Source organism: Lutjanus erythropterus, chromosome 6 (genome assembly GCF_056507025.1).
Source record: "Lutjanus erythropterus isolate fLutEry1 chromosome 6, fLutEry1.hap2, whole genome shotgun sequence".
In the NCBI taxonomy this organism is placed as follows: domain Eukaryota; kingdom Metazoa; phylum Chordata; class Actinopteri; order Lutjaniformes; family Lutjanidae; genus Lutjanus; species Lutjanus erythropterus.
Genome location: NC_139322.1, coordinates 40,737,387 through 41,025,744, shown reverse-complemented (window position 1 = coordinate 41,025,744; position 288,358 = coordinate 40,737,387). Strand labels below are relative to the sequence as shown.

The window sequence follows — 288,358 nt, the reverse complement described above, 5'->3', positions numbered from 1 at the left end:
ACTTTAGAATCTACTAGAACTAACTTCAGTAAATTATTTTGAATTACAGGGTCATGATTTCTAGAAAGAGACAGTCATAGGAGGTGAGATGGATGGATGAATCAAAAAGAATACAGAACTGTCACCCAGGAGACTGGGGTTCACTGAAACCAAAAGTCATCACTGATTTCTTTTGAAGTTACATTATATATCTAAGTCATGCTCATGAACTTACTTAACAAAGTTGTTCATTCTAACACAAACCATCATCCATTTCCTAAACCTAAAAAAGTGCCTTTTTTGAAAGTCCACTCAGAAGTTGGGAGTCCCTCCCCTTCAGGGTGTGTCCACTGGGACCTTAGTTTGGAAAAAATATGGATGGTAGTCAATGACGAGAGACAAATATTTCTTCCATCTTGTTTGCATTGTGCCACGAATCATATGCATATGCATGTCAGTTTGAAAGATAACTTTTCAAGTTAAGAAAGTCTACGTTTGTTGTAGGTTTGTTTAGTTTTGAGTGAACTACATCTCTCATCTCACACAATATACATCATCAACTTCCTCACACCACTCTCTCTCCAGTTGTGCTTCCCCAAAAGTTGACTCTGTTTCAGCTTTCTCCGCTGTGGCTGTATTTTGTTTGCATTGTTACGTGACTCAGTACAGACGAATAAAGGCAAGAGCTGCGTGTGGTTGTCTTCCTTCATCATTTCTCTCTACTGTTCCGTTTTATTTAAGGTCATTGCCGTACACCAAGGATTGTGACTTTATTAACTTATTGTTTACAAGAGTTTTCTCTGTGTTGCTGTGGTTTTATATAAAGGAAAAGTTGCATTTTTGTACTGTTTTTGAACTGTTGTTAGAGTGGTGTCTGCCAGGCTCAGATGCTGTGAAGGAAACTAGTAATTCATTCTACTGTAAAAATAAGTAAAAACAATTAAAAAAAGTAAAAGCTTACGTAACAGCGTTACATTAGCTTTTGGAAGGAGAAAGTAATGACACCACTTATGTGACTTCTGGGTGTGTAGTCTTTCTAATTACGTATCTTCACAGTCTGATACAGTTTTCCAACAAACAGTGACTTTCTTGACTTGAAATATTTTCTTTTAAATTCACAAACATCATATATGAGATTCATGGCATAATTCTGACAGGGTCAAAAAATAATTTGTCTCCTGCCATTGACTATTCTTCTGGACTAAGGTTCTACAGTGGTCTACAGTGGAGCACCTATTACCAGTCCCTCCAGGTCTTTGGGGTTGTGGCCTACAATGTCTGATTTCATGGTAGCTTTTCTAAAAAAAAATTGTGATGCATGTTGCGATTCTTTCAGGCATTTCTTTGCAATTAAATTGCAGGAGCAAGAGGAATTTGCAAAAGACGGTTGCAATTTTTTGTATAATTCAATAGAAGTTCAAAGTTACCTCACTAAAAAGGCTCATGATTACATAAAAAACTGAACAAAATATGCTTTATTTGCAGATGAAGAGGTGCACCTGGGGCTAATTCCACAAAACGGTAAAATCTGTTTTGGAGCTCAAATTCAGTTAAAACAAGTTGATGAATGTCAAGTGCAATGACAATCCTCATGTTCTTTTCAGAACCTGTGAAAAAAATATATATAAATATAAAAAAAAATAGTGAATAATAAAACAAAACATTGAGTCAGTTCATTGAGATGTACATGTGTCCAATTTGCGGGAAACTTGTGGGGTTTGGACAAAATTGCAAGGACATGCAGAGTTAACAGGATTAGTTGAATTTGTTGCGATCGCAACATCGCAACTTCCTGGAGAGACTGTTATGACTACCCTCTAGTTTAGCCCTGCACATGCTGAACTAGAGGGCTACATACAGCATCATACCAGCGAAGAGCCACTGACCAAGCTGCTGTATTTACATACTGGAAGTGTGAATGTTTTACATATACGTGTCATATATATGTCCATATTAGATATACCACTCTTCTTGTTGTCTTCTGCTTGTTGGTTAAACACTGCTGATAGTTCATGTTTTTTTAGCATTACAGTTTGTGAAAAGCAACAATAAATGTGTGTTCTGAATTTGTCACACGATAGAAATGTGTTATTAACTATTTCTCTGCTCTAAAACACTGGGGGTGTGTCCACTCTGTTGTCTCAGTGTCAAACACCCTTATGACCTGAAAACCACCTGAAACATGGACACACCATCTAGCAGTTTTATTTGACATCTCCAGACATGTTTGAGCCACCAGAGCCAGAGGACGGTGACAGGATGGTATTTTTTTTCTTCTGTGTCGGGTTGTTGGAACTGAAGTGAGCTGAAGTGAACTGCTGGGCTGATTTGGACTGAGAGAGTCACTGAAGGTATGTTTGTAACTGACCATTATATCGCGTTTGGGGACCGTGGCTCCGGCTCGTCACCGTCACATGTTTCAGGTCAGCCTAAAACATCCTGAACTTAGAAATCATGAACAGTTTAACAGTCACTTTAACTTTTCACATGTGTTCAGCAACTATTTTCTAACAGGTATAATGTGGACTTAAATAAACTGATGCAAGTAGAAAGTAGAAACAGGCTTCCAAAGAACAATAAACACACTAAGTCTAAGTCTACAGATTTGTTGAGTATCATTGTTACAGAAAAATTTCCCAAACTGTCATCAACTCTTTATTATAAAATCATCGCAACACACACACACACACACACACACACACACACACACACACACACACACTCACACACTCTGATACTGGCAGTAGATTGTGGGGGGACTGTCAGTGTGCCATAATTAGTTTCACCACAGGGGCCCCATTCTATTGTGATTTACTATTCTCTTCACTGATGAGCTGGTTTGCAAAGGCACATCTGTTTCTCACACTGAAGTTCAACATTCATGAGTGAATATGAACTATTTATTTTAAATGGGAAAGTCATAAACATGTTAATATGAGTAACTACAACTATGTATAAAGGAGACAGTCGTGCACAACAGAACACGTCCTCAACTGTCTAAAGTTCACAAAACAAGCAGGGCAAAGGTTGTAATACAACAAGGGCTCCATAAACCAAAGTACATCTTACCTGGGGGGAGGTGGACTGCAAGAAAACACACACACACACACACACACACACACACACACACACACACACACACACACACATCGGCTACCTCATCCAGCAGGTCCCAAACTCCAGCCTTTACTTCTGCACAGATTTATGAGATTTATGAAGACTGAAGTTACATTATAAGTGCGCAGAAGGGTGTTAGAGCAAGACATATTTTGCATTTCTAAAATAAATTTGAAATAGCGAGAATAAAGTGCAACTTTTCAGTATTGGTGCCAGACAGAAGATGTGATTGTTTTAAGTCAAAATATTTAAAATAAAGTTGAAATGTCAGGAAAAAATTTGAAAGGTTGAGAATAAAGTTGGAATGTCGAGATGAGAATAAAGTCAAAATGTTGAGAAAAAAAATGTGGGGGCCAAAAATCAAGTTAATATGTGGTGAATAAAGTTGAAATGACAAGAAAAAATTCAAAATGTTGAGAACAAGACTGAGCCTTCCACATGTATGCCAGGCATTAGAAATTTTATTAAAAAAAGAAAAAAAGTTAAAATGTCAAGAACAAAGTTCTTGAATAAAGTCAAAACAAGGACAAGATTAACTTTAAATATTTGAGCTAGGCATTAGAAAAATAATTCAAAAGAATAAATCAGAAGTGGATTAGTTTTTGTTTTTACTCTGAGAATAAAATTGAAATGTTAAAATACTGTTGAAATGGTGTTTCAACAATATTTTGGACACTTTGACTTTCTTTACCATGAAAAAAATCTCTAATATTTTCCTTATTCATGGGCCTTATAACTGAGGCATTATGGTGACTGAGCTTTGAGACAATTGAGAAAAGCAAAATGAAAATGAAATGAAAAAAGCAAAATACACTATACACTGATTGATAAGATGATTTTAGTTTAGCCACAGTCATGGATGGATGAATGGACATATTTAGGAGATACTTTGATTTCAGTTGATGTGACTGTGTGTTCTGGGCCTGGCTGCAGCTCTGTGTGACTGCTGCTTCAGGGTCATGGAGGTGTCTGGTTTGTCACCATTGTTCTGCAGCATTGTTCCTCAGCATGCTCCTCATTCCTCACCTGTCTGTCTCTCCTCCCACTCATTTACTTTTCACTGAACTAGCCTGACTTACTCCAGTAATATTGTTTAGGCTCTCACTGTGTTTACATCTGTGTAAGTAACTGTAATACAATCTGCTCTCTCCACTGAGCTGCTTCCTTAAATGTCACATGCACACATGACACTTCAGACATGGGAAGTAATATCAGAGCAGGTGGATGAAAAAAAAAGCAAATTAATGTGGCAATGCATCCTCACCATAGCACAAAATCACCTCCAAGGTCACATTCAGACAGAACCTGGTGCTGCAGTGATTAGATGCAGGATTGTGCAGATAATCCACACACCTTATTGTGATCAGATTAATGTAGGAACTATTTTCTACCAGAACTACTTTCTTTCTACTAGAAGGAAAGTAGGTCCTATTTGAAACTGCTAACAACACAGTCTATGGATTATCCTGAGTAACCGGATTGTGATTTCTGAAAAAAAAAAAAAAAAAAAAAAAAAAAAAAAAAGTGCTTTTAGCACCACAAGCTGAGTGCCATTTAGTTCCATGATACTCAAGAAATGGCAAACATCTCTAGGGCTGCTATCTCAAAAACTCAGCAATGCACAACAAAACTATCTAGATCACGTGTCAAACTCAAGGCTCACAGGCCATATCTGGCTCAGCATCTCATTTGGGGCCCTATTAGCATGACCATGTCGCAGCTGGATGATGCAGTAAAAGATGCCAAGGTGACACCCAGTTCAGACAGTGTGCATGTGCACATGAACGTAGCTACAAGCTAAGGATCTACAGTGAAGATTCAGGCTAAAAACATGCGGTAAATAACATCTTTAGTCAATTTGGCATGTTGGGACTTTAGGAGACTTGGATTACACCAGGCGAGCAGTGTGGAGGCATTTTATGTTTTATGTTTTACTAAAAAACTAAACCCAACTTTCAGTCATCATGAGTATGAGTAGATTTAATTAATTTTAATTTTTGGGTGATCGATCCCTTTAATACCAAACCCCGCTGTGCATTATTCACAAGGCTAACGCCATCAGTCATTAGTAACTAAGTGCCCTTTGTTACAGGCCTGCAAGAGCTTGCAAAGAATTTGCACAATAAAATTTTATACTGTGCTTCAGAAGTACAGTGTCCATAAACTACATGCCCCAAAATGCATACAAATTTTGTTATCCATGCATTGGCTCCTAACTACTAGTTGTCAATATATATTGGATAGTTTCTCATGTAGATGTTTCCAGTGGTTGTAGCTAGCAAAGTTACAAGTAGAGTGCAGAGGCAATTATGTAAAGATACAAGAAAGATACATTTATATAGTATTAGATTTACAGCTGGCCCTGTGAGGACATCCTTAATGCTGATTTTACACCTCTGATCTAGGTAGATAAATAGCACTACAGGTTTGGGGTGAATTTTGATTTTGGGGTGAACTGTCCCTTTAACACACTGACTGTGCAACCAGGTCCATGTTGAAAATCCCAACCAAAATGAATGTAAGGACAAGTTCCTCGACAGAACGAGCGAACACAAACCAGGACAAGAAACTGTCCTGCTGAGTTGGACCACGTGACCAATCGGAGACAAGCCCTGACTGTACAGTCTGACCCAGCCTGTAGAACTCAACAGCCCTACCCAGACAAGCTAATACAGAGAGCAGCAGGTTATTTGAGGGGCACAGTGAACCCACTTCAGTTAGACATGCTTCATTCATACTTTTATCTAGAGTCAACAATACTCACCCTGCACAGCAGTAATACAGCACAGAGCCACAAACAGAGAGCGTACACACTGGTAAATGTTTCATCATGCGTCTGATGACCTTGCTGCTTGAATATTTCTGCGGCAAAGAGAAAGAAAGACTCTTAACTGTGCTGGCAGACACGCACATGTATTTATTTTCCCTGAGCAAAGACCATGAATCACACAATCTGCTGATATTATTAGCTCTTAACCCAGACTGGCTCTATTCAGAGACTTATTCTTCCATTTTTAGGAAGAAAAACACATAAGACAACAACAAGAGAGGCAGAGTGAGGCCCAAAATAAGACGGGAAACAACGGGCTGATGGATTAGTCGGAGACACCCGAGAACGATGACTTCCGTGACCGTGAGTTTGATTGTTTCCTTGAGGGAAAAAAAAGCTTACAGGAAGGGGAGGGAGGGGGACAAAATCTACCCTCGAGGGGGAAATCAATAGACAAACCTTCCTCTATTTGTACAGTAACTTACAGCACATACATGCCCTCTTTACTGTATGTTGTTATCCACATGAATGATCATGTGATTACTGTAGTCTACACTCAATCCCACACAGCTGATTTATCTGCCTCACACCTAGACCCATAGCTCCGCAGCACCCCATAGCACTTCATAGCACTCCATAGCACAAACCAGCCCCGAGCGGTAATAACAAAAGCATTTGGCAGCGGCATCCATCGCCAGCTTCAGACCGTGTGTATACACTGATGTAATATTTATTGTCAGCTGGCACAAGCTGCTCTGTAGGATCCAGAGTGAAAGTGCCTGTGAGCCAGATTCATGTTCTCTGCTCAAATTCCTCATCCACATCTCTCAGGTGAACAGGATTTTTTGAGTGGTATTCTCTTAACGTTTACCTCTCTGTCTCTTTATTAACACAGGCTTGAAAAGGACAGTTCACCACAAAATCAATGCTTTTTGTCTATTTAGATTTAGTTTTGGTTTGAGTTTTGGAGATATAACTTATCTAACTTATCTATCCCAGCCCTGGGATAAGAATATGCAGTGTGAAAAGCCCTTTAGATGGAATAAATGGTGATCATTTTAAGTCAGCAGACTGAACTCATCAGTTTCAGCTCTGACCATGATAGATAACTGAATGAGACCTGATTTGAAACTGATAAAACTATTAAATCTTTACAATGAGTTAATGCTAAAAGATGGTTTTGGCATGTTTCATAAATACAGAACACAAGTTAACAGAACTGTCTAATATTTTGTATTAAATCAAATCTCAAAAGCTATAGATCTTTACACCTTGTTTGTAACATAGAACTCAATTGTGTTGTGTTTTAGAGTGTATGCTGTATGTGTACATGTATAGAAACAGTACCTGGAGGCATCAATCATATTCACATGTGCACACACTGTACACACATACATGTGGATGCAAAGTGATGTGAAGACAGATGGATTTGTTAGCAGGCACCCAAACGGACATCCATCACATGATTTCATGTCTCCCATTTCCAACACAGAGATTCTGTGTGTGTGTGTGTGTGTGTGTGTGTGTGTGTGTGTGTGTGTGTGTGTGTGTGTGTGTGTGTGTGTGTTTCAGACTTAATACAAGGATGGGTGCTATCTGTATTTTACTCGTGGGAGTGTAGCATAGTAAAAAGAGGTCACTCTCCCTGGGAGTGTGTGTGTGTGTGTCTAGCTGTCTCTCCATCCGTCATTGACTCAGGGTGGAGAGGAGACTACTCGGAGCCCAGAAAGCAGGGGTCAAGTCCAGGCTTACTCAACCCCCCCCCCCCCACACCTTCACCAGCCCCCTCCCCTCCTTTCTCTCTCCTCTCTCCATCACCCTGAGATGAGTTTACAGAGAGGGGGGGAGGGGTGGCGGTGGAATGGAATGGGTGAGAAGAAGAGTTGATGAGAGGAGGAGGAGATCTATGAACAGACAGAGCAATAAAAAAAGGAGCGAGAGGGGAGGATTGAGAAATGGAAGGTTTGAGGATTATTTCTGCTGAAAGGAGCAGATATATGGAGAGACAGGCAGGGAGAAGTGTCAGAGACTTCTTCTACTGAACGAGGTAAACACGGTGATACTGAAGAGTCTGACAACTGTTGGAAGAATCCAAAATCGTTTTCATTTAGGACATTCACTGGTATAATTTAATGTGGTCATAATAGGATTTAATAGTAAGGGGATTCTTAAAAATCTAGTGCAAAGACTCAAGGAGCTAATCCAGGAGCTGGTTTGGATCCCAGAGGAGAGGAAAGGAGAAAAGATGAGAGGAAAAAGTGTTATTAAAAAGTGCTTATTAACATTAATATGAGTTACTATATATATGTTGAACATGTAAATTGATAATAGCACAATAAACATGTTTATTGTCATATTATAAAACATTTATAAGCATTTATAAGACTATTAACAGACAATAGGCTGCGTATGAATGCTTTATGAGTTTCTCCTAGTTTATAATAGCATTACAAACACATTCATTGAGTTTAATTTAATATGTCATTTAAGATGTCACATATTTCTGCATATTTAATCTGCATTTATTAGCAGTCATTCTGGGGGAGCAGATCTAAGGTGTGGACAATGCTTTTTAAAGTTAATTCATGCTTTATTATGTACTTATCAGCAGTTAACCACACACTTTGGGGCTTAGTGTGAACAGTGTTCAGTAAGGTTAATTAATTCTTCATTATGCACTTGTTAAGTCAACTATGAGGTTTTTTGTTTTTTTTAAATCAGTATTTTGAGGCTTTGTACTTAAGAAACTCATAAGTCTTATACTAACATTCCTAAGCAGTTTATAACCTGTCAGCAAGTTTCTTAGTGCTTATAAATGTATTATATTCTTTCTTAATCGTGTTTATTAAGCTATTATAATACTTATATAGTCTTATTAACATATACATCCGTAATGAGCATCTTATGAAGGCCTTAGTACCTATTTGACTGAGTTTCTGTGACAAAATAAACTACAGAGTGTGTGTTTATGAGGCTAGCTTGACTGTTTTTATTGGACAACTCATATTTATGTCTCTCAGTTTGTTTATGTTAATGATGAATTCTCAATGTGTGCCAAAGTCAGTCGCGGAGTTCCACAAGGTTCTATGCGTGGTCCAATTCTGTTTGCCTTATATGTTTTTTCTGCAGTAGTATTGGAAAAACTTCATAAACCTTTATAGCTATGTAGATGATACCCAATTATATCTATCAGTCAAGCCAGATGAACTAATGAGTTAGCTAAACACACATAAAAATCTGGATGCCATAAACTTAAGTTATTGTACTCATTCCCGGACACCTCCAACAACACATTTTCTAAAGATACAGTGACTCTACATATAGTAGGACCATCATCTAAACACCAAATCTAACAAAAAAGTAAAAAAAAATTGTAAAATTGTAATGACAATCATGACTAATCTATTGTATCTGCTTTGTACTTGTATGTGTTTGTGTGTGTGATCGGTTGGTAGATCATTTAGTTCATCCTTTGTAGTTGGATCTTAGGAGAACATGTTTGCTGACACGCCTCCACACACAGAGTAACAATGCTTTCTGATCCACTTCTAAAGCTTCACCTCATAGCAGGAGGTCACAGACAAAGACCCTGTCGAAGGCCATCATGAAATATCTCCACAGCTACTGCTCAGTTTTTACAGGAGATCACATATGAATATTTATTAGGTACCACATTCATGCTTGCCAAAGAAAACAAACTACATTAATCTAATGAGGGCCTTTCTTACTGTTGCAACTTTGGTACATGGCGTTAGGAATTTTGGCCCCATTATGTGTGTGTATGTGTGTGTGCATGTGTGTGTGAGACAGAGAGGTGCAGAGTGATGTGTGCCAGGTACAGCCCTCCAGAGTGAGCGTCACTGCGGTTCTCAGAGCACCACCTCGGAATCGATGTCAGGGTGGCGTCAGCGATGGCCGGCAAGGAGGCTCCAAGGGTCTGCTGGTATTTTTAACAAATACACACACCCTCAAACTCATGGGTGCAGACACACACACGCTATCACCTCCTGCTTGGCCTGTAGGTCACTGACTCATCAGAGATGGACCACTGCCCGATCTCTCTCAGACAGGCCAGAGTCTGGAGACTCCAGAACTGTGGTTTTTGTTGTTCTTTCAGAGAGCTGGGTCTGGTGTGAGCTACAACCCCATTTCTGATGTAATTCCCCGAAAACAAAAATGTTTCCATTCCAAAAATGAGAAAGAAATGTTGTTGTTTTTTTTAATTCGTAATATGTTTGAACAACCTAAATTTAATTCTCATCAATCAAAACTGACACATTAAAATGATGCACAGTATCTGATTTTCATTTTGGAATAAAACTCTTCGTCATAGGCCAATTGTGCCTGTGTGAGGAAATAAAAGTGTGAAAGTGATAATAACAGGAGAAGGTTTTACTGGCATGAAGATCTTGGAAACTCAGAGCTTCTCCATTTTGACATTAAGCAAGAATTAGGCTCTTAGTCCTCCCCATGTTGGCTTGTCATATCGACAGAAATCTGACCCTCTATAAAATTAGAATTATACTCTTGTGTCTGCCAGTAGTTCTCAGCTAGAAATGTACTTGCATATAAAGATTCATCTAAAAAAAATGCCCATGGCTGTTTGCCTGAGAGCACACTTAATGTAACTGTATAGTTTCAAAACTGTATTACTTCAACTTGAAACAAGACTGTGATAGACAACATTTAGAGAATAAAGTCAGAATTCTGAATTTATAGTCAGAATTTTTGATTTAAAGTCAGTATTCTGAGAATGAAGTCAGAATTCATCGTCATAGTGATGCCAGCATGACTGTAGACTCATGGTCTTGTTCAATAATTAGGGCCCGAGCACCAAACAATTGAAATTGCTCCAACTTTTCTTTTTCTTTGTCCTCTTCAATGGCTTTTATTAGGAGCTCAACGTGCTTGATAACATGGTTAATAATTTCGTCTAATGTAGGTTTTGGCAACAGGTGTGCCTAAGTGGGTTGACCGCACCCCCTAAACAGTAGCCCCTGTTGCACAATTCAACTACATGCATGAAAATCAGTTTGCACAAGTATCATGCACAAAAAAGCCTTTTGGAGACATGGCCTAAACCCAACAGGAAGCTGGTCATTTTAAATTAAGTGGTCATTTTTGGCAATTTCCAGAATTAATCTGATTGACAAAATCGGTGCATGCTATCTATGGAATTTCACAATGAATAGAATAGAATAGAATAGAATGGAAAATATGTATTGTCTACCATTTGCGTGCAAATGGCAGAAATGTTTTAAAAGTTATTTTAAACTAATTATTAATTATATGATAAATTAAGACAGCATGGCTGTGGCATGACATTGACTTTTCATGTTTCACCATGAAACAGGAAGTTGTTGTAACTTGAGTTTAATTTGATAAGATTCCTGGCTTGAAAATTTCTGCATGACAATTAAGACTAGGATGGTCATGTGCCACCTGCTGGCAACAGGAAGTAAGCCTTGTGTGACAATCATCATTTGATTGACATGGAATTTTCATGGTGTGGTCTGCACTTGATATATGGCAACATAATGTATAATTAGTGGGTATTATGCAGCACCACCTAGTGGATACAGGAAGTGACATTGAACTCCTTCATGCTGCGTCCAAAATGCGTGAAAGTTTGGAGGGGTTTCAACCAGTTGGGGTCTGGGAGCAAGGCTGCGACTGCTGGACACTCTAACTCACGCAGGGGTGTGTGGGCCTGATCATCGCTGCTTGTAGCTTAATTTTAATAACTTTTGCACCACACTGCAGAGCTGTTGGGTTGTTTAGCAGTCTGCTCTTCACAGACAACCACCACCACCGAAACACTATACTGTCAGCACTGCACTTTTCTTTGTCTGCTCCAGAATACACAGTGCTGTGGTATATTCTCTGCTTCTCTTACTGTTTGAAGACACATCAGTGAAGTGGTGGTAAAGCTGTGCGCAGTGTGTTGCCAGTGGCCCCAACAGGCGCTGCGTTTGATCTCCTGATGCTGGTGAAGTCATCCCCGCTGCTGCCGCCCCTGCACCTAAGCACTGCACTAAATAATGATCATTATGGCCATCGTAAAGTTCTCTCTCATCCTTCTCCATTATCTCTCCCTTCAGCCTCCTGTTTCTTTCTCTTTTCTTTCTTTCCATCTGTCCCCTCCTCTGTCTGCTGTGAGCATGTGATTCTCTTCAGTTAACGTATGTCATTTTAATGGTTTCATCTTCTGATTTGCATCTCATTCCACACACGTCTCTGTCTGGCCGTGTCTCTCTCCAGAATTTGGTGATTTCCTCTCGTTTTGATCTTCATTTTTCCCAGTTCTCCGCTGCAGACTAAGTGAGCCTCCCTCTTGTCGTTTTAAGTTCATACCCTGGTCTCTCATTCTCCATTCCTTTTACCTTCATCTGTCTCTCTCTCCCCCGCCTTTTGTCAGCTGCCTTGTTTCCTCCATCTCTCCCTCTCTCCAACTTCTCAGTCCCTACCTTCATCCGTCTTTCCTCCTCATCTGTTTCTGTCTGAGCTTCTGAATGTGCACTCTGGATAACCCACAGAGCAGCCTCCCCTCTGTTTCCTGCGCTGAGATGCACCCTATTTATTTCATTGATTTGCACGAGGGAAAGAATGCGCAGACCAAAGACTGACTGGCTGCAGAGGATTTAGCCAAGTCGAGCCGCTCGGTTACTCAACGAGGATCATGCACTCGCTGTTAGGAGATGTTAAAGATTTGCATGTTGTAAATGTTCTTGCCAGTATTTGAAGTCATTGAAAGAAAGAAAGAAAATTACAAGGACAATGGAAGAAGGGGGGTTGAATTTATAGATCTGCATCAGAATCTTGTCTTTTGTGATATATTTTTAATCATGATTTGCTTAATTAGATGCAGGAGTGAGCACAGAGGGGAAGTATTTTAGTTTTTTTCTCTTTCTCCTTATACTCCTTTCCTCACAGGGTTCACCTTCTATCAGGGATCAAGAGTTCACAGAAACATTTTAGTGGTGCTCAGCCCTGCATTAAAGCAGTGCCAGGGACTGCGCTGGTGGAGCCGACAGTATAGAAAAGTTTATTATAATCTTATCCATGATTTTATAACTCTGAAAAGTTATCATAGTGACACTGATTTTATCTTTAATCACAGTTTCTACTCACCACTGTCACCTCAGTGCTTGCTCTTGGTGGGAACAATTGATTTTAAAAACAGTATTATCTGGCCCTCTTTATTTAAATAAAATTGAATTGAATTAATCTATGAGGAATGTGTGCTTTTTATATCACAGTCTCACAGCACTTTGTGAAACATCACAAATTTGATCGTGTACATGGTCATTTCCATTTTATTCATGATGGTCTGTGCAACTTTAAAGTTTGTGTAATGCAACAATAAATGTGTGTGCTGAGTTTGTCACACCACAGAAACGTGTTATCAACCACCCAGCCAAGTATTTAAAATTAGGTCTTAAATCATGAAAAAAATTGCATTTTTCTCTGCTCTGAAAAACTGGGGTGTGTCCACTCTGCTGTCTTAGTGTCAAACACTGCTACGACCTGAACACCTGAAAGCTTTATTGGACATGTCCAGACATGTTTGAGCCACCAGAGCCAGAGGATGGTGATAGGATGGTAGTTTTTTTTCTTCTGTGTCAGGTTGTTGGAACTGAAGTGAGCTGAAGTGAACTGCTGGACTGATTTGGACTGAGAGAGTCACTGAGGGTACGTTTCTAACTGCTGTTGTTGGTATAAACGCAGCCTTAAGCTTTATGGTTCCTGCATGTATGCTCCTGCAAGTATGTTTGCACAATATCACAAAGTAAGGGAATATAACAGAATATAATTCAAGTACAGCACAGCCTGATAACAATACACTCACCTACTGTTGCAGTGGTGATATCAACAGCATAAATTCTGCTTTACTTGGCTCCACTGGAATACCTCAGGCCAGCCAGTGAAGGACAAGCACACACACATACACACACACACACACACACACACACACACACACACACACACACACACACACACAGAGTCAGGGACACCAGGAATGAAGACCCCCTCAGCAATGTGGTTGTTGAGATGAAGGACCATAAATGAGCACAAAGGATGCAGCACAAGTTTGACTTTGTTTGCCATCAGAATCTAACTCACTCCTCTTCCTCCCCATTCTTCTTAGTATAAGTGTATATACACACATAAAACATTTCTGCTGACACCAGTTACTACATGCCAACAGATTCATATGAATACACACAGACAGACACACACACACATGCTTGAGCTGACACAGAGTCAAAGGCTGATTGCAGCATTCTTCTCCTCCATCAGCTGAACGTACAGATAACTGTCTTTACAGCAGCACAGAAAAGTGGCTCAAACGCAAAGAAGAAATAAATAGTTGCAGCCAGCTCGGCCATGACAAGGGACGGGGGCAATCAAATGAATTGCCCAACTCTGTGAAACAGTGTTCTAAAATCATTAAGTTGGTCACATGGCTGAAACAGCTCTGACTTCCAGCAACATGGACAAGAAAAGAAGCAAGAAGATACATCATAAAGTCAGGTTTCTAACTTTGATGATAAGTATCACTGACCTGCTGGGTGACAGCACATCACAAATTCAACTGTGATATCTCTTTTTAACTGGATTTGCCTCAAATGCATATCAGTCAAAGTTATGAATAATGGATCAGAAAATAAATTTTGCTATCAATACACAATGTGTGCTTTATTTCTAAATTTTTGAATTAATGATTAATGAGCATGCCTGAACTTAATAAATCTGCTGCCATTCCACAAACTCAACCACATTGGTTAGGGTTCATGTCTAATCATATGACTTATGTGACATGCTAAAGGCCCAGTTTGCCTGTCATTCAATCTATTCTGTTGTTCAGCCATGAAGACATGTTGTAAACTAAAATTTATTTTCCATTTGAGTCTAATGGTGCTTTCTTATGGATTCAGGCACAAGGCAGACAGACAAAACCTTCTAAATGGCGCGGGAAAAACAAGTAAACAGTCTGACGTAATAGCAGGATAGCAAAATGAAACACATATGATGACATGTTCCTATGGTGGTGTATTGTTTACGAAGAATAGAATAAATTAAAACTGTAAGCAGGATTGAACGGACCCTCACACCCATCGGTATGTGCCCCCACCGTGACCTCATCACCAGACTGGACCAGTCAGCCTGGCACTGAATTGTCAGGTGTTTTGGGTACTGCAGGAAGGAGTTTGATGCTGCTTCCTGTCTCCACTAGGTGGCACTACAGAACAGCCACTAATTATATGTTATATTCCAGTATATTAAGTGTAGACAACACTGAAATTTTCATGTAAATCAGGTGATGACGGCCACACGAGGCTTGCTTCCTGTTGCCATTAGGAGGCACGATGAATATAACTCCTGATTGGGATGTAAATGTGATCTCTTATCAAACATGTGAAGGGGCTGATTGGATCATTTATACTCAAATTACGGTAACTTCCTTTAGTAATGAACCTATTTTCAATAAGTGATGGGCTTCATTTGCCCAACACTAAGAAACACACTGTTGTGGAGGCAGCAGTGAACATATTAGTGACCAAGTCAAACCAAATAACGCACAAAAGGAAAACAAGATGGACGCCAACTACAACTAATACAAGGCAAAAACTAAAACTAAACTAAAGCCAACGTTCATGTGCACATGCACACTGTCTAAACTGGGTGTCACCTTGGCATCTTTTACTGCATCATCCAGCCGTGACATGGTCATGCTAATAGGGCCCCATAAAATGAGATGCTGAGCCAGATATGGCCTGTGAGCCTTGAGTTTGACACATGTGATCTAGATAGTTTTGTTGTGAGTTGCTGAGTTTTTGAGATAGCAGCCCTAGAGATGTCTGCCATTTCTATTTACAGCGTGTTTTAGCCTGAATCTTCACTGTAGATTCTTAGCTTGGAGCCACACTCATGAGCATATGCACATTGTCTGAACTGTGTGTGTGTGGTGTGATGGTGTGCAAATGGCATGTTGGGACTTTAGGAGACTTGGATTACACCAAACAAGCAGTATAGAGGCATTTTTTTGTTTGTTTGTTTTCAGTTGTTGTTTTTACAATTAAAAACTTTGAAAAACACCATTCACTTTCATTGTTTGGGAGATTTTGCAACACTGTTTTGCTGTAAAACTCCAGCAGTGTTATGTGGACTGACAAAGTAAATCCAACCCTCAATATCCATAGGGTTGAGTAGATAATGACTGGATTTTCATTTTTGGATGAACTATCCCTTTAATAGCAGTGTCTCTTTGTCCAGTTTCATGTAGGAACTGTTTTCTTTCTGCACTTTAATCTACAGGTTTTGGGAGGGTTACTTTAAAATGTATTCTAAATTACTAATTACCTGTTAAATGTAGTCAGTAACCTAACCCAAGTATCACAATATTAAAGTAATGTAATTTGATTACTTTTAGTTACTTTTGGATTTCGTCCATATAAAATATGGTGAAATTGTTTAGTCTGCTGTTTAAAGGTTGTGGCCAAGCCACTGGGCCACACCCATTGACAGAAGTCATATCACATGTTCAGGTCTAGGCTGTCAACCATGTGAAGTTTCAGGGAGATTTGACCATGTACACTGAAGTAAATATAACTTCCTCTGTGTTGGTGAAACTTCGAAGTTTGTCATGCCATGTCATGGCAACACTGTTTGATATGTCACAATCTTCACAATATAGCATTACCAAGGTCTTAAGGCCTTTCTGACCAGATGTGAGTTGGATATGGTCAACCTGCCAGGAGGAGCACAGTGGGGACCAAAACATGTCATGTCATGTGTGTCATGTGTCATGTGGGACTCTTATCAAACATGAAGTTTGGTGTAGATTGGATCATTTTATACTTAAGTTATAGCAATTTCATATTTCATGGTGAGACATTAGAATTCTAAAGCTAAATCTTTTAATAATTATTGACCACAAACTAGTCGGTGGAATGTGCTGCAGGGGTTGCTGTTTAGAGGGCGTGACCACGTTTAGCCCCCAAAAAAATGTGACTGAAGAGGACAAGAAAGACAGAAAAAAGAATCGGAGCAAATCCAATAGGGTCCTCGCACCATTTGGTGCTTGGTCCCTTAATATTTAAATAAAATCATTTTGTGTCTTTTCTAGTTAAAAACATCAGTTAAAATATTTTAACTCTTGTCCCACTCCCACAAAAATACCCCTGTCCTGTCCCAATGCCATGACAGAGTAAAAAAGAGTTTCCATCAATCCACACTCCAAACACAACATTACACACATTTTTACATATAAAAAATGGACAACTGACTTTTTGTTCTGTCCCATCCCACTCCTGTGATAAATAGTTACCACTGCTGTTATAATCTGGTATTGCTGTATTGGTATCATGTCATTATTTTAATATCTGGCTCTTGTCTGCTGTGTCCAGTTTGCCATCTGCCTGAATCCATGTGACTGTTTTAATCATGGTGGTGGAGTGCACTGTCTGACACCAAAGCTTCACAGGTGATCAGCTGTGCAGATGATTCACATAATTAATCAAACAATTAGGTGACGCCTCATTTTCCTTTTTCATTCATTATGTCTCTCCACTCATTTATCCAGGTTTTTTCATTTTGGCACAATCTTTAGTTTCAAATGTAAATCAAATCTGCAAGATAGACAGATTTCACAAAAACTATTCTTATACATAGATGCTGTCAAAAGAGGTAGTCTCATGTTATACAGTGAGTGATAGAGATGACATAGATATACTGTAAGATACAGTATGTAATAACTGATGGGTATTAATGTCTATATGGGGTGAAGTATGAGCAGAACGTGTGCAGGGCAGGGTGGAGACAACTCCACGTAATCAGGGAGGTCGGGTATCAAAAAACAAGCAGACTGTCCACCCGTGTGTGTCTGCGTGTGTGTGTACGTGTGTGTGAGTGTGTGCGTGTATGTGTGTGTGCGTGCACTGGGATTCCTCATGGCTGTCTCATTGTTCTGGGCCCTGTAAGACAAAGGGTTAAGTAAATGTTTGGGGAAGATAAGGCCACTCACACTGACAGGCAGCAGGCCCTGCTGCCCAGGGGCGGGGGGCAGACCCAAATACATCTCACACACACGTGCACACACACATACACACACACACAATACAAATAACCCACTCAAAATAATCCATCCCTCATTTTCTCTCTCTTTAATACACACACTTTTATATTTGACTCCTGGAATTAGCATCTTCTCTTCACCCACTAAATCACCCACTGAGTGTTTGAAGTTGACGTGCAGAACTGTACGAGCTGGCAGCTCCAGGTCTGAACTTGGTCGAAGTGTTGGGTTGGTAGAAGCCAGTTAGTTTCTGTCTCCAGCAGCAAGTCTGGAAAACACCATTCCTTGATTCCTGCTTGTCCTAGTGGTCGAGGGTTTTAGTGTTCAGAGACACGGCTCAGCCTCACGTCACAGCTCTCTGATAAGGTCAGCAGCGGGGGTGTGGACTAACACTGTACTGTAGTGGGTCATGAATTCTTCAACTTTGATGTCGTGAGCCATTTTGAGAAATGTCCACATAGTCTTTGTCTGGCTCAGGGTTGTCCCAAGCAGACAGTATAAACCAAAGCAGGGTTCAATGTTAACGCATTTGTTCACTTAACCAGTCAGGCAAGTGGGTCAGAAATCTACTTGCCCAAAGTCAATTTTTTTAACTTGCCCCTGTACAAATTGCTTTATTTAGTAACAGTTATCAAATAACAACAAAGACAAATGTTAAGTGTCATGTTAAATCTAGGGATGCAATATCTATAAAAAGCCTGAAAATAGTGAAAATATCCATCTCACTTCAAGGTGTTGTCTTTAAATGTTGTCACTTGTTTTGTTTTGTCAGTCTAAAAGCCAAAGATATTCAGTTTAATATGATAATGAATGAAAAAAGTGGGAAATCTTCATATTTGAGAGACTGAAGCACCATTTTCTGCTGTTTTGCATGAAAATTACTTTATTGATTAATCAATCATCAAAATAGTTTAGCAAGTGGGTTGCCAGATTTAGTTGCCCAGCATGGAATTTTACTTACCTAATTGTTAAGCCCTGCAGAGGAGGGAATGAGTCATCGCTTTGGAAGTCACGAGTAAGTCTAAAGTGTTTGCTTTCAAGTCCCAAGTCAAAACGAACATGGGTGTCAAGTATTTTCAAGTCAAAAAGGCTCAAGCCACTGGTCCAACTCAAGTTACAAGTCTGTATTGATTGAAAACATGTAAGTCCACACCACTAGTATTAACCATTTAAAATTACATTGCTGGGTTTCTCTTTGGGTTGGGGGTAGCACAAGTTTGGACTGATGAGCTGAACCTGTTTCTCAACAGATTCAACACATAAGCCCCCTACCACCAGCCCCCAGCTCCCACACCTCACCCGTCAACCACCCTTCACTCCCCCAAACACCGGTGCTCAACACTGGAACTGAATCCCAGTCACATCACCCCCACACACCAAACGATCACAGCTAACCAGGTGAGAAGAAGCCTGCAAAGACAGACATGCTCAAGGTGTGTGCTGTGCAGCCAGGTAGAGTCCTGCAGTGGAGCTTAAACCTGAGTCCAAGATAAGAAAAGGTCCCTAGACACAGTGGAAGACATCGTGTTAGGTCCTGGTACCCAACGGGTCACCCAAAGTTAGTTCAATAGCCTTGAGAGGCTTATGCTCTTCCACCTCTGCCCCCAACAGTTTGCCTACCAGAAGAAAACTGGAGTGGGTGATACTATTATTTCATGTATTATATTGTATTTGCCTTAGTTTTAAATAAAATATTGTTTAAACTCCATTAACTTTTGTGTGGTCTCCCTCTTTTTCTAGCTCACTGAGCCTGGCCTGTGAAATAAATGGATAAACATAATACAATACATAAGTGAAAGGGAAAATATCTAAAAAGGAACTAACATTACTGTACTTACATTGTGCAATTTCTGTTACTGTAAATCAAATTATCACATACTGTCTGACACACAGCAACTCTGCAGAGTCATATTTTATTGTAGGAGTACTGGTTTGGTAACATATCTTGTCATTTGTTGTCTGCAGGGTGCACTGTACTGGATGAATACTTACAAGAAACAGGATATATGCACAGGGCACGGAAAGTGCAAGGAGCAGGGGGTTAGTGGGGGCCTATCGCTCATTTTTGTCCCAAGGCCCCTGGCAGGATAATCCAGCCCTGAATGTACCTTTCAACATCACTGGTTCAAAATAAAGACTCAGATTAATTAGGGCCAACCAGCGTGAGGACCCTATTGAAATTGATGAAATTCTGACATTTATTTTCTTTGTCCAAATGAGTCACATTCTTGAGGGGTTAAATGTCCTGACAACACATGAAACTTGGCGTGTACATCAGTCCTGGTGAAAAGTCTTGTGCATAGGGAATGCAAAATGGCTGAATACAGCCCTCTGCAAAATTTCAATGAAGAAGCCTCAGCAGTATATTTCACTTGTATGTACTAAAATTGGTAGGCATGTGTATAATGTCCAGATGAACAAAACAAGTCTCTTGGAGCTGTAGCCTAAATCCAAGTCGGCCATTTTGAATTCACTGTACCGTTTTTACGCTGTTTTTAGCAATTTCTAGGCATTGTGTTTTAATGAATTCCTCCTACAGAATTTATCAGATCAACATCAAAATTGGTGTATCCAATCTTGAGACCTAGAGATGAAAAGTTATTAAAAATTTTGTTTTTGTTGAATGGCATGCCCGTGGAATCGAATTTTGATGTTTTGCTATGAAACAGGAAGTTTTTGTAACATCAATGTAAATGGTCAAATCTGCCCCAGATTTCACATGAGCCGAGTCCCGGCCTGAACACATCTTACATGACAGTATTCACTGATAGTCATAGCACCATCTACTGGCAACAGGAAATGACATGTTTTATACTGTGATGTATTCCTCCTAATAGGTTGATCAGATCCAACTCAAATGTAGTCAGAAAAGCCTTAAAACCTTGATAATGCTGTGTTGTGAAGATTGTCAAACAGTGGCATCCCTGGCAGGATGGCAAACTTAAGTTTTTCCCCATGACACAGGAGGCTGTCTTAACTCATGTACAAGAATAAAACTAAATCCAACAGGAAGTCAGCCATTTTGAATTTACTGTGCCATTTTAGCATATTATTTGTCATTTCCAGGCACTGTACTTTGGCAAACTTTAATCATACTGACCTAAATATCATGTGTGCAATCTAGAGACTTTGAAATTGAAGTTATTAAAATGTTTTTTGTGTGGTGGTGGCGTGGCACCAAATCTAAATATTTTGCCATAAAACAGGAATTTGTTCTAACTTCGAAACATTGTCCATCTCCCCAGAATTTCACATGATAAGAGTCCCAGCCTGAAGATGTCTGCATGCCAGTTAAGGATCAGTCATAGCACCACCTACTGGCAATGAGAGGTAAGCCTTGTGTGACAGTCATCATTTGATTTAGATGAAATTTTCATGGTGTGGTCTACACTTGATATGGTGGAACGTAACATATAATTAGTGGTTGTTTTATAGCTCCACCTCATGGAATTGACATTGAAATCCTTCTTGCAGTGTCAAAAACATGAAAATTCAGAGCCTTGTGGACCAGTCAGCACACTGCTTGCAGCTTTAATTTGTAGATTTTTTTTTTTTTTATTTTCACCTAAAATACTTAGAATCGAGACACAAAGGCTACAGGCTTGATGACATGTAACTGAGCACAGGAGATATGATTTTCATGGTTCACTAGTCACTAAAAAGTATGTATGTTAGGGAAAGAAAAAAATGCATGAAAAGATAATGAAGTGGAAAGTCAAAGTTTTGAGATACACACCATGAGTTTTTGTTTTTTCAGGCCTTATACTTTTCAGACTTTTCCTTTGTGTGGGGAAAAGGGCTTCCGGGGAATTGGAAACCAAAACTATGAAATCATTGCCTGCATGTATGAGCTACACTGCCTCCGAATGACGGACTGCCCGTTTATCACCGTCACGCTCTGCTTGACTTTAGTGGCGGTTGCAGTGATGTACAGGCCTTCTGCAACCGAGGAGGGCATTCTGGTATACAGAGAGACGTTTGGTTTTGTAACAAATTAGCCGCTGGTGTAAACAGTTAATTTAAGCCCCGCAGCAGAAATGTAGAGCCGTCAAACAGTTTACGAATCCCCATTCTTTCAGTGTGCCCACATGAGTGAGAGAACAGAAGCTGAGGGGGAAAATCCTCAGAGGCACAGAGAACACTGAAAAAGGAGATGCTTGTCATTTTGATAGTTCCTGGACAGGTCAGACACAAGATGAATTAGCAAATAATTTTAAACATTTGTTTAAACTGGCTTGAATTATCTGATCATTTAGCCGGAGTTCAACAAGTTACTGATCACGGAAAAGTATACAAAGTTGGCGTTACATATTTTTCATGACAGCTATTATATTGTCTGATGTGGTTATCTGCTGACTGCTGATGGAGACAGAACCAGCTGTTTCAGTAACTGCCACAAAGCAACAAATCTTTACATTTAAGTGACAAAGCCCTCTACTAGTCATAGTAACTATAATGAGAGCAAAGGAGGAATTTAGGTGATGTAATATAGTGACAGGGTCCTTGTATGATGTAGTCAGAGTGGATGGATAGATCAACCAAACACTGGAGTTTGACATTAGATTGTTGTTTCCTACCCAGTTGTCAATGTTGGTCGTTCTCGAAACTTGGTCCCCGAAACCAAGTGTTTATTGTTGGAACTTTGGCAACACAAGTCAACAAAGTAGTAATTCTAACCCAACCACTATGTTTAAACCATCTTCACTGAGGGTTGGGATTAGGGGGTTAGGGTTAGGGGGTTAGGGGGTTAGGTTAAATCAGATCCTGGTGTGAAAACTGTTATTTGAACCATGGTTGGGGCCAAACAACCACACCAACAGCTGGGACTCTGTCCATTTAACTACTGATAAATCCATTATCAGATCCAAAAATCCATCCATATTCATTATTGTATGAGACATCTGCTGTTGGTCCTGTCTCTACCTGTTATTATTCACAGCTAACATGCACTCAATTTGCAGTCTATTAATACAACTAATGCTTATTTGCATGCAAGCTCTTTGTAACAGCAAAGAACAGTAATATTCACATCAGAGCCACTAAAGTGCTTCAAAACAGTCAGTCACCAGAATTGGATTTCCCCTGTCACCAAAACTATCCCATGAACTAGTCAGTCTATATATCTTCATCTTTACTCCTCTTGCTGTGTTTGTAAAAAGTCAACAGGAACCGGATCAGAAATTAAATTCAATAATGTATTATTTTATTACTCTGGTCAGGATCAAATGAACCAGACTGCAGGTGTGAACACATCCTAACTGCTCATTTTAAATCAAAACTATGGTCTCGTCATGATTGGAGAGCACAGACAAAGAATTTTATCCTTCCAATTGTGGCATTAGATCCTAAAATGATTCTATGCTCATTTTACAGGCACTAAGAAAGTTTGTTAACTCATGGAAGGTTTTTTTACCTGTTCAAAAAGCTAATCATTGATTAAAATTGTGAACAATCCTCAGAACAAAATACCAGAAGGGAGTAAACAGAACAGAGAAGAGAAAAAAGAAAGAAGCCCTCAGAGGCTGTAACCTGCTAAACCTAGCCAACTGGCTAGCATGTTAGCAGTTAGCTCAGTTCTAGCTCTAAAGTCCAACTAGCCTTGTGAGCAGTGTTACTGAAACCTGATGATGGCATGTGACTAATAACGCATGCTGTTCTATAAATTATTGCCAAAACACTGGGTAACACATTATATGAAGGTCCTTGTAATAAGTGTTAGTTAATAGTAAAAAGTTCTAAAGGGCCTATTAAAACACTGTTTTGTGTTATAAATGTGATTAATAGCATCATAAACAGCAGCTACAAAAAGTATAGCTTTTAGTAAGTGCATTATAAAGGATTTTTAACGCTAACAAGGTCTTATTCTTGCTTTAGATCCACTACCTGAAAAAAAGCTATGAGTGCACAAAAAACAACAAAATCTTAGTAAATGTTTAACAATGACAGTTAAACTAGAAAAATGAGTTTGTGTTTGCTATTATTAACTATTATAAGATACCCATGAAGCTTTTATGAAGGCTTTTAAGCAGTCTACAAACTGTTAACAAGTTTCTTTCTTGTTTTAAATGTTGTTTAGTTGAACAATAAACCGTTTATATTTGTATTAGTCTTATTAAAACCTATCAATGTCAATAAGCATCTCATAAGGACTTATATAAGTCTTATTACCTATTAAGTAATGCTTTTAACACAGATCTTAAAGGGATAGTTCACCCCAAGATCAAACCCACATATTTAGAGTTTTGGCCATAGAGATTGCTGCCTTCTATCCAATATAATGAACTAGATGGTTCTAGTGCTGTGATGCTCAGCATCAAAAAAAAAGGGGGGGGGGGGGGGGGGAATACATTTGAAAAAATCAACACCAGTGTTCCTTTCCAGAAATCACGATTAGGTTCCTCGAAAAAATCAACAAACTTGCAAGCAGTTTCATGCAGGAACTACTTTCTTTCTGTCGTAGAGTATACCTGAACTACTTTCTCTTCTACTAGAATGAAAATAGTTACTCTATGAAACTACAACAAGGTCCGTGGATTATCTTGAGTAACCATGTCATGATTTTTGGAAAGAGACATTTTTTTTCAAATGCATGTTTTTGCTGCTTTGACCTACACAAGCTGAGTTCCATTCAGTCCCATTATATTGGAGAGAAGGTAGACATCTCTACAGCTGATATCTCAAAACTCTGCAACTCACACCAAAAAAGTCTACATAGACAATAGCACTCCAGGCCAGGGGAAAATGATGTATTTTGGGGATGAACTGTCCTTTTATTATAAAGTTTTACCAAACACTACTCCAGAAGCGGCTTCACTTGTCCTAACCAATAACACCAAGTATCTGCATCAATCTCCAGACCATCCAATCAGCTCACAGATCATCTTTCTTCCAGGCTATGAGCTCATCATCACAATAACACGAGCAGCCTTCTTGTTACAGTGGAGCAGCAGCAGACAGCTGTATTAAACAATACCACCCACTCACTGTGGAACCTCCACGCACTCGCTCATTAGTGACCACTGATGGCTGCAGATTGGAAGTTTGTAGGGATAATAATAACCTGAAAGGGACCCTCCTCCTCCCCCTCCTCCTCCTCCTCCTCCTCCTCCTCCTCCTCCTCCTCTCTGTCTGTCTCTGGCTCTCTCTCCCTCCCTGCTGGGTTTTATCAGCGGTCCTGGTCAATGTCCTCCTGTCATGTCTTGATGTGATTTATGTCACAGGCTGTGAAGTCGACTTATCTCCCTCCTCTCCCAATTCTCTCAATCCTCTCCCCCTCCCCTCCTGCACCTCCCCCACCTCCTCTGCTGCCCTATGGAGGGCCGGCTCCCTCTGTCTCAGCCAGCCTGGCTCCTCCGGCAGGAACAGAGAGGGTTGGTGGTGGGGGGGGGGATTAATTCCAAGAAATCCACCTGTTCTGTAAAATGTGTAAATATCTGTGCAAAAACTTTTGTTGCTGCAGAGAGAGCTGTTTGCAAACTGACAGATTAGCTCAAGTGATGTGACTGGAGTCAACATTGGGAATGATGACTACAAGCTGAAAACAAAAAAAATCCAGACATGTGGACTTAACTCTGTTAGCCCACTCATTTCTGCTTGAGGTTTGCAGCCTGAGGCTACATTAGCTGCAAGTAGCACAATATGACCAAATCTCTCAATGACTGAGTTGCTAAATTTGTGGGGTACTTTTGACATTGTAATGTGAAAGCAAACACTCCTGAAGCAGCTGTGTATCTGTTCACAGTGCAGCCAAACAAACTCATGCTGTTAAAAAGTAAATTGCAACTCAAATTTAATGTCATGCTGCACACTAGGAAAACAGTTATCCAGCAGTTCTTGTGGAATTTAGTGGAAGCATTTTTGATTAGGGACTGTGGTCAACGCTAAACTCCACGACACATATGTTGTAATTACATGGCTGCTCTGCAATAAAAGTCACCCTGTGATTCACCAGTTTAATGTTTTTAATGTGAAGCAGCTGTAGTAGGAAATGTTGGGTTAGCATTAGCAGTAACTTCATGTAACTCTGGGGACCCCATTTACACCTGGTATTAAAGTGTGATACATGTCAGTGAAGGTATAAATGTGTCATGAATTTACAAGAGGGGACAAATAATTAAGAATATGCTGTGGACCATGTTTCATGAAGTTTATAAAGTTTCCTCTAATTCAAAGACTCTCAAACCTTTATGATTTTCTTAAGGGAGTTGGACGCAGGTTTGCTGCCACCTCCGATGTCTGGCACGCAGGTTTGGATGTGGAGGACCGAGATATGATCTTGAGGGCAAAGGCAAGATTGGATCATTTTCAGATTACACTAATACCAGGTGTAAATGGGGTGTCTGTTACTGCTGTAGGACAGTGGATAGTTAACACTGAGTCTGACATCAGTGAGATCAAATTGCTCTCTTGTGCATAGCTAGACAATCAGAATCCAGCGTGGGACTGGCAGAATCCACCACCACCAATAAAAACTCTTATGTGTTGCGGTCATTTCCGAGTATCACCCATGCTTGAGAATTGGAACAATTCAAGTCATTCCAAGAAAACCAAACACTCTGATTTAAATTTTGTGATAGAAATGTATTCTTTCAGGATTTATATATTTAAAAATATATGTGATTTATGAAATGTTATGATTTACTTTCATTTTTTATATTTCAAAACTTGTTTTGTGCCAGAAAACACCTTTGTCCCAGACAAAAAAAAAAAAACAACTTCTGACATTTTAATAATTTGTTAAAAGACTTCGAAATGTAAGACCAACATTAACAGTAACAGTAACAATGGTGCTTTTAAAGTAAAATCAGATTTATACCTCCACTTTAATCAGACATAAAAAAAAGTTAGCTATTCTAATCTACCCTTCATGAAATAATATTTCTATCAGATGTGTCTCAACCATAAAATGTCAACTCTGTAGTCAACTCTGTAGCCTAGTAAAATAAGAATTATGGTTTAAAAATGTGTATTTTGATTAGCATTAAGAGAACTCTGAGACACTTTAGAAAATAAAATGACTGCTCACTATGACTCTGCTGTGGGATGAAACAAATGGAATGTTTTGTCAACTCTGTAGGACATCAACTCCATCAGATTTTCCATCTTATGCACTGTAAAATGTGTATGTCATTAGTAGTGAAAGTAAAATAATGTTTTGAATGAGTCCCATTCAGTGTTCTGCTTTAGAGATGGTGATATAGAATGGTTCACCTGTTTGTTTAAACATTAGTAATTATATTCAATATATTTAATGAAACTGAACTGATATAACACACTAAGGACTTAATAAAACTACTTTTCCTGTAACCAGAGTGTCAGGTTGTTAAGGAGCAGTGTTTTACTTTTGGGTAAAGCAAATAATTGAGTTGGAAAAACGGAAACTTTTAAGTTGACCTGCCTTAAATTTCAGTTGAATTGATGCAAACAGTAAATTTGAATTGTATTATTAAATACAACTGTGTTCCTATAAGTTGTTAGCTTGATTTGAAAAAATCTCATTTCATTTGTGTGTTACCAATTAAAGTAATTTTTTAAAGTAAACTAAAGTAATTCTCTCTTTTTTGAAGTTGACATCTGTACTGATGGAGGCAACATAACTCTTAGGTCTCTAAATAAATAAATAAATAAAAATAAGTAAGTAAGTCAGGCCACCCAGTCAAAAAGTCTAAACACGCCCCTGTATCTGATGTCAACTCTGTCATAGTGAAGTCTTTTTCTGTTGTATTCATTAAAAATATGTTCATCAGGATTCATAAAATGAAAAAAGTTGGCCTGCCACAGAATTAATATCCAAGTGTTTGATCTTTTAGAATATCTTTTCCAGAACAAATGCAGAGTAAAAAACAAAACCCCCTAAAAATACAGTTTTGACCCACTTCTCGAGAACAAGTACATTGCTGGAAAAATTCAAAGCGTCAGTTGTAAAACAAATGTGGATTGATTTCATGAAAATCTTTTAGGATTATGCACTTTTTTTAACATCTGCATATCTTTGAAGTTATTTATGAACATCATTTTTCAGGATCATATTGACCCTTATTTGAGCCCATATCTCTCTCTGTGTGTGTGTGTGTGTGTGTGTGTGTGTGTGTGTGTGTGTGTGTGTGTGTGTGTGTGTGTGTGTGTGTGTTTCCCATCCTCTTGTCTCTCCTTCCTCTGGCCTTTGATGTGCTTTTAAAGTGGCCCAAGCTCTCTCTGCTTTCCCTCTCACTTGACAATTGTTTATTAGTTTTGAAATGGTCTTAGAGGACCGTATGTGTCTCTCAATGGCATACTTAAAGAGAGAAGAACTGGCTCCAAGACAAAGAGAGTCAGATGATAGGAAGTAGAGGAGAGGCAAAAAAAAATATGAGGGAGCACCGCAGAAAACTGTTTATGACTTTTATCTGGCTTATTATGGAGCAGGATAAGCATGCGTGACAAAGGAATGGATAGAGAGGAGACACAAAGAGCAAGAGAAGAGAGGATGAAGAGGAGGCAGTGTGAGAGTGTGAAAGAGAGAAGCAGCAATGAACAGAAGACGAGGAGAAGGAATACATACAAGGAGAGAATGAGTGAGAGGGATGCCAGACCACCCAGGTGTCCTGCTGCTCACTGGTTGGTCTCCGGTTGGTCCGTTGCCAGTTTCAGGTTTGATCCTGTGAGTCAGCATCCACAGCAGCATGACTCTGCAGCTGGATCACAGGTATAACATGTGCACTGTGTCGCTTTGATGTTAGAACATGCAATGCTCCATCTGAAGTTACAGTGTTCAACATTTTCAGCCCCTATCTGAGCAGCCAATGAAAAGTTATAGTTTTATCTTTTTTCTCTGCCCCCTCCTGTCTGGGTAAACATGGAGCAGAGATTAGTACAAAATTCCACTTAAATTTTAACGTCTTCCTGCCTGCTTGGTAAGTTTGCATTGCATTTGAGCACTGAAACACCCAACTTGTTTTTTCTTGACTCTGTCAGTGTGGATCAATCAAAACCACACTAGACTAGTCAGGCCTCAAAAAGACTGGAGCCTTCAATTCAAGAGCAACTTCTGCCCAGTGTCAGTTTATGAAATTATGTCCATACTGGACGATTCTACGTCATGGTTTATATGTACTGTAATGTCAGTGATCTGTGCATGTGCAAGAATTAGTGTAGCCTACATCAGCCAGATGTACAGGTGGCAAAAGTACACAAATTCTTTACTCAAGTAGAAGTGCACATACTTGTGTAAAAGAAGTCTCTGGTAAAAGTACAAGTGCTGATTCCACTTCTTTTACTCAAGTAGAAGGTAAAAGGTTCAGACTGTCTGGAGACATTTCTACTGACTGTTTCTGTGCAAAGACAACTGACCCTTATCTTTTCTCTGTGGTTAAGTCTCTGTCTGTTTCATCTTGTTGCATTTGTTTTGGCTTGTCTCACCTTCTTGTGTCTTGCTATGTCGTTTTCACCATGTTACATGTTTTTGTCTTATTTTGCCATTTTCGTCCCCATGACATTTCTCTCTCTGTCGTCTTGTAACATCATTTTCATCTTGCTAGTCTTTTATGTTATTTTCATCTTGTAGTCTTGTTCATCTTTTATGTTGTTTTTGTCATGTTACATCATTTTCATCTTGACTTGGCACTTGAGTGCAAAGTATATCTAACTCAAAAAACAATGACTTGGTCACACTTATGTTACTGGTGCGCCACGGTGGGAATATCAACACAGACACCTGATTTAAAATCTCCAGTATACAGTAAAATATATAGATAGATTCACCTGTGCAAACTTGTTCGGCGAGGGCTTGAATGTAACAGATATGCAAAACTCCAGCTTATAATAAACCATAGTTGTTGTGTGCAGATACTGAAGGCACAGATCATTTTTAAAACTTTGCCAAAAGTAAAACTGACCCATCTATGAGACACAGCTTCCATGGTTTGAGTACAGCCGGGCACCACTGTTCCATGACACTTCTATCTCTCTGTGCTCATTTCCTGTCATCTCTCTGCTGTAGACAATCTAATAAAAGGTGTAATAACTAATGTAAAGTAATAATATGAAACCTGCAACAGTCTAAAATCAGAGGAATTATTTCAACTATAAAGTACATTATATGGAGGATGAGTCATGAATGAATCGGGTAAAACATAAAGGTCCAGCACACCCACACAGGTGTTTCTACTTATTCTGACTGATTATAGCTCTGCTCTGGTCAAAGTTGGGCGGAGCTAAAACACACCAATCTTTCTCTGCAATCTTTTCTCTAGCAACCCAACTAATCGCAGAGGCTTCTGTTAACGTAACTTCTATTCTGATTCGGAGCTCTATGAGTAAAATTGACTGGACTTGACAAATAAGAATGATCACGGTGTAAGTTGCCTTACAGGTGCAACAAAGCAAACAGGGAGGGATGTCGATCAAGTACAGTCTGCACACGCCCACACAGTTATGGGTGAATGTATAATCATCAAAGTCCACACACAAGTACCTGTGCAAAAAATACTCAAAAAGTGTACCTCAAAAGTATATATTCACCCTCTGCAGCTCATTTCTACCAGCTGTTTCTATGCAAAGCTAACTGAACAGCACCTTTTCTCCACAGTCGAGTCTCTCTCATGTCTGTTTTGTCTTGTTACATTGCTTTTGTCTTGTTATGTCCTGTTACGTCTGTTATCTTGTTACGTGTTTTATATCATTTTCAAATTGTTACCCCATTTTCTTCTTTTTATGGTTTTATGTTGTTTTCCTCTTGCTATGTCATTTATGTCATTTTTGTCTTGTATATATTGTTACCCAGACAGCACACCTACATCTTGCTGACGTCGGCATGATGAATAAAGTTGCATCGCTGCAACGTCGTATGCGGAGCGTTTGCTCATTGGGAAGACGTCGCCGAGACATCGGCATTTGGTCGAAAATGCTCTCCAGACAACGTTTGGCCGATGTATCAAAGCTGCATAGCGTAGCCTCTCTACAGCTTCTATGACCTTTATTTATTCAGGTCGAATCATTCTATCAGCAAATATCTCATATCTCATAATATCTATCATAATATCTCATCTTACATGTGATAGGAATATGGTAATATGACAATAAAAAAACAATATGCTTGACCATCAAAATAGCTTCCGAATTTAGTGTGTGAATAAAATTAAGAGACACGTATGATTCAAGTTAATGATCACACATTTATTTCAGACTGCATAGTCAAAACAACTCCAGCACAGAAAAGATGAACAAGACAGAACATATAAAAACATACAGGTGGCCGGTCGGGAGACGCACATGGACAGCACGGTCTGGACTGCTGGCAGACTTATGAGCCTGCAAAGGGGAGAAAAAGACAAAACACATGAGCCCATGTTGTTCAATTAACTTATACTATACAATATTATACCCATACTTCACAAATAAACACGTACAAATAGACACACCAAGGAAGGAAAACGTCGCTGTGCCTTTTTTCCCGGCTGCTGTCTGACCTTAGAGAGCCACCGTAGTTGATAAGAGACCTGTAGCTAATAGTATTAGCCCTATGCTCTTTAGCTATTAAACGTGTTAAAAAGCACCACAATAAGACCTCCAAATAACCCATGATTCATACAGTGTCACAGGCAACACTGTATGAAGCACCAGCAGAAAGCATGAATTGAAAATATGAATCACAAAAAGTTCATGTGTATTATTCTGCGGTGTGGTCTGACAGCCTTGATATGTCTTTCTGTCATTTTTGTCTTGTTACATCTTTTTGGGTTGTTTTTGTCTTGCATTACAACTAAAGTAAAAAGTACATATATTTGTTTCGGGAGTAAAAGTAAAAAGTTGTTAGGAAAATAAATACTCAAGTAAAGTACAGATACCTAAATCTAAGTACAGTAACAAAGTGTGAAATACTTAGTTACTTCCCATCTCTGTAACCATGGCTGCTGGATGCCTTTAAAGTGTAACTTAAAGTATACAGAAATGTAACAGTATCTACGGTTACAGTAAATTGTTATCTTCTGGTCAATCTGAAAGCACGACTGGCTTTTTAAAATTTGAGGTAAGCAAATCATTCAAACATTCATAGTATTCAGTCAAAGTTCAGCACATTTCAATGACTGCTAATCGCTTGGAGAAAACAAATCTTCATCAGGTCTTCAGCATGAAACCTCTTATTTTACTCATCCTTCTTCCCTGAACATCCTTCTTCCTTGACTTTCTCCTGTCATCCCCTCTCTGAACTCTATCCCTCACTTTCCCCTTTCCTTTCCCTCCTGCCACTGCCTTCTTGTTCCTCTAAGCGCTCCAGCCTTTCCTCATCCCTCTTCCCTTCCTATTCCTCTTCTCTGCCACCCTCCACAGGTCCGCCTGCTGATCATTTTTCAGCCCGGCCTCAGCCGTGGCGGCGGCTGTCCCTTATCGGCCCGTGAAGAGGCTAAGAAAACAGCGTGATGTGGGATCCTTATAGGACTCGATGGTGTAATTGCCTAATTGCTTTTTTTTCTCCCGTCGGGGAGTTCTGCTTTCTGTCAGACAGGCAGGAGCCCATAAACACTTGCCAGCTATTCCCAGCATCTCCCTCAATGTCACCGTTTTGTGCACTTTGATTGGCTTAACTCAGAGCCAGGGCCTATTCCTCATTGGCTCCTCCCAGGATGAATGGCCCTGCTGACAGCCAATGGGGCCACAGCAGGGTGAGAAGGGTGAGCGAGAGAGTAAACAGCATTTTTCTGGAGTCAGGGACATGCAGGGCTGTCTTTGTTGGGAATTCCAAGTAATGTTTCCAGTTTGGGTTCCCAGGAGACCTAAAGGCGTTCAGAATTGTAACCCAACGATAAGACAGTTAACCATTAATGGGAGCAACAGCAAGATCTGAGCTGTTTCCATGCACATGCACATTTGTAAAACATCTGAGGCTTTCAGGGTGTTTTAAGTGACAATTACCCCTTAAACTTTACAGAAGACAGGCAGATTGGATGTTGCAGGGTGTTACATGAAGGCCGTGGCCTAGAAACAGGGCATAAATCAGGCCAAAGTCTCTGCTTCTCACTATCTCCCTCCTCCAACGCTCACTCTACTCGAGCACACTCACTTCATCCAAGGCCAAGCAATCTGTCTGCCGAGGCAGAGAGGAGCTCGCTGAAACATTTGAGAGAAGAATGCCTAATATTGGCCATCTCAAAACCATCCTTTATCCTATTAGCTTGAATGAAGATAGATGTGAACATTGTATATGTTCACATCGGTGGTGGACTGTTTGAGGGAAAGGGGCGAAAAAATAAAAAGTGCACCCGCCTACTGAAACTTGTGATGCATTTATGGCAAAACAATTCCAGTTCCTGGTTTAGTACTAGTACAACAACTATATTACAGACAATATGCCACTGCATCAGGTTTTCTCCACTGGAAGGCATCTTAGGAGGCACTTTTTCCTTTTTGTCTTACTGCAGGGGCACCCTTGAGGGCACTTTATAATGTTTTGTCCACTGGAAGGGCATGCTAGAGGGCACCTTTCCCTCATTTCATCCACTGGAGGGCACCTTTTAGGGCAATTTATCATTTTTTTTATCCACTAGAATGGCACCCAGAGATTACCTCCCCCATTTTGTACACTGAAACGCAGCCAAGAAGGTAGTTTGTCATGTTTTGTCCACTGGAAGGGCACTCTAGAGGGTATTTTTCCCATTTGGTACAGTGGAAGGCACCTAACCTGGCACTTCTTCCCATTTTGTCCACTGAAAGGGCACCATAGATGACAGTATTTCCAGTTTTTTTCCACTAGGAGGGCACCCTTGAATGTAATTCTTCCCATTTTGTCTGTTGAATGTGCATCCTTGGGGGCACTTTTTTTCATTTTCTCCACTGGAAGGACACCCTAGAGGGCACTTTTTTGAATTTGGTCCACTAGAGGGCACCTTGCATGGCACTTTTTTTTTCTCATTTTGTCTACTGGAAGGGCATTCTTGAGGGCAGTTTATCATGTTTTGTCCACTGGAAGGGCACCCTAGAAGGCACTTTTCCCCATTTTGTCCATGGGAAGGACATCCTTGAAGGCACGTTTTCCTATTTTGTCCACTAAGAGGGCACCCTAGAATGTACTTTTTCCCATTTTGCCCAGTGGAAGGCACCCTAGTTGGGCAACTGCCCTCCTTGCAACCCCTTTGAGTCCACCAGTGGTTCACATGGCCATCAATTTCAAACTGTTCCATCAGTGGTGGTGTGTAAGTCCGCGGACCTAAAAATGGAGACAGGTAGTGACAAAGACGAGAAAATCTAGAACAGAAATAGCTTGAGAAAGAGAGAGAAACACAGCACCAGTACGATTTTATCAGCAGAGCCACACACTGATGGAGGGGAGGAAGCCTGTGGGCGTCCTGTCGTGGAGGCAAACGCACACAGGAAGCAGGTTGGTACAGACAGGAAGGCAGGCGCAACACAACAACAAGGCTCACACAGTCCTGCAACAACGCTGCTGATACACAAACAAACAAATCAAGTCACAGACAGGCGTGCGTCAGTGTGTCTGCCTGTTAGTCTAGCAGTCTGTCTGTCTGTGTGTGTATGAGTGTGTATGTATATGTGTACAATATGCAGGGAGCGGGTCAGGAGACTGAGCACTCGAGTGTGTTAACACTGGAGAAGTGGAGCAGGTTGTGAGAGTGGGACTGGAACACTTAACAAGAGGTAAACCTCTCCATCAGGTCAGAGGTCATACAGTAGCAGACTGATATAGATATTTAAATCGTTTTACTAACATTTTAAGGTGCTTGTAATAAGCGTTAGTTAATAGGTAATAAGGGCCTAATAAGATACTTGTTAACATGTGTTAATAAGACTGTATTATGCTATTAATAACTGTGGAATAAACACGTTTATTGTGAAATTATAAGACATATTTGGGAATTCATAAGAAATTTGTTACCAATTCATAGACTTAAGAATGTTAATATAAGCTTTATGAGATTCCTATAATTGTTTATAATAGCATTACAAACACATTTATTGAGTTTAACAAAACTTTGTTGAGATTTTTATATGCTTTATTATGCATTATTAGCAGCTAACTATGCACTTATTAACAATTAACTACACATTTTGGGGGTACCTGATCTTAAGTGTGAACAGTGCTTATTAAGGTTAAGTGATCTTTTATTATGCACTTGTTAACAGTTAACTATGGATTTTGGGGGTACCAGATCTAAAGTGTAATCAGTGCTTATTAAGGTTAGTTAATCCTTTACTATGCACTTATTAAGAGGTGACTATGACTTTCCCTTCATAATTATTAACTACACTTAACACTTTCAACTCAACTTTACTTATAACGCTCCTCTCATACAAACATGCAGCCTGAAGTAGGGCTGGGCAGAATGACCTAAAATTTATATATAAATCTATAAAATTATGCTATTATTAACACTAATATAGTGTTATTAACATATATTAATATATATAATATATGAGCCTTATTATCTATTAACTAATGCTTATTATAGGCACCTTAATATAAAGTGTTACCATTTCAAAAACATTAATTAAACTCACTAAAGACTGGATTATGTGTCAGTGGCATTTGGCTTGTAGACTTTATCATTAACACACACATGTAAAAGTCAAATAAATGCATTAACAAACTACAGATCATCTTACGATGGGATCACGCCAACCGCAATGCTGACTGGTTGTTGACATCTGACTCATTAGTACTCTGTAGTCATTACTACATTATTACATGTCATGTGGCACTAGGTCTTCAATCTTCAATCTCAACTACACACCTGTAAGGTTTTGTGACTGCATCCTGCACAGTAACAACACTGTTACGTTGACAAAATCTGTCCACAGACAGACGTACTAACACTTGGCAAAGTCCTACAAACTGCTCCTGTGGTACCTCCTGCTACAGTAGATTACTCCAGGACCACATTTTGCCATCATGACACACACAAACACGTTGTTGGACTCCTGTTTATGATACTCATACACAGGATCTTAGTCTGCAGCCAGAGTGAGGAGAGTGCCTGCTTTGGAACCTCAGAAAAGTCCAGAGAAATAAATGTCCCACCTGCATCAGAGCTTATGGGTCCAGGACAGGACTGCTCAGTCACCAAAGATCTCACAGTTTAGGTATTTCTGTCTTTATTGGACCACTGAATGAGGGGAAGAAAGAGAGACATGCAGATGACATAAGACAAGGTTTATGACATTGCTTAACATTGTATATGCCTGAGACTGTGTGTAACTGTGTGTGTGTTCAACAGAGGGCACACACAGAGAGACCTTGAGACATCCTCCAACTCTTGGGTTCTTTCCTGTATTGTTACTGTATACACTGACTCTAATTTGATATGTACATATGATAAAAACAGAAATCCCCTCTCACACACGCGCACACACACACACACACACACACACACACACACACACACACACACCGTTGTGTTTCCATCACTTCAGAGGACGTCACATTGACCTACATTAATGTCCTGCAGCCAGGTTTTCAAAACTTTTAAACCAGATCAGAATTATCCAGGTTTTGTAATCCCTTTTTTTTGCTATCCAAGATAAAACTGATCATGTTGGTTTCATTCTGTTTTTTCAAAGAATTTACAGATAGGATCACTGTGATGCAGCTATCACAAGATCAGGATTACAGAATCTGGATTTGCAGTTTTTGGATCAGCCTCCATCTGTTGGCCATAGTACCATTTCATTAACACAGACGTGACACTGTTGGGAGGTGCATTTTTAGTATTAATTAAATGTCTTGCTGAACAAAAAGAAATGTAAAACACATAGGACTATTTGTTTTGTCAGCATAAAGACCCTCAGTAAAATAATGGTTCACCAGAACATCTCTCATTGGCTGTCCAGCTAGTCCAGCTGCTTGCACAGCTATCAGTGTAGGTCAGAGTCTCTGCGTGGGGCTTCCACTGCAGTGAGGAACCTTGCATCCTTTAGTGACGTTATGAAGCCTGATAAATGAGAGAATTATGATGCACGTTGCACTTTTGGAGGAAAAAGTCCTTGTTTTGGCACCGACCCATTTTTACACAACAGCTTGAGTTTGTTTGGTGTTCTAACTGAAAGTATTGCTTTATTTGTTGATTGTGTAATATAGAATGGAAATTGGTTTTGCATGATCTGTGTTACTTTAATATGCAAGGAATTAATGAGCGAATGATGAAATACATCCCATGAGCCCTACATCTCTCTAGATCCACGATGAATCCATGATGAATCCACCCTGCTGGTGGGATCGGGATAATCCTGATTTTTAGCTTCTTATAGAGTTTTTGAAATACCCAAACTAACAATTTGGGTGGGAGTGGATTACCAAGTCCATATCACAGTTTTGTATCATATAACATGGTTTTGAAATACTCAAACTTGAGATTTAATCCTATCCCGATATTTCTGATCTGGATTAAATAAATGCTAACCATAAATAAACCAAGACTTGGCTTTGTATTTTATTTTAAACTTCATGATTTACATTATGAGGACTTGCACCTTCACACTGTATGGTCTCATACCCTGGAGACAGCCTCACTCTATAAACTGTACACTCTTATACACACCTGTGTACAGACAGGTTCACATTCACCACACACAACCTCAGTCATTGACACGTTCACTTTATTCCTCCTCCTTATTATCACACTCTGTCCCCCCTCTATCCACTCTCTCCTCTCCTCCATCCTGCTGCGTGGGGTTTGAAATATTTATCCTCCGTCTCTGCTTGTTTGACGTCCCGGGTTTATTCATCACTCTGGGTGGCCTGGACCGCGCTGCCAGCTCCTGATGCTCTCTGGCTCGGCTATAGAGAGGACACTACATTATTCTCAGTCACACTAATATGTGCGTCTACATGAGTGCTTTTTATACTTCAGCAAGCAATGCAAGGGGAGTGAAACTGCAAGTGACAAATTTCTATTTTGTTCGGTCAGGTAATAACCTCGCAATCTTCGGCTGGGTGGATGTTCCTATCCCTCAAGATAAAGCTGTTCCTCTGACTTTGGTTTTACAATTGTAAGCCTCTCTCATCCTGAAGATAGAAGCTGGTATTTATAAAGCAGCAGTTCCTCCAATAGGAAACCAGAGCAACAGTGATTTGATATACTGTGGAAGGATGATGTTTCTATGGTTCACTTGATACCAACCAGTCACCTGAATGATCATCCAGGAGACACAAAGCAACAAGAGCGCTCTCTGATCACTTCTTTTGGTAACACTTAACAATCAGGATTCATTAATTAAAATTAGTTAATGAAGTAATAAGCATTAACTAACAGTTAATTAATAGTTTACTAATATGTCTTGTAAGCATTTACTGGTGGTATTCATATTAACAATGGTATACATTCATATATTATTGAGGAGTTGATAAAGATGCTATTAACATTAGTTAATACTGTAATAAGCATTAAGTAATGTTAAGTAATAGTTAACTAATGTGTCTAGTAATCACTTACTGATAGTATTCATGTTAGCTATGGTATTAATTCATGCATTATTTAGGAGTTTACAAAGATGCTATTGACATTAGTTAGTACTGTAATAAGCATTAACTAACAGTTACTTAATACAACAATAAGCATTAAGTAACTTTAACAGTATTCCATTTATTAAGGTACTAACTAATAGTAGTATAGTGTATGGTTCACTGTGGTGAATTAACATGTATATCAGTTAAGCCATTTACATTAACATGTAACTCTCTAATAAGTGTTAGCAACACTTGATAATGGCTTCTTGTAGCGATAATTAACTGTTAGTTAATGTTTATTACAACACATTTGTTGACTGTTAGTTTATTAATGAATTGGTTAATGGAAATTGGTGGACCCTTATAAGTCTTGCCACTTTTTCTCACCACCTGACAAATATCATCCAAAATTTTTATTCCTGCTGCTGAAAACTCAGAAGAAAATCTGGATATTTGAAAATGTCTTGTCTTGGGCTGACAGTGTTTACAGGCCATTCAAGAGCACTGGCAGGACTAGTCACAGGACTACAATGTACAGTTTCACAACTATCCATTTTTGTCCAATGCTAAGTATCACTACCAATTTTAATTAGCGGCCAGAAAAGGAAGGTGTGGAGGTCAGGGGTGGGTAGGTGTGTATTACATCAAATTTCATGCAGGAGACAGGAGCTCATGTTCCATTCATAGACTGTATAAAGCACATGTACTGCAAATCTTTTGAGCTGTGGTGGCTCCGGTCATCACCATCTTAGTAGAGCCTGACTCAGCTGACTACCAGCTCATCCAAAAGTGGGTAAAGATGTGGCGCGTGAGTGGAGCTGAGGCGGCTGAATGAAGTGGCTGCCTAGCAGCTAGCCAGCTGTGACCACATCCACCTGTCACTCAAAGTGTCCATGCACCTAATCATGTATGAATTTAGGCATTAATATAATTTAAATAGGTGAGTTAATTCAGCCTGGGTAATTTAACTATAGAAACTAAAACTGTTTTTTGTACCAGGCTGTAAGTAAGATCATCTGTGCTGCAAAGTTGGATAGTTTAACAGGATTTTCAAACATAATCTTAAAGGTCCAGACAGTCTCAGTTTATGGTAGGTGTGTTAAAGTTTAGTTTAGTTGGAGTGCAAGCTGCTTACTGAACTACATCTCTCATCTCACACAATATATGTCAACACCAATCTCACTGTCCCTTGTCTTAACTGTTTTATCCAGTGACTCCTGGTGCTTTTAACAGCCAGGAAAAGAAAGAACGAGTAAGACCTGCTGTTGTGTGACTACATCCTGGTACACAAAGGCTCAGCTCCAGCGCTTAGCTTCAACTTTAGCTCTTGCATGAAGAAAATTCTGACATCACTCACACAACTTTTGGGTATGTAGTTTCTTCACTGTCTTATGCTCAAACAGTGTCACCACCTGAAAGATAGACGCTCCGTCCAGCAGCTTTATTGGACATGTCCAGACATGTTTGAGCCACCAGAGCCAGAAGACAGTGACAGGATGGTATCTTTTTTTCTTCTGTGTCGGGTTGTTGGAACTGAAGTGCGCTGAAGTGAACTGCTGGGCTGATTTGGACTGAGAGAGTCACTGAAGGTGCATTTGTAACTGACCATTAAGGAGGGTGAGGGGAGGGGGAGGCTGTGTTGTTTGTGTGTCGGTTCATGACGCTTACATAGTGTTGGAGGACCGTGGCTCCAGCACATCACTGAGCCAGTACTACATATTTTTTTTCCTTTACACAGAACAGTTTTAGCAGGCCACATGATATATAAGTAAGTAGCTACAATCAATGTTTTAAGATTAAAAATAGATCACATGACAACTAGTATGTGAAAGGTGTCATTCCACAGATAATTATCACCTGACCTTGCAGTTACTGCTGCCAGCTCTATTAGATATAGGTTTTACCATCTGCAATCTTACTGTTTTGGTTCACTCTCATGACTCAGCAGCACTGTAGCACTGTTTGCAGTAGACAGCTGCTTTCAGTCAATAAGTTATTAAAAAAAAACCTCACTGTTCACTACCTACACAGCACCAAACGGCACACAGACAAAGCAAGCAACTGGCTAGTGAACATGATTAGTATTCAGCAGCTTAAGAACCAAACCAGAGGTAAAAGTGAGACTGAATAATTGGACTTACATTGATCAGGTGGCCACAAACATGACTTCAAATGACTGATAACTGTGGTACGGTGCTGCCTCTAGGGAACATACCCACGCATTTTTTACCCTTTACACTCACACAACACATTCTCAATTATGTTACAGTACTTTGAAAAAGATGTAGGACCCTGAGGAAAACAATAGTAGTGTGTTCATTTGTCACATGACTCTCTGGAGGTCATGTTGAATCCCATTTTTTCAGCCTTCTTCAAATGGTTCAGCTCCATCATGTTTCTCCACAAAAATGGTCTGAAAGAGTTTTTTGTCATTTTGTCATTTTCCAACCTGATTTTTAATTGAATGTACTTTATTTCATAAAAACATAATAGAAAACAGTTCAAATGTAAATGTTACATAGAAGTAACACCATAACATTATGAAATCCCACCATGACATTTTTGAAATTGTGTTTTGAGATTATGTTACAGTGTTGCCTGAGGGTAATGTTCAGACAAAAGAAACTTAAGAAAAGAGGTAATTTTGAATGTTTTTTTTTAATTATTTCAAATGACATAAATTTTAAACTAGTTAGACAAGTGAATATTTTCCACCACTGTAGCACTCTTTTATTAATTCCTTATTATTATGGTATGGTTTTGCTTTAAGGTAACACTCCCTAAAGTTTACCCTAAAAAAATTCTGTTGACTTTGTGAATTTTCTGATAAAAAAAGTTACTTTTTTTTTTTTTGCATACCTATTGTTCCGTGGTGTAAGTGCACAGAGACATCAGCCATAGGAACTATGAGGAGATAATATGTCAGTGTTGTGTTAACAGCTTGTCTCTGGTGCCCCTAAGTGGCCAAAAACAAAAATCAGTTGATGCAGCTTTAAAGTTTAGTTTATGTTTAGTTTAAGTCTACCTGTACATGGTATGTTTCTTACTTAAACTTTCAAAATAAAATGTTACTAAGGGACAAAAAAGAACAGGAGAGAGAACTGCAAAAGGTGAAATATTGCACATTTGTGTGTCTCCTGGACTACCCTACAGTGTGTATCTAAACATGGGCATGGGTCCAGCAGACATTCTGAAGTAGCCACACCGATGCTCCACCCTCCTATCAAAGCTCTGCTTCAGTCTCCCACGCCCATGCCAGGTCTGAGTCCAACGACCGAGGTTTAGTGACACGTGCACACATACGCACAGCGCTCAGACACATGCACCAGGTACGTATGGACACACACAGGGTGGGAAAGAGGAACGGAGAGTTTTCAGCTCGGTATTTTCCACGTGCACACACACAACCTTATCAGGAGATCAGCAGAGGACTGGCTTACTGGTTGGCAGAAACTCTTCGCACCCTTATTTGATGAGGTCATTAACTGCACCCACAGACAGAGCTGCTCATGTTGGTGCTGGGCTGGTCGCTCATTTACATTCAGGATAGTGTATTAAACTACTTCATGCAGTATCAGGCTGAATGCACAGGTGTCAGGATACGTACAAAATGACAGAAACAAAGCCTCTTAAGAGCCACTATATAATCCTGTGAGCCACTCCTGCAAAAGCCACCTGCATTGCCTCTGAGCTGAGTCCAATAGCAGCTGTGCATGTGTTTTTTGCCCTATGCACCACACTTGCCCACTCTGTCTATTCCCAAGATTCCCAGAGTGCACCTGTCAGAGCCGCCGGGCCTCACTAAGCAGGGCAGATTTACACCGTCCAACCATTTAAAGCTATTACAATGCCTCCCCTCACAGAAATGCACAGGCTTCGTCAGATTCATAGGCAGCCATTAATTTGGCGAAGCGTCTGGTCCCGCGCTGCTCTGCCATGCTCTCCTCCCCCTAGTGCCTGACATGGAGAGAGCTGCATAAACATTTATGCAGCAGTATTTTTTAAAGGCCCTCTGCAGTGTCTTGTAAATCTGCCCGCTGCTTTGATGTCTTATCTGCCGGGCGTGTGTGTGTGTGTGTGTGTGTGTGTGTGTATGTATGTGTGTGTGTGTGTGTGTGTGTGTGTGTGTATCTTACACTTTCCATGCCCAACATCAATCTAAACACTTTAGAATTTAACACCCGTTCTTGAGAATTAGGACAAATATGTCCTACATATAAGAACCATTTAAAAATGATTAATACCAACACTCTAATTCCATATTTTTTCTTTTGTGAAATTAAGGAATTATATATGGAGAAATATATTCAATTAATGAAATGTTTTGGTTTGTTTTAACTTGTTTTATTTCTAAACTTGCTCTGTCAGAAAACAGAAAACTTCAAACAATTTCAAAATGTATTAAAAGCTTTTCAAAAACTAACAATACCTACTGATAACACAGGTGAAAAAATTTGCTACAAAAATGTTGACCCTTTTAAGCTGTGTCCAAGATTTCAATTAACTCCATCAGATTTTTACAAAAACATGATTTAATCAGGCATAAAAAAGGGTCAGCTATACCCTAAGGACCCCTGTCTCACTTCCTGGTTTAAAAAAGTCAGGAATACTGCCCAAACACTGCTAAACTTTCTATTTTTAGACAAATTCATTCAATAATATTTCTATCAGATGTGTTTCAACCATAACATGTCGACTCTGTAGTCCTTCTAAATGAAAGATAAATACGAATTATGTTTTAAAACTCACTTGAAGTTGCTCAGAGAACTCTGAGACACTTTAAAAAATAAAATGGCTGCTCACTACCCACGCTGTGAAATTAAAAGATGTAACATTTTGTCAACTCTGTAACCAACTCTGCTAAAAAGTGGAATTTCTCTCGAGGCTGGTCCATTACAAGGTTTAATAGCCAAGCGTTTGATTTTGTTGATTATATTTTCCAGCGTAATTGTGAGTAAAAATCAAAACCCCCTCAGAATAAAGTTTTGATCCACTTCTCAAGAATGAGTGACAATTAAATTTTTATCTTCATTAGAATTACTTCTGGTTATTAAAACAATGATTAAAAGGTGCATTTTTATACAGTAAATGTAAATGTGGTTGTAAATCAACAGTAGAAATCCACTCATGTGGCATTTGTTTGTAACTTGTTTTTTAGGACTCTCATTGCGTTTTGTTAAGAAATTTGATGTTGCCATGGCAAGCTAATGTCCCATGGAGTCCACTTATTTATTTATTTATTTATTTATTTGTTTGTTTGTTTGTTTATTTCGGCCATCTTGAATTCATGTCCTCACAAGTGGTGAAAAATGCAGATTTTCATAACTCCTGAGCCAGAGAACATGGAAAGACAAACAAACCCAAGTATTTCATATAATTATGATATTAGAAATCAACCACTCTTTACTGTGAAAAACAGACAAGTAACAAGTTTTAGGCTTTGTAACTTTTGCTATTTTGTTTGGCAGTATATTAGTTTATTCTCTTATATGACTTGCAAGGTTATTAAAATGATGGCAATTAAAAATAAGGTATGAAAAAATGTGAATATGGAACAATATTCACCTTGTGTTGCTTGTTCACCTTTGATTGCGGAACGTTTTTGGAACATTTGTAGTTGCTCATGTTACTGCAAGTGTGTTTATTCGCTGATAACAGGCAGCTGCAAGCTAATGAACAACATGCTAACAGCTAGCGAGCACCAGCCGTGTGTGTGTGTGTTTGTGTGTCAATCTCTCACCAGAGAAGCCAGTTCTTTTTGTTCTTTCCCTTCCTCCTCTCTGTTCATTCACAAAGTAAGTTTAATGTACATTTCTCCTCCAGTCAGCGGTCATCATGTAAAGAGTCGAGTGAGGTCGGCTTCTCCGTGGGTCGCTGCTGCGGACAGGTGGGAAGTGATATGAATACTGTGAATTTTGCATTTATTCACATCTTTATATGAACTTTGTGTGTAATCTACGAGCAAATGTGACATTAAATTCTGATAATACTGAGTCAAAGTATGAGGAAAATGGGTTTTTTTTCATATTCTCAGACTTTCATTCCAAATGTAGTGACTTTATTGCCATATTCTTTATTGACATCCATTTAGTGATCTTGCAATTTAGATAAGAAAATAAAATCATTTCATTTTGTTATTGCAGGAAACTACTGCAAAGCAAAATAACAAATATTATATTGTTATGACCCTTGTTATTTGCCTGTTCTTCAGCAGTAAACAGTGGTTGTACCATAACAATGACCTTTTTTTAACATTATGTATTTTGGGTTTTGGCATTTAAGGACCATACAGCCATACAGACATTAAAATGATATACTCAAAAATAAAATAAAATAATATTTAACCCTATCATTTTAGCCTGATCACTTTCCAGGGATTGCATAAAAGTGTCCTATATTTCTATAAATTATTTTTTTAGGTTATTTTTTTCCAGGACAAGGCAGGACACCATTTCTCATAACCACACTGCAGGTGCAGAGCCATCCATACTTTTCCACCTCAACACAGTCACTCTCCAAGACTGAAGCAGGCATATATCGATGAAGGGCACTGCCTTTTGCGCAGCAGATTACGAACATTTCTGTTTGATTCCTGGTGTCAGTGACAACAAAATGCATCCTGTTGGAGCGCCCTTGAGCAAGAACCGAGCCTCCTACCTGCTAATAGTTATTTAGTCTTTGAGTATGATTCATGGTGTCCTGCGTGTCACTCTGGACAAGCCAAACTGTGATTTAAGCTCCATCCTGCAGAGTAAGAACAAGCTAGTACTTGTTCCGGGACCCAGAGTCCATCCTCTTGGATGAGAAATAGATGAATTGAGTCAAGAAATGGAAGTGGACAAAATATCCAAATATTTTCTTCATATTCCCAGAGAGGCAGTGACAGTGTGTGTGTGTGTGTGTGTGTGTGTGTGTGTGTGTGTGTGTGTGTGTGTGTGTGTGTGATTAGTGCCCCTCAGGCCTGTCGCCTCCTCAACAGATTTGTTAAATGCTGTTTATGTAACAGAGAGAGAGAGAGAGACCGCAGTGATTTACAAGCCTGTGAGTGTTTTAGTGATGGCTGGTGCAGGTCAAGGTAATGATCATAAATAAGAGGTGCAGGAGAGGAGGAGGAGGAGGAGGAGGAGGAGGAGGAGGAGGAGGAGGAGGAGGAGGAGAAGACAAGTGAGAGACGGTAGATGAACATCATAACAAGTCTTGAGGACGGGTTCAAATTCCTTCAGCTCACAAGTGTTGTAACTTACAGCACCCTGTGCTGACCCAAAAAGTCAGCGGTGGAAGCGGCTGCTGGTTTCCATGGAAACGTAGAAATTATTTACACTTAATGGAATAATCTGTAGCAATCACATTTTTATTTTATGCTCATTTTGATGACTTTAGAATCAAATTGACAAAATCAAAAGACCTTGACTTGATACCCAAGTATGATTCCCCAAAGTACAAAGATTAAAATTACGATATTTATAAGTGTGAATCCACAAGTTAATTCACTTCTCTTCATTTCCTGAATCAACTAACGTTAACAGCAAGTCCACACTTAATTCCCCAGATCTGATTTATGTTTGAACCAATCAAACAGCATCAAGTTAAGTTCCAGGAAAAAACAATGAAAACAATAACAACAATAATTTTCTTAGTATAGAAAAACAACAAGGTCATCAAAAATTGAAGTGCAGTGTGCAAAGCGTGCAAGTCAAAAGTTACAGACAGAGATGCAACAACTTCCAACATTGTTCTTCATCTGAAGTTGCACAAAAATGTTAAGTCAAGCTTAATGTTAACATAGTTAGCAAGCTAATGCTTAGCTAATGTTAGCTAAACAGCTGACAAACTTTATAAATCATGAGGCTGGAAACTATGGCTTGTTATAACTCAAAATTCAAAGATTAGGGTTTGGAATTAAACTCTGGACTTGTCTGTCTTGACTCAGGACTTCAGTGCAAAGACATGAGACTTGTTTGTGACTTGCTAAACAATGACTTGGTCCTCTGTTAAACTTTGACCATCCAAGGCTAATCAGTTCATCTTTGAGTCCAAGTGAACATTTGTGTCAAGTTGTAAAAAAAATTTCCAGCAAGGTGTTTTTGAGATATGGCACTCACAAGATTAGGAAAACATAATGCCTGTGGTCACGGTTATCACCAGGGTGGAGCCATATAGAAAAGCTCCTTCTAAAATTCTGAATCCCAGAGGTCCTTCAGCGTACAGTCATGAACATGAAGGAAACAAATTAGTCTGATTGGTCCAGTGGTATTCCAGATGAGCCGGACAAGCTGTAGGTCTGTTGATCATGCACACGCACATGCAAATACACAAGCGATCGCATGATCCTCGCCAGGTAATGACCATAGCAGTGAGCTGAAAGACACTTAAAGGGATAGTTCATCCATAAATGAGAATTCAGTTATTTAACTACTACTACTACTACTATTTAACTACTTAACTACTACTCATGCCAGCTGATGGTCAGGTTTAGGTTTTTTAGTCCACAAAACACTGCTGGAGAATTTTAGAGAGTCTCCCAAACAATTGAAGTGAATGGTGACCAGTTTTCAAATGGAAAAAAGCAAATAAATAAATAAAATGTCTCCATATTCCTTGTCTGGTGTAATCCAAGTCTCCTAAAGCCCCAACATGCCAGGTTGGCTTGAAAGACGTCATTTACACCATGTTTTTATCCTGAATCTTCACTGTAGATCCTTAGCTTGGAGCCACGTTCACATGCACACTGTTTGAAGTGTGTGTGTGTGTGTGGTGTGACAGTGTGCGCATATAGAATTCAAATACTTTGCATTAAAATGTCAAAATCTGGACCTGAATCAGTCAACAACATCACTAAGAGCTCATATAAAGTGGTTTTCAGATGAAAACAGTGGTTTGGGGGGTTTAGTCACTCAGATTGTTGGTGCACACAGCGCTGTTTGTTTATTTATGTCAACTTTACTGGTCATTTTGGTGGTTATTTTGTATCTCTGAAGTTTGGTGTGTCTTTATAGTCATCTTTTTGTGGTTGATTTGTGTCTCTTTGCGGTCATTTCCATCTCTTGTTTTGTCTTCTGGGGTGTTTCTTTTTGTGGTGATTTTGCATGCCTTTGAAGTTGTTTTGTGTCTCTTGGTTGTTGTTTTGTGTGCCTTTTCGGTCATTTCTTGTTTTACTTTGGTTGTCTCTTTGTAGTTGCCTTTGAAGTTGTGTGTCTCTCGATTGTTTTTTCTGTGTTTTCGTTAACTGTTAATGGTAATTTTTCATGCTTTTGAATTTGTTTTGTGTCTTGGTAGTTGTTCTGTGTATCTATGTGGTTGTTTTGTGTGTGCTGTGGTTATTTTCCATCTCTTTGTTGTCATTTTGCATGTCTTTGAAGTTGTTTTGTGTCTCTTGGTAGTCATTTTGCATATCTTAGTGGTGATTTTGCATCTTTTTGTTGTTCTTTTGCGTGTCTTCCAGTTATTTTCCATTTCCTTGTGGTCATTTTACATGTCTTTGAAATTGTTTTGCATTACTTTGTAGTTGCTTTGCATGTCTGTGGTCATTTTCAACTTTATTATCAAATGTGCTGTGTGTCCAAAATGCAGCATTTGACACTGCATGGTTTTGGGTCTCCAGCTATATGTCCTCCAAGTGTGAAGTGGATCAGATGAGCAGTTGTTGATAAATGTGAAGGACACACAGACTCACAGAGATTCCTTTGCTTGTAGTTAGATATTGTTGTAAGACTTCTGGTAGTTGGACATCCTGACTTATTTTAAGAAATCAAGTGAAAATCACTTTAAAATGTTTCTTGTTTTGAGCAAAAGAAAATCCATATCTAAAAGTCTTCACTTCAGTTTTCAGTGTAGTTTGTTTGATTTCTCAGTAACAGTAAAAAGTTACTCCATGAACATGTTTACAGTAACTGCATCAACCCAGACAGGCAAACACACTTACACACTCTCACACCCACATTGATACACTCACAGACTGAGCTCAGGTCTGTGTTATTGTACCCGAAAGCCCTTGAGACAGACTCACCCTGTAAAATACACACATATTCTGATAGGATTGTGTAGTTGTAGCTTTCTGTTTGTTCATGTTGCTCATGTTCCTCTTGGATTGGCTGCGCTGAACGGACGACCAGCCCCGCTGAAATGCCCGGCACTTCTCCATATCAGCTTATGCCTGCACGGCCTAAAACTGGATGTAAAATAAATATTGCACTTGGAAGCTGAACTTTGCAAAAGCAATAACACAATCGACTTCTAGGGGTCCATAAATTCTGAGAGCTTTAAGTCATCTGAAATTTTTTAGATGTCAAGCATAATGTTCATATATTTTTTCACCTTTTAAATAATTTTATTAGACTTTAAATAAGTTCAGCTTGACCGCTGAGAGGTGAGCGAGGGAGTCTCTGCAGAGGAGGAAAACCGGGCAGCGATAAATTGCAGGCTTGACCTTCCACCCCAGGATCACCCTGCACACACTCCGCTCACGGTCGCCTGCTCAGCTTCCCAAACTGCTCCGCCCCTCTACATGTGACTGTCCTTCAGTGAAGAGTCATTCATTACCACCACTGCTTTGGAATGCTTTTGAATTGAAAGGCCACAAAAATCTCCACCAACCCAATGTTGATCCTCTTTCAGCTTCAAGGTTCGACTGCTCCCTCTAGTGGACAAATACACACATCACATTACTCCTGTGTGAGGGCATTCAATACAAGCTTTATTGGGAGAGGTGCAGAATGCTGCTGCTGGAATCCTGACAAAAACTAAAGAATTTGATTTGATTTGACCACATTACACTAATCTGTCCTGTAGCCAATTACAAGAAACTATGATTAGTGTAACGTGGTCAGATTAATCAAATATACAAAGAGATGCAAAATGGCTACAAAGAGACAAAAAAGACCAAAAAGGATGACCACAAAGACACAAACAACCAAATTAAGATAGGAAATTACCACAAAAAGATGAAAAACAACCAAAAAGATACACAAAACAACTACACAAAGATGCAGAAGAGCCACAAAGACACACAAAATGACTTTAAGGGACCACTAATGGTAAAATTATAAATAGCCCATTCCTCACCCATGGGAGTCATAAGCTGCTGCTGTTTGCTGATTACTCCCCTCAAGACGCCTCAAGACGCAGAAAGGCTTCCGCTCCCACACACACACACACACACACACACACACACACACACACACACACACACACACACACACACCCTGGTGAGCTGACCTTTCATTTTTCATCTGCACTCATCATGTCGTTTGCCGTTTCTGTTCACATCTCTCACGCTGTTTGTTGTCTCCCGTCTAACTCCACGCTGTTTCTGCCTGTGAAATGATTGGCTGTTAGTGTGTCACTCATAGTGCGCCCTGTTATTCTGTGGGTGTGGTTATTCTGTGCATTCAATGCATTGTTTTTTATCTTTTTGACACTACAGCTGTTTTGCTTTTGGCATTGTTCTGTGTCTTTGGTAGTTGTTTGTGTGTCTTTGTGGTCATTTTGCATCTCTTTGTAGTTGCTTTCTGTGTCTTTATGGTTGTTTTCATCCTTTTGCAGTCATTCTCTGTCTCTTTTTAATTAGTTTGTGTCTCTTTGTTGCCATTTTGCATTTTTTATAGTTATTTTGCATGTCTTTACGGTTATTTTCATTTCATTGTCATTTTTGGGGGGTCACTTTACATGTCTGAAGATGTTTTGTGTATCTTTGTGGTCATTTTGTATCCTTTTCAGTTGTTTTTCAGGCCTTTGTGATTATTTATTTATCACATGGCACGTCTGTGTCACAAATGTCTGAAAGAGTTCAGTCATAAAATAGCTGAATCATAATTCAGTTGACATAAATGTGACTGAAATTGTTCAGTGTACATATGATATCACCTGATATCCATCACTGACCTCTGAACTGAACTGAATCAAACTCCTGTGTATTGGTGTAGTCTGGATCCATATCACATGAATCCTGGACTAGACTTGCATGTGTCCTGTGATAGGTGCAGATATTTCTGGTACCTGTGGCAGCAGGGAGTGGCGGTGTGACCGTGGAGAGAATGACGATGACGATGAAGATGCTGCCTCAGCCCGGTCAGGCCGGTTATAAGGAATCTGGTTCAAGAATCAGGAAATGGCATTTTTTTTCACATCCAGCATACATCACGTCCAGTTTCGGAGACAATGTACGTGCCTTTGCTATTGTCTGCTGTCTCCCATGTATTTACATACCAGTGACACAGTCATCGGGTTCACCCTGTCGACACACACATGACAGCCCATATGTACCTTTTAAGATATGATTTCTTTATCGCAAATTACAACTGTCAACTTATCGGTCTTTGGTTGTGTGATCATAACCATCCACACAGGGCAGGTTTACGTTTGGGACATGCTGACGTAGTCCTTCATATTGTTTCATGCACCGTCATGTTCTGAGGATTATGAATAATGTCAGTATTCTGAGTGTTTTTATGAATGTCATTTAATCAGATATATAATTGGCTTTTTGTTGTCATTTTCAGACTCTTTTTTGTCACTTTGTGTCTCTTTGTGGCCCTTTTGCGTATCTTTGTAGTTTAGCATGTTTTTGTGGCTGTTTTTTTTATCTTGCCTCTGAAGTTGTGTTGTTTCTCTTGGTAGTTGTTTTGTCTTTTCAGTTGTTTTGTGTCTGTCTGTAGTTTCTTTGTTTTTTTTTAAGTCATGATTTTTTGTTGTTGCTGTTTTTTCATCTCATGGCCATTTTGCATCTCTTTGTAGCTGTTTTGTGTGTCTTCTTGGTTGTTTCATATTTTTGTGGCCATTTTCTGTCTCTTTTTGGTCATTTGAATGTCGTTCTGTTCATTCTTTAGTTGTCATGTGTGTCTTTGTTGCATTTTGTGTGCCTTGTGTCTTTGGTAGTTGTTTTGTGTGTCTCTGTGTTCATTCTCAGTATTTATTTGGTCGATTGTGTGTGTTTTTGGTCATTTTGCCCCTGTAGTTTTGTGTGTCTTTATGGTGAACTTTCTGTGGTACTTCTGTGTCTTTTGTGTCCATTTTGCATGTCTTTGTAACTGTTTTGTGTGTCTCTTGCTTGTATTTTCATCTTTTTGTGGTCATTTTGTATGTCTTTGAAGTTGTTTTGTGTCTGTTGGTAGTTGTTTCGCTTATCTTTGTGGTTGTTTCATGTCTTTTTGTTGTTTTGTATGTCTTTCTGTTTGTTTTCATCTCTTTGTGGTCGTATTGCAAGTCAAGTTGTTTTTCTTTGTAGTTATTTTGGATGTCACTGATCACTTTCTCTCTTTGTGGTTGTTTTGTGTCTTTGTGTTCATATTTTATCCCCTTATGTTTGCTTTGGCTATCTTTGAGGTTATTTTTCATCTCTTTGGGGTTGTTTTGTGTGTCTTCCCATTCATGTTTCATCTCTTAGTTGCCATTTTGCAGCTCTTTGTAGTCATCTATGTGTCTTTGTGTTTGTATTTCATCCCTTTGTGGTTGCCTTGTGTCTTTTTGTCTATATTTCATCTCTTAGTAGTCATTTTGCAGCTCTTTGTGATCATTTTTCATCCCATTGTGGTTATGGTGTGTGTCACCTCAAAGTGAGGTTTGGGCCCCGGGGCTCCCTGACCCTTTGCCCCCCCATGTCCATAACCCAGCTCTGACCTCAGTGTATCTATTCAGCCTCCACACAGGGCAGCTTTAGGTTTGAAACATGGTGACAGTCCTTTACATTGTTTATTGAATTGTCATGGTCTGATTCTCATGAATTATGTCAGGTATCTATATGTGTTTATGAATGAATTTAATCATATATATACATGTATATGTGAAATTCTCATTGAAACTTTGTGTCATTCTTTCATTTCACTGCACCACAGCAGCTTTTTTCATTGGTTGTTTGTGTTTCCCAATGCATTTTGTCCCTCTATCCCTGCAGGGCTGTATAGGGCCGGTTCAGCCGGTTATGTGGGATTTCAGCAGAACTGGAATATCAAGGGAGAACTTGCCCGGGCCTCAGTGTTTGTGTTCCTCAAGGGGACGACTGCTCCGACCGGTTTTCTGGGGTGGAGAGATGAGAGATGGGAGGGTGTGGGGCGTTCTCCCTCACCTCATTCTCCTCTCTTTCTCTCCATTAACGCGTGTCCTCTCCCTCCGTCTCCGGATCACTCCGTTCATCTCTAAAGCCACTGAAGAGCGAGCGAAAGCAGTGCCGGCTGAAGGAGTCCTCGGCTGCAACGGGTGAGTTAGCTTTGATTAAGCTGCGAGTCATTGCCTGAGGGCCAGAATAGACCGGCTGGCAGGTGGGTAGAGGAGGTGTGGGTACGTGGGGCCTGGAGTTTTAGGGTCAGTCCCCACACTGTCCTCACAAAATCTTATTATAAATATACATTTACAATACAGGGTGAGTCCTGGACAATAATAAGATGCATGGAGCCTTTAATCATGCAAACACAATGTTTTACAATGCTGAGTTCATACTGACGACATTGGATGTGATTATGAGCTTGCATGTGTGTGTGTGTGTGTGTGTGTGTGTGTGTGTGTGTGTGTGTGTGTGTGTGTTTGAAGGGTGGAGCTCAAACTGAATAGACTTTTAGAATAGAGTTTTTATTAATATTACAGTCATTCCTCATTCATAGTTGTTTGCTTAAAAGATTTTTTTGCAGTTAAAACAATAAATGAGACAGTTTGGTGTCACTTCCTGTCTTTATTTGGTCATTTGTGTTTCTTCGTGGTCATTTTATGTCTCTGTAGTTTTTTTGTGTCTTTGTGTCATCTTTTTGTGATTATCTTTGTCTCTTTGTAGCCATTTTGCATTTATTTGTAATTGATTGCGTGAGCTCGTACTTCACAGACCGAAGTTTTATTATTGTTGAAATGTTTGTCAGTCCTCGTGCATAAATATTTGCGTAAAAGATAGATTTTTCTGTTGTTTTCACAGTTTAAGAAAAATAAGACAGCTCTCTCACTCATGCTCATTCATGTTATGTTTTTGTGGTGATTCTGCATGTCTCTGAAGTTATTTTGTGTCTCTTGGTTGTTGTTTTGTGTGTCCTTCTGGTCATTTCCTGACATTATTTGGTGTTTTTTGTGTCTTTGTGGTCACTTTGTGTCTCTTCATAGTTTTTTGTGTCTTTGTAGCTGTCTTTTTGGGGTCGTCGTTTGTCTCTCTGTGGCCATTTTGCATGTCTTTTGTAATTGTTTGCATGTTCCTAATTCATCATTAATAGGCTTAAAAGATGTTTTCACAGTTCATGAAAAATAAATGAGGGACATGAACGTTCCCTCAACATCACTCTCCACTCATGCTCATTCATTTGTTCTGTCTGTGATGACGTTGTGTGCAATTGAAGTTATGTTGTGTCTCTTGGTTGTTGCTTTGTATCTTTCTTGTCATTTCCTGTCTTTATTTGGTCATTTGTGTGTCTTTGCAGTCATTTTTTGTGCTTTTTTGGTCTCTTTCTGGCCATTTTGCATGTCTTTCTTTGCATGACCTTGTACTTCATAGACTGAAGATTTATTAATATAAAAATGCCTGTCTTGTTAGTCTGTCTTAAAAGCCACACTGTTTAAAAAAATAAATAAGATAGTTTCCTCAGCGTTACTCTCCACTGACACTCATTCCAGTCATTTTATTAGCTGATGAGGAGACACAAGAGTTTGGAAAGCAAAGCAGCTCCAACAACATCCTTTAATGGCATTATTATGATGTTGGCTGCTGCATTTGTTCAGAACAGCAGCAGCTGGCAGCAGTGAGTGACATCTGGACACCAAGACGTCCTCTCACAAGTCAAGTTTCCATGGAACAGGAGAGCTGGCAGGCACATTTAAAGCTGCTGCAGGGCCACGGCCTGTATCTCTCTATAGGTGTGTGGCATCCAGGACCACATATTTGCACAGATCATGGTAATGCCTCTGTCAATAATAGGAGAAGTGTGATAGAGTGGTGTGAAGGACAGCTTTTTGTGCGTGTGTATGAATAATGATCCCGAGACAGCAGAGCAGACACGTAAAGGCAGACAGGTTTTTTCTTGCTCTGCTGAGGTGATCTGAACAGCCACTCACCTGACATATCCTAACATGTCGAGGGAGCCTGATCCACACTGATCAAAATGCAAAATAGTAATCCATGCACGTACGCGTGCGCACACACACACACTGATTGTGTGAGACAGGCAGCAGAGGTGACACACATCAAGGATTTCAGTTCACAGGCGAAACAAGTCACCTGTTTGCACTGAGATTCCAATGAAGAAGTGATCTTATTGTGTGACTTTTTAGTCAGTTTCACACACAGATGAATGCTGTTTCATGGACTTGAAACACAAACTGTAGACGGAAGTCTCAGGCCTGGCAGGACCGGTCTAACAAGTTTCAATCATCCTTGATATAACAACAAAATTTGCTCCCACATTTGTTTTTGGCTTATGAAAGCGCAGAGAGTGCGCTGCTGTACATCCACATGCACAGCACAGTCCTCAGGCTGTAACGCCCAAACCCTTCATCACTCTGACTGATTTATTATGAGTCTCAAGTTTAAATGTTTAGAGAAAGAGTAGGACTTAGCGCGTATAAAGAGTTATAATGCCAAGCCTGATCAGTCTAAAGAGGAAATTTCAGCTCAGTTTCAAACATTCAATACCAGGGATCGACAATAAAGATCGCCCACTTGCCAGCAGCAACTAAAATGCCGTGTCAGGCAAGTAAATCTAGCAACTCACTTGCCTGACTGGACAAGTGGCAAAAAAGAACTAAACTATTAAAGTATTGTGATGAATGATTAATGGTTAAAGTAATTTTTCATGGAAAAACAACCGTTTTCAGCCTCTCATATGTGGAAAATTCCTGTTTTCTCCGTTTATCAGCATATTAAACTGTCTGAATATCTTTGGGTTTTGGACTGACAAGACATTATTAAAAGATATCATCTTGGAATTCTCACTATTTTCTGACATTTCATGGACATTTCAGCCTTAGCTTAAAATGTCAATCAACTTTAGTCTTTGTTGGTGTTTGATAATGCTGCTAATAAATAAAAACTTTTTTATAGGAGCAAGTAAATGTTGACTTTGGGCAAGTGGGTCAGAAATCTATTGCCCAAGTCAATTTTTACTTGCCACCAAGCAAGTAACTTTAATGCTGAACCTTGAATACAGTTTTATTGGATCAATCAAAAATATCTTCTGTCTCTGTTTTGTTGTCTCAAGGACGAAGCTGATTGCCATAGCGATGGAGTGTTTCAACAGCCTACTCCTTAAACTGCGGGAGGTGCACGATCGAGAAGTGGAGGGTGAGTGGAAATCATCATAACAGCAGCTATTGGTAACAGCACTGTGAAAGTAGTTCTAACTTCAAAAAGTTAGTGTCTGAGCTGCTTTGAAGTTTAATATTTCGTACACGAAAACCAGCCAACTAAACCGGTCAATGGTTGTATGAAGGACAGCGGTCCTGTTAGCTGACTCCTCCCAGACTGTGAACTCTCAGTGAACAGGGACCAAAACAGCCTCAGAGACCAACAGAGGCCAGTTAATAGTTAGCTAACTTGCTTAAGCAACAAGTAAAGTTATCTGTCCATCGGGACACTCTGTAAATGAATTTGGCACTGTATTCCCTGTCCGTCTCGAAGGCTGTGTTCATCCTGGTGACCAGTCGTGTTCGCTGGGAGGCTGCTGAGCCTGGTTCTGTGGCCAGCTAACGGCCGCTAATGGCTAATGGTTATAGTTAGAATAGGACAGGATGGATAGGATTGAACTTCATCAACCCCAAAGAAAATTCTTGTGCCAGGTTGCTCCAAAATGACGGCAACATAAGAATAACAACAGTAGAGCATCAAATATTTGTGAAATATAAAGTATTTGTTTGTAAGGAGTAAATTCAAAAAACGGTACCTAATAGAATAACAACAGAAGTAAGATAAGTTAAGTACAAGTACAGAAAATGTTGTCTCCATATAATTCTCATAGAATGTGCAGGAATGATTTCACCACCAGTCCTCTTAACCAGATGTGTTGTTTTTTTTTCTTCCAGGGTGGCAGGTGAAAATCCAAGAGCTGTCCAACAAGAAGGGCTGGTGAGTGGGTTTTTCACCCCCCTGAGGTCTCTAAATGCTCATGTTTAGACAACGCTGACAAGACATTCAGGTTTGGCGATTCACAGGTTCAGTCACTGTGGTAGGCTGTGCTCAGGCCTGATAAGCCTTTGTGGACCCGGCATGCTGGTCCTGCACCTGGCCCCGTGTTCGTCCGTGTCATGTTGAGCTTGTGAGGAGGCTCGAGTTGTAACAAGTCATTCAGTCTGCTTGCAGTCTGAGTCACAGAATCTGTGTTTTGTTTCTCCTTGGTACTGGTGAAGAAAACAGCTGGCATTAGAGTGGGATCATTTTACAAGTGTAGATTAGATAGAAGGAAGACTTCAAAAATGCTGTGGAAACCATCTCATCAGCCAAAGCTTGTTCCACTTCATCTGGTTCAATACCTGAGTAATTAAATTACTACAAATTGCTACATGTGTACAAATTTTGGATAAAGTAATTAACCACTTGTCCAAGTGAAAACTTTGACCCGATGATGGCGTTAGAGGAAAGATCAGAGGATCCACAGATACACATATTTACAGTGATATATCAGCCAATATTCTTTTTTTATGTAAATCACTTTTGTTAGTGTTTTGTTTTGTGTGTGTGTGTGTGTGTGTGAGTGTGTGTGTGTGTGTGTGTGTGTGGCTTTGGACTAGGTCATCTGCTAATCTCCATGGCTGGTGGGTTGGTTTCCCATTCTTCCTGTCCACATGTCCAAGTGTCCGTGAAACTATTTTAAAGTTTAAAAATAAAGTTATCAGTGCTCTCTGATGGACAAAATATGTCACGATGACACTGTTTCTAAATGCCTCAAATACATGTTTGGCCGTACCTTTTAATCAGCCGACATACAGTCTAATCTGACACCAATGTATCTGCACTAAGCCGATACGTTCATGTGTGTTCAAATCAATAGCAGAGTAATTTTAACCCTAGTGTGACTCACCGAATGCGCACATCTTATATATGTCCTGCCATTGGCTGCAGTGTTGTGGCGTCCGATATCTACTTTTTCAAGTTGCCCAGGAAACAAGAACAACCTCCGAGCTGCAGCCTACACACTGAAAAAGGCAAATGAGCACCTGGGAGACTAACGGAATAAACGTACCAAGCTGTTACCTTTTCTTTTGCAGTGATGTAGTCATTTTAATGCCAGAGCTTGCACACCTGACGTGCAAATGTTCCACCGAAACAAGTTCCTCCTTGACACTATTTTGAAGCTGTACATCACAGCATCCTGGGTTTAATGCTGGAGAGATGCCTGGCTATGTGTGGCTACTCTAACCTTAACTCCCTAACCCAGAGGACTGCTAGGTAGCACATCTCGATTGGTGGCACATATCAACAGGAACACCAGTTTCCTGTCCTGGCTAATTTATCGGCCTAGGTCCTGTACAGATGCCCGTGTAAGAGTTGTCAATGTTCAAGCAGTCATAATAAAATAATAACATAAAATACAAAACAAATGCAGCAAACATCAATACAACAAATACCTGACCACCTCACGTGACTGTTGGTGCATCCAAGTCTTTTAGAGGAAGCATCTGAGACAGATTTGGCTGTTTGTCTTCTGGGTCTAGTTACACTGTTGTGGCTATTGAATGCAATGCTTTTCATCACTAGAGTGCAGAGATGCTCACAAGTCTTTTTATTCAAGTCCAAGTCAAATCTCAAGTCTCTTATGGTTGCAATAAGCAGTCTATCATGTGCTGCATAAACAACAAGGAGCTGAGCAGGGAAAAAAGGCAGCTCTCCATGTGCCAACAGGCAGGAGGGAGAGCACGCAACCAAATCATATCAGATATCAGTCACTCTGACAAACACTCAAACTGGAGACATCCCACAGATAAAAGCAAATCAAAGAGCAGGGAGAAGACCACAGAGCTGCAAAACTAACTCATCTTTTCAAAATATTCAGCTAATGCCAACCTGATAAAGGTAACATCCCTTAGCCACAAAGATAGTAGCAAGCTAAAGTTAGATAGCTGAGGCTGAGCTAAATAAGTTGGTGCTAAGGTTAATTTTCAAATTTCTAAGTGACTCACCTGTCCACTGACAATTTTAGGTGCCTGATGAAGTGTGGCATGGTTGATTCAGCATTTTTTACCCTTGCAGACATTGAATTTAGTGAGCTTCTTCTTTGGGCCTTGTGTGGAGTTATTAAAGGTTGTGACAAATGGCACAACAGGTGTTGTTTCTGCAGCGTTCAGTCATCTGTGGCTGCACACACCAGATCTGTAAGGTCACACATGATAATAAATGACAGAATGACATTCAGCTCAATATTATTGTGCCAAATAAAAATAATTGCAAGTCCCAAATCTCAATTCTGAGTTGAGTCTCATGTCTTTTGAGGACCAGTCTCAAGTCTGTGCAGGGGTGTGCAACTTATGCCCAACTTATACAACCAACTTTTGAAGCGATCTCACTGTCACAGACAAATGATCAATATGACGATGGTGCACTCCTATCATCCTGATCACCTGGTGTGAGCTGGTCCAAAAGCTCAGTCCGAGCTGTCTTATCCAGTCTTTTTCAGTAAAATTAAACATTTTCAATATTATTGCAAATCTTGGCTCATAAACTTCATAGTGAAGTTCATTGATATTGCCCTACAGTGGTGAACCATGATTATTAGAACTGGGACAGTTCAGCCAAAACTCAGCCAGACACACCAATAATGCAGCAAAATGGAAAAACAGATTTCTGGAATAAGTGGCAGGCAACCAGGTAGCTTGTGACATGTTTGTAGTGTATATTTGACATTAACAACAAAAAAAGAAACAGTAGAGGGCAGCAAAAGTTGTTGCAGCAAAAACAAATGCTGCAAAAGTCTGCCTTGAAAAAGGCAGCGCTATCATGTTACCCACCTAACAACAGCTTTGGTCATGACTGCTTCATCTTGAGAAAAATATCTCTGTCCTTCAGGAAGGACTAAGGGGATGATCAAAATGTGATTGGTTAATTCACCTGTCACTTTCTAAACAAACACACAGGCTGTGGCTTCTGTCCCAGTGATGAAGTCCTAACCAGATCTACCGTTTCTCTGCCTAGATACAACTACAAAAAATCTGATTGGATAACTCTATTTTGCTGTTTTCAGGAAAGTAACCCTTTCATTTCTGAAGCAAAGTTGATGGAAAATGAGGTTGACATCAGAATTAGAAGAGAATAGCCTAATACTTAAATGAAATAATTCAAATATAATATATTTAAATATAACAACTGAAATACTGAGATGGCCTTCTCTGACGGGAGGGAATTCAGTTGTAGTAAATTTTCTGAGACTTTCCTTGTATGTGAAATTGTTAAAGTGTAAGTGACTTTCTCTCAGTCTTTCTCTCTGCATCAGGATCCCACAGCTTGAAAATATCAAAAATATTTGAGCTTCTCTCTCACTCTTTCTCTGCAGATCTCGGGTGTTCCCAGCACATATATTATATTATATTCATTTGATTTCCCTTTCTATGTAGATGTTCTCTAAAATTAAACATTCCAGAGAGGACGTGTTATTCTGTATCTCACTGATCATATCTGACATGGTATTTGATTGGCACTGGGATTTGAGAGAAGACTAATTCCTGTTTTATTGTGTGTGTGTGTGTTCGTGTGTGTGTGTTGCATATAAACAGTGATACAAAGCGAATGGAGGAACTGTTCACCAAAAACCAGCAGATGAAAGAACAACAGCGATTACTCACTGAGAACATCAAGACACTAGAAAACAGGTGATGTTACATTCCACTTTTGATTGCTTTCATTGTTTTTGATTACAACATGTGTTTGCGAGTGTGTGAGCAGGTACACTGTAGCGCTGAATATCGGTACTCAAAACTTTCAAGGTATCGATCAAAATAACCCAGCACCAAGTAGTATCAATACCTCTCCAGTCACTTGTGTTTGATCTTTGTTGAACCCAGTTGGAGAAAAAAACAATTATTTTTCTGTTTTTTCTTGCAGCCAAATACCACAGGCGTTCTTTGATTTACTCCAACACAGAGTTGGCAGCAGTTTTGGAAAGAGGGATGAAAATCTGTACTCAAGTACAAGTACTGTTACATTACTAAAATATTACTTAATTACAAGTGAAAGTACTGGTGTTAGAAAATACTTAAGTAAAAGGGTTCAGTCAGTTCAGTCATTATCTATTGCAGAATCTCCCAAACAGTGGAAGTGAATGGTGACCAGCTTTCAGATGTAAAAAAATAACAGAATTAAAATATAAAATGCCTCCATACTGCTCATCTGGTGTAATCTAAGTCTCCTGAAGCTCCAATATGCCAAGTTGACTTGAAAGATGTAATTTTACACCTTGTTTTTAGCCTGAATCTTCACTGTAGATCTTTAGCTTGGTATGTGTGTGGTGTGACGGAGTGCATGTCGGGACTTCAGGAAACATGGATTACGCTAGACGAGCAGTATGGAGGAATTTTATGGGGTTTTTTCCAGTTGTTTTTTTACGTTTGAAAACTGGTCACCATTCACTTCCATTGTTTGGGAGATTCTAAAAGACTGTTTTCCTGTGAAACTCCAGCAGTGTTTTGTGGACTAAAAAACTAAATTTGACCTTCAGTCGGCATGAGGGTGAGTAGATAATGACTGGATTTTCATTTTTAAGTGAACTATCCCTTTAAGGACTACTGGCTGACTTTTACAGGTTTTTTCAATGGTTAATGCTGATATTACGAGATGCGGGTGGCTGACAGGAAATACACAATGCCAATATAAATAAATAAATAAATAAAAGTCATGTATAATTCCATATAATTCCATTATTTATGTACATGGCTATCTTTGTTAGTAACATTGTTTTCTATATTTGTTTTCAGTAGAATTTTTATTAATGAAACAGAAAAATAGCCTACAAGCTAAGCTGCCTCTCTCTTGATACTACTGTATATAGCAGACAGATATTTGGTGTAGATCTGCTTATCTAACCCTCAGCAAGAAAGTGAATAAGAGTGTGTTCATGCACCAGAGAAAATGTTCAAGACTGCATTTAAATGTTGATGTAGAAACTTACAAAGTGGCCTCTGTTCATCCCTCTCCACTGTCTGTGTTTACTCTCTGTTAATGACTAATGGATAATGTGGTAAATAATGTGGACTAACAAAATAAACCCGACCCTCAATTGGCATGACAGTGAGTAGATAATGACTGAATTTGCATTTTTGGGTGAACTATCCCTTTAAGTTTCTTTATTCAACAAATGACTCCACCAGACAAACCAATGTCAAATGAGGTAAAGTTACTGCCATTTCTAAACTATAGATCGAATATTCATGGATACAGTTTTAATTGATTGATTGACATGACTTTTATTTATTTGATCCTGATTAATCATTAACATCCTTATCCCAAACCTGTACGTATGTCTTAGTTTTCATTGGCCTGTCTGCAAGCAGTTTACCTTATTGTCTCCAAAAATGTAGATGAAAGGTTTGGATGTTAATTCAACTGGTCCTCAGTACTCAATTACATTTTTGGAAGTAACTAAATAGATTACATGGTGTAATGAATACTTGAGTAAAAGTACAGACCTAAAAATCTACTCATAAAAGTACCAGTACCCAAAAAACTACAGTAACTTGAGTTTTTGTAATTAGTTACGCTCACCTCTGACTAGCAGTTTAATGTGTCCAAACGTTCAAAATTATGGCTATACTACCCATCTGTGGCGTTTAATAAAAATAAATGTTGAAGGATTATCCCAGCAATGTTTCCATTCACATGATGGTTATCGACTGAAGGAGGAAAAAGGGTATTAAACGAGGGACTCTAGTGGTATCACAATCACTTCAAGGGAACTGGTTTTGGAGGGGTTTTTTTTTTTTACCCTGCCCCAGCATACATGAAAATGCCATTTTGCTAACCCAAAGCAAGGAAAGATAAGACTTAAAGCAGATACTGCAGGATGATGATAAATGCAAATGATACTATAAGTAGTAGTACAAGTAGAGAAGAGCCATCAAGTCAGCAAACTGACTCAACAATGTCTACCAAACGTTAGCCAACAACTAACATTAGCCAATATTTGCCACCATGGGCTGTCACACCAGACCAAGCTGCAGCAAGACCCCAGAGTGTATTGGACTGGGAAATGTGTTTTACTGTTAATTTACTTTGATTTTTCATTTGGCCAGAAAAACATGAAGGAATAGTAACACAAGTAGAGAAGAATCATAAAGTCAGCAAAAATAGTATTTTCAGATTGATAATGTTAGCTAACTTTAGCCACCATAAGCTACTGGTCACACTGGACCATAAAGCCACAACATCAGGTACAGGTCCACCACCAACAAGGAAGAAAACAATTTCAAGACTAATGAAACTCACCAATGAGGCCTCATATTACTTACCATGCGAGGCAGCTAGATTCGCAAGACCAGATGACGCAAGAATCCATCTTGCCAGCTAATAGATATTTGTGATATCGAGGTCTCAAGATGGCCGCTGCAGTCTGGCCTTTTGATTGACACCTCACTTCAGCCAATAGGAGTTTCCTTGTCCTGTCCACAGCTCTCAATATCCAACAAGAGTCCAAGCTGAAATGAAGAGCCTGTCCGTCTTTTCTTGTGTAAAGACAGAGCCAGTTGGAACAGATTGTGCTGAAGACTGGCACTTTGTATAACCAATGAAATCCTAAAAATGAATATGCAGTTTTTATGCGTAATATGAAACTACAGCTGAGAAATTATGTATATTAAATACTGCAGTTTTCTGTGGTTTACGTTTTATATGAACTTCTTTTCCACTACAGCATTCATTTTGACACATTTATACACATCTTCATCATTTATCCCGGCTTTTTTTTTTTTTTTGTAAAACACTCAGACATACTCTTAGAAATGGTAATTTTATCTATACTACTTAACTATACAGAAATATTAGATCGTACCCTAATTAAAATCTAAACCTTCTATTAAATGTTAACAAGAGATATCTTAATGCTACTTGCTACTAATGCTAATGTTACTTAATGCTTATTACAGAGCTAACTAACTATTAGTTAATGCTTATTATGGTATTAACTAATATTAATAGTATATTTATAAACTACTGAGTAATGTATGAATTAATGCCATAGTTAACATGGGCACTATTACTAAATGATTAACAGACACATTAGTTAACTATCAATTAACTGTTATTATGCTTATTACTGCACTAAGTAATGTTTTGTGATGGACTGTTATTATAAGATGTTACCATGTTTGTTAACATTAGTCAACATAAGCTACTGGTCATACCAGACCAAGCAGCTATAGCACCAAAACCCTTGAGTGTACTGAACTGAGCAATGGTTGATTTTATTCCTTAAAAATTCAACTCATTTGTAAAAAAGAGACTTGTTATTTCTTTACAATATTACACAGTCTCCCTTTATTGGATTGTTACGGGTGGCTCATTTAGTAGCTCAGCTTTGAGATTACAGATGTTATTAAGTGTGTCTTTTAAATGAGTCTATACATGAAGTGTGTTTCTGATGTTTCGTGGTTTCCTGCTGTTTGTCCAGGCTGAGGGCGGGGCTGTGTGACAGATGTACAGTAACTCAGGAGGTCGCCAAGAGAAGACAGCAGGAATTTGAAGCGTCACAGATACAGAGCCTCCAGCACATCTCTCGACTGGGTAATCAGTCTTAATTTGTCATCCATCACTCGTCTCTCATGCTACATTTCCTCTCAGTCTTGCACTCCTGTTAAAACATTAACTTTTTAAATTCATTTCCTGTCTGTCCTTTGCCTTCTGGGATTTGCTGTTTGCTTCCCACAACTTTCTGTCAACCTCCATGTTCATCCTCTCCACTGAAAGTACATTTTAAGCTTGTTGTTCAGTGCTCTGATCACGACTTGTGCTGTGTGTTGTAGCGGGAGAAATAAACAGCCTGAAAAAGGAGAACAAGAGACTCAGAGACGAGCTCAGGAGTGTCAGAGCAGCACTCGAGTGAGTACATGGTGTTTCATTATAAAGTTTTAGTACGAGTCACTGTCAAATTTCCATGTAGAGCTGTGGCTCTCAGCATTTCAGAGGAATTACTGAGAGGTGGCAAAAGTACACACAGACTTTACTCAGGTAGAAGCACAGATACTTGTGTAAAGAAGTACTGATTCAACTTCTTTACTCAAGTAAAGGTCAAAAAGTTTCATTAAGTCTCTCTTGTCTTGTTACATCTTTATGTCATTTTGTCTCGTAGCATTTTTTGTGTTGTTTGTTGTCTTGTTATGTCATTTTTGTCTTGTTGCATAATTTTTTTTTATCTTGTTACGTCTTTTGCATCTTGTTATGTTGTTTTTTGTCTTGTTGTGTCTGTTTGTGGTGCCTTTGATGCTGTTTTTGGTCTTGTTAGGCCATTTATGTCCTGGTACGTAATTTTTTCATCCTGTTATGTCTTTTCCATCTTGTTACATCTCGTACCTCATATTGTTACCTCTTTAATGCTGTTTTATGTTGTTTTACATCTTGTTACATGAATTTTTAAAATATTGTTACATTGGTTTGTCTTGTTCTGACTTTTTTTGTTGTCCTTTGTGCTGTTATGTCATTTTTCCATTGTGTTACATCTTTTTCATCTTGTTACATAATTTTTTCAACTTGTTACCTCTTTGTGCTGCTTTTTTTCTTGTTCCATCTTTTTTACATCAGTTTTTAAAATATTGTTACATCTGTTTTGTTTTGTTCCATTTTTTTTGTTGTTTTTTGTCTTGTTACATTCTTTTTGTCTTGTTACATCTTTTTCGTCTCATTACCTCTTCTGTGCTGTTTTCTGTCTTGCTGTCTTTTAAGTTGTTTTACATCTTGGTAGGTAATTTTTAAAAATATTACATATTTTTTCTTTTATGTAATTTTTCATTTTGTTACATCTTTTTGCCTCGTCACCTCTTTTATGATGTTTTTTTCTCTTGTTATGCAATGATGTAAAATAAAAACAATCTATAATTCCTCTCAAATAGTGTTTCTCAAAGTAACGATCAACGACTTTGCATAGCAAAATATTCAGACCCTAAATCAGCACATTTTTCTTGTACAACATGACCACCTGAAGCAGTTTCTCACACACTGACAGTTCAATGCTGTGTGTGTGTGTGTGTGTGTGTGTGTGTGTGTGTGTGTGTGTGTGTGTGTGTGTGTGTGTGCGTGTGTGTGTGTAGCAGAGGTCACAGTGACCACTCCTCCACCAGCAGCACCACCACAGAGGTCAAACAGAGCAGCTCCCCTGACCTCTCGCCCTCCTCTGGCCCTGTGGCCCTCGTCACTACAGAAACCAGCAGGGCCAGCAACCAGCCAGCAGATGGTGATGTTGCAGTGAAAATGGAGGTAGAGCAAAGAGCTGAAGGTGAGGACGGAGAAGAGCTGGGGGTCGTTTCTTTTGCTGATTATCATTATTCATTATTCCTACATGTATTCATGTTTTTGTTTCTGCTCAAACAGAGAGTGAACACAGACAGTGGAGAGGGATGAACAGAGGCCACTTTGTAAGTTTCTACATCAACATTTAAATGCAGTCTTGAACATTTTCTCTGGTGCATGAACACACTCTTATTCACTTTCTTGCTGAGGGTTAGATAAACAGATCTACACCACATATCTGTCCGCTATATACAGTAGTATCAAGAGAGAGGCAGCTTAGCTTGTAGGCTATTTTTCTGTTTCATTAATAAAAATTCCATAGAAAACAATGTTACTAACAAAGATAGCCACGTACATTAGATTGTGATGATGGAATAACGAAATTATACATGACTTTTATTTATTTATTTATTTATTTTTATATTGGCATTATGTATTTCCCGTCATCCACCCTGCTCACTTAATATCAGCATTAACCATTGAAAAACCCATAAAAGTCAGCCAGAAGTCCTTAAAGGGATAGTTCACTTAAAAATGAAAATTCAGTCATTATCTACTCACCCTCATGCCGACTGAAGGTCAAGTTTAGTTTTTTAGTCCACAAAACACTGCTGGAGTTTCACAGGAAAACAAAATCTCACAAACAATAAAAGTGAATGGAGACCAGTTTTCATACTGAAAAAACAGCTGAAACAAAACATAAAATTCCTCCATACTGCCCATCTGGTGTAATCCAAATCTCCTAAAGTCCCAACAGGCTGTTCACTTGCATGCACACACCGTCACACCACACACACACAGTTCAGCCCATCAGCCAACCTGCCCTCTTAATATTAGCATCGATGATTGAAAAACCCATAAAGGGTAACTGATCCTTAAGAAGCATAAAGACAGTTCGAGTTCCTCTGGACAGAGCCAGACTGCTGTTTCCAATGCCACAGGTCTTTAGATCATCTTCTGGTGGTAGCTCAGTATTTTGCGAGGTTTGTCAAAATGTCAAAGTCTTACTTTAATTAATGTGATAATGTGAAAACCACAGTATGGTCTTTTCATTTGCTTGCTGTTCCTCTCCACTCTCACAGCCGGACTCATACAAGCCTTTATCGACTCTCACATCATCATCCTGGAAGACAGAACACAGTGTATCCCATGTCAGAGAGAGAAGGTGAGACATCGGGCTGTTGTGCCTCTATGGGTGTATGTTAGTAATGAATGCGTGGGTGTTCCAAAATTTAAACAAGGAACAAAATTCATATTGGAGCCAAAGAAGAACAATCAAAGGTCAGCACTCAGCTGAAATCACCTATACAGACTCAACTCTGGGCTGAAAATAGTAACTGTGAAATGATACCAAGTAAAGTTTTACTGCCTATGACCTCCTAATATTTCATCAGTGACAAGGTTGTCACTGCACAGCACAGTTGTAGTTCCATCATGATACACACAAAATTCAACACAGAGACAGCAGAGAGTAGGGCTGACTAGTACTGACTGAGTTTTTTGTACTGGTGGAAATGACATGATCATTTCGACATGTCATTTAACACATCTGTAAAACAATTCTGACATGTTACAGTTACATTTATGTAAGTCAAAAGTGATTTACAGATATCTTTACTTTAATATCAGCATTTCCTTTTTCCATTAGTAAGAATACTGATTACTGAGGTTTGTCAAAAGTTGCATTTCATGACAACCTAATTAGCATAGCATAGTATTTAAGATATGTACAATGAAAATATCTACAATGTGACAAGTGACAGTTCCTTTTTTAATATGTAAAATTCAATTCCGATTAGTTATAAAAGGAATTGTGGATATACTGAATATAATTGTCACTAGTACAAATATATTTTTCACTAATTACAATTGTATTTCAGATATGTGATATGAAATTCGAGATTTCTGAAATTATATTCCTACTTGTTCCATTACATGGAGGACAGAATTGCTATATATCTATAATGTACCACTGTATATACTGATTATACTGTATTATCTACAATTAACTCTTTTTTTGTTGTGTTTTTTGTATTGTTACATCTTTTACTCTGCTCAAATTCATTAAAAACTAAAATAACAAACCTGTTTTGAAAATGTTAGAAGTAGAAAGTACCCATATTTGTGCTTTAAATGTGGGGAGTAAAGATAAAAAGTTGTCACAAAAATAAGCCCTCGAGTAAAGTACAGATGTGTGAAAACTCTACCAAAGTACAGTAACAAAGTTTTTGTCCCACCTCTGCCACTTTTAAGAAATGAATATTGATATCAACAACTGAAATTTTGATTAGTGAGAAAAGAACTGTAGATCTTTTTAATTAGAATACTAGTCAAAATTAAATGTATAGACATGCTGTCTTGGAATTCTAATTAGTCACAAAGCAATTGTTTATATCTACAGTTGCTATTACTGCTACTGACTAAGTGACTAAGAACTTGTCCTGTACTGCCCAACAGTGTAGTCTACTGTCCTGTATGGACATGTTAACCTCTCCCTGTCTGACTGGTCTGTTTCTCATAACGTAGAGCTCAGAGTGTTGAAGCCGTGGACCAGCAGTCCTCCATCACTCCTCAAGCTCTCCTTCTAAAGAGCTCTTCTTCATCAACCAGCGGAGACGTGAACTCCAGCAGACATGTGCTCCATGCTCCTGTCCCTTGCCGTCCTCAGCCAATCAAGAGCAACCTTGTTACTCTCCCATGGGCCTACTCTGAATCATCTGACTGGGTTTCTGCAGCTGTTCCTGAGACCAGCCTGGGGGTGCAGTCTTCTCCCAAAGCGAACCTGCCACGCTTTCCCAACCTGATCCCAACTGGCCAACATGGCAGCTCTCGAAGGCAGGGGTTTGGACCTCTCTGGCACAAGCAGGGCGCTTCCAAGCCCAACGCCACAGAGCCAACTGTGTTGTTCAGGTTGAGGAGCCGCTCAGAGCACATGGAGAGTCAAACTAAGCCCCAGGAGAAAAAAGAAGTCCCACCATACAGACCTGAGAGGGTTTCTGGAGAGAGGGTGAAAGAGGTCCACGAGGGGCCCCTGGATTTATCAGATCGAGGAAAGTCCAAATCCAGCCCATCGCCAAGAGATTATTCACCATTAGATTTACAAAGTGTACAGAACAGCCCTGACAAGGATCTGAAGACAAATCCATCTCCACATGTACCAGTATCACCACCTCATCGTGTCATACCTTCCTCATCCTCCTCTACACCGCCCAACAAACAGGAGGAGGAGACTACCAGTGACCAGAAGCACAAGGTAACTTTAACCTTTTAGCAACAAACTTCAAGTTAAAATCAATATATGTCACCTGTACACCAGTATCTGGTCCAACAATTTCAAAAATTGTTGTTTTGTAGGTATTCTACATCCATTCATAGTGGACAGCAGTGTTTCAGGGGGTCCAGGCCTCACTGAACAAAAGCACAATTTTATAACTTTATTCACTGATGGTGTGTGATACTGGATGATATTTTATGGAGAACCTATTTTTTTTGTTTTCTCTCTGATGTGTTCTTGCTGCTCAGCTTACAGAAGCATCAATTACAGAGTTTCCTGATGGTCAGATAGCTTGTGTGTGTGTGTGTGTGTGTGTGTGTGTGTGTGTGTGTGTGTGTGTGTGTGTGTGTGTGTGAGATTAACAAGCATAAAATGCCATGAATTCAAACACTTCTGACCATTAATGCAGTCAGTACAGTAACCTGTGGCGGCAACAGAACATGATTTCTGACGCCAGTGTTGTGTGGAAATACTTGAAAAATAATAACTTCTCAATCCAGATGGTTTGTTACACAGAACCATCTAAGAAGCTGTCCATATAAACAGTTTGGAAAAGGGCAAACACTTTAAAACACAAAAAAATTTGGCAGGTAATTGGATGAACCATCTGTCACGTCTAACATGGGCTAACTTCAACCAATCAAATCAACTCACCAAACCGAAGCCAAAACTCAGCAGAAGAGTAAAAACATCTTTTCCATGGAGAAAAGCCTCCAGTGTCGTTCTTTGCTCTTCTTTCAATGAAGAAATATATAACTGATGCTATCACAGTATCTATACTAACCTCTTCAGGAGCCACCATTTTTTGTTTGACAAGTCACATCCATGGACACTTCTCGTTGTTTGTGCACCTAAAACCAAGCCCGTAGCTGCCAGTAGTCCCACAGAGGAAGCTGATTAGTTTGCATCAGCCTCTGAACATGAACAAAATATGTCATCTGTCAATAAATGACTTGCTTTATTTCTAATTTATAATATGAAAATTGTAAAATATCACTTCCATGAGGCTGTTCAGTCAGACAGTGACAGATCTGAGTCAAGCTGCATGTGGTGTGTGCACTTTATATTATGTTATTTATAATGTTGATAAATGTTGAAAAGTCTCATTCCTCTGCCCTAGTTATTATTAATACAACAAAACACACTAAAGCAGTCAGGTTTGGAATCCATATATTTCTTTGTCATGTATAGTGCCGCCTGAAATATGACCAATGTTTTAACAATAGCTAAAATGATACCTTAAAAACAAGTTAATTTCATGGGAATCTGTGGAAAAGAACCACATTTATCCCGGGATAGAAAGTATTTTATATGCGTGTTCACTGGGAGCTCTCAGTCCCAGAAGTCTCAGTCTCGCTCCTACATCCATGGACCACTTCAGCTGCAGGGAGGGTGGACGTAACACACATTCATCGCTACTGAATTCTCTAAATGCCAATTGTTGCAAGCTGTTTCATGAGAACTTTAAAATGGTAAGGCCATGGAGGTGATGGTAGAGAGAGGACGAGCAGGACTCATGGTATGATGGTCTTGTCACAGCAGGTAGTCAAGGAGCAGGAGGTAAAAGAGGAGGTGAATGGAAATACAGACCAAAACAACGGGAAGAAGGTGCCTGTCCTCACTATATCTTTACGTCCAGGTAAAGAACTCACATTCATATGTGCCTGTGTGTGTTGTCCATGTATTTACTGTGAACAGACAAATAATCAACTGGTATCGTATTTCTGCAACAGTTGTAGTGCTGGAGAGTCTGAATTCTGCTCTGCAAAAGAAAGACACTTCATCATCAAATGGCAAGGTGAGCCGACAGCGCAGACACAGTCCAGCTTTGCTAGCATATGTTTGCTAACTTGATTTCACCATTTTGATAAGAAAATATTAGCTCTTGTGAACTTTGTGTTTCCTCTGCGTCATCACAGTCATCATCACCAGCACTTGAGATGTTAAGCAGCACGGACGAGCAGGACGAGGAGGATTCTGTGTCAGGACAAGAAAGGAACCAGGGCTGCAAGAGGAAGAGGACGTCTGTGGAGACAGAGAGCGACACAGACAGTATGCATCAACTCACATGTCTACTAGTTGTCTTTTTTTCTTTGTTTGTCCCTTTCGTTCTGTCTTTCTCTGATCTTCAAATAAAGAATTCTTTTTGCTTTCTTTAGATGGAAAGATATGATACCTCTCTCATAGCTGGCAGTCAGCCAGCAATATGATCTGCATGTGACATTGTGTGCTTTTCACAAACTATGCCTTTAGATATCTTAAACCATCAGTGCACTGATAAGCCAACATCATGCATCTAAATCAGATGTAGTTGAAGGGTATAAGTACTTTGAGCTGAAATATTTTGGATTTAGTCTTGAATTCAACCAGGACATTTAAATGGACCAGATCTTGGATATGACTGCCACTCAACCGATGTTAACTGTTTGGAATAATTTCCTTTTTCTCCTCACAGACATCCAGCAGGAGAGGAAGATTTAGATCACAGTGAGAACTGAGGAGAAGAAGCCCAGCTAAAGAGCATGATATCACATAGGCCTGGTGATCTCACTTAAACCTACATTAACTGATTGTTTTGGCCACTTGGGGGCAGCACAGCAAGTTGTGAACACAACACTGACACACAGTATCAACAACTTACAAAGTTGTTACAGCCAACAAGGTATTTACACATCCAGCAGACATGGAGCAACCTAAGCACTAATTTGGTGATGTGTCTTTAAGTCCAGTATTCACTCTATTTTAGTTCTGTTTTGCTCTTTACCTTCTCCTGAGGGCAACATCTCACTCTTTAGCTGCTAAAGTCTCCGCTATGTTGACCAGCTAGTTGCTAAATTTGTCTGTCTGCTGTTTGCCATCATGGCTGAAAGTGAAACTGATAAGATGTGGCCTGTAAAGTAAAGCCAATAAGAGAGGACACTAAAGAGCTCAGTAGAGCTGAGGGGAACTGCAGAGACAATAGATAATTTTCTGTGTCACAACAGACAACCTCTTTCGTGATCTATGGTTCATGTAGAAACATTGATCTTTTTTAGGAAACTACTGGTGACATCAACATTCAACCTGTAAATTATTTCCCTGATTAAGTTCCACTGTGTACATAAAATAACAAAACAGGGCTACCTACCACAGCATGAAAACTGTTTATCTGTCCATGTATTTTCTTCTGTTTATCTGTGGTCTTTTTGCGGTGGAAGCAGACTAAGCAGGGTATTCCAGACGTCTTTGTACCCAGCAACACTTTCCAGCTCCTCCTGGGGGATCCCAAGGCATTCCCAGGCCAAATGAGATATGTAATCCCTCCAGTGAGTTCCAGGAGGGTTACCTACCAATGTTAATAGATAGGACACGGGCCAAACTAAAACATCAAAGCACACATTAGTTATTTTCCCAGAGATGGTTTCTGATATTTTAGGTAGTTTTTATCCTGCTGCTGTTTGTTCAAGTGTTCATTTTTCTGATCAGTTTGGTTTTAATTAGTTATTAGATGATATAAAAACAAGGATTTACGCCCTGAATGACAGCTGAACTCTGCTTGTGATTGAGTCAGCTGGCTGTGTGGTTACTACTGCGCGCAGACTCTGCCTCTAAATGACGTCATCAGTGAAAGATGACAGCACTTGTATTTGGGATATTTTGGCTTCAGTTTTGCACAGTGGGAGGAAGTGGAGAAGCATCATCCCTCTTTTATTCATGTCGTTGGCATCCACATGACAAACATATGTCTGATATTCACTCTAATTTTAGCTCTGTTATAGTCTCCACCACTTCCTGAGAAAAGCAGCCGACTTTGTCTGTCTGCTGTTTGTTACAGGGACGGTAACGTGGTTTAGCAGCTTTTCTGTTGAACCTGATCAGCTGCCTGCTGATCAGTTTCAATAGGATATTAAGCTGCAGCCCATAAAACCATAACAATGAGCTGAAACCTGAGCTAAGGGGAACTGCAGACTTGATGATAATTCTCTGTGGGTGTGTCATTATGAGTGACTCATTTCACATTACATATAGTCATTTTTTCCACCTGTTAATACAAAAAAAATGACTGTAGCAGATTTATTTTTTCCCTACCCTCCACCCACTGCTCTCTGTAAGGCTCCAGCTTCCTCTAATGAGTCTGAATAGAAGTAAGCCAATATAAAAAATGAAGGTTGGGAAAGTCCGTGAACAAATTCAAATGTAATTGAGATGATGATGAGTTTTTATAGGTAAGAAGTGTTAGATGACACCACATGTCACATAATGCAGTGGTCAGTAGAGACTCTCAAACATCTTGTTTGCTTGCCATAGTCTTTTAATATCTTGATATAAATGTTGCTGATACTAAAATGCTACCATAGAACCCTCCAAACAGCAACTGTGCAACCATAGTTAGCAAATGTAACTAGAGCTGTCAAGCTTTTCATTGTTGTTGGTGTGCAGGAGGCTCTCAGAAGAATGATACTCAGTGTTTCACAAGTCTGGATGTTGGTGTCTTTTTTTTGTAGTCTCTCAAAAATGTGACAACAGAAAAGCACATGTGCAAAGGTTAGCATGTCTGGGTAACTAATATTAGCTTACTACCTCCAGACAAACTTGTTAGATACCACTACATCTGCATTTGTTCTGTGGGGGTTTGAGGAGGAGGATGTGGGCTGGTACAGAATCAAAGTGGGCCAACAACGATGCATTTCTCTCCGGCTCGCTGTCTGAGGTCTTATTCGGGTTAGCTTAGCTCTTATCCCGGCTCTCTTCCCCAATCGTGGGCTGGCTGGATGACCCGTCTCAGGGTCTGTTGCACTAATCAAGTCCCCTTCCTTTTCCTGTGATAATGAGTGTATTTCTGTCAACTATCTGCCGTATTTCACCATCTGACCAATGTTTACTAAGATGTAAGCTAACTTTAGCCTCAGTCTTTTAGTGTTAACATTATATCATCCACACAGCTGTCAGCTAACTTTACATAAACACGTTCTTGAGAATCTGTTTTTGTTTACGTCCGTAAGGATTCACAGACCTCATCTTTCAACAATTACTCCCAATTTCGAGATCAAATCTCCCACCATTATCACTGTAAACTGCATAAATGCAGTGTGAAAATGGAAAGTTTGGCAGTCATAGCAACAGTAACTAAGGAGGGCGGTGCTTAGCGAAGGATGTTATTGCAGCTAAAAACTTTACGTTTTTTGGATACAGGCCTCTCATTTATGAGGAAGTAATTTTTGGAGACTTTGTTTTGTTATATTTTAGGTGTGCCAATGGTAATCTCTGGAACATGTGATGTTTTACTGTTTTAGTGTTTGCAATAACTGATAAAATGTATGTCCAAGTTCTGCTTAGAAAAATCCAATATTAACCAGTGCGTTCTGACATTTAAACATACTTGATTACTGAGGTTGGTAAACAATAATAAAACAGTCAGGTTTAAGGCTGTAGTCACACCAAATCAGCCACTGCAGTGAAAGAAGAAGCAGAAGCATTATTCTCCCAGTATTTCTTTTTCTCTCTATCCCTGCTTACTTGCAGTATCCAGAGCAAGTCCGAAGAAAAAAACACTTCAAAGACAACAGCAGAGCTTACTGGCTGTTTTATTACACTTGACACCACTTTTGAAAGTGGAAATGTTTTATGGCATGGAACTTTACCAACAGACTTGACAAGCGACATAGGCATCAGTGCTAAAAAAAAAAAATGTTTAAATAAAAGAATCAAATCAAATTCAATTAAAACTGCAAGTCAAATCGAACTGTGGAATCGATGATGCCTGTACTGCAGGGATGCAGAAACAACTGCAGTGGCCCTGTGGTGAAAAGTTGAAACACACACGATTCCTTGTGTGTCCATCAGTACGTATCACATATGACAGATGCAATGAGACAAAAACAGTGTCAGAGACATAACAAGGAGATAAAGTCAGAACAAGACGAAAAAACATAACAAGATGGAAATGGTGCAAAAAGATGTAACAATACGAAAACAACATAAAAGACATAAGACGTAAAAATACAAAAAGGATCCACCAAGAAAAAACAATGTAAAAGACATAAGAAGAAGAAAAAGGTAATATAAGGTAATATAAGAAAACAACATAACAAGACAAAAACTTATAAGACCAAAAATAATGCAACAAGACGCAACAAGATGTAACAGGACAAAAATGATGTAAAAGACGTAACAAGACCTAGTCAGACATAAGAAGTGACAAGACAAAAATGACACAAGACGAAAGACAGAAAAAGATGTAAACAATGTAAAAAGATGCAAACAACATAGCAAGACAAAAACAGCGTAACAAGACATAACAAGACTAAAACAACGTGTCAAGATGAAAATAACATAAGACATAATAAGACGAAAAATAACATGAAAATATGAAATGTAAAAAGATGTAAACAACGTAACTAGATGAAAAAAGTGGCGTGAAAGATATAACAAGATGAAACAGTGAGGGAGACCTGACCATGGATAAGAGCTTATTTAAGTTTGCTCAGAAACAGTCAATAGAAATGTCCTTCAGAGGACAACGTTTTACTTTTATACTTCAAGTACATTTCAGAGCCTGTACGTATCACTTTTACTGCAGTGAAGAGGTTGAATCAGTACTACTACTTTTACTGGAGAAGTATCTGTACTTCTGCTTGAGTAATGAATATGTGTACTTTTACCACTTATGGTCTGCAGCATTGCAGTTCAAACCTCATACGGTTCAGACCTCTGCACAGGATACATTTGTATTAACATGTTGTGTTGTGTTGAAAAAAATGATTGGGCAGGACAACTTTGAGAAGTTGTTTTTGAGAAACTGGGGGGGGAATTGTTCTTAAGCAAAAATAAACACACCCACAACCCTGTGCTAACGCCTGATTTGGTGTGAATATAGCCTTAGAAAGGGACATGTTTTGAAAGACATACCCTTTTCACAAGGTACAACTCAGACAGCCGTCCTGTATATGACCAGCTGAAGACAAGGAGGAGTTCAATAACTGAGAGTTTTCTCCCAGAAACTTAAGACATATATGGTTGGATTTTCTCAGCTGTTGATTGGTCAAAATTGATCACCACAGCTATTTCCAATGTAGTAGAACCATCGCTAGAGTAATCCCTCTGTGGTAAAGAACGCTAATGCGGCCTCCCTCTCTGAAACACCGAAAAATATAAATACCTATGATCTGAAATAACTATCCCATCAAATGAAACATTTGCAGAACTCTCTTGTTCTCTTGTTCTTGTCTTACAGCCAAACAAAGTCAACCAGTCCAACAGTGTTTGAGTGTCCCAGACTAAAACCCAAAGTTTTGGTCTTCCCCTCCACCACTCATCACAATATTCTACCTTCATAGAACACACAATACTGTATTATTTCACTTTCCTGGCATTGCTGGCACTGCTATTTTTGCGATAAAGACCCCTCCCCTCTTCTTTCACCCTGTCTTAAGTGACCAACAAAAGGGGAAAAAAAAAAGTAGAGAAAAACAGGTTCCTCTTCCTCTTTTTCATTTTCAGAATGCACATATTTTGCAAGTATTAACTTTCCGCTCACAGCTGTGAAGGCTTGTGGTAAGCCGGCTGGATGGAGGCGATAAAGACACAGTCAGTTAAATAACCTGTGATACAGCACTGTAAAGACAATGTGTCCTTTTTGTGTAAATATGTAACACATTTTTAATGGCACCCTAATCAATAGGCAGAATCAGATGATATTTACTCATTTTCATTCTGTTCTTTTTTCAAAAGCGTGCACTTTTTATTGTGAATCCTGTCCTAATGCTGTTATATTGATTTCTACTGTTTCCATCATGTCCCTCTGATGCCATTAGAATCCATTAAGTACAGTACTTGGTCAATGGTCAGTGGACGGAATAGCATTTCCCTGCTATTCACATGTCTCTGTTAATTAAAATGTGATTGACTGTGCTAGTGTAAGTGTATTATTGTTCTGTTGCAGTATGCCAACCTATCAAACAAAATGCCGTGTTGTTGTGTGATCCTAACAGATCTTTTATTTTTTACACTCAAACTGTGTGAATGCACTACTTCTGATACTGAAATAAATTTCTGTTCTTGCAGCTCTATGATTCAGCTCTTATATTTCCTCCCATAACATAATTACATCAGACATGGCCTTATACACAGAGGCTGAATAATGAACAGTGACTTGGGATGACTGTTCTCGGAAATACAAGTAACATCATGCCTGACGTTTTGTTCAAGACATTATGCAAAACAATTGTGGTTTGATGATCAGGGATGTGGAAACCAGTGGAAACCATCAACAGTTGTCATGAAAATCTGTGGTGTAATATAGCTTTAAAGTTACAGGAAACCCATGGTCAGTGTACTGTAAAAACGTATGTCACTGATGCGCCTAAAGTCTAAATAGAATATAAATTTTATCATCAAGTTGAAATGTTAAGCATTCTGAATGGTGAACAGTGTATGTTGTTGTGTTTGTGTTGTGTGTATAATTAAATGCCTGGTAAATGAATAAATCAGTCCTTCAAAATATTTTTACAAGTAGTACAAAGGCCGGTAATGGTTCAGTTTCAATGATCGATCATTACTGGTGTTCTGTCGACATATCAAGATGTAGTAGCCTTTTTCAAAAAGGCAGCATAAATCACCAGAACAGCAGCTGTCTGTGATCCGGCATCAATTTAGCACTTTCTAAGTTTTGCCATGTTTTTATAGTGTTTGACTGTTTATTAGGTTTTCCTGTTCAACTCCACGTTTGCATGTTACGCAGCTAATGGCTATGACCACAAGCTGAGACAATGTTGGATAAATGTTGTGATATTAAGGGGCAGTCATGAGAAACTGTGTGAACATTACGTATCAACTTTAACTCTTCAGATATGCTGGAAAATAATTTTTTAAAAGATGAAACTTCACTATTAACAGGCCAACTTCTTAATGAATATTTTTTTATTAATTAAATGTAGACATCAATTTCATCAGATGGAAAATCTGATGGAGTTGATAAAATGTTTGGCAGTCATCGGTATTTTTTCATTCCATATCATAGTCATAGTGAGCAGCCATTTTATTTTTTAAAGTGTCTCAGAGTTCTCTTAATGTTAATCAAAATACACATTTTTAAACCATAATTCTTATTTATCTTTCATTTAGAAGGACTACAGAGTCGACATGTTATGGTTGAGACATATCTGATAGAAATATTATTTAATGAATTTGTCAAAAAATTTAAAGTTTACCAGTGTTCCTGATTTTTCTAAACCAGGAAGTGAGACAGTGGTCTTTAGGGTATAGCTGACCCTTTTTATACCTGATTAAATTGTGTGACAGAGTGACAGACACAACTTCAAAGGGCCAAGATTTTCACAAAAAAAAAAAAAAAAAATCAATTATTTTAATAGCACATTTCTTACACCCCTGTTATCAGTAGTTGTTGTTAGTTTTAGATTTTGAAGGCTTTTAACACATTTAAATAGTTTGAAGTTGTGAAATCTTGTCTAGGAAAGGAGTGTTTTCTGACACTGAATTAAGGAGGAAGTACCAAGGTCCCTTTTTGAGGCCAATAAATTAGCTGTATCAGAGGCATTTCCGATACTGGTATCGGAACAACTCTAAAAATAATTCATACAAGGAGGACATATAACAACAGCAAAAAACTAGGAAATGGTCTCCAAACATGTAAAATAGTAACGAAATGCAGGAAGCAAAGAAAAGCCCAGTCATGCTAGAACCTGAGCTCCGGTCTCTTTGTTGTCCTCTTCTTTTGAGCGGGTCAGAGAGTGTGTGCAAACTACCTGTCAGAGGATTTGTCTGTAGTCTGTGTCCGGTAATTCCCAGAAAATAATTAAACTATCAGTCGATCTTGAACCTGCTAAAAGAGGAACTCATTTTCCCCTCAAGTTTGAATATAGAGAGCCACAGACGGAGGTCTGTGCGTCAGAGTAAAAGGCTCATTGTGCCTGCACCCCCACCCACCAGACAACGTCAGGTCATCTGCAGCTGTCAACAGCTGCTAAACACCAATTCTGTCTCTTTATCCCTCATCCTGGGATTTTTTTTTATCTTGTATTATCCTTCACCAATTTCTAAACTACCACATTCCACCTTTCTCTGTTTTTTTTTCTCTGATCTAATTCATTTCATTCTTATCCTCGCAGCCCTGCGGCCCCGCCCTGCTTCCCTCCATCACTGCAGCTTGGGTTTCAGAGTTCTAATCCCGACTCTTGATTAAGGATTATAGACGAAGAGCCGGCAGATTTCTCTCATGTGTTATTGTGGAGCTGCTGTCGTGGCCGTGGGGCTGAACCGCCCACACCTCCCCTCTGCTGCCTCTAGATGAGGCACTGAACATGATAGCTGTCAAACTCTCATTTGAATACATGTTTGAGTTGTCCTGCACACCATGCAAATATGTGCCTCACAGCTGTCCACAGCATCCAACCATTGATTCACTCTTTCCTCTAACCATCCACTCCTCCGTCTAACAGCAGGGACATAAATGAGGTTTCACCATTACTTTTTTTTTTTTTTTTTACATATTTTGAATTAGACAGGAAGTGTTCAGTACAATCCAGTGGTTTAGTACAACAGTAGACATGATGGCAAAAAAAGGGGGTTAAAGGAATACTTCCCCCAAAATAAAAAAAAAACATATTTTTCCTCTTACCTGTAGCACTATTTATCCATCTAGATCAGTTTAATGTGAGTTGCAGAGCTTTGGATAGAGATGGGAAGTAACTAAGTAGAAATACTTTGTTAATTTTTTCAGGTGCTTGTACTTTTTCTGACAACTTTTTTTACTTTTACTCCCTTCATTTTAACACAAATATCTGTCTTTTCTACCCTTTCATTTTCAAAATATTTTGAAATAATTTCAAAATTTAAGACAAAAACGATGTAAAAAGATGTAACAAGACGAAAATGACGTTAGATGTAACAAGACACATACATAAGGTGAAAATTAAGTAAAAGACATAAGATGAAGGCAATGTAACAATACATTTAAAGAGAAAAATGTTGTAAAAGATGTAACCTGATGAATATAATGTAACACCACAAAAATTATATAACAACATATAACAAGACAAAAATGACCTAATAGATGTTATAGACTAACTTTGTAACAAGGTGAATACTGTACAATGTAACAAGATATAACAAGATGAACAACATAACAATACATAACAAAACTAAAATTACATCAAAAATGTGCAAGATAAAAATTGCAAAAATGATGTACCAAGATGTAACAAGAACAACACCAACGACATAATGAGAAAAATGACTTAAAGATAAACAATAACAAAAGATGTAACTGGACATAATAGACAAAAGTGAAGTAAAAGATGTAAGAGGGAGACTTGAGCATGTTGCATAGAATAAATATGAGGTATAAAGTATAAATATAAGGGTGATTTTTTTACTTTTGCACTGAGGACATTTCAGAGCCTGTACATTTTCACTTTTACTTGAGTAAAGAAGTTGTATTAGTCTTTTTTTCACAATTATGTATGTATGTAGGAATGAAGGAAATATTTTCTTTTAGCCATGTCACTGTGCAGAAGGAAGCCCTGCATCTACTCTTGGGCACTGCATTGTGGGGTGTAAGCTAGGAGCTGGCCCCTAATAGTCAACTAAGCTGTTAGTTGGTGAGAAAGTAATTTATTGTGACCATCACTGCCCACATATGTCCATGTGTCCTGTCTGTTGACATGGATGTTAAGCAATATGTCTACTAAAAGGCACCGCTCCGAGTCGAGACGAAGAGTCAAAATGTTCTGACAGTGACAAACATGGCAACGCAGGTGGACATTGTAATAATGTTGGAGGTGTTTTGTGAAAATATAAAATATATCACATGTCAATGCAGTATTCTTTTCTCTAACTTCTCTTACAGTCCTTTTGGATTTTTAAATCGTCTTTGTTGCATCCTGTATACACTGCTACTCTGCCCCCAGAAGAAATGAACACAGAGGTTAGAAGGCTCCATCTGTATATGTATCAAATGTTTAGCATGAATGAGTGTTTAATTAACCGAGTTTTCATTTAGCTGTTAGTCACAGTCTTCATATAACACACATGATCAAAACAAAGATGAAATATACATGAAATATGAACATCAAATATAAATGCTGCTTGTAAAACTATTAAAACAAACAAACAAACAGGTTCAAGGACTTCAACATAGAAGAGGAACATCATTTCTTTGCTGCAGCCGCGCCGCTTGAGTGAGAGCCTGTGTACCCGCCTCAGGCCTGAGCATGTGGATCAGGTCTGAGAAGCTACAGTTGACATTTAGACTAAAATCATGGTGTAAATGGCGTCTTTTGGGGTAAAATTTTAATGCTGCGTCTTATGGACACTTGGATTACACCACACGAGCAGTATGGAGACATTTTGTGTTTTTTTGTGTTACTTTTTTACATTTTAAAACTGGTCACCATTCACTTCAATTGTACTGGATTTGGCTGTTTTCTGCTGACTCTCTAGGAGTGTTTTGTGAACTGGAGATCTTCACCCATCCTCACATCAACACAGGGGTGAGGAGATATTGAGTGAAATTTCATTTTTTGGTGAACTATCACTTTAAGATTCCTCCCACTATAGATTAATGGGCATTTTAATGACTTGTAACTCCCAAAAGTTACTATTTTTCATCCGTTTTGACCATATTCCTACAAGAGGCTGCTGTGGAGCATATAAAAGGTGCCGCTTCTTCTCAGCCTTGTTAATTCATCTCTCGCCCTCCCTGTGACTTCTGTAATGAGGGGAAACACAAATGTCAGGGACATCACGTTGATTTGGATAAAATATTTTGAATGTGCATCAAAGTTCGCCAGGGTGAATGATTTTTTCAAGCAAGCAACATGTGGCTGACACACAGAGCAAGTTCAGACAGCCTCGTTTAGGAAAACTGAACCAATCACATGTTTGCTTGCCCCCTCCTTCACATCACCTCCAGTTTAGGAAGTGATGTGAGCTTTGACAGCTGTGGTCTTTGGTGTCGCTATGGCAACAAGTTGGGTAGTGGATGAATTTTGAAAGCCAAACTATGCCAGTGTTAACACACACCTGCTGTCCAATCACAAAACAGTATTCACCCAGACCATGATATAAGAGGGAAAATATGTTTTTAATTTCGGGGTGAGCTGTCCCTTTGATTCTGACCTCCAGACTTTCATCTTCATCTGTGAGACCATATAGAGTGTTTAACATATATCCTACAGTTTAGTAACTTTAACATCCACATCTTTTCTCTAGAGCTGCAACGATCAATCAATTATTCATTCATTTTTGATCATCAATGAATTGGTTTGAATAATTTTTTAAAGAAAATTCTCTGATTTCAGCTTCTTCATTGTGAATGTTTTATGGTTTCTTCTCTCCTCTCTGACAGTAAACTGAATATCTTTGAGTTGTGGAAATTTGAGGTCATTCTGGGCTTTAGGGAACACTGATAGACATTTTTTTTTTCCACAATTTTCTAACATTTTACAGACCAAACAAGTGATTATTGAAGAAAAAAAATTGACAGCGAAACGAGTCGTTATTAATGCATGCCATCACAGGATGAGTGAAGCAGCTAAAAAAAAAAAAAAAAAAAAAAAAAAAAAAAAGCGACAGCGGCTATTTGCAGCAGTGAAACTAACAGTCTGCGCTCTGTGCGTTGGTTCCTCTTTCCAGCTGCTCGGTCAGATGCTCTCTGCTCAAACTTCCTCCTCTGAGTCCAGTCCGCTGCGCTCCGCCGCCCCGTCCGCATCTCCACACGAACACCGCAAACAGGCGCCTGGACAGGGATGGAAGCTACGTCAAAGACATGAGGAATATTCTCCAGACGACCAGCTGAACCCAGACGATCACACACAGCACCAGTACAGAGTCAGAGTGATTGGTTGAAGCGCGGTAAGTGTCCGCTACATCTGTGTGTGTGTGTGTGTGTGTGTGTGTATGTGTGTGAGGAGAGGGAGGAAGAAATAATAGACTCTAAAGTTTATCTCTGACACGTTTAGGGAGGAAAACGAAAGTTCAGCTTTAGTCATGAACAAATGGTGAAATAAATAGAGTTTTACAGCAGGATGCTCAGTGGCAAAAAGAGGAACTTGGAGGTGTTCGAGTTGAAACAACCACCGCCTACAGAAGTGAGCTGCTACTGTGTGAAAGCTGTCAAAAGTGATCTGAAGAGACAGACTGTGACTACTTATGAATAACACTACACTGCTCAGTTTTTATTGTATTATATGAAGTGAGGAGTCTCAAGTATTTCCTTATCTTTGTTCAACTGTGTGTGTGTGTGTGTGTGTGTGTGTGTGTGTGTGTGAGTGTGTGAGAGAGAGAGAGGGGGGGGGGGGGGGGGGGGCAGAGTTATTTTTAGACTGTCCATTTAGACTTAACCAGAAACAAGAACGCAGACTAGTTTCTGTTCTGTGTGTGTGTTCAGTGTCTGTACACCGACTTTCATTTTAGCTTTAAAATCATTGACAGCACCCACAGTGTTGTGCAACACATATACAATAATCAAGTCCTTTACTTGAAGGAGCGGCCTGAAGGAGTCCTGCATTTAGAGACCTGCACACAGTGGTGGGAAGAGTACTGACAATCTGTACTCAAGTACCATTACATTACTAAAATATTACTCAGTTACAAGTACTGGTGTTAGGAATATACTTAAGTAAAAGTGCAAAGTATTTGTTGCAAAAACTACTCAGAGTATTAGTTACTTTTAACAGCTGTCACAGTCACCTCACCAAACTAAGGTTGCAAATTCTGAGCACTGTCAAAACCGATAGTTGAAATGGATTATTAATCATTAATCATTTTTAAGATACAAAACACATTTTCATTTTCATTTTTTTTTCTTTTTCTTCTTTTTTGTGGTCAAGTTTAAGTTTCCTTATTTAACAGTCAGCTTCATCAAATGAGGTGCAATTACTGCTGTGTCTATTGATTAAATAACCATGAATACAGAAATGAATCCTTAACCCTGATGAATCCTTAATCATTAACATCCTCAGTCCAAATTCTGCATTTTGGTTTGTTCTCTGTTTGTATGTCATTGTTTTCATTGGTCTGTTTGTGATCGGATAACGTTATTGGCTTCTAAAATACAGACAAAAGGTTTGAATATTAATTCAAATTGTACTCAGTATTCAAGTTTGATTTCAAAAGTAACTAATTAGATTTTAAAAACCACTTTTTTTTACAGTAATTTCAGTATTCTTAATTAGTTACTTCCACCCCTGTCTACCCAGGCTTGGGGAGTAACTGATTACTTGTAACAGTATTACATAAACTGGATACAAAAAAGTGCCCCATTACAGTTACAGATACAAAAAGATACATTTAGTAAAAATGGGGATTATTAATTATTATTATTAAAATAAAGAACTATCATGCACAGTGCGCACACACACAGCTCCAATTCATTATCATAACCTTTATGATGACATTGGCTGTAAAAGTGTCTTTATACACATATATTTTTCCCTATTTCTGTTTTTTATTTATTTATAGTCAATTATTGAAAATACCAGTGAAGATGACTGTTTCAGTGCCTTTATATGAGTTTGCACAATGACGGTTATTGTTAAACTGTAAAATATCCTGCCTCTATAACATATCTGATATCGATATGAGAATTGTTTTATGTCCCTCCCCAATATTGGTATCATCATCAGCCCCAAAATCATAAAACCATTTTCTTCCTGAAGTTGAATCTACCGAAACTACCGGAACTACTTTAGAATCTACCTGAACTTTTTTTCTTCCTACTCGAAAAGAAAGTAGTTCCTACATGAAACTGCTCACAACCAGGTGTGTGGATTATTTAGAGCAACGGGGTCGTGATTTTTGAAAAGAGACACTGGTTTTAATTTTTTATAATGCATTTTTTGGGTACTTTGTGCACCACAAGCCAAGTGCCATTTAGTCCATTATACTGGAAAGAAGACAGACATCTCTATGGTTGATATCTCCAAAACTCTGAGGGAAAATATGTGTTTTTGATTTGGGGGTAAACTGTCTCTTAAAAGTTCTTGAAGTATAGTATATAGTATATAGTATACAGTATACAGTATATAGTATATAGTATAGTTCAGTAAAATGTTCTGGGTCAGTGTTTTACTCTTTCATCTTTGTTTTTGGATTAATACAGTTGCATTAATGTGTATATTGCAGTTTACTGCTGTACATGTTGAGGTACTCTATATACCCTTGGCTAGTTTAATCTACAGCAGTGCATCATGGTCTAAAAGATCATCATATCTTTATAGTGTTGCTGTTGACAATTCATTCTCTAGCTGATCCCATAGGAAATCCTTCAGTTTATTAATAACAAATCAGTGGACAGGAAGGGTATGACAAATCATAACCCACAAAGTAACTAGTTACTTAAGCTGTCAGACAGAGGTAGTGGAGTAAAAAGTACAATACCTCCATCCAAAATATAATGGATTTGAAATATAAAGTTACATAACATGAAAATACTTAAAATAAAGTGAAATACAAGTACCCTAAATTTATACTTAAATACAGTACTTGAGTAAATATACTTAGTTTACACAACTGCAAATACACAGTAAAATATTGTACATTGTCTCCCAGGAAAATCAGGTTGTTGTTCTATTCAAGACTGTAGAGGAAAAAGCTGCTGCCCACCTTTCATTCCCTGCTATTTAATTTTCTTCTCCACGACCATCCGGTGACCCCCAGAAATCATCTCACAACCCTTCTGAGGGTCCCGACCCCTAGGTTTAGAACCACTGCCTTTGAGAGTATTGCTTTAATCCCAGGGAATCTTACCAAGAACCTCTGTGTGACGAAAACATTAGCATGTTGTGTAGATTGCAGAAATGCCAGTATTACTTCATTCTGGGGACCATTGTTTAATTCCCCCTCTTGGGCTGCAGCAGGCAGCCTGTTACAGAGACATAAAGGGTTACTGCAACCAAAAACTTTAACATGACACAACATTCATGGCTGGTTGCTGAAGGATTTCTTGCTTTGATGGAGGAACTGAATTTGAATTTCCTTCTTGACAGAACAAAACGCAACAAGAATAATAAGGGTTATGATCCAGTATTTACAATCAATATTATATAGACTATAAACACAATCATTATCAATTCATCTGTCATTGATCAATTTCTTACCTGAGAAACCAAATAGAAAAAAACTGAAAATATTCACATTTAAGAAACCAGAATGAAACAATTTAGACTTTTTTTTCTTAAAAAAATTACTCAATTATCAAACTTGTTTGCAGTAAATTTAATAATTGATTAATAATCAATTATTAATAATAATAATCAATTAATAATCAATTATTAGATAAATCGCTGCGACGCTTAACAAAATATGAACACCATTTAAGTTGATGTATCTTGCAGGGGGCTGACTGAGTCTGATCTGTTGATTAATTTCAATTAATGGTTTGATATAGAAAATAAAACAGTGAGTGCAGTTTATGTGTGCATCCTGGTTTGGGTACGTGAGTATCCTGGTTACCATTACCATCAGGTTTGTTAGGTATCCTGGTTACAATCAAGTTTATTGAGTATCCTGGTTACAATCAAGTTTATTGAGTATCCTGGTTACAATCAAGTTTATTGAGTATCCTAGTTACAGTTGGGTTTGTTGGGTATCCTGGTTATGATCGGGTTTGTTTAGTATCCTGAGTATGATCAGGATTCTTTAGTATCCTGGGTATAATCGGGTTTTTGAAGCTTCACACATGTAAACATCCCATCTTGGCTTCTGAACATTGTCTGTCACTATGAAACAGAGTGGCTGAGATGATGAAGGATCAAGCTAGAGCTGCACAGGATACTCGTATGTATATAAGAATATTTCCAAGGGCCCAAGGCGACTTTTAATATCCAAACCTCAAACATTCAGTTCAGTCCACAATGATGTACAAGAAGGAAAAGCAGCAAAACCTTATATTTTAAGAAGGTAGAACCAACATAATCAAGACTGAAATACCTTTATAACATTCAAGGTACCCTGTACCTCGCAAAATAGTTACTGATTAATTTTCAGTCAGTCAGTTCACTGTGTCAGCTTTGATCTTACCTGAAAAATATTATACAGATCTCATTCAGCCCACATTGTTATATAAATGCTGTTGCCTCTGTACAAAGTCCTGTTTGACATTCCTGCACCTACAGTCCCAGACTGTATATCAGCTATCCCCAAACTTCAGAACGCCACAGAACAACGTGAAGTCTGAAAATCCTCTGCGGCTCACCAAAACCTTTTATCACAAATCTGATCAAGGCGTGAGACTTATCTTATCAATGATCACAGTGTTAATGTGGTCACACAGGATGGCTTTGTTTTATTTGTTCTGATCACTTACAAAAAATATATAAAGAGAGTCATTTATAATTGAGAAATGGTTATAACTTTATATGTAAATTAAATTACACAATCACTGGATGTTAATGAATCAAATGAAATATCATGATATTTCATTATTGAAACAATAATGTAGGCATAACTATTGATTATTTCACAAAATATTGACACAATCAGTAATGTGGTTATAATAACTAAGTGGGAAAAGGCGAATAATAGAGTAGCCAGAACAGTCTGATAAGTTCAGAACAGACAGACAGATATATCAGTCAGCCGATATTATAGACCTGATATTGATGTAGCACAGCTTTGTTGGTCTATATGAGTATCTGTGTATACTGTTGTCAGATATTTTTTGTACAGAACATAAAGCAGATTGTTTTAATTCTCTTGCATTTTTTTAGTTTAGAGGCAGCATTTTATGTATATTTCATCAATTCAAGTGGTGTTTTTTATTCTTTTTTGTTTGTTTAAAAAAAAGTGTCAGCACTCTGATGTCATTTTGAATTTTATATATGTAAATAAAAACTATTAGCTGATATCAAAATGTTATTATGTCCAATTATGTTATTCCCTAATATTGGCTAATATTGGCCCCAAGATCCAGTATCTGTCAGGTTGTAAAAATGACATCACTTTCCTGTAACGCAGTCATAGTGAGCAGCCATTTTATTTTTTAAAGTGTCTCACAGTTCTCTTAATGTTAATCAAAATACACATTTTTAAAACATAATTCTTATTTATCTTTCATTTAGAAGGACTACAGAGTCGACATGTTATGATTGAGACACATTTGATAGAAATATTATTGAATGAATTTGTCTAAAAATAGAAAGTTTACCAGTGTTTGAGCAGTATTCCTTCCTTAAACCAGGAAGTGAGACAGGAGTCCTTGGGGTATAGCTGACCCTTTTTATGCCTGATTAAATCAAGTTTTTGTAAAAATCTGATGGAGTTGATCAAAATCTGGGACACAACTTAAAAGGGTCAACATTTTAGTAGTAGTAGTAGTAGTTTCTGGCAAAGAGCAAGTTTAGAAATTAAGAATGATTTAAGCAAACCAAAACATTTTAGAAATTACACATTTCATATATATTAATACTTAAAGAATAGATTTACACCAACAAATTAGAATTAGAGTTTTGGTTTGTTTTTTGTTTTTCTTGGTAGGCCATAGAGACACAGCGCACTTAAGCCCCACCCACACCGGAGTGGAAAACTATCCATGTCTCTTCATTGTCTTGTATTATGTAACGGCGTCTCTTGTCACTTAACATCCGCTAGCAAACAACAGAAACATGTTTAAAAGCTGCTGTGTGTTGAGATGCACTACAAATAAGTTAAAGAACCCAGAGGTAAGTTTTTATAAGTTGCAGAAAAGAAAAAGCAAGTCTTTTTGCGAAGACAAAAGAGGATACAGATGTGAGGCGTCAGCAGGCTGAATGAGGAAACAGTGGGATCCTGACCCTCAGTAACATTCTGCCTAGATTACAGCTGCTAATTTGACCAGACAAACCTTTTTATAGCCTAACTTGTGATAAAATAAAGGCCTGGTCTTGATCTTTGTGAGGTTATATGATAATCTTACCTGGTGATGTGATCAAATAGTTGTTCAAATTAAACTGTTTCACCTCTGGAAATTCAGTGGGATCATTTCTCACAGAAAAACAAGATAAGGAGGTTGTCAGTTTCACCTTTCCTCTCTGGAAAACACAGGGCGCTACAATAATCCATTGACATACTTAAATCTAACACTTTTAGCTGCTACAGTCAGTTTGTTAGCATTGTGCTCTGTCTATGTTTTGTCTCAATTCTCAAGAATTAATGTAATATATTAGTCATAAATCATATATTTTGGATTTTGCAGCAGCTCAGATTCAGTCCAATAGGACTTTAAAGCAGCCATGTCATATAGTACATATATGTAGGACAAAGTAAAGACACCTGAGCATTTCTTTCTTTCTTTCATCCTTCCTTCCTTCCTTCCTTCCTTCCCTCCCTCCTGTGCCTCTGATGTCTTGTTCGTTGGGTGCCAGGCTGGCAGCAGATGATGTTGTTATGGCCCGAGGCGGTCCCAAACAGGTACTCACACAGCCTGGCAGCCGTTCGCAGCCCACAACATTTACATCTGCGGAAGAAACCGTCCCCTCCCCAGTCCCTCACAACAGAACACACATGAATTATTCCTGTCTTCTGTCTGCTCACAGTCTCAGATTTTTATGTGTTATCGTCATAGTGTGCAACTTTTATAACTGGGATAAAGATGACACAAAGTCGAACATGTTGAAGTTCATGTTCGGACAGTTTTGTTGTGTTGTAGACTGAAGCATCACTGTACACTTGTCTTTGTGTTGCTGATTTATGACTCCACAGCCTGATGGTTGCAGTTGTATTCATTTGCATGGTGTGATATAATTTGTTCATCTGAACTTGCTCTTTATACAAACCACAGAGTTACAGTATGATAAAGGGAACACTGTTCATGGTAACGTCATAATTTGTTCTTATATTTTGAAGCAGCTCTGAAGTTATACAGGTTAATATGTGCTCTCTGTCACTTTGATCAGAAATAGACAGTGAGGCTTAGAGAAAGCCTGCTATTCTAAAACTCTTCTAAAGATGCTGTGGTGACCAGAACAGCCGCCCTGTTTTAGACCTGACCAGCGCTCTTGAATAGTACTGAACAGAGCTTATTTTGAGGTGAGACTATGTAGCCTAATTTTGGAAAGAACAAAGAACACGTTTGTCCTCTTTCAAATGAAAGGTGCAGTCCATAAGCAATAAAATACACAATTGTTCAATTCAACACACAAAGGATTTTAACTTGATCTGATATGATCAGTCGCTCATTGTAGCAGATATTAGCAAACGTCTATAGTAACATCCCTACATTGTCAAAATGAAAAAGTCGAGAAAACCTAAAATTTTAGGCAACTTGCTGGAATACATTGTCGAGTTTTGACTCCAACACAAACTCTTAAGATTTGAAAAAGTTTTATGACCTAGTAATATTTTGTTGAGATAATTTACTTGTCTTCTTCAGATAAACATTCATCTTTGAGGTTTGGAAACCCCAAAACATTTTATTTCAAAGATCAAAACTTAAACTTACTGAAGGTAACAAAATAATGACAAATAATGTTCATAGCTCACTGTGACCAATTTTTGAAATAGTTGTTTTTGAGTTTCTAAAACTGAAAGATTTAAGTTTATCCAAAGAAGAAAAGCAAATTATCAATTAAATCAACTAAATATTATAGGTATTATAGGTAATTCTTGGCAAAACATTTTTTAGTTTATTTCAACTCTTAAAAGTTTTAGTTGGGTTCAAAACACGCAAATCTACAACGGAAAGTTTTTTGGTTTTGTGCTTGGAAGAGCTGACAAAAATAAAAGTTACTGATGTACATCGACTTGCGAAAGTGAACAGCAACGGTCCGACCTTCCAAGTGTGGCTGAGTGGTTAATGACACATGTTTGTGTGGTGTGACAATCTCAGAACACATTTATCTTTAACACAACTTAAACATTCACCAACAATCTTCCATTAACGTTAGCTAACATTAAAGAGCACACATGAACACAAACTGGTATTGGTGGTTTTCAGTTTGTACCTTCTATGTAACACTACTTGCGTTATCTTCTGTCTGGACGGTTTTAAATAAAGACAAGCTGTCAAGAGAAGTCAGCGTCAAAAAAGCAACAACAGAGCCATGGTGACCTCACATTAACTAAGCTGTGAAAATCTAAGTGAATAGCTAATGTCACTAATGGTCATCTAAGACAGTGGTCCAGAAACCCAATAGGCCTAATTGTTAATAATACATGTAATAATAATAATAATAATAATAATAATAATAATAATAATAATAACATCACATCACCATATATTATTTTAACACATGCACATGCACATTAAATACTCCATAGCTAAAAAAAAAAAGAAATTAAATGCATTTAGGCTGAAAAAAAGAAAAAAGTTTACTTAAAGAAGACAAGTAGATTACCTCAACAAAACATTATTAGTTGGTAAAACCTTTATAAAAAAATAAGAGTTTGCTTAAGTAAGTTGCCTTCAAATTTAGAATTTACAGTATGGTTCATTTTAGCCCACTTCATAAATGAGACAAAATAAGTGTGTTTACGTGCTATTAACAGACTCTTGTTTTGTTTTTTTTCCCCCTCATCAGTAAAATAATGTAAATGCTTTACGAAAGATGCACTGCAGATATAAATCTTAAATTTTAAAGAATTTCCTCCAGGGGACCCAAATAAAATCTCCTGTGACCCACCTGTGGGTCACAACCCAGTGTTTGGGAACGACTGATCTAAGACACTGAGATAACACAGCAGGTTTAATATTATTAACAGTATGTGCAAAGCTAACTAATTTGAGGATGAAAAAGCCATGTAAGGTGATTTAAGTTGGAGGTGAAGGTAATGTAGTGTGACGTGTACAGACATGTAGTTTGTACACGTCACACTACATTGTGCAAGTAGAGAATTGGGAAATGGAGGCAAATTCAATATGCCATCTTGTGTATCTTGTAACCTCCCCTTTAGCCTCATGTGCGTCTGTTAGCAAAAGTTATGTAGTCTGACTTTAAAGCCATAGATGGATGGATTTTGTTATCTTTGGGCAGATCCAGGGTTGCTGGGTAGCTGCAGACTTTTTCACTGAGGAACAGCTGAGTTGGTGATGATATAGATTTGGGATTTCCAACATTAGACATGATTTCACCATCACTGTGAAATGCACAGAGGCTAGTCGTGTGGAGCATGAGGCAAGAAATGACAGTAGTTGAAAGAAATAGATTTCATTTGACTTCACTTAACCTGTATTCACGGGTGTTCTGCTGACATAGAAGGAGGACAGCGTGGTCTGGACAGTAAGACAAAAGTCATGAAGCACAGAACTGAAAGTGTCAACGTAGTCAAAGTTACAGCAGGTTCTCATACATTTATCTTTCATATCCCCAGCAGGGGGGCAGGAAACACTGAAGCTGGCATTAAAACATTCTTTTACCAACTTTATTTCCCAAAGGATCTATTGGGGTTCTGTAGACAGAAACTGTCATTCTTGTGTACTAGAATAACCTGTGTGTGGCGTGTTTTCTACTACAGAGACTAGACTGCCTGGTGACATACTCATGTTTCCATTGTGGTTCGTCCTTTACTCTTAGAAGAGAGAGGTAGGTGTGAGAACAGTTCAGTGGATGGTGGGCCTTTTTACTGTACTTAAGCAGATTTTTCAGGTATCTGTACTTGAGTATTTATTTATTCTGAAAACTTTTTACTCTTTCTCCATAAATTTCAACACAAATATCTGGACTGTCTACTCCTTACATTTTCAAAACAGGCATGTAATTTTAGTTTTAATTAATTTGAGCAGAATTACTGATTATTTTTATTTTGCATCATTGTGCGCCACCTTCCAACATCAGGACTAATTTCAACGTACAGTAAATGGATGGGACAATAACACATGGAAGACACAATTTCTTGGTGTATCCATCAGTACAACAGATGTGATGAGATGAAAATGACTTAACAAGAAAATGGCAAGATGAAAAATGACATGACAAGACAAAAAATCATGTAAAAGACAAAAAAGACCTAACAAGACAACAGACACAACAAGATGAAAAATGATGTAAAAGATGCAACAAGGCAAAAAAGACAACAGTTAGCTTTGCACAGAAACTGTCAGTAGAAATGTCGTTAAAAGGACAACTTCATACTTTTATACTTTGAGTACATTTCAGAGCCTGTACTTTTACACTTTTACTTCAGTAAAGAAGTTGAATTTTGTTATTCTACTTTTACCAGTCTTTTTTACTCAAGTATTTGTACTTCTACTTGAGTACAGAACTTGATTGAGACCCAACAATCAAATATCTTTCTCCAGAATAGTTTCCTGCATGTTTAAGGAAGCAGCTTAAAGCGATGGTGGACTGTTCAGACCAGAAGGTGCCCATCAGCTTCTGCACAGGAGCAAAAATAGGCATAAAGCAGCAGTCTGTCTGCTAGGCTGATCTTACCGTCTGCTGGTTCCAGCTTCATATTTAGCATGGAGAAGTAACAGTGACGTAAACCCTCTCATCTTTAGCAAGAAGCTTGAAATGGTCATGCAAGAATGAAAATGAGTGTATTTCCCAAAATGTCAAACTATTCCTTTAATATTATGTCACTGTATTGTAACAGCAGGAGGTGAGTCAGTGGGATTTTCCCACTTTGATTCCCCCCTGCAACATCTGCCTGTTGAAGAATCACTGTATAACACATGAACACTACAGACCTTACATTATATCACTGATAGAGACGATGCAGTGGCTTTCTACTTGACACAATATGTTATTTTATTGTAACAACCATCTGGAGACCCCCAGAAATCATCTAGGTTGAGAACCACTGCCACAGAGAGTATCGCTTTAAGGTCCAGTGCACCAACACATTGTTTGTTGGTTGAGAACAGAGTGGTTGAGATGGTGAGAGATCAAGATTATATCTGAAACATCACTGCAATGTCCTGCCTCCCTTGAGTGTACTGAAAGAAACACGTCACGGTCTCATTTTTCTTCTAACTAAAACTTATGTCATCTGCATAGATTGATACTCTCATGAAAATAAACACACACTGGCAATAAGATGTATATGTATTTTTAATTATCATTCGATCAATAGATATTGAAAGGCTGTAATATGGTTGTTGTAGTAGCTTTATGAAGCTTTCATCCATCTGTCCTGTTTGTGCTCAGCTGCCAGATTGGTACATGTAGATTTTTATTTAGGCTACTATATGAAAATGTGGGTTATCTCCGACATGTAATGTATCTGCTTTACACACAGACTGCCTCTGAATCAATGATAGTGGCATTTCACAGAGCCGAACTAGGGCGATGTGTTACCATCAGCCACATGCTGGCGTCTATTTTGTATCAGTAAAAGTTTTAAATAGAAGTGAAAACCGTCCAAAGAAAGCTGACCCACCTTTGATTAGACATGTAAAGAGGAACAAAGTTTGGAACACAGAGAAAAAAAAGGGAAGCTACTACATTAGCACCACTAATTTTGTTGTTGAACACCGAAACTTCCTGTGTCTAAATGTTCAAGTGAAATATTTTCCATTGCTAACCACCATACAAGTGGTGCCAGGGCAGTGGTGATTGTGGTAAAGACACACACTCAGTTTACTTAAAGGTTTAGTAGAAACAGCTTACACATAAATGTACACTTAATATACACTGTAGATAATTTTGAACTGGTTCAACTTAAAAATGTAAGTCAACTGAACATAGGTTGAATAAATTAAATTTAGTTAACATCTTATTTGAGTTTGGAAAAAACAAACAAAAAAAAAGTTAACTTGAAAGATCATGTACAATAAGCTTCATATATTAAGTTGAACCAAAAACTCAGGTCTTCATTTTACCAGAATAACTAACAGCTGTAGCTGTTCCTGTTGGAGTTGTTGTTGTCTTCAAATGAAGAAAAAAAAGAAGAGTCTCAGGGGTTTTGATTCTCACACAATGCATGGTGGGAAGTCTGCCAATATGCTGCACCTGCGCTTTTTCTACATTGTGTGTACAAGAAAATAATAACTTGGTAAAAAACATGTTTGTGTTCAGCACAACACTGCAACTCTTGTTCTAATAATGTGTTTTTGTTAGATTAGTGAACACAAATTATTTGTTTTACTGAACAAGAAATGGACTACATGTCATATGAACATAAAAACATTGAGTACATATTTCTACATCCATTTTTTAACACATTCAACTATCAAAATATATGTAAAGTGCCAGCTGACAGTCGTGAACATTTGAGTGGACAAATGTTGTGCTATGGATGGATTAGGTTTTACCGAAGTATAGACTGATAGTAATGGAAGAACAGATGCTTCTTGCAGAAAACGTAAAGTTTTGTCACTGTTGGTGTTTCCTGTCACTTGTGATTCCTAGGTATGTCTACTGAAGCTATCAGTATCCTCCTTTGTGGGACTTTTGGAGTTCTTCTAGATTTGAGTACCATCTTTCACACAGCTGATCATTGCATCCTGCAAACAGAACCTTCTCTGTCGCTCTGGGTAATGTTACCTCCTCTACAGCTCAGATGAGTTGTGGTGTCCCACAAGGCTCTATTCTTAGCCCCCTTCTGTTTTCTGCATACACGCTCCCTTTTGGCCAAATAATGCAAAACCATGATGTGTTTTACAGTTTTATGCTGATGACACTCAGTTATACATGCCATTGAAAACTGCAAGTCCTGGCTGCCTAGCAAATCATACAGCTTGCCCCTCGGATCGTAAATCCTGGATGTCTCAAACCCTTATTAAATTCAATGACAAAAAGACTAAGGTCAGTCTTTTCGGTCCCCCAAATGCCATAAGCTCTCTTGATACTAATCTTAGCATCTTGTCAGACGATGTAATCACGCTGCTTGGAATTTAGGTGTAATATTCGATGCTGACTTGACTCATGCTTCATTCATCTGCTGCTGCTGCTCGACCTTTGCTCGCACACACTATGGGACTCCCTGCCAACCGAACTCAGTCTAAGTCTTTAGCTTCTTTTAAATCCCTTCTTAAAACTTTCATGTTTGTGAAAGCTTCTGGGAATGTTTAATATAGGCCTGAGTGATATAGCTCAAAAACCTCTCACAATAGTGATGTTTCATATCAGTTGATATCAATAATTATTGAATATGTAGGTCTTGACTGACAACATGTTGTGTACTCTAAAGAGTGGAAGTGGCTAAGCTGGTAAAATAAGTTTGCTTATTAGCATTTTAGCATAGTCAGAATCAAATATCTCAATATTTTTTACCAAGTACCTTGATATTGATACTTTTTCTATATTTTAATAGTATTGTAGGATTGACTTTCAACGTCGTGATTCATTCATTTATGACATTGTAATGACATTACTGCAACATTACAGTTATGTTACCGTTAGTTATGTTATTGCTACGTTGTGCAAATTCTACAACATAACAAGTATTCTATGGTATTTTTGCTATGTTTGCTCCACTTCCTTTGCACGCTACTAGTACTTAAAATGACATTGCAACGTGACAATTTACCTGGTATCCCTACAAACACAGATAATCACTGTAATGTTATGATTCCAACATTCATCCATTTATGATGTAGTAACTTTATTGCAACATTACCTCACAGCAACGTTCCAGCAATGACCCTGTCTTAGTAGGGACATTACATGCAACCTTCTGCTGATATGTCTTCAGAAAGTGATGGAAACATGGGGACAGCATACCAGCAAATAATGTGCTGGTGACGACACTCTGGAATTTCTTGGCAGGTTTCCACAGCTGTTGCAAAAGTTATGTTGCACCTACAACTTTGTGTTGGTAGGAATGAGATTTTTGATAATCATCAGAAATATGGATACAATGACTAAGTGGGGAAATAATAGAACAGCTAGAACAGCGGTAAGTTCAGAAAATAACTTCACTTTACTGTCATGCAGCCTTTAAAACCAGGTAAAGACAACATTTATGTAATACCATGATATAAAAATATCCACGATCCAAGACTAGATATTTATTCTTATACCACGATACGCTATATTATTGATATAATGTGTTTTAATTTACCTCTTTTTCCTTTCTTTTGTTTCTCTGATGTAAGGCTTTATAACATTGTTAGGAAAAGTGCTTATACATAAAATGTATTATTATATTATATATTATTCTGTGGTGATGTATAAAATCATAGTACATAGATCAGTTTGCACAGTAACAAGGCTGTGCTGTTTAGTAGAAACATTACATCAATAATCTACTTCTCTCTCTCTCTGCTGTTTTCTCCATCTGTGTGTGTGTGTGCCAACACAGCTTCTCCTGTATCTGCCATCACTGACTCCCTCTGTGTTCTTCCTCCTGCTTAACCTGGTTCCATATAACTGCACACACATTTGCATGTAGATACACACCCACGGATACAGTGCAACACAAGAGAAAACAAAGTTCTCTAGATGTTGATGATTGGATGAATGGGAGGATTGTGTGGAAACATTTGTGTCACAACAGTACATTGAAAAAACATTGCCGTGTCCATTCTTGGATAATCTTAATAGCACTGACTTAAGTATTGCTACTACGAAGTCAAAATAAATACCAGTAATGTAGAGCATCCTAAAAGTCTTACAGTCATGTTCATCCAGTAAACTTACTGTGTAAGCTAAAAGGCATCTTTGTCCTCTCAGTCCTCCCTCTGTAGTGCAGAATATGTAACAACATCATGTGATGTGCCATTTTCACGCCTTCTCCACCCAATATTAGAGACATTTTCAAATAGACTTACAGTAGCAGAGGTCATGTGACTGCACTTAGTTTGCAAACAGATTCACAGTCTAGAACATGTAGAACAGAGTTCACAAATACCCATACCCCAAACAAAACTGACTGCAACATAATAGACCAATCATTAGGCAAATATGAAAATATGTCAAGGTATTAAAGGAGAAATCTGTAATATATTTACTGTAATAACTCATAAAATGACCAGGATGTGTCATCAGACATAAAATAAATTACTGCTTCACTTGACACGAACACTACAGCCACCGTGCCCCCCTTTGAAATTTCCATTCCCAGCTGGAATAACTGTTTTGCACGTCTGTTTCACATTAATCAGATCTCAATTTAATGCTGAATTGTCACTGAATGAGTAAGTGTCTGTGTATGAGTCCTATGAAATCATTAATAATCCTGTAGAAGGCGTAGATGTTTATGACTGCTAAATTGAGTGAAATGTCAATGGAGTTTGGCAGGGAGTGATTGACTTATTTCAGAGCAGTGGGCTTTTGTTTTCAGGATAACAGACTACAACTGACAATTAGAAACAGCTGATCAACTTACAGTGGAGGACTTGTCCTCGCTTGTTATTGTCAATGTAGGCCTGCCTATCTCTGCTGTGTGCATGTATACACTCAGAAAGTATGTACACTGTGTTGTGTCAGTGTAAAGCTCCATGTCATTTATTCATGGTGGGGTTCTGAGGATGAGTTGAGCAGCCTCACAGCCTGAGGGGGGAAGCTGTTCTGTAGTCTGCTGTTACCGCAGCAGATGTTGCAAAAGGACTTCCAGGACTCGACAGGTTCGTTTAACATTGTCACCCACTGATTTATGTCCATTTTTATATGTATACATCTGTGCTGCATGATTTTCTGAAGCCTTGTAGATGGTTCTATATTTGATATAGACTTTTTTCTATATGCTGGCTTCTTGGTGCCTGTGGGATTTATTTACAGGGACCTACTTGATTTAGGCTTCTGTAGGATAATGAAGTATAATATTCCTACACTTTTCTGTAATATTTCTATATTTTTTTGAGAATGCATTTTACCCATTTAATGCAAGCATTATACAGCATCATACATTATACAGAGTGTCTTTTTTTTTTTTTTTTTAAATAATGTGTGTGTGTTTAATAGCTAAGTGGTATATAGAAGTCCTTTTCCAACTTTTTGCTCCACTCATCTTTCTCCTATGCATCTGTTCTTATGTTTTGTTGAAGTCACAGCATTTCATGTTACTTAAAGTCACATATTCTGTATCTCTTCTTTGAAATTGGCTGATATGACTGCCACAGCTTAGTTTAGACGCTCTATGCACAGGCTTTAGGGAAAAAAAACAATCTGCGGTTATTACGCCGAAGATTATGATACAGTTCATGGTGTCGGTCATGTTGATCCACATCCTTGAGTCTTAAAGCGCAGTCTGTGTCTCTCACGTCACAACTAGTGATCTGTTGTTCGCAAACGTTTCATCAAAAGAACAAACTTTTAAGTGAACAAACTGAACTGAATGACTTCCTGAAACAAGATCTCAGTCACATGTCAGTGAACAAACGTGAAGGGATACATTCACTGAGCCCAAGATTCCAGGTCTGCATTTTTCCCACAGAATTGGGCAACTTTTGAAGTGGGATGTTTTTGTTCACTAGTTGGGTGAATTTTGCAAATTACATTATGCAGATTTCATCAATAATACCTGTTAATACACATCCATATTTTAAATGAAATAATTTATACATTCATGCACACAAAAACCTGGCACATGCCACGCACACCCACATAAACACACCATTGTATATGCTGGCAACAGTTTTATTAGCCTTAGGGCTGGTTTTATCACACAGACCTGGCAACCATGCCTGAGTGAGGATGATGGCTTTTATTTTGACATGGCAGCAGCAAAGCAAGAGAGGGAAGTGGGAGAATTCACCCTACAAAAACTTTGATTTTGCAGAAACTTGGAGGATACTGTTTTGGCCCACTGGACGCGCCTACCCAATATGTAAGCGCTACCGCTAATTTAACATTAGCTATGATGTTAACTGTGGCCATGAGCTTAAAAGACGTGGGAGGAGAGAGATAAGACACATGGTTCTGTTCTCATCATATCACAACTGTTTTCATCAAATCAGCTTGAAATTTATCAACTCACTTGAAATATTTTATCGCTACATTTTTCAATTCTCATCCATTTTCATCACCTCCGTTATTTTTTGTTACCTCCACCCCTCATACATGTTCAGTGACTGGTTCATTCCCTCATGTCTTGAAGTCTTGAGGTGAGAAGTTGTGCCAGATATTTGATTTAATAATTGGGTGTCAAGGTGTCGTGAAAATATACGTGCTGTGCATAATAGATTCCACTGTTTCCTGTGTTTCCCCGGATGTTATAGCAACTATAGCAGTAAAGGGGATATGACGTCCCTGACAGGCCGTCTGATTTGACTGTAATCAGGCTGTTGAACAGACGTTATCTGTGATGTGTGTCGATAACGCTTATTCAGTCAAATCAGATAGGAAACCAAATGAAACACTTCAAACATTGTTGGAAACATTTGGGAAGCACACAACTCAACAAAATATATAAAATAGGTGTAGTCAAGTTTAGACATTTTAATATGAAAATGTTATTAATATGTGTTACGTTATAAATATTATGCCTGCCTGAACTTTAATTTATTCTGGATTCATATGATCGCAAACATTCACCAAGAGAATACTGTTAACCTTATAAATACATTTATATATTTAATTTTAGAAATGCCGCCTATCGCCTTACCTCAATGCTGAACTGTGTGTGTATTGTGATAACACCAGGATTAATGACTGCGCACAGCATCCAAAGGACAGTTAATATTTTTAATTGATCATTTATTATGTGTAGTAAGTGTGTCACGGTGCAGCTCACCATCCCAGCCGTCAGCCTCGAGGTTCAGGATGTGTGCTGGTTAATGTTTAGTGACCAACAACAAAGTGAGAAATTATTTATGAGTCAAAAGTCCATCTCCCACCGACTGCTTGTTTTACCTTAAAAGTCCCTCTTCTTATGTTGCATGCTTGTTCATGTTCAGTACTAAATGACCTCCAAAACTTTTCTCTGAATATCTTGAGAATTGGAACAAAACCGTATTTTGAGAGTTTTGATTTTTACCCTTCAATTATGCTGGAAAATATATCAAACTCACACAAGGTGAAATACACATTTTTAAACCATAAGTCTTATTTATCTTTGATTTAGAAGGATGGTTGAGACACATCTGATAGAAATATTATTCAATAAATTAGTCTACAAGTAGAAGGTTTTCCAGTTCTTGAGCAGTATTCCTGCCTTTTTTTTAAAACCAGGAAGTGATACAGAGGTCCTCAGGCTACAGCTAACCCCTTTTATGGCTGATTAAATCATGTTTTTGTAAAAAAAAATCTGATGGAAATCTGAGGCACAACTTTAAAGGGTCAATATTTTCATTTAAAAAAAATCTATTTTAAAGCAAAAATGATTATAACTGCACATTTTATACCTATGTTATCAGTAGATATTGTCAGTTATAGATTTTGAGGGATTTTAACACATTTGTTTGAAATTGTGAATTCTTGTCTGTGATGAGGGTGTTTTATGACACAGAGCAACTTTCGAAATGAAAAAAAAAAAATTTTTTGTTTTTGGTAGGACATGTCCCACTTCTCAAGAAAGGGTGACATAATAAATGACTGTATATTTACATCATCATGACATCCTGTTGGTAGCATTCCTGTCCACAGCCTTCATGTCTGCTGTTTGTCCTCTGTCGTCCTCCTGCAGGAGGCACCATGGGCTGCGTGGGCTCAAAGAAAGAGCAGGAGCCTCTCAGCAAAGGGACTGGGAATGACGAGCTGCAGAACCGAGCACAGACGGCTCACTATGTCAAAGACCCCACCACAGGAAACAAAGCTGTAAGTAATGATGTGACTGACTGATACAATGGAATCACAATGACTCTGACATACTCAATGGTGGTGGGAAGAAGCATTCACATTGTTTTCACCAGTTAAAGTGCAAACACTGACAGTGAACACAACACAGGGTCTTTGAGAGTGTGCTGCAACCTGAGCTGACTGAATTTACTACCCTGAATAACATAAAACACTTTCCTGCTGCTGTGTGCTGATACTTCTCTCACAGACTCACTTCACACAGCAGATCTGCAAGAGTGCGTCACATACACCTGAACCACAGAAACACCACAGAAACACGCTATCAACCACCCAGCCAAGTTTGAATGATCAAAAAATTAGTTCTCAAAATGTTGAAATGAGGGTGTGGTTAGCTTATATAGTGTTGCTCTGTTGCGTCATCAAGCCATATTTCAGGTCCGCCCAAAAAATCGTGGACACAAAAATCATGAACAATTTAACTGTCTAACTTCACACTGTAAAAATGACAAAGCTGAGAAAACTTAAAATTTCAGGCTAATTCAATGGATTTTTGACTTTTCAGTATTTTTTTTTTAATGTTTTACTAACTGCAAACAGTTTGTTGAGATAATTTCTTCATTAGATGAATTTGAATCTTTTACCTTAGAAACCCCCAAACTGTATTTTAAACATTGCTGGGTAAGCTTATTGAAGTGCAGGAGAAAAATGGTTAATATATTTATATTTTCAGTTAAATCCATTTCATTATCACAGACCAACATAAGTAGAAATCAGGTTCACAGCTCACTGTGGCCAGTTTTTGAAAATTAATATTTATGTTTTAAAGATTCATGTTTATCTAAAGAAAAAAAAAGAATTATCTCAACTAAAGATTGTAGGTCGATGAAACTTAAGTTTGTTTCAACTTAATTGTTGGGCTCAAAACTACACAGAGGTGTAGTTGATCTGACCTGAAAAGCAACTAGTAATTATAACTTGCAGATAAATATAGTGAATAAAACTTTATATTAAGGTGCTTGTTATAAGCTTTAGTTAAGAGGTAATAAGGCCCTTATAACATGCTTATTAACATTAATATGTGTTAGTAAGGCAATATAAGTGTTAGTAATAGCATAATAAACATGTTTACTATTAGATTATGAGACATTTATAAGAAATGTGTTCATAGTTTATAGATAAATTTGTTTGTGATAAACAATTGCAAGAAACTCATAAGGCTTTTATTAACACTCTTAAGCAGTCTACAAATTGTTAACAAGGTTCTTATAAGTGCTTATAAATGTCTTATAATCTAATAATAAACATATTATTATGCTATTCAAATTTTGTATATAGTGTTATTAACACATTTTAATGATAGTAAGCATCAGGGCATTATTACCTATTAACTAACACTTGTTACAAGCACCTTAATAGAAAGAGTTATAATAAAGTGCAGTAAAAATCACAGTATTTTCCTCATGAAATGAAAGAGTTGAAGTATAAAATAGCATCAAATGGAAATATTGCGCTGTTCTTCAATAATTGTACATAGTCACGTTCCACCACTGAACATAAATTTAGATCTTTAGCTACATTATATCTGACCAAAAAGCATTTGTGAGCTGTAAACACACACACACACACACACACACACACCTGCAGAAGTGGCCTGACTTTAAATAAAGAATGAGGAAGATGAAGTGTGTCTGAGGCAGAAACAGTGAAAGTGTGACAACATAACATCGTTTGATTGGTCAGGAGCCCGTTTTCCTGTCCTCCTCAGAGAGGAGAGATGAGACACACTGTGACCATGTTCCTGTAGCGTGCTGTGGGTTTTGCATACTGGTCAGACTGCGATGTGTGCCAGGGGTAAAGTAGCTGCTGCTCCGTGTCAGTGAGGTTCCTCCAGCTACTTCCTGGGTGCTGACTGTAACATCTCTCCTCAATGAAGAAAGAGGAAGTGACAGAAGCAGAGCGCTCAGGCCAGAGACGTACGATCAAAAACGAGTATATTAAGCAATGGCTAAGACGTCCCCCACTGTATTATGTCACAGATGTCTAAATATACAGACCATCTGACTGTCGGATCACCACACAGCTCAGTTTATTATACCTTCATGGTAATGTTGAAAACAAAGTGATGAAGAGAAAACCCACGACAAACCCAAGTAGAAATAACTGCAGCTAACATCCTGATGTTGAAAGTTGATAAGACAAAGTCCTTCCTGCCTCCTCTTGAATGTTTGTCTTTTGTGCAATAGTTCGATCTAGTTGAGGTTGGGTCTCAACTTAAAGTCTGTGTAGAGGGAATTAAGAGTTTGTCTTCCTAACACGTATTACATGTTAGAGAATAATTGTTGAAAACGTGATAAGACTTATGTAAGTTACAAACGTACCTTCAGTGACTCTCTCAGTCCAAATCAGCCCAGCAGTTCACTTCAGCTCACTTCAGTTCCAACAACCCGACACAGAAGAAAAAGTAATATCTTGCCACCGTCCTCTGGCGCTGGTGGCTCAAACATGCCTGGACATGTCCAATAAAGCTGCTAGATGGAGCGTCCATGTTTCATGTGGTTTTCAGGCCATGTCCCCAGTGAAAACTGCTAATTCTTTTGTGTTTCTGAGACCTAATTTTATAAACTTTAAAACTTTTAATCATTTGAGTTTGGCTGGGTGGTTAATAGCATACATTTCTGTGGTGTGACAAACTCAGAACACACAGCTATTGTTGCTTTACACCATCTTTAAGGGGAAATGTTCAAGTAACCATTCTTTAACATTCAACTAACCTTCCCAGTATGTTCTGGAAGTGTTAGCATAAAGTGCTACTTTATCACTAAGGGAACATTAAAGGGATAACATTCATGTAACCCTCCTGGTACTGGAACAAACTTTCTGGGAACTGACATATGTCAGAAAAATTTTCCACATTAACATCTAGGTTACATTATGCAGGAACATTCAATAAACCTTTCCAAATTTGAACATAAACTTTTCCAGAATGTTAAAGGAACAAAAATTTGCTAGATGAGAATATTGAATTTACATTCTTTTTTCTTTTTTTCCCCACAATTTTTTCCCCACAATTTGTTTAAAGTTTCAAGGAATAAATGGAACAATATAATAGTAATAATAGTAATGATGATGATAGTAATAGCAATAATAAAAATATTTTTAAAAACTAATGATAGTGTTAATAAAGTAAATATGAAATGAAATATGACTATTTTAGAAAGATGCAATGGTGGTACCAAAAAACTAAGTCAATAAAAAAAAAATAAAACAACAGCAACAACAACAACAACAATAAACCTAAATTGTAAAAAAGATCAACTGAACTAAGTTAGAAAGGTGTTATGATGATAAAAAAAAAAAAAGTGAGTAAAAAAATACATAAAGCTGGTAAGTAAGAAAAAAATAATAAAAAAATAAATAACAATTAATTAACTGTAACCATAGTAATACTACTACTGCTAGTAATAATAATATTAATTACTACTACTACTACTACTACTACTACTAATAATAATAATAATAATAATAATATAATAATAATAATAATAATAATAATAATAATAATAATAATAACACAGTCCATAGTAAAGAATAATAGATATATAACTCAGATGATTGATGAAGTTGCTGTCTGTCTGCTGGATGTTTAAATAAGCAGCTCTTTGCTAACATGTTTGCCATAACAGTTTTACATTTACATACTTCTCAAACCAACAAAAAGGATGGAGATGAATATGTGATGGAAGTAACCTCTTCTCTGCCTCATAGCACCGTGTGTGTCTCTGTCTGTCCCTTTACAGAGCAAAATGCCATCCAATGCACGCATCAATGAAGGTGAGTCACAGTCTGTATTTACACTTTTACACACATTTAACAAGCCTTTATCCACCTTTACTTGCGTCTGCATTTTATATCAACCCACGAATGAAGCACTCAGATCAGTGAGCTGCAGTTTTATTTCTGATCCGTCAACAGCAGCAGTGCACCAACACAACATTCACTTTATGTAGTGTTGTGCAGGTCAGAGCTGCTGTTCAACACAGAGAAACTGTGAACTGTCTGAAGCTCAACACAACATGTGACAGAGAGGAAGGAGATAGAGAGAGAGCGATAGATAGCCCCTCTCACTGCCTCGCCACACTGCAGGCCTCAGCACTGCAGCTATTATTATCAACAAGGAAGTCACTTCTGTAGTCAAAGTAGAGGGAAGCCAGCGATAGAAACAAAGATGATTCAGACTGAAATGCATGGAAACACATGTTTACTCATGCCAACATAATGCTACACAAAGTAAACACACTCAGAGCTTTCACATGACAGGAGATTACACTGCATATCATGAGCAAAATGTATCAACACAAAGGCTGATGTCCTCTTCTTCCTGGCTGTGCTGCTGCAGGAGAGAGCATCGCCATGGCACTGTACGACTATGAGGCCATTCATGAAGGAGACCTCGGCTTCAGGAAGGGAGACAAGCTCAAAATCTTAGAGGAGTAAGTTCAACGGACTGTGAGAAAGATCACCAACACTTTGCTGCTTCACTGATAAGGCTAACACGATAATCGTGTGTGTCACAGAATGTGGTTTTTGTTGACAAGAAATGTTCTCACATGCCGTGTGTCTTTGTGTGTCTGTCTCTGCAGGTCAGGGGAGTGGTGGAAAGCGATGTCAATCAGTACAGGACAGGAAGGTTACATCCCCAGTAATTATGTAGCCAAAGATACTCTGGAAGCAGAGGAGTAAGTGTGCTCACACTGAAAACATATTGATATGTCGCTGGTGATTCTGAAATAATGTAACTGATCCCTGTTGGTCAAGAGAGTCTAACAAATGACACTGCGTTACATTAGTTACACTGTTATTTAAGGATGCACCATAAATATGGGGGCTGATAATGAGAAATTTATGTTATTATTTATTATTTCAATAATGAAGTTATAGCTGATACATATTGACTATGATAGTTCAGATTTGACTGATTAAGTCAAAGTATTTAATTTGAATTCTTGGGCAAAATCTTCTACAAAAACCAAAGTAACATTTGAAGAATCAGAACTGTTCTTTGTTTGTGTTGTCATAGTGATGTTGATTAGATGTGGTTCAGTCAGAGCTGTGGATTATTAAGCCATCTTTGTTCACTACATCTGGGCCCTTCTTACCCTCAGATATGAATACATTACAGGTTATATCAACTTATTTTTAATATGCAAAAATGTGAAATTATCGTAATCATATTGGCTGAAAAAAAAATCCATATTGTGCATCCTTATATCTTATTCTTATTCTTTTTCCTTGTTCTTATTCTTATTCCCTACTCTTATTTCTTATTACTATTTTTATTCTTGTTGCTTGTTCTTATTCCTTGTTCTTATACTTATTCCCTACTCTTTCTTATTCTTCTTCATATTCTTATTCCTTTTTACTGTTCCCTATTCTTATTCTTATTCCTAATTCTTATTTTTATTGCTATTTCCTTATTCCTATTCCTTTTCACTACTCCCTACTCTTATTCTTATTCCTAATTCTTATTTTTTTTATTGTTATTCATATTCCCTATTCTTATTCTTCTTGTTCCCTGTTCCCTATTCTTTATTCTTACTCTTATTCCTATTCTTATTCCCTAATCTTTGCTATTTGTGTTCCTTCTTCTTATTCTTATTCTCAGTAGTATGAATAGTAATGGTGCATCTGTATAACTAGAAGCAGGCCTGGTATCATGTACTATATTTAGGTGGCACTTTGTGTAGCATTGTGGTTTTTCACACTGTGGAAATGAACAAAGAAACTAAACACACACACTATGAATGGAAGAAGACAACTCATACAATGCAAGCCGTTGAGAGGTTTCTGTACTAACTGATGTGTTTCCTGTTGTCAAGGTGGTTCTTTAAGGGCGTGAGCAGAAAGGATGCTGAGAGGCAGCTGCTGGCCCCTGGGAACAAAGTGGGATCCTTCATGATCCGAGACAGCGAGACCACCAAAGGTTAGTGAAACGTCCAAAAACAGATGATCTGTCCTTTACTGGAGCAGTCTACACAGTCATGAAGAACATTTATTTACAGAAAAACATTTGAGCATGGCAGTGACTACTACAACAGAACAGTGTTCTTTAACAGACAGACGCAAGAGGACTTCCTATTTATTTTGTTATAGCATTTTATGTTATATAGTAATGTGATAACTCATTGTTATAACATAAACCACTTCATGTTATAACAACATAAGTTATCATGTTATAAAGTGAAACATTTCACATTACAACAGATTAAAGAGTGTATGGTTTTATTATGGCAAGAATCTTGTTATAGTGTTATAAAAACATAAGTCATTTTATTACAGGAAACATTTCATGCCATAATAATTAGTTTCACATTATCCATGAGAAAAATAGTATATTGTTATAACGAGAAGTTTCTTGTTATAACATTTGTATGTCATAATACCATGAAAATATCTTGTTATAACATGAAAACATTGGTAACAATTTATATTAAGGTGCTTGTGGGTAGTTAATCAGGCTCTTATAAGATGCTTATTAACAATATGTGTTAATAAGACTATATCAGTGTTAACAATAGCATATTAAACATTTTATGTTTATTGTGAGATTATAAGACTCTTATAAACACTTATAAGAAACTTATGAGTTTCTTATAATTGTTTATAAGAGCATTACAATCACAGAACACAAAATGTGTAGTTAACTGTTAATAAATACATAATAAAGCATGATGATTTTTTTAACAAAGCAACAACAAAAGCTAAGGAAATGTTTAACAATGATACAATAGGTAAGTTAGTTAAACTCAATAAATGGTTTGTAATGCTGTTATAAACACTAACAAATTGTAAGAAACTCATTAGGTTTTATTAATATTCTTAAGCAGTCTATAAACTGTTAACAAGTTTCTTATAAGTGCTTACAAATAGTCTCACAATAAACATGTTTATCATGCTATTATTAACATTTATATAGTCTTATCAACACATGTTAATGTTTATAAGCATCTTATGAGGGTGTTATTACCTATTAACTAATGCTTATTACAAGTATCTTAATGTAAAGTGTTAGCAAAACATTTTCTGATGACAAACTTTTTACGCTGAAAATATGATACTAAATTGTGTTTCTTTATCTAGCATAGCACCAGTACGCTGTTGTATAAATGGATGAAGATACAAAACAAGCAAAGTGCTGTAGCACATCTGTCTGATAATCTTAGGTTAAGAGCCTCATGATTGTAATGTGACTAATTGGCCTTTAAAGCTACTCATATCTCTAGAATTATACCCAGACTCTGTGGTTCTCCTCAGCTCAGCTTCATTAGCATCTTTAAACTCATTCTTTGTTGTAACAGCCCACAACCTTTTTTCAGCTAAGAAAAATATAGTTACTTTTTCTTCCATTTTTAGTTCATTCTTCAACTGAACAACAGTCTTTCTTTTTTTTTTTCTTTTTTTTTTTTGTTTGTGTCTGACAACAAAAAAGGGAATTGTCTCTTCCATTTTTCATATTTGGTTTAAAAGTGAAACATACAAAATGCCTGAACATGCCAGTTAATATGAATATATCAATAAAAGACAAAAGCAAGTCATTTTCTGGTTTTGGTTTGACAGGCAAGTGGATTTTATTTCACATGAATAACAGAAAAACAAAATAGTACATTGTACATTTGTTTATTCTAATTATCCAATAAACTGTAAACAAAGCTTTAGAGGGAGGTCATGGACTCATATTACTCAGCCTGTGAAGATCTTTGTGTCATGTCGTCTGTGGTTCTGGGGGAAGATTTCTAAAGTTTAAAAAAGACTAAAAGTCAGAATATCTTGGCCTCTGTTGCTTCAGTTGTGATTATCCTTGTTTTAATCTGTATTCTGTAAAGCTTTCAAAATTAGGTTAACACAGTAATTGGTTGGAATGCCCCTTTAAGTGTTCTATGTAGTTCTGTAGGCAGCCTCAGAAGTTTTTTTTATCTTCACAAGAACACACATCTATGAAAAATGCAGAATTTCCAAACATAAACACTTCACATCTACAAATTGAAAAAAAATCCCCTCACACGGCTCCCATGCTAACCACTGTGTTCTCTCTCTTTGACCACAGGCAGCTACTCTCTGTCCGTCAGGGACATTGACCCCCACAGCGGGGACACGGTTAAGCATTATAAGATCCGCACGCTGGACAACGGAGGATTCTACATCTCTCCACGCAACACCTTCAGCACCCTGCAGGACCTGGTCAGCCATTACAAGAGTGAGTTCACTTCTGTCTGACCTCCTCACAGCTGTGATTTAGTCCAGCTGAGTCACTGAAGTGATGATGCCAGGAGCAGATGAGGAACCCCTGTCATCAGTCACGGGGGGGGGTTCATTTTCTCACATTTTTACTCATTTGATGCTCTCAGAAAAGATTAACTTCAGTTCAGTCCCATCACTAACCATGATGCTTATGGTGATCCACAGCACACCCTGCTGGTCAATTTCAAAAACAACTTTTTCCCACAAATAGGAACAACATAGTACTGATTTTTATTGTATAAATGTTTTGCTATTGTTACCTTTTAAATTTTATGAGAAATTGTTAACTGGCTTAGTGTTCATTCATGTTCAGTGTTCAAAACTTTTAATGATATGTATTTGTTGACGTCCTTTTATTTCATGACAAAACTGGGACACCGATGAAAATTTAAAAAATATGGATGAGAAAATAACAACGAAATCTCTGTTCAGTCTACTCCACTGATTAAGATGAGACGAAATAGTGGGCTCTGTGCCGGTGTTATCAGCATCTCCAATAAATCTAGCAGAGAAAGAAGGGAAAAAAGAAATGAAAGAAAAAATAGAGTAGACAACCTGTCTGTGCTCTCTTATCTTTAAATCAAAAGAAAAAAAATAAATAAAAGTTCTGTCTGGATGTAAGGCCATGCTCCTTTAACATTTTGTTAAATCTAACAGAGCTGAGCTCACAGCAAAATATGTCCTCCTTGCGTCTGATAACCAGTGATGACCTATGCATTGATTCTTGTATGATAGGGGAGACTGGGGATGGTAGTAACAATTTGTGTTGAACATCAGTATGTCAGGAGTTGTTTGTGCTGGACTTCTTAAAATTTGATACACAGTGCTCATATTTGTCTACTATAAATCAAACTCTACTGGACGTCTGCTACACAATCACAGATTATGTGAGTGACTGTCAAATGCAAAGAGTTCCGTTGTTGCAACCTACCCCACCACTGAGGTGGGTTGTAACATAAGCTGGGGATAGATGTAACAGTGAGAGGTAATTTGCTGATTTAAAGTCCACACGATCCAATTCATGAAAGAACTTTATTAGGATGAAGAACAGTGCTGAATTAAGTGAACAGTTTCAAGGGACAAAAAATATTATGACTAAAACACTAAAATGTGACTAAAATTACAGATTGTGACTAAAAACTAAAGTTATGACTAAAATTTATGACTAAAGTTCCACTTACTAAATCTTGACCAAAATAAAACAAAAACAAAAGACTAAAATGTGACTAAAACTCACTAAAATGTTCAGTAAGCAACTAAACCTAAAACTAAATTAAAATATTCTTGGCAAAATTAGCACTGCTGACAACATAAAATAAGATAAATAAGATAAACTTAACTGATCTCACATTGGGGAAATTCACGTTACCACAGCTCAAAAAACTACATGTAGTCAAAGACATTCACGTATACATGTTGTAATACACACATGGTGTGTAGCATTAATTGATGAGAATATAATGTAAATAGCGTTGCCTTGCAAAGGCTGGTTGCACAGTGACACAGGTTGGACTGCACAGAACATAAGCGGCAAAAATTTCACAGTGAAGATTTACAGTTTGAAAAATATATATCTTCAGAGATCAAATCATGAAATATTGTTTGATTATTCCAGAGCAGGGAGATGGCCTCTGCCAAACCCTGACCAGCCCATGCCTGAGCCCCAAACCTGAGAAGCCGTGGGAGAAAGACGCATGGGAAATCCCACGATCATCACTCAAACTGGAGAAGAGGCTCGGCGCAGGGCAGTTTGGAGAAGTCTGGATGGGTGAGACAGATAGGAATCATTCTAGAATCCACTTAAAGATGGAGATGAGAGACAGGCGGTTCCTTTTCTAACTCTGATGATTGTTTGGTTTGAAGCTACATACAATAAGCACACAAAGGTGGCTGTGAAGACCATGAAGCCCGGCAGCATGTCAGTGGAGGCCTTCATGGGTGAGGCCAACCTGATGAAGAGCCTGCAGCACGACAAACTGGTCCGACTCCACGCTGTGGTCACCAAGGAGGAGCCCATCTACATCATCACCGAGTTCATGGAGAAAGGTGTGTGTGTGTGTGTGTGTGTGCGCGCGTGCGTGTGTGTGTGTGTGTGTGTGTGTGTGTGTGTGTGTGTGTGTGTGTGTGTGTGTTTGAGTGGCTGCTGTGTGTGAGCTGCACTTCAGTCAGTTTAAATTTGTCAGTTCACCAGAACAAATATTACTTTTCTTCCCCCAAATTGTATTGTCTATAAAACATCCACATCATATTACAATAAATCCTAATTTAACTGAAATGTCCAGGTGATATGTGAAAATTATGTTCACTTTTTGTCAGAAATACAGCCTTTTTTCACACTACCAGATGAGTTGTTTCTGGAGAGAATGTGTCTCATGCACTGAGCTTTAAATGTGTGTTAATGCATTTGTATGTGTGCCTGCAGGTAGTTTATTAGACTTCTTAAAGAGTGACGAGGGAAACCGTGTGCAGCTCCCCAAGCTCATCGACTTCTCTGCCCAGGTGAGATTCATCACTCAGCCTGTCAGACCTGATCCTCTGCCTTTTGGCTTGTGTTGAGTCTTATATGAATGAATTCTTTGTTTGTCTGCAGTACAGAGTACACGGGCCGTATTTGAATATTCATTTCTTGAATTCAGTGAATTATATAATTCAGTATCTATTTGGAACATTTTAAAGTTGAGCTCATTATTTTTTGTTTTTTGTACATTCTGCAGCTTCCCAGTCACACTCCTCATTTATGCAAATCCAAACAATCAAATTTTGGTCAAAGTACATATGTTTTAGCATAAGCCCTTCTAACAACATTTTCCATGCCATGAGGACGTTACTACATAGAGGCTGAGGGAAGAGAGGGGAGGGTTTCAGCCCTGTGACCTCCGTCACTGCTGTTTACTGAGTGGGCATTTCCATTTGAAAAATACAGAAAAGAATGAGCCGCCCTTTAAAATTAAGACTTTTGTAATTATTATATATCATCCATTCTTGAGAACTGGGTTTGTCCTTCTTAAAAAAACTTTAGAAATGATTAATACCAACATTTCAATTCTAAATTTGGTGAAAATGTATTCTTTATATATATTTATAGATATATAGATATATAGATATATGTAATTTATTAAATAATTTATAATTATATGTAATTTATTAAATATTTTGCTTTAATTTTTTAATCTGTGCCAGAAAACACCCTGGAATTCACAACTTCACACAATTTAAAGATGTGGTAAAAGCCTTACTATTGTACAATACCTACTGTAAACATAGGTATAGAAATGTACTGTTACTATTACTATGTACTATTACAATCATTTTATAAAAATGCCCAGATTTCCATAACTTCAGATTTTTACAAAAACATGATTTAATCAGGCATAAAAAGGGTTAGCTATGCCCTGAGGACCCCGTCTCATTTCCTGGTTTAAGAAAGGCAGGAATACTGCTGAAGCACCGGTAAACTTTCTACTCTGTAGTCCTTCTAAATCAAAGATAAATAAGAATTATATTTTAAAAATGTGTATTTTGATTAGGATTAAGACAACTCTGAGACACCTTACAAAATAAAATAGCTGCTCACTATGACTATGTTGTGAAATGAAAAATGTAACATTTTGTCAACTCTGTTGGATATCAACACTGATTTTCCATCTGACAGAGTGTAGATTTGATTAAAAAAAAATATGGCTCATTACAAGGTTTAATAGCCAAGAGTTTTATCTTTTAAAATATATTTTCCAGCATAACTGAAGAGTAGGCATTAAATCCCCCTCAAAATACAGTTTCTCAAGAATGAATGATGCAATATCTTTGTTATTGCATGCCTGACTGTCTACACCAATGAGAAAAGAAGAACTGAGTTATTCTTGGTGGTGTTTCACAGAATAATTGACTACAGAGATTGCAGGGAAACTTTATCCAGGGTGAGATAATGCTGAAAAACAGATGGATCAATGAATAAAAACACTGATGTGAAGCCAACATGGTGTAGGTTCAGAGCCGCAGCCCCCTGCTCTCTCAGACCTGCAGGTCCAGTTCAACCTGCAGCACCTCTTTCTGGGAAAGTCTAGTTGCAGATGCGGACACACCCACATGGGAAAAATAAAAGAGTTCGAACAACACAACACATTCTCATGGCAGTTTGTGAAATTCAATCTCTAGATTAGTCTGCACTGACACGGATTTTAATTTTTTGTCACACCACAGGAAAAACTAATGTATTATCCACCCTCGTTCTCATGTTACAGTAAAGTTAGCAATAATAAATATGCAAACGTCAGGTTGCACTTTCAAAATAAAGCAGTTTGGTAGGTATAGGCACAAAAAAACCCTCCATATTAGTTTTGAAGTAGTGGTGACTGTCAGAAAATAAATGGATAATTCATGTCCAAGTACACACATCTATAGATTACTACCATACCGGGCTGGCTGGGCTGGCTCCCAATGAGAATGTGCTGTGTATGTATGTGTATTAAGATTTCACGTTTAATATCACAGTTATCATCAATACACTGTGAAAAAAAAAAAAAAAAAAAAAAAAAACTCAAGGCAACACAAGCAGTAGTTTTTGAAAGTTTTGAAATATAAAAAATAGTTTTGCTGACCTATAAGTTTTATTTGAGATCATTTACTTTTCTTCTTTAGATAAACTTGAATGTTTTGAGTTTCTAAAATTCAAAGCATTAAGTTTATCTAAAGAAGAAAAGTAAATCATCTCATTAAAAGATCAGTAGTTGTTAAAACTTTTTCAAAAAAGTTATTTAAAAATTATTTTTAAAAAATAATATTTTTCAGTCTTTTGCCTTGAAATTTTGAGTTTTGTCATATTTACAATGTAAATAACACATAAACACATAAATAAAACCATGACAGCCTCAATACACAGAACAGTATGTCTGAGAGCATGAAGTAATGCTGATAAGGAAATGCTGCAAGAGTGGAAGTATCCTATAGTTTTGTTCTTGCTGCTGGAAACCATGTTTTGCCTCTGTGACACTGACCTCTGTGTGTGCAGATTGCAGAGGGTATGGCCTACATTGAGCAGAGGAACTACATCCACAGAGACCTGAGAGCTGCCAACATCCTGGTCAACAAGGCTCTGGTGTGCAAAATCGCTGACTTCGGCCTGGCTCGTATCATCGAAGATAACGAGTACACAGCCAGGGAAGGTACGGCACACTATCCACTGTTACATGTTGTGTAGCCAGGTGTCAGCAACAGAGGTGATGAAGAAACTGGGGAAGTGTTTTCCCAGAACTGGTGAAATGGAAGCAGTCAGGGGTTTCATCAGTTTAGGGGAAATTACTCTGTGTCAGTAAGAGGTCAGGTTACAAAATAAGTGATAAAAATAGTAAGGGCTGAAGTCCAGGGTGAGCAGAAAATGTAAGAGTGTGAGAGGATGTGAGGCCAGCAGGAAACTTCTCAGCAGGAGCCAACTTGTGTCTCAATAACAATGTCAACATCAGTTCAAATTCTCACCAGTTTCAATTTTCTACAATAACCAGGAGCCAAATTCCCCATCAAATGGACGGCCCCTGAAGCCATCAACTATGGCTCTTTCACCATCAAATCTGATGTCTGGTCCTTTGGCATCCTGTTGACTGAGATCATCAGCTATGGACGCACACCATACCCAGGTGAGTGGGTCACTTATTTCAACTTTGATGAAGGATTCAGAGCAAGGACCTTTGTCCCATTTACTCTGACCATTAATTCTCTGGCTTTTGGTTAAGATGACCTTCCACCTTTAATGGTAAGATAACTCCATGTTGGAATGGGATAACAGCTGTTGACTTTGGTTTTATTAAAGACAGAGGGTAAATGGAAACTCTTCATTTTGGTGGTGTGGAGGACCATCTATAGTTTTCTTCTTGTGTATTTCACAACCCATCACCTTAGTCCTCTACAGTTTATCATTTTGTATCATTTGATCTTTTCTCAAGTTATTACAGGTAGCCCTTAATGTCAGGGGATGATTCTTCTGTTCCTATATATCCCCAAGATGTCGCCAGGTTCCTTTGTTTGCAGTGTCCTATGTTCCAAGGATCCTATGTTGGTAGCAAAGGTTGTCATAGGCAACTGGACTTGAAAGAGTTCTTGAAGACGTTTTACGTCTCATCCAAGAAGCTTCTTCAGTTCTGACTAACTGGTTGGGAGTTCAGGTATTAAACCTCTGTGGGGTCGTTAACACCTTGAGGGGGCATGTGACTCATGAGCCCACCCTTCCATTGTGTGAACCATTAGGGTCACCTGGGGGAAGTGTGAAAGAGAGTCGTTAAGGACCCTGAGTTGCTGACTCACACTGCTATCATGCGAGCCACATGGGTTTAGGTGGCCGTTCAACTGCCTGGGAAATGATCTTAAGACTGCACTGTATGTGGCAGATAGATTGTGTCTTTATGGTGTAGATGGACTGCTGAGTCCTGACCTGAGGAACTGGCTCTCCTGTGTTGTGCCACAGGAGAAGTCCAGTAGCCTACGACAGCCTTTGCTACGAATACCATGACCTGGATGACTGAGAATCTTCACAGATATGTCTCATTTTCCTTGGTTCCCAGTGCCCTATGTTCCTGAGATCCTAAGTTCCCAAGGTACTATGTTCCCAGGATCCTATGGTCTCAAGGTCCCATCTTCCCAAGGCCCTAGGTCCCAGGATCTTACATTCCCAAGATCCTATGTTCCTAAGACTCTATGTTCCCAGGTTCCCAGTGTCCTATGTACCTAGGAAATAGATCCTAGATTTCCAGGGTCCTATGTTCACAAAGTTCTCTGTTCCCAGTGCCCTATGTTCCCAGGATCCAATGTTCACAAGTCCTGTGTTAACAGGGTTGTATATTCCCAAGGTCCTATGTTCCCAGGTAATATGTGCTATGTCCCCAGGGTCCTATGTACCCCAGCTGTACATATGTGCTTTCCCAATGACCTGTGTTCCTAGGGTCCCATGTCCCCAAAGATCTATGTTCCCAGGGTCCCGTGTCCCCCAGTTCTACATATGCACTCTTCCAGTGACCTATGTTCCTAAGGTCCAATGTTCCCAAGGATCTATGTTCCCAGGGTCCTATGTTAACAGGGCTGTATGTTCCCAAGGTCCTTTGTTCCCAGGGCCCCATGTTTCTAAGATCCTATGTTCCCAGGATCCCATGTTCCCAAGGCCCTATGTCCCACGGTTCTACATTCCCAAGATCCTATATTCCTAAGACTCTATCTTCCCAGGTTCCAAGTGTCCTCTGTTCCTAGGATCCAATGTTCATAAGGTCCCTTGTTCCCAAGGTCCTATATTCCCAGGCTGCTATGTTCCCAAGTTCTCTGTTTTCAGGGTCCTATATTCCAAAGGTCCAATGCTTTCAGGGTTCTAAGTTCCCAAGGTCCTATATTCCCAGGGTGCTATGTTCATAAGGTACAATTTTCCCAAGATCCTATGTTCCCCAGGTCTAAATAGCATATAATGGAAACCCTTTGAGCATAGGACCTTGGGGACATAGATACGCGTCCATGCAAGGTGTGCAGTAGTATCAAGACTATAGCGATGCTAGCAGCTCTGTAAAGTTGCACAAGGGCCTGTGCAGTGGCCTAAATGCTGACATTAGCATGTTAACATGCCCACAGAGTTACTACTAACATGCTGATTTTTAGCAGGTATAATGTGTATCAGGTTTACCATCTTAATTTAGCATTTTAGCATGCTAACATCTGCTAATTGGCATGAAACACAAAGTACAGCTGAGGCTGATGGGAATCTCATTAGTTCTGCAGGTAGTAGACCAAGAACTGCACAAATTAAGATTTGGACCTGATGATGGTGCTGGAGGAAAAGCAGTCCATCCAATAGGTGTTGAGATATTTCACTTTGCTAATGAGCATCACGTCTGCACTCTCTCTTAACATAGCCATGTTCTCTTGTTCTCAGGGATGACCAACCCAGAAGTGATCCGCTCCCTGGAGAAGGGCTACCGCATGCAGCGCCTGGACAGCTGTCCCACGGAACTCTATGAAATCATGCTGGAGTGCTGGAAGAACAAGCCTGAGGACCGTCCCACCTTCGATTACCTGCAGAGTGTCCTGGAGGATTTCTACACAGCCACAGAGAGCCAGTATCAGCAGCAGCCATGAGACGTCTTCATCACATCACTGTACATTCATACTTTAACTGCAGGTCCTCTTTCTACATGCAGCAGTGCACTTCACACACACACACGCGCGCACACACACACACACACACACACACACACACACACAAACTCTGTCTCACTCACAAGCTCTGTCTTTCTTATTGCCTTTCTCATTCACGCACACATAATATATAGTAACAAGGGACTGTACCAAAATTATTGAGGGGGGTTGAAACTTAAAATGATATAGCCACAGTAGAGAGCATACAGCATACAGTAGCTATTATTATTAATATTATCACAACACAATCCTACCTCATACTTGGGTCAGATGCTGTGTGATAATGTAGTGAAGTCTTGGTTATAAAGCAGGTTAACATGAGCACAGCTGCATCAGCTGCACCAGATATTTATTTTCACAAAACTGACCATAAATCATCTGAATGCAGCAGTAACAGTCTTATGAATCACTGGACACATTCAGCACATATATATACAGTATATGTATACATGCAGACAGACATGTGCGACATCATATATTTTTACTGTTATTGTACACATTATGCTAAATTGCACATATTATGTGAATGACTGTCTTGCGAGATAAAGCTGCACAGCGTTATGCACAGCAAAAATGTGACCTGAGATTTAATACATATCTCTCTAGAGATAATTGCTAGTAACAGGATGGTAGCATTACTGAACTTTGCAGGTACGGGGTGGGGTGCAAAACTGGCAGGACCCCTCTCTACATATATGAGTGAAAGTAGCAAGTTAGCTTGTATAAACTCTACTGGTGTACAGGAAAGACAGCAAGACTGGATTCTTCTAAGAAATTTGCAAGACCAAAATAAAACAAATAAAGGAGAAAAACTCACTCACTGCTGTAAAGAAAACCTTTTTTGAAACAAAGGAGAAAATAAATGTGGAAATATATAAATGAATCAATTAAGGAATAAATAAGGAAAGATACAGAAAAAGAGTAAAGATAAATGTGGAGTCATAGGAGTGCCATTAAAAAAGATAAAAATCTGTAAAAGAAGAAAAGAAATGTGTAAATATAAAGCTGAAAAAATAAGTAAATACAAATATGTAAATATAAACCAGAATAGATAAAAGGATAAATAAATGTGTACATATACTGACAAATAAAATATGAAAAAATTATTATAAGCAACTTAATCTTCACATTTACTTGTTCATTTCTATTTCCAAATTACTCTATTTTTGCCCCATATTTTTTTTATTTTTTAGACGTATATGTTTAAATAATATTATTTATTTATCTCTGCCTTTTTATTTTTTTATTTTTTTTGTTTTTTCCTTTTCTTATTCCCACCAGGATTTAAGTGTGCAGGAACCTTGGGCAGGATGGCCTGCCCAAAGCCAGTTGATTGACAGATTGGTCCTATGGTTTAGCAACAGAAAAAAAGAAAAAATAAGGGAAAAAAGCAATAAAAATAGATAAATGACATTATACAACAATGAAGATATACAGAAAAAAATTTATATATATATATATATTCAGAAACATCTACAGAAGTAAATGAACTGATAAATGTGAATATGACAGTGCTTATAACTAATTTTAAATTTTCTATTCTTAGTTTTTTTTTGTTTGTTTATGACACACCTATGACTCCATAGATAATTAGCCCTCACACTTTTCTGCCCTCACCCCTCTTAAAATTTTTGTACAGTCCCTAACATAACATTCCAGCACCTTTGCAGGTGTTCTGCCTAACATGTACAGTAATATAGGAGGTTGTGCAGTTGTGAAACGTGGCTGTATGACACACAGATCATATTTTACACAAAGATATATACTCACAAACAAACAATTGTAGGCCACCTGAAGTGGGTCACATGGAAAAGACTGGATTTAGTCGTTCTGCTCCAGCACACAGTGTGCATCCATCAGAGGAAGGTAGAGCCATAACACAGATGTTCACAGTCAGACATGTGCAGTGCTCAGCTCTGATAGTGTGTTCAGCGAGCAAAGCTTGACATTGTGGAGGAGGACAGTTGTTACTGTGGACCTTACAGAGCGTAAGATATCCGACTGATTATGCTTCAATCTTTTATTTATATTCCATAGATTTTTTTTTCCATGATACTGTGGCTTGTTTCAGCGTTGTTCCTTCATTGTGCCTTTTGCAAATGTTTCTTTTCTCATCAGTCATTTATAACATATTCCATATGCTCTGTATTTATGAACTGATTTACACAAATAAATGCAATTATTTGTTATTACGTAGAGTCTTTAATGTGAAGCCATATTAACTATAATAATGCTTGTTGAACCCTTTCTTCTGCATTTGGGAACTAAAAGAGAGCAGTGGATAATGATTTTCACATCTTATGGCCTCCTTTTTTCCATGTGAAAAATAATTTATTGATGCCAGTATCAACATCAGTGTAATGTTGAATGGAATCATCTTTTCCAAAGTAAAAACTTTTTCTCTCATTTTTAGTGAAGGATTCTGTTATGTTTCATCACTGTTCAGATCATGTGTTTCTCCTACTGTTGGAAATAATAATGTGGACCAAAGTCCTAAAGTTTCAAAGGGAATATTCTGAAGTGTGTAAGATTTTATAATGTCTGATATCTGAGAGTTTTCTATGGAATGCCTATAGAGGTGACAAGTGGCAATATTGAATCAATGCCCAGCACTGTAGATATATTCATAAGGTTACGAATGGTTTTGTGTTTTTCTTTATCAATATAAAACCTTCTGCATATTTTGTTGGATGCTTGGTTAAATGCAACTATAGTGAAATTTTTCAAATAAATTGTTTTTGAAACAATTGTCTCCCACAAAGTGTCTTTATTTAATATTATTTTTACACATGAATTGTTGGTAGGCATGACTTTTATTAATGAAGGAGGAGGCAAATCCCAGTGATTTAAAATAAATGATTGAAAGTAACAAAATACGTTTATCCACTGTACTTACAAATTTGAAGTACTTTTACTTTACTTTGGTTTTAACACTTCATACAACTATTTTATAAATGTACTTTTTACCCCACTACTTTTATGTGACAGTTTTACCTACAAGTTACTTTTCAGATGTTAGTTTTTCTCACCCCTCCTGTCTGATAAACTGAATTTATATAAATAAACCCTTTAAAAATCCTCCTGGATCAGCTGGAAAATGCATCATCACACAGCTGAAAACAGGATGTTTTTCTGACACCATGAAAAGATTACTTTTTAGGACAGCATATAAAGTAAATGAGCTCAACCTTAAACATCTACAGCAGTAAAATTCAACATAAAAAGCTGACAGGGAGCATTTTACTGCACTGAGTACTTTTACTTTTTATACCTGAAGCACATTTTACTGATAACACTTATATACTTTTACTCAAGTAATACACTGAATGCAGAACTTTTACTTGTAGTGAAGTATTTTCAATTTGAGAGGCTGTTTATTTACATTATTTCAAAGGAAGTTGGGAAAATATTTGACTCTAATTTATAATAGTAGTCATTTTAGTCAACACTGCAGAGGTCAAAAATTGCACACAAGTTAAGTGGTACTACATTTATGAGTGTCTCAAATAAAAAAAACTTTTTTCTTTTTATTAACAATAAGAACATGATAATACAGACAATCAGGTAAAAAATAACCACACAAATTAAAATTTAAATGACAAATATACGAAGAACATAAGTAAGTATGGCAAAAAAAAATTACATGAAAAAAAGAGAAGAAATAAGTTTAAAAAACAGGGCTACAAGAAAACAAATTATATTCAGGGATATAAAGGACAAACATTACATAATACTCTACAACCTTATTGCTTGTTTTGTTTATTGTCTAATAATCTGAATGATTTGAATGGAAAATTGAGTTATAAGAGAAAAGGTTCATTCTTAAACGGACAGTCCAGCCTAAAATAAAGAATACATACTTTTTTCCCTGGTCTGTTATTTATCCGTCTATACTGTTTTGGTGTGGGTTGGCTCTCATATCCAGCTGTTCTGGAAACAGTTCATGGAGGGGTTAAGTAGCAAAACTCAATACTGTAGGATTGTAGGACTGTCATTAACAATTATTGCTAATGATTGATTTAAAAAATAATAATAATAAAGAAAGAAAGAAATGTGATGTCAGGGATGTGAACTTTTTTCGGCTTTTGACGGTGAAGCTTGCCAGAAAAAGTTTGGGAACCACTTACTAAATCTGTAATTTTTTTTTTCTTTTTAATGGTTATTTTATGGTTTAGCCTACTCTTTTTTATCAATTTAAAGTTTGATTTCTACTCTATTGCCTCTCCGTTAACGTATTTTACATAACTCAACTGAATTGTACATTCTTTAAGTTTTGTAATTGCTTTACAGTTTCTAAAAGTCTACCTAAGTAAGTCTACAGGGGTATATATTAACAGAGTATATATTGTATATTTTGAAGTCTATTTCCACAGCCGTATTAAAACATAGGATTTATAATATAAAAGCCTGGGTGTGTCAAATGGAAAGAGATGTATTAAAAGAACCACAGTACTTCCGCAACGTCACTAATGACACGTATTCAAAATGGCGGCCGCGGCGATGGTAAGTGGAAAAGCGAACTCTTTTTCTTCAAAGTACACATCGCTCACAATGTCTTTTCAAATGAACTCAGACAAAATGTTATAGTAGATGCGCAGCGGAGGTCTTCTTCAGTCGATAAACGGTATTTGAAGGCTCCCTGTGTGCGGGTTAATGCAGTTCTCCGCTGTTTGAATGTCGCTGTGACGCTCCTGCTAACTGCCTGCTGTAGTTAGCTAACAGCAGCTATCGTTACCTAGCTTGGCTGTCAGTGAGCGCAGGCTCCCGGACAGTATTTTTATCATTCTTGGTATATTAAACTGTGCTGACAGAGTCTAAACAGTCAAGTTCTCGACTGTTCGGCTGTCATTTGCTGCACAGCGCAGAAAAATGAGCTGTCCGAACTTTGGCTCATCGTTAGCTGTTAGCAGCTCTCTGTGTCTGTCAGCGTCAGTTAGCCTGTTATCGGTTGAGTTTAACGCAGCTGAAACATGTCAGCATGACAGTGACACACCAGCCACAGAAGACTATAATAATACGAACTAAGACCGTCTGTATTATCCACCCGTGCCGGAACCGGCTTATAACTTTGTTGAAATGCTGTTGAGGTCAGAAACAACACTGCTGCCGACTTCCTCTACTGTCACATCAGACCTCACTGCCTATAAACTACATGTGCCCACCTTGTACCTGTTCATTTATTTTCCAGTATTGAATCGTACAACCATATTTCGGGTTTCTGACATTATAATAGAAAATAACTCCGCAAAGTCAACAAAGTGATTGTGGTAACTCAGTAAGTACACCCTACTCCTACTGTAGAGTTAGAGATTAGTGGAGGCACCTTTGACAGAAACTTGCAGAGTCCACTAGTACTGAATTCCTGTAGTTAGGCCACAGCTTTACATGCTAACTTGAATGAATGAGAGATAAGTTGCAAAGCAGTTTGGACTGAAGCGCTATACTTTTTGGATTGGATTTCCGGTAGTGGTCGACTGATATGTGTTTTTTAATGCTCGATGTTGATATTTAATGAGCAAGACAGCCGATGGCCCAATGCTGATATGAAAACAAAGAAAAATCATGTATAATGCTGTTATTGAATGCACATTACAATCTAATATACATAATTATCTTATGGAAAAAATCCCATGGAAAAAATCCCCCAAAATTGGGTTATGCTCTATTTTTCAGAATGTTACTGGTAGAGCAGGGTACAGTATGTCAAAAGCGACATCATTCAACTGCATTATCCTAGACATTATAACATACAGTATATTTAACACTGGCCAGTAACACTTTTAGATGAGATTTGTTATCATGTAGGATGACAGAAGAATTGTGTACAAATTTAGGAACGATTACTTAAGACATTCAGGCAAAAGTTTACTGCAGGATGCCTGAGAATTATAGTACAGAGCTCCATTTTCACTCGCAAGGGGGAGCAGTAACATCATTCCACAGCTGCTACACTGACAAGGCTGCCCAAAGATGTGTCTACACACAGGTTTTGTTTATTGGTCTTGTGAGCACAGGCATCAGCTGATGCAGCTGATATCTCAAAAAGCCTGATAATTGGCCTGAATAATTTGTCTGTCACTGGTGTACATGAGGACTCATTCAGTCGTGCCCTGTTCTTCATACGTGATTTAGTGAGTTACCCAGGTTACAATGATGTTTTTACATGAGTCTGGATTTTTCTGGTTTGAACTTCATTTGAAACTGGTGTCAGAGGAATGAGTCCTGAAGCCCAAAACTGCAAAAGTTCAGGCTTATTGACAGTTACCTGGACATTTTAAACAAACCACACACATGAACTCATTTAAATACAAATGCTTTGCTGGCTTAACCTTTAGGCTTATCAATTACTTTTATCGATGCGGGTATGTTTTTTGATAATTTTGCTTTTCAAAGCAATGACATCAAATTGCTTCATCTACACTGTGGGAAACTTGGAGCAAGGAGGCGGCACGGTAGAGAGGAACAAACAGTCCTAAGTGTGGCTTCGTTTCATGAATAAAGATGACAGTAGTTCTAGGTTTAATGTTTGTAAAATGATGATTGCAAATAAGGATGGAAACACCAGTAATATGCTGAAACATCTGTCTATGCAACATGGGCATAAATTCCAGGGATGGTATGTATTTGACAATACGGTTGGGCGATATCTACCAAATTGTCATACAACCAGCTCGCAGCTGTTGCTCTGACCTCAACCTCCATCTGTCTTTCAGCTGAGAAAGGGTCTTCATGTCTATATCACATGTGCGTAACTTAGTTTTGTTAAACTCGAAACAAAGATAGATGGCTATCTATGCTGAGGAAGCTAAGTTATGAAAACAATAGTAGCGTGATTGAAAGATGCACACCAGCAGCGGCCTGCAGAAAAGAAACACCAATGTAACCAATCATCTTGTTTGCCTAACTGCGCAGGTTCACTAAGAAAATAATAGATGAGACAATGCTGCAATGACTTGCAGCAACAGCTTCTTTTTTCCTTTTCTACAGGTCAAAAAAACAAAACTCATTCCTTAGGACAATGCTGAGGGCACACACTAGCTCAAATACCGAAAGCTTTTAAATTACAATGTTATGATGGTAGGATATTCAGTGGTCGATGATGGTCAGCCATCGACCCAGCTCTGTTTGACAGTGTATGCACAAGTGCCACTGCTTCCCAACCAAGCAGCATTTCTGTTACAGATGGTAAAATATCCCATTTAATAATAACACTGGTGCCACTCAGGCAGGATTAGCAGATTATAGAGAACCAGTTAAAATGAAATGGCAGTTAAAGAGTGGAGCTTTTGCAGACCTGAGTCACATGCATGGCTTTTTCCTACTCTGATCTACACTGTTCACACTCAGAGATAATAAAACATTTTACACTGAAACCCTGTGTTCTCCTACTTTCTTCCCCAGAATATTGAGTAGAAATCAATAAGGGAATCCACAAAGAATCTGACCAATAAGCACAATCAATAATGTCACTTCTATCCATAAAATCTCATCAGTTCCTATCTGTATGTGGAGCACAGTGACAGACAAAATGACAATAACAACAACATAGGAACACACTTGAAATGAGACTTATGTGCATCTATCTGTTGTCCCAGTGGTATTAAGGTATTTTACAAGTATATAGTATTAAAGTGTAAAATTCTGGTATAGTGACAACCCTACCAGGTAGATTTACAGGATTAACAGCTATAGTATAGTATTTAAAAAAATAACTGGCTGTACTCTCTCGTATATTCATATGTTCTCTACTGATCATTGCTTTTCAAGTGTTTGATTTGTCGGTTTGTTATATTGACTTTGTGTAGTTATTTTTGTAGGCATTTTATGTACAAGATAACTGACATTTATTGACTTGAAGAGATCCCCCTTAAGTCATAATGACTTGATCCAATATGTAAAACCCCTGATTATATTTCAGGGCAAACTTGGAGATTGTTTGAAATGTTATTTTTGGTTTGATGTTAGAGGCCAGGCTTCCCTAAGCGCCAGACTTTGTAACACATTTTGATGTGACATCATCCACACAAAAAAAGAAAACACTTTTGCAGGTGAGGTGTACACCTGTTACAGTTAAACATTGTCGTGTGTGAAAGAGATATTAGGAAGTAGTGTCAAGTTTGTTCTGCCTTTAGGCAGAGAGATTTGACACAGCAACACTTCTTCTTCTGTATCTCTTCTAACTAGAAGCTCAGCATGGTGTGCAGCTCTAACAAATTCATAGTAGGCATATTTGTTATTAGCCCAAAGTATTTGTATTTAATTTGGCATGATGAAATTAGCTGATGTTATGTAGATGATTTATAGTGCTTCTAAAGATCGTGGCACAGATCAGGGCGTGTCCAACTCCACTTTGCTATGTAAATGGCATGCAATCTAGGCACTAAGTAAATCACAAGGTGCAAAGGGATAATGTTTAGTCTCTTAATTAATCGTAGGTGTGTTTTGGGCGTAACACAAATTAAACCAATCAGAGTAACAGCTCTCAGTCCCTTAAAGAGCCAGGTGCGCTTGCCTCTGGCACATTGTTCTTTAAATGACTGATTCTGCAAGTTGGAGAAAAGAACAAAGATGCTGAAATGACCCACTTTTAGTGATGCAGACACTGTGGTTGATCTGTTGGTTGGGTGGGCCAGGTCGTTCAGATTACATTATGTCTAACAGTGGATGGACCGCAAGTGAGTGAGTCAGTAAGAAGCGTCTCTCCAGAAAGAGAGAAACCTTGTGTGTGCATTTATGCAAAATCCAACGCACAGAAGCAGGACTGCTTTGACATTACAGCGCACATGCAAATGGTGCTAGGTTAATGACTGGAGGCAGCCTGTCAAATCATCAAAGTAAATAGTTGCAGAAAACACTCAGACATCAGTACAACACACAATAAAGAAATCACCTGGAAAGCTTGCACTGCCTGACATGATTTAAAAGATGGTTTAATGATTAGAGGCTGCTTAGCTTAAGTAATTTTAGTTAACATTGGATCCTGACCACTCCTGTTGGATAGAAACGATCAATGAAGTTTCAGCAGCTGTGTGAAAATGCGCATGGACGATAGAGACCATAGACATGATTTGGCAAATTTTATTTTTCAAATCTGATGATGTACAAATATTATGAGGTAAATTTTGGTGATGTGTGTTGCAGGAGACGTGGTGGGCCTTACTGCTGCTGTCCTTGCTGCCTGTGGTCCGGCCCTTCTATGTTCCTGGAGTCGCTCCCCGTGACTTCCACGAGGGGGACACAGTAGATATTAAGGTAAGAGTAAAATATTATTGGTAAACATTTCATAGATTAGCTGAAACACTGTAATATGGTTGTTATATCATAAAGGTCCTGGGTTTGTGTGGGGCCTGAATTTTTCTTATATTTCCATATTCATGTGACTGTCTACCTCCCCTCACACCAAAAACATGGACGTTAAGATGATTTCACACCTGTAGTTCATTTGATCCAGACCAAAGAGTAAAATGATGCACTGTTGCCTTTTGGTTGTCATGAATTTCTTCTGTATGTCATTCAGGTTAAGTTGTTGTGAGTCCAAGTTTTGCATATCATATCTGCAGGCCAGTCAGTCAGATGATGTGTTTTTCAGGCAGTAAAGCTGACCAGCTCCCGCACTCAGCTTCCTTATGAATACTACTCCCTGCCTTTCTGTAAGCCAGAATCCATTGTCTACAAGGGAGAGAACCTGGGTAAGTACAATGCTGCATATGTGTGGAATGTGGTTTGGGAATCAGTCTCTCTAAATTTATCAATTAATTTGACTTCATCCTATTTAGGGAAAACAATGGTATCTTAGATTTTGTTATTTGAAAAATACAAACTCTATTATTCAATGTATTTTTATTAATATTTTGTGATATATTTATTTATTTTATAACGTTTTTTTGTAGGTGAAGTGTTGCGCGGGGATCGTATTGTGAATACCCGCTACAATGTCGAGATGACCAAGGACAAGAAATGTGAGATGGTGTGTGACAAGAAAAAGCTCAGCGTAGAAGAAAGCAAGCTGGTTGCTGAGAGGATTCAGGAGGAGTATTATGTTCACCTGTGAGCATCTCTTCATCACTGTCATTACCAGGGGGATCCTACAAAATATAGACTCTGACCTATTGCCCTGAGAAATACCATGTATTACTTTAATTTGTAAGAGTGTAAGCAAGAGTGTTCGCTGGACTTGTAGCTTGTCTGCAGCAAATCTCAAATACTACTAGACCAATCAGCCTATTTTTTGTGCACATTCATGACTGTATGCTGAAGGACCTCTGAGATTCAAAATGTAAAATACATATATATATATATATATATATATATATATATATGTGTGTATATGTATATATATGTATTAGGGTTGTCACGATAACAGAATTTCAGTAGTCGATACCAATACCTGTGAATTTTCACGATTCTCGATACTAATTCGATACCACGATTAAAAAAAAAACAACAAAAAAAACACAAACGCAGAAACTCTGCTACTGCCCTAGTCAGCTTTTTTGCCTCAGTTGAATTCGAGTCATATTTTCTGTGCCTTTCAAAAGCTTCAGTGATTTTTGGCTGTGTTAGTGTGTGACTTTCCTCCTGCTTCTCCTGGTCTGGCTCACACTGATACTGTAAAGGAAAAAAAAAATTAGTTTAAATAACATAAGAGACTGTCAGACAGTATCTCATCATGACACCTTACGTATAATGACGCAGACCGTATAGTTACATTACGTTAAACGTCATCTACACGAGGGAATGACTGAGCGAGAGAGTAGAAGCCTGCACGGCTGCGCTTCAGCTGACTGTCATGCAAAAATGACGGAACGTAGCAGGCATATTCGGGTTAACGTATAACGTGACAGTGACAACAATGATAGTAAACGGAAACTCACTCTTTTTGAATTCTCTAAACAAGTCGGGGTGCCTGTCTTTGAGGTGTTTGGGCAGGTTTGACATGCTTCCTCCTTTCGTTTGAAAACTTCTGAGGCACTGTTTGCATGTCGGCTTGTTTGAGTCTAGAATTGCTCCGTATTCATCTGCCTCGAATGCAGAATATTTCCACACGCTACTCTTAGTACCTGTCTTGTCGACGAGCCGACGCGTTGTACCACTCTCACTTGCTGAAGCTATTTTTTTTCTAAGACGGCAGGTTTTATTCTTCAGCACCACTGACTGCTCCGTGCTGCTCACATGCGTATAAGGACCCCGTCAGTTCCGCCAAGAATCGACATGGCTCGCCGAGGGAGAAGTAGTATATTCGGTTCTGACGGTACCAGAAAAAAGCAAGAATCGAATTATTTTTTTTGTGTTGGTATCGAATTGGTATCGGAAGTATCGGTTCTTGTGACAACCCTAATACATATATATATACAAACATATATATATGTATGTATGTATGTATGTATGTATGTATGTATGTAGATACATATATATATATATATAGTGTTTTAAGGTCATCCCATCCTTGTGAACGCGATATCTCAAGAACGCCTTGAAGGAATGTCTTTAAACTTGACACAAATGTTCACTTGGACTCAAAGTTAAATTTTGTTTGTCAAAGGTCAAATAGGCAAACTAGAATTAATTGAATACTCCTGTGTGTTTTTCAGTATTGCAGACAACCTGCCAGTTGCCACCAGGTTAGAGTTTTACCCCAACAGAGAGGCAGGTGGGGAAGAGGAGCAGAAGAAGGATGTGGTGAAAGACATCCAGTTTGAACACGGCTACAGACTGGGCTTCGTCGACAGTAACAAGGTAGATATTATAAAGTGTCTGTCCTCATACATTCATTAGAGGCGGAGAGAGGATGGAGAGGAAAAGGTGAACAGAGGGTCGGGTGGACTTAAGTTATAGAACCCTATTTTGCTCTTTCTCTGTTTTAATTGATGTGCTTCTTACTGCAAGAGAGACAGTCCTGCATGAACACAGAGTTTTCTACCAAAGTTCAAACAGTCTTAAAATGTGTCAAAATCCTTTAAAATTTAAAATAACAATACCGACTGATAACATAGGTATACACATGTGCTATTATAATCCTCTTCAAAAACATGATTTAATCAGGCATAAAAAGGGTTAGCTATACCCTAAGGACCCCTGTCTCACTTCCTGGTTTAAAAAAGGCAGGAATACTGTTGAAGCACCGGTACACTTTCTATTTTTTTTTGACAAATTCATAAAATAATATTGCTATTGGTGCAGTGGTTAGCGCTGCTGCCTCACAGCAAGAAGGATCCCCCAGCTGGTTGGGGCAGGGCCTTTCTGTGCAGAGTTTGCATGTTCTCCACGTGTCTGCATGGGTTCTCTCCAGGTTCTCTGGCTTCCTTCCACAGTCCAAAGACATGCATGCTAGGTTAACTGGTGACTCTAAATTGCCCGTAGGTGTGAGTGTGAGTGGTTGTTTGTCTATGTGTCAGCCCTGTGATGAACTGGTGACTTGTCCAGGGTGAACCTCGCCTCTCACCCAATGTCAGCTGGGATAGACTCCAGCCCCCCGCGACCCTTCCGGAATAAGCAGTTACAGAAAATGAATGAATGAATATTATTATCAAATGTGTCTCAATCATAACATGTCGACTCTGTAGTCCTTCTAAATCAAAGATAAATAAGAATTACGGTTTAAAAATGTGTATTTTGATTAACATTAAGAGAACTCTGAGACACTTTAAAAAATAAAATGGCTGCTCACTATGACTGTGCTGTGAAATGAAAAAAGGAAACATTTTCCAATTTGTATGATGTTAAATCAGATTTTCCATCTGACGGAGCTGACGTCTACAGTTAAGAAAAAAATGTAATCTGGTGGAGGTTGGCCTGTTCCAAGGTTTAATAGCCAGGAGTTTGATCTTTTAGAATATATTTTCCAGCATAACCGAAGAGTAAAAATAAAATTAAAATTATAAAATTATAATCATAAAATTATAAGTCTGCTTGTATTTCTGACTTGTACCAATTCTTGTCTTGCTCCCTCTCTTTTCTCCCTCACAGTTTTATCTGCACAACCATCTGTCCTTCATCCTGTACTTCCACAAGGAGAAGCTGGAGGAGGGGGAAGTTCACAACTACAGGGTGGTGCGATTTGAGGTCATACCCCAAAGTGTAAAAGTAGATGGTAGGTGTCAACACAGTTTTTTTTTTTTTTTTTTAATGTTGCTTTAGGCTGTAGAAGGAAGACGAAGTTTTGCCCTTAAGGTGGCAGTCATCACCCATTTCTTGTAATACTTACTTCTTATTTCTTTATTGTCAGATCTGAAGGCTGTGGAAAATGACAAAACTTGCTCCTTGCCTGAGGCCAGTGCCTCTGCCCCCCAGGATATCGACCCCGCCAAGGAGAATGAGGTCCTCTTCACCTACTCTGTCCACTGGAAGGTCAGTGACTGCTGCATTGAAAGGGGAGTCAGACTGCTGTGTAACCCTGAATAGATTAGTTTGAAATCAAAACGTGATTAATTTTTATCTGTGTGATCGTATCTCGACTGCCTGTGTTTGTTCATTTGAAACTGGATGTGCCACAGTACCACAAAGTCAAAACAATAGACAATGTGTCACGATCCAAATACTTTGTGACTGAAAAGTTTATGGTTTAATTGCTTAGCAACACGGTCAGATGACAGATTTCAGGTATTTTTTCAGTAGTTTCAGTTCTGTTGGACAAGCTAGATAAATGTAGAGGAAAGACTGCTGAGCTTCCTGTCTCCTCTGTGCAGGAGAGTGAGGTGAAGTGGGCGTCTCGGTGGGACACGTACCTGACCATGAGCGATGTCCAGATTCACTGGTTCTCCATCGTCAACTCCGTGGTGGTCGTCTTCTTCCTGTCAGGTACATCCAGCTGAACTGTCATCTCTTACTTCAGATTACTTGAAGTGTGGTTATGTGAGGTACCTCTCCACAGTCAGTGTATTACCCACAGCAGATGGCAGTCGACATGCCACAGTTTGGAGAAGCATCAGGAGTACTGGTGTAGGAAGAGAAGAACTGCACTGCTGTGGACAGCAAAACATATTTTAGACGCCTAAAAAAAACAATTTTATGGTTAGCCAGGGATTTGACAGATGAATAAACTAGAGACAATTAAAAAAAGAGGAATGTACAGACTCAATCAAGACACATTGCATTAAAAATAATACATCTGTTGTCCTCACACCAGACCACATAGCCCTGCAGTTATCCTTTGCAAACAATCAGGTCCCATTTGAGTTGTGAAAGGTCTCCAGAATTTATAAATTGAAAGGGTTCCTCTAGAGCTGGGCGGTAAGACAAAATTTTCATATCACGTTTTTTTTTTTTTAAATCATATCTGTTTCATGGTATTTGACTGTATTATTTTTTTTCATGCAGCAGTGTTCTTACCCATATTTTTTTCTAATGAGAAAAGAATTACTGCAGTTGATTGGCTTTAAAACAGCCCATTTTACTGTTATAAGGACTGTATCATGTTTTTTTTTTCATGTCCAGACACAGGTAAAAGCATGACCCCTTCAAAGTATGGTTACCATCACATGGCAGGGACGACTATACGATTAAACGTCCCCACACACACTAGTCGGCACCAGAAATACTAGTAGTTTAAAATATTTAAAAATAAAATATTTAAAATATTTATCAGTCTTTCATTCATGCACGATGCCAGTTATCTGTGGCCTCTAAGATTTTATGCAGCCACACGCCACTAGTCGAGGCTGCGGCTCTGTCAGACGACAGCCTCTCTCACCCAGTGCATATGAACCAATCGCCGTGGCAACACCGGATGTTTACATCAGCAAAGTTGGACAGATGAATGTAAACTGATCTATATTCACTCGACTGGAGAAACATGTGACCACATTAAGCACATACACAGACATAAACCTGCAGGCGGAGCTGCTGCTGCTAGCACTGCTAACATTATCCACACTGTGTGTCAGGCTGGCAGCTAACGTTAGCTCTGGGTCCTTTACCTGCAGACACTGTGATCCTCTTCGGTCTGAAAAGGTGAAGCGTTTAGTGAGTTGTTTTCATGTTTTGTACATTAATGAGGCTTGTATTGCACAGCGCAAAGTAGCGCGCATTTCAGCAGCATTTAAAGTACGGTTTGGTGATTGTTGACTGTGATTAACAGCTTCAAATGGCTCTTAATACACACGGTATTTTTTTCCAACAGTGTTTAATAGGGATGTGTATCTCACTGACTGAGACGATTTGATACGTATCTTGATACATGTTCAACGATACAATATATTTTATAATAAGTGGCCAACAATTCGGTTCGATACAATTCATCTCTGTCACGATACAATACAATACAATATGATGCAATACAAGACAATGCAATGTGTCAGTCTTTATGTTTTGATTAAACTAATGCTACATTTGTAGAGTGCTGTTAGTTGCCAAAAAATACTGATAGTTTTACTAAATATAGTAACAATAGAGACAGAGAGAAGGAGACATTACAGTGGTGTTTATATCTTATTATGAGTCTCATGTGTAAATGAGATGAGATAAATGAGAAACTTTAAAACTGTTTAAAATATCAGTATTTCTGCAGTAAGATGATGTGCTGCTCTGTTTCATATGAAGAGTGCTGTGGTTTTGATCAGTGTGGAGGAACAGTGAAGTGTTTCCTGCTCTCACAGTGACATGACGTCTCTGTGGGTCAGACTCGTGTCTCTGTTCTCCACTGTCAGACATCTTTTACATAAATGATCTGCAGCAGCGTTTCTCATCTTTCTTATAAAACCCAAACTTAGTCTTTACTTAAGCGTTATGAAAGTTTGGTGGTGCAACGCAGCACTATGTCACTTCTGTCGCTGTTTTCAGCGCCGTCTGTTTTGAGCAAATGAAGAGGAGACACAGGAGAGGGAGGAGGGAGCACTTGTTTTTGTGATCGTGGCAGCAGGCATCCAGTGAGAGCGGTGCAGGCAGAGACAGCAAGAAAGAGAAGACGGAGGAAAGTTAACAGTGGCAGCCCCTCATTTTGTTTTAATTTTAGCTGTATTTTTTTTTACTATTTCAGACAGTATTTCACAATATTTTGTCACGAATTTGGTCAGACAGACTTTTCGGATGGGAAACTGCCATAAAAAACCCCATACTCCATCTGTAAAATCAATAGTTTGCTCATGGGACACAAGAAAAGGCAAGGTAAAGTGGTGAAAGTATTCTAAATGTAGCGTACACTAAAACTCATTTTGATTCCCTAAACCGCTACTCCTGCTGGAGGTGTCCTGACCACCATCTGCTGTAGATAATACACTGACCAAGTACCTCATACAACTACACTTCAACAAAAACAAACTATCCCTTTAAAATTCTAAAATGATCTAAAATGGCAGTTTGTGAAATTGTAACATGTTGTCACTTCTCTGAACTCCGTAAACTTTTAAAGCTTGTGAATGCGATGTAAATCTCTTAAATCTACATATTATGTCATATACCAGGGCTATTCAACTTCAATACCAAGTGAGCCGAATAGGAAAATCACTGGGGGTTCGTGGGCCACGCAGAATATTTGTCAACTAATGGCTAAAAATAACTCTTATGTTAGTAGATATATACATGAAATATACTAGTGACACATATTCCTTTTCTTTCACTTTAATGCTTTTACATACGGAGCTTTTTAACCAAGGTCCCTAACCCTCTATAAATAAAACAAGCCATGATTTGTCTTGTAGTGCTTCTTCACACTGTATTCTTTCATGACAGATATACATTCATTGCACAGTAAACAGACCGGTTTATTACTTGTCGCAGCAGGTAAAGTAAATAAATATTTGTCTGTCCACTTGCCATGGAACTGCCGATTTTCAAAATCAACTTTCCGTCTCTTGGGTTTTGAGAGCGACATGTTGCAACACGACATTAGCTTAGCTAACCAGACTTTACCTCTCTCATCTGCGAGCCCTGAGTGCAAGTGCAGAGCGAGCGTGGCAGCCAATTACAGCACACCCCTGTCCAGCATATAGGTGCACGGTGTGACGTAACATTGATGTAGAACTATCCAAGTCAGATCAGAACCGTTGAGCCTGAACGGCTCGGGTAAGCTCAGAGATGTTGGCTATCTTTATTTTATTTTATCACATGTATGACACACATGTAATCGTGATTTACCAGCAGTCTTGCGGGCCATAGAAAAATTCAAAAGGGCCGTATCCGGCCCGGGGGCCGCTAGTTGAATAGGCCTGTCATATACAATGCAAAAGCTTGCACTGTGAGAAAGGAGATCTTTTTTAACTTGAAAACTAGTCATGAAAGCAGAGAAAACATTCACTGGATGACAGCATGTAAATTGTTGAGAGTTCTGTGTTTGTCATCTTCTTTTTCCTCCCTTTTCTCTCTCTCAGGTATTCTGAGTATGATCATTATCAGGACCTTGAGGAAGGACATTGCCAACTACAACAGAGAGGACGACATAGTAAGAAAACATACCTGACAAAAGACAATTTGCTTAGTTTCAGCAAGTCTGTGGGGACAGAACACATATCTTGAAGAAATTGTATAGATCAGCATGATCTGATTTTAGTGTTCCTGAAGTTATTTTTGGGTTCTTTGTTTATTAAATCAGAAATAAGTTCCAGGCACTAAACTGTATGTTTATACTCCCTAATCAGGAGGACACCATGGAGGAGTCAGGGTGGAAGAATGTCCACGGTGATGTCTTCAGGCCACCTCAGTATCCCATGATCCTCAGCTCCCTGTTGGGCTCAGGGATCCAGCTGTTTTGCATGGTCCTCATCGTCATCTGTGAGTTTCTTTTTTTCTCTTTCATAATTCCCTTTAGATCTTATTAGTGTACATCTCACACTGTCCCTCAATGTTCTTTTCCTATCATTCATTCACATTGTTAAATATTTGGTCAAATAAGTTGGTGAAACATGGACATCACACAGATACATTTGATTTGATTGTGCTGTAGTTTGACATTAGTTGTTATGAGGGATAGTTCACCTTGAAATTCAAAATGCATTTTTTCCCCTGGCCTGTAGTGCTATTTATTCATCTAGATTTTTTGGTGTGAGTTGCAGAGTTTTGGTGATATCAGCTGTAAAGATTTCTGTCTTCTCTTCAATATAATGAGTCCAAATGATACTTGGCTTGTGGTGCTCAAAGACAAAAAAAAATACATTTAAATAATTCTCTTCCCAAAAATCATGATCTGGTTACTCGAGATAATCCACAGACCATGTTGTGAGCAGTACTTTCTTTTTGCAGTAGAATCTACAGGAACTACTTTAGAATGTACTGGAACTACTGTCTTTCTGCAGTAGAACCTACTGGGACTACTTTAGAATCTTCAGGAACTGCTTTCTTTCTGCAGTAGAATCTACAGGAGCTACTTAGTTTCTACTGGAACTAGTTAGAATATACCTGACCTATTTTCTTTTCTACTAGAAAGGAAGTCATTCCTACATGAAACTGCTCAAAAATCTAAATGAATAAAATCTAAGTGGATAAAAAGCACTAGAGGCCAGGGGAACAATAATGAAGTGAAGTGTCTCTTTAATGTCCAGAAGAGCCATAGTCTAAATCACTTTGTTTATAACTTTGATGAATTTTGACAAATGCACTATTTCTTGGCTGATGCAGTGACTTCCTGGGGCCTTGTCGTCACAGTGAGGTTGCCAGGCAACTGTAGGAGATTCCAAGAATTCACTGGTTCTGCCAGGAAATAGAACGTCCAGCACATATCCCCTCTATCCTTTTTTGTACTGATTAAACAAATAAGATATATTATTTTGCTTCATATTTAATGTACAGTAGAGCTGCAACAATCAATAGCTTATTACATGATTACTATATTAATCACCAGCTATTTATCTAAAAGTCAAAATTCTCTTATTTCAGCTTCTTAAATGTGAATATTTTCTGGTTTCTTTACTCCTTTACGACAGTAAACAGAATATCTTTGACTTTTGGACAAAGAGTCTCAAAGACTTTTGAGACTGTTATCTTGGGCTTTGGGAAACACTGATCAACATTTCTTACCATTTACTGACATTTTATGGACCAAACAACAAATCTATTAATCAAGAAAATAATCAACAATGAAATTGATTGTTAGTTGCGGCATACAGATTAGAGTGCTATCAGTCTTTTCATCTAACTCTCAACAACAAAACAAATGTGCTCGATTATTCTTTTGAAAGTATTTTTTTTATTTACACAGGATTTCTAGGATGCAGAAAGCTGGAAATATTCAAAATTATTTAAATTCATGTCACACAGTGCATGACTGTCCTGTAATGTAGGAAACGTCCTAACCACTGTGTGTGAATGTCTGTCCTAGTTGTTGCCATGTTGGGCATGTTGTCTCCATCCAGCAGAGGAGCCTTGATGACCACTGCGTGCTTCCTCTTCATGTTCATGGGGTAAGAGCCATGCACATCTCTCTGGTCCTCATTAAGAAAATCCCGACAATGTCAGCAATTTTCACATGGTGTATTTCTTTGATTTGATGTCACACTGCTGTGTCCTGTGGATGTTTCTCCTCCAGTGTGTTTGGTGGCTACTTTGCTGGCAGACTATATCGCACACTGAAGGGCCATCGGTGGAAGAAAGGAGCATTTTGTGTAAGTACTAAGTTCAATCCTCAATGTGAAAAGAGTTGTCTCTCATCACTGCTGTTCATACATTGGATTATTTTTCAATACTGCATGCCCAGTGTTTCTTTGGAATGCTGCAACACGGCTTTAATGTGTAATTCAAAGGAGAGATCTGTAAGATATTTATTGTAATAAATCATAAAATTACCATAAATCTTCAGCAGAGATCAAGGAAATATGTTAAGTTGAAATACTCAATTCACTTGATATGAATGCTACAGCTGCCGTGTCCCCCTTTGAAATTTTTTTGACGTTAATCAGAGTTCAGATTAATGCAGAATTTTTTGCCAAATTAGTAAGTGACTGTTTATAAGTCATAAGAAATCATACATAGTCTTGTAGAAGGAGTAGGTTTTTTCTAACTGTTAAATTGAGCAAAATGTTAATGGAGTTTGGCATTAGTGAGACAGGGAGTCACTGAACTCATCATCCAGAGTGTTATTTCAGAGCAGTGTACTTTTGTTTTCAGGATAACAGGCTGAACTTTACACTGACAGACAACTGACAGTTGTAAAGAGCTGATCAACTTACAGTGGAGGACTTGTCCTCACTTGTTATCATCTTTTTGCACACTTAAATAGTCTTAAAAGGGTGTTTCTGTGACGGAGAGTTTTACAGTCTCTTTGTTTTCTTTCCACTGTAGACGGCAACTTTGTATCCTGCAGTAGTTTTTGGAATCTGCTTCATCCTCAACTGTTTCATTTGGGGAGAGCACTCCTCTGGGGCTGTGAGTACCAGCACACAGATGCACATGTGCATTCAGCTTCCATTCATAGCAAATAAGGACACACCAAGCTAGAAAGCTTGTCAAACATGTTGACAATTCTTCTGTGTCCCTGCTTTCTTCACTCAGGTTCCCTTCACCACAATGCTGGCCCTGCTCTGTATGTGGTTTGGCATCTCCATGCCCCTGGTCTACCTGGGCTACTACTTTGGCTTCCGCAAACAGCCATATGATAACCCAGTTCGCACCAACCAGATCCCTCGGCAGGTTCCTGAGCAGCGCTGGTACATGAACAAGTTTGTAGGGTGAGTGATTAACCAGTCTAACGGTCTGCTCTGGGATCAGAGCAACCTATCTGCTCCTGTGTCATGCTTCTGCCTCTTTCTGGGTGAAAACAACTGCTCAGATTTGACTGGCTGTCAATTCAAATTCTGAGGCCTTTGCCAGTGAAGTAAGAAAACCATATTGCTGTTTAGCTGTTAGAAGCTCAAATCCTCTGACCAGTCAGGTGAACAATCAGTCTATGTCTTTACCATTCAACAGTCAGCATCATTACACAGAAAAAGTTGAGTGTGTGTTTTCATTAAAGAAAAGAATGACGCCACTGAGTGGTGATGCATTTCTGACATCTGTTGCTTTTTGAGGCACTATTTTGCCATTTCAGTCACCTGTCCACTGTGGCATTATGATAAACTGATCACACTGCCAACTTTAATATAAATGAAAATGACACTTGTCATCTGTATTTGGCGCTGGCACTTTAACGGTGCTTGTTTTCACCCAAAATGCAGCATGGTCGCAGGAAGTGACGCCTGGCTGCTCTCATCCATGGCTGATTTCTCCAGTTTAGTGTTTGAACTTAAGGCATATGCTTTCTTCTCTTTCCAATAGAATCCTGATGGCCGGCATCCTGCCATTTGGTGCCATGTTCATCGAGCTCTTCTTCATCTTCAGTGTGAGTGCTGCTCTGCTCTAAATATATTATGATCACCTCTTCTTCTGTTTATATTCGATCACTTCATAGCTCTCTGTCTGTAATGCTAGTCCCTCACTACAGGAGTTTTGGGCCAATTTTCCTCAGTTTAAGCCCTCCCAAGAATCGAAGGAGAAGTCTCTACACATTTGATCTTTCAGATTTGGCGTTTGATATTTACAATTAAAAATTTGGATGATTACGTCTGTGCAGAAGTGAAAGAGAAGTGTTGCCAAGCAATGATGAACACCAACCCTGTTAATCAATGTCAGCTGGCGTACTGTGGACAGATATTAAAACTATTGAAATCTCACCTCCAGTTCTAGCTGAAGAATAGACATGCTGTGCTGACTGTGTCTCCCCAAACATTTTCTCATCCAGTCTTGTTTATCCTTCTGATTTTTGTTTTTTCTCATTGCAAAGCATAAACTTTATTACAGTGAGTTGTTTCACTACATTAGATCATCAATGATCATATTGCCTGTGAAATTACACAAGATCACATGAGATTGTGTTTTCTCCTCTGGCACATAATCTTGATATTGTAGTGTGTGGTTTGCCATTGTACACTACAGGCCTCTAGTGTGTGGGTCTTAGAGATTAGAGATGATATGAGTGTGCTGCAACCAGATTTCAAATATGTTTAGGATTTTAAAACTCCTGTAAGCTTAACTTGATGCAGATAGAATTTTGAAATTGTTCAGGAGACGGAACTGATGACAAGGCAGTGTCTTGGTCCTCACATGCTCAATCATCTCTGTATGTTTGACCTCCTCCTCTAGGCCATCTGGGAGAACCAGTTCTATTACCTCTTCGGCTTCCTGTTTCTGGTCTTTATCATCTTGGTGGTGTCCTGCTCTCAGATCAGCATCGTAATGGTTTATTTCCAGCTCTGTGCAGAGGTGAGTTCATTTAGACGAGGTATGAAGACTGTAGACTGTAGTTTTCTCTTTTGGTTATACTGCAAGCTTTTGTTCAAAAAGATTAACATACATCTTACAAAACTCTTTATCTTAGAATAAAGTAATTTTACTAATGTTTTCTAAAAGTTTCTGTTGTCAGTATTACATGGTATCTTTTTCAGTATGATAACGATAAAATCAAATTGAACAAATGGTTATGGAAGCATCAGTTTGTGTTGCCAACATTAGTAAACAGCAGTGACCTTCAGTGGCATCATGTGCACATCTGTGCTGTGTTTCTCTGTTTGTCCTCACTATCAGGACTACCGGTGGTGGTGGAGAACTTTCCTGGTTTCAGGAGGATCAGCGTTCTACGTCCTCATTTACGCCATCTTCTACTTTGTCAACAAGGTAAAAACACAGAGGCTGTTTGAGACATTTCACATATACACAACACAAGTGTTGTCATGATACACAAGTTTTACAATCCAGTATCAGGATTTACCAGTATTTTTTTAACAACACTACTACATTCTCTGAAGAAATGGTTTTGATTTGGACAATGATTTGAATATTGATTCATGGTGTCATTCAGGACTGAATCTTAGAATGATAATTAGTATCTCTGATGATGTCATCAGGGTTATTCTGGGTAAGGCCTGAGACTTAAAGTGTTGGACAGTAAACTTATGTTACAATATATAATATACTGAGTTTGAAAGATGATGTTGAAGATGGTAATGGTGGCTGTGGCTCAGGAGTTAGGCCCAGGTCACACTGCCCAACTCCACCTGTGAATGACAGCTGCCTCACTGAACTACTGCAGCGCACACTTGTGTGGTTTTTCCAACTTAAATCCCGTTGCTGTGTAGACAAAAGGCCCAAACACATAGGAAAAGCTTCGTTTTACTCGGTTATGTGTGAACAGGGCCTCAGACTTACCCTGGATCCAGCCAGTCTGCGACTGCCTGTAACTGTCAGCAGACAGGATGACTGAGCGTGATCAAATCATTTTATCACAGAGAGAAAGTGAGGAGTGCTCACTCTGTGCACACACTAACTAAAAAACCCCAAACAAGCGCTGGAGTTGAAGAATATCAGTCAACTGAGGGATCTCTGACTGATGATTTGAATGTTGTACATTGAGGGGGAAGACCTGGATCTTCCTGAATAAAGCCATAACAGACTTTCATATAAGACACCTCTGTCTGAATGACACAGAGTCATAGATGTGTAAGGGATAAACAGTATAAAGTGTCAATGCAACAAGATAGTGCGTTACAACAAAACTTTCAAAGCACAGATAAAAGAACCAGTAATGTCAGATTTTAAGATATATGGCAAACTAAACTAAACAGACAGCAGCTTAGCTTGTTTGAACAGTTCACTATAGTGTACACAACAAGGAGGAGGAAGTGGAAAAAAACTGGTACAACTGCTGTTAAATGGACCTGGTTCAAGTTAAAAAAAAAAAAAAAAACAAGCAGAAAATAAAAATCAGCAAATTGTCAGATGACAATGATTCTAAGTCATGGTAATATTTGATATACTTGTAAAAGAATTTTGTTTTCTTTTTCTGTTTATTACTCCAGTTTTACAATTTGCTATTCCATTTAGAAGACGCTTTTATCCAGAGTGACATAGAAGCAATGATTGTTTTGCACATTGTGTGTTTTTGAAATACCTCTGTAAGGTGTGAAATATGTTCTAGTATTACAGCACAGTACATTAACTGCTGTCATGCAGTTGTTTAGAAGAATTTAGACTGACATTTAAAGGGGAAAAAACTTTGACATATACTGTTACTGTTCATGGTTTCAATTATACGGTGATATCAATTTTAGCTTGTACTGCCCAGCCCTTCAAAGTCATTTGTCATGTATTGCCAGACTGAGAAGGAATGTATTAAGAGACTAAAAGTCAGAATGTCTCAGCCCTTTGCTGCTTGGATTTTATCCACAATCTGTGTCTTTCAGGTTTGTTAGCAACTTAATGGAGGTCAATGCTAAACAGCTGTAGTCCCTCTCAAATATAAATAATTAAAAGCAGAAAAAACCTAAGATGGACATCATATTGAAAGTGATTGCTCCTGTGTTCATCTGTCTGCAGCTGGACATCGTGGAGTTCATCCCCTCCCTCTTGTACTTTGGCTACACAGCCCTGATGGTCCTCTCCTTCTGGCTGCTAACGGGCACGATTGGCTTCTATGCAGCCTACATGTTCATCAGGAAAATCTACGCTGCGGTCAAGATCGACTGAGTCAGCACTGACGCTGCTGTTCTTGTTGTTTTTTTCGTTTTTTTTGTTTTTTTTTCACATTGAGTTTTTTTAATGTATATATTTTTTATTCTTCATGTCCAACGAGCACTGACTTGTGTGTGGAGGGAACCGGGAGGGGTGCTTTTTACGGCGCGACAGCCCCACCCACTGGCCTCATGGGGAAGAACAGCAAGGTGGCAGAGCTAAACCAGCCGATTCTCTCTTTCCTCTACCCCCCCTCCCCTCCTCGCTTCTACCCCCCCGCTCGTCTTTCCAGGACAGAGACCCAGACGGATATTTCCTCTGATGGGACAGTTCATGTCCTCTGCTGTTTCACCTTGCACACAGCACAGTGGGCCAAAGCTTGTCAAACAATGGTTTCTGCACATCTTCATGTAGTCTTTTCATTTGAGTCTAACTTATCCAGGTTTTTATTTTTGTCATCACAGATTTAATGACTTTATTTCCTTACATAAATTCTGTCTTTACTCTTTCCATTGTCTCTGTTTTCAGATGTCACTTTAGTTTCATTTTGGAGACTTTGGAGATCAGGGAAGGATCGGGGAGTCTTAATTGTGGTTCTGGTGTGAACTTTGTTGTGTTGAACTGATACAGATAGAAATTATGCGGGAAGTTCTACATTGTAACACAAGAAAGGATAAATTAAATGTTCTATTATTTTTTACTCCAGTTTCCATGTCCTGGTGTGACCATGTTAACCACAACTGTAATCCAAATATTAGTTTCTCCTTCCAAAACAATGGGTCTCTTATTAATGTCAGTGTGTTGGTCCATTTGCTCTAAATGATACAGAACAGCTCTGAATGGGACTGTGAACCCGGTGCCCTGAAGCAGTGGACTGTTGGCTGAAGCTACTGGAGGTGGAGAAAAGAAAAAGCTTCATTTGGCACTGAAATGATGAGGAGGAGGAAACTTTTATTTGTTCATCTGCAACAAAAATGTCTTCAAGTTTTTCCAGTACGCTGTAAAAAAAACAAAAATCAAGGCAGTGGTCTACAAGCAAACTCATTTTTTGAAGTTTTAAAATAAAAATACATAATTTACTTTTCTTCTCAGGAAAAAAAATAATTTTTGAGTTTAAGAAACAAAAGTATTTCAAACATTGTTAGTAAACTAGTGGAGTGACAGTGAAAAATGGTTAATAATTTAATATTTTCAGCTGCAACCATTTAATTTCCAGGCACTCAGATATTACAGTCCATTTTTGAAAAACGGTTGTGTGGGTTTCTTTAACTCATAAATTCAAGTTTATCTAAAGAAGAAAAGTAAATTATCTCAACAAAAGATTATGCTGGAAAAAAAGGTCTTCATTTCAAAACTTAGAATTTTGAGTTTGGTTTAAAATTCAAAAATGAACTGAAAACAGTTGCTTTTTAGTTTTTTACGGGAACTTTCCACTCATTAACAGTGCCGTCAGTGTAGCCTTAGCAGAGCTGGACGCCTGCTGAACTATGCAGTAATGGACAGACAGAACAAAACTGCTGTTTGTGAAGGTGACTTCAAAGGACCATGTTTGTTGAGAAGTTTGAATCTAATGTATGATACATTTTGTGTATAATATGAGAAATGATGTTTTCTTTGTTTTTTGTTTTTTTAAGCCAGCAAGATCACCTTTGTGTTTCTACCAGTAACGGTAGATTTCATCTCAGCAGTACTTGGGTGTCGTGGGAGGCAGAGCATTGAAATGTAATCCAGTGTTCTCATCAGACTTGTACAGTCAATGTTTTTGTGTTGACAGACGGCCACATTCTGGAGCTACAGCTTGTGTTCTTCCATTTTTGGGGTTACATAAACGTAGTTCTATTTTTCTGTTTCATGAGATTTTTTAGCTGAAAACTTTAACAACGCATTTTAAAGATGGGTGGAACCGGATTAAAAATTTTGCTTGACAAGCAACTCAAGCTAAGGGCTTTCACAGACAACCAGTGTATTTTACTGTAGCTAAATTACACAGAATATATCGATCAGATTACATCACAGTCATGACATTAAAGGAATTGTTTGACATTTTGTGAAATACACTTATTCACTTTCTTGCCAAGAGTTACTTAAGAAGATTACAACTCTCCTAAAGTTATTCTAAAGGTCCAGTGTGCAGGATGTAGGTGGATGTAATGGCAGAAAAAAAAACTGTTGTGTTTTTGATACCTTAGAACGAGCTTCTTATGAGTCCACTTTGTTGCACTGCCATATTTCCACAGCAGTCAAGAACAGACAAAGCAGAGAGTGGCTCTAGATTTTCTTGTTGTTTGTGAGTTTCATAGACACTGTAGGCTTTCCTACATGCTTGGAGAGGGAGGGTGAGGTGAGGTGTGTTCAGTTGGTTGCCCTGGAACAGAGGGTAACGGCTAGCCTTGGTCTGTCAAAGATAACAAAATCTAGCTTAGGCAGCCAGCTGTTTTCCACTGCTAAGATTCTGGAGTTCCCTTTATCATACATCTAACTTTACAAGAAAGCAAATGAGAGTAATTTCCAAAATAACAAACTGTTCCTTTAAAAACAACAAGTCAGTATCATTCTAACCAAGTCCAGCAGAACACTTTTACATAATTACAGTATAGCTGAGTGGTGGATGTTGGGAGAATGCTAAAGACAAGCAGCACAGACCTGACAAGATTCCAAGCTCCTTCCAAATAAATCTTCAAAGATGAAACTGAAATAAACCCATACAGCATGCACTGCACTCTGAGTCTATCAGGTAGATATTTATTGGAGTTGTTATTTAACTAATGTTGGTGAAGAGCTTCAGTTCTTCTGATCAGCTTTTAGCGGTTGGCGTTTTTGCACAGAAGTAAAGGTGATTTTTCAGAGGAGGGACAGGTGCCTAGATAACTCTCATTCTCAACCCTGATTTTCCAGGGCCAAAACAGTTGAATTATCCTCCTTCATTAGAGTCGAGCCAACCCAACACTTGTTAAGCTATGAACGAGCTGCTGGAAGAGAGCCAGATGAGCCAGATTACTGAGGTTACGCCTGCCACTTGCTACAGGACATGACTGCTCAGTAAAGCCCCAGAGGTCGCCTCATCTCAAATGAGCGCACTCATGTTTTGACCATCACTCTTTCATTTATTTCCATTCAGATATTCAGACACCATGTCGTCTTACTGTACCACCGTCTGTCCACCTTCTGTATTCTGTCAGAGAGTTACTGAGCTCTGACACTGTCTTATGTAAAGACGGACACTCGTCTCCTGCTGTTGAAGTGGACGTGGCAGGGGAGATTTTTTACAGATAGACTTTTAAGAGGCCCGAGTCATGCGTGTGTATGTATGATCCAGGGGTTTACAATGTAAATAAAAGAAAACGGCTTTGTATTTGTTGCGTTTCGCTGTTTGTGGCGCTCTGTAATGATCCTGTCATCGTTTTAGCCAAAAGCATGATGCTCATGATGACTGTCAAAGGAACTTGTTTCTGTTACTTTTCTCTTTGTTTCTTTTACAGAATGTCCAATTACAAAATGTACAATGACAAAACAATAAAGTGATGACAAGTTGAATATGTAAATCAGCTTCCACTGTGTTTTCAAGTGTTGTTACAGGCAAAGTTAACCCAAAAATTAAAATTCAGTCATTTACTCACCCTCATGCCAGTTGACTCTTCACAAAACCCCACCTCCAAACAGCAACTGTCCAATCATAGTTTAGTAACTATAAGTACAGCTGTCAGGCTTTGGTGTGTTGGAGGTTCTGAGAAGAGCGATACTTGTTTCATGAGTCAGTGACATCTTTTTTTGTTGTCTCTCAAAAATGTGACACACAAGAGCACACGTGGTGAATGGATTTCACCATCTGACCAATGTTTGCCGAGATGTCAGCTAGCTTTAGCCTCTGTCTTTTAGCATTAACATTATACACCGATCAGGCATAACATTATGACCACCTGCCTAATATTGTGTTGGTCCTCCTTTTGCTGCCAAAACAGTCCTGACCCGTTGAGGCATGGACTCCACTAGACCCCTGAAGGTGTGCTGTGGTATCTGGCACCAAGATGTTAGCAGCAGATCCTTTAAATCCTGTAAGTTACAAGGTGGGGCCTCCATGGATCAGACTTCTTGTTCCAGCACATCCCACAGATGCTCAACTGGATTAAGATCTGGGGAATTTGGAGGCCAAGTCAACACCTCAAACTCGTTGTTGTGCTCCTCAAATCATTCCTGAACCATTTTTGTTTTGTGGCACGGTGCATTATCCTGCTGAAAGAGTCCACAGCCATCAGGAAATACTGTTTCCATGAAAGGGTGTACATGGTCTGCAACAATGCTTAGGTAGGTGGTACGTGTCAAAGTAACATCCACATGGATGGCAGGAACCGAGATTTCCCAGCAGAACACTGTCCAAAGCATCACACTGCCTCTGCCGGCTTGCCTTCTTCCCATAGTGCATCCTGGTGCCATGTGTTCACCAGGTAAGTGACGCACCCGACCATCCACGTGATGTAAAAGAAAACCTGATTCATCAGACCAGGCCACCTTCTTCCATTGTTCCATGGTCCAGTTCTGATGCTCACGTGTCCATTGTTGGCACTTTCAGTGGTGCACAGGGGTCAACATGGACACCCTGACTGGTCTGCAGCTATGCAGCCCCATACACAACCAACTGTGATGCACTGTGTATTCTGACAGCTTTCTATCAGAACCAGCATTAACTTCTTCAGCAGTTTGAGCAACAGTAGCTCATCTGTTGGATCAGACCACACGGTCCAGCCTTCACTCCCCACGTGCATCAGTGAGTCTTGGCCTCTCATGACCCTGTCACTGGTTCACCACTGTTCCTTCCTTGGACCACTTTTGATAGATACTGACCACTTCAGACCAGGAACACCCCACAAGAGCTGCAGTTTTGGAGATGCTCTGATCCAGTCATCTAACCATCATAATTTGTCACTTGTCAAACTCACTCAAATCCTTATGCTCACCCATTTTTCCTGCTTCTAACACATCAACTTTGAGGACAAAATGTTCACTTGCTGCCTAATATATCCCACCCACTAACAGGAGCCATGATGAAGAGATAATCAGTGTTATTCACTTCACCTGTCAGTGGTCAGAATGTTATGCCTGATCAGTGTAACTGTCAGGTAACTTACATTTACACTTTCACAAGGTTCTTGTTTTAAAACGTGTCAGATGGAAACATTAAAACATCAGCTGGAGACTTTTCAGCTGACTTAAATCAATTTAGCATTAGCTTACATCAGCCAGCTACATTTATGAAATCTGCTTTGTGAGTTGTTATTTTAGCTGACAAAATCCACCAGCTAGAGATGAGAAGCTGCTTTTGTTTACTTCTATGAGGATTCAAAGACCTCGTGTTTCAACAATTACTGCCAATTTCTATGTTAAATCTGCCACGATTATCACTGTAAACTGCATAAATGCAGTGTGAGAATGGAAAGTTTGGTGAAACTCCAGCAGTGTTTTGTGGACTAAATAACTAAACCCAACCTTCAGTCAACATGAGGGTGAGTAGATAATGACTGAATTTTCTTTTTTGGATGGACTATCCCTTTAAGGGAGCATTCTACTAGTTTTTCGTGGGCCTGTCAAGGTGTTAAATCCTGGTTTGTCCCTCTGTGTCTGTAATGTTCAGGCTATGATCAGATTACAGAGTCTGTGTTGTGGTGTCTCGGTCCTCTCAAATCCTTTTTTACGAGCTCTGCAGGTTCCTCCTAAGAAAATTCTACAAAACCAAAAGAGTTTCTATTCTTGAGTTATGGCACAGTTGGCATCCCATAAGTGTATGTGTGAGAGTCAGCTCAGTTGATGTAAGTATAGGTTAGCTCCATACTACTATAATTAGGGTAGTCTTGACACTCAGTTATGCATGCAGGCCTACACGTGCAGCTCTCTGAGACATAATCCAGACCCTGGTCCAGTGTGAGGGTTAGACACAGCAGGGCAAAAGCTACCAGTCAGATAGCCCTGAGATATTCTGGGATGCCGTTTTAAACTATTTTTTGTGTGGTGATTCATTTCATGGTACACGAGTCTCCTGAAGTAGCAGACAGGTACTTGGGAGGCCAGAGGGGCTGCAGCTTTGGTGGTCAACAATGCAAAAACACGGGTGTGGGACCAGTTCAGGGAGGCTACGGAGACACACTTTGGTTGGTTTCAAACTAATCTCTATAAACAGATGTCTGCAAATTAATACTGAATCTCTAGGCAAGGGAGAAGATTATGCTGGGTAAAACATTCTGGTTTCTTGTTTTTAATGTGAGTAGTATTGACCAGTCATGTTTTAGTGGGCTTTGGTTGCATTTCATTTGTACTAGGAAGTCAGAATTTCCCAGTTCCCAGTCGGACATTTCAATAGGAACACCCCCTGAAGTTGGATGTCAAAATCAGAAAGTTGGATGAACCTCAACCTCAAATTCCAAGACAGCTGCCCAGTACATCAACAGTAGTGAAAGCTGTAGTATGTACTGTTTATTAGCACTTCTGTCTTCACTTGTGTCTCATTAATTCAGTTGTGCAGAATTTTGTTTGTATGAGCAACATACTGCGAAATGTGCTGTTATCAACAGGTATTGCTAACAACAAACATTGCTTGCCGTCCCCAGAGTCTTACTCGTCTTCAGACAATGGGTTCCAAGATTGGCCTCAAGGAACTTCTGGTAACCATTAGACAATATAAGAAGGCAACTCAGGGCTTGGCTCAGACTATGTTCAGCAGGGGAGAAGTGCTGACACTGACTGGACCAGTAGAAGAGCCCTTTGACGAACTCCTGAACCTGACAAACACATCCTTTGTGGAGGAGGCAGAGTATGAAGACAAAGGGGAAGTCTCACCCATATCTGTGGAAAAGGTCTCTGAGGTGTTCAAGAGGCTCCTCAAGCAGGAAGGCATGAGGTGTGCACTCTGGTGAGCTGTCTTAGCTGACATGCCTCTTCAGTGCCGCGTGGAGGTCAGATCCAGTGCCTGTGGAGCAGCTAACCAGTTTGGTAGTTCCCAGTTTTTAAAAAGGGGACTGGAGGGTAGACTCCAGTATTGAGATATCATAGTGCTCATCTTTCCTGGGAAAGGTTCTGGAAAGGAGGCTTTGACCGACTGTCAAGCCTAAAATCCATCCATCCATTATCTTTACATCAAAATGTAATGTCTTGGCTACAACTACTGCCACCCCCCTACATCAATGACAGGACAGGTTAGAGAAGGTGTACCTGAAAAAAAGTACAAGTACAAGTTAAGACCAGTGGTGGAAAGAGTACTGAAAATCTGTACTCAACTACAAGTACTGTTACGTTGCTAAAATATTACTCATTCACAAGTAAAAGTACAGACGTTAGAAACAAGTTCACAGTATTCTTGTCAAAAACTACTCAGAGTATGAGTAGTTTTAATGGTTTCTTTTTAACATATCATTAATTGCAACATTCAGTCAAAGGAGTTTGTGTTTGTCCAGATCTTCAGTCTCAGTGACTCCACATTCTTGTGCTGTTTTGCTGCTCAGTGGTGACAGACACCTCTCCAAAGGAGGGTTGCAAATTTTGTGCATTTTCCTGAACCAGTAGCTGAAAATGTTAATAATCAATTAATCATTAACAATTTTTAGATGCAAGACTTGTTTCTCTTTTTTTGGTCATTTTAAGTTTAGGTTTCTTTATTCAACAAATGACATCTACCATTTCTAGACTATTACTTAATCCAGTGTTTCTCAAACTGTTTTACACCATGTACCTCCTCAGAAAATATCGAGCTTTCCAAGTACCACTTTACAGTTTTGTGTCGGTTGGTGTAGGTTCACTTGTGCTCAGTTCACTATCAGCCTCTTCATTTTTTAATGCAGTGACTTGGTTTATTCTCCTGCTGATCTGCACTTTGCTTCATAGTTTCTCATTTGGAGACACTCCTGCAGTGTTTTTTGTTTTCTTGCCATCGCAGTTTAACTACACGTAATCATGGATGACTCATTTACATACTAGGTGCATGATCACAAATACATAGCAGAAAACACAAAACTTATTTTAAATTAAATTTCAGCAAATGTGTTATGTATTTTCATTTGAATTTTTTGTAATATTTTGGTTGTAGAATATGTTTTAAAAAGAATTTATTTCATTTAAAAATTTACCACTAGAGGGAGCTTCCATACCACCAGTGGCACACATACCACAGTTTGAGAATCTAGGGCTTATTAATTATTAACAATTTTAATACATTTTTAATTGATTAAATTCTTAGAGGCAATTAATGATTAATCATTAATTGCTGGCTTCCTTATTTCAAACCTGTGTTAGTTTTTCATTGGCTCCTTTGCAATCAGATCACATGACTGGACACAAGAACGCAGACGAAAGGTTTGGATCTGAATTCAAATTGTACTCAGAACTCCTTTATGATTTTAGAAGTAACTGAGTAGATTACACAGTGTAATGCATACTGAAGTACAGGTAAATGTACAGACTTAAAAATCTACTCATAAAAGAACCCAAAAAGCTATTTAATTACAGTAATTTGACTATCTGTAAATTTGTAAATTAGCATTTGTTACTTTTAAAGTATATATATATTTTTTTTATCATATTTAATTTTTGGAGACTTCTCTCTATGTGGATGTGTTAGTATTATTAACTAACAAAAATGTGCATAAGTATAAATAAGCATGTTGATCAAAAAAAGAAAAATGTTGTGAGATCATTTCAGTGATCAGTTAACAGGCCAGGCTTCCCTCCATTGGCTCCCTGTGTGTTTTAGAATTGATTTGAAGATTTTACTGATCACTTTTAAAGCCTGTCTGGGTCTGGCCCCTGGCTACATAGCTAAAATTTGAACCCCTTATGAGCCAGTACGCAGCCTTAGATCCTCGGGCAAGGCCCTCCTGGCTGTTCCACAGTCGAGCCTTAAATCTAAAGGTGACTCCACTTTGGAACAACGTGCCCGAAGAAATCAGGCTGCAGAATCAGTGACATCTTTTAAATCACTTCTTTAAACACATTTTTATAGACTTGCTTTTATGTGATGTCGTCTCTTTTTAATATATTTAATTATATTCTTTTATTTGTACTTATTTATATTAAATATATAATGTCTCTGTAATCTCTCTGTATTTTAATTTGTTCTTATCATCGTGTTTTTCTTGTTTTACTGTGCTTTAGTGTCTTTCACTTGTGTCTTAGTTTTACTTCAATTTTAGCTGTTTTTTTTCTTGCTGCTGTTTGGCCTTATTGCGTTCGGCTTCTGTTGTTTTTGCATTTAGATTCTTTGAAAGTTTTTGTTTAAATTATAGCAGAAATTTAAGGAAAAAACTTATGTGAAAATCAACAACTATCCTAAGGCCTTCCGATTTCAATCAGCCAGTAAAAAGTCCTTGAATCAACAGAAAAAAAATGTTTTTTTTCTAATATTCCAGAAAGAAATACAAAGGACACGACCACAATTAGACTCTTTAAATCATATAGTATAATAAATTATTTTGATACCATTCTTAGTGATGTTTTACATTTTCAAGAAAAGAGACACAAAATGAAAAAAACAAAAGATGCAAATAGGGTATGAAACCGCTGGTTTGTCTTTTAATAATTTCAACATAACACATGACAACTCAAAGATACACTGTACTGTACAATAAGTCAATAGTTCTGTTGTTGTGTTCATCATCTCTTTGGATCAACCAATATACAAATCTGTCACTTTTACATTGCAGCAACTGATTGCATGTGAGATATGTAACAAAAAAAAAGCAAGACTTCTCGTTTTCTTTCTTTCTCCGAAGCACATCATTTATATAATTCTCCCTGTAGTTGATAAACTCCATGCTATATAAAATAGTAAGTGAAGTGAATGCAAATATTCTATTTTCTTTCACCTTTTTTCACCTTTTTTTACTCCAGAGGTGGCTGTAATAGCAAGTGATAAAAATAAAATGGGCTAAGTCACTAAACGAGATACACAAAGAGGTTGGAATGCAAGACTTACATTAAGCTAGAAATATATAAAACTACATGTGGATGTTGCCTGCATCAGACAGTACCCAGTTTCCTACGAAAAGCAAAAACAAAGAGAGGGAGAGAAAGAGAAAGAGAGCATTATTCAAATCAAAATCAGTTTTTCTCTTAAAGGCTTAAACTGATGAACAAATTCCCTTAAAATGTTTGTGTTCTGCACCTAGTAGTGAAGAGGAAAAGGTGAGGATAAGTGCATCCCTAGTAGGTGCAGGTCGAGGTAATGGAGCTGCAGCCGAGCCGAGGAACAGAACAACATCACTGTCAGAGAGCAGGAGAGGAGACGCTTATTTCTCTCTCTGTGAGAGATGATATTTGTCTGATTTGGTATCAGCTTTTTGTGTCAGTTCAGACTACAGAAGCCCATTTAATGAATATGACAAAAACACACTTTATCTGAGTTGTGCATAACACTGACATGACACTGTCACAATCATGACATGACATTATGAATGCTAATGTCTGTGTCATTGCGTGTCAGTCATTATTAATACAAAGTTGACATTGTTTGGGAACTCTAACATAAACTTTGCATTAACACGACATAATTGACCAAATGATACTTAAAGGGATAGTTCACCCCAAATCAAAAATACATCATTTTCCTGTGGCCTGCTGTTTATCCATTTAGAATTTTTTTTTTGGTGTGAGTTTTGGAGATCTCAGCTGTCTCCAATATCATGGGACTAAATGGCATTCAGCTTGTGGTGCTCAAAGCACAGAAAAAGTGTTTCTTTCCAAAAATCATGACCTGGTTACTTAAGATAATCCACAGACCTTGTTGTGAGCAGTTTCATGTAGGAACTACTTTCTCTCTGCAGTAGAATCTACTGGAACTACTTTCTTACTACAGCTTTTTGGGCTCTTTGAGCACCACAAGTCAAGTACTGATGCACTAGAGAGAAGGCAGTTCTCTCTACAGCTGATATCTTCAAAACTCTACTCTCACCAAAAAAATCAAGATGGATAAACACACGCACTACAGGTCAGAGGGAAAATATGTATTTTTGATTTTGGGGTGAACTGTACCTTTAAGTGTAATCATTAATGTTGTCATTAAATGTCATTCAGTCAGTTATGTTATTTTTAAAGCAAAGTTGACAATGTTTGGGAACTTTGCATTAAAAAAGACATAACTGACCAAATGACACTTAATGACAACAGTCATAAACATCCATAAGAACTCCTTCATGCTGATGACAAGTGTCATATCAGTCTTATACACACCCCTTTAAATAAAGTGGTACCAAAAAAAACTAATGGTAATATTATATATATATTTTTTTTTAAATAATTTTTTTAAGTCAAAACATTTGACTTTGTAAGAGAGAATTATGAGAAAACAAGTCAGATTTTGACTTTACATAATTTGGACTGAGTCACATTTTGTGATTAATCATGAGTATTTTTATTTTTAACCTGCTTTAATCTTCTTTTTTTCTTTTCTGAGTGTAAATGGGCTTCCATACAGATCGAGGTATGAGTCCAGAAACAGGGCACATGATGTCTCTGTGAAGAGTGACTCAGCGAGTCTCTGAAAAACTTCATCCAGGAGGCCGACGAGCTGAGTGTGAGTGTTTCACAGCTGCATAAACGACCCGACCACAACTCAACTACTGCTTTTTCACATCTGTCTTAAAATATCAACAAACTGTACTCTTTTCAATTACTGTAACGTTCAGTAACTTTAATTTAAAGCCACATTTAAGTCAATTAGCCACTTTACAGAAAACACAAATTGTAACTGTCAGCGTTCAGCATGAAGCTGAGACAACCAGGTCAGTGACCACAGCTGTGATACAGAGACCCTGAGAGACAAAAACTGTTCTGATGATCAGTTTTCTAATTCTGATCTAAACTGTGTTCTCTCCTGCGTTTATGACTGAAGAACTGAATCATCTAATAATATGAACTTCTTATCATTCCTAAGTTCCTTTTAATTTTTTTTTTATATATCAGGATTGTTTCTTGAGGTATTTGTTGTTGTAATACTCATTTCAGCCACAAGAGGCTGTCATGCACCATCACCCCATGCTCAAAATAGGATTAACAGCATTTATGTTTTCCTCCAGGAGAGTTTTAATTTATCCATGCACTCTAAACAACAGGCTACATACACTGTCAAATAACAATAATACAGTTGAGACAACTCAAACTTCACCTAGACACCTTTTGAGTTTTGAACCCTATTCAAACACTTAGGTTTTCAAATAAACTTAAAAAAAAAAAATGTTTTGCCAACCCAAAGATAATTTACTTTTCTTCTTAAACTAAATAAACTTGAAGGTTTGAGTTTTAGAAACTCATAAAAATGTATTTCAAAAACAACAGAATAAAACCATAAAATGCCTCCATACTGCTTGTCTGGTGTAATCCAAGTCTCACAAAGCCCCAAAATGCCAAGCTGACTTAAAAAAAAGTTATTTACACCATGTTTTTAGCCTGAATCTTCACTGTAGATCCTTAACTTTGAGCCACGTTCACATGCACACTGTCTGAACTGAGGAAAGAATTTTGATCAGACTTAGGAAACTGATCACCCAGTTATTCTCACTTGCCTCTCAGGGCTTCTGCACTGTAAATGATAAGTGCTATATTTTGGGGTTGCTCCCAAGGACACATTTGTTCAGTTACATGTTCTAATATAAAATGGCCTGAGAAAATGAGGCTCAGCGGCAGGCTGTGGTCAGGCTGTGGCTTTGACACTCTACTGACAGTGGTCTCGTTTCTCAGCACCTCACAGTAACAGACGTGTTGCTGCTGTTCCCTTCAGGCGCTCGGCTGCAGAGTTTGATGCGATAAATTTGCAAGAGCAGGCAAAGCTTACCCAAAAACACAGAGGTTTCACAGGAGAGGGGGCAGGGGGCTCGTATGTAGAAGGATATTAGTGAAAAGTCTATCAAAAATACTGTTATTCTTTTGGAGAAGAGAAATACACAAAGGTTGATAAAGTCTACACATCAAACTAATGGCACATACATATACAGGATCAATACAAAATTAAAAACATATGAACATATAAGCTGAAATTTTAAAAGAAAAAAATACTCTTTTTTTTAAAGGTTGAAAGTGCTAGAATTCAGATTAGCTCACAGAAACCCAGGGAGGACAAACTTAATACATGCCAAAAGCTTCTTTTTTTTAGGACTAAATGAATATTTGTTACAAAAATATAAATGCTCAATTTGATTGCTACAAATTTGGCTTAAGCCAAGAGGGTTTTTCTTAAAAAACTACCTTTTTTAAGTTTATAATAAGGATCAAATTTGAATGTTGACTTTTTTTTTTTTAATATATCATGTAAATTCTTATAAAGGTGCCAACAGCTAATTTATTTAAGATCAATAACAATTTTGATCATTTTACGAGAGTCATTATCAAAATAATGACTTTTCCAGGGGGGAGACTAAAATAAATTTCAAATTAGTTCAGAACTTGGATTATAAAATCTTGGCTTTTAAAATCCTGGATTATAAAATCTTGGATTATAAAAAAAATAAGAGTTTAAAATGTTGGATAATAAAATGTTGAATTATAAAATCTAGGATTATAAAATATTGGATTTTAAAATCATGGATTACAAATCTTGGATTTTAAAATCTTGTACTATAAATCTTGGATTTAAACATCTTGGATAATAAAATGTTTAATTATAAATGTTGGATTATAAAATCTTGGATTTTGGCGATTTAGTCAAACAGTCAGACTGTGGAGAAGCTTTTTCTGCATCAGTGCTCGCTGAGTCTGAATTTTCAGCTGCCCCTACCTTCCACGGGGGAATAATCACCTGTCTGCCACACGAGAGGGCAGCAGCTGCTCATCATCAGGGTTTCATATCCTACAGTATCAAAATATCAGATGACACTCGTAGCATTTTGTAACAAGCAATTGTGCAAAAATGTAGTTTCTTCTCCCCAGGTTTTGGTAAGAAAAATAAAACAAATAAAAATGAGGTGATGTGTTGTGTTGTTTTTCGAGGTCCTGTTTTATACAAACAGAAAATAATATATCATATGACAACAAACAAAACAAATATATGACTATAAGCGATACCCCGAGGTGTGCAGTCAGTCATGTGTCCCCCCTGTGCTTTGAATGTCAAAGCGTGGGAGTTCGGTGACTGCCTTCTTCTGGATATCGCTGTATTTTCAGACCCTTTTCCTTTGACTCTACAAAGCAGCTGAGAGAGGAGGAGGAGGAGGAGGAGGAGGAAGAGGAGGAGGAGGACAGAGGGGATGGGGCCCGGGATGATGAACACTATGTCGGTTCGGTTTGTGCATGTTTTCAGCTTGATGTCCATCTTGCAAAAAAAAAAAAAAAAAAAAAAAAAAGAAATGTTCTAGTGGTCTACAGTTGTCGTCCATCAGCAACCGTAGCTAAAAGCAGCAATACTGTATGTATTTTATTTTTTATTTATGTGCTGTTTTTCCTGTTTTTTTTGTTCATTTTAACATTTAATGGTGGCTGGGGGTCGCCTGTGGCGGGTCTGGAACGACATTTACGCACAAAAACTTGTGGATAGTTCTGGATAGTTGTGTTGGTCGTGCCACAGACAGAACACTAGATTAAGAGCACCTATTTCACTTTGAGGCTTAGGTTAACTTTGGGCTCAGGTTTTTATAGGCTGGTGGTGAAAGGTTAGAAAGGATCTAAACTCCAAGACGTCCAAAACCTCTGAGCTCGGAGTGAAATCGGCTGGGATTTCATCACAGCGCAGGGGTTACATATTCCACTGGATACGGACCTATAGGCCATCCATCAGCATCCCTATGACACAATCTATCTAGTTCAAATCCTAATTGATTATTAAGCCACTAACAGCCTTCTATAGATAATTCCCATCCACAGTTCTGATTCCACTATACTAACTCAAGTACATGTAAAGGTAAAGATTGGATATGACAGAGAAAGCTTAAGGGAAAAAGCTAATACTTCATCCATTTGTTTGATCAAAAATGCAAGATACACACAAATGTAAACCTGCCAGACATCAAAAACATCATCACTTAGTTTTAATACGTCTACCTAAAATACACCTTACTGAGATAAAAGCAATAATAATATTCATTTTTGAGATATTTCGTACACTGCAATAACATTCTTTAACACATTTTTCCTCATCTGTCACTGTAATTCTTTTGTTTTTTTTATGCCATTCACATATGTCAGGGTTCATCATTACCATGATGAGATCATCTTTTTAAAAGACTGCCTAAAGACGTGTTGGTATTTTATTCCAAAAATATAGATTTTAGGTCTGTTGGACAGCCAAGACACAGCTGTGATTGACCTTTTCAAAAGTCCCGCCCATTTTAGCTCTGTGCTCCAATTACAGTTGATGTGCTCTGTGCTCAAATCATTTATGTTGAAAAGAAAATCACGTTGTGAAGAAGTTGAGAAGATGTTGCTGGAGGACATGTAAAAACACCATATATATATATATATATCTATAGTCACATATTAACTCTTTCCCAATTGACGATATATTCCCTCAATTGCTGTTTTTCTCAGTTTTTGTTCGAAAAGTTGATTTTTTTGGTGCAACCAACCAACATTCAAGTGCTTATAAAAAGAATGAGACTATACAATTTGTTTTTGCTTTTGGTAAGATTCAATAACCTGAATATTCTGTTGGTGTTGAAAAATCTGTGAATTTTGTCAAAAATCCTAGTGTGGGTTGGCAACTTAAAAAAAACAAAAACAATGCTGTTTTAAGTTAATGTTAGCAAAATGCTCGCTAACTAACTAGCTTATCTACATCAAGCGAGCTGATGACAGAAGTGATGCATTCCATTTGAACTGGAATTTCTGAGTTCCTTCTTGGAAATTTCAACTGTAACATCCCCAGAAGTGGGATTTCGGACTTGGAAAGTCGGAAGAACCTCATCGATCATGACCTCAGAATCCAAGATTGCTGCTCTGCATATCAACAGTAAGTGAGAGCTGTTTATTATTACTTCTTTCTTTTGTGTCTCATTCAGTCATTCACACAGTACTGTCCAGGTCCTGTCTGTGGACATGGTGTTTGTATGCACAATATACTGCATAAGTGTTGTTATCAAGCATAAAAAAGTTTTTTTTCTCTGACTTGTTGTACTAGAACACTGTAAACTTGGGTGTGACATAACTGGAATGCACCATAATTAGCTAACTAGTTAACTAGCATTTTGCTAGCATTAGTCACCAGATGTAGCTAGCTGGCAAACAACTGATGTAGATTCACTCGCGTTTAGCTAACATTAGTCCTCAGATGTAACTAGCTAGCTAGTGATTGATGTAGATAATCTAGTTAGCAAGCATTTTTCTAACATTAACCAATTTAAGATAAAGAGGCAGCCTCCAAGGCCAAAAACTGCAGTACCTTGACCAGCCACTTGAGGCTTGCTCCAAAAGCAAATCAATGCCCGGAGAGGTCCGTATTAAAATGCTCAACTTTGCAGCAGAAATAAACATGTTTATAGCAGGGTACAAGAAATAATTTTGGTCTCTATAGCTAATTTCTTCATTCATGACACCTGCACGGGGCTGAAATTTTATATAACTCACCTGTTTAAATAATATTTTAAATTAATTAAGGGCATGCACACTTTAAATAACAGGTGTGTGTCATCACAGGCTGCTAGCCGCTAAGTAGCCGCTTCATCAAGCCTCCACAGCTCCACCTATTTTTGGATTAGCCGGGAGTTAGCTGAGTGAGGTGCAGCCAAGATGGTAACTATCAGAGCCACCAGACACAACAGACACTCCATTACTAATTATTATACAGTCTCTGCCTAATTTGTGACTATATGCGACTTTTACAGGTCCTCCAACAACATCTTTTAAAAACATCTTCAAGAAGAGGTTTTCTTTTCGACATAGATGAGCTGAGCACACAGCATGTCTAAGTACAGGCAACAGGAAAGGAGAAAGCTGACTGAGGTTCCACCAGGCACCAAGCTTGTTCAACTGTTATTTGAGAACAGAGCAAAACCTGGCGAGATTTAAGGAAGGTCAATTATCATTCTAATGGGAATTTTAAAAGATAACTGTTAGAAGGAAGATATGTGAAGGAAGGAGAGCGAGGAGCAAGTCTCTGTCTGTCTCAGGCAAAGACAAAAGGTTTCCCAAGGAGATTCCTAAAGGTGAAGTGCCTTCTGCTAAAAAAAAAAGTGCTTCTCTTGAGGAACAGTAAAAAAGCAAGTCATCATTTTCAACCAACTCACACACTTTCACATTTCTTTCTTTCTTTTCTTTAAAAATGTGTGGCTGTGTGTGTAACTGGTCTTCGTGTTTGGCAGCTAACAGCTCTTAGCAGTCACATGATAAGAGTCTTTTCATTCAAACTGACCTGACTCTAGGAGCACGTCAGCTACAGTTAAAAGAAAAAAACAGGGACAATCCATCTAATTCTTTTTCTTGTTTGAAGAGCACTTTTTTTAGAGACAGGGGGTCGCTTTTGTGGCTCTAGCCATCGAGAGGAAGATTTTAGAGTTCAGTTCGACATTTCTTCATTCCTTCACTGATCTCTCTCCTTTTCATTCTGATCATGACAGTTTAGGTTATCAGGTGGTTCAAAACTCAAGATGAGACACATTCTACCATGTTCTTACATTTGGAAAAGAAAAATAAAGTAAAACAAAATATCCACTTCAAACTATATTTTTTTCTGGGTCACAACAAGACAGATAATCTTCACTAAAAATTATCTTTGATTTTTTTTTTTTAATATTATTACTTTAGAAAGTATGCAGTACCACGCCTTTTAGCCTACTGATCCTGCCCTCTATACTACTAAATAGGGGATGGAAGGGGGATAAAAGGGGAAGTAACTGGAAATAAAAAAGATGGGTTAATACATGTTATAACTATAGGATAGGAGAAAAAAAGCCCAAATAAAAGCTGCTTCAACTTCTTTTCTCACCTTTTCCTTTTTGCTCAAAGGGGTTCAACTTCCTTTTAAGGCTCAATCAAAAGCTTTTGTGCGCTTTCATTTAAGGCTTCTAAGTGTTCATTTGTGTATTTATTTATTCTAATTCTCCAACTTTTTGATCACGCCCTGCAAAGAACCGCAGCTGGGAGCATCCAGGCAGAGCTGGACTGAGCTGAGGCTGCCATGGAGGCCGTCTTGGCTGGGCAGGGCTTGGCCGAGGGCTGGCTCTCTCACTGGAAGGCCTGGTGGAAGCGAGGCAGTGTGGTGGTACTAAGGCTGGAGCTGAACACTGATGGGAGGGGGTGCAGGGGCCCGAGGCCCAGACCCCCGCTGGAGCTCTGCTGCTCCTGAGGTTGCGGTTGCAAAGAGGTAAGAGGTGCTGTGGCGACGGCAGCAGCTGCCGCGGCGACTGCTGCAGCGTGGGGCTCGGCAGCATGCAGAGATGAGGAGGAGGAGATGGAAGACGAGGAGGAGGTCGCGGATGAGGTGTACCCCATCACCAGCCCACCTGTGCTCATGGGGGCGCTGTAGGGAGGCAGGTTCAGGGGCAGGAACCCCAACAGGTGGGAGAAGTCCATGTTAGCAGCACACAGAGACTCAGCGATCACCGCAGGGCTCTTGGACAGGAGGGGATCCCCGCAAAGCTCATCCGCCAGGCCCGAGGTGGGCTCCAGTCCGTCCTTGGGGGGCGAGGCAGCAGCGTGGGGCTCTGCAGAGGGAACGGGGCCTGGCGAGCCGCTCTGCAGATCCATGAGGAAGCTCTCCATCTCCACTTTCAAGGGCTTGTCCAGCAGGTATGAGGTAGATCCCAGCTGGTATTTGGGGGCTGGCTGGGGCTGGTGCTGCTGCTGGGGAGCCGGAGGTTGGTGGTGTGGGGGCAGCGGAGGGGAATGATGGTGGTGGTGGTGGTGGTGATGATGGTGGTGGTGGTGGGAGTGTGGGTGAAGAGATCCAGGCGACTCCATGTGGCAGCCCATGCCCATAGCTGCAGACAAGGAGCCGGGCATCAGGGACGGGTGTGGGTGACCCACCCCAGAATTCGACATGGCCTGGAGATGGTGGGGGTTATACATGCCCATTGGAAATGGGGCCCCACTGGGGAACGGTTTGCCCATCATGGGGTCTTTGTTGGGACCCATGCCGCACATCATGGGGCTGAGCTCCTCCTTCACAGAGCAGGGCGGTGACCCAGAGGCTAACAGACCTAACATATCAGGAGGTTCTGTCTTGATCTTCAGCAGCTCCTGCGAGTGGCTCTTCTTCACATGGCGCGTCAGGTGGTCCTTCCTGCCAAAGCGTTGGGCGCAGTACTGGCACAGGAAGTCCTTCCGGCCCGTGTGTACCACCATGTGCCGTCTCACATCCTTCCGCGTGTAGAAACGGCGGTCACAGTGGTCGCACGGGTGTTTCTTCTCCTTGGTACCACCCGAAGACTTCCCAGAGTGGCTCTTGAGGTGTTCCAGGAGCACGGGCGTGCTCTCGTAGGTCTGCATGCACACTTTACAGGTGAGATCCCCCGCCGTGGCAGAGTGCATGGCCACATGGCGCTTATATCCCAGCTTGGTGTTGTAGTGCTTCCCACACTCCTCACACTTGAAGGCCTCTTTGTTGGGGTCATGGGTCTGCAGGTGGTTCTTCAGGTGGTCTTTTCGGTGAAACATTTTCTCACAGAACGAGCACTGATGGGTCTTCTGTGGAGAGTGTGTGGCCATATGCCTACAGAGGAACACCAGAAAAAGAGACTGTAAATAGTAGGAGAAGTTGCACATTCCTTGTCTTATTGTCATGTTTCTCGTGCAGTCTGCCAGCAGTGTGCCTGCTACAGTGAGCCATGAATTCCTTCACGTCAACCTCTTGTACCCATATATACATAAATGAGTCACAGTGGTTTGCAGTTAAGACCTAAAATGGGTTTTGGAACCACTTCCTGTGAATCACCAGATTCCAAACATCCTTCAGTAGTATGTTGATGAGTTTTGAGGCTTGAGTCATTTAAAACCAAGGAGAAACAAGTTGTCAACACAACATTGAACATTTATCAACTTATAAAGCTGATAGAGTGAAGGCAAACAGCTGCTTATTCACAAATCCAGTAGTTACCAAAAACACAACAGCATTCATCTGAAGTTGAGATCTTGGCCACCTGATGAATATAAGCCTGTATAAATCAAGTATTATCATGTGTCCTGAGAGTAGTAATAATAATGCACCCAAGATGCATTGAGATCCGATCACTCAGACCACATTTAGAGGTGATTTGGGCTGCATGTGACCACAATCTTTCAGCAGTGTGGAGGATCACCTATTCAGCTGACATCCATGTCCACACATGATTTCCATTCGCTTCTCTTACCTGCCAAGTTAACTAGTAACTGTAATATACCCAGACTTCCTTGTACAATCATACAATTTGGGCTTGTTGAGCGATGAGCAACCTAAATAAACTTTGTGAAACAGTGACTATGACAAATTCTTAATTATTTAGTCCTTCTTGTAAATTTAGCAAAAAAAATATTAAATTAAAGTTATTTCTTACAACAATGGATTTGGTCTTTGCATATGGAAATGATGAAACCTACAAGTCTGTTTGCAAGCGAGTGGGTAAGTGACTTCTGATCACAAGTGGTCAATAGATGTGAACATAACCTACGTACTTAGAGCTGTCCACTTGTGATCGGATCACCCAAGACACATGTTAATACCCAATACAAACAGGCTCTATATGTCTAATATTCACTAGCTCTGTTTTTGGTCTCTACCAGTGTCGATAGAGTACAATGGGCTTATCAGAGCTTTTACGCTGAAAACAACAGCATACTAATGAGAGTGGCAAACCAAAGCAGTTAAGTTGCAGCCTGTGAAACCAAATCATTGGCCTGAAAGATGTGAAAGAGAGAAGCAGAGTGGAGTGCAACTGCAGTCTCCATTTTAATAACAGTTTGTGCTTATTATGTGAACTTTAACTACAAGCTGAGAGAGAAAACAGGTCAGTTTTAGAACAACTTTATACATTACTCTATGCCTTTTACAAGGATACTTATTAAATGGTAGATAAGCTTAAGATTTCTTCACAGTAAAAACGTTTATTAACCATCATTAATTTCTGACTCACTTTGATCTACAAATATAATTGGCACACATGTCATTTACTCAGTAACATCATTAACTCACCTGTGATAAAATGTTTCAAAATGTCAAACACAATATACAACTATTGACTGGCCCAGCACTACAGTGTTTGTTTTCACTAGACGAAAGTGACATATGCAGTTCATTAAGTGTTGTGTTTGTGTGTGAATTGTTTTAAGAGTGAACTCAACTTCTATTAAATATATATTTAATTTAATAATCAATTTGGAAATAAATTATTGCTGCATGGGGCAACTTAATGTTTTTTATAAGTTGGGGGGACACGTTTTTTAGAAGCAGGTGTTTTATGGTATAGCCATATTTTTTCACAATAAAACAGTGTCACTAAAACTCCTTTCTGATTTCCTTTGATCTACAGACACACGTGGCACCCATGTAATTTACTCAGTCAGTTCATTAATTCACCTGTGATGAAGTGTTTGCCAGACATACTCTACACCTACTGACTGGACCAGGACTACAGCGCGTTTTCATTATCACTAAAAGTGATGTATTAAGTTCAAAAAGTGTATTTTCAGTGTTCCCCCATCTCACCCCAGATAAAATAAATTGGGTCTGACTGGAAAGCGGACATTCTTGTGAATTCAATGAGCCCAACTGTACTCACGTATGATGATGTTAGTGCCCATAGTAGCCATTTCATTGTAGCAAAACTTAACCTCACTGTCTAAAATGACCCATGTCCTGCTCTAAAAATTACAAAAATAGGTCTACATTAGTGAGGGGTGGAGTGGAATAGACTTGATTCAGGTATTGCTTTCTGAAGATCAAGTTACTACTTTTTAAGTTTCACACATGTTGAGTAAAAGTTACATCCTCTCTGTAGTGGATCATTGGAGATTCTGAGCCAGCTAAATAAAAAAAGAATGTGAAGTAAGTGATATGACTCGTGCAGTACCTGAATAGTTTGTATTTAGAGCTGAAGGCCTTGGGACAGTGTGGCTGTGAGCAGTGAAAGGGTTTCTCTCCCGTGTGACTCAGGGCGTGGAGCCGGAGCTTCTCCTGCGAGGCGAACAGGGCCCCGCACACCAAACACTCGTTCCCACTTGCTCTCCCTACCTCTTCTCCCTCTTCTCCCCTCTCCCTCTCTCTCTCTTTCCCCCTCTCTCTCTCTCTCTCTCTCTCTGTCCGTGGCGGTGGGGCGGCGCTACCAAACAGCTTGGCGGCAGTCCGTCGTCCCTCTTCCTCCGGCGTCAGTGCGGTAATACGGTGTGAGGCATCGGCGGCAGCAGCTGCCATGGCAGCCCTAGAGTGCCGCTGCCATGAAAATTCACTTGTGGTTCCCCTGCCCTGCAGGCTCAACGTGGGAAGGTGTGAGGGGGCGTTGTCCAAAAAGAAGCTCACAGGAAGGGCCAATGATCCAGTGGAAACATCAACGTAAACCAAAATCTGTGGGGAGACAGAAGGTACATGATTTTAAGCTAAGTGTTTACAAGTTTGTGAACATGTTTTTTCATGAAGCATCTTCTTACCTGTTAAAATCCTACTTGTCTTTCTTCTGCACGTTCCTTGTCTCACTTTCAGCTTCAGTCACTCCTCTCGTTCACTCTCTTCTTCTCTCCTCCTCACCCAGTCCCAACAGCTATGGTTGGCGGTGAGTGGGAAACACTGCTTTGCATCTTTACTGTTCTGCAAAGAGAGAGAAAACATGATAAAAATAAAGGTAAGCTGACAGAAAGTGACCCCTGTGTCTTTTTATTTTAAAGGGATAGTTCAGATCTTTTGAAGTGTGGTTGTGTGAGGTTCTTATCCATAGTCAGTGTATTACCCACAGTAGATGGTGGTTGACACGCCCCCAGTTTGGAGAAGCAGCAGAAGTACCGGTGTAGGAAGCTAAGCAATGTACTGAGGCCATGTCGACTGCCATCTACTGTAGGTAATACAATACTTATTAATTAGGTTGTACAAATAGTGAGCCCACATTTAATTGTCTGATTGCTTACTGAGTTCACTTTGTCTTCTCTATCATTTCTATCATTTCTACCTGTCAGCTTTATCACATATTTGTTAATAAGTTACTGCATTTAGCCACCTTCAGCATGTCTTAATAGTCAATTAGTTTCATTTGGTGAATCAATTACACAGTGAGGCTTATTTGGCAATATTGTTTACACTGTTTTACACTTTTCAGCAATGTGTAGCCATTGTGTGAGCAAAAATGAGTACAGCAGTCTAAATAGGTTGAAATCCTGTTAAATAAACGATCTAGTTGAAGTGAGTTGTTTCCCCTTGCCCCATCCTCCCCAGACACAGCAGAGACATTGAGCCCACACTGATGTATGAAAACTGTGATACAAAATGTTCATAATAATTTATTAATGATTTACAACTTAATTTATAACCTAATTATAAACTATTTCTAAATCATTTATAAGGGCAGTCTGATAAAGTGGTACCAGTAATACACTGACAATGGATAAGTACTTCATATAAACTTCAAATAATCCAAACTATCCCTTTAAAGTGTTGATAAATTTATGACACAATGCATTAATGCAGACAACAACACAAACACTCAGAATCCAAACAAGTCAGAAATGAAACCTCTCCAGCCTGTAATTCAATAGGCTCGACTTGAAACACAATCTGTCATTTGCAAATTCCACTTCCAGAGCAGGTTTGCTGTGCGCTCACTAGAGGGAGCCGAGCGACAAGGCTGACTGACTCGACAGGAACTACAGAGGATTATCTCAAAACTGTTCTGTGAATGATGATTCTCAAAGTCACACCACAATACCTGTGTTTGTACGAGCATATGTGAAGACTGAATGTAATTACACAGCCTCGTCGCTCATCATGTGTGTCTTCAGATGACAGCGCGGCCCACAAAGACAGCTTTGTGTGTGTTAATGTGTGTACATGTATGTACTTGTTATGAAACTGGATAAGGCTCCTGTAATCCTTGGGAAAACACAGAAACACACACAACCCCCAGGGTAGGGAGAGCGAGCGGTCGGGGAGGACGGTGTGGGGGGGCAGACAGTGTTTACGCCACACACTCCCACACACACTTCCTAGAACCGGCATGACCTGAACTCGACAACAACAGGCAAAACAGCTGAAAACTTTGAAGCGCAAAAAGGGACAACACAACAAGAAACTGCACCAAAGCAGCTCCTGACCTGCAGCTGCTCATTAAAATAAACCAAAAACTAACCATTAATACTACTGACAATGTTCCCAAGAGAACCCTGACTCTCTCTCTCTGCCTGTCATCTCTGCATTCCCTTATTTACCCTCAGTGACCTCTGTGACCCCAGCTAGCTCACACACCAGCTAAGTCCAAGGTTGAGCAGACGCACTGATCGCAATGTTAGCCGTCAGTCACGTGAAGCAGGAGTGCACATAAGTGGCACAAACACATGTGGGCATATGTGACAAAATGCACACACACATGCACAAGGTCTGTACATACATACACAACTCCTAATGTAATGGCTTTGTTTCTGAGTGAGAGGTCAGAGAGTTAAGATGGACACATCTGATTGTTTGTGCAGATCCTTATATTTACTGTTTACAGAGAAATGCTCAAACCACAGGTGTCTACAGGTTGGTAAATGTAGCTAAAACATGTACATATGAGAGTGGGATCAAGTAGTTTCTTTACTCTTAGAAATAAGGGTTCCAAAAGGGTTCCTCACAAATGGCTGAGGTTCTACACAGAACCACTGTGATACTGATTCAACATTAAGATTTATTGCGGTTTCTGTTTGTTTTTTGAACACTACACCATGGGAAATGATGTAGTGTTAAAAATGTTACAGCCATTGTTTCTGTTTCCTGCTGCCAGTGTAACCATAGTTACTGTACACATCATATTTCTGGGTTATTTTTAGTAAGTTACTGTGTACATGATATATTTCAGTAGAAGTAATTCCACAACATTATTATGAACTTGCAGAATTAAGTTTACTGTTACATAGAATTATTTCACTATCATTTACAGCACTTTAACTAGTACCTTAATTACACATCCACATGTGTGGTATTCAGGGGTGGAAGAAACTAATTACAAACACTCAAATTACTCTAGTAAAGTCATTTTTGGGGGTACTTAGGGTACTGTTATGAGTAGATTTTAAAGCCTGTACTTTTACTTGCACTTAAGTATGCATTACAAGATGTAATCTATTTAGTTACTTTAAAATCCTAATTGAGTACTGAGTGTATTTGAATTAATATCCAAACCTTTCATCTGCATGCACCTGCATCTACATCTGCATGTATGCTACCAGGTGATCTGATCACAAACTGCCAAAAAAAGCCAATGTAAACCAGGATATACAAAGAAAAAACAAAACAAAACTCTGTGGTAGTGCTCATTTGGAGTAAGGATGTTAATGATTAAGCATTAATTGTGGTATTGGGTGTGGGGTATTAGAGTAATTTATGAGTACAAGTGTGAGTACATGAAGAGAGTATCAGACCGATACCCGATGCTGGTATCAGTATGGGTGCATCCTTAAATAATACACTTCCAGAGCCTGTTTAACATAATTCATGTTTCCAAAAACAATGCACATCACATGTCAGCCAGTCACAGCTAAACTGCATATAAAAGTCATAAATAAATTCTTTTTGATGTAAACCTTTGTTGCTCCAGTTCATCAGCTGTTCCATAAAAAAATAATGAATTAAAATCAGAGGGGAACCCTGAGGACCTTCTAGGCCTTCAGAGAAGGTCTCACATCTGTACATCAGTAACATCAGTATTTCAAATATTATATTTAAATATATCATATTTGATTTATTTCATTTAATTATTAGGCTATTCTCTTCTAAATCTATACTTTGCTTCAGAAATTAAAGGGTTACTGTCCTGAAAAAAGCAAAATACATTTATCCAATCAGATTTTTTTGTTGTTGTCTCTAGGCAGAGAAACGTTTGTACTCACTGGTTAGGACTTCATCACTGTGACACAAGGCCACACCCTGTGTGCTTGTTTAGAAAGTGCCAGGTGAATTAACCACATCACATTTTGATTTACAGTGGGTGAGAAATATTTTGTTCGAGATTAAGCAGTCGAGACTGACGCTGTTGCTAGGTGGCTAACATGATAGCGCTGCCTTTTTCAAGGCAGACTTTTGCAACATAGCAGAGGATCTGCAAAGGACTATGTTATTTAGGAATTTGAAATTGGGCTTGTCCCTGAGTCTGTTAGACAACTATTATTAACTATCAGACACTTGAACCTTCTTTTTTAAAGTTCCTTCAAACAGCAGACACACACAGCAGACAGAGCTGTGTTGGTAGACAGAAATAATAGAACTGGAGATCTATGCTACATGTAAGAGAAACAAGAACGATAAAAAGAAGGTCAGACTGATTCATATAGACTATTACAGCTCTTAATATCAAACACAAACTTAATTATAACTTATCCAAACAGAAGTAACAGAGTAAATGTCAATTTTCTGTTGTTTAATACAAGTTAAAGTAGAGAAAACTACAGAAAAAACATTAGCTGTTCTGCTGTCATTGTGTGGTGTTTGCTGCCCTCTACTGGGCATATGGCAACTACACACTACAAACACATGTCACAGGTTACCTGGCTGCATAATATTTTTCCATTTTGCTACATTTTTGGTGTGTCAGAGTTTTGGCTGAAGTAAAGTCCGAGCTCTAATAGTCACAGTTTAAGGTATTAGTACACATATTAGTACACACTGTTTTATGTTAAGCATGTGAAGCAAAATGGATCCGTTTATTAAGATAACATTACCGTGACCACAATGCTAATTTCCATTAGCGTCTCAATAGGAATTCCCATTATGTGTTAGCAACGGACTACGCATGACCTATTCATATATATGTATATATATTAAATGAGATTTAGCCATCAAAAGACTGATTCAGGAATTGTCAAAAAAAGAAAAAGATTATAATACTTAAGAGAATCTATTTTTGTCCCCCACTCCTAATAATGCATAACTCCCATAATGCAATGCAGAAGTGACAAAACAGACAAGGGAAATAGTGACGAAGACAGCTCTGGAGTAACATCAGAAAAATTTGATTTTAAGTGTAAGGTTTCACTTAGCAAGGCGTAATATATTTTTATATTCATTCATCTTAGGCATGGGTTACCATGGTTACATGTCTCCACCTAGCGAGGAAGCTCTCAGGAAGTCACGCTGAACAGTGCATTTGAAAAGATACGTACTACTGTTTATTTAAACAAAAGTATGTTGACCGATAGAACACATTTTACGTATGCAGTGCATCGTATTTGATTTTGGTGCCATCGAATGAACCAGCCCGCATTTCCACCAGTTTTGAGTGGAACCTTTGTAATTAAGGAAGTCATCAACACAGGGTGTTGCACTGTAGAATATAACACACGCACTTTGGTTCCCAAGGAGAACCTGCTACTTTTTTGGTCCGAGCAGAGAACCAACTTTTCAGGTTTCGAACCAGTTTATCTTTGGTGGACATGCTTAGAATTGTTCAGAATTTGACACGTGAACCAGAACTGGGCAGGTTCCATGTTGGTGGAAAATACCTCTCCTAGTTTCTGGGTGGAACCTTTCACAGATAGTTCTAGGTAGAACCCTTTAGGATGGGTTTCAGGTAGAGCAATCTGAAAGGGTTCCAAGCCCTCTGAAATTCCAAGTGGAACCTTATAAAAAGTTCTACCAGGAAACAAAAAGGGTTCTCCTGTGGGGACAAGCTGAAGAACCCTATGTGGTTCTAGTTAGCGCTTATATTTCTAAGAGCACAGGCGTGCCTGAGTGCTCACATATGTCTCAGTGTACACACGTGCATATATGTGTGTTTGTTCTCATAATGCATGTGTGTTTACAGCGGTGGTTAAGAGGACCTGACAGCTGTAGCGTTGTGTGGTGGTCATCACCCAGCAGGGAGGGTGCAGGGGGGTGACACCCGTCCCATTGACCACCCTCAGGGAGCCCGGCTCTATTGTACAGCCTACCCACGTCGCACATTCCTGGCCTGAACCATGCCGTGTCGCCCTGCCTCTCTCCTCCGCACACAACAGCACATACAACACACAGAGTTCTGGTCACACCGAATGCAACATCATGTACACACCCTCCCCCCACCCCCACGCCAGCACGCTCAAACACACTCACAAAGGCGCGCACACAGACAGGCCGGCAGATACAGTACAATGAGCAGAATCCACACTGTCAACTTATAGAAATAAACCAAATAGAGCTTGAAAACAAAGGACACACACCATTATAGACCATTTGGAGCTCTAACTTACACACACGGATGCACTCAGGCTGGAAAAAGCCCAAATGAAGCTCAAATTTAAATATTATCAAAATCGCAAAATGGTGAGTGCAATATCCAAATTGCAGGAGCTGCAATTTTTTGATATAAGTAAAATTTTCCACAACATACCATATAAATGAAGCATTGTAGTGCGATAGAGATGCTCTGGCCTACAAATCATATTATCCAGATGTAAGGCAACATGCTTGTTTGGCACAGAGCAAAGCAAAAAGTCACAAATCACAAAAAATTAAAATCACATTTTTATATTTTGTACCTTAATATTACTATTCCCCCCAGATCGTGACAAATATTGCATTCAAAATATCTGTTAAATTTGCCATTTTTCACAGCAGATATTTTGCCTTGTCACAGTAGTAACAGCAGATGTGTTTCTACTAACATTAACAATGGCTCTGTTCTGTTCAAGTGTTCCAGGAGGCTGTGACAGTGAACCAGCATGAACAACAGCAGGGCCTTAAATCTGATGCAACTGAATGGAACTTATCCTGGCATGTCAAAATGTCTTGTGTGAAAAATACCTTAAGCTGAATATAAAGATCATTTTACACACTCTGCTCCTCCTATACATCAGTCATACCTGATTTAAACTATTTCCTCCAACAAAATCTTGCTTTTCAGCAAAGATTACTTAGCATATTAATACTGTGCAAACGCTCACCAAATACAGTAACTGGGCTACAAGTTTTATTCATATGTCATTGTAGATACTCCACTTTTCTGCCACAGAGAAAACAGAGAGCTGAAGTATTTTTTTAATGGAAAGCTTTACTTCTACTCTTACTCAAGTATTTTTGAGCCAGTCATCTACATCTCACTTTCCTAAATTTGTCATTTCTACCTTTGCTAGGGTTAGTCTGCCCTAAAAGTACTTCTACAAGCTGCCTGGTAGAAAAATAAGCATCACCTGACAATACGATGATAACAGAGCAAAACCCAGAACAAGAAGCTCCAGCAACAATCCCTCAACACATCTGGCTGCACTTTTTATACCAAAATCAAGAAAAGGCAACAGCTACATGATGAAATGCTCATTTTCAAAAAACAAAAAGCATAATGAAGTGACATCTACTGTGGGCGACACTGCAGTTAGCTAGCTAACCCTAGCTATGTTAATTTTTCCTGTCTAATGTTAATCTTTGATGTTATTGACATGAATTGGTCTTGTAATTAAAGGTCTGTTGCTGTGCTTCACACAAATTTACACTGCACCCTAAGAAATATTAAAATGGAAAATAATTTTATTAATTCTCTTTTTAAATCTTGAGTAGATTTCTCAAATGGTAGTTTACTCGAGTTAACTTTATATGAGTGGTTGTAGTGTTAGTCAGGAGCATGATCAGACTGATTTGACTGGGGTGGCCCAGGGGGGACACTAACTTATGCAGGGGTGGCAATAAGTACATGTGGCAACATATAAATAAATTATAATATACAGTTTTCATATTTGGTTCTTTAAAATCAAGAAAGAAATTGTGCCTAAATTATAAATCTTTGTAGTTTATAGTCTCTATAGTTTTGGTATGGTTTTGTTTTTGTGAGGAGCATAAAGGGAAATACATCCCAAAAAAAACTCATTATACAGCTCTATGATGTAAAATGATCAGTAAAGTAAATTAATAAAAGTAAAAGTAAAAGAAAACAATGCACATTTAAAAATGCTTGTCAAAATAAAGCTGAAACTTAGGTCCCGCCTCTCCAAGGCAGATAGCCAATCATACCAGTGCCCCTCCAGGTCCCTGTTCTAGAAACGCCCCTGGTTTTACTTGAGTATTTTCCCTTCTCTGTGCACCAATGGAATTTTTAGCAATTTCAGTATAAATTCTAGCTGTTGATAGGCTGACAGACACGGATCCAAAGCAGCAGGGGGATCAGCAGACTAAAAACTTTGTACCTGCAGTTTTCTGAGCAGCCTGAAACCTTTAGTCTCTGTAGTTACAAACAAATCTCTACACCTCCCTGACTCTTGCACATCAGCAAGTGAGTTCCTTCACCTTTCCCAGTCAGTGCAGTGATTGATTTTCTATCAGCCAATTAATCAATAACCTCTCTCATGTCTGTCTTTACGTCAAAGGGGCGACCAACATGTACATCAGGTTCTTCCTCGCATGTCTCTCTGCAGCACTTCACAAGCTACTGCATGTTCCTCATTATGTATCAATCAGCCAATCTGGCTGAGGTTTCTCTCATGTGTTCTCACTCCACATGTAGAGAACCCCCTCCGTTCCCTCACTGTCGTGTTTGTACAGTAGATCCATCACCATCAGACTGCAGCTACCGTCAACTGTGATGTACAGTATGAGCTCCAGATGGACTTCTGCTCAAACTCTGCTCTCACAGTAACAATACTGACACAGGAGCAGGAGCATTTCAATTAAAATCACTCATACTTGAGATTTGATAAAACTGTATTTTTGAGGGAGTTTTGATTTTTCTCTTCAATTATGCTGGAAAATATATTTTAAAAGATCAAACTCTTGGTTATAAAACCTTATAAAGGGCAAACCTCCTAGTGATTAAATGTAGATGTTAACTTCATCAGATGGAGGACCTGATAGAGTTGACGTTAGTCATTTTATTTTTTTAAAGTGTCTCAGAGTTCTCTTAATGTTAATCAAAATACACATTTTTAAACCATAAATCTTATTTATCTTTCATTTAGAAGCACTACAGAGTCGACATGTTATGGTTGAGACACAACTGATAGAATATTATTTAATGAATTTGTCTAAAAATAGAAAGTTTACCAGTGTTTGAACAGTATTCCTGCCTTTTTCAAACCAGGAAGTGAGACAGGGGTCCTTAGGGTATAGCTAACCTTTTTTATGCCTGATTAAACCATGTTTTTGTAAAAGTGGAAGTTGATGTAAATCTGGGACACAACTTTAAAGGGCCAACATTTTCATTAAAAATCCTTTTCAAACAAAGATGATTATAATAGCACATGTTTACACCTATGTCATCAGTAGGTAATGTTAGTTTTAGATTTTGAAGGATTTGAACACATTTTTAAATAGTCTGAAGTTCTGAATTCTTGTCTGGGACAAGGCTGTTTTCTGGCAAAGAAGCAAGTGTAGAAATTTAAAAAATAAGGCAAACCAAAACATTTCATAAATGTCATATATTTCCTAAATATAAATCTTTAAAGAATAAATTCTAACCAAAACTTGGAAGGAGTGCTGTTATTAATTTTTTTTTTTTCAGTAGGACATGATTTCTCCCAATTGCCAAAAATGTGTGATACTACTTTTTGTCTGTTTTCTGTTTTTTCAGTCTGCTTGGAGGACACGTTCTACACATATGCTGTAGACTTCTGTAGTGGCCACGTGGACAAGCCACCCGTCACAACAAATCAAAAAGCTTTGGGTCTGCTTGGGTCTGTGTTTCCATAAATTTCGTCATCAGAGGGTTTACATGTAGGCTCTTTTCTGGACAATCCATGTACCGCCAGTTTCTTGTGACAGCGCAGACTTGTCCGAGGAGTTGTCCATGCGGCCACTATGGTGATCCTGGATACATAAACAGAACTACTATGCATATGTGGTGTCCGCCTGTTTGGGAGTATAATCCAGGCTTTAGGGTACGCACATGTCCGCACAAAGACTGCATGTCCACCCTTCTGATGATGAAATTTATGTCACATGGACCCTGGCGGATGCTCGCATGCTCGCACACAGGGAAATTATGATACCAGCATGCCAGTTTAAAATATCTGTCTAAATCAAGCCATATAAGATAAATACGTGTTCTCTTTTCAGTTTTGCTCATAATGGATAAGATACTATGTTAATACTATGTTCTATCTGGCCAGCTGATCCATGGTGTCCTCCCTGTAGAAATCCTGAGAAGATACCAACATGGAACAGAATTAATTTTCTGTGTGGAGAAAACATGACAGCTGGAAGTTTGGATGTCCTTTGAATGTTCATCGTTGCTTCAAAAGCATCATTAAAGCAGTGTGTCCTATTAGATTATAGGTTTACACTTGTTTACTGAGACAATAAATAACATCCACACCGACTGCTTCATTTCTAGATTACAGAAAAGACTGAAAAGGACCTTAACATGAAGAACAAGTAATGCTACTTTATTCACCTCCAGTTCTACAGACTATAGTAATTTATGAGATGAAAAATCGAAGAATTTAACACAGATGGAACCCTTTTGTTTGAAGTGAACACCATGTTAAAGGGACAGTTCACCCATAATCAAAAATGCATGTTTTCCTCCTGGCTTGTAGTGCTCTTTATCCATCTAGATTTGTTTGGAGTGATTTGCAGAGTTTCGATTTTTTGAAAGAGACACTGGTTTTGAATTTTATCCTTTTTTTTCCATCCTCCTCTTCTTTTCGGTGCTTTGAGCATCACAAGCTGAGAGCCATTTAGTTCCATTATACTACAGAGACAAAACTGTCTAGATGGATTAACAGAACTACAGGCCAGGGAGAAAATATGTACTGTCCCTTTCAATATTATAAAATACTGATTCATCAAGCAATTCATTATATTCTGATTCTAGGACTTTACATTATTATACTGATTACACTTCATTATCAAAAAGTGTGTAAAATGGGCAGACAGCAGCTGATATGATCTGGCACTGCCGTTTTTCAATCATGGCTATCAGGTCGGTGGATTGTAATCAACTGACAGGAGTCATCAGTGTCAAAGGATCTGATCTCGTCCTAAACAGGTTTCAATATAACATGATAACATTTGTGATCCTTCTTGTGTACAGACTGATAAAAACTGTGAGTGACTACAGGCTCCAACCCAACCTGCCCTTATGAAAGAGGCTGTGCAGCTTCTCTTCTCTTCTCTTCCCACTAACTGTGTATGTCAGAGCAGCACAACCCACGTCTTTGACATCCATTTAAACGTTCCCCCCTTTTTAAAATTCAATTTCCTTTTTTTTTGTTTGTTTCAAATTCATCTTGTCTTAAAACACTTTCATCTTGTCTAGATTTGAACTGTGGTTGTAAATATCGTAAAATAAATTTGCAGTACTTTTTTTTCCCACACTGTGTATATCACTCACATTTTATCTGTTTTTATAATTCTTTTTGTCAATTTTTTAAATGTTTTTTCTTTATAGTTGCACTAGATTCTATCAGATTTCCTATTTTCATTCTGTTTATGTTTCAAAATACATGTCCTCTGTCAGATTTTACATCTGATGAAGATGATGTCTACATTACAGCTGCAATGACTGACTGATTATTAATACTATTATTTATACTATTTTCATAACCACTTAATTAATTTGCATATTTTTTTAAACAAAAAAATGTTAGATTTCTCTGATTTCAGCTTCTTAAATGTGAATATTTTCTGGTGTCTTTACTCCTTTCTGACATTAAACTGAATATCTTTGAGTTGTGGACAAAAAGACATTTAAGTTTAATGTGATCACTAGGAGGCTGGCCGGTTACAAGGTTTAATAGCCAAGAGTTTGATCGTTTAAAATATATTTTCCAGTATAATAGAAGAGCAGAAATCAAAACCCCCTCAAAATCAGTGGTGGAAAGAAAAAATACTGTTACATTGCTAAAATATTACTCAATTACAAGTAAAAGTACTGTTAGTGGTTTTAGAAAAATACTTAAGTAAAAGTACAAAGTACTCATTTCAAATTACTCTGGTTGCTCTGATTACTTTGGTCCCACAATTTCACAGTAAATAGGTAGTAATTACCAAGTGATATATTTGGAATTTCTTAGATATCACCTGTAAATTACCTCCAAGTTTCACTGTTAATTATGTGATAATTAGCAAAAATGCATCAAACATACTTGCAACACATGTGAATTATCATGTACTCACCATGAAATCTGGGGTTCATTTGTGAGTAAATTCAGAGAAATTTCAAATGTGTTGCTTTGTAATTACCACCCACTATATGAAAACGGTACATGTCAGTTATCACATCATTAACCAGGAAATCTGGGGCTAATATGTGGGTAATTTCTAAGAAATTTAAAATATATTACTTGGTAATTACCACCTATTTGCCATAAAATAATGGGACCTGGAGATCGAAGTGTTATCTTACTTTTTAACTATTTATGTTTAATACATTATCAATAGAAGACATTCAAGTTTTAGTTTCTCTATTCATCAAATGGCCCCATCGGACATAACAATGTTGATTGAGGTGCAGTTACTGACATTTCTAGACTATCGATTAAACATTCATTTGTTTTTCATCCATACATTCTGGTTTTCATGAGCCTGTTTGCAATCAGATCACCTTAATGCAGATGAAAGGTTTGGACATTAATTCAAATTGTACTCAATGCTCAATTATGACTTTGGAAGTAACTAAACTAACTTCAAAATGTACTCATAAAAGTACAAGTACCCAAAAAACTACTTAATTTCAGCCACTTGAGTATTTGTAATTGATTACTTTCTCAGAACTGAATGTTATATGAAAGTAAACTGACTATCTTCTGGTTTTGGACAGTTAATTAATTAAAACAAGCCATTTCTGAGACATCATCACTGACTCTGAGAAGTGTTTTCCACTATTTTCATTATTCTCTACTTTTCTTTTTTTTTTTTTTCTATTTTTCTAGGGTAATTAATCAATTTATCAAGAGAAAATTTGACAGATTACTAGATTCGCAGCCCTAAATGTCAGTAAAAGGTCATATTTGTCACATAAATACAAACAGTCTGTACAGGTAGTATTGTGGGTTATAGGTCAAACTGCTCAGTGCTTCATAACCAGGGTTTTCCACCAGTCCAAACAGCACGACTGCAGCCATTTCCAACACTAATCACACTTCAGCGTCACTGCAGTTATCACAGAGTAACAAACACACTGCTGCAGCGTGGACCTTCACTCCAAAATGGCAGATGCCGCTCTGACAAACACTCCACAGCACATTCACACTGAACCTCTGCTTACTTCCCCTAATCAAAAACGCTGAAAGCAGAATTGAACTGCCACTTTCCAACCGCCCGGGTGTCTTTAGTTTCTGTCCTGGATGAAAGAGCTTCCACATTCCTTTCCTGCGGGGTCAGAGGTCAGCCTCTGCACTGCCTGCCTGCCCGCCATGGCTCCCGCATGCTGAGTGACTACTATTAACCCCTTCGCTGCCTGCCGCAGCCATACTGAGCAGCATGTGAGAAAAAGGTTTCTGGGTTCGTCACGTTCTTTGCAGTGCTGGTGACACGATGCCGGACCTGACCAGGCCGGGGCAGAGCAGGGCGGCCCGGCAGCCTCTGCAGAACCGTGATCCACAGAGCAGGACGCTGCAGCCACACAAGCTGCTCAACTAAACTATACGAACAAACTAAATATAGAAAGTGAGTTCACCGTCCGGAGCTTAGGTGACAACAGCCGCACTCGTGGTGAGAGGAGGAAGAGGGGTGAGGGGTGGGGGTGAAGAGCTCTGGGGAGGTGAACATGTTGCACAAACATTTCAACTAAAAGAGAGAAAAATTGGATTATGATTCAAGAAATGTTAAGATGCTTCATTGAGTAAATGCTTCTTAATTCTCATTACAAAAAGTAGACTCAGCAAAATTGTTGTTTGTTCACATGTAATTACACTTTACATTGCTCAGTTATTGATTCTTAGTTTTTTAAACATTTACATCATGTATACTTAAATCTTTTTTTTTTTCTGAGGTGGTGTATAGCTATTTCTATAGTTTTTCTCATGTCTTGTGTGTTTGGGATAAACAACTTTTATGTTACTTGTTATTTTATAGTAACATTTGTATATATATCACCCATTCTTGAGAAGTGGGACAAATCATGTCCTACCAAAAAAAAAAACAACTTTAAAATTAGAACAAAAGGCCTTCAAATACCTGCTGATAATATAGATGTAAAAATGTGCTATCATAATTATCTTTGTCCCAGATTTTCATCAACTTCATCAGATTTTTACAAAAACATGATTTAATCAGGCATAAAAAAGGGTCAACTATACCCTATATCCTATTTTTAGACAAATTCATTAAATAATATTTCTATAGTCTCAAGTATAACATGTCAACTCTGTAGTCCTTCTAAATCAAAGATAATAAGAATTATGGTTTAAAAACGTGTATTTTAATTAGGAACTTTAAAAAATAAAATGGCTGCTCACTATGAATATGCAGTGAAAAATGTAACACTAAGTCACCTCTGATTTTCCATCTGACAGAGGTGACGTCTACATTTAAACAAAAAAAAAAATTAATGACTAGGAGGTCAGCTGGTTGTAAGGCTTGATAGCTAAGAGTTAGCTATCAAACGATCTTTTCAAATACATTTTACAGCATAATTGAAGTGTACAAATCAAAACCATCTCAAAATACAGTTTTGTCCCAGTTCTTAAGAATAAGTGATATTTATCAAAAGAGTGTTTTTAATGCTCTTCAAATACAGGTTAAATAAATTCATATTATAATAATAATAAAGGTGATATGAATTGTCAGTATGAGAGGTTGCTAAAAATAAGTGACGAGTACATTTCAGACAGACGTGGAGAGGGAGCCTTCAAAAGGAAATAAGGGTGATAGAAGTGTGGGAGGAAACAAGTCAAAGATAAAGAACCAGCCACTAGTGGGAAATAACTAAGTACTTTTACCAGCCCATCCACAAACAGCTGTGTGGGTGGTCTGTGTAAGCAGCTTATTACAAGCCACATTTATGTTTATTCTTAGGTGGCTGCCTCTAGTGGCCGCTGTAATTATGACAGGAGCAGTATAAAGAGCAAGAAAGTCTGTTCAAGGAGGAGGCGGGGTCATCGGATGTGTTCCAACCAAGTGTTAAACATCACATTACCTTACGCTGTTCGGGGCCGATACATCCGTCAGTGCTGGTACTCTAGTTAACACCGACTTGTGTAAAGTTTTAAATTACATAACATTAAGTATATGACTAAGCTAATGTAATGTCACATGACCCAATGCAACATAATGTAATGCAACACAGTGTAATGTTATATAACTAGGGCTGCAACTAATGATTGTTTTCAATTAACTGGTTGCTTATTTTCTCAATTAATCAATTAATAGTTTTACAATCAGTCAGAAAATGGTGAAAAATGTCAATCAGTGTTTCTCAAAGGCTGAGAGGACGTCCTCAATATTAAGTTTAGTGTCATAGAGGACTAAAGAAATCAGAGTGTTCACATTTAAGAAGCTGAAATCTTGACTTTTTAAAAAAATTTTGACATGAAGACGTGTTGATATACTGTACTTAAGTACAAATTTGAGGTACCTGTTCTTTAGTTGAGTATTTACTTTTCTTTTTAATAAAACTTTGCACTACTTCCCTATATCTCAGAGGAAAATACTGTATTTTTATTACCATACCTTTCCTGAACACAGAAAATCATATATCTCCAAATTTAGAGATTCTGAATTCTTTTCTTTTTTTTTTTTTCAAATAAACTGAAACTAAATGTTCCTTTCTGTGCTGAGAAAATTCTCCTCTTTCTTCAGCTAAATAAACACTAAAAACCCTCTTAGATCAGCTGGAAAATGCATGCACAAAACTGAAAACAGGCTGTTTTTCTGACACCATGAAAAGTTTGTGTTTCTCACAGGACTGTGTCCAATCTACAAACATATGATGATCTTATAGACCATGATGCATTGCTGTAGATTAAACTACCCAACAGTTTAAAAAGTAGTTAAACTGAGCTCAGTCTTAAGTATGTACAGCATCAGAATGCAACATACACATAAATGCATGTAATATTAATTCAAAAAACATCAGATGAGAAGGTCAAACTGCACAATGATACTTGCAAATGTTGCATATAAAACTTTTTTACAGTTTTTAATGCTGGACCTTTACTTGTGGAGCATTGTCAGTGTGGTACTGATACTTCTTTTCTGAAGTAAAGGACCTGAATAGTTCATCCACCACTGGAAGCAGTAGAGAGAGACGGTAGTGAGGTGAGGGGGGTGGGGGGGTTAGTGTAGGGCAGAAGCGAGGTAACTGTGAGAGGGATAAAAGATTAAGAAAAAGGGAGGGAAAACAGGAGTCATTTGCAGCGGTGGAGTCAGGGGTCTTTGCACCAGTCAAGTGACTCCAGTGAGAGATGAGGGCGGGGGGTGGGGGGTGGAGGGTTAGCAGTTCATGCTTTACTAACCACATTGATCAGGACTGGAAGCCAGAGAGGATGAAGGCAGCATGGCTGCCATCAACTCCCTTCACTCATGTCAGAAAACATTTACAGCTCATTTCTTTTCTAGATTACATTCAGTTTGGTGTGAATGTTGAGTCATTATTAAGGCAACAGACAGACGATACTGATGAGGAGAACAACCACTCAATAAGACACAACACAAAGTAAAGGAGGTCACTCAGACCAGAGTCCAGATGTCTGCCAGGCAACACATGGTGAAGCACCTACTGCAATGGCATCAAAACTGCCACAGTGTAACCAGCAGAGAGTGGAAAGTTTGGAAAAAAGTTTTTGTGTAGTATAGTATAGTGTATAGCAGCAGTACAGCATGACATGGTGTGGTGTGGTGTGGTGTGGTATGGTATACCATATCATATCATAGCATAGTACAGCATAGCATGGCATATTGTAAAGTTTTCATATGTGGATGTATGCAAATGTTTAAATAAAGCGTTTTTTGTATAGTATGGTCTCAGTTTTATTTAAGATGCATAGAAGAGTGTACCGGTACTGTAACTGAGCATCCAGGGGTTACCTGAAAAACTAAAAACTTAATAAGGAAACAATAGACAAGATGTCCAGACTTCTCAATTTACATATTGTTTTTGATTTAGATCATTTTGTCAATCATTACAAGCAACAGTATAATAGAAATCTACATTTTTGGAGAAACTCTACTTGATGCTGCCTGCTCATACTGTAGGTCAAAGCCTGCATGCCTTCATGTTCCTATGAGATAAACAAACCACATCACAATATACGAGTGAGAATGCAATAAATGTATTTGTTGAAAAAATAAGAATCATGTGAGAGACTCACAGCTCTAATCAGCAGTCAGTATACAACAACGCAGACAATAAAAGGTTTTTCAAAAAAATTAACATCAGACAGATAACACACAGACACACACAATCCAACACAAGATGTCCCAGCAGAGATAAAAATGCTGATGGCAATATCCTGGAGCGCACAGTGACATCATCCAATGTCTTGTTTGTCCAAAAGTCCAAAACCCTAAAATATTCAATTTAATGAAAGAATGTCTGTCATTATGTGATTTCATGATTTAAAGTGACAGTTCATCAGCAAAGCCTGTAATGCTGTTTATCCATCTAGATAGTTTTGGTGTGAGTTGTGAGTAAACATGCCTGCCTTTTCTCCAATATTATGGAACTAAATGGCAGAAATACATTTAAAACAATCAAAACTAGTGTGTTTTTCCAAAAATCATGACCCAGTTACTCAAGATAATCCACAGACTTTGATGACAGCAGTTTCATGTAGGAGCTACTTTATTTCTGCGATAGAATCTAGCAGAACTACTTTAGAATCTACCAGATCTACTTTCTTTTCTATCAGAAAGTAAGTAGTTCCTAAATTAAAATGCCCACGACAACGTCAGTGGATTATTTTGAGAAACTGTGCTATAATTTTTGGAAAGAGATACTGCTTTTGCATTTTTCCAATGTATGTAAGGCAGACATATCTCCAAAACTCTGTAACTCACACAAAAACAATCTAAATGTATAAGAGTAAGAGAAAAATAAGTATTTTTTATTTTGGGGTGAATATTTCCTTTCAAATTTTGAAATGATTTGACAGAATGATCATGAGACTTTGAAAAGCAGCAGACATGAATGCACAGTGAGAGTGGTGTCCTGCAGTGACAGCTCAGACCCCTCATCTATTTCATCAATGTTCCCTCTCTCTCTGTCTCTCTCACTCCATCCTTCCTCCCCTCCTCCCCCACCTCCTCCCCACAGTTTCAGTTCCTCTCCTGCTTGTGTTTTCTGACCCAGGGTGAAGTTTTTACACAGAGGGATGGAGTGTGAGAGGAAGAGTTCCCCCCCTACCCACAACCAGAGCTGAGCTCTGCCATACCAAACCCTCACCCATCCCGACAGTTAGCCCCGGCCACATCGGGCCGGGATGTGGCCGTAAAACCGGCACTGCTGCCCTGGTGTCCTGGCTAAAGATAGCCCAGGCTGTGGTCTGGCTGGGGGGGAAGAAGGCAGGGCTCATCTAACTGTCACCAAGGAACACCTTCACTTCTGCACTGCCTACTTCTCCTGACTTCACCCCGCTGTCATGAGCCAGTGAAACAAGACATAAATTTCACTTAACTGTCACTGCTTCAGAACTCATTTATATTTCTATATTCAAAGGGAAAATGCAACACTTTTAAGTGGATGCCCAGTCAGTGTTGTAGTCAACTGACCAATAAAACGTTTCAGTGTGGACTGACTGCCATTTTTAGAGTAACACTGTTAGAGTCCTGTTTTAGAAGGGAAAAATTGACTTGTAGAGTAAATTTCTTTGTTGCCATTGTTAGGGAACTATTTAAAGGCATGTAGAAGCCAAAAAATGTACATGTGTGTTTTTATTACAGAGTTATAGTAGTTGTTTTACAATGAAACAATTTTAATCTAAACCAGGAGCTGAAACTTCTTCACCTAAAATGGATTTTTTGTCACACCATGTACAGCTGGTGCCCTTTTTACTTTTTTTGCCCCTGTCCCTCAGACAGCCTGAGTACACCACTGGTATGACACAACAAAAACATCCCTTGCCAACAATAACAGGGTAGTTGACATGAGCAGAAATAGCAGCTGAATAGGGTGCGGTACTGAAACCATACTGGCACCACTTCTTATAGTAGCCCACCTATCTGACAAAGTCACAACACAGAATTCAGTGTCTCATTTAACTGTCTGAGCTCTTTATTGAAATAGTTGTCCTCTGGTTTGGACATTACAGACAACAGAAGCATCACCACATGTGCCATTGTTAGTTAACATTAGAGCAGCACTCCCTCTATCTGGCACTGGCAGCAGGTAACATTAGCCTACCATTACCTAGTAGCTACCTTAAAGACAGTTGAAATGCCAAGCTAAACGGTCACGGTCACTTAACAGGATTCCTACACTGGGCAGGACATCCAATAAATGTTACATGTTGCTGCATGTAAAGGGGGAACGCAAAAACACAAAGCAATGACTGACCCAAACTTTTAAACCCAATACAGTACAAAGACAATCTTTAATGTTCAAACTGGTAAATCATTTTGAAATTGATGCCTGCAGCATGTTCCAAAAAGTCATGATAGGATCATGTTTGCCACTATGATACATGAGCTTTTCTTTTTACAACACTCAGTCAGTGTTTGTGAACTGAGGACACTGATAGTTGAAGTTTTGAAAGTGAAATTCTTTCTCATTCTTGCTCGATATATGACTTCAGGTGCTCAACAGTCCAGGGACTGCAGCCAGGTCGGTCTAGTACCTGAACTCTTTTACTATGAAGCCACGCTGCTGGAACAAGTGGACAATGTGTCTCAGCATCGTTTCCCTGAAATAAGCAGAGATGTCTCTGAAAAAGGCGTCGTCTGCATGGCAGCATGTCACTCTAATATCTGTATGTGCCTTTCAGCATTAATGGAGCCTTCACAGAGCACAATCACAATCTGGATGATGTCCATGATTAGTGAAAACAATGTGAAATGTGGACTGGTCAGACCACAGCACACTTTTCCACTTTGCGTCAGTCCATCTCAGATGAGCTCGGGCTCAGAGAAGTCTGCAGTGTTTCTGGATGTTGTTGATATTTGTCTTTCTCTTTGCATGGTAGAGTCTTAACATTCATTTGTAGATGCAGAGACAAACTGTGTTTACTGACAACAGTTTTCCAAAGTGTTCCTGAGTCCATGTAGTATCCTTTATACAATGATGTGGGTTTTTAATGCAGTTTTTAATGCAGTGCTGCCTGAAGGGTCAAAGGTCGTAACATGTGAGTAACAAAGTCTTGTTACTCACGTGCAGAGATTTCTCTGGATTCTCTGAATCTTTTAATGATATTATGGATTGTAGATGGTCAAATCTATAAATGACAAACGTTCTCAAACTGTTGGACTATTTGCAGTTTTTCACAAAGTGGTGAATCTCACCCCATCCATGCTTTGAAGACGCCCCTTTAATACCCAATCGTGATACTGTCACCTGTTACCAACTCACCTGTTTACCTGTGGAATCACCAAACAGGTGTTTTTTGAGCATTACACAACTTTTTACAGTCTTTTGTTGCTCCTGTCCAAACTTTTTGAAAACCTGTTACAGGCATCAAATTCTGACTGAGTGGAAATTTACAAAAAACAATATATTTTATCAGTTTGAACATTACATATGTTGTCTTTGTACTGTAGTAGAAAATGATTTGCAAATCATTGCATTCTGTCTTTATTTATGTTCTACACAACATCCCAACTTTTTAGAAACTGGAGATTTCTGTCAATTTCAGTCCCAAACCTTCAGCTGACCAACAAGATTTAATCAGCAGAATGTCCAATGAAAATGACTCCATGATGACAAGTGATTTCTGGGAAGTGCACAACAAAAACCCCACAATTTATGCCAGAATGTCATATAAGTGAACTTATGACACAACAGATAAGGCAGAGAAAGTGTTTCAGGGTGAACTGAAGACACTTATAGAAACACATCTCTCCAAAACAAGATAATGATCTGAAAATGTACAGTCACGGCCAATAAGCATCAATCATCCATCTGCAGCACAACAGAGGAACTCATTGATGGTGTAGCTAAAGTCATCAGCCACGGTATCACTAGTTAATCTTGTGAAACTGTCTTGACACACAAACATTTGCACAAACGCACACACAGAGGATGAACAGCGCAGTCTGATATAGCAGATTAACTAGGTATACTATAATCTATTATTAGAGACACATTAATTAGCATTACTTGTTAAACTTCCACTAATATATCTGTCCAGTGTGTGTGTGTGTGTGTGTGTGTGTGTGTGTGTGTGTGTGTGTGTGTTTGTGTGTGTGTGTGTGTGTGTGTGTTGTGTCTGTGCTGTGCTGAGCTGGTGAGAAGGATACAGGGGTCAGCCAGGTTGTTGGGGGTGACACTGAGTCCACGCTGCCTATTTGACACTGGGAATGTGTCTGCTAGTGAGACCACAGGCCACACACTCTGAGACATGCACACACACACACACACACACACACACACACACACACACACACACACACACACACACACACACACACACACACACACACACATATGAAGTCATGAAGTTCATGGCAAGTCCTTGCCTCCTTTCCTCACATATGAATACACAGGCCAAGAAAACTAAACTCAAATCAAATCAAGCATCAGATTTTTAAAAAAAACATGATTTAATCAGGCATAAAAATGGTCAGCTATACCCTAAGACCCCTGTCTCACTTCCTGGTTTAAAAAGGCAGGAATACTGCTCAAACACTGGTAAACATTTTTAACAGATTCATTAAATAATATTTCTATCAGATATGTCTCAAACATAACATGTCGACTCTGTAGTCCTTCTAAATCAAAGATAAATAATAATTATGGTTTAAAATTGTGTATTTTGATTAACATTAAACACAAAAAAGATTTTAAAAAATCTCTTTAAGACTTGACAAAATGAAAAAAAAAATCAAAAATGTATCCTATGTTTTCTGGAAGATATTGCAGCTAGAAATTAGCTTTCAACTGCTAGCAGGAAATGCACTGTTACCTGGGTTTGTACATTGTTGGCCACATTTGGGAGAAAGTAAGTGCGCAACTCAGCAAAATACATAACACGTCTGACATTTTAAGACATTTTAATTCTGAAATGTTATATTATATCATAGCTTTAAATTTAGATGCTTTTTCCACAAATTGACTTGACTTTAAAGGAACAGCTCACCCCCAAAAAATACATATTTTATTTATCTTTCTATTTTTTGTTGTGAGAGTTTTGTAGGAGAAAGAAAGTAGTTCCAGTTGATTCTAAGGTAGTTTCACTGCAGAAAGAAAGTAGTCCCTACAAGAAACTGTGACACTGTGTCTATGGATTATCTTGGGCAACCGGGTCATAATTTTTTGATAGAGACACTGGATTTCAATTTTCTTCAGATTTATTTTTTTGGAACTGAGTGCCATTGAGTTCCATTATATTGGAAGGCAGAGATCTGTATGGACAATATCTCCAAAAACTCTGAAACCCACAACAAAAGAAATCTATCTGGATAAATAGTACTACAGGACAAAGAAAATAGGTATTTGGGGTGAACTGTCCCTTTAAGACACATGCTACAATTTTCCCAAAACGTAAAATAATTAATGAGGAACAACCGTCTGAAATAACTGTCTTTTGCTTTGCCTGCTCATCACTTTCATTTTGCATTTATTTTGACCTCCCCTGATTCTTCCTCCCATCCTCCTCATCCTCCCCTGCCAGTGCATCTGCTCCTCCCTCATCTCTTCAACCCTCCATCCCTCACTCCTTCTCTTCTTTCTGTCTCATATGCCAATTCAAACACCCAGAAATCAGTCTGCACTCGTTAGAGGACTCCTCTTCGTCGTTTTCCTTCCTCTGTCTCCCGCTGCAGCCACCACAGACGCGTTTGGGAGGCACCTATCAAAATAAGCGGTCCTCAAGCCTTCCACTGTATACATGTTCATGCAAAAGCTGGCACACGCTGTAAGACATCTCCGAGAAGACATAAACTACATCAAAGTGCGATGTCATGTTAGAAGAGACGCAAAATACCACCATCATCATCATCATCATCATCATTATCATCACCACAGACACGACTGTCTTCATTATCGTGCATGTCATCCTTCACTCTCACTTCTCACTTTGTTTCTGTCGGTCTCATTGTGAGCCCAGGCTGGTAGCATCAGACTGAGAGACACATCTGGGTAACACACATCGTCTCTGTTAACGATGGCTGGGGTTTGATGGAGACTAATTAGAAAATTAACTGGCTCCACAAACAAACAACAGGGCGTCTCTCTCTCGACGCTAATTTGTGAAGAAAACAGCTGGGGTGGTTATACTTAGAGGAACTTGTCTCACCAACCATCTATCATGACCAACACGCTGGCCTGGGTCTTCTCTGACAGAGGATGGATGTGTGCGTCAAAGTATCCTCACAGACATACACAACCACTGCTGCAACCTTTTCAGGCCAAGTTAGTAAATGCATTCTCTTAATTTTGTAAGACAACAAGCAGCAAACAATAGTGTTGTTTTCTGGCCATCATACACTGATCCCCTTACACCACATCAAACTAAAGGACAAAATGCAGCCTGGCATCTCATTTTGTGTGGCCCATGAGAGCTTGCAAAGAACAGAATTTGTCCATTAGAGTTCCACCCTGCGTTACGAAACTACCATGTCCATAAATTACACGTCCCAGAATGCATTTTGTTATCTGTGCACTGAAGGATCTTAGCCGCTAAACGTCACTATAGAGTCTCAATATCATATAGCTGTTTCCTGCGGTTGTAGTTAGTAATATTAAAGGGACAGTTTACCCCCATATCAAAAATACATCTTTTTCCTCTAGCCTCTTAGTGCTATTCATCCATCTAGAATTTTTGGGTGTGAGTTGCAGAGCTGTAGAGATGTCTGCTTTCTCTCCAACATAATGGAACTAAATGGCACTCAGCTTGTGGTATTTACAGCACCAAAAAAATACATGTGAAATATTCAAAATCAGTGAAAAAAAATCATGACCTTGTTGTGAGCAGTTTCATGTAGGAACTATTTTCTTTGTATTATAAAGAAAGTAGTTGATACTGCAGATTCTGCTACAAAGAAAGTAGTGCCTACATAAAACTGCTCACAGGAAGGTCATGATTTTTGGAAAGAAATACTGGCTTAATATTTTCTAGCATGAGACAGGCAGGCTGCAGGAGCTCTGCCAAAGTGCAGGATGAGTACAACCTTGTAAATTGACAATAACAAGTGAGGATGAGTCCTCCACTGTAAGTTGATCAGCTGTTTATAACTGTCAGTTGTCTGTCAGTTTTAAGTTCAGCCTGTTATCCTGAAAACAAAAGCACACTGCTCTGAAATAACACAGTTATTATTACAGTTCAGTGTCTGCCTGTCTCACTGCTGCCAAACTCCCTTAAAACAGTTATAACCATCTATGCCTTCTACAAGGTTATTAATGATTTCTGATGAGTCATAAACAGACACTTACTTATTCAGCGGAAATTCTGCATTAATTTGAACTTTGTAAATTTCAAAGGGGGACACTAATCACTGTCAGGTCAATGCAGAAGAGTAAAAAGTATTACTAACTAAAATGTTGCATAGTGAAGGTATAAAGTAGCATAGAATAGAACAGGAAGGTACTTTAAAATTGTACTTAAATGTACCTAAGAAAACCTTTAACATTTCCATGATGTTTATATTAACAACAGTTAAAGCACATTTCATCATTCATCTTATTATTGGTAAGCAGTAAAAAAAACTGCCAAGTCAGAGCAGTAGCACAGGATATACTGTTTGCTTGGCAGAGCTTTATCAAAATATTGACACTAAACACATAGTCAGCATGACTGAGTGTAAGGCATGGGCTTTTTGTGTGGAGGAGTCACTGTGTGTGTGTGTGTGTGTGTGTGTGTGTGTGTGTGTGACAGAGAGGGAGAGAGAGAGAGAGAGAGAGAGAGAGAGTGTGTGTGTGTGTGTGTGTGTGTGTGTGTGTGTGTGTGTGTGTGTGTGTGTGTGTGCAGAGGTGATTCTGGGGAAAGCCCTTCTGGCAGGGAGTCCTGGCCGTGACACGGAGCTCCACAGCAGCCGGAGATGTGGGCACCGTGCCAGTGGGCGTCACGCCAAGCGCCCCCCACCCCCCCACCCCACACACACTCTCTCTTTCTCTCTCTGGCATTTTTAAAGAGCAGCGTCTTCGCCGACACAACAAACATGCACACTTTTATCACCGCTGTCCTCCTCACTCATATACATACATGACCATAAGACATTTACTGCATTAAATATGCAATATGGAGTCCAAAGTCATTCAGAGAGCCACATCAGCTTAACAATGTGATATATTGATGCATCACTTTACTAAGTTGATGTTAGCAACTGGATTCATTTGGAGGGGTGTTTGTGTCCAACTGATGAATTTATGTCCAATATTCACTCTCTTTTAGCTCTTGTTTGGTCTCTACCAACTCCTGAATGGAAGATCTGGCTCTTTATCTGCTAAACGCTCCACTATGTTCACCAGCTAGTAGAGGAGGGAAGTAACTAATTATAAATACTTTGTTACTTTACCTGAGTAGATGTTTTAGGTATCTGTACTTAACTTGAGTATTTCTTTTTCTTTTACATTTACTTTAGCTTCTTAGTTATATTTTTATTTTGCGTCATTGCATGCCGCTCTCCCAAACATCAAAACTGATTTCAACCTATGTGGGTGGGACAATAACACATAGAAAAGATGATTTCCTGGTTTATGCATCACTACATTGTATAACAAGCACAACAGATGTACAAAGACAAAAAAGACATAGACCAAAAACAATGTATTAAGACAAAATGATGTAACAAGACACAAAAACTATGCAAAAGACATAATATAATGAAAAAAGTAACCGAGTAAAAAAGGTGTAATGACTTAAAAACTATGTAAGAACAAAAAACAGCGTATCAACACAAAAAAGGTGTAACAAGATGAAAATGATGGAACAAGATGGAAAACGATGTAACAAGACAAAAAATTATCATATAAGACATAACGACAAAAAGCAATGTATCAAGATGAAAAAGATGTAACAAGAAGGAAAAAAGCTACAAACAAGACAAAAAACTGCATGAAAGATGTAACAAGATGAAAAACTCACATTCTGAAAGAGACATAACAATACTAAAAACATGTAAAAGATGTGACAAACAAAAACAGTGATGATATCAAGACGAGACAAACACAACAAGATGAAGACAGAGCAGAAACTCACCCGTACAGAAACTGTGAGGTTCAGTTAGCTTTGCACAGAAACATCTGGTAGAAATGTCCTTCAGCGGACGACTGTCAGAGCCTGCACTTTTTTTACTTTTTCTGCAGTAAAGAGTGTGAATCTGTACATTTGCCAGGATGTGTATTCTTTTGCCACCTCTGCCAGTCACTAACTGTGTCAGTTTGGTGCTTTACACGTAGTGCACAGTCAAATCAAGTCAAGTTAATTCTATTATACAGAGCCACAACTCAACTTAACTATCTTAACTATCCCATAACTATCTCAACAGTTCCCACCATGAGCAAGCACTTGGCGACAGTGGCAAGGAAAATTTTTTGTTGAAAACAGAAACTGAAACTGATGTGATCAGAGCCATGAGAGTAAATTGTGGGCCATAAAACCAAACAATTAGCTGAAAGATACAAAAATGCTACAATGAGCTGACGGGAAGTCCAGAGTCAGATGATCGTTCCCTGTGACCACCGTCAGCTATACATTTCACACAGTCACTTGATCCATTGTTCATTTGAAATATAAGAATTCATGTGCATGATGCAGCCTTTAGATTCAACAGACCCCAAGCCACAACGTCCAAATTATACCACAGCGGAGTTTCCCAAATTATCATTATGGGAAATTCTCAGCAGGTCAAACTGCAGGCTTGTAAAGTGAAATCAACTCAGTCCACTGGCAGGTTTCCATCCAGTGTGAGGACATTTTGACTGGTAATAAGTCATGTCAGGGTATTCCTTAAAAAATCCTACTCTTCTCCTGTGCCATCATAAGGATATTTTCATGACATGGCTCAGTCAGTCTACGTTATGTCACTATTGAGCCTCTACACTGTAAAAACACAATTTTTTTTTAGTTTTGCACCCAATTCAAACTCTTAAGTTTTGAAAAAGTTTTACCAACTACTAATCTTTTGCTGAGATAATTTACTCAAAAACTCAAAACTTTACCTCTATCTAAAGAAGACAAGTATAAATTATCTCAACCAAAGATTATAGGTTGATAAAACTTTTTTAGTTCACTAAAAAAAATAAAAATAAAAATATATTGCAGTAAGTTGCCTTGTGATTTTGAGTTGTCTCAACTTTTTATACTGTAAAGTCAAAAAAATCAGCTATTCATATATGTGTAAAATTCTACCTAAATAACTGTCCAAAAATGCCTGGACAGAGGACACTGATTTAATTTGTAAAGTTGCTGGATCAGGTGCACAGACCTGTACATCAAATGTTTGAACCTGACCCAAGCCATACAACAATGATAGCTAACTTATACCACATCCATACAGGGTTAGTAGTTCACAGCTGTTAAGAAACAATGATATATATTTGTAATGCACTGGTATCACATCAGTACTCTGTACAAGACCTATACACACAGTTCAGGTATCAGAATCAACATCTGTAAGGAAGAAATGGTGTCGGAACATCATTAATGATTTGATTACTGTGGGTCTGATCTTAACACAGATGTGTTTTCTTCTTAACTTTACTTTGAGAGTGGTTTATTTTGCCTTCTGTGACCTTTAGGATCATAATGTTCACTTCAGACAAGTGTTGTGCAATGTCTACTGAACTGGTATATGACCACAGTGAAACATTGCATTGGACGATGGTTATGGTTGCTGGGTCTAAAAGGGTCTTTGTCTCATCATCACATGTCTGTAATTTAGTTGTGTTTAAAGTAAAAAACTGCAGCAACAGCTTCTTTTCATTTTCTCTTCCACACGTGAAAAACTGAACTTCAGCAGCAACTCAGCTGCAACTCTAAGAAGACACACTAGCACAAATACAGATGGCTTTAAAATCATGATGTTACAATGATAGAGGGCTCAGCGGGTGAAGACTGTCAGCCATCACAATGGTTGATGGCACTGTCGACCAGGACAGCAGTAGCGTAAGGACTTGGCTTGGAAACTGAAGGCTCACCGGTTCAAGTCTCTCACAGACCAGAGTACAGAGTGTGGACTGGTAGCTGGAGAGGTGCCACTTCACCTCCTGGGCCTGTGTACGTATGTACAAAATTACAGCGGGGTGAAAAAATGTCATTTCCCCTCAGGGATTAAAAAAGTATGTCTTCTTCAATCAGCTCAACTGCAGACATCATCCAACACTATTCAGACTTGTTCCAGACTGTACATACATAAATGATTCCAGGTCTGACATTAGAAGATCACCTTGATGACTTTCATGTACAAGTAACTTTAAAAAAAAGTGCCCTAACTTTGACTGTACGTACCCCTCAAGCATCAGATTTGCAAATGCAAGACTCCACAGTCAAGTTAGCAATAATAAATATGCAACATCCTGATAGACTTTGAAAATAAAGCCACAAACACTACTAGACTAGGGGTAGAAATCAAAACTGCTTGGTTAGTTTTAGGAAAATATTAGAGCTGCAACAGTTAGTTTGACGATTAAATTTATCGTCAACTATTTTGATAATCAATTGGTTTGAGTAATTTTTTAAGAAAAAAGTAAAAATTCTCAGATTCCTGTTTCTTAAACATGAATGTGATTTTCTGTTTTCTTTCTGTTTTTTATGAAAGTAAACAGAATATCTTTGGGTTTTGAACAGAAAAAGACATTTGAGGACGTCGTGGACTTTGGGAAACACTGATCAACATTTTATGGACCAAACAAGTAATCGATTAATTGAGAAAGTAATCGACAGATGAATTGATGATGAAAATAATCAGTTGTTGAAGCCATGGAAAAGACCCCGGTTTGAGTTAAAATGTGTTTGTCACTTGCACAAGTTCTCATAACTTATAAGTCGCGCAACTTATGCAACATCTTAAAAAGAAGTCAACGCTGATATGAGACATGAACCCTGGCTTCCTGGATGACCGTTCTGTGTTTGTTTGAACCATCCATCACCTCCATCTGTAAAAAGAGTGTCCCCATTAAAAAAAGTTTGGGGAAAAACTGCTGTAGCCTCCTACATATTAACAAAATAGCCTGAATACTTATACTACTGTCCTAATACATGCTATTCACTTTTACAGCTATAAAAACAATGTATCTATGAATGACTGATGCCAGCATGCACACACACACACACACACACACACACAGTGATTATTTGGTTGCTCTGACAGAAACACATGCAGCGGCAGCAGCAGCAGCAGGCTGTGCTCGGAGCCAGTCCATCCAGCCGCCAGGACTCTGACACTTTTGTTTCCCTGCGCTGCCACCGGCTCTCTCTGATTCAGATGGGGTCAGCAACAAACAATCTCTAAGTTTGGCAACGTCAGCTCAGCTTAAAACAACAGGCATTGTTAAAAGGGCTTTTGTTTACAGAAATCTACAGGTTTCAATAGATCCCACGGCCTTTTCCACATTTTCTCTTTCCTTGCCGCCCTCACTCTGCGGCTAATTTTCCTCTGGTTTGTTTCTTGTTTGCTGAATGCCCCCCCCCCCCCAACCCTCTTTATCCATTCTCCATGTGTATTTTGAAAGGATGTTCAGGGTAATGGACGGGAAAAAGAGGAAAGTAGTGTGTGTGTGTGTGTGTGTGTGTGTGTGTTGGGGGGTGGGGGGGTTAAAGGTAGAGACTTGTAAAAATAACATTCTTGCATAAACAGGGCCTTGAAAAATGGGCAGTGGGCAGCTCACATTCCTTGAATTTTTTTGAAACTTGATCACGTTCTGAGAATCGGAGGCTGCAGGCACCTTCAGGCAGATGACAGCCCAACGACACGCAAGCAGGAGGGAAGGAAGGAGAGAGAGAGAGAGAGAGAGAGAGAGAGAGAGAGAGAGCAGAACAACATAACAAGAAGGAGATGAAAAGAGGAGAGAAAGCAGCCAGCTGACAGGAACAGAGTGGAGGGAAAAAGAGTGAAAGAAGGGCAGATAACACAGATGTTGAAAACAGCAGCTGCTGATGTACATGCTCAGGGGGTATTTCAGTTCAAACTGCAGATTAGAGAGAAGATCAACTCATTCAGCCTTTTTCTTACTTCAACAAAAAGCCTGAATGACTTACAAGTAGAATGCAAAAATAAAGAAATGACTGAGGCCGAGGCCCAGATTCACTGAATCATATTAGAAGCAGCAGCGCAGCTTCACCTCAACCTGTTGTAGCTGTGCAGTGACATGGAGCAGCCTCCTCTCTCACAGATGAGTCTTTGTGCTGAAGCAGAACAGAACACTTCCTATTGGGTAACAGATCAGAGGAGGGCCGCTCGGTCCGGGACACCAGAAAAGAAAAAGCTACAAAACTCTGGCCTTCAGTAGACACAGACATGAACTGGTGAAGCAACTGTACACGTATCGATTATGGCTGCGACTAATAATTTTTTTCATTATTGATTAATGTGTCTCTTCTTGATTAATTGTTTTATCGCTTTATTGTCAAATTACTTGTTTTTATGCATGTATGCAGGACCAATCATGTACTATCAAAAGAACTTAAAATTGTTAATACTCTAATTACAGGTTTTTTGTGAAAATATACTTTTTAATACATATATATATATATATATATATATATATAATTATTATTATTATTATCATTATTATTATTTAAAAACTGATCCAGAAAACAGCCTTGTCCCAGACAAGAATCCACAACTTTAAACAATTTAAAAATGTGTTAAAAATCCTTCAATCATCTAAAACTATAAAACTAAAAAACATATGTACTGATTCCATAGATGTAAAAAATATGCTACAATCATCTTTTTTTAATGAAAATGTTGCTTCGTTATAATCTAAGGACTCCTGTCTCACTTCCTGGTTTAAAAAGGAATGCTGCTCAAACACTGGTAAACTTTCTATTTTTGACAAATTCATTCAATAATATTTCTATCAGATGTGTCTCAATCATAACATGTCGACTCTGTAGTCCTTCTAAATCAAAGATAAATAAGAATTATGGTTTAAAAATGTGTAGTTTGATTAACATTAAGAGAACTGTGAGACACTTTAAAAAAATAAAATGGCTGCTCACTATGACTCTGCTGTGAAATGAAAAAACTGAGCATTTTGTCAGGTTGAGGTTGGCCAGTTACAAGGTTTAATAACCAAGAGTTTAATTTTTTTTTTAAATATATTTTCCAGCATAATTGAAGAGTAAAAACCAAAGAACACTTCAAATACAACAAAGTGTGGCTTTTTTTTTTTTTATAAGAAATTTGATCATGTCAGAGACATTTTTAGGACATAAAACTAATCAGCCATGATGGACTGTTAATTCCACTTTCTGTATCAGTGTCTTTGTAAATTTCTGTGTTTCCTCCGTCTGTTACATTCATTAAGTGTCAGCGGGCTGCCAGCTCAGTTTTTAGCACCACGGCAGTCCTGGCCTCATGTTACCTTACATAAAAAATGATACCAAGCAGTTCCACATAGTGTGTATATATACAGACCTCAAATATGGACAGAAAAGAGCACTTGGGACTTTGTAGCTACTCACAGTTGAAACATAAGACAGAGTCTAGTTTCAGCTCTAGTTTCTAATTCAAAAAGTTAAGAAAATGTTTTACAGATATCTGATCCTGTATTAAAAGCTTAGTAGAAATATAACAAACTCATAGTGAAGTTGTGGCTAAAAATGCTAAAAAATATAATTTACTGATATATCACACTGTGCTATGGAGAAAAGACAACCCTGATTCACCTCTGAAGATGTCCCACTGTCCACTGTCTTTTATACAGACTAGAAAAAAGGATATTTGTTGTTGTTTTAGGTTTGTATGGCAGCACATGACAATGAGGATACAGTGCCAACTCTAACTGTTAAAGGATGAAGTTGACAATATTCTATAGTTTTCATAAATCCACTGGAAAAAAATGTGCTAGTCCGACTTTCAATACTTTCTGACTTCTGGCACCTGCCCTCAAGCCCTCTGGTTCCTACTGGAGACGTAAATGTTCACATTCATTCCCTAAAACAGCTCAGCAGTGTTTCCCAAATCTTTCTTCTGTGGACCCACTTTTTAAAAAGGACAGGCCATGATGATCCAAGTCAAAATGCGTACATCTGTGTGCTCCACCTGTTTTCATATGTTTCAACCAGCGATCAATCTGGTAATCACTCTTCCACCAATCAATTTGTTGTTTGGTCCGTAAAAGTAATTGAGAAAATAATCGACAGATTAATCAACAATGAAAATAATCATTAGTTGCAGCCCTAAATATTGTTAATCTGACCGTCACTATTCTTCAGTTCAATTTATGTAAATGTACAATGAAAGCTAAGAAAGGTTTAATACATCCACTGAAGAAAGAAAGAAAGAAAGAAAGAAAGAAAGAAAGAAAGAAAGAAAGAAAGAAGAAGTGATAGAGAGTGTTGAGCTCAGGAGTTATTCATTAACACATTTTAACGCAGCACTTTCCTCCTCTTTTCTTCCAGCCCCACAGATAAAAACACACACTCTCATTTGAATGACTGGGATGCCAGAGGGTGGTCTTCCACCTCACTACCTCTCCAACACTTTAAATCTGTGTGTGTGTGTGTGTGTGTGTGTGTGTGCGTGCGGGCGGGTGGGGGCAATGTAAGGAGCTCTGTTAGCAGCTCAGTGTTTCTCAGAGAAAGGTTTAGGTTTCAGTTGGAGGGTAAAATAGTTAACAGATTGTCCAGCATCCGTCCGTGCTGCAGCTCCTCCTCTGAGCCTGCTGACAGCAGCGCTCCGTCAGAACTCGACCTGCTGCAAAACACGGCAGCACCAAACATCACATCGATCACTGATAAATCAGTAAAAGTATTGATTGGCTAATCGGTGACCATGCTGCCATCTAGCTGAGAACAGAGGTCTCATCTTCACATCCTCACAACAACGACCACGCAGCAGATGAACAAACAGGAATGAAGTAACTGCTACACTCTGTACATGAAGCAGATTAATGTCTCCATATGCAGCATCACAGCAGGTGATTACACTCAAACACTGAGTCCATATTTGAAGTTAACACACCTCTGATACAGCGGTTCTCAACCTAGGGGTTGAGCCCCCTCAAGAAGTCTCAAGATAAGTCTAAGGAGTCATGAGATAACTGAAGAAACAATTAAAAAGAAACAATGTACAGTATATTTCTGTAACGCAGGTTGAAAATGACTAACCATGCCAGAATTATCTGGGAAGTCGTCCTTAGAAACTGTTTGGAAAAGGGCACACACTTTCAAAAAACCCTTGGCAGGTCATTGGATGAACCATCCGTCTATCACGTCTAACACAGGCAAACTTCAACCAATCCTATCTTGCCACAGTAAGTCAGGAGCGGAGAGAAAACATCTTTTCCATGGAGAAAAGCCTTCAGTGAAGTTCTTTACTCTTCTCTAAATGAAGAAATACTCTCCACTTCTGATATAACTGATACTATCAATGGAGGCCGGTCTGACACGAAATACAGGACCTGATGTGATATAACATTACAGCTGAATCCAGGGACGATGAAGACATGGCGGATTCAGGTAGGGACAGAAGTGTAAAGTGGTTGAGGAGTGAATTTAGCAAGTTAATCTATTACTACACATAAGCCACATTTACAGGAAAACGTTTTGCTAAAAATGTAAAAGTTCTGTGGTGAAGATGATCTCTATGCATGCAGATCTGCAAAAAAAACCTGAAAACGCTGTAGTATGCAAGCCAGGCCAGTAGTTGGCGATGTAACTTTGTAATGAAACACCACAGAATAACACCATGCATCTGCGCACAAATGCTTTCCTCAACAGAGTAATGAGTACAAATATCACTTAAGTATTTGGCCCATGTAACTATCGCATCTTCACTAACAGTAATGATGCAGCACATCTACATTTTGCAGGAGGAGCATCAATAAACTCAGCGGATCAGCAGCACAATAATCCACCATCGTTCCTGTTCTCCTAATACTCATGCACAGCTGTTTGATGGAAAACGTAATACGCAGACCTCATGACATCACCGTTTTCACAAGAGCTGCAACCTTTCAGTTTACACAGCGACGGTAAGGGTGGTGTTTTCAGAGATTAAACTCTGGAAAAGTTGTCGTCGTGTGAAAGAACTGCCAAAACGCAACAAAAGTTAAGCATTTTATGTTGAAAACATGTAAACAGCACCACAGTGGTGACAAAGTGATTGAAGGACGAGTTTGTAACTTAGCAAGCTAATTTGTAAGTACACATGACAACACTCTTGCTAAAAATGGAAGTGTTTCCTCTGTTTTTTTAGGAAGTCCTGCATTCAGACGACAGCGTTGTGAAGACGATCCCCGTGCACACAGATGCACAAAAATGACTGATAACACTGCAGTATGCATGCCAGGCCAGTAGTTGGCGATGTAACAGCTGATCACAGTAAACATGCAGCAAATCTATGCCTTGAGGGAGGAGCACAAACTCAGTAGAATCAGCAGCACAAACATAGGTCAGTGGTGCACCGCTGTTTTTGTTGTCCTACTGACTACTGATTGAAAATGTAATACGTACATATGATGTATATATTGTCAGTTTCCATGTTTTACATTCTGGAACCCAGTTTCAAAAGTTTGCATTTTCAGGCCCTCAAAACGCCGTTGTCATGTGAATGAACAGCCAAACAACAACAAGTTTAGCGTTTCATGTTGAAAATGTCATGTAAACAGCACCATAGTGTTGCAAGTGTGTTTGCGTAGTTCAATGTTATTTATTCCTGGGTTTTAAACGAGACCTGTGTGAGGTTATACTGTGTTGTCATTAGCCCTATTACTGTTAGCATTTAACAGGCAGCTCACTTTGTGCCCCAAAAACATACATTTAGATGATTAAATTAACATGAAAATCTTGTGTAGCTGAGTTTGTAGAGTGCGCGCCACATGTACTGAGGCTGCTGGTTCTCTGCAGCAGCTGCTGCTTCGACTCTCGCCTGCGGCCTATTTGCTGCGTGTCATCCCCTCTTTCTCTACCCCCTTTCTCGTCATATCTTCAGCTGTCACTAACGAATAAAGGCAAGAATGCCCCAAAAAATCTTTAAAATACAGAACACATGTCATCTGGGGAAGTCTTTAGTTTGGGGCAGCCCTGTTTCTACTGCATCTTTTCATTTGTGTTCCTCTCTCTTTGTCTGTCACTCTCTGCTGTAGTCTCTCTCCCTCAGTGTGTCTGATGAAACAAAGCAGCAGATATCACACTTGCTTTTCCCAAACTGTTTTCTCTGCTGCAGCTTTTTGTCTGCAGTGGGTATTTTATGCATTTCTTCTGTACAATCCTTTAGTAAATAAAAACAAAAGTGAAGCCTTAGTCAATATTTCCTTCTCCCTGGTTTTTATTCTCAAATTTTTACTTGTTTGCTTATAAAACATCAGATACTTTATCTTCTTTAGACCCCCAGAAGGTTGTAACTGGGGTTGCAAGTTGACACAGTTTCATTTTAATGGGTCATGAGCCAAAAAGGTAACCAGAAACTGGATTTGGAATCTGGTGATTTCATTTCTGAAACTGAGAAAGCTTCATTTTCTTGCAGGTTTTCTGCGTCTTCCCATCGTGTCACCATGGTGTCCTCAGAGAAGTAAATGGACCCACAGAGGTGAGGACACGTTGACTTAATAGGTAAGTATACACACACACACACAGGCACACACACGCACACACACGTACACAGATGGCTGCTACTGAAAGTCACTCGCTGGCAAAATGAGACCATCCGACCAAACGAGGCGAGTGAAGAGGAGGCCGGTGATGTGACCGGATTGGCCGGGCAGCGCTGGGGCGGGGAGGGGGAGAGGGGAGGGAAGGGAAGGGGGGGGGTGAGGCAGCATCACGTGACCGAGTCCAGCAGAGAGCGTTATAATAGGCCCCCTCTCGGAGTAGAGAGGCAGAGGCTGGATGTGAACCAAAATCCCTCTACCACACACAGGCTGGCCATTGTTGGCTATTCACTGGACTCCATCTCGGGGCACTTTATCATTCAATTAGGACAGCTTTCACACCGCACACCACAGAAAAGAGGCCTTCAATCAAACTGAAAACTTCACACTGGCCCTGGAGGGGACGCAGAAAGGGGACTCGCAGTTGTCACCCCACTTTCATTTTTCCAACTTGTTGTTGTTCCACCAAGACTTTGAGCGGAAAGAGAGACAGAGAGAGGATGGAGAGATGTGAGGAGAGAGGAGGAATTACATGTTTGGTACCACGTGTGTGTTTATGAAGCCGGTGGAATGCATCACCGCGAGTGGGTGAGGGGGTTTAATTTGGTAAGTGGTCGTGGAGGAAAGAAAAACAGCAAGCGAGCGAGTGAGGAGAAGGGGGGAAAATTCAAAGAGGAGGGAAGAGAATGGCACAGAGGAGTGTACTCGAGGAAATAATGAGGAGGAGAAGGAGGCTCGAGAAAAGAGGGGAGACGGGGAAATGTGCCGCAGGTGGGGGGGGGGCTCAGCTACTGATCAAAACACACAGAGTGAGATGCAGGAGGGGGAGGAGGGGAGGAAGCATGTCGATAAACAAGTTAGAGAGGAGAAGAAACAGGTGATGAAGGATGGAGGATGAGTGTGAGCATCACATATGGATAACACCCGACCAATATATGTCAGTCAATGGATATAGCGTGCTGATATTCACAGCTATATCAGTCTATATCAGTATCAACATATGCATTAAAACAAAAAAAAAGTTGAGACGGCTTAAAATTTCAAGGCAATACTTTAACTTGAGTTTTAAAAATTAACTTCAAGTTTTGCTGATGTATAATCTGCAGCTGAGATAACTTACTTTTCTTGTTTGTTGAATCTTTGTGTTTTAGAAACTAAAAACAAAAAGGATCTCAAAAATTGGTCACAGTGAGCTGATTTGTCTTTTTCTTTGTCTGAAAAATTAAATCATTTAAGTGAAAATATTAAAATTTTAATATTTACTTTGACTTCAATAAATTTGCTCAATAGTAGTAGTTGGAAAAACTTTTTTCAAAACTTAAGAATTTGAGTTAGGCTCAAAACTCCAAAATCTACTGCAGTTTTCTCAACTTTTTTGTTTTTACAGTGTATGTTGGCCGACATGCACTGATATGAAAACTTTTTTTTTTTTAACAGAACACAGTGCTTATCTGTTAGCTTTTTAGGCAACATTTTTATATTGGTTGACCAATATTTGCCTATCCTGTCTGCTGATATAAAAACTTTCTTTTAAAACTTTTCTTTTAACAGAACATAATACAGGCCATGTTTGTTTGTCAACTTTATGGGCAGCATTTTTATCTATATATGTTCCTCTATTTGTGTTTTTTATCCATGTCTAATTATTTAAAAATGTCAGGTGAAAGTTTATTGTAAAATTGTAAAATAGCCTGCCTCCATTTCATTTGTTTGTCACAAGTGTTGACCACTTTCTGTTTTTTGATTTTTATTTTATTTATTTGTTTATGTGACAGGAGCAGTGTGCAGCTACTTAGCCATACCAGTGTTAGCTGTAAGCTAATTTTCATCTGTAGTCCTTTGGTGGGAAAGAAGAGAAGAAGTTCTCTGGACCATGGACCATTAAGTTACTGTTGCCATTAATCCTGTCACCACTTTTATTTTCTTTCTTTTTTTTTTCATTTTGTTTTGCTCTGTTTTGTTTAGTGCAGTTTTAAGTTTACTTTTTTGTTGTTGATTTTTTTTCCTGTCCTTTATTTGCCGTTTTACTTGTCAGTTTGGTTTGTTTACTTGTGTGTATGGAGGTGGAGGGACGTGGAGTGACATGAGGAAACTCAGTGTACTCTGTTATAATTGTATGTTTACATATTGATGCTGGTTTACAGAACACTTCTTGAAATAAAAAAGGAAAAAATATACAAACATGTAATAACTGGTTTATTAATCACTATAATGTAATTGTAAGCAGATATATTAATATTTTTAAGAGTTTATTTATGTATTTGACAACCACTATTTACAAAAAGTAAATATAATTATAAATCTTAATTATTTGTGTATTTTATAAATGCTTCTTTACTCTTGCGGCATCTCTTGGGCTCCCAGGTGACACACACACACACACACACACACACACACACACACATGCACACAGGCACACATGCACACACACACACGCACACACACACACACACACACACACACACACACACACACACACACACACACACACACACACACACAGCTAAAACCTCTAGAGCAGTGATTCTCAAATCACTGATGGGCCATGAAAGCCCTGCAAGTGGGCCTTGAGAGGTCATGAAAAGTAAATAAATAAAACAATTTTTAGGTTTCAATTTTATATGTTTGAAATTAATACAAAATATTTATGATTATTTTTTAGAAATAAATTAGAACTAATAAAACACAGCCATGGGACTGACCCAGTTTAACAGGTGTTACACTGTATTTGGTGTCACATTCACACCAGAACATATCTTACATCTTGTCACTGGTATGATTAGTCTCATGTGTTGATGAGAGTTGTGATTAAAGGTTGTGTACAGCCACAGATGATTTACAGACTTCAAACTGGGCCGTGGCATTCTTCAGTTTGGGAATGGCTGCTCTACACTCTCATGTACATCGTAGTAAGCATCTTAAAAGCATTAGTTGTGATCCAAATGTGATATATTGTCAGATTTTTGTGCACTTTCCCAATTGGGTTTGACTGGGTCGTGCTTATGCTCTGACACAAAGGCAGATATCTGGAGGACATGTGGCCGTAAACACAGTAAAAGCTGTCAGTGTCCTGCCTGAGGCGCACAGTGAGATTACAGCATGCATAGCAATACATTACAAAATAACAGATCAGTGTATATTTCTCACTTCCCCCAGATGTGCTGAATGACTCACTAGATTTGTCACTAGTCTCTTTAGGCTTGGGCCAGATCTTCTTTTTCATACCATCATACCTTCCTGACATTTCACCAGGGTGTTTGGTATATGATGGTGTCACTGTAGCCTACATGACAGTCTAGCTTACAATTTTTTGTGTCTTATATGCAATCAGCCTTTTTGGACAAGTCTTGGACAAGTCTAAATACTTACGGCCCATAGAGTATAGAGGAAATAAGCAGCCTTACTCCATAGACTCCTGCTAAAAGACCTGAGGACACTTGTTGTAACACATCATTTGGCTGAATGGAGATGACTGACAGATGTATCATGTGACTACTTTTATAGATGGAAAAATAAAGTTATGTGGCAGTATTTTCATGATTCCATATCTAGTCATGTTTAATTAATTATCAAGGAGACCCAGGCTATAGAGCAGAAATGACCTGTCAATTATTTCTCCTCTACATACAAATAATTCTTCAATGTTTCAAATAACCAACTATTTATGATGACTGTACCTTCAGGATTTCTAAATACCCTGGTATGCCGTAAAAACGTTGATATCCCCCAAGTCTAACTCTCTTAATTCATACCAAATATTCTGGCAGTAAAAAAAAGAACCTGTGCTGATAGGTAGGCAGTGGACCGAACCAATGTGAGGAAAAGTGAGGGGGAGACGCAGTCTTTCAAAACTTAATAATGCATTGTTTTGTGTCTATAATTAGCACAGGTGCTAACAGGTGTTTTGTTACTCACCAACTTGAAAATAACAAATTACTTTACAAAATATGATGCAATATTGTTAATTAAATCACCAAACAGCTACTTCTAATTGATCCACATGGATCAGCAACAAAACAAGCTGCTTATAACAAATAAACAATATATAATCATTTCATACTTTACAATGAGTAGTTTTTATATTGGATATATTTGATGCATTTGCTAATATTTGGAATGCAGAACTTCCTCTGTGGTATTTCTACTTTAAACTAGTGAAATCATCTGAGTAACGCTGCAGCCGTTGAAGAGACTCCACTGGTTTAAAGGACACAAACAGTACAGCTGGATTGTAACAAGAAACCAACCATGCATACAGTAATGGCAGACATGAATGTTTAACAATCCCTCTACAGAATGTGGATTTGCATGGAGAGACAAGTACACAAGTCATCACACTGAACTTCTCAGTGTTTGATCATTATTGTATTTGAACCACCTATAAGATGTATGATATATAATTCCAAAAAAGGTGGAACGTACAATAATTCTGACATTTCCATAAACCTGCAAGAAAACCTTGTTTGAGAGCAACCACTCACATCAGCACACACTGATCAAACAGCAGGTAGAGCAGTGACACAGTGTGGGGCTTTTATTTTGACGGGTAAGAACAGAAGGAGCGGTTGTGTGATCGATTCTGTGTAAGGCAATAAACTGTTGGCATCTTGTTCAGATGACGGAGTCTCTGTGTAATATGGTGCACATTCTTTTGCCATTTGGTGTCGTTTCTGTACACTGTAAAAACGAAAAAGTTAAGAAAACTTCAAGGCAACAGACTGCAATAGATTTTTGAGTTTTGAGCCCAACTCAAATTCTTAAGATTTTAAAAAGTTAGATAATTTACTTTTACTTCTTTAGATAACTTAAAGCTTTTAATTTTATAAACTCAAAACATTCTATTAAAAATATTGAGTACATTTGTGAAAGCAAGTGTTAAAACTTTAATATTTTTGAGTCAAACTATTTCATTTTTCAGGCACTAAAAAAAGACAATCCAGTTTCAAAGCTCACTGTGGCTAATTTTTGATCTTTTAGTTTCTAAAATTAAAGAAAAGATTTAAGTTTATCTAAAGACTTTAACCAGGGGTCTGCAACCTGACGCCCCACAGACGCACGCGGCTGTTCTTCTCCAGTGGCTTCCTGTGACTTTGGCAAAAAATTATATGAACATGAACTTTTTTCCTTTTTTTAAAACATTTTAATTTTCACTTATCATTGTTCTAGGTCTATGAAAAAGTTGAGACAACTCAAAATGTCAAGGTAACGTACTGCAATAGAAATTTGAATTTTGAGCCCAAATCAAACTCTTAAGTTTTGAAAAATGATTTCATAATATTTTGTTGAGATAATTTTCTTGTCTTCTAATAAACTTAAATATATTATTATTATAGAGTAACTTCATTAAATTTTCAGGCACCAAAACAATGACAGACTTTGGTGTGACCAATTTGTTAATTTTTTTTGTTTCTAAAACTAAAAGATTCAAGTTTAACTAAAAAAGAAAAGTTAATTATCTCAACTGAAGTTTAGAGGTTGGCAAAACCTTGAAGTTCAAAACTTAAGAGTGTCACAAATTTATTGCAGTCCATTGCCTTGAAATTTTAAGTTGTAACAACTTTTTTTTTTTTTTTCACAGTGTATGTGTGATAATGTTCGGTAAAATATGATCATTTTCAAGTCGTGTTCCAGTCCGGTTCTTCCCAACATTTAAACTTGAGGCCACACAGACCTGTCAGATCCTCTTTTTCTCTACTCACATTTTTTCTTAACGAAGAATCTCAGGTGGCAACCAGTCAATCAATCAATACATCAGTTAACTTACTGACTTCAGCTCATTCTCACATTTTCTAAGTAAGTCTGTATCTCAGTCAGTGAACACTGGCACTGGCTGTGGAGAAATGTCTTTTGTCTGCCCGCGGAGCTGGAGTTGGAGTCGGAGGTTTTGCTTGGCATTATTTAGTGAGCAGGGATTGTTGAGCAGGGCGGGGTGCTGCAGCCTTATTAAAAATCACTTGAGAGGAAGGAAGAGGGGATGTGTCATCAGACACTGTGGCTACACTCTCTCTGCCCACTTCTTACCCACTCCTGAGGATGAATCAGGAGCAGCACAATCATCTATCACTGCTACTGTAGCTCTGTGTGTGTGTGTGTGAGAGAGAGAGTGGTGTGTGTGTTTGTGTGTGAGTCAGGAGTTACTCTCTCTTTTGCTCTGCACAGATCAGGTTTCGTCCTCACTGACTCACTAATCTGGATCTCCAGACCGGGCCGGACTAACCGGGTCCGTATTCCAGATATTACTGTGACACACGCACACACACACACACACACATGACTCAGCGCTGAGTCACGTGTTGAATCTCAACAACACTTTGGCATGCATCAGACCTTTCTCTGCATGTGCATACTAGACCGTCTAGAAGCGGTGCATTCCTGCACTGCAGCACATGACAGCAGCGAACCACAACACTTCACTTCAACCATGTCAACACATAATCATCACAGAAATCCTGATCATAATCAATAGCTATTGAGATGAAACAGTTGTATGACACAGCCTCCTGATTAGCTGCATGTTACAACTGGCTCTAAGAATAAAGCGCTCAAAGTGTTCTCTCAAAATAGAGAAATATGATTATGATGAATTACAAGCATTTATGTCCTATATCAATACATTTTTAGCTAAAATATTCAATTCTATTCAACTTCATTAATCAATGCGAGGGAAATAACATTAAGCATCTCTAGAACTTTAATCGGGCCTGGAAAGTTGAACCGAATAAGGCCCAAGCCCGACAAAATTCTGTGCAAAACCACCTCAAACCCGTCCCTCATTAGCATATTTCAGCCCAAACTCGATTTCAGCCCGACATTTCTCTTATCAAGCTTCCCTCTGTGTACCAAGCAGTCGGAGTTGGCAGTGACAGGGACAGTACATGGGGGGAATGGGAACTGGCAATAACTAAATTGGGGAGAAGAATGAAAAATATATATATAATAAATAGAAGACAACACTTCTGACATATCACGATATAACGATATCCAAAATCTATCATGATATCTAGTCTCATATCACAATATAATATAATATCATTATAATGCCCAGCCCTAATAATGAGTTTGTTGTATTATCACTGGACAAAATATTAACACAATGAGATTTTTGATAATCCGGGCAGTGGTGGCCTAAAGTTTAGAGAAGCAAGCTTAGTACCAGAAGGTCGCTGGTTCAGTCCCCTGACTGGCAGGATAAATCTGGGTGGGGAAAGGGAAGGATAGTACTTGCCCCTCCCTCATTACCACCACTAAGGTGCCCTTGAGCAAGACCCTTAACCCCAAGTGTGCCAGGAGGTCTGATCAGACTGTGGTTGTACTGGGGAGCTTCCAGGTGTGAATGTGATCAGGGCGTTCCTGCAAAAGAGAGCCTCACTCTCAGTGAACCTGAACAAATAAATAAATAAATGAATAAATAATGTGGATGTAATGACTAAGTTGGTAAAGACAAATAATAGAACAGTCTGATGAATTCAGAAAATTAAAAGGGTGTAATTCAGTCTTTAAAGCAGGAAAAGACAACACTTATGTCATATCAACATATAATATCCAAACTCTATCACCATATCTATATATTTCCCAACCTTTATTAATCTGCCAATTATTTTTTATCATTAATCAATTGATTGTTTGTTTGTCTGTAAAATGAGAAAAATGCTCCTCACAGTTTCCCAGAGCCCAAAGTCTTCAAATGTCTATTTTTGTCCAACAAACAGTCCAAAACTCAAAGACACTTCATTTGCCAACATAAATGACACAGAAGAGCAGCAAACCTTCACATTTCAGAAACTACAAACAGACGTTTTTGCTTGAAAAACGACTGAAACAATTCAACAGTTATCAAAATTGTTGAGAACTAATTTTCTTTAGATCAACTAATCGATTCATCTTCCAATCAAAAAACATACAAACACAAGCTGACAGTTTTAATAATTCATTCTTGGATAACTGTTGATGAGTTACTGTTCTGTTGGCTCTGCATATATCTCATGAAAATGTACAGACTTAGATTATTCAGTTGATTTAGAAAACAAATAATGGATTAATTGATAATGAAAATAATAGTAATTAATTGCAGCCATAAAACACACAACATAATTTCTACGCCACTTCTCTGAACATCATGCAAACAACACATGCAGTGACATGAAGACCTGTTTACACACGACATCTGTAATAACCATGAGGATGTCAGTATGTCATGTATTCAGTACAGCATGTTGAGAGACCAGTAGAGCAGTGGGTCGTGTTTCATTTGAGGATAGGATACTAAATCTCTTGGTGCAGAACTGCTGTAGTACTACATTCAGCAGTTAGATATGATATTTTGTTTAACTTCTGACTTTATCAAATTGACAGTGAGGGTTTGTACCTCTTTTACCTGTGTGCAGCTCTAATTTATAACTCTTACTGAGGCAGAAACTTAATGATTCAATAGTTTTGCACCAAAAGTAGGGATGTAATGATACCAAAGACTCAAAGTCCAATAATACCGCAAAAAAAAGTCACAATGTTTAAAAACAGCAAAAACTGAGAAATAAGGCCTGTGCGGTATACTGGTTCGTACTGAAAACTGGTCTTTATTTTCGTTATGATATGAATTTTTCATATACCGCCATACCGGTGAATAGCCCAAACAATGTCCGGAACGTGCGCAGCGGCAAAGTGTTTCAGCGGGGATCCATTTCACTGCTGCACACCAACACCACAGGCGTGCTTCCTTGAGCGTGTGCACTAGGGATGTTCCTGGTGACTAATTTCTCCTTTGATTAGACGCAAAATTTAATTTAGAATAGTCACTAAGAAAACACTAGGCAGAATTTATTAATTTATAATGTTAAACACTGTCCGAAAAAAATACTGTGCATTAAGAGCCATTTGAAGACGTTAATAACAGTCTACAATCACCAAATCATACTTTAAATTCCGCTCAAATGCGCACTACTTCGCACTGTGCAATACAAACCTTACACACTTATGTTTCACCTTTTCAGACCGAAGAGGGTCACAGTGTCTGCAGGTAAAGGACCCAGAGCTAACGTTAGCTGTCAGCCTGACACACAGTGTGGATAATGTTAGCAGCGCTAACAGTAGCAGCAGCATTTCCGCCTGCAGGTTTATGTCTGTGTATGTGCTTAATGTGGTCACATTTCTCCAGTTGAGTGAATATATATATCAGCTTATTCTGTCAATCTACATTCATCTGTCCGACTTCGCTGATGTCAAGATCCGGTGTTGCCAAGGCAATCGGTTCATACGTGCTGGGTGAGAGGAGCTGCTGTCTGACAGAGACGCAGCCCCAACTAGTGCCGTGCAGCAACAGATAACTGGCATCATGCATGAATGAAATATTGACAAATATTTCATTTTTAAATATTTTAAACGTTTAGTATTTCTGGTGCCGACTAGTGTGGGTGGGGATGTTTAATTGTATAGTCGTCCATGTGATGGTAACCATACTTTGAAGGGTCATGCTTTTACCTGTGTGTGGACATGAAAAAAAAAACATTATACAGTCCTTATAACAGTAAAATGGGCTGTTTTAAAGACAATCAACTGCAGTAATTCTGTTCTCATTAGAAAAAAATGTGGGTAAGAACACTGCAAAAAAATTGGCATGAATTATCTTTGGCACTTAATGCTTGAATAATTTAAAACCACAAAACAACAATAATGCAGCGGCAGTTAGCAATCCTTTTATTGTCATAGTCCAGAATAGTACTGAGACATTTTTTATGTCACTATGGATTTATTAAGTCTTTAAAAAGATGCTGCAGTTCAAAGCTTCATTACCAAACTTCTGAAATGGACATGATGTAAGTGGAGGCGCACCACTTAAAACACCGCCTGCTAGTGAGTTAGAAATGAACCAGCTATTCTAAGACAACAGGCCTAACAACTTTTCTGGAGGGAACCTGGCGTCACTGTTATCATAGTGAATGGAATATGTGCCATGCAAGAATAGACCACTTGACGTCCGTGCACGGCTGAGTGAACCGTCACCTGAGATTGTTTTGCCAAGGGCTGTTTACAGAGTCAAGCTTGAACTTTCAGCTTTATCTTTTAAACCAGCGTGGTCTTGCTCAGAAAAAATAGTCAACATCTACAATTCCATTAACCTGACACACCAGATGGTTTGTTCCACAGAACCATCTGGGAAGCTGTCAGTAGTCCCTCTTGGGACACTGACTGGCTGAACCACGTTTGGTTCATACACCAACAGATGACATGAAGCCTGGCAAGATGGACTTTTGCGTGATCTTGCCAATTGAGCTACCTCGCGAGGTAATAATTCCATGACAACCACCTAAATCTATCTGCAGACTGACCGTGTGAAATGGTGGAGAGCTCCAAAACAGCATGTATTAGTGGACCTTGTGGTGAGACTGTTTTTGTCAGTTACTGAGGTTTACTGCAGTGGATAAGCAGGCTGAGGTGTCCACTGCATGTTTGCAACACTTACAATTAAATCCACCACAAGACCTTTGTGACTCCACCACCCTGTCTTCTCTGTGTAACCCTGAAAATCCAAAAAGCTGTGATATCCCCAAATATATCACCAAATTTGCAAACCTTGTTGTCTCTTTTACTGCTAGTAAAAGTTATTTGTGTGTTCCCACTTGTGTTTACTTCCTGCAGTCCCTCTCTGATTTAATCTGCTGTGGATCATGTTTGAGAGCAGCAGACTTCTCTCAGCTCCAGAGTCAGTCGGTGCCTAAGGTTAAGTACAAGTCTATCAGTGTCTGAGAGACGACCCCCTAAACCAACGCTGTGTTTACTGCACGGAGAGAAAAGCCTATTAATAAATCTGCTGCAGACAGCCTGGCGGAAGTGGCCTGGGGGCTGTAAACTCAGTCTGGGAGAGAGGGATGAGGGGGCAAAACAGAGAGGGATGGACGGAGGGAGTGTGAGAAAGAGAAGAAAACGAGGACGGAAAGAAATTAAGATACATGGAAATGGAGAAAGGAGGGAGGAGGGAGGGAGGGAGAGGAGGGAGAGGAAAGAGTGTGTGTGTTGTGTGGTGTAAACCATGGGTGCTGGTTGATGGATGGATGTAGGTTCTGAAAAGCCACAGCTGCCCCGCTCTTCCTAGAAAAAGATCCACAAGGAAAAGTGGCAGTATGTGGTTCAAGCATCTAGCATCCTCTTACTATTTCTGACCGGCATGCTGCACGGCCCGTCAGAATGTGCTCTGGTCCAAAAGAGCCTCAGCGAGAGTGTGAGTAAATGAGAGCATGTGTGCCTGTGTTATTAACTTTGTGCCTATGCATAACACAAAAATGAAAATGTTCTTTTTTTACTTTAATTAGCCTTGTAAATATCTGGTTGTATGCCAGTGTGTGTGTGTGTGTGTGTGTGTGTGTGTGTGTGTGTGTGTGTGTGTGTGTGTGTGTGTGTATGCTGCGCTGCACATTCATATGTCTGTTTTCAATCAGTCTATGCATCATTCTTCTCTCTGTCACGGCTGCCAGCTAAATGCAGTTAATGTATATAGTGCTGTATTTACTATAAAGAAAGGAAAGAGAGATGTTGTGTCCATGTTTTTGCAGCAAGAAAACTTTGTCCGAAGTAAAAAGCCTATTATTTTAATGTGAAAGAGTTGTAATATTTGTAAATGTTTTGTATGAATCACACATCAGAGATCAACTTTCATGTAAAAGAAGGAAACAAAAACTGTTGGCTTTAATTTTCCATATTCATCTGTACATTTTGGGTCCTTTAAAGGAACAGTTCACTCAAAAATCAATGCGCTGCATTTGAGTTTTGGAGTGTAATATAATGTGTCTAAATGGCACTCACTCGTGGGGCTCAAAGCACCAATACAGTGCATTAGAAAAAAATCAAAACCAGTGTCTCTTCCAGAAAATCATGATCTGGTTACTCAAGATAATCCACACACCTTGTTGTGAGCAGTTTCATGCAGGAACTATTTTCTTTCTAGTATAAAGAAAGAAGTTCTGGTGGATTCTACTGCGGAAAAGTAAAGTAGTTAATACATGAAAAGAGTCATTAACTGACCAAGAAAATTTTAACTCGGCACCCTCATACTAGGTTTTCCTGAGCCTTAAACCACAACTCACAACTGAGCAAAATCCGTCCAGTTCCAACCACTGATCCTGAACTAACAGTCTGTCAGTGGATTCTGAGTTAAGATCATTTGGCCAAATGAATGAACTTTCACACTCAGACAGCAGCATCTGTTAAAGTTTGCTAACCTTTGACAACATTAGCCACCACAAGCTAGGCTGCTGCAGATATCAGACCACACACAACTTACATGCAACTAGAGAAAATCTGTCAGTATTGGAATAAAGGAAAATGTTACATAGGTGGTAAACATCAAATGCTAAGACCCAAGACAATTGCCCTTTCCATTGTCATGAATGAACTTTCACACTCAAGCAACACTCGACTCAATAACATCAGTTACACACAATACGCTAAATGCTAGACAAGACATAGTGTAACAAGGACAATCATAACATCAGCAAACTGACAGTTAGTCTAGTAATATGAACCACCAGCCACTGGTCACCAGAAAAACAGGCGCATAGGTCATCTGTACACGGAGCTCTTTACAACACATTATTACAAGGAAATGTTTGGGGTTGATGGAGGGGTCACACCAATAAGACTTTTCCATGTGAGATCAAAAGTCAGCATTGAGTTTAAAGTTTTGTTGCGCTGCGCTGCGCTGCGTTGCGTTGCGTTTGTGGTAAATACAGACATAGGTAAAGAGTAGTTTACCCTCGTTGGCTGACAGCTGATCAGTTGATATTTGAAGACATAAGTAAACTTTCATCCTCCTTTCAAAGAGTTATTTAACTGAGTTCATTTGGGTTTTCCCTCCACTACACCCCACGTAGTTTTAGTGCCTAAACCAAACCACTGCTGCCGTTTCAAAACCATGTGTACAGCTGAAGTTTCATATTGGTCAATACTAATCATTATTGATCAGTGACTGAAGACGTGTTGTGTACTCCAGGGGGTGGAAGCAGCTAAAAAGTGCTTTCACAAAATATCAAACCAATTAGATTTTTGGATAAATAATCACAAGTATGAAACAATAACAGAACAGTCTGGTACGTTCAGAAAATACATCATTTTACTGTAATGCATCCTTTAAAACCAACCAGGAAAAGACAACAGCTTTGACATATCACAAAATAATGATATCTAGTCTCATATCATAAAACCATATAATATTAATATATTGCCCACCAGCCCTATGTTTAACATCACGTGACTTACAGAACATACTTAAGCTCCAGCATGTCTGTCTCATCAGTCAATATGTTGTTTGAGAATCACTGGCAACTGATGTATTCTGCTGTTTAGATATGAGGCTGTGTTGGAGCCACTGTAGGCTACTGATCATACTGGAACAAGTAAGGGCTCTATTACAGTCTGCAGTGGTGTGTTTTATTGCTTATGAATTCAACTTTTCATTTGTGGGAGGAAAAATGTGATATTCTGTTTTTCAAACATTACATAGTCTCCCTTTTATGGCCTGAGTTGACAGAATCTAAAACTTTTTGGCAGCATGGTTTTAAAAAAGACTGCAAGAAAATTGACACTACTTCAACTACAAATCATCAGTGCATTTTAAGAACCTACATACAACCTCTGAAAGTGTCACAGACAGCTTGAAGTTGAGGGGATTCAAAGGAAACCCCACCACAGGAGGAAACAAAGTTTGAGATTCACACTTTTGAGAGAATCATAGAATTTTTCTCTAATGTTAAGCAGCTGGAGGTGTTTTGTTACCTCTTTTTCCGTCCCGATAAAAATTCTGTTACCTGAACTTCAGACAGGATGCTTCTAGGATGTAGCAGGGTTAATAAATTACTGCACATGGCACTGAATCTGTGAATCAGTATTACACTTTGTGATGCTGTACCAGAGGCTATATCAGTTGTATCATCTGTACAAAACTTTGCCTATATAAACGACTGGCAAAATGTCCTTTATAGGAGAGGCAATCCCTTCTCTGGTGCATAGAGCTGGAGATATGCAGAGATTTTCACTTTTTTTATGATCACAACTAGACTTGCACCGATTAATCGGCAATGCTCGGAATCGGGCCGGTTTTCACGTGACTGGCCTTGACCGGTGACCGGCCGGTCAGCGTCACAAATCCGGTTCTGTGCCCGTCATTGTTACACACATGTTCTGCACGATGGTCACGTCATGCGCGCAGCAGACAAACTGACCGTGACATCAACACAGCGCTGATAACAGCTACACACTCAGACACACGTCTGCATGAAGCTGGTGTCAGCGACAGATTCCAAGAACAGGATAAAGAGAAGACAGACAGTCTACAACGAGACAGAGCAGCTGACAATGTCGCAAAACAGCCGTAAACTCTCTCGCACTTCAGGCTAATGCTAGCAAGCTAGCAGCAGACTGCTGTTCACAGAGGGACAGTTAAAATCTCACCTCCTGTTCTGGCTGAAGAATAAACAACCTGTGTTGATGTGTCTCCTCAAACATTTTCTCATCCAGACTCGTTTAACTTTTGTGTTTGTTTTTCTCACAGCAAAGTTTTACTTCAAACTGTTGCACCGCGTTAGTCTCCGGTTTGTTTACATCCGCTTCCACAAAAGATCACGTGAAATCGCGTACCACGAAATCCCGCGAGATGATCTCGCGAGATCACATTCACCCAATTCAGAATCTTAATATAAAATTATAATAAGGCCTGGTTGTAATCTGGATGATTTTGGAGAAAGTATTAAATTAATATTTAATAGTCAGTGTCTTATTATGAACATATTTACAAGAAAAGTTGCAAAAATGTTTGTGAATGCTGTCAATCACAGTTCTTAGAAAGACTGAAAATCGGAACCGGCTAAAATCGGAATCGGTAGGTCAGACCCCTTAAAAATCGGAAATTGGAATCGGCTCAGAAAGTTGAAATCGGTGCAAGTCTAATCACAACCTGTTTCTGGCACCTATGATTCCATAAGTTCACTGTTTCCACACGCACAACAATATAGCTACACTAAACCAGACGTCTTGTTTCTTAAGGCAAGTGTTAAAAGGAAGCAGAGGCATGGATTTTGTCAAATCTGCTGTGCCAATTTTCTTTTAGGGGCAGGGGCAAAAATAAATGCATAAAAATGCTACTGCAGTGAACTTATTATGTTGTTATTTTCATCTTATAAAAGTCACCAAAATGGAGGAAACAAAGTCTCTGAAACTCAATTTTTTTGGTTCCTATTTTTGAGGTTTCATGGTTGGCAGGGATATCAGAGATAGATGTTAGACCCACAGCCTGAGCTACGATTTGCCTTTCTCTGGATTTCTAATCGTCTCTTTCTTCCTGTCTATCTCTACATTCCTGAATTACTTCTCTCACACCAGCAAGTCCCAAACTCCAGAATGCTGTGGCCCAATTTGAAATCTGAAAAGCTTCTGAGGCCCAAACAAACATTTACTCACAACTCTGGTCAGCACATGAGACTGTACCAGTGACAATGATACAAGAGGCACCATCAAAAAATACAGCGTTGAAGGGCAGATAAATTCAGTCATTATCTATGCACCCTCATACTGATTAAAAGTCAGGTTTAGTTTTTTAGTCCACAAAACACTGCTGGAGTTTCACACAAAAACAGTGTTGCAGAATCTCCCAAACAATGGAAGTGAATGGTGACTAGTTTTCAAATGTAAAAAACAACTGGAAAAAAAAACATAAAATGCCTCCATTCTGCTCGTCTGTCCCGACATGCCAAGTTAACTAAAACAATGTTACTTACACCGTGTTTTTAGCCTGAATCTTCACTGTAGATCCTTAGCTTGGAGCCACATTCACATGCACACTGTCTGAACTGGGTGTGTGTGGTGTGACGGTGTGCAAATGGCATGCTGGGACTTTAGGAGACCTGGATTATGCCAGAGGAGCAGTATGGAGGCATTTTGTTTTGTTTTTTTTCCCAGTTGTTTTTCCAATTGTTTTTGACAATTGACAATTTCTAACAAATTAAACCCGACCTTCAGTCAGCATGAGGATGAGTAGATAATGACCAAAGCTTTTGCCGTTTTGGGTGGACTATCCCTTTAAATCCCATGGCTTTGTTCCATTAATTCTGATTATTATAAAAAAAACATCAAAAATATTTTATTGTAATTTCAAACATAAAATTAAAACTTTCATATGACCTCTCATGGCACACCAGCGGGCCGCGGCCCACACTTTGGGAGTCACTGTCTTCATTCCTTCCATACCCAGCATGCAGCAGTCTATATCCTCTCTCAGTGACCTGACTGACCAGCAGCTACTGTGTGAAACCTCACATATCATAAATAAATAAATCTCTCCCCGCTCATCCAAAGACACTGAACACACATGCATGTAAACACATGTACATGTGAGTACACAACAAGTGCAAATACACAAACTACACCCCTCACTTTCACGCACACACACACACACACACACACACACTTGTTGTGCGATGCCCCATATTACATTCCAGTTCTCAGGCTCGGTGCTTTTTTTTCCTCCCGCTGTCCAGAGAAAATAACAAATAGTACAATCTTATTGCAGCCCTTCAGAGAAAAACATCCATTCTAGCATGAACCCGGTGTCCCTTGTTCCCTCTGCACCCCCACCCGCCCCACCCCGTCCCTGCCTCTAGAAGGTGAAGAAGTACAAAGAGAGGGATCAGAGCTTTTCCGATTCTTCCCTGGTTATTAACTACCATTTGTCCCCTCAGAGGGCTGTCCCTCCCATTAACCCAACTGATGCTCTTTTCTCATGGAAATCAGCCTGCTGTTGCTGCCGCCACCGCCGTCTCTGCTGCCACCACCACCGCTGCCGCTGCCCGCAGAGGTGCAAGGAATTGTGGGGGATTTTCAGAGGAGAAGACCTCCCTTTAGGCTCAAAAACAGCTCTCTCTCTCTCGCAAACACAATTCAGGCACACACACACGTGCACGCGCACATCTACCGTCACACAAACAGGCATGTGCGCGAGCTCTCACAGGCAAACGCATTCACTCAATCACAAAGGCAAACATGAAACGTGCTGCCTCCGACCACAGGGGCATGGAAGTAATGGAAGGCAATGCATGAGAGTTAATGAGAAGAAGCTGCTGAGAGCAGAGCAGCTCACAGCACCCAGCAGCAGAACAACACCAATCAGCAGCACTTCAGGACTGAGAGAAAACATTTAGAACTGGGAGGGACTCTTTTCTATTTTAATTCAGCATATAATCATTAACAGAACACGAAAAAAATAATAATATAATTCCTCGGCACAGGGGGTCTACAACCTTTACAGTCAAAAGAGACATTTTGGGCCAAAAAAAAGAACAAAAAATTAAATTATCTCTTTTCCCTGAAGACTTTTTTTTTTAAATTGGCATCCATGGTAAGCTTATGAAGACTCAAGAAGATGAGCTACCACTAAAGAGTTAGAGGAACAAGCACCGAGCCATACACACACGCTAAAACACACATTTTAGTTGATGAAATATGAAAAGGTTTTTTTAATTTGTTTTACAGGCAGTTGGTACATTTATGAATCAATTAACACTGTAAAACTCAAAAACTCAAAATTTCAACATACTGCCACAGATTTTTGAGTTTTGGGCCCAACTCAAACTCAGACTCTTCTGTTTTGAAATAAACCTTAAAAAGTTTTTCTGACCTATGATCTCTAGTTGAGATCACTTATTATTCTTGTTTAGATAAACTTGAATCTTTGAGTTTTAAAAAGTGATTTCAACCTGATTGATACATTTTTTGGGGGGTTCTAAGGCTCAAAGATTTAAGTTTCTCTGAAGAAGAAAAGTAAATTACCTCTACAAAAGTTAATTAGTTAATAAAACTTTTTCAAAACTTTAAGAGTTGAGTTTGAGTCGGGCTCAACACTCAAAAATCTATTGCAGTATGTTGCCTTGATATTTTGAGTTGCCTCAAGTTTTTCACAGATATACAACAATGATAAATGAAAATTAAAATGCAAAAAACATGTATCATTTTCTAGATAATTTTTTGCCAGAGTCACAGGTTGCAGACTCCTGGCTTTGTGTTTACTTACAGCAACTTTTTTTGCTCAAATGTTTATTAAATAATTGCTTGATTTTTCTTCAGTGTTATTTTTCATGATGCTAGAGCTGCAAGAATTCATTTATCAAAATGAATAAATAAATAAATAAAATTAGCTGGCAGCTGTTTTTATAGTCAATTAATGGTTTTAGTCATTTTTCAAGCAAAACATTTACTAGTTCAGACTTCTTTGGAAGGATCAACATGTGTGCAAAACATACCATTTAAAAAGAAATAGTGTGGTGCTGATATCCTGACCTACAAACTTAAAGGAATTCTTCACCCCAAAATCTAAAATGCATATTTTTCCCTGGCCTATAGTGCTGTTTATTTATCTATCAGTCAGCCGTAGAGATGTCTGCCTCCTCTCCACTATAATGGAACTAAATGGTACTAGTCCTGTGTTGTTCAAGGCACCAAAAAATCCATCTGAAACACTCAACAGTAATGAAAGAGAAACTAGTTTTGAATTTTTCAAATGTATTTTTGGCACTTTGAGCACCACAAGCTGAGTGACATTTAGTTCCATTATTCTGGAAAGAAGGCAATTTAATCTACAACTCTGCAACTCACCCAAATTATCTAAATGAATAAACAGCACTACAAGCCAAAGGAGAAATATGTATTTTTGATTTTGGGGTGAACTGTCCCTTTAAGAAAACATCTTTGATGGTACAGATCCCTGCTGAAATCTCTCTGTAATCATTTGAATGTGTTTTCCATGAAAATGGGCACAAATCATATCACAATTTCAAAAGTTTTCAAATCTTTCAGCTCTGTCCTAAATTTGACTGTGACGATCCCAAACTTCACAACCACTGTCCCAAACTGAAGTTAGTTTTTTTCATCCTACATATAGTTGAATAAGTTCTTGACTTTTCAGTAACTTGCATCCTTGACTCACTCTGGTCCAGCGTGGAAGTTCTGCTTGTGTTTTCCTGCTCTTCTATCTGCATGATTTCATAATTCTTTCAGTCACTGAACTACTTTGTCTGTATTTCTAACTGCTTAATCAATCAATGCACTGCTGCAAATGCAGCCTTGTTTCTGATTGGTTAACAGCGATGGAATATTAGTTTCTGTGCTGTCCCAGACACTGCATCTTCAATTTAAAGTCCCAGGGACAACAGGACATGTTGCATTTCTTAAATGCAGTTTGTCCTGTATTTGCTGCTTCTGACAGCAAAGTCTTTGGGTTTTGGACAAAAAAAATGTTGGAACTTTCACTTTCAGTTCTGGGAAATTGTGATGAGCATTTTCACAATTTGTTGGCATTTTATAGATGAAACAATTAATCCAGTAATCTTGAAAATTATCATCAGCTGCAGCCCTGAACCATTTAGAGAAACACACAGGCATGAATTTATTTTCTGACTAGAGCGGAACAATTCATCAAAATATCGCTGAAATCACAATATGGCATCATAGCGAACTTTTAGATGTCCAAACAACAAATGTCACATAATCATGATTTTAAGCTTTTTTTTTTCACTGTCAATCAAAACTGATGCAAAAATGATCATTCCCACTTATTGTGAATTATAATTTAAATTGTGCAAGTCTTTTTCAGACCAGGCACACCTTTTCCTGTGGTCTTTTAAAGTTTAAGAAAGTAAAATGCCACATCAAGCAAGTAAATCTGGTTACTCACTTGTCTGCCAAGGAAAGCTGGAAAAAAAAGAATTAAACCTAAAATAAATGCTGTCTTCAGCTCTCAAATATGGAAATATCCTGCTTTTTAAATGTATTATCATATTAAACTAATATCTTTGAGTTTTGGACTAACAAAACAAGACATTTAAAAAGATCACCTTGGATTTTCATTTTATAGACCTTGCAGCCCCAAATTAAACATGACTTAGTCTTTGTTGTTATTGCCAGTTTGTAAAGAGGCAAGTAAAACTTTGGGCAAGTAGATTTCTAAAAAAAAAAAAAAGAACGATTAGCATTGAACAACAGGTGCAGCAGGATACAAACAGCCTCACTTAATGTTTGGAACGTGTGAGAACCCTGCAGAGGAAATGAGATGGAGAGACTCCTCAGTTAACAGGCCTGTTCTAGTGAGAGAGGAGCAAACATCAACACATGGGTCTCAACTTGCACGGCGACTGGCAGCAACAGAGCCATTGTCTCGTGACAAACTCACTTCCATTTCCTTATTATGTAGCTGGAGGCCTTGATGGAGCAGCCTGCCTGTCTGAGACCTGCGTCAGGCGTGGAGGGAAAACCCCACCTCAGCTCAGTGCACCACACTCTGACAGTCATCCGTCACAGGAACTGTAAGCCTGCAATCATTTCTGCCTTCAGGTCATAATTTACCTCCTTTTTATTTACCAATAAATCACTGATTGTCTCTTTTTTTCTGCACAAATCCTACAGTAAATCATTATGTGTGTGGAGAGGGTGTGTGCCACAGACAACTTTAATATTTTAATTAATAACTAACACAATTATATCCTTAAATAACAATGAAATGACAATAATGTTGGTGTTTGACGTCATATTGCAGACTGGTATTCCTGATTTTCCCTGGGGATTTCTGTTTTCATCGCCCTCTTCCTATTTCCTTCTGAGTTCACAATTCTCCTGATTTCAGCCAACTGTCACACCTTTTATTCTTTTCATGATCACAACCTGTTTCTGACTGTGTGTATAAACTCTGCCTGACTCTACATGTCTACTGTTTCCACACAACAACAGACACTAAACCAGACTCCCTACAAAGAATTCTTGCTTCTACATTACATTATAAACATTATAACGTAACATTATAAGGGAAAAAGTCATGAATTTTGTCAAATCTGCCACATCAATTTTCTTTGAGGGGCAGAGGTAAAAAAAAATGAATGAATGACTGAAAACTTTTAAATATTAGTTTATGTCAGTTCACACTCAAGGGACAAATTATTCTGTATTCCTTCCTGAGAACTGAAAGTAAAATTAAAAGTAAGAATGTTGCTGCAGTGTAGAGCTGCAACAAGTAATCGATTACAAATTGTTTATCAAATTATTCACCAGCTATCTTGATGATTGATTAATTGGTTTGAGACATTTTTAAAGAAAAAGAAATATCTGATTTCAGCTTCTTAAATGTGAATATTTTCTGGTTTCTTTATTCCTCTCTGACTGTAAACTGAATATCTTTGGTTTGTGGACAAAACAAGACATTTAGGGACGTCACCTTGGACTCTGAGATCAACATGGACCAAACAATTGATCTATTAATCAAGAACATGACTGACAAATTGATCAGAAATAAAAAGAACTGTGACAGGAAAGGCTTGAAAAATAGGTTCAAACATGTGGAACTCCACCTTCAAGTGACAGGATTGTGACAGGATACAAGCCCACTGATCAATTGATTAAGAAAATGATCAAAAGATTAATATACAACGAAAAGAACAGTTTTTTTCAGTCGTGTTGCAATGTATTTATTTTGTTATCTTTATTCTGTCAGAGTCACAGTCTCTGAAACTCAGAGCTTTTGATCTTCTCTGTTTCTGAGGTCTCAAAGTTGCTGAGTACAGCTGATTATAGTCAACTGACAGAACAGAAATCAGCATCTATTTTGGAAATCAATTTATGAGTCATATGTCAAGCAAAAATACCAAAAAGTTCCAACTTGTCAGTTTTGAATACCTCAGCTGGCCTTGATTAAACTGAAACACACACCTTTCACTCTTGATCATTTTACAAAGTAACTGATAAACTCTCAGTAGAAACTGCTCATAGCTCCTATCTGATGTCATGTAGGAATGCACAGTAAAAACTGAACTAGGGACTAGCAAATTGCTAGCACTTTCCTCAGTCAATCATTGGTAACACAGCAATCGATGAATCAATAAATTGTGTTTGAAAAAATGTATAAAAATCTGGCTTATACCAAACAGTAGGAAATGCATTTACTTCCACAGGAACATACTGCAAATTCTCTGACAGCTGGACAGCCTGAGAAACATACAAAGATAATCTGTTTTATTTCAGATCTTTATTTAATAGTAGATCGATTAAATTGATTGACCAAATTCTGATTAACTGATCATCCTTATATTGAACTGATAAGTTATCAGTCCACAGTGGGAAATTCATTTCATCATGTGTTATTCTGATGATGGAATTATAGCTGATAAATAGAGGTGATAACACAGTACTTCATTTTTTTCTTTCAGTGGATATGATTTAGCACATTATGTCAGTGCATTGAATTGATTTTGAATTCTTATACAAAAGGTTTGAGATGCTTTTTGTTCTATAAAAGCATAAGTTTTACCAGAAAAAACTAAGTGAGCACTTGAAGAGTCAGCTGCTGTTTGTTTCTGGGGCCATAGTGACATCAGTTCGATTTGGAAAATTAAATCATCCATCTTTACTCACTGCATCTGAGCCCTTCTTACCCTCAGCTGTGCAGAAACGACAGTTTATGAACTTATGAGAGGCTGCTGATGACTGGTGTTCTGTAATTGATGAAAGAATCATGTAATTGTACATCACTAATGTCATGAAAACATCTAAATATGGGTGAACCCTCCATTCACCAAGAAAACATCCGTAATAAATGATCTGCTGCAGAATATTTGTTACTTTTTGTTCCTCCAGCAGCACCTGACTGACAGGAACTGAACGGCTCAAACTAACCATCATGTTCATAGTTGATTCATCTTTCCATTATTTCTCTATTCCTGCATTAATTGTTAGGTCTATAAAATGTAACAAAAAAAAAAGACGTTCTCTCAAATGTTTTGTTCACAACTCAAAGATATTCAGTTTACTGTGACAGAGGAGGAATTGATGAATTGATCAGTTGGTATAAAGAAAATAAGCTGCCAACTATTCTGATAATCGAATAATTGTTTCAGTCATTTAACAACCAAAATTATAAAACATCTGCTGGTTCCAGCTTCTTAAGAGTGAGGAAAACTAACCACTCCACTGATAAAATGTCTGTTTTTAGTTTTGCTTTCAGTTTGGACCCTGTTTGGCACTGAAGTGTCTTAGTGACATGAGGAGAATTTACAAACAACAAAACAGTAACACAACTCATTTAGGCTCTAAAGATTTAACAAGATTTAGTGGTGTTATAAAATCCAAAGCCAGTTTTTCCTTTAGCAAAGATCCATTAGTTGATAAATCAATATATCAATAAAAAGAAAATGACTTGCCAGCTATTTTGATAACTGATTAATTGTTTCAGTCATTTTAAAAGCAAAAAATATCAAAACATTTGCTGCTTCCAGCTTCTTAAATGTGAGCATTTGCTGCTTTTCTTTGTCATTTCTCACAGTAAATGAAGAGTCTTTGGGTTTTGGATGTTGGTTGGACAAAAGAAGACATGTGCAGATGTCACACGTTTTTCACCATGTTTTGACATTTCATAATCAAAACGTTTAATTGATAAATAGTGAAAATAACTGGCAGGTTAAGCAACAATGAAAATGATCATTACTTGCAGCCCTGTTGAAAAGAAAGATTAATCAGCTAATTGTTGCAGCTCTAAATAGCAGATTTCTTTATTGGTTTATCTGTTGATCACTTTCTCGATTAAATGATTAGTTGTTTGGTCCATGAAATGTCAGAAAGTGGTGAAAAATGTCAATCAGGGTTTCCCAGAACCCAAGATGATGTCCTCAAATGTCTTGTTTTGTCCTCAACTCAAAGACATTCAGTTTACTGTCAGTGAGGAGTAAAGAAAGCGGAAAATATTCATATTAAAGAAGCTGAAATCAGATCATTTGAACATTCTTTATTCAGAAAATGATTAAATGTTTATGAAAACAGTTTGTGATTCATTGAAACATTTCATAGACTAAAACGATGAATCATGCAAATAATCAGCAAAATCATCTAGAATAAAAATAATCTTTAGTTGCAGTAATTTAAAGATCAAGTCATGCATTTTTAACAATTTTTTTTGACATCTTATAGACTAAACATTGATCAATTAATCGATTAGCCATGAAAATAATTGACAGACAACTTGATAATGCAACAACTTCAACAACTACTATTAATCTGCTGATTGCTGCAGCTCTAAAAAGCACGCAAAAACAACACAAAGGAACAAACTGACTGTAAAGTCATTACTAGTCTCTACTGGAGCAGGGTTTTGTTTCTTATTGTCTGCTGCAGAATATTTGTTACTGTTTATTCCTCCAGCAGCAGGTCGGTCTTATTTCCACCTGACTGACAGGAACTGTACGGCTGAAATGAATGTCTGTTTTCAAGGCTGATTCATCTCTTCATTTTCTCTTTATTTCTCCACTAATTGTTTGGTCTATAAAAAGTAAGAAAATGGAGAAAAGTTACGAAGTTCTCAAATGTTTTGTCCACAACGCAAATATATTCAGTTTACTGTGATAAAGAAGGAAGGAAACCAGAAAATATCCACATTTGATTCACAGAATTTGGGCATTTTTTAAAAAAAAAATTTACACCAACTGATTCATCAGATATCAAACTAGTTGGAAGTTCATTTAATAGTGGACAGAGCTGCAACCATCAGTCGACTAGTCGTCAATGAACTGATCAGTAGATAGAAAGAAAAGTAGTTACCAACTATTCTGATCACTGAATAATTGTTTCAGTTATATTACAGGTAAAAATGAGGGAATCTAACCAAACTCCATTGACAAAATGTCTGTTTTCAGTTGTCCTTTCAGCTAGGACCCTGTTTGACAGTGAAGTGTCTTAGTGACGTGGGGGAAAAAATCAATCTAACATAAAAGCAACAAAAGGTAACACAACTCGTGTAGGCTCTAAAGACTGAACAAGATTTAGAGATGTTGGGAAAGTCAAAACTAACAAAACACCACTGACAAAATGCCTGGTTTTCATTCTCCTTTTAGCGAGGATCCCTTAATTAATCAATACGTCAATGGAAAGAAAATAAACTTCCAACTAATTTTGTAATCAATTTATTGTTTCAGTTCATTTTCTGAGCAAAACAAAATCTTAAATGTGAGGATTTGCTGCTTTTCTTTGTCATTTCTGACAGTACATGGAGAGTCTTTGGACTGTCGGTCGGACAAAAGAAGACATGCAGAGATGTCGCACATTTTTTGACATTTCATAGACAAAATGTTTAATCGATTAATTGCAAAAATATTTTACACAATTAGTTGCAGCCCTGTTGACAACAAATCAGCTAATTAACTAACTGTTGGAGCTCTATAAGCTTCAAAAACAGCAGAAAGAGGTGAAGTGACTGTAAAGTCAGTATTAATTAGTTTCTTACAGTGTTCTGCAGAGTGTTGGTGACTTTCTGTTCCTCCAGCAGCAGTCTGATCAACAATAACTGTGTAAAAAAAAAAAAGTAGTTCCCCTGCAGCCAAGTCAGCTATCAATAACAAGTGCATAAACTGAACCCCCACATTGTGACCCCAACCCCCCTTTTTGCTGGGGTCTTGGTTGTTATTTACCCGCTTCCAAGGAAAAGCACTCTCTCTCTCTCTCTCTCTCTCTCTCTCTCTCTTTCTCTCTCTCTCTCTCTTACACACACACACACACAAACACATGCAGGCAAGAGGAGACTCAAAACTTCCCATGAGCGACAAACATGACATAAGCCGTGTAGATAAGCAGCGGAGCTCGGGCCAAATATACATCCAGGCAGCAACAATGGCTCCAAGGTTTCAGAGGACACTAAACTCCTCATTTAAAGCGTGTAACAGCGTGATGCACACACACACACACACACACACACGCAAAACACAAAGTTTGATCAAAGCTTTCTGCTCCACAGCTCTGCTCGCTCTGTCTCTGCCTCCCTCCGCTCTCTCTCCGCTGCCACACTTGATAAATATTCGGAAATTGCTGAAAACTCACCAGATCGCCCAAAACTTGCAAAGAACATCAAACGTCAACAGTGAGGGCCGCTGGCCGCGGAGCGACGTGTCGGGCAACTTCTCCGCTCAGAGTTTTGCAACATATTTGTCGAGCAAAGCGAGCAGCGACCGCCTCATTAAAAATTAAATACCCAGCAGCTCCTCCACGCTGCCGCCGCCGCCGCAAAAAAATACGACAAATTACGCAAAGTCGGGATCGCGCGACAGTAACAACACATTCATAACAATTCAAACGTCACGCACGTCGATGTGTCAGCGCGCGTGAGGAGGGAGCTGATATAAAGTGGTTAACGTGCACACATGAGGACGTGCAGCCACATTCTGAGGTCTCAGAGAAAAAAAAAACGAGCAGTTTACCCACCAAAAAGTTTCCAGCACCGCATTAGTCCACCTCACATGGAGCTCCGGGAGCCGTCCATCCCGGAGCCGGAGCACAAACCCGCCGGGGGAGAGCCCGCTGCCCGCTGCCCGCCGCTTTCCGCCCGATGATCGATCCTCTGATCACTTTTACCGATTTTTTTCTATAATTTTTCTATATTCGGGGCCTGAGAGTGAGTGTGGCTCCCCTCAGGCTGCAGCACAGTTCTGGGGCGTTAAGCATTGTGGGAGTGTGACGTCAGGCCACTTTCACAAACTTTTTTTTTTTTTTCAACCAGGGACAGCTTACTGGTGTTTGAGCCAGTGCTCCCAGTCCCAAGCAACTGGTTCAGTTCTAACACCTGCAGCTTTATTAAACTGTTCTACTTTCATCTGATGGAGATATCATTTAAACTGGATTAACTTTAAACCCGATTAAATCATAGTTTAACCTTAAATGATGTTGCACCGAACTTTTAAACTAGCTTACAAATTAAGAAAGATTAAATTTACACCTCTATTTAAACCTTAGTTTAGTTTTTACTCTAAAACTACTAGAAAACGATTAAATGTAATTCTGTTCCACCAAAACTTTATTTTTTGATTGGAAAATGTGATTCAGTATTCATTTAAATTTGAGGAAGTTTAACTTTTAAAGTGGCTGCTTTTTAAGATGGACTGAGCAAAATATTGAGGTTCATGGTGTCTTTTCTTTTTTTTTTTTCCTGAGTTTTTCTTTTTTTCTTTTTTTGCCCCTGCAGTTGATCCAATGAAACAGTTTGCTAGCTGCTGCCTGGGAGTCTCTTTTTTCATTTCTTCAGTCTTCTATTATTTGATCATATTGTTATGTTAATTCAGCCAAAATATTAATAAAGGAAAGATTAGCAAGCCATTGAGAGCAGGCTAACTAGGCTGACTTTTTATCTTGCTAACAAATACAATAATATTTTATTAACTTTATTTAGCTAGCTAGCAATTAAACAATGTACTGTTTTGTTAACTATTTAGCTAGCAATCACTTAAACAGTATAACATATTGTTAACTTTTTTTGGCTAGCTAGCAATTAAATAATGTAACATTTTGTTAACTTTTGTAGCTACCTATTCAATAAATTATATAGTGTTTTATTACTTTTTCTAGCAAGCTATCAATTAAACAATGTAACATTTTGTTAACTTTTTTAAACAGCTAGCAAATAGGTTAAATCAGGTTTTATTAACTTGTTTTGCTAACTAATAATTGAACAATGTACTGTTTTGTTAACTATTTAGCTGGCTATCACTTAAAGAGTATAACAACTTGATAACTTTTTTTGAGCTAGCAATTAAATAACGTAAACCAGCCAGCCAATAAATTATTTAATATTAATCAAATGGTATTGCCTGTTTTAACTTTTTTAGCTAGTTAGCAATTAGACCGTGTAACATTTTGTTAACTTTTTAAGCTATCAGTTAAATAATTTGATATTAATTAAATATGTTGCCTGTTTTGTTTGCTTTTTTAGCGAGCTAACAATGTGACATTTTGTTAAAGAATAAGGTACCAGTGAAAGTTAACAGTCAAATTTATTTTTATTCATTTATTTCATTTGGATAAATACGCATCTCCATACTGACTAAACCTAAATCTGGACTGACTCAATTTAAAACCTTGTTTTGCTAAACTACAATTAGAATTAATCTTAGATTTAATTTATGTTTGTTGGTGCAAACCAGTCTCATAGTTTAGAGATTTAAAGATTTATTTTTATTTCATTTTTATTTCAAATGATATAACCTATAACAGACCCATGTTTGGATATGACATATTAACATATAATATTTGATTGAATTTCATATCGTTTCATATAGCCAAATGTTTAATACAGCATTATGTGCATAATGTATGTACCTGAAAGCATATTTCAATGTCAATAATAACTTCTGAGCTTATTGTTGAATACTAAACATTTTTTTAAATGTGTCATTTTTTATATATGTATGTTATATGTATCAGTTAAGTTTTCAACCTGTGAGTAACTGCAGATGAAAATTTGCTTGTAAGACTACATCTGGCACAATGAATGTGCATGTCCCCTCTTAAATAAAATAAACAAAAACTTATCTTTTGTTTATTTGTTTGTTTAACTAGGGTTTGTGCCTTTCCTCTGAAACTGAGAGAAAATATATCCTTTTCACCCAGCACATATTAGCTAGTGCATAAGGATTTCCTCATTATTACATCTATTTTTATAGCTTTTAAATGTATATTTTGAATAAAACTGTACAAAAGAAAAAAGACAACTCATAACAGAAATCAGTGCATTCCAACAGTCACCTCAACTTTACAGAGTTTTTAAAATCTTTAAAATGTGAAAATAAATGTACATTTCAACAACATATAGATCTTTTATGACTAGAACTGAATAGTGAGGTTTTCTTACGTGTATCTGGTGAATGTTGACATTTGTTTTGTGCACAGTAAACAAATCAATCAAACTAGCCTAATTAAATTGTTTTTAAAAGTTTTGTTCTGCTATTTCTTTTTTTTTTTTTTTTTTTTTTTTTTTTTTTGTCTGTTGAAGCATCAGCCAGTGGAATGTGGCTGGTTGGTCCCCACGTGTTGACTGCAGGCAGCCGGTGCTGCTGCTGCTGGTGGTCCCGTTTCTCCCACCTTGTGTTTTTTGGGGGGTGGGGGTGAAAGAATTACTTCCAGGGCACATCAACTCGTTTCCTCATCACCCTAACCCCCCCCACCACCACCACCACCACCACCTCCACCTCTCCCCACCCAGCCCTATGCACCGAGCCCGCAGGGTGAATGTGTTTGTGCAGAGAGAGTGAGTCTGGGGGGTGGGGGAGCAAGTTCTCAATAATGCTGCCTTCAAGTGCTGTGCGACTGCTTCAATTTTGTGCACGAAGAAAAATAAATAAATAAATAAATAAATAAATAAAAGCGTTTATCTGTGTATTGAAGTACTGTTGAAAATAACAGGTTCAAGAACTCCAACAAAAGATACATATTTTTACGCCTGTTGATTTACTTTACATATTTATTGAAACATTATGTTTCCGTGCTTGTGTTTGGTGTTTTTAAAATTATACTATTAAATAAAATGTTTAAAACGGCTACTTTAGCTGCTGTTTGACCGTTAAATAATAATTTAAAAACTACAGCATCGCACAGAACTACATTTATATGTATTTATATTCTGATTCAACTCAACTGAATGATTGAAGCAGTCGCTCCCTCGTAATTGTGACGTTTCCGACCGAACGTGAAAGCATCTAAAGCCTTTCGGCGTGTTCAATACAGGAGAGCGGGTAGAAAATGCCACTTGTTTGGGGGGAAATGCCTCCAAAGCCACAACAGGTTTACCTGCTGCTGCTGCTGCTGCTGCAGTGGTGAGAGCAGGCTGTGTGCTGAGACACGAAGAAGAGATGGCTGCCAAAATACCCATGAATCATCAGTCATGTACAGGTATTATTTTCATCCTGCAGTGGTCGGAGTTTGGTTTTTATCAGAGGGTTAAATGTCAGGTCACGGTCCTGTTGAAAGCCAAAAGTAACTGAGAGGAAAACATCATCCAAAACAGCGTTAAAAGCGTGGTTTTATCGAGTCCTGGAGAGGTTAAGGCGTTCAAAATAACACAGAATAGGCCGATGTTGAAAGCAACTTTCGATTATAGTCTTTAAAAAGTTTTTGTCTTCCTGAAAACATTTATTTTTGAGCAAATTATGAAAATGAAAATGAACTGAGATGAAAAAACAGATAATCTGTGGAGGTTTACTTCAGCAAAGTTTATTCTTTGCTTATTTTTAAATAAAAATGTAATGAGTGAAAAGTGTTGATTTATTCAGCAACATCCAGTTTTTATAATTATACTCAACCTTAAAGGATAATTCTCAAGGTTATGTATCATTAATTAATATATTATTATGATTATTAAGGTAATTTTAAACATTCTTATGAATGAAATATTTAATCTGAGAAAGTTCAGATGACATAATGGACTGAGGTTTAGATGTAAAAATGATTTCAGTATAAAAAAAAAAATCATTTATCATCATTACACATTTAAATAAATGACATTCAAATATGAGATTTCATACATTACTAGAGCTGTGACAGTCAATCAGTCAATCAATCAATCAATCAATCAATCAATCAATCAGTCAGTCAATCAGTTGATTAAAAGAAAATTAGTTGCAAACTGTTTTGATAATCGATTGAAATGTGGGGTGAGGAATTGTTTTTAATCTTCATACTGAAATCATTTTTTTGTCCATTATGTCATCTGGACTTTCTCACTTTAAATGTTTCATTATGGCTGCAACTATTTTCTTTTCATTATTGATCAATTTGATTTTTTTTTTTCACCATTAACTGTTTAGTCTATGAACGTCTTTGAAAAAGATCATCACAATTTCACATCCTTCAAATGTCCAACCAACAGTCCAAACCCCAAAGACTCTTCATTTACTGTCAGAAATGACAAAGAAAAGCAGCAAATCCTCACATTTAAGAATCTGGAAGCAGCAAATGTTTGACATTTTTGCTTTTAAAATGACTGAAATGGTTAATCAACTGTCAAATAAGTTGGCAGTTCATTCTCTTTTCATTCGACTAACTGTTGCAGCTCTACTGAAAAGCAGGAGAACAAAAACAGGTATTTTGCCAGTGGATTAGTGTTGGTTTTGACTTTCTTAACATCTCCAAATCTTAATAAACCTTTAGAGCTTAAATGAGTTGTATTACTTTTTGTTTTGTTTTGTTTTTATGGTAGATTGATTTTCCCCCCTACATCACTAAGACACTTCACTGCCAAACAGAGACTGGAAACTAAAAACAGACATTTTGTCAATTTAGTTTTGTTAGTTTTCCCAACACACCTTAATCTTAAAAAAAAAATTCCAGCAGAACTGAGGTCATAGCAGAGAGGAAAAATAAAAACAGACATCTTGTCAACAATTGTTTCAGTTCCCAACAAGCTGATGAATGAATGAAGAAAAGCAACAAATCCTCACATTACAGAAGCTGGAACCAGTAAATGGTTTGCTTGAAAAATGGCTGAAACAATTAATCATTTATTTTCACCATTAATTGTTTAGTCTATAAAATGTCTTTTCAAATGCTCATCACAATTTCCCAGAGCCCAAAGTGACGTCTTCAAATGTCTCCTTTTGTTCAACCAACATCCAAACGTCATTTCCTGTATAAATGACAAATAAAAACAGCAAATCCTCACATTTAAGAAGCTGAAACCAGTAAATGTTTGACATTTTTGCTTGAAAAATGACAGAAACAATTAATCAGTTATCAAAAAAGTTGTCAATTCATTTTCTTTCCATTAAATTATTGATTAATCAACTAATCATTGCAGCTCTGCTGCCAAACAGGGCCCTGCTAAAAGGAAAGTAAAAACAGGCATTTTGTCAGTGGAGTTTTGTTAGTTTTTATTAGCTTTCCTAACACCTCTAAATCTTATTAAAACTTACCAGCCGAACTGAAAGAAAAGATTAAAATAGGCACTTAGTTTTAGTTGTTGGGTAGTTTTCCTAGCATCTCAAAATTATTTTAATACATTTCATAAACTGTAAAATGACTGTAAGACACAACTGTAAAGGAGGAAAGACTGAAAGATTTGATGCAATTATTTTATTGTTTCAAGTCAACATTACACGTCATTATTGCAAAGTGTTCTGCTTTTTTTATCCAATAATCTTTAAAAACTAAATATAGACCATAGAAACTCTCAGAGCTCAGAAACTAAAGACAAACACATGAACAAACTGAAAAAAGTTAAAAGTGTTTGAATCTTACAAAAGCAAAGACAGCTGCTTATTCAGCCGGTGATAAATGAAGACATTTAGAGAATGACAGAGGAGAGAGATGAAGGAAGTCGTCTGATTCACAGTGATTAAGTTTTTTTTTTGTTTTTTGTTTTTTTCTCACAGTAAATGGCCTCGAGCTGCAGGAGCTAAATTACTGTCAGATCCTCACTCCACACTCTCTACGTCAGACAAAGACTTTTCACATCCATTCATTTAAATTTTAATGATTTAATAATGTGCATATATTTAATTTTGATTTTTAAATCCAACATAGCACACAGATGAGATTCTAATTAGGGATGCACAATATGTTTTTTTTTTCTCATGGCTGGTACTGATAAGATAACTGACATTTTCATGTTTGTTTGTTTTGTTTGTTTTTTTTAAGTTCATATAAGCTGTAGTTTCTGCACAGCTGAGGGTAGGAAAGGCCCAGATGAGCAAAGACTTTAATATTCCACTGAACAAAACCTAACTATCTAACTAAGGCAACATAACAAAGAACTCTTCATATGTTAATTTAATTTTTCTACTAAGTTAACAGTACTCAATACTTTTAAGGTATTTACAGAAATAACCCAGTTCCACGTAGTATCAAACCTTCTCCAGTCAGTATCACTTTAAGGGTATTGGTACTGGTTTCATAATTTTTAAATGATACCCAGCCTTATAAAGTACATCAAAGTACATTTTGTTTGGTTAAGAATTCAAATTAAATACTTTGACATAATCTGCCAATTCACACATCATTAAAGCCACTATTTATTGGCTATCACTCATTCATGAGAAGTGGAACAAAATTGTATTCAGAGGGTTGTGACTGTTAATCTTCAATTATGCTGAAAAATATATTGAAAGGTTTACTGAAAAAATGTTCAATTTCTCATTTCACTGCATAGTTGTAGTGAGCAGCTGTTGTTTTTTTTAAAGTGTCTCAGAGTTCTCTTAATGTTAATCAAAATACACATTTTTAAAACATAATTCCTATTTATCTTTGATTTAGAAGGACTACAGAGTCAACGTGTTATGATTGAGACACATCTGATAGAAATATTTTTGAATGAATTTATCTAAAAATAGAAAGTTTACCAGTGCTTGAGCAGTATTGCCGCCTTTTTTAAACCAGGAAGTGAGACAGGGGTCCTTAGGATATAGCTAACCCTTTTTATGCCTGATTAAATCATGTTTTTGTGAAAATCTGAGTTGATTGAAATCTTGGACACAACTTTAAAGAAGCTACATTTTCATAAAAAATCAATTTTAAAACAAAGATGATTATAGCATATTTTTACACCTATGGTGTCAGTACATATTTTTAGCTTTAGATTTTGAAGGATTTTAACACTTAAATAGTTTTAAGTTGTGAATTTCATTATATTTCATGCATATTAATCCTTAAAGAATACATTTTCACCAAGAAAATCTAATTAGAGTGTAGGTATTAAAAAGTTTCTTTTGGCAAGATACAATTCGTCCCAATTCTCAAGAATGGATGCATTTCATTATTGGAATAATAAATAATATAAATTTCCCATGTTTACCGTGCATCCCTAATACTTTCACAAAACAGAAATGTAACAAACAGGCTACATCTAAGAGAAGCTCCTGTTAGCTGCAGGCTGATGCCGTTGATTTCTCCTGCAGCAGCTCATGTGAGGATGCTGTAAAACAAACAGAAAGTGGACAAGAATAGATGATAGAAAAGCAGGAGGCTGAAGATGGATGAGGTGAAGTGATTTCCCAGCATGCAGAGGGGGACTTCTTTCATTATGCCTCCATTGTTTGTTTATTTGGATTACAGTGTGGTCACTGTGACCACAGTCAGGTTGATTACAGTTTGCCTGCTGGTGGTTTGTTATTTAGACTAGTGGAGTGATTTTTAACTGTCGTATGAAACGCCACATCATGATTCCTCTCCGTCTGTCTGTCTGTCTGTCTGTCTGATTGTCTCTTTCATCTCTCCTGGTTTAGGAAACCTCTCACATGCAAGAAACGCCTAGTATGCACAGCCGCAGAGTAGCCAGCCACCCTGTATAGCTGTGTTTCCACTGCAGGGACCAGGGTCTAAATTAAGGTCTGGGGACATTACTTTGCCCTCCAAAACGTCCCTGCTTGGGGGGTAGTACTTCAAAGGTTGCAGCCCTGAACATTTCTGATTGGTCAAGAACAACAGCATTTTATGTCTGACACCATTTTAAAAAATCTGCAGCCATAAACCAGTTTATCTTTTGTTCATTATGAATCAACATGTCAACATGAAGTTACAGAAGAAAGCATGCGACAAATGGACTGACGATGAAGTCCAAACTCTATTGAGCGTCTATTGTGAGCATGAAACACAACCTGAAAATAACAATGTCTTACGCTTTATATGGTGAAGTTGTTGTATAGTTGCACACAAAAAAGGATGTGTAAAAGCAGCCATTTCTTTTTCATAGTTCAGCCTCATCTTTGCCGTCTTTAGACTGTGGTGGACACACAGACACCACTGGGCTGAGGGAACCATTAAGTTCCTTGGAAAATAGTTCCTGGAACTAAAACTAAAACGTATTTTGAGGATGGAAACACGGCTCGTGTTGATGTGTCAAAGCATATGAATGAAATCAAACGGGTTTGCAGCTGCAGATTTTTATAAAAATGGTGGGTAAAAGATACTCATCCAATCACTGCACCCACAAAGTTCCTGAATCTTCGGAAAGTACCAACCCCCCTCATGCAGGGATATTTTTTAGGGGTAAAACATTTACCCAGGAACTTAATTTACATCCTGGTCCCTGTGGTGGAAATGCAGTTCCTCCAGAGGTTCATAGTTCCTGGGAAAAGATCCTATTGTCCCTATTGAGCATCTATTTTGAGGACAAAACACGAATAACGATGTCTTCCACTTTTTATAGTGTCATCATTATAGTATAGCTGCATGCAAAAATGATGTGTAAAAGCCACCGTCTCTTTTTCATAGTTCAGTGGACTAATTTGCCTGATCCTTTCAGTCTTTAGACTGTAGTGGAAACACAGACAACAATGGGCTAAGGGAGCCTTTAATTCCTTTAAAAATAGTTCCTGGAACTATGAGAGGTATGAGCAAAAAGCAAACCTGTTGGCAGCTGCAGATTTTTCAAAATGGTAGCTGAAATAAAATGCTGCAAGTACTCGACCAATCAGAAATGATCAATGCTACAAGCCCCACCCCCAAAATTCCTGACTCTTTGGAGCAGTGACTTTTTGGGGGGTAAATTTACCCCGGAACTTAATCAAGACCCTGGTCCCTGCTGTGGAAACACCGTTCCTCCAAAGGTTCCTAGTTCCTGTGTAAAGTTCCTGTGGTTGAAGTGCAGCTTATGACTGTACTACCACACACCTCATCAGCGGTGATTAGACGCGGCGTACGGGACTAGGAAGCAGCCTCTCACAAACTCTGATGACATGACAGAAGAGAGCGGCCTGAAATAAAGCCTTCATCAGTTCTGAGTACAAACATCTGGCTCTGTTTATGGCCGCTGGATAACAGTAGTCACATCTCTAACTGCTCATCCCAGTTTACCTTTCTGTCCTCTGACACACTGCACTGCACAGATCTTATTTTAACACCACACACACACAAGAGATCACAAACACACACACACACACACACATACACACACACACACACACACACACACACACACATATCAATCTCTGGCAAGCACTTTAAGCCCCGTCTCCATAAATACAACAAATCCCCAATCAGCATCAGTGAACACAATAGCAATTAGTAAGAGGGACAATTTGTTCACATCTGGAGTGTATTTCTTTGCCACCAGAATACCCAGAAATCCCTGCTTCCAGGCTGTGGCATGGTGGGAAATGACTGTGTGTGTTTTTATGTGTTTTGTTTAAAGCAGATGGGCGGTTTACATTAGCAGAGATGGTGATAAACAGCAATGAAGGATGGAGGAAACCAAAGAGAGCGACACTGCCATCCCTACGCAGACATGGCACTGACGCCTGCTGTGGACATACGTGGTTTTCTCACTCAGTTTTATTCTGGAGAGGATTTCTTTAATTATACTCCTGTAGAAATAGGTTGTGTTATTCTGTCTGGTGACACGAAATTTATCCAGAAAAGAACCATGGACATTTAGGGAGGATTTCTGGGTTTAATTGTTTTCCAACCTCTCTTGGTAATATTTAGGAATAATTCAGCCATTACTGTAACGTCCAGCAGCACAGCACAGTCAACATCATAGTACATGATTAGAATACTGTGGAAGCTCATTTCTGCTAATGTGATGGAAAAGAAAACTTCATCCAAATAATGACTCAGTATTTCAAAATAATGACATTTCTACAAAGTAATGACTCAGTATTTCAAAATAATGACTCAGCATTTCAAAATAATGGCTTAGTATTTCAAAATAATGGATTAGTATTTCAAAGTAATGCATTAGTATTTCAAAATAATGAAATGTTCTCTAAATAATATGACTTAGTGTTTCAAAATAAGGACTCAGTATTTCAAAATAATGACTCAGTATTTCAAAATAATGAAAATTTTCTCAAAATAATGATTAAGTATCTACAAATATTGACATTTTCTTAAAATAATGACTTATAATCTCAATATTTCAAAATAATTATTTTATTTATCAGAATAATGACATTCTGTTAATATGCTAATAACAAAATAAGTATCTCAAGATAATTATTTAGTCATTCATAATAATGAAGATTTGTGAAAATTATGACTTAATATTTCAAAATAATGACATTTTATCAAAAATAATGACTTTGTATTTTAAAACAAAGAAATGAGTCTGGCTATCTCACTAATTTGAGATACTGAATCATTATTTTGAGATTCTATTTCAAGAAAGTTTCTCATTATACTTTTTTTTAACACATTGGTGAAAATGGTTTACCCTAAAGTAGACCTCTCACAGCTTAAAAAATCATGAGATCATTTCTCATAACACACGTTACACAACATGTGAATACCTGCCAAGATGATGGTTCCGAACCACAGTGGTGTTGCACTTACTGATAAGTGATGATCACATCCTGTGTGTGTGATATAAGCACGGAGCATCTGGTGTGTGGCTGATCATTTCAGAGGAGTCCAGAGTAAAAGGTGGGGAAGTCTATCAGCTGGGACTGACTCTGATGTGATGAGGTGGGGTATCAGGTCACAGACAGCCGGCGGCCGGGCTCTGCAGCAGCTTGATAAGGTAGATGGGTGGAACATGGAGAGTCCTGTCCATGTCATGAAAGCACACCGCTGCCAAAGGAGGATCCTGGCTCAGATGAAAACATTACAACAGCCATTTGTCAGTAGTTTGGAGTTTTGTTGGTAGTGTATGATATATAGAACTGAAATGAATCATTGTTGTGTTACATTTACGTTGTTACTTACAAACTAGGCCATGGCGTAAAGGTGATCCTGAGAGAACAATTTCAAACAGCGGTGGATAGTTTACTTTAACACCTTTAAATTTAAAGGGACAGTTCATCCCCAAATCAAAAATACCTATTTTCTCCTGGTCTGTAGTGCTGTTTATCAAGCTAGATAGTTCTGGTGTGAGTTGCAGAGTTTTGGAGATATCAGCTGTAGAGATGTCTGCCTTCTCTCCAGTATAATGGGACTAAAAGGCACTCAGCTGCTCAAAGAACCAAACAAATTTGAAAATTCAAAACCAGTGTCTCTTTCCAAAAATCATGACCCTGTTACTCAAGATAATGCACAGACCTCGTTGTGAGAAGTTTCATGTAGGAACTACTTTCTTTCTATGAGAATGAATTAAGCAATTTAGTGCCATTATGGAGTGGACGCAGACACCTCTATGTAGCTGATATCTCTATGAATACATGGTACTAGAGACCAGAGGGGAAATATGTATTTATGATTTTCTTTTTTTAACTTTCCCCTTAAATAACCCTCCTGAGCTGAAATTAGTTTTTAACTATTATTATTTTATCACTGTTACTGGGGCTAAAGATAAAAAAGAAAGGGGAGAGGTAGAGCAAGAGGACAAGATGTAGTAAAGGGCCACAGATGCACATGAGGTGCACTCTCTAACAAGTTACCAGACAGTCACTTGTCCTAATGATGTGTACCATAAAAGCAAAAAGGAACAAGCCTCTTTTTTTTCTTCTTAGCTCCATTTTTGGTGCTCCCAAAATGACTTTTGTTACTCTTTTGTTTATTTTATGTTATATTCAGTTGTTTTGTTTTGTTTGTTCATTTTCTTCGCACCTCTAAATGCAAATAATTGTGCAACTACAGATTGTTTTCATTATAGATTAATAATTAATTAATTAATTGATCAATTACTTAATGATTTGTACCTCTAATTGTTTTGTCTGTCCAAAAATTGTGAAAAATGCTCATTACAATTTCACAAAGCCCAAAGTGGCGTGCTTCTTTCGTCTAACCAACAGTCCAAAAGCCAGACTCTTCATTTACTGTCAGAAATGACAAAGAAAAGCAGCAAATCCTCACATTTAAGAAGCTGGAAGCAGCAAATGTTTCATATTTTTGCTTTAAAAATGACTGAAATGATAAATCACTTATCAAATTTTCTTTCCATGAACTTATCGATTAATCTAATTGTTGCAGTTGTACTGCCGAACATGGATCCTCATTAAAAGGAGAACTAAAAACAGGTTTTTTGTCAGTGGACTAGTTTTAGCTTTCCTAACATCTCTGAATGTAAAGAAATCTTCAAAATAGTTTTGCTACTTTTTTCTTGTTTTTATTTTAGATTTTTTTTTTCACATCACTAAGATGCTTCACTGCCAAATAGGGCTGCAACTAAATATCATTTTCAAGATAGATTTATCTGCTGATTATTGGTGTGATTATTTGTTTTGTCTGTCCTAAACTTATAGAAAATGCTCATCACAATTTCCCAGAGCCCAAAGTGACGTCTCCAAATTACTTCTTTTGTCCAACCAACAGTCCAAAACCCAAAGACTCTTCATTTACTGTCGTAAATGATAAAGAAAAGCAGCAAATTCTCACATTTACGGAGCAGGAACCTGCAAATGTTATGGATTTTTGCTTGAAAAATGACTGAAATGATTAATCAGTTCAAATCAAAATTGCAGCCAAACTTCTAACAAGCATTTTGTCAGTGGAGTTTTGTTAGTTTTGGCTCGCTTTCCTAACATCTCTAAATCCACTTATACACTAATACACTTTTATAGTCTACACTTTTTGTTCTTTTCATGTTAGATTGATTTCTCCCTCAGGTCACTAAGCGATTTCACTGCTAAACAGGGATCCCATAAGGGAAAGTTTAAAAAAAAGGCATTTTGTCAATAGAGTTTGGTTAGATTTCCCAACATGGCTAAATCTTCATAAAAGTTTCCATCTGAACCGGTATTGTAGCAAGAATATTTAAACTTTTCAACAGAGTTTTTAAGAACTGGAATGTTTTGAGCCAAAATGAACAACTTTTTTTGTTAGTTTCATTTGAGATTGAGTTTTTATTACTTTCAGGAGAAAATTCTTTACTGCCATTTATGTCAGTATTTGGTGTGAAAAATGTGGTCTATGTGGATTTAGCACAGTTGTAAATTTATCAGAACTCTGCGCGCTGGATGTGTGAAAAAACATCTCGAGCTGAATTGAAAGCCAGGTTGTCAGTAACAACAGAGAAAGGTCAACAGGAGGCGGGTTGTTTGAGGTTCACTACCTTATTTTCCTCTTGTGAAAGGACACAGACGGAGCGCTAGGCCTGTTATTCTGCATCAGCAGCAAGACAGAAAGAGGTGAAGGTTAAGACAGAAAGAGACAGGAGGGAGGGGGGGAAGCTTGACATACAATATATGCATCTGCAGATGTTTCTATGAAATGCAAACGTCACCCTCTTCCTCTGCAGCGGTGCACAGAGAAGTTTTGTGTCTGAGGAACTTATAGATTCAAAAAGGGAAATGAAATTGTTTAAGCACAGGGCGGTGAGTCAGACATACATGCAAAAACAAGATGTACATATGACCTGTAGAGTTAACGCAATGCTGCATATATGCCATAAATATCCAATAAAAATCGGGAGAATTGAGTAAATTAGTTTATGTTTTTATGCTTCACTTGTTGTTGATCCACATCGTGTGTTCACCTGAAGGGAAGTCTCTGTGTCTCTCTGTCTCTGTCTTTTTCTCATACCCAGGCTGTGAGTTGTGGTTCTTTGCATTGTTATCATTGCTGTCATCTCTAACAATGAAAAACAGTGTGTGTTCAAGGCATGGGGGGAGGAGCAGACACACAGAACGACACAGGAAAAGAGGGAAAGAGCAGCCAGCTGTCGAGCATCAGAGAAAAGAAAAACGAGAGTGATTGAATACAAAGAGAGAATACGTTAGACTGGGTTGGCTGAACTGGAGGATGTGGAGGGATTAAGGCTCCTTCAAAGCAAAGGCCCGACTCGAAAACATCTCAGACTGAAGAATGGGGCAAGAAAATGCATGGAGTTTGGTTTGAATACAGGAAAAAAGTTGACGTTTTTGGTGTTTGGTCATGCGTTGATTGTTCGATCAGAATCTGTTCTCATACATTCAGCTGTCGTCAGAGATGTCAGAAATACAAAACTCAAGTAGAAGTAGAGTTATTTGAATAAAAGACTTCCTGACTGCAGTAAAAGTGAAAAATGTACTCAAAGTATCAAAGTAAAAAGTATACTGCCTCTCTCTTTACACCTTTTATATTGTTTTTCATCTTGTTATATCCTTTTTGTCTTTTTCAGCCTTACGTTTTTTTATCATGTCTTTTTTTATGTTGTTACGTCTTTTATGTCTCATTACGTCTTTTTTGTCTTGTTATATCCTGTGATGTCTTTTTTGTTTTGTTGCACCTTTATGTCTCTTTTATCTTGTTACAAATTTTTTGTCTTGCTACGTCTTTTACAGCTTTTTTTATCGTGTTACATCTCTTATGCCTTTTTTTAATCATGTTATGTATTTTATGTCTTATTATGTCTTTTTCATCTTATTACATCTTGTGATGCCTTTTACGTATTGGAACATTTTTTTGGCTATGTTTTTTACGTCTTTTTGTCCTATCTTTTGCATCTTGTTTGGTCTTTTACATCTTGGTACATATTTTACATCTTAATATGTGTTTTGTTTGTTTTCATCGATTTCTGTCTTCTTACATCTTTGAAATCTTTTTACATGTGTCATGTGTGACATGGACTGATGGACACACTAAGGAATCATCTTTTCTGTGTTATTGATCCATCCATTTATCAGTCTTGATGTCTGAAGGCGGCTCACAGTAATGCACAGTAAACGTAATCAATAATTTTCCTCTAATGCACTGAAACTGAAGTAATAAGCCTGTTTTGAAAATGTGAGGAGTAGAAAGTACAGATATTTGTGTTCAAATGTAAGGAGAAAAAGTAAAAAAAAAAGTTGTCAGAAAAATAAATACTCAAGTAAAGTACAGATAGCTGAAAACTCTACTGAAGTACAGTAACTAAGTACTTTGTTAGCTCCCACCTCTGTTTGCCATCAGAGTAACAATAGACAACAAACTGTCTGCAGATCATATCAGCAGTACAACAGTAGATAATCATGTCTCAAATGTGACATATTTAAGCAATTATCAGTCGATTGAGTCAAACAAGGCCGGCTGGCAGAGAGACACAAGGGTTTGAGACCGCACCCACACACACACACACACACACACACACACACACGCCACATGTTGCCATACTGACTCTGGGCATGTTGAGCACACATGTGAACATCTAATGAAGAACCTGGAACAACAACAGAACTGTGGGAATGAGCGTCGCTCCTCCTCAGTTCATGTGAGTCTTTATCATCAGACGGACAGCTGATTGGCTCCATCTGATCTCCAGCAGGGAATCTGATCTGTAAGGCAACTTGTTTTGCGCGAAGCGCAGCGTGAAGTTTGTTTGTCAGCATGATGGACTGATCAGAGGAGAGTAAGCAGACAATAACATATTTTATTCATTTGTGAGAACTGAGAAAAATCATGTCCTAACAAAAAATAATGAAATATTATTACTACCACACTCTAATTCCATTTTTTGGTGAAATGTATTCCTTTAGGATTTCTGTATATGAAATATATGTAATAAATAAATAATGTTTCATTTCTACACTTGCTTTGGCCAAAAACATTCTTGTCCCTGACAAGAATTCACAACTTCAAACAATTTTAAAATGTCTTAAAACAGTTCAAGATCTAAAACTAACAACACCTACTGATAACAGAGGTGTAAGAATGTGCTATTATAATCATCTTTGTTTAAAAAATATACTTTGATGAAAATGCTGGTCCTTTAAAGATGCATCCCAGTTTTACCCCCAACTCCATCAGAATTTGACACGATTTAATCAGACATAAAAAGGTTAGCTATATTATTTTTATTCCACCTAATGAGACAATAACACATTGAAAAGATGTTTCTTGGTGTATCTGTCAGTGTATACCAAGCACAATGTAATGAGACAAAATCAACATAAAAGACATAACAAGAAAAAAATAATGTAAAGGACGAAACAAGGCACAACAAGACAAGAAAGAAAGAACAGGAAGAAAGATCAGTAACAAGACAAAAAAGACATAACAACATAAATAAAGTAAGAAAGAAAATACAATAAGCCAAAAAGACATAAAAAAAAAAAAACATAAGACAAAAACAATATGAAAGATATATGACAAAAACAATGTAAAGGACATAAGACAAAAACGATATAACAAAGATTTAGCAGGACAAAAAAGACACAACAAGAAGACAAATAAATAACCAGACAAACAAGACAAAATAGACAGCATGACTTATCAGAATCAGTGACGGTGAAACTCATGAATTTCTTCCAGACTTTAAACATGTTGACAGCATGTCCAGCCCTCACTAAGACTGCAGGTTCGTTTCACGTTTCACCTGAAAGTTGTTCTCTCAGCGTCGAGCTGTCACTTCCACTGAATGAACACAAACGTATACAGAATGCTTTCTATGCTTTATTAGATCTCTTATGTTAGAAAAAAAAAAACTGTCCTGTGGTCTCACATCCTCATTTTGCAGGAGCTGTGTCAAGTTTTCAAAAGTTCATGTCTCAGTTCAGACTGAAACTTCATCCACAGAATCACAGGAAGTTACTCCCATGATGCTCTGGGGATTACATAAGACTGTGTGTAGTACTCACTAATATCTTTCATTTCCTGCATAGTATTACTCTAAAATATTCAAAAATTTTAGTGAAATGCATGGATTCCTTATATTTTATGATTATTATAGTAATTTTAATTTTATTTATTTTCTAAAACTGAAAGATTAAAGTTTATCTAAAGAAGAAAAATAAATTATCTCAATAAAAGTAGTAGTTTGTAAAACTTTTTTAAAACTTTGAAAAGAGCTTGAGTTGGGCCTGAATTTTTTTTTTTTTCCTAAATCTATGAATATAATCTAGGACACAACTTTAAAGAGTCTTTTTTTTCATTAAAAAATTATTTTAAAACAAAGATGATTATACTGTGATTTTTAGTTTTAGATTTTGAAGGCTTTTAACACATTTTTAAGATGTTGGGAGTTGTGAATTCTTGTCTGGGACAAGGCTGTTTTCATAAATTACATATATTTCATAATTACATATATAAAAATACATACATCTTCACAAAAAATGGAATTATTATTATTATTATTATTTTTATTTATTTATTTATTTTTATTTTTTTTTGATAGAACATGATTTGTCCCCATTCTCAAGAATGGGTGACTTCATAACAAATATCTTACATACTACCTTAAATACGTGTATGTGTATAGTAGGCTATATGTAAACCTACTTGGCAGTTATTATAATAAAGCAGACTCTGATTATGACACATGACAGTAGAAAAAGAGGATGTCTTTGCTGGAAGGAGCAGAAAGCCGAACAAACAAAATAAATAAAGTAATAATACAGGCTGTAGTACCGTTGTTGACCTGACACACAGAAGTGACTCCTGATCCTCCGGTACAGCAGGTGGCAGTAGACGCTTTTGACGCACGTTGAAAATCTTCGAAAAACCTAAGAAGAAGAAGCAGTGAAAAAGCCGGTGCATTCTGGGATATGTCATGAATCACAATGGCGGTTAAACAGCAATCATATCATGTTCTGATAGTGACATGTTTACTGTCCTCGCTTCTTCTCCGGACGTGCCGGTGTTTGTCTGAGGAGCTGCGGTGGGATGACAGCGGCTACGTGTTGTACTGCCCGTGCATGGGTAATGTAGTCTGTGAGGCTCACACTGAGCTCTGTACGGTCTGCTGTGTGAAGAGAACTGAGCTAAAGTTAGCGAGTCCAAAACTTCACACAAGTTCAGAGCTGTGTTTTAACTACTCAACTAAATCTGAACCCAGACCAGTGTTCAACTCTGTTAGGAGCCGTTATTCAGCTCCATGTAGTTACTGTTATAGGAGAGGAAAGCCTTTTGGACATTAAATCACCAGCGGTAATAGCAACTGTAGATATTAATTATTACTTTCTGACGTGTTATAACTCCAAACCAACATATTTAACATGTATTTGGGATTAGTAACAATACTAATTAAAGATAAGACAATTCATTAACTTCTCAGTAGTGAAAATCTTGATAAACAGTTGATATATCAATATTAAAATATTTTTTACAACCCAATATCAGTGTTAACCCCAAAAAATCCAGTATCAGCCACACTCTGCTGTATACTTAAAGGGGCAGTTCACCCCAAAATCAAAAATACATTTTCTCCTCTGGACTGTAGTGCTGTTTTTCCATCTAGATAGTTTTGGTTTGAGTTGCAGAGTTTTGGAGATATTATTCTCTCCAATATAAAACTGGACTAAATGGCTCTCAGCTTGTGGCGCTCAAAACACCTAAAAGTAAAGTAAAATTGAAAGCCAGTGTCTCTTTCCAAAAATCATGACCTGGTTACTCAAGATAATCCACAGACCTTGTTGTGAGCAGTTTCATGTCAAAACTACTTTGTTTCTGCATTAGAATGTATCAGAACGACTTTCGTTCTACTTGTGGGAAAGTAGTTCTTACATGAAACTGCTCACAATAAGGTCTGTGGAGCTTATCTAAGTATCTTTTTTTTTTTTTTTTTTTTTTGTTCTTTTGGTGCTTTGAGCACCACAAGCTGAGCATCATTTAGTCCCATTATACTGGAAACAGACATCTCTACAGCTGATATCTCAAATTCTGCAACTCACACCAAAACTATCTAGAAGTAAATGTAGCATTACAGGCCAGGGGAAAATATGTATTTTTGATTTTTGGATGACGTGTCCCTTTAAAGTGCATCTTCTTCCTTCTTTAATAAAATGAAAAAAATGCCATGAATTGTCTTTTTCTTCTTTCTGTATGTACAAATGCAAAACAAAAACAATGCTATAAAAATGATCAAATAAAATGATTAAAGATGTGATATTGTGGTAGGTGTTGTCACATATCACAACATGATATTAAGATATTCTTTTATTGCAATATCACAATATTCAATATAATGTTACAGTGCCACCATAATGTAGGCTCATTTTGACTAGTTGCTTATTAATAATATCTAGAACTCAGTTCTCATTAGTCAAAATGTTAATTTAAGGCAGCATGATTAGGTACAAAAAAGTCATATTTGAATTATTTTGGCTGAAATTGTGATACAGTTAGTGGGAATAATCATCTTTGCTCATGATGATGTTACATTTGCTTTCTTTCATTGAGAAAACAATATTTTTAGGTCCGGTCATCTCTGCAGCACTACAGTACTTTATTATAAAGCTGGTTTCTCACACAGTTTTCCTTTTTCTAAAAATTGTGATTTGGTTTTTGTTCTGTGATTTGGATATTGCACTTGACATTGCAATTTTGATAATGTTGCAATTAATTGCCCAGCCCTATGTTAATTATTGATATCTGCTGTGTTTATTGTAGATATCTACATTTGTTCTCACATTACAGACATTGTAAGTGGAATTCTAGATATCTGAAAGTCAAAATTAAGTTATTGTTATGTCTATTTAGAATTATAACCAGTAAGAATATAATTTCAGATCTAGAATTTCACGTCAGATATGTGAAATACAATCCTAACTAGTGAAAATGATGTTCATGCTTGTAACAATTATATTTGAGATATCTGTAATTCCCTTTATAAATGAAAGTATTGAATTTTAGATATCAAAAGAAGAATTTCTGCTAGACAAAATTTCACTGTAGATATCTTCAGTGACATACATTCCATTACATTGTCACAATCCTTTTTCAAAGTAGAAATTCAAGCAGACGTGCGTGAGTCTATATTAGATTAAAATGATCTGCAAACCAGTTTTGATTTGTCTAACTGTAATTTCTACATGTGAAAATATATTTGAAACAGAATGAAAATAGTTGAGAGTGAGAATAAGAGTGTTAAGTCCCCAATGTTGTTGTTGTTGTTGTTATTCAGGTCGCTTTGGAAACCAGGCAGACCACTTCCTGGGATCTCTGGCCTTTGCAAAGATGCTGAACCGAACCCTGGCCGTCCCTCCCTGGATAGTATACCGCCACCACACACACCCTTACACCAATGTGAGTAGAGTCAGTGATTACTGACAGTCCAACATTTTAAAGCAATTTAACTATAAATTACTTTTGAGTATTTACTTTTTTTCTGGAGGGTCTGATAGTTAAGTTTCTGTGGCTTTATTTTTGTTGTCTAGAGGGGAGAACTCTACGTGAGATGGACAGAGGTGGCTTCCCTTCTTTTGTTCTTTTCAACTGGTCCAACAGTATGTAGTTAGTTTGGGAGGGGGTTTGAGTTAGCCAGGTTCTTTTTAAGTTTTAGGTCTTTTGATTTGGTCACCATAATTTCTGCCTGTTTCAATAAAAGAAACGTGTTTTTTGCAACTCTTGACTTGAGTTGTTGATTATGGTCGACCTCTTGGGTACGAGCTGTTTTATTGGTCGTAACAAATGCGTTACTTGAGACTGACATTAATTGGCGTGTTTGCAGAGTGGCGCTTTTTAAAAACAGTGCTGGGAGATGTATTTCTGGCACGTTCCAGCTCTCCGGTGACTTTGAAAGAATGAAAATAACAAAATAATAAGTGCACATTTTTTGGCAAACAGATGACCTATAACTGACACTCATTAACTGGAATGGGACAACAGAATGTCACATTTGATTACAGTTCCATAGAAAATAAATGTTTTTTCAAAGGGTATGTTAGTTAGGTTGCTCTTAGAAAAACTATACCCCTTTCTTTTAAAACTTACATATGAATTCTTTCCATGACGTCTGAAATTTGCTAGATTATTTCTTTCTCTTGGTACTCTTCATTTCTCTCTGTCTCACACTCACTGAGGAGACAGAATAGGGCGAGACACAGCCATACAGCAGTGTACAGCTCCTTTCCTCATCACAAAACAGTATCTGGTGAAACTGAATCATTGTCTGGGTGGGAACGGTAGACTTCATGAGGTGTAGGGGTTTAGCATGCTGTAAATTTGACATAAATTGTAAGAAATATGGGACAAATGTGAACCTGAGTCTGCCAGGAAAATCAGGAAGGTTGGCAAGTATGGCTGCTGTTCATCAGTACAACGCTCTGCCACTTTCTTTTCTTCAAGTGACAAAAGAGAACACTTGCAGTTTGCATAGTCAGTTTTTGAAGCACTTGAAGACTGAAACATTATTAAAGCGCACAGCAAATATCAGAGTGCAGTTTTTGTTTTTCGCAGTGAAGGGAGTCTGTTCTCAGCAGAGAGACATTTGATTGTGTGATCACTTACAGAACGTCTAATTAACTTGCCATCATAGTGGCTACATGACCTGGAATGAGCCCCGATTTAAGGATTAGTGTGTGTGCATGCACGTGTCATACACTCACACAAACAGCACTGCATCTCTGATAATGTATAGCTTTTAAAAATGTGTATGGTAGTTGTTCTACATGGTTGGACCATATTAGCTGTCACAAAAGTCAAGCATAAACTCATACACACACACGCTACTACATGGTACTAAGAGGTAAATTTGTTCTAGGCCTCAAACATAACAGACAAACTGTAGTTTCCTTTGACTCACTAACACACACCATCCTGCTGCCACACATACTCACTACAACACTAAATCTGCAGCTGAAAATAGTCCCTTTGAAATGCACCGTTTCCTCCTCTCTGGTTAATGTTTGTTAAAATCCAGTCCAGTCCAGCTATTTTTGGAGCCTGTTTTAAACCTGAAAATATATCTGTGACCCACTAATAAAGAACAGGAACTAATGGGTTTGAGGCTGATGCCACAGACGGGACAAACACTGTTGGTTCAGGTCTCTTCATGATTGATTTGTTGACAGTAACAATAAATGATCGTCCCGCCAGCTTGTCCTTTAAACCTGAGCTCTTCTCTGTTGTCCTCAGGTCCATGTTCCCTACAGTGAGTTCTTCCAGCTGGACGCCCTGTCTGCCTACCACCGTGTGGTCAGTTTGGAGGACTTCATGGAGAAGCTGGCCCCGAAACACTGGCCCCCAGGACAGAGGAGAGCCTACTGCTTTGAGACTGCTGCACAGAGGAGTGCAGACAAGAAATCCTGCCCTATGAAGGTGAAGATTTTTTAATTACATTATTGCAGGTTTTCACATACAAGTTTTCAAATTCATCATTTATTTGAGTCATCCTGACGCATTTACACAGTTTTGTTTTTACAGACAAAATTAATGAAATAAAATAAAGATAAAGAAAGAAAGAAAAATAGCAAAAAAGAATTTATTTTTTTTTAAATGAATGAATGAATTAATTAATTTTCACAACTGTATTTTATCTTTTAAAAGTTTTTTCAATTTCAATACATTAATAGATGGTGATTTAACATTCATCCAGTTCTGTGTAATTTATTTTAATGTAGCTACACGTATCATTGTATACAAATATGTATGTTGTTCACTCTATTTCTGCTGGAATGTTACCTAATATAATATTAAGCAGCTGTATCAGTTTCTTTAAATTAAAAATTCTCGCAGGCACCACATTTTTATTCAGTACTCAGCTTCGTCATCACTAAATGATGGCATTTCAAGTGAAAAGCATGATGGTGAAATGCTGCCCCCTGGTGGCTGGACCACAAATTCTGAATCATAAGCTCATAATTATGACGCCACTGTTTGTGTGTTTGGTTACTCTGACATGGACTTGTGGTTGTTTTTCAGGATGGGAACCCATTTGGTCCATTTTGGGACTACGTCAGTGTGGAGTTTGACAAGTCTGTCCTGTTCGGTGGTATTTCTTTCAGTGCCTACCACCAACCTCAGTGGATGAAGAAGTGAGTAGATGTTCTGTACCATGGGCGCATTTTAGAAAGATGACATAGAACACAAAAAATGCCTCATAAGGAACATCGCTGGCCTTAAATGAGAAACCTGTGATTTATTTACTGTAATAAGTCATAAAAATCTCTATTCTTGGCTGGAATAACTGTTTTTATTCACCTATTTGACATTAATTAGAGTTCCAAATTAACGCCAAACATTCACTGAACAAGTAAGTGTCTGCTTATGAGTACAAAATCATTTCTAATGTTCTAGAATGCATAGATGTTTATGACTGTTAAATTTACCAAAATATTAATGGAGTTTGGCAGGCTGTCATCTCATCTTATCATCCAGAGTGTTATTTTAAACAACTCACTTCAACCGTACATCATAAATTAAACAGGATTTCATCCTATTTAATATACAGTCCGTATCTCCAACTTACTATTTGGATTCCTGTACTCATGTTTTGATATGCTCCTTTAACGTTACCGTTCGGATTTTTCAATGTGGGGTTGTATGTGGCTGCTGCTGCCTCGATCTGTTAGTTTTTGTGTGTTATTGTGTGACTTTAGTGTTTTGCACTCAGATCAAGGCAGCAGTAGACCACCAACTACTGTGTCCTGTAAGGTAAAATTACTGGTCTTACCAAAGGAGTCTGGTGACGTTAGAGAGAGGGATATTTGGCTTACGGTGGTTTCCTGTGGAAAAAAGTACCTCATACAGTCCCACTTTAATTAATCTGAACTTACATGAGCAAAGGTGAAATAAAACTTAAAATATTGCACAAGGAACATTCTTAAGTGCCTTAAATAATAACAACTAATAAAATAAATAATAATATCTAATAAAGACTGACTGACTGATGAGGTTCAGGTCCATTATTATACACTGATTTTTAATGACAAACTTAGTATCTACCCTGAAGTTCTCCTCATGCTTCTCCTGTTGAACAGGTTCCCTCCCTCTGAGCACCCTGTCCTGGCCCTGCCAGGGGCTCCTGCCCAGTTCCCAGTGATCGAGGAGCACGTGGGCCTGCAGCGCTACGTGGTGTGGTCAGACAAGATGGTGCAAGAGGGAGAAGAGCACATCGCCACCCTGCTGACCAAGCCGTACGTCAGCATTCACCTGAGGATCGGCATTGACTGGGTGAGATACTTCACATTGTATGAGACACATGAGGGTTGTCTTCTCTCTCTTTCATATACAAGCAGGAGCACCTACTTCTAGTTAAGGAGGGTGAAGGATAAACATGGCAGGAAATGTTTTCTTTATTTAACACCTGGAAGTGCAGTTTCCTGCAGTGTAGAGCCTTCAATCATGATCAGTAAAACTGCTCTTTCACTATAAATCTCAGTTCATTTTATGTTTCAGCAGTGACTGACAGAGCTGCAACAATTATTACATGAATATTAAATTCATTGTCAACTAATCGTTTTTTGGGGTAAAAATACACATATTAGCACTTTGAGTTAAACTGAAGCTCCCTGCATTTTCCAGGGAAAATATTACACCAAACTCCCTTTAAGAACTATGGCATTTTAACAATTCCTCACATGTTTGTAAAAACACACAACTCTAGAATCACAAGATAAAAGGCATCATATGTCAACAGTAGTCTTGTCCATTCGGCATCAAGATAAACTGTATTTCTATAGAAACTTTGGGATTTGTCGCTTCAACTCTACCAGCCTCTTCTGGTTAGCTGAGCTGTTATAGTGGCAGAAGATGGTGGGAATGAGAGGCCAACCATTTCAAGAATGAAAAGATTTCTCTCTAAAATAAGGCTGATTGGTGGATCAGATACACACTGAATTAAATTTAACATAACACTGTTAATTTAGTATCTATCGTGTGTTTGACAATGTATAAAGAGTTTTGTTTTGGCAGTTACCAAAGTAAATTAAGCAGTTTGCTGCTTGCTGTTTGGTGCTGAAGAGATCATACTTACCTTATGATAATATTAAACTGGATTAACTCTACCAGAATGAGAAGAAGACCACCTCACACATGATTGATCGCAGATTTCCTTTTCTTTTGTGGTTTTGTACTATGGACAGTGTAGTACTAGTTGCTTTTTATCCCTTTCATCATCTAGTCACAGCTAAATCTGTTTTATTTCACCCACCCTTGAAGCAAAATGCCTGCAAAATGCTGAAGAACGGCGACACAGGGCCTCACTTCATGGCCTCTCCTCAGTGTGTCGGCTACAGCCGCCAGACAGCCCTGCCTCTCACCATGAACATGTGCCTTCCTGACTTGGCCGAGATCCGCAGGGCCGTCAAGCTGTGGGTGAAGAAGACCTCCGCCCGATCTGTCTACATCGCCACCGACTCTGAATCCCACAGCAGGGACATTGAAAAACTCTTCAAGGGCAAGGTGCGTTTGTAAAGCCTCTGTAATGTATGGACTAACATGGATTTAGATTTGGTTCCTTTTGTTTTATGTATGAAAAGGGACAGTTCAGATTATTTAAAGTGTGGTTGTATGAGATATTTATCCATAGTACTGATGTAGGAAGCTAAGCAATGTCCTGCTGTGGACAGAGTCAGCAGCAACATGAATTTTAGACACAAAAAAAACAGTACAAGTTTACTTGTGCTGTTTTTTCTACATTTAGAATATTTTCACCACTATATCTTGCTGTCAGACAGCCTTCTCTGACAGGAAAGCACCTTCATATACACCAGATATCACTCTCTGGAAGGCAACCAGACTCTTTTAGCAAAAACAGTCATTTTACTGTACTTCACAAAACACAGGAGGTGCTGGTCTACTGCTGCCTTGATCTGTTAGTTTGTTTGTGTTATAGTGTGACTTCAGTGAATCCAAACTAACCTTTTAAAACACCAGCATCACACAAAGAAACTAACAGATCAAGGCAGTGGTTGACCAGCAGCACTCATGTTTTGTAAAGTAAGTAAAATGACTGTTCGTGCTAAAGGACTCTGGTGGCTTTTCTAAATATAGTGTACACACTAAATGGATACAGATTTGTTTTAGGTGGCTAAATATGTTTTGATGCTGACTCTGTCCACAGTAGTACATTGCTTAGCTTCCTACACCGGTACTCCTGCTGCTTCTCCAAACTGGGGGCGTGTTGACCATCATCTACTATAGAAAATACACTGACTACCTCATACAACCACACTACAGAAAAATTTGAACTATCCCGAAATGTAACTTGATCTGACTAGCTACATTTTGACTGTTGACCCTTCCTAAGCCCCGCCCCTTTTTGTTCCACGCTCAGTTGAGGAAGCTTTGTAACCAGCGGACCCTCGGTCTGCTTCCACCTTTCCTGTTTCCTGCACTTAGATATGCTATGTGTTCAGCATGTCTATGTTGGGATGTTGCTTTTACAGGTCCCCCAGAAACATCTTTTAACCATGTTTAAAATGTGGTTTTCTTTTCAACATAGCACACAGCACATTGGTTCCCCACCTGAGGTCCAGGCCCTCCTCAGGGGGGCGCCGGAAATCACAGGGGGTCCCTAAGACTTAACTTGCCCTCAAAATCAGACTCGCATATGTTAAGTAAAATCACAATTTCAGGGTTTGTAAGCCTTTTCCAATGTTCGTTCAAGCCCTTGTGCATTTTCCAGCTTTTCCAGCTCCTTCCAACTGTGACAAATGAAATTTATACGAGTTATTATTTCACCTCTTCATCACATTCAGTCAGATGTTATTGTGCTATTATTAACCAAAATTATGTTTCGTAAAAGAATTCTACAGATGGATGACAAATCAACGGCAACATGACAAAATTCAAGTTTCTTGTTTCAAAATGTGTCACCTATCTGTAAATGGACTTGGCTTCCTGTTAGGGTTGTGAACTTTGTGCATTTTCCTTAACTGATAGTTGAAAATGCGCACAACTGATTAATTAATTAATCGATAATAAGATATAAATCACAAGTTTTTTCCTTTTTTTTCATTTTCATTTTTCTTGTTTTTACCTCGTCCTCATCCAATGAATGGCTCCGCCAGACAAAACAATGTCAAACAAGGCATAACTACTGTCATTTCCAGACTGCTGATTGTCAGCTCAACTTTTCTTAGATACAAAGAGGGGCTCCAAGGAAGACAGGTTGGGAACCACTGATCTAGCATATCTGAATAAAGGAAACAGAAAAGGAGAAAGTTCACAGAGGTTCCAGAATGGGCAGGAATAAAACAAATTTGTAAAACAAACAGACCAGCGATCTCTTTGTAAAACAGATTTTGAATCTTCATAAAGTTTACAGACGCACATATGGTTATATTAATGGTTAAGCCCCAAGAGCTGAAGTCAGAATCCAGCCCTTCATGTATACTGTTTGTCTGATATGGAAATGTTACTGACCTGGAATAAGTTTTTCCAGACTGGGCATTTTTAGAATTGTCAAGTATTAAGAAATATCGTCTCGGTTACTGTTACAATATTGTAGAGCTGCTACGATTAATCACTTAATTGATTATTAAGCAGTTATTAAATTAATCACCAACTATTTTGATAACCAATTAATCTTAATCAGTTAATTAAGTCAGATTCTCTGATTTCAGCTTCTTAAATGTGAATATTTTCTGGTTTCTTTACTCCTCTCTGACAGTCAATTCAATATTTTTGGGTTGTGGACAAAACAAGACATTTGAGGACATCATCTTGGACTTTGGGAACAGCTGATCCACATTTTTCGCCATCTTCTGACAATTTATACACCAAACAATTAATCAATAAATCAAGAAAATAATCAACAATGAAAATAATCATTGGTTGCAGCCCTATAATATTGTATTTCTCCTTTTTTGTTTTGGCTTTCCAGGTGAAAGTGGTGAGTCTTCAGCCAGACTCGGCACAGATGGACCTGTACATCTTAGGTCAAGCCGACCACTTCATTGGCAACTGCGTCTCGTCCTTTTCCGCCTTTGTGAAGAGACAGCGGGACGTCCACGGCCTTCCGTCCTCCTTTTTTGGCATGGACAAGCCCGGGAAATCGAAAAACAAAGATGAACTCTGAGCTCAAGGGTCACGTGGCTCGTCCTCTGGATGCTAATGCTGGATGACTGTCATGAGGAGGCGGGAGAGCATGTGGAAGGATACACGATGTGATTGGTTACAGTGTGTGAAGGCTGGTCCTGTTTTAGAACGGTTTTAAGTGAGAAAGGGCTCATAAGATAAGATGTAGCAGAGCAGCAGTGTAATGTCTGTGAAATGTTAGGACATGGACACTGCTGCTAATAAGAAACAGTACTTATTCAGTATTGCTATGTATTTACATGTTCCCTCACAGATTTGGTTGTGCCTATTTTTTCTTAAAGGGACAGTTCCCCCCCAAATATATATTTTGTCCCCTGGCCTGTACTGCTATTTGTCCATCTGGAGATATCAGCTGTAGAGATGTCTGCCTTCTCTCCAAAATAATGGGACTGAATGATACTCAGCTTGTGGTGCTCAAGTACCAAAAAAATGCATTTGAAAAATTCAAAACCAGTGTCTCTTTCCAAAAATCATGACCTGGTTACTCAGAATAATCCCCAGACCTTTTTGTGAGCAGTTTCATGTTGGAACTTCTTTCTTTCTGCAGTAGAATCTACTGGAACTACTTTCTTTCTACTAGAAAGAAGGGAAGAGAGAGAGTAGGAAAGAGATACTGGTTTTGAATTTTTCAAGTGCCATTTAGTCTCATTATATTGGAGAGAAGGCAGACATGTCTATGACAGATATCTCTAAAACTCAACAACTGACACTAGAACTATCTAGATGGATAAATAGTGCTGCAGGCATTTTTGATTTGGGGTTGAACTGTGTATTTAATCATATAGTGGAGCCCGACTGATACTGGATTTTTGGGGGTGGTTCTGATATTGGGTAGTAAAAGAATTCTGATATTTACACAGAATGTAGAATAGCCATCTCTCAAATGCTGTTATCAAACACTAAAGTTAACTTTATTGTCCAAAGTGACAACAGGGCACTGAAGCAGTAAATTTTTTAAATTATTGGCCCAATATTGGCCTGTGACAGGTATATCTGTCAACATTATATAACACCATTAGCTTTATTATTTATTAAAGCACAATATGCAGCCATTGTGTGTGTACAATTGAGCACAGCTACATGCAAAATGAGTACAACTGCATTCCACTGACGGTGTAACTATCAGTGGCTTGTCAGTGTAAAGTTCAGCCTGTTATCCTGAAAACAAAAGCCCACTGCTTTGAAATAACACACTCTGGATGGTGAGTTTAAGTGACTGCCTACATTTTACTCAGTTTAAGATTGATAAACATTGACACCTTCTGCAAGATTATGAATGATTTCTTAAGAATCAAAAACAGACTCTTGCTCTTTCTACAAAAATTCAACATTACAGATTTCTCCTTTAATGCAGGTTCAGTATGTACAGAGATTTTGCTCTTGTATTTTTTCCATCAAAAATAGAGTCAGAGTTTATTGTTTCAGTCCCCAGATATCGTTTTGGACCATAGAGTTTATTGTTAAACTGTAAAATATGCTGCCTCCATTACATATCTTTGTGTTTGATAACCACATTGGAAGGATCAACATATATGCCAGTACTCATAGAAACTGATATAGCTGTCATAAGCCAATATCTGGCTGATAATAATGGTCAGCTGATATATCAGTCGAGCTCTACTATATAGTAACAGTTTCCGTTATCACTGGGGAAATAAAGCATTTCCATTTGTTACTGCCATATTCTGTCACTGTAACCATGTTTTTCAATCTGGACGTGTTAGAGGGACCTCCAGCGGAGACCTCAATGAACCCTGGGAAAGACTAATGGCAGTGTCAGCGATCATGTTCTTCCTCTCTCTCTCTCTCTCTCTCTCTCTCTCTCTCTCTCTTTTGCCCTCTTCTACCTTTCCATCCCTCCGTGTCTTTCCAGCCTGCTCTCTCCTCCCCTCTCTGCCCTCCATTCCAAGGAGAGCACAGTAACTGATCCTCCTGTACATACTAATTATAGGGAGGAAAAAGGAGACAGCCCTTTCCACCTCTCATTTTACCAGGACCAAAAAGTGATGAAATGTGAGGGATCTTGTGCTGAATGTTGCAGGAACAGTAGTGAATGTGAACAAATGTTTCAGGGATGTTTTTAGGAGACAGAAGAATTGATTTGCACTGGTTGAACTGATTAAATGCACACGGGGATGCATGACAAGTTAATTGTGTTCCATTGTGTGAATGCAATGATGTTGAAGTCAAATGTTTTCTACAGTGTTTTTCATCAATAAAGTGCTGCACACTACTTTTTAAAGAAGCAACAGCCTCAATGTGTTTACCTCCCTCACTGGAAGCTTAGCTGTGACTACAGTTGAATCAGCTGATACACTAAGCTATGTTGAGACTTGGTTGCCAGATATGCCAGGATACTTTGAATTTATAGTCTTCATGATGCATATGTAATGTGCGCTTGCAGCCTCGTTAATCAGTTGAATGGACGTATTTTAAAGTTTTGTTAGACTGTAATACATGTACTCATTCAGAGTCACACTGTTTATACGTGTTACTATGTTTTCAAGCGTACCTCTTTCGGAGGATATAGTGCTTGAATCTGGCAACTACAGTAGCAGGACCGTTGAGGGGATGAGCAGCGGCTAATGGCTGACTGGGAGTTTTGTAGGAACGTTAACTAACGTCAGCCACTGGTAATTCTGAACGACGTTTGTCTGTGTGTGTTGGAAAGCCGTGTTTGTATTACATATGTAATATTTGTCTAATGTGATTTTTATTTTTGTGTGGCTATATGTTGTATTAATGTATCCCCTCGCTGCTAGCTAGTTAGCAGCTAGCGTTAGCCAGGTAATGCTATCAGACTTGTAGCTGAGGTGACCAGTGTTTGTCGTTGCTAGGCCGGTCTCGTGCCCTCGTTACGGGCGGAATTTTATAGAAGCTAATGCTGGTTAGCTGACCTACTGTTTTTGCTAATATAAATTACGCAAAACGCACATTTAATCAACATGCTACAGCTGTCACTTCATAACCCGGAATTCCAACGTTGACCAACTGCAGGTTACTTAACCACAAGTTTATAGGTGCCGGTTTTAACAGGCTAGCTCTAAATTTAGTCAACCAGCTAAACTGGGGTAACGGTAGTAGCGCCGGTGTATCAACACTTAGCCTACAGCAGTTTGTAACTTGAGACCGTTGTCAACTAGCTTATATTATGGTTATTCTTTTTGACCATATAAATGCATCCTCGTCGGCTCTCATGTGTACTGTCCTGTGTTTTGTGACATCTGGAAAATCTTGTTACCTTTAGAGGTACAATATGCAGCATTCCTCTGAAGGACAATGTATATATAAAGATAGTGCCTCTTAATAATCACTTATGACCCAATAGAAGTGTGTGATGGTGTTTTTGTCAGTGCAAACCCAGCCCTCTGTCTGCATTTTCTGATTTTCTCATTATTTTGCTAGGTCCTGGACGTTTCTGGGCGTTAGCTTTAGGGCAATTCTGTATAGGCCCCAGGGGGACTGAGCAATTAATCCAAAGTATTAACAAAATTACAGGAGCTGCAGTTTTTCAACAAAAGTAAAATGTGTCACACTATACTGTTATAAATGATGCGGAGATGCCCTGTCCTAAAAATCATATTCTGCAGATGTAACCCCCGACTGGACCACACTTTTTTCACTCACGTCTCAAGAGACAGAAATGCTGTAATTTTAATCTAGTATGCAACTATCTGCACCAGCTCCATCTAGCATCTCAGCTCCATCTCACAGGTGTTTATTTATGCGTCAAGTGTATTTTTTTAGACAGTACACACATAAACAAGAGGTTGGCACCCAGTAAAATGGGTACTGAATAAATATATTTATCTACATTGGCAACTTAGGTGGAGGAGTTGCTCCAGTTTGTAAGCTTACATGTTCTTCCTTTACCCAGAAGCTGAGAAGCAAGACACGGTAACTTCTTGAACTTCTTCTGTAGTGTTTATTTTTGGGCAAACGGTACTTTTTCTGCTATGAGACAACTTCACTGCTAAACTTTAACTCGTTCTGCTCTGATTGCCAACACCTGTCTGCTCTGAGTGCAGCCACCACTCTCTCTCTTTTGCTCAAGCACACTCACTACATGCATACACACTGCTGTGCTTATTCCACAGTCATATGCATTGTGTTGATGGAAAAACAGATTAGGAATATTCATTCATAATGAAAGGAAAGTATGCCTGCTCATTTGCTGCTGAGGCTTTAAAATACACGGATCAGATGATAGACGACACTTCAGTGTTGTATGAACTGTGCGGTCACATGAGCATGTCTAGACCTCAAACATAGGGTCAGCATCATGCTTATGTGATGTTTGTGGTCTAGTCTAAACATGCTTTATACAGAGGTGTGGGCATTTTTATTTGTGCTTTAGAACATAACCGCTGTTAAACATTCAGAGAGTAATGTTTTATTTCTCTGTCTGTTTTGTTCTTAACATAACAACATAACATTCTGTAACATGGTTCCTCACCCTCTCTCTCATTTGTTTAGCTGAGGAAGAGGGGCCAACTTTGAAAAGTGCAAACAGCCACAGACAAAACCTTCATATTCTACCTTTAAATCATGTTTCCACATACAAGAAGTCAAGATCAGGGAACGGTGAACTCCAGCATATGTCAGTGTCAGGATGGTTAACAGCTATCATTGCTAGTCTGTCAATGTGTTTGTGTTAATTTGAGCTTAAATGAGTCTTTCAGTTTGTTTGTAAAATTGTCTGATGAATCAACCATCAAGACTATGAGTCACCATGACAATTTGATACAAAGCTCTGAATGTGTTTTCTCCAACAGCTTCTGATGTGGGCATTTGCACTGGTGCACTGTTCCTGAAGCTGCACTTGGAAGACAGAGCAAACACAGTGCCAAGCCTTGTGTGGGTTGGCAGCTGCTCTGCAACATGTTCAAGAGCAAGAGCTCAGAGTCGGTCAAGGTGGTGGTCCGCTGTCGCCCTATGAATGAAAAAGAGCGGGCAGCCAAGTTTGAAAGGGTGGTCTCTGTTGATGTCAAACTGGGCCAAATTATAGTCAGGAACCCCAGGGAGGCTTCAGCCAATGAACTCCCCAAAGTCTTCACTTTTGATTCAGTCTACGACTGGAATTCCAAACAAATAGATCTGTATGATGAAACCTTCAGACCCCTGGTGGAGTCAGTTCTTCTTGGCTTCAATGGGACCATTTTTGCCTATGGGCAGACGGGTACAGGGAAAACATACACTATGGAGGGGGTGCGAAATGATCCAGAAAGGAGAGGGGTGATTCCAAATTCCTTTGAGCACATCTTTACTCACATTTCACGGTCCCAGAATCAGCAATACCTGGTGAGAGCATCTTATCTAGAGATTTACCAGGAGGAGATCAGAGACTTGCTTTCCAAGGACCAGTCCCGTCGTCTCGAGCTCAGGGAGAGGCCCGACACGGGCGTTTACGTTAAAGACCTGTCATCGTTTGTCACCAAGAGTGTGCGGGAGATCGAGCATGTCATGAATGTGGGCAACCAGAATCGTTCAGTGGGTGCCACTAACATGAATGAACACAGCTCCCGCTCCCATGCCATCTTTGTTATCACGGTGGAGTGCAGTGAGCTGGGTGTGGATGGGGAGAACCACATCAGAGTTGGCAAACTGAACCTGGTAGATTTAGCTGGTAGTGAAAGGCAGACCAAGACTGGTGCTCAAGGGGAGAGGCTTAAAGAAGCCACAAAGATTAATCTGTCACTTTCAGCTCTGGGGAACGTCATATCAGCTCTAGTGGATGGCAGGAGCAGCCACATCCCCTACCGAGACTCCAAACTTACCCGTCTGCTGCAGGACTCTCTGGGAGGCAATGCCCGCACTGTCATGGTGGCCAACATCGGCCCAGCATCCTACAATGTGGAGGAGACCTTGACGACGCTGCGCTACTCCAACAGGGCCAAGAACATCAAGAATAAACCACGCATCAATGAGGACCCCAAGGACGCCCTGCTCAGGCAGTTCCAGGAGGAGATCGCGAGGCTTAAGGCACAGCTGCAGAAGCGCTCAGGAAAGAAGAAGAAAAGGAGGCAGAGGAGGAGGGCCGGGGAAGGAAGTGACGGTGAGGATCTGGAAGAAGGAGAGACAGAGGATGATGATGAAGATGGGGATGACAAAGGGGATTACTGGCGGGAGCAGCAGGAGAAGTTGGAGAGAGAGAGGAAGGCCATCATGGAGGATCACAGTCTGGTGGCTGAGGAGAAAGTTCGGCTGCTGAAAGAGAAAGAGAAGAAGATGGAGGATCTCAAGAAGGAGAGGGAGGCCGGAGACATGCTGGCAGCCAAAGTCAAGGTAAGCAGATTTTGCCAGACTGGATTTGTTTTTGTACATCTAATCAGATTGAGCTGATAGTAGACTCAAACTTTATATTATTATATTGGGTATATTTGACAGACTAATCAATCAGATATTGATTGACTGGATTCAACAAATATCAGTTCTCAAATGTATATAGGAGCCAGTGGATGTTCTCGTTAGTCAGTAGAATGTGATGTTATGTTGTTATCAAATTCTGTAAATGTTAATGCCACCCAGCTGGCGAAATGCATTGGAGTCAATCAAGTGCTGCAGGAATGACTTTTGCACCTCTGATTCCCTTTGAATTGTTTTTTGTTTTTTGTTAAAAACCATAAATAACTCCTGAATTATGAAGCTTTTACGTGTCCTGCTTAAACATTGTCACGCTGAACACTAGTCACTTAATTGTCATACGACCATGGTGTAATTCATTTATAGCCAAAGTTAGCTTTTAACTTCTGTCAAATGCATTTAGTCTACTTTTTTCACAATATATTTATTGCTTTTTTTCAGTATTTAACAATAATGTAGACAATAACTCTGACAATACTTAAAGTAAGCAAAAACAAAGAAAAAACTAACAAACAAATTGTGTCAAATAAAAAGAAACTATTATATAACAAAAAGCTAGAATAAATTATTATACAAGTCATTAAAACCAAATGAATACAGTCCAATTTGATCCACCATTTACACCCTTTTAACCATCTGTCTCCATTGATCTAATGTAGGTGGTTGTGGTTGCAGCCATGCAGTTGTAATGGTATTTTCTGGAACAAGAAGTAGGATTTCTAATAAGTGTTTCAGGTTTTGGTCATAATTCTCTGGGGTTATACCCACAATAAAACAAAGTGGGTCTAAATACAGGTCTACATCCAGAATCAGCTTAATCTCCTCTTTAATTTCTTGTCAATAGTTTATTTTTGGACAGGCCCAGTGGAGTGACGCTAACTTCCAGGTTGGCTTACAAAAATACCTCATCCCTACATCACTCTACATCAGATATTTGATGGGATTCAAATGATGTGCTGTCTTCAAATGCACACACAAGCCAGTGGATCTTCAATTGTTGGAATCGATTGCATCTTCTTTTCTCCCTCATGTAACTTGAAGTGAATTGATCCCTTTTTTTCTTTTCTTTCCAGGCAATGGAGAGTAAGCTCCTAGTAGGAGGGAAGAACATTGTGGATCACACCAATGAGCAACAGAGAATGCTAGAGCAGAAGAGGCAGGAAATTGCTGAACAGGTAAACCCAACATTTGAAAAATGAGCCCTGCTCTTAATTAGAGTCATTGTTTTAAACTCACAAGTCAACAAAAATGTCATCTCAGGTTACAGGATGGTAGAGATGGGAAGTACCTTAGTACAAATACTGTTAGTTAAAAGATGGCATAACAAGATCACAAACAGTGTAAAATGTGCAAAATGCACACCAGGGCGAAGCAGGTAGAGGGACACTCAACTGTGGAGAAAAGCTGAGGTCCGGTTAACTTTGCCCACTTTAGTAGCAGTGTCCTTCAGAGGACGACTTTTTACTTTTATAGCACATAGCACATTTCAAAGCCTGTACTTTTTCACTTTTACTGCAGTAAAGAAGTTAAATCACACTTCTGCTTTAAACCATCTTTTTACACAAGTATCTGTACTTCTTACAGAAGTACAGAATGTGTGTCACCTCTGCAGGATGGTTGTGTCAAATGTTGCAAGAATGCCATAGAGTGAGAAGACAAAATTTTAGACATTCTTCCAGTGTCGGGTACAGACTACAAGACTTGAGTCACGATTTGTCTGTCCCAGATACATTTCTTACATCTGAGACAAAAATAGAATTCATGCTTTTCCCATCACAGTGGGTTTTCTAGATTGAGTGGTTGAGAGACATGTCCTCATCCTGTTATAAGCTGTCCCAGATGCAATGACATGTTTGAATGTTTGATTTTATTGTAGTCCAAAACCAGGGCCAGCTTAAATAATTGTATTATTAGTGCAATTATCATGCATGTAATGAGTTTCATGGGAAATGAAAAGGAGTGAAAGACAAAATATATAGCCACCGCACCCTGCAAGTGAAGATTGTGTTGATAAAGGTGAAACACAGAGGTAATTCCAGTAACAAGATATCAAAAGAGTGTGAAGTTACATTTAATTGAATGCCAAATTCAGGTTAATCACAAAACAAACTACTAATGTATGTTATGTATTTACTGTATTAAATAATAAATCACCACAATGTGTCATCAGAGATCAAGAAAGCATGTTACTGAAAGACTGTCTTAATGAGTTGTAAGAAATCCATCATAATGTTTTAGAAGGCACAGATGTTTTTAACTGTTAAATTGAGCAAAATGTTAATGGAGTTTGGCAGGAGTGAGACAGGCAGCCACTTAACTCATTGCCCAGAGAGTGTTACTGCCGAGCAGTGGGCTTTTGTTTTCAGGATAATGAACTTTACATTGACAGACAACTGACAGTTATAAACAGCTGATCAACTTACAGTGGAGGACTCATCGTTGTCTGTATTGTTAATTGAAATACAACTCGTTTCAACCATAGACTGCATATGAAGCAGGATTAAAACCATTTAATATGCAGTCTGTGGTCCTTTTAAGTTTTATCTCTGATGTAACTGAGATTTCCACAGATGAAAGTTTAATTAGTTATGGCAGAAAACTGTTGTCTTGTAAAATCTGCTGAGGTGGCCAATAGGGACATTGAGTCTGAGTTAAAAGTCAGGCTCCAGAGAAGGAATATTATTCCGTATTATTCCCTGTGTGTGCATTAACCACCCTCACAGAAATTAGCATAAAGTTGAATATTGTTAAAATATGCACATCCATGCAGGCAGTAAGTTGGCTAATTAGCTGTTCCTTTCCACTTTACACCGCAAATGTCTAAAATGTCATGAAATCTTAATGATGAGCGTAAAGGTCAAACAGGAGACTTGGTTAACAGTTAATAATCAGTGCCTGGATACTTTCAGAAATGCGCCACAACAAATAGTCTACACAGAAAGTTGTCACCTTACTTATCCACACTAGAGATGAAGTGGTATGAAAATTTAATATCACGATTATTGTGGTCAGAATCATCACTGTTATCAGTGTTATCATGGTTTTGTTAGAATGTGTAGAAAATGTTCATAAAGTAATGATACATACTAAAGTTGAATGGAAAATCTCTCAGCAGTTTGAAATGGCATTATGTCCTTTGCAATGTCAATGTTTTCACCGGCACAAAACAACCCCTTGTTGCTGGGCCTGCATCTGTGAGACTGCTTCTAACTTTGGTTTATGCTGGACAGTATTTACTGTGAGTTCTTCAAAGCACAGTAATCAAACACAGTTTTAATGATAATTAACATTTTAAATGGAAATAATAAACATGGGGACCTTTATGTGAAACTGATAATAGTTTCATCCCTAATACATTCTACTGTCACACTTGGCTTGAGTCAAAGCATAAACCATGATTACCTTTTTGAATATTGTCCCTATCACTGGTGGATATCATTGAAGCATTCTGGAGCATTTAACAGTAACCATCAGGCAGTCTTCACTCTTCTCAGTTTCTAAAGTGGCTACAAGAGAACATTAAACCACCAGCCATTAAGCATTTGTCTTCTTATTAGTGGCAATTTTACACCCTGTGTGTATTCAAAGTCATTATTTTAATTATTAGCATATTCTTGCAGATTCTCCAGAGTCCTTTATTTTACATTGTGGTCCTTGCTGTTTCACAGTAGGACATTGTTCTTCGATGATGACCATTTTGCTGTACACTATCCCTTACATGACTGACTATTAGAAATTGTTTATCTCACTTTCAGTTAATGACTTCTGGTGCAGCCTCATTACACACAGTTAGTGTGCTTTAAATTGATGAATGTTCGTGTGTGCATGTGTGTGTGCAGAAACGGCGAGAGCGGGAGATGCAGCAGCAGGTGGAGAGTCGTGATGAAGAGACTCTGGAGCTGAAGGAGACCTACAGCTCTCTGCAGCAGGAGGTCGACATCAAAACCAAGAAGCTGAAAAAGGTAAGGGCTGAGACACTGTCCCTCCTGTCCTCCCTCCACACCAGTACAAGACACTGTGTTTCCAGTCCTGGCCACTGTAATTAATGAATATATTCTAAGTACATAAAAATACACTGCTAGTATATGAGTTTGATCATTTGTAAAAGCACAGGTACAGAATGACAGTTCTTCTAAACTTTTGGGTGTCTGATGTTCAGTACTTGTGAGGCCTGCAATAAAGTATCTGCTAATGCAATGCCTTGTATGTAAGTAGGTCAGACAGGTGCTATTTCAGATCAGCCAAGAATACACTATTGACTTTATTTGTCTACTTGGATAGTCCGTAATTCATCAGGGCCTGGACAGGAATTTCATGAAGGCTATGAAAGCCATGGCCACTGTGCTCCCTCAGTTTGGCCTTCAAAAACATATTTGCCCTGAGGCCACAGCGGCCTTGATGCCTCACCCTCACTGCCCCAGCTGATTTTGTTGTTTACTTCTCTGCCTCTTTCTAGTCACTGCAGTTTTTAGTTTTTTGTCTTTTGTTGAGATTCTGAATTTGTATTAAACACAATCAAGTGAAACACTGTGCACATAACCAGTAGTGAGCTCATTTTCTACCTGCTATGAACTGCTGGAAAACCACCCCTAAAATGCTGAAATTCAAGGCCTGCTCATTACAGTCAGGTGTCTCAGGCTGAGTATTCTAAAAGTCCTTCTCTTAATTATGGTAACCCTGCTCTCTCCTTCTCTGTCCGCTAGCTGTTTGCCAAGCTGCAGGCAGAGAAGGTAGAAATTCATGACATCCAGGAGGCACACATCATCGAACGCCAGGAGCTGGAACAGTACCAGAACGAGCTCACCAGGGACCTCAAACTCAAGTATGGAGTCTGCATATCATACTGCTTGCCTGGCAGGAAACACTAATCAATATTATATCTGTTATGACCACCATCTGCCCTGGCAGAGGAGGGAACATACACTATAACAGTGTCCAGACTGCATCTGATTTCAGACACAAACCCTGACACAGTGGAATAATAATGACGATTTTTGCTTACCTTCATGCCAACAGATTGGAAATGAAAAGTATCTATATGTAATTCACATCACACACCTAATTTTACATGCAAATATAATGCTCAAATAATGCAGAAGAAGGAGAAAATGGGTTTCACAATGTACTGTTGTATTTTTAGGATGTAAATGAACAAGGTCTGTTGAACACATGCCTGCCATTAATGAAAATATCTTCACAAAGGGCAGGGCTTAGCAGAAAACTGGTCATAACTCATTTACCATGAATTTTGGGCAATCATCATCAAACGTAGTGTGTATCTTCAGGTCATGTTTGGGAACAAGTCTACTTAAGAGGATAGTTCACCCAAAACTGAAAAGCCATTATCTACTCAGTCTCATGCCAATTGAAGCTCAGAGTTGTCTTTTTTTTTAGTCCACAAAACACTGCTGGAGTTTTACACGAAAACATAAATTGCCTTCATACTGCTTGTCTGGTGTAATCCAAGTCTCCTAAAGCCCCAACATGCCAAGTTAACTAAAAAAATGTTATTTACACCATGTCTTTAGCCTGAATCTTCAACTGTAGATCCTTAACTTGGCGCCACGTTCACATGCACATGCACACTGTCTGAACTGGGTGTGTGTGTTATGACCATGTGCAAACGGCATGTTGGGATTTTAGGAGATTTAGATTACATTGCATTGCATTTTATGTTATTTTTTCCAGTTGTTTTTTACATTTGAAAACTGGTATTAACCTAAATCTGAAGTGCCATATTGATAAGTAAGTGTGGGTGTGACCAAACACATACATACAGACATACAGAGGACTAATCTGGTAGTTTTAGTCTCATCTCATAATTTTTGTGTTGCTTTTATTTCTCTGCTCACATACCTATGTGTCTGTTACTGATGTAGTCTAATTGTTTGTCTGTTTGTCTGTCAGACATCTTATCATCGAGAACTTCATTCCCTTAGAAGAGAAGAACAAAATCATCAACAGAGCTTACTATGATGAGGAGGATGAGTACTGGAAAATGAAGCCCATCACACGTATAGAGGAGTAAGTCACAGAATATTAATAAACTTCTTTGAATATTCTTCATCTGGTTTGAAGTGCTCCAACTTGAGCACACATGTTTGTAAAAGGTTTTAAAAGAGGATGAACTGCTTGTGTAATTAAGTAAACAATTAAATCAAATACTTAAAGGCAAAGTATAATATGATTTGTAGCTGCACTGTTTAATGTGTGTTTGTCCTGTGTTTCACCATTTAAAGAGTACAATGAAATTTCCCCACCAATTAATGGTTAAAAAAAAAGTACACCAGACATGTTACAAGACAAGATGTTTGTCAGTGACACTCAATATCAGTTGAGTGTTCACTGTGATCCTCTGAACGTTCTGGCCACTCTGATTGAGCTTTCACTACAGGCCTATTTTGGCAGCCTCGTTCTTGGACCTGAAAGTGTGTGTGTGTGTAGATGAGAAGTGTTGCCTTCAGATGCTGCCACCTTTATCAGACAAAGTTTACAGACTATCTCATTAACGTTATCAGGTTGCATATTAACACTGGCTTTCAATGAGAAACATTGTTAAATGGGAGCTTTTTCTCTTTGCTTTGACACCAAATCCTCTGGCATCATCCTGTCCATTCAGTTCTGCTGTACAGAGCAGACACTTTTAGTTTATATTTGATGTGTTCTTCATTCAATTAAGTATTGATAACATGCTAAATATTTTACAAATTAGAGGGGTTTTTGGGTACTGATGTGCAAAAATGAACTAAAAAGGTTTTATTTCTATTAAGGATGCATGATAGTGGATTTTTGCTGAAATCTAATATGTGGATATTTTCCAACTCATTTTGGCTGACTGCAATTTAATTAACATATTATTCTGCCTGCTCTTATCTTGATGGCCCTCTGGTAGATGCAGATATAAAATACAGTGCTTTAGAAAATATACCAACTGACCAAATTAAGAAACTACAGGGTTCAGGCTGACAGGTTTTTTCTCTCTTTGTTCTTTGTAAATTCATCGTAATGCTCAGCATGATGGCTCTTAAGATGGCAAATTAAATTTGTATTGTTGAAGGAATGTGATTTGGCTCCTCCTGGCATGACTGATGCTGAGTAATCATTGCAAATACCAACTTTAGTGTCTGCTTCAGACACTTCATAAAACCTCCACCACACAGATAGACTCGTGTCACGGGCTCATAATTTTAGTGTCATCTTATTGGCCTGTAATATCAGCAGAAATGTTTATATCCAGATGGACTTTGCATTTGCATTTCCAAACCACAAGAAGGTGGTTTATGGTTTATCAATTTGTGCTCTAAAGTGGCATTTACAGGTTTTATTGTTTTTATTTCTAGAATACTCAGCAGGTTAAGTGTTATTTCCTTCCTATAATGACAGAACAGTTCATTGCTTTATTGTATAATACATTCTGTACAGGTGTCACTATTGTAAATATAGTTTGACTCTGTTTATGTGCTTCAGTGACCATCAGATGATGACCAGGCCTTTATCTGCAGTCGGCTACAGGAGGCCTCTCAGTCACCATGCCCGCATGGCCATGATGATGAGGCCTGACGTGAGATACAAAGTAAGCTGCACATCCTCCTCCTCTGTTTCACTCATGAATGTATTCACACATGAACCTCCAGGTGACTGGCCTCTGCACATAAAACACACCTCATCCTCTTTCACTGATTACACCAAATTGGTTGATGGTTAGATGTTGATGATTTTTCCTCTTACCACTTGTGCTATTTTACCATCCAGATAGTTTTGGTGTGAGATGCTGAGTTTTGGAGATATCAGCCATAGAGATGTAGAGATGGAACTAGATGGCACTCATCTTGTGGTGCTCAAAGTGCCTTATAAAGGTAGTAGTTCTGGTAGATTCTACCATAGAAAGAAAAATATGTTCTTACATGAAACTGCTCACAACAAGGTGTGTGAATTATCGTGAGTAACCAGTTCATGATTTCTGGAGACACTGTTGTTGATATTTGTCAAATGTATTTAGATTTTTTTTTTTCTTTGGACACCACAATCCGACTGACATAAAGTTCGATTATATTGTCGAGAAGGCTCTTTACAGCTGATATCTCCAAAACTCAGTAACACTCACCAAAACTACCTAGATGGATGAATAGCAGTACAGGTAAGAGAGATGTATTTTGGATTTGGGGGAGAATTGTCCCTTTAGGTAAATGATTTTTAATATACAAACACTTCAAGATGCACAGGAATCCATAATGTAGGCGTCGTCATCATTTCCCAACTGTTCCAGTATCAGCACGCAACATTTTTGAATACTTAAATTCGGTCTGAATTTTTATATGTTAGTCTTGAACCTTTGGCAATAGGTGTGTTAACGCTCACTGCTAACCCATAAAAATGTACCTGGACTGAATCGTTTGTCTCAGATGAGTGTGCTTCTGTTCCACCCCAGGCTGAAAACATCATCATGCTGGACATGGACATGCCAGCACGGACCACTAAGGAGTATCAGGAGCCGGTAATCGCCCCAACGGTGGCGGCAGCTCTGGAGGACGCTCTGAGGGATGAGGATGAGATCCAGGTAGATGCCTCAGGCTTTCACAGCAGCTTGGGACCAACCCCATCCACCAGCACCAGCGGCAGCCTCAAGAAACCAAAGTCCAGGTAAGACAAACTCTAAATCACTGCTGTCACCTGTAGCAGTTCACCTCTTCACTGTGGGCGCTGTTATGTTCTCTAAATTTTAGGGCTGCAACTAATCAGTATTTTCATAGTCAATTAATTGTTTGTTTTAAAATGTTAGAAAATCGTGAAAAAATGTCAATCAGTATTTCCTAAAGCTGAAGATGTCTTGTTTTACTCGCAACCCAAAGATATTCAGTTTACTAGTTCACATTTAAGAAGCTGAAATCAAACAGTTTTGCTTTTTTTTCTTAAAAAATTACTCAAACCAATTAATAGATGACCAAAATAGTATAGAAAATATCCTCATAATTAACCACTTGTTGTAAGTCTTTAAAGTGGGAGTCAGTGCACCTTTTTTACTTTCCAGTCTGACCAGAAAAGAAAAGAGACTGGAGGAAAATAACAGAAACAACTGGAGTGTGTTGAGTGCACTGGTCAGTCAGAGGCTGCACTGATCTCCAACACACACTCTCAGTGCTGCTTGAAGTGGAAATTGGCTACACTGTCAGTGCAAATACAGCAATATTGACCCATAACAAGTGTGAACTTTGAGAAATTCTAATCCTGGACTGTTTGAAATTTGAAAAGTATAAAAAAAATGTTGGTATACCAAGCAAAACTAGTGTGTGCATTATTTGCATTCAGTCAGGAAGAAATCATAGAAAATGAAATTTAAAATGGGTAGACTCATAGCTTTTTTTCTGGTCATTCCCACTATCTCTATAACCTATGCCATTACTTTCTCAGTCGACCAAGAACAGGCAAGAAGTCGAGCACCCCGACCTCTCCATTCAGCCCCTCCAGTCCAGGATCCCCTCTCTACCCACAATCCCGCGGCCTGGTGCCCAAGTGACCACTAATATCACCACCGACCTCTCTCGTGCACCTTGCCACTTTGGGACTCAACTTTGAGAGAATGGGTTTGTTTTGTCTGAGTTGTTTTTTTGTCAGAATGACAGAATCTTGGATTCTGCAAACGATAGAGAAAACCTTAAGACTAATGCTGCTTCGTAGGTTTCAACTGTAACCACAACACACCACTATTAACTGATTAAAAAGCCCTCATCCTGAGAGTGAGTCAACACAACACCAGGACAGCAGCCACGCATGAAGCCTCACATCACTCAACACTGCTGTTACCTGTCCCTGCATTTGGCTAAATGCCACTGATGTCTTATATCAATGTCACAATGTTCTTAATGTACAGAAAAAATGAAGGTGGGCTGAGAACCCCCCCACCCCGATGGACTGCAGTATCTTCGATGCACTTCTTCCTCCTCCTATCTTCCAGATCTTTGTTTTTTGTGTTGTAGTCCTCTCTTACTGTAAGTGTGGACATTAATGATAGGGGGTGGGTTGACGTAAAGACACATGGACTTGGCAGCTCTGCTGCACTTGTCACCAACAGGCTGTGTGTGTGTGTGTGTGTGTGTGTGTGTGTGTGTGTGTGTGTGTGTGTGTGTGTGTGTGTGTGTGTGTGTGTGTGTGCGTGTGTGTGTACAGACGTGCGTTCATAGTCTTACATCAGGCCACATATCTGTGTGTCTTTACGTCACAGCTAGAATATCGAACTTTTGGGTTTATGTCAGACTGCGCTGTTTGTTCTGTTGTTGAACATGTTAGAATGGAGCTTTAAGTCTTTTGTGTGTGTGTTGTTTTATGTTTCAGAGGAATATATCAATATTTTGGGAAATACTCTTATTTGCTTTGAGATTTAGACAAAAGATCAAAACCACTCCCATGTGTTATTGCCAAAAATGAATTGGTCCAGAACCACAAAATAACCACAAAATAAAGGTTTTTCCTTGACCTGAAATGTTGTTCCACTCAAGACTGGTGGAAACACAGACTGGTTCACTAGATACTAGCAAGGTTCTAGGAAATTTAAATGGAACAAGAACCAGAGCTAATTAGTGATTTGGTGGAAAAGGTGTAATAGTGATGACAAGAGTAAGTGTGTGCAGGCAAGACATTTTTCTGTGATCTGTTAACAGTCTTATTGGCAACATATCAGCAACAGGGCAGCTCTTACTACAGTTTCAGTCTCTATATCTGTAAAATATGTCACATGTAAAAATCTGGTTCAGAGAAGTGTTTGTACAGTGCGCTCTCTCTTCTCCTTTTCTCCCCCTCCCTCTGAGCAAGGAAAAAATAATCACACTTTTCTGATTGCAACTCTTTTCTTCACTTCAAAACTTCTCCGCGGTGTAGAAAAATAGGGCTGGCAGCAACAGCTCTGTAATGGAAAAGCAGCAGGAGGAAGCCTACTGTGCATCTTCAGTGGGCAGCAGAAGTAGAAGCTAAAGGCTAGAAAATCTTTTGGCATATGTACCAGGTGAGCAACTATCATTGGAGTGAATAGATGCCATCTTTGCTTCTGGTATCCTTTTCTTAATATACCCATGGTACAGATGAGTGAAAAGTGAGTGTATTTCCTAAAATGTTGAATTATTCCTTTAACTCTGTATGATTGTAAATGCACAGGCCAGAAAGTAAAGCACACTACAGACTTGGCCTCTGTCACAAGTTGCTGTAATCAGTAGATGCTGTTCTTCCTGGGGCATATGAGGTGGAGTTGGGGAACGATGGGAGAGAGCTCAACACATTTACACAAACACCCACTATGACACATTCTAGGTTGCATGACATAGCAGGTGGCCACCAGACATATGAGCAGGAGGTCGATGCTAACCACACCCTGGGTCACTTCAAAGTTACTGTCCTGGAATGTGCCTCAGATTCATCAGGGTTCCAAGGTGCCTTAACCTGTGTCCTCAATCTCTGCTCTTTCATTTGACGTGTGCACACATGTCCTCCTGGTCCACTTCGTCCGATCATTCCTTCCAACATCAGCAAATTGTCACTAGCATCATCCTGACATTCCAGTCAGAATGGGGTGCACTCATATGGAGAGGCAGAGCATTTGAACACAGTATTAAACCACCCCCAGGTTTCTGGCAAAGGGCCACAGCAAGGCAGGGTGATGCACCCCCTCCCTTTTTTACCTCATCTACCCTGGTATTGGCCTGAGTGATCCTTGGAAAGAACTGATTGGTGTAACAGAACACTAAATAAAACCCCAGGGGAGTGCTGAGCTCTTCACAGTACTGTGGTGGTGCCACAAAACTCAGTGGAAACACACTATGGACTTGAATGGATCTGAATCCACCAACCATTCCCATTTGTATGCATACAGATGACTAATATGCAGTTTTAACCTCCGTGGTTCAGCCTGCCTCTCTGCTGCTCTCTGTTCCCCATACTCTAAACTGTGAGGGGTGTGCTGTCCGCTCGCTGCTACTGTGTAGGGTCTTACAACCCACTGTGACATTTCAACAGGCCTGGGTCAAATGGCAAATGAAATCCTCTCTAATACTTGTGATGTGTGCAGTTGATTATATCTGTTTACAAGCCATCAACCATCAAGTCCATCTCTACAGAAGAGGAACTGGGCCACACGCGAAAAATATTTGAGTTATGAGTTTTAAGTTCAACAGGGTTTAACATTAATGCTTAGTCAGCCAAGTGGCTCAGAAATCTACTTGCCCAAAGTCTTGCCCGTGCATATATTATTTTGGTTTTAGAGGTACTGTAGTAACAACAAAGAGAGGTTAATTGGCATGTTTAATGTAGGGCTGCAACATCTACAAGCTGTCAGAAAATAGTGAACAATGTCTGTCCCAGTCTAAGAATATTTCTTTAAATTCTTGTTTTGTCACTCTAAAACCCAAATATGTTCAGTTTAATATGATAATAAACAAAGAAGAGCTTGAAAATCTCCATATTTAAAAGGCTGAAAAAAAGCATTTTGCCCGGTTGGGCGAGTGAGTTGCTAGATTTACTTCCCCAGGGCAGGTGGGCTAGCCTTATTGTTAAGCCTTGTATAAGTCCAAATTCTTAGTTTCAAGTCTGAGTTTCAGGACAAACTTTTCACGTTGCTTTAACTCAAATAAATTTTTGAGTAGTTTAAAGTACTTGCCATCAGACCCATGCCTGCATACCTTATGTACTTAGATATGTAATAATGATTATAGACTTGTTGATAGGCAATCCTCAGTCACTTTTGCAAATATATTTAAAAAAAAAAAAAATGGGTTTCCATATTGAAAAAATCTAACTTATTATAATCTTTCATTTTTATATACAGATGTAGATATACATTTTTATTCTGTTTTTTCTTTAAAATAGATTATTGTTTTATTTTTTTGAGCTTTGTAATTTAATGTTGAAATTTTATTTTTTGCATCATACATGTACTATGTGTCTTCTTTTTTATTCAGTAAGGTACAGGCTTTTTCTGTGTATACGCTCAAAATGCTTTAGTTCTCCACATGAAAGATGAAAGCATGGATCAACTGTTGCACATTGTTAATTTAGGGAATTGTGGAGACTGTGTGTGGAAAGAAATGGGAGGCTGATTCAAGTCACAGCTGAGTATTTACATGTTCACTGTATTTTTAACCTCATAAACACAAACATAATCTTTAGAATAAGGCCTAATTGTTGTAACTAACACTGCGATGCTGTATACCTGCCGCATGATTTTAGCAAGCTTGAGTAATATGTTTGGTTGTGTGAGTCTTCATCATTCATAGGAATTTGGAAAGCAAAATGTGAATGTCTTAATTTAATTGAATACCTTCGCATCTGTATCCCATAGCTACATCACTGGATGACAACTCCATATCTAAGACTTCTGTGACCTGACTTTTATGTGCTGGTTATGTTATAGCCAAATGGTGCACTTTTGTCTGTGGCTGGCTGTCTTTTACTTGTTTAGTTTCTTTTGATTATTAAAGACAATTCAATGATACATATTATGAGTTGCAATATTTTTTTTAAAAGTGTATTAGTTGTCGTCGGCGTAAACTGTCTATACCACCTTTATCACACTATTGAAGTATGTTTGGCCCTGAAAAATTCCCAGGGTGCACTATGGGAACCAGACCTTTCCAGGTGGTTTCTGTCCAGGAAGTTTTGGCGGCAAACTCTCATGACATGACCCGTATATGCTGGAGTTTTCATGGGTGATTATGTTTATTTATGTTCATTTTCAGACACCATACAAAATAAGATGTTTTTGCATACCCCCAAACTGTGTGAGGGTTTGTTGATGCTTATGGCCCTTCAGGAGGTCCTCTTGTACCCTGGGTCATGGTCAGTCCCTACTCTGATCAGTGGCCCAACCCATTACATAAGAGAATTTAAATCAAACCAAATAAAATCGAATGAATGGAGGTCCGACCTTTCTGGTCCTGTCTGACGGCTGAGAACTGCATGCCCCTTTTGGGAGAAAACTACCAAACATTGTAATGATTTATAAGGCAAAGTACTGATTAAACAATAAAATCATCTTTGTCTGGTTCATTAAAGTTGATAAATGATCTGAAGTCTATAAAGTTGTCAGTTATTAGCCTCAGTAGAAGTAGGCTAGCTTTTCTTTCTTACAGCTGATCTGAAATTTGCAAGTTTTCCTTGATTAATTTTACCATTTATATTCACTGTTACTGTGTCTTTAAGCATAGAATTTCAGACAGTAACCCTAAGATTAGGTTTTTATTGCAGACAAATGAATTCAGGGTGTCAGATCCACTCTGCCATCAGTTTGATTTGAAGTGTCATTACTGAGGGGTGAATTTATTATTCAACGCAACTCACTGTAAGTGAGTAATTCATCTCCTATTACTTAAGCTTAGGTCATTATTAAACATATGAAATTCACACTGTCGAGGAAAAATGGCCCAAAGTATTTAATGGGGAACGATCTGATTCTTAGACATCCTGAGCTAAAGTTACCGTTACAATAAATGCATTATTTGGCAGAGGTGTATTATATTATCCATCCAACCAACCAGTTTCTGCCTCTTATCGGCAGGGTCATGGTGTCCTGCCTCACAATCAACAGTTTCCCTTTACAAAGTGAAGCACACAAGAGAATTTCTTCAGTAATACTGTACAAAAACAGTTAAGAAAATTCATAATTTCAAGGAGACTGCCTTCCCTAAATTTTTGAGTTTTATATCAAACCTTTAACATTTTAAAATAAACTTGCATCTATAAGCTTTTGTGCACAAAATTTACTTTTGTTATTGAGGTTTTGGTGGAAATGTATCTCAAAAATTGTTGTGTAAACTCATTTAAGTAAAAGTGAAATAATAATTTAACATATTCAGATGCAACCATTTAATTTTCAAGCACTCAGAGGTTGGGTGAATCATTTTTGGAAATATTGACCTAAAGAAGAAAAAGTGTATCATTAAACAATACAAGATTATAAGTCAACAAAACTTTTTTGAGCTTTTTTTACTTACTCAAAAGTAAAATACAAAAATGTAAAAATGTTGACTTGAAATTATGATATGAAAAACTTTCTTTTCTTTTGTCTTTTTTCTTTTTCTTTTTTTTTTTTTTTTTTTTACAGTGAATAGCCATGAACTAAAAGAGAAAAGTAAACCTTTTAGAAGAGAAGATCACAGCAGTGGTGGAGCTGCTTCAAGTCAGGCAACACGCATCATTCAGTGGACTAAATAGTTGGTTGCCATACAAAAACAAACTGATCATTCCTGTCACATTGTTCAGAAAGCTGATGCAAAGTTCACCACAGGTTTGGCACATTTATTCCCAAACTAACTGGTTATAACAACCAGGAACATCACTTTAAGTCCCATCTAGATTTTACTTTGAGATAAGATCATTTCCAAGTCAAGGTAAGGGTTTATAAATAAGTACATATACAGGTTTTCTACTTAAGTCATATTTAAGTCCATTTTTAAATAAGGCCCCAGATGTCCCTCTCCTCAGTAGCGTTTTCCAGCTCCTTCTGGGGGATCTCAAGGTGATCCCAAATTAGATGAGATATAATATCCCTCCAGCATGTTTTGGATCTACCTTGGCGTCTCCTCCCAGTTGAACGTGCCCAGCAAATCTCTAAGGGAAGGTGCCAAGGAGGCATCCTGATCCGATTCTTGAACCACCTGGCTCCTTTCTCTGCAAACGAGTGTCTCTCCTCCAAGCTCCCTCCAGATGGCTGAGCTCTCTCACTCTATCTCTAAGGGTGAGCCCAGCCACCCTATAAAACAAAGTAAGTTTGGCCACATGATATTTGCAATCTGATTCTTCTTTCAGTCACTACCCAAAGCTCATGACCAGGGTTAGAAAGTAGATCAGCTCCTGGCCTGCATTACTCCTGATGCTGCACCAATCCATCTGTTGATCTGACGCTCCATTTTGCTACAAAACCCTAAGATTTTTTAACATTTTGCTTGGGGCAGTAACTCACTCCCAACCTGGGGGGTGGGTCCCCAAACTGGACACTGACCAAGGGCAACCCTGGCTGAAAAAGACATTGTTCCAAGAATACGGACACAGCTCTCACTTTGGTTATATAAAGGCCGGATGGCAGTGGCCCAACAGTACCTGCTGCAGGACTCCCTGGAGGACACTTGTAAGCCTTCTCCAAGTTCACAAAATACATTGACGGTAGACAGGATAGGCAGACGTCCATGACCCCTGCAACAACCTGCAATAGCCTTGCTGGTCCACCATTCCATGACCAGGATCAAGTTCACATTGCTGCTTCTGAATCTGAGGTTCAACAATCAGTCAGAGCCTTCCAGCACTCTGGAGTAAACTTTTTCCAGGTAGGCTGAGAAGTACGATACCCAGTAATTGGAGTAGACCTTCTCATCTCTCTTTTTGAAAATGGGACTCGACAGGCACTGCCCTGACCTCCATGTGACACTGAAGAGGGATCCAGAGCCCAGATGGTCTTCAGGGCAAATCTCATCCACACCTGGCACATTGCTGGTGAGGAGCTTCTTGACTCCCTCAGAGACCTCTGCAAGTGATATAGGTGAGGTTTCCAAGGACTCTTCAAACTTCACAAAGGACGTGTTGGTTGGGTTCAGTAGTTCCTCAAAGTGGCCAGCTGAAAGTCTTTCTCTGTAGCCTTCCTGAAGTCCTTCCACACCCAGGATTTCGCTTTGGTGACGGTTAGCTTTGGCTCAGTTGCCAACACAACAGACATGGTCCTTCGGTTGCCAAGAGGCCCGATGACCCTCTGACCACAATTCCCAGCAGCCACCTCCATGATGGATGCTTTGGCCCACTCGGGACTCCACGTTTTCAACCTCAACTGAGATGCATTGGAAATTTTCCCAGAGGTGGGAGTTAAAGCCCTCGATGACAGTGGCCTGAGCCAGACTGAACTAATCAAATTATTTCATTTGCAGCATGATTTTCTTTTGTATAATGGACTTTATTAACAGCAGTCAATAACACAGCTCAATCTTAAAAACAACAAGCAAGTCATTCCCACCAAAAACTTAATGTTAAGTGTCAAAAAAAAAACAAAACATCATGATCATATACATTCAGCAGAGAATCACTACTGCACAACAACCATACATGAATGGTACTCGTGGAGTAAAGGAATGGTGTGCATACAGTCCTCAAAGGCAGATCCAGCAGCAGTAGAAATGATCGAACGGCCAAACAGTGAAGCATGACGTTACATGACGTGAGCCTCCTGGCCTGATGAGGACCTGCTTTTTGGACACAACCCTCCCATTCAAGTGTTGGATAGATTACCATTTTACGCTGCCCGTGTTCAAATTCCTCCTGACTATTTACTGATGCAGAGTGCTTCTGCATTGTCTTGTGCAAAGATCACTTTGCTCATCACAAACATTCTTCAGGTACAAATGGGAGAAATCTAAAGGTTTACATGATAAAAACCTAAAATAATCCCAAGTGTCAGTTCAGTCTTAGTGGAGCGTTTTTTTAAATGGAAAAAAAAAATCAACACTTTTTTTCTTCAGATGAGTGACTTGCTGTTGATCTGCTGTTTCCCCGAAAAAATTTAGTCCATGCAACTTAAGTTTGGCACAGAAAGGAGCAGAAAGTTTGGTACAAAAGCAAAAAGTACAAAGGAATAATGCCCCATCTAACTAGAAACTACAACAGAAGAATGTGATAAAAGATACTTGTTCTACTTCTCAAAGTATCTTCATGTTTTTGTTTTTTTATGATTCACAAAACAAAACATACATCAATTTTATATGTACACACCACTTCAAGTCTCATAAAGTTCAAAAATCAAAATATTACAAGACCAAAAAATAAAAACTGATGAGAGCACGGTGAGAGAAAGCCTGCACACTGTCAATCATCAAAAACATTAGTTATGCGTTTTCATCATGCTGGTTTATTTATGTAAATTGGAATATTAGTAAGTATGTTATCTTTTATGGTCATTCTCTTTAGGTAAAGAGAATATCATGGGATGTCGAGAAAAACAGTGAGACTGCCCTTTGGATACGTATGTAAGGATTCAGGCCTGTTCCTCCATCTCCATGTGACAAAGTGTGACGGCGCTCTGGCTCTGCCTCGGCCTGCGGGTTTGTGTCCTGCTCTCGTCTGCTATGCGTTTTTGTCTCCATCATGTCCTGCTACACAGACTTGTTTCTGTTAGTGCAACAGCTTTAAGATCAGCTGTCCCATTCCTTCTCTCTCCTACTTGCACCATGTTTTGTTTGCTTGCGCTATCTTTATTTCGCACCGTGCAAAATTACAATTTCAGGCATGCATTCACAAACACTGCTGATCTCCTGATGGACCCTTTCATATATTTAGTTAATAACTTTTGATTGCCTTTTTTTCAACTATGCGTATTTCCTTCTTTTTGTTATAGCCCAAGAACCAAGTCATAGCAAATGGGAGGCTCGTTGATTTCAGGTTTGGTGAGAAATTGATTTGAAAATGAGGAAACACACACAATTCTACTAGGTTGTTTAATCAAGAAAATATATGAACAAATGAATCGATGATGAAAATAATGGTTAACTGCAGCCCAACATTTTTATTTACAAAAAAGGCAACAAAAGTCATTAACTAGTCAGTAGCTCAGCAGCGTAGGTGAGTGGATGTCTGAGAGTGTAATGTTGTGTGGTGTAAGATAAAGATTTGCACAACCAAACAAAAGAAAAACGAGGAAGGGGGCAAAGTCAGTGATGGATGAGAGAGAGGGACTGGGACGGCCGATCTTAAATGCATTCTGGATGGACTGGTCAGTGCACCCACCTACCAGGACCTGAAGGACACTCAAATAAACATAGAGCAACCAAGACACAAACCCGCAGGCTGTGGCAGAGTCAGACTGTCACAGTCAGAAGACAAAGATAGACTTTAACTCATACAATGAAACATATGCATAGAAAAAGGGAAAAATCAACCTTCTATTATATCAACTAGTCTCCTAAAATGCTTGAAATGATGATCAACCCTTGGCCTTGGAAAAGCAGATAATTTCAGCTAAATTATCTCCTGGACTGAGCTACCCTTTTATTTTGAAATCAGTGGATATAATCACAACTGCCACACCATCCTGGTCGCTGGCTGCACCTAGAATATTATTAAACGTGATAAGGTGAAAAGTCTAACTCTCACATCACTAAATCTTCTCAAAAAGCTGAGCTTTGGGCTACCCTTGCGTCTTTCATTTGAATAATTCCTTTCTCTCAAACATCATCCCCATCAGATGATAACACACACCACCTGATGTGGACAAACCAGCGTTCACTGGCGACTTATACAATCAGAGTATAATCTCTGCCTTTGGGCACATTATAATTATTGGATAGCCTCTCTGATGGTTGCTACAGTGTCTGAACTCTGTTGCCATGTTTAGTCTGTCACTGTAGACTAAACAGTGATGGTTCTGTTTCTCAGCACCATTAAAGTTGCCTTTTACAAGCTGTGGATACTTAGGCAACTGTTGTTAGGCAATTAGCATGTTAGTTCTACAGAGCTGCAGAGCAAATCAATAAACTGTGTGTATTATGGACCGATATCTATTCCTTTGCGCCTCAAAGGAGACGCAACATTTACATCAGTGACTGTTTGGTTGTCTGAAACATTGGCTTGGCTTGTTCCCAGAGTAGGTTAACCCCCCACCCTCCTCCTCCTCCTCCTCCTCCTCCTCCTCCTCCTCCTCCTCCACTGGACAAACTGAGCTGACTCTTTACAGTGTCAGGAGATGAATCGTGTACAGAGCAGTGGGAGGCAGGGCAGAAAGAGGGAGCGGGACAGAGAGGATGGATGATGGAGAGGATGAGAACATGGGGTTGGTGTAGTCCTGCCTGGGACAGGTGGTGTTGGTGGGGTTTTCAGCTCTGGGCTCTTGATCAGGACCTGGCTGTGTCCTCGGTGTCCTCACTTCTCTCTATAGTACAGCAGGTAGAGCTTGAGGGGCTCAGGCAGCGGCAGGCCCAGTATCCTCTCCCTGAGGATGTTGACGGCCGGCTGGGGTCGCAGCAGCTCCCCCGTCTCCTTCTCCTCCTCCTCCTCCTGCTCCTCCTCTTCATCCTCCTCCTCCACCGTCTCCTCCTCCTCCACCACCCCTCCCGCTCCTCTCCCCACCCTCCTGCTCCCGCGCATCTGCCGCCTCACCTCCCGCTCCCCCGCCTCCTCCTCGTCCTCCACTCTCCCTCCCTGGTTGTTGTTGCTGTCCAGAGGGGCGGGGCCGATGCCGCTGCTGGCCACCACCTGACGGGTAGCCAAGACCAGGGCGTTGCAGTGGCGCGGGTGGACACGTCGGCGTTTGAAGCGAGGGCCGTACTTGTGGAGGCCGGCCACTGCCAGACCCCTGCCCACGCTGAACGAAGAACCTCGGCCACGCGATTGGCTGTCTCCTCCGTCTGTGGTCACCCTGAGGGTGTGGCGGATGCAGATACGAGCCAGCTCCTGTAACGACCGGACCTCATACCTGGCTGCAAAGTTGACAGCAAAGAGAAAACAGGATGAATAAGAGGAAAAAGACAACAGAAGTGAAAAATTACACACAAACTGTGTGAATCAATATTCAAATTTAATTGCACAAAAGTGAGAATGAGACTCACGCAGTGGGACAGTCTTGGGTTTGCCGTTTGTGCTGTGTTTAGGCAGCACGAGAGGAGCGAAGGACACAGAGATGATCTTTTTGGTCTCCCAGCTGTTCAGTCCTGTACGGGTGATCTTGGTCAACTGCAGAAAATACACAAGGATGAAACTACAAGTTATTTTTGTCTTGTACATTTTCTGTGTGTATTGTTTTCTGCCATATTTATCATGCAAGTTGTCTGACAGCTGTGTACAATGTAGAGCTGAATGATTCTGGAAAAAATATATAATTGTGATCATTTTGACTGATATTACAATTGTGATAGTAGAGGGAATGATCATTTTTACATAATTTTTATTATTTTGATTGAACAACATGTTAAAATGATTCTGACATGATTTTTTTTGCACGAATCTGTAACAAATGAAGATGTCTGTAGAATCTGATTTGTAGTACAAGACATTCATTCATTTAAATGTTTTTTATACATATTTTATCTTTATTGTGCCTCCGGCGATTTGAGAATTGCAGAAGCCAGATTGTGATTTTGATAAAATTTCGATTAATTGTTCAACCCTAGTACAATGTGTTTTAAAGTACCTAAAATATAAAGTCATCCCACAAGGACTGTGTCAAAAAAAGATCACCAAGAACTACATTGTAAAATTTCTATTATTTTTGAAACATGAATAATTTGAACCATCAAAAAAAAGTGCTGTGTATACTATATAGCAGATATTAATCAAAGCAAATACGACTTGAATACAGATGTAAAGACTGTGCTGTAACACTTTACATTTAACCCTAGTAATGTTGTGTAATGCTAAAAAAAACACCTGTTTGGAACATTCCACATGAAAACAGGTGTAATGATTGGGTATGAAATGGGTTCTCTTTACAAAAATCATGACCAAGTTACTCAAAATAATCCACAGACCTTGTTAGCAGTTTCATGTAGGAATTACTTTCTTCCTGCAGTAGAATCTACCGGAACTACTTTCTTTCTACTAGAAAGAACTACTAAAGTAGTTCCTACATGAAACTGCTCACAACAAGGGCTGAGGATTATTTTGAGTAACTCGGTCATGATTTTTTGAAAAGAGACACTGGTTTTGAATTTTTCAGATGTATTATTTTGGTGCTTGGTACAACACATTATATTGGAGAGAAGGCAGACATCTCTACAGCTGGTATCTCCAAAACTCTGCAACTCACATCAAGACTATCTAGCTGGATAAATATCACTAAGAGACCAGGGGAGAAATATGCATCTTGTAATATGTAGTTTCTTGAGCAGAATACCAACCTTTTCCTCCAGAGGCATGACAAGGATGCCCCCCACCTTGAGCAGGTTCTTCATGTAGTCCTCGTGCTCCTTCTGCACCCCGGCCCCGCAGTACACTCTGTCATACTGACGGCTCTCCGGAGGGATCTCCAGGCAGTTCCCCACGACAAAGGACGGCTCACAGAACTCAAATCTGCAGAGAGACACGGGAGCAGAGGAAGAACTATGCAGGCAAGATCAAAATCAACCAAACGTCACCTCACACACACACATCTGGACGCTTACTTGTCGAAGCTGTCGCTGGTTTTGATGAAGGAGTCGAGCTTCTGGTAGGCATATTCAATCACATCAGCATGTAACTCGATTCCATGATTCACTCCAAATGGTCCTGGAACAGTTAACACAGTACAGCTCAATGTTTGAGATGAAGCACAGTGACATGGACACAAAGATGTGTTTGTCGTGCCATGATGATGTCAGGCTCAACAACAAACTCACAGGATGTTGTGTGGGATCATGTTCTCAGTCTTACTAAAAATGCAGAGGTGGGAAGTAACAAAGTACAAATACTTAGTTACTGTACTTCAACTTTGTACTTTTCCTCCCTACATTTGAACACAAATATCTGTACTGTCTACTCCTTACATTTTCAAAACAGGCTTGTTACTTTAGCTTTAATTGTTTTGAGGGTAATTATTGATTATTTTTATTTTGTATCACTGAACGTCCCTTCACAACATCAAGACTGATTTCTACATAACTGGATGGAACCATAAGACAGAAAAGACAACTTCTTTGTGTGTCCATCAGTACATGTAAGGCAAAACAGACATAACAAGACCAAAAAGACGTAACAAGGCCTGTAAGACATAAAAGACCTAACAAGATGAAAAAGACGTTAGAAGACATAAAGGATATAACAACCTGTAAAAAGACGTAAAAGACATTACAAGACGTGACAAGATAAAAAGCTACATAAAAGACATGATAAGACAAGACACAAGATTTCAAAAAACAAGATATAAGAGGATATAAAAGATGTAACAAAACCTAACAAGACAAAAAACTATGTAAAAAACGTATAAAGACAAAAACAGTTTAAAAGACATATAAGATGAAAAAGATGTAACGAGGAAAAACTACGCAAAAATGTCATAATTGTCTTGTTACATCTTTTCCATCTTTTTCACCTTGTCATGTTATGTCACAGTATTTCATTTTCATCTTATTAGGTTGTTTTCAATTTGTTACGTATTGTTGCATCATTTTTGTCCCATGTTTTTTACACCCTTTTCATCCTGTTACGTCTTTTTACGTTGCTTTGGTCTTGTTACATCTTTTACATCATGTTATGTCTTTTAATGTTGTTCTTGTCTTGCATTAAATCTACACTAACAAGCCTTGTTTGAAAATGTACGGAGTAGGAAGTACAGATATTTGTGTTAAAATGTACGGAGTAAAAGTAAAGAGCTGTTAGAGAAAGAAATACTCAAGTAAAGAACGGACAGCTGAAAAATCTATACAAGTTCAGTAATAAAGTATTTGTACTAAGTTATTTCCAAACTCTGGTGAGGTAGCTGGGTAGTTAGATTTGAGCTGACTTTGAGTGGCATCACATTCTACATTTTCCGAGCAGGAGGTCTGTCTGGAACGCAGCATTAGAGCTGGCCACTTGTGATTGGATCACTCAAGACACATGTTAATATCAGGTGTAAACAAGGCCTCTGAGATACGAGAGCAACAATAAAGGCACAATATGCTGCAGTGAAGCACATACCCAGTATGAGGCCAACCATGGTACTGAGATAGCCGGTCCCACTGCCAAGGTTGAGGAAGGAGAGTCCAGGGTGGAGATCCAAAGCCTCCATCACCTCAGAGTAGATACACGGAGCAGATAGATGGATGTTTCCATGCCGCCATGCCAAGTCCTGACAACAACAACAGAGCATATGTTAACCAGCTCTTCTTATAACCACAGATCCTTCAGCCGACCAAACCATCATCAGACCCTGTTTCACTTTCACAGGCTTTCATTTTGCCCACCTTGTAAGCGTTGTCCCGGTATTCATCCAGGTAATAGTCAGCCCGGTCGATAGCTCTGAAAGCCCGCTCCACCAGGTCTGAGCGGATGTAGTAAGCCTCCTTCAGGTTGTCAATCAAGTCATCGTTGTCCTCGCCAGCACTCACAGCTCCACCCATCCTGACTGAAGGCAAAAAGAAACAGGTGATCACTCTCCCAGCCGACAATATCACAGACATTTGTTTCCAATTGCTTTTCAGTTTCTTCAATTTCTGCTGATGAAAGATTTCAGGGTTGAGAAACTTCACACATCTTTACTTGTGCACCTTAAAAGTTTCTCTTTTCAACAATAAGAGTGTTTAAATCATACTGTGTATGATCTTTCATGAGGAATATTCAGAGAAAGTGGAAAGCTGAATTTAAACACCTCAGCAATACATCTCCCACAATCCTCGTATTCATAACTACCACATCAGAAACTAACTAATTCAAAAATATAATATGTTAAACATCCTCTGGTTCAACTTTCTCAAGTTTGTAAAAGTGTTGTTTTTCCTGAATAAATGGGGGTTTTGAACAGCTGCCATCACAAAGTGCTGGCAAAGACTAAATCATAAATCGATTAAATTTCAGTAGGTGAAGCCCCTAAATTTCATACTTTATCAGTCATATCATAAAGAACTATATACTTTTACATCTTTGTAATAACTTCTAGTTACTAAAGAAGGCAACACTGAACTACACTGCTAACTTCAAAACTTTAATAATACTAATATTTGTTTGTTGTTGTGACACTAAACTGGCTTTAATTTGTATAAAAAAGAAGGTGAAGGAGTATGAAGAGCTGGAAAAGTGGGAAGGAAGGATGCAAACTATAATATAAGCTGGAGGCTGAAGTGTATCTCTGGCTTCAGTTTGTATGTTCAAGCAGTTGAAAGAATACAAAAAGGCGGAAAAGTGGCAAAGAGTCTAATTACAGGATTTAAAAGTTGAATAATAATAATAATGTAAAATAAATGCTGAACATTTTAAGGTGAACTGAAAACAAATGAGTAGGTATCAGTTGAAAGAGCGTTGAAAAGAGTTTGAATACTTGAAAATGTGGGAAAGGGAGATGAAATGTAGAGTAAGCCGGAGCTGAACTGCATTGTTTTACTAATGTCTGAAAGCTAAACTGCATAGCTGGCTTAATTTTGTATGAGGAAGCTGTTGGAGGAGTGTGAGTAATGACTGGGAGCTGAACTTGAGCTGCTGAAGGAGTAGGAATAGGTCTAATTAACATTAACAGGATTTGTAATTGTAACAAGACTAAAAATATAGTGGAGTTGACGTATGAAGCAGCAGAAAATGGAGATACTCAAGTCAAGTACAAGTACTTCAAAACTGAACTTAAGCAAGGGCTGTAAAATTAATTTTAATGTTGTCAAAACTGCTATATGGCCCAGTAAGCACAGTATCTGCAACTTTTTGTTTAAGGAAAACTGAGCAACAAACAGCATTATAATGAAGTACTGTAGTGCAGCACAGATGTCCTGACTTATAAATCTTGCTCTCCAGATGTCAGAAAACATGTTTGGAACAGACTCCAACACATTTCACATTTGTCACAATCGTAATGCAAAAATGATCGTTACTACTAATCGTGACTCATACTGCAATCACAGTGTTTGTTATGTACTCACTCGCTCATGTAATTTTGACCACTGCTGCTAATCTCTCTTATTGGAGGCTCTGTGCACACAGCAGCCTGACCCAGCCCCATGCGGAGGCCTAATTGAAGCTTTTGGCAGCAGTTTCCAGCTGCAGGTGTGAATGCTGCTGCTGCTGCAGTGGGTCAGGGTGGTGTTAAAAACAACACCAGAGGGCAAACGCCAAAGGACAGGAGATCACAGGGTGAACTGACTGCCAAATGCTGCCCACAGTGATGTGGCTATAAAAGAACAAAGGCACGAGCATTTAAATATTACTGCACCTCCTGCTGCTGATGAAGCCTCTGAGGCCAGGAGAGGAGGATGTGGTCACACACTGAACTGATGAAGAAACAGATCAGCCATTCTGCAGAATTATGACAAATCACCAAAAACTTTCAAAACTATCAATAGCAACACTCAAATTTCCTTTTTTTTTTTGTACATATTCTTTCAGAATTTATGACAATGAAACATGTAATTTATGAAATGTTTTGGTTTGCTTTAATTTCTTTTATTTCTAAACTTGTTCTGTGCCAGAAAACAGCCCTGTCCCAGACAAGAATTGACAACTTCAAACTATTTAAAAATGTGTTAAAAGCCTTCAAAATCTAAAACTAACAACACCTACTGATAACAGAGGTATTGTTGGCTATAGGTAATGCCATTAATGTGTGACAGAGTGCAGCATGCCTATTTCTCCTAACTTGTTCTATATTTTATTATTCTTAATTGCATTTTACTTTACTTATCATTACTTGGTCATACCTTTTAATCTTAATTTATATAGTATTCTTATTTGCACATAATTCTTGTATTTAGCTTTTTAAACTTTTAAATTAATCTATTTAAATGTTTTATCTTTTTCTTCTATTTCTGATTCTGATTTTTAAAGAAGTGTTATATCAACATTGTTTGAAATTCTAGTTTATTTTAAGGAAAATGTTGGCCCTTTAAAGTTGTGCCTGATTTCCATCAGATTTGTTTTTACAGAAACATGATTTAATCAGGCATGATAATGGTCAGCTATACTCTAAGGACCCCTGTCTCACTTCCTGCTTTAAAAAGGAATACTTCTCAAACACTGGTAAACTTTCTATGTTTAGACAAATTCATGAAATAATATTTCTATCAGTTGTGTCTCGACCATAACATGTTGACTCTGTAGTCCTTCTAAATGAAAGATAAATAAATAAATATTATGGTTTAAAAAAAACAAAAACATTAAGAGAACTGTGAGACACTTTAAAAATAAAATAGCTGCTCACTATGACTATGATATGAAATGAAAAAAAAATGAAACATTTTCTCAACTCATCTGATGAAGTTGACATCTGCATTTAATAAAAAATATAATCACTAGGAGGTTTGCCCTTTACAAGGTTTAATAGCCAAGATTTGATCTTTTAAAAAATATTTTCCAACATAATTGAAGAGTAAAAATCAGACCCCCCTAAAAATACAATTTCGTCCCAGTTCTCAAGAATGAATTAAATATCAGCATGTGATGTGTCCATTTTCAGGGAACAGAATCCGTGCTGAGGTGATCATGAACTGCTTCTTCAGGTGTTTCTGACCACTAGAGGCCGCTGTAACACGTTGTGTGACAAACTAAGTGGTTTAGTAGGCTAGTAGGGTACACACTTCCTGCACAACACTGCCATTAGGTCTCAGCAATCCATCCACACATTAAGAGAATTAACCATCGCGTCCATTCTGTCGTTGACATGGTGGTTAAAGAGAGTGGATCCTGAGGTGGCAGGTCTCAGATCAGCGCACACGCACAGCCTGTTTCTCTGCACGTTGTGCGGCTGCTGTTTGCGCCACTCAGCTGATCCAGTTTGGAATAAACAATAAATCAAACTGTGTCGATCCGATAATCAGCTGGTGTGAACAGTTAC

At 38.5% G+C, this 288,358-nt stretch overlaps 7 protein-coding genes and 1 long non-coding RNA gene across 12 annotated transcripts in view; 6 read left to right on the top strand and 2 right to left on the bottom strand.

Annotated features, from left to right (window-relative positions):
- The first annotated feature begins 55,540 nt into the window (after nucleotides 1–55,540).
- rbbp8nl (RBBP8 N-terminal like) lies at nucleotides 55,541–72,022 on the top strand. Of its 2 annotated transcripts, none has more exons than XM_084721952.1 (13): nucleotides 55,541–55,621; nucleotides 56,359–56,401; nucleotides 60,040–60,135; nucleotides 63,924–64,036; nucleotides 64,276–64,351; nucleotides 65,557–65,741; nucleotides 65,837–65,880; nucleotides 66,838–66,920; nucleotides 68,282–69,008; nucleotides 70,572–70,668; nucleotides 70,763–70,827; nucleotides 70,949–71,081; nucleotides 71,485–72,022. In XM_084721952.1, exons 1-13 carry the CDS (start codon nucleotides 55,561–55,563, stop codon nucleotides 71,508–71,510), a joined length of 1,749 nt encoding a protein of 582 aa, XP_084578078.1. In that variant the 5' UTR covers nucleotides 55,541–55,560; the 3' UTR covers nucleotides 71,511–72,022. The 2 variants fall into 2 exon arrangements, with proteins under 2 accessions (XP_084578078.1, XP_084578077.1); XM_084721951.1 differs by having other exon boundaries at nucleotides 70,569–70,668.
- Nucleotides 72,023–82,291: 10,269 nt separating this feature from the next.
- Nucleotides 82,292–119,258, top strand: hck (HCK proto-oncogene, Src family tyrosine kinase). Its single transcript, XM_084721948.1, has 13 exons — nucleotides 82,292–82,880; nucleotides 101,451–101,581; nucleotides 105,361–105,394; nucleotides 105,960–106,053; nucleotides 106,204–106,299; nucleotides 107,440–107,543; nucleotides 109,665–109,814; nucleotides 111,474–111,626; nucleotides 111,722–111,904; nucleotides 112,281–112,357; nucleotides 114,867–115,020; nucleotides 115,357–115,488; nucleotides 117,759–119,258. The coding sequence occupies exons 2-13, from the start codon at nucleotides 101,459–101,461 to the stop codon at nucleotides 117,959–117,961; spliced, it is 1,503 nt and encodes a 500-aa protein (XP_084578074.1). The 5' UTR covers nucleotides 82,292–82,880; nucleotides 101,451–101,458; the 3' UTR covers nucleotides 117,962–119,258.
- A 3,219-nt stretch (nucleotides 119,259–122,477) lies between these two features.
- tm9sf4 (transmembrane 9 superfamily protein member 4) lies at nucleotides 122,478–144,469 on the top strand. Its single transcript, XM_084721947.1, has 18 exons — nucleotides 122,478–122,524; nucleotides 127,163–127,273; nucleotides 127,611–127,710; nucleotides 127,912–128,068; nucleotides 129,613–129,757; nucleotides 130,988–131,111; nucleotides 131,247–131,368; nucleotides 131,707–131,818; nucleotides 135,325–135,395; nucleotides 135,592–135,724; nucleotides 137,268–137,349; nucleotides 137,475–137,550; nucleotides 138,227–138,310; nucleotides 138,437–138,612; nucleotides 139,199–139,262; nucleotides 140,063–140,182; nucleotides 140,504–140,593; nucleotides 142,292–144,469. The coding sequence occupies exons 1-18, from the start codon at nucleotides 122,507–122,509 to the stop codon at nucleotides 142,439–142,441; spliced, it is 1,935 nt and encodes a 644-aa protein (XP_084578073.1). The 5' UTR covers nucleotides 122,478–122,506; the 3' UTR covers nucleotides 142,442–144,469.
- Nucleotides 144,470–157,912: 13,443 nt separating this feature from the next.
- On the bottom strand, nucleotides 157,913–227,832 carry plagl2 (pleiomorphic adenoma gene-like 2). 2 transcript variants are annotated; one of them, XM_084721945.1, is made up of 4 exons: nucleotides 226,477–227,832; nucleotides 164,939–165,095; nucleotides 164,365–164,855; nucleotides 157,913–162,032 (listed from the first exon to the last, which is right to left on the bottom strand). In XM_084721945.1, exons 3-4 carry the CDS (start codon nucleotides 164,703–164,705, stop codon nucleotides 160,547–160,549), a joined length of 1,827 nt encoding a protein of 608 aa, XP_084578071.1. In that variant the 5' UTR covers nucleotides 164,706–164,855; nucleotides 164,939–165,095; nucleotides 226,477–227,832; the 3' UTR covers nucleotides 157,913–160,546. The 2 variants fall into 2 exon arrangements, with proteins under 2 accessions (XP_084578071.1, XP_084578072.1); XM_084721946.1 differs by lacking the exon at nucleotides 226,477–227,832 and adding an exon at nucleotides 226,096–226,459.
- A 1,655-nt stretch (nucleotides 227,833–229,487) lies between these two features.
- On the top strand, nucleotides 229,488–255,572 carry pofut1 (protein O-fucosyltransferase 1). 2 transcript variants are annotated; one of them, XM_084721944.1, is made up of 7 exons: nucleotides 229,488–229,932; nucleotides 246,704–246,825; nucleotides 248,656–248,838; nucleotides 249,442–249,554; nucleotides 250,500–250,692; nucleotides 251,680–251,922; nucleotides 254,348–255,572. In XM_084721944.1, exons 1-7 carry the CDS (start codon nucleotides 229,893–229,895, stop codon nucleotides 254,540–254,542), a joined length of 1,089 nt encoding a protein of 362 aa, XP_084578070.1. In that variant the 5' UTR covers nucleotides 229,488–229,892; the 3' UTR covers nucleotides 254,543–255,572. The 2 variants fall into 2 exon arrangements, with proteins under 2 accessions (XP_084578070.1, XP_084578069.1); XM_084721943.1 differs by lacking the exon at nucleotides 229,488–229,932 and adding an exon at nucleotides 244,296–244,500.
- Nucleotides 237,475–240,874, top strand: LOC146325770 (uncharacterized). Its single transcript, XR_014770751.1, has 2 exons — nucleotides 237,475–237,612; nucleotides 240,434–240,874. It is a non-coding gene; the product is annotated as an uncharacterized LOC146325770 (long non-coding RNA).
- A 1,496-nt stretch (nucleotides 255,573–257,068) lies between the features above and the next one.
- Nucleotides 257,069–270,822, top strand: kif3b (kinesin family member 3B). 2 transcript variants are annotated; one of them, XM_084721941.1, is made up of 9 exons: nucleotides 257,069–257,195; nucleotides 259,338–260,847; nucleotides 261,999–262,100; nucleotides 264,765–264,887; nucleotides 265,629–265,747; nucleotides 266,833–266,949; nucleotides 268,393–268,498; nucleotides 269,354–269,565; nucleotides 270,334–270,822. In XM_084721941.1, the coding sequence occupies exons 2-9, from the start codon at nucleotides 259,444–259,446 to the stop codon at nucleotides 270,437–270,439; spliced, it is 2,289 nt and encodes a 762-aa protein (XP_084578067.1). In that variant the 5' UTR covers nucleotides 257,069–257,195; nucleotides 259,338–259,443; the 3' UTR covers nucleotides 270,440–270,822. The 2 variants fall into 2 exon arrangements, with proteins under 2 accessions (XP_084578067.1, XP_084578068.1); XM_084721942.1 differs by having other exon boundaries at nucleotides 257,117–257,184.
- Nucleotides 270,823–280,585: 9,763 nt separating this feature from the next.
- pcmtd2b (protein-L-isoaspartate (D-aspartate) O-methyltransferase domain containing 2b) overlaps nucleotides 280,586–288,358 on the bottom strand; it is an 8,301-nt gene continuing 528 nt past the window's right edge. Inside the window, exons 2-7 of the mRNA XM_084721940.1 lie at nucleotides 284,793–284,953; nucleotides 284,527–284,677; nucleotides 283,035–283,137; nucleotides 282,771–282,942; nucleotides 281,484–281,607; nucleotides 280,586–281,354 (exon numbers count right to left, since the gene is read on the bottom strand). Coding sequence (XP_084578066.1) covers nucleotides 280,798–281,354; nucleotides 281,484–281,607; nucleotides 282,771–282,942; nucleotides 283,035–283,137; nucleotides 284,527–284,677; nucleotides 284,793–284,948 — 1,263 coding nt within the window. The 5' untranslated portion in view covers nucleotides 284,949–284,953 and the 3' untranslated portion in view covers nucleotides 280,586–280,797. The remainder of the gene's footprint in view (nucleotides 281,355–281,483; nucleotides 281,608–282,770; nucleotides 282,943–283,034; nucleotides 283,138–284,526; nucleotides 284,678–284,792; nucleotides 284,954–288,358) is intronic.

Coding starts and splice junctions, on each gene's coding strand:
- rbbp8nl (XM_084721951.1), top strand. CDS start 55,561: ATGGAGTGTTTCAACAGCCTACTCCTTAAACTGCGGGAGGTGCACGAT. Junction 64,037..64,275: donor CCAGCACATCTCTCGACTGG/GTAATCAGTCTT, acceptor TGTGTGTTGTAG/CGGGAGAAATAAACAGCCTG. Junction 66,921..68,281: donor TCCCATGTCAGAGAGAGAAG/GTGAGACATCGG, acceptor CTCATAACGTAG/AGCTCAGAGTGTTGAAGCCG.
- hck (XM_084721948.1), top strand. CDS start 101,459: ATGGGCTGCGTGGGCTCAAAGAAAGAGCAGGAGCCTCTCAGCAAAGGG. Junction 112,358..114,866: donor TCATCGACTTCTCTGCCCAG/GTGAGATTCATC, acceptor CTGTGTGTGCAG/ATTGCAGAGGGTATGGCCTA. Junction 115,021..115,356: donor CGAGTACACAGCCAGGGAAG/GTACGGCACACT, acceptor TACAATAACCAG/GAGCCAAATTCCCCATCAAA.
- tm9sf4 (XM_084721947.1), top strand. Junction 129,758..130,987: donor GCTTCGTCGACAGTAACAAG/GTAGATATTATA, acceptor TCTCCCTCACAG/TTTTATCTGCACAACCATCT. Junction 138,613..139,198: donor TACATGAACAAGTTTGTAGG/GTGAGTGATTAA, acceptor TCTTTCCAATAG/AATCCTGATGGCCGGCATCC.
- plagl2 (XM_084721945.1), bottom strand. CDS start 164,705: ATGGCAGCTGCTGCCGCCGATGCCTCACACCGTATTACCGCACTGACG. Junction 162,033..164,364: donor TCTAAATACAAACTATTCAG/GTACTGCACGAG, acceptor GTTCCTCTGTAG/GCATATGGCCACACACTCTC.
- pofut1 (XM_084721943.1), top strand. CDS start 244,362: ATGGCGGTTAAACAGCAATCATATCATGTTCTGATAGTGACATGTTTA. Junction 249,555..250,499: donor CAACCTCAGTGGATGAAGAA/GTGAGTAGATGT, acceptor CCTGTTGAACAG/GTTCCCTCCCTCTGAGCACC. Junction 250,693..251,679: donor TGAGGATCGGCATTGACTGG/GTGAGATACTTC, acceptor CCACCCTTGAAG/CAAAATGCCTGCAAAATGCT.
- kif3b (XM_084721941.1), top strand. CDS start 259,444: ATGTTCAAGAGCAAGAGCTCAGAGTCGGTCAAGGTGGTGGTCCGCTGT. Junction 260,848..261,998: donor TGCTGGCAGCCAAAGTCAAG/GTAAGCAGATTT, acceptor TTTTCTTTCCAG/GCAATGGAGAGTAAGCTCCT. Junction 265,748..266,832: donor ACCAGGGACCTCAAACTCAA/GTATGGAGTCTG, acceptor TTTGTCTGTCAG/ACATCTTATCATCGAGAACT.